Below are 243,793 nucleotides of genomic sequence, written 5' to 3'. Positions count from 1 at the left end.
TGGAATGTTGTCTTCAACAACAGGACCTGGCCAGTAATTTGTGGAGAACAAATAACACACGAGTACCTAAAATCTTCCATAGGCTGTGTGGTTGTTTTTGCCTTTGATTCTGGCATTTGGAGGCAGAGGCAGGCTGATCTCTGTGGATTGAAGAACAGACTGGCATTCATAGTGAACTACATGTCAGCACAGTTTGACCCTTTCTCTAAAAATAACCAAATAAATGAAATATAGACATCCTTGATAATATAAAAATGGTAAATTTAGAATCCAATGGATATTTGAACATTCTATCATTAAATATTCTTAAAGCAAAGAAAGTTTTGAGGGAAGGAAACACTAAGCAATTATCAGGAGCCTCCCAGACTCTGAATTTCAGTCTGCTTAAGGTTGTCAGGTTAGTCTTGTACCCATTCTCTTGGGTGCTGGCAAAAGACATGGGATTCCTAGGTTAGAGACAAAAGACACCATTGCTCACAGAGAAAAGCATAGCCAGAGTGTCAACATGAAACTCTTTCTAATTTTTTCACTTCCAAAGTCCAACAGCATTTCATAGGGTTCCATAAGAAAGTATCACACACTGAGAAGATTAAACAGATATATATATATATATATATATATTTTTACACTTCTGGAGGCCAGAAGCCCAAGGTCAAAGTGTTACCATGAATGATTTCCTTCCTTCCTTCCTTCCTTCCTTCCTTCCTTCCTTCCTTCCTTCCTTCCTTCCTTTCTTTCTTTCTTTCTTTCTTTCTTTCTTTCTTTCTTTCTTTCTTTCTTTCTTTCTTTCTTCCTGCTTTCTTTTGGTCTTTGGAACCTGTCCTGGAATTCACTCTGTAGATCAGACTGGCCTTGAGTTTACAGAGTTCCTCCTGTCTCTGCCTCCCTAGTACTGGGATTAAAGGTGCGCACCATCACCACTCAGCCCATGGTTCATTTCTTCTGAGGATGGTGAGAGAATGATGTGGTCTGGTCGCTCCCATGAGTTTCTAGGTGATTATCTTGTCCCTGTCTTTGCTTCATCTTCTCTTTTAGGTCCAAGTTTACTTAGCTAGGACACTAGGCATTTTCAGTTCGAGCATCTTTTCAATGACCTCATCCTCCGAATAGGATCACATTCTAGGGGTAAGGACTTCAATATGTGAATTTTGTTATAAATGACTCTGTATAAGAGATCCTTCACAGGTCATGAGATATATCGCAGGGGGAGAACACTGACATTAGGAGAGTCACCATGGAAACTGGCCTGCTATTGCAGCTCCCTCGTGTCTGTTGGCTGCAAATACAACCCAAGAAAAGTCCTGGATAGAGAGGACCAGAGACTTGCATCCTTACCATACCCAGCAAGAACATGCAAGAAACCTCGGGCCCACATGGACTATTTCAAAACCTAGGTAGTCAGAATAGTAAAAGAAAAAAAAAAGATTGTCAGTTTTATCATTCTTAGAGTGTTTATCAATCCAGGTTCTTGATCTTATAGTTGATCTAGGATCATGAATCTCACTTCACTCACTGTTATCGATATTGAAGAAAATCCCAAGCCCCAGACTCTCTGTCTCTCTCAATGTCCATACTTTTACATATTTGAACTACACAGTAGGAGATAAATTTAAAACTTAGTCATGTTGTGCGTCTGTTCCAGGGTTTTGTTGGTGGCCAGTTGTGATGTGGGTGCTGGGAATCAGACCCAGGGCATGTGTTGCTAGGCAGGCTCTCCACCTCCAGCTTCATCGTCTGCTTTTGTCACAGTATAGAAAATATTTGAACTTGAAGAGATGTTTTCTTCACCTCTGTGTAGTTGTTTTTATGTCTAAAAACTCAAAATAATATTTTCAGAGTAACTGAATAGAAATTATTTATATTTATTTCAACAGATGGAATCACGACTTATATATGTTCTGATTCTACTTTTGAATGTGTTTGAATTTTCATCAGCAGTGATATATAATGAACGTAAGTATCAGACTCTTTCCTTTTGAGGAGTTCTTATTCTTATCCTTTCCTGATTTGCAGTTCAAATATTGTCCATTTAATATTTTTGTCAGTATTTTCCCATCGTTTTCATGTGTTATCTATTTACTCTGGCTCAGGTGTCTAGTAATGTCATTGTGAACCCCTTGTTATCAAGTTGTGTATGCAAACTTTTTAAAAATAACACTTTGTCACTTTTAAGTCATAGAATGTTTACCATTAAAAGCAGATTATACATGGCAAATATTTTATTATTTGATCAGATATAAAATCTTTTCCTTGATGCATGAATTCTCGGGCTAACAAATTGAAAGTAGAATTTCCTGAACAAATACAAAGATAGAATTAGTTCACAAAACTTTAATAATAGAAAAATTTTGCTAAGGAAACATCCATTTCCATAGTGCACACATTTTTGAGATCTTCCTGCATCCTAGAATGTATGATAAAGTACAGTGGTTTTTAATAAATGGATCGATAGAAGAATTCAGATCTTCTAATCACAAATGTGCTGTAGAATTCAATTAGCTACAAATTGTCCCAGTGTTTAGTTGGAACCTTGTAGCAGGACTTTCTGACATATATGTGTCTATGAGCCAATATTGGAGAGTCACTGAAGGAGAGAAGTCAGAGAAAAGAGAGATTGTATCTGGCCGTGGAAAGCAGGTTGTTAAGGCCGGTATTGTATAGAAGAGAACAGTCTGTCTAGGTCCTTAAGTGGGTAAAATTTGTGTATGCACGTATGAGAAAGTGTGTGCTTCAAAGGCAGCATCAGACACACGGTAAACAATAATTTGGAGGTAGTAAACTGCAGACTATGTGAGGGACGCAGTGCATAGTTCAGTCTGACATGAAAGAAGGGATACAATTAAATTATTCTGAAATACTGGGAGCTGGCGCATATAGAGGTGCTTGCATGTGAGGCAAAGAAATGTTTATTTCAAACTCTAATCCTTGGGAGGTACACTGATATGATAACATAGACAAATTGAAAAATAACACTGGAACAATTACATTGCACAGACAATGTGCAGTAAAAAGTAAATTTATTCTTAGTTCTTACTAAAATCTAATGGTAAGTTTTCCTCTAATTTTGGTCTAAAATTCAGGCCCTTCCCGGCAATGTCTTTTTATCTATCCATCCATCCATCCATGCATGCATGCATCCATCCATGCATCCATCCATCCATCCATCCATCCATCCATCCATCCATCCATCCATCCATCTATCTATCTATCTATCTATCTATCTATCTATCTATCTATCCAACTGCAATACATTTTCTGACTTCCATTATAAAGTTAAGTCATGCCTAAAGTATCAAGGCTGGTCTAATTCAGCCCTCCCTTCCACAATCCAGTGTCTCTCAGCAGCTGTCATTCTCTGCTCAGCAGTATCCAGAAAGTTAAAGTCAATAAAGCACCATACAGAATCCAGATGCCCTGTCTAGTTCCCATCTCTACATGGCTTTTTATATGTTATTTTATTCTCTTTTCAAAGACTTTATTATTTTAAACTATTCTTTCTATGAATGTCTATTCCTAAGACCTAAGCACATTTTAAAACATATTGCACCTTTTTAAAAGTTTTCTTTGTCTGTATCTAGCATTACTAAGCATCTGCAGTGTTCTCTGGTCACGTGAGAATTTTAAGCTGCTGCGTCTGTCACCCGGCATAGCTCACCTTAGTGTCTGACCCTTGTGGCTGGTTCCAGCTTGAAGGCAGTCTCTGTACACTGAGCCTATCTGAGAGACCTTGGTCACCAGAAAGACCTGGCAGGAAGCCACATTTGACTCAGTGTTTTGAACTTTTTTTTTTTTTTAAACTTTCTCAGGCCTTATGTGGATATATGTGGCTGGATATGTACACAGATTTTTTTTCTTTGGTCTATCAGCTCAGAAAAAAAATGACATGGAGACTTATTATTAATTATGAAAGCTTAACCTTAGCTTAGGCTTGTTCCTAACTAGTTCTTATAACTTAAATTAAGTCATATCTTTTAATCCACATTCTTCTTTTGCTGCCAATAGCCGTTAAGACACTGGCCCACTTTGGGCATGGTCACATGTACTATATATGCTTATGTAAAAGTGTATGTGGGGAGGGGGCCTTGGGGCTGGATTCGGTTCTAGCTCCCCGCTCATGCAGAGGACTGCTGATCTCTGAGTCTACCCCTAAATAAAGAAATCTTTATTATACTCCATTCTGGACTAGTGTGGGATTATTTTATTATAAACTGCAACTTTTTTTTTTTTTTTTAGACAGGGTTTCTCTGTGTTTCAGTCCTGGCTGCCCTGAAACTCGCTCTGCAGACCAGGCTGGTTTTGAACACACACAGATCCACCTGCATCTGCCTCCCAAGTATTGAGATTAAAGGCGTGCGCCACAACTACCAGACTTTTCATGTAAGTCCTTTTAGCTTGACCGATTTTTGTTGTTTTTGTTTTTTAGGTGATCATGAGAAACACTTTGTTTGCTCCAGCGACCAGTTACCCAGTGACCAGAAAATAATCAAGTTGTATCTTTCCACTGTCAGTTTGGTAAAGTCCACTAACTGTATGTACTATAGCCCTTTGGTCCCTTTAAAGGCCAGGTTTAGACGCGGTGACACTGCAGTCTCTCAAGTGCCTTCTCCTGTCCAGACAGGAAGGTGAGATTCTACGGAATTGTGTCTGTAGTTGGATAGGGCAGTATATTTTCAGCCATTGAGAATCCTGGGTAGCCATGCTCTGTGGGTGTTGTTAAGAAATGATGCCCACCTCTCTTTTCTAGACCACCTGCAACAATCTTCATCTGATATGGAACCAATTTGTCCTCTTGAAGTTTGACAGAAGTAGCCTGTCAGAGAAACGTAGCTCACATGATGGTAGGAAAGAAATAGTCCTTGCATAATAGGGACCGTGCTGCGGTTGTCATTTGGGTAAGGGGTGGTCTGACCTTTCTGTAGAAGACCAGCTTCGACAAAATTCATACGTTCTGGGGTAGGAGCGTGAGTTTTAGAATTATTAAGCAAAAGGAAGAGAGATATGAGAGAATTAAGAGACAGAAACACAGAACAGCCTTGGGAGGGAAGTTCAGTGAATACTGAATTTGCCTCCCCCCCACCTGCTTATATACTTAACTCCAAAAGGGAGAGGGGAGGTACCAGATTTCATTAACATGATATAAGGAATAGACTTGTATTCTTTGATCTTTGTCCAGGTGGAGCGGATCCGAGGAGATCCATCTCTATGCTCCAATCACTAATTAACCACACCCTTGCTCAGACTCCCTCGTTTGTAGCCACGTCTGTTGTCAACAACTTTGAGAGAGCAAAAATAAGCTCAAACTCTGTGACCTCCAGTCAAGGTGGAACAGGCTCACAGCTCTGTGGGCCCTCATACCTTTGCATTCAAGCGATGGGAGACTTTTCAGCAGTCAAACAACAACAGAGCATTAAACTAGTCACAGGCTACCACCATGTATAATGGCTTAGTGAAAGAGAGCTTGCCTATCGTGCTTGAACCCTTGGGTTCGATATGCATGCACACGTGCATGCATACATGCATGCACACGTACACATGTCCACACACATGAACACGCATGCACACACACACAATTGAAAATTCAGAGAGCAACTGCTAGCAAAAACAGGTGTTAATAAAAAACCACACAGATTATCCAAAATTAGATGACAAATACAATAAAAACACAGAATAACATTCTACCAAGACACATAATTGACCCCTAAGTCCCCTTTAACTTGGTCCCTAATTTCTGTTTGACATACCAAATAAATACTTAGTTTAAGTTTTGAATTTATAACTCTTGAGAAGCCTGTGCCCTTTTTGGTTGTGATTTTGTACTATAGGAAAGGGAAGGCAGACTTACAAAACTGGGGTCAAATCTTGGGCCTGTTGTTTATGGCTGTATGCCCTGACACAGATTACTTAACACTTTGGTTTCAGTTTTTCTATTTTAAAAATTATTTGTAGAATTTTTTATTTTATTTTATTGGTATGGATGTTTTGCCTGCATCTCCATATGTGCGCTACATAGATGCACATGTGTGTGTGTGTGCGCGTGTGCATGCGTGCGCACGCGCGCGCATACATGATGCCCATGCAGGCCAAAAGAGAGCATCTAGTAGTTGGAGTTAGAGTTGTTGCTACAATTTGAGTTCTAGGAATTAAACAAAAGTCCCGTGGAAGAGCAACAAGGCTCTTAAGCGCTGAGCCATCTCTAGTTTCTATTTTCAGTTTTAAATTAGCATTCTAGCCAGTTTATACATAGTTATAGTGAAGCACTTGTCACCTTGGCATTATTTCAATCATTATTTACATTTTAAAGTGTTTGTATGTACAATCAAAGTGTTCTGTGTTCATTATGAAACTTGATCTTCATGCATGACCTTTCCTGAGGGAAATCTTTTGTTCTGAGGATTCTGTTAAAAATAGGACTTACCAGACCAGACCAGACCAGACCAGACCAGACCAGACCAGACCAGTAAGCTGTCTGGTAAGGAAAGGCAGCTGCCACCAAGCCTGATGGCCTGAGTTCGATTAATGGGTCCCACATGGTGAACAGAACTGAAGGCCTTACATGCATGCTGGGGCATAGGTGCTCATACATGCATGTGTAGACAAGCCCACCCCACCACAATAAAATTTTAATTAATGTTTTAAAATCAGACTTTATCAACACCTCTGTTCCAACTCTCCCTTCACCATTTTATTCTACAATTGATGCCATATTTATTCTTTTGGTCTGTCTTTCCCTCCATCCATCTACAAATTTACTCACTACTCCAGCCAACAAGTTCGTCTTCCTGACACCCCTCACTAGACTGTAAATTCTACAGTGGCTGGGAGTTTGTCAGTTTTACTCACTTCCATATGTCAAACACTTTCCACTCTGCCCAACTTATACTAGATATTTTTAACACTGTTGTCAAGGCCTACTCCTTTATTTCCATTATTTAGGCAGGATTGGGGTCTTCCACTTAGCTCAGAATAGCCTGGGATTCGGTATTCTTCTGCCTTGGCCTTCTAAGTAGTAGAATTACAGGTGTGCACCTCTGGGCTGTTTCCCCATTTTTTAAGGTAGAGAACCTGAAACTTAGCAAACTCCCAAAGTGTTCTTTTCACTTTCACAAAGTATTCATAAGATTCACTTATTTTATTTTCTATCCACGCCTGTTTTCACTAGATGTATGCATGTGTCTCATGTATAAGAACGGTGCTTAGAGAGGTCAGAGGAGGGTGTTCAATCCCCATAACTGTAGTTACAAACTGTTATGGAAAACCATGTGTGTGCTGTGAATGGAACTCAGGTTCTCGGCATGAGGAGTTCCTAACCTCTAAGCATCTCACGAGTCCAAGACAAAGTTATTTTTTTTAATTTTTAAAATTTTTAATTGATTTCATTGTGTTCTACATTTTTCTCTGCTCTCCTCCCTGCCTCTCCCCTCCCCTTCTACCCTCTTCCATGGTCTCCATGATCCCAATTTACTCAGGAGATCTTGTCTTTTTCTACTTCCCATGTAGATTAGATCCATGTCTGTCTCTCTTAGGGTCCTCCTTGTTGTCTAGGCTCCTTGGGATTGTGCATTGTAGGCTGTTTTTCTTTGCTTTATGACTAAAAGCCTATTATGAGTGAGTACATATGATATTTGTCTTTCTGGATCTGGGTTACCACACTCAATATGATGTTTTCTAGCTCCATTTATCTACAGAATTAAAAATGTCGTTATTTTTCTCTGCTGTGTAGTACTCCATAGTGCAAATGTATCACATTTTCCTTCTCCATTCTTTGATTGAAGGGCATTTAGGTTGTTTCCAGGTTCAACATTCTTAGTTGAATACCATTCTTTTGAGGTCTGTGAAGAATTTTGATGGGCTTTTGATGGGTATTTCAATAAATCTGTACATTGCTTTTGGTAAGATTGCCATTTTTGCTATGTTAATTCTACCTACACAAGAGTATGAAAGATCTTTCCATTTTCTGTTGTCTTCTTCAATTTCTTTCTTCAAAGATTTAAAGTTCTTGTCATAAAGGACTTCCACTTGTTTGGTTAGAGTTACTCCAAGATATTTTATGCTATTTGTGGCTATTGTGAAGGGTGATGTTTCTCTGTCCATTTATCATCTGTATAAAGAATGACTACTGAATTTTTTGAGTTAATCTTGTATCCTTCTACATCACTGAAGGTGTTTATGAGTTTTAGAAGTTCCTTGGTAGAATTTTGTAAACTATCATATCATCAGCAATTAGTGAGAGTTTGACTTCTTCTTTTCTGATTTGTATCCCCTTGATCTCCTGTGTATGCCTTTTTGCTCTAGCTAGGACCTCAATAAATACTATATTGAATAGATATGGAGAGAGTGGACAACCTTGTCTTGTTTCTGATTTCAGTGGGATTGCTGGGAGTTTCTCTCCATTTAGTTTGATGTTAGCTGTTGGCTTGCTGTATATTGCCTTTATTATGTTTAGGTATGTTCCTTGTATTCCTGCTCTCTCCAAGACCTTTATCATGAAGGGATGTTATATTTTATCGAAGGCTTTTTCAGCATATAATGCGATGATCATGTAGTTTTTATTTTTCAGTTTGTTTATATGGTAGATTAGATTGATAGATTTTCATATGTTGAACCATTCCTGCATCTCTGGGATGAAGCCGACTTGATCATGGTAGATAATTTTTCTGATGTGTTCTTGGATTCAATTTGCCAATATTTTATTGAGTATTTTTGCATCAGCGTTCATGAGTGAGATTGGTCTGTAATTCTCTTTCTTAGTAATGTCTTTGTGTGGTTTGGGTATCAGGGTAATTGTAGCCTCATAAAAAGAGTTTGGCAATGTTCCTTCTGTTTCTATTGTTTGGAACAATTTGAGGAGTATTGGTATTAGTTTTTCTTTGAAAATCTTATAGAATTCTGAGTTGAAATTATTTGGTTCTGGGCTTTTCCAGACAAAGTATTCTTAATTGGTAAGAGAGCCTTGAGATATATCTCAGTGTCTGTCTTAGGTTTTCAGTAAAATTCAGCATTTATGATGTGACATTTCCACAGCTATCTTTAAATTTTTTTTATTAATATTATTTTATTGATTCTTTGGGAATTTCATATCATGCCCCTCAATCCCACTTATTTCTCAGTTTTTTGGTATCTGCCCTTCACCTTTTAGTGTTGCCCCCTGACAAGGAAAACTAAAAATGAAATAAGATAAAAAACAATAAATAAGATAAACATGTAAAAATAAATAAAGTAAAAAAATGCACGTAAGAATATTGATTTAATAAACAAACAAACAAACAAACAGTAACCCCTACTTGATTCCTTTTTCTTTCCCACCTCTCCGTCAATTCTTCATTTGTCTTGCTGTCTTTGGTACCTGCTCTGTATCATGCAGTAGACTCTTTTGTCCAGAGTTTTACTTGCAAATGTTAATTGTGTAATGTGTTGTTGGTCAGGTTCAAGACCTCTGGCTTCTGGTATACTATCAATACTGGACCCTTATTGAAACTCCTCTCAGATATCCTGAAGTTACCCAAATCATGGAGATCCTGTGGTTACGGTTCCATAGGCTCAGTGTCTGCCCATGCTCCAGCAGATCATGTGTGGGGTAGATGTTGGGGAGTGTCCACTCATAGCCCTGAATGTGTGTCTGGGTTGTAGCTGGGCTGTTGACTGGGCCACTGGGACAACCCTCCTCAGGTAAGGCGCAGAGCTAGCTCTCACACACTGGTGATAAGAAGTAGGACCAACTTTCCCGTGTGTGTGTGTGTGTGTGTGTGTGTGAGAGAGAGAGAGAGAGAGAGAGAGAGAGAGAGAGAGAGAGAGAGAGAGAGAGAGGAGAGAGAGAGGGTGAAGTGGGTGAACAGGCTCTCCAATTAGGGGTGAGGCCAGCTTTCCCATGTCAGAGTAATTGGGGTCCCTTATCCCAGGGTCGGGAGGGGTGGGGCCAACTCAGTATGGGTCTTTGTACTTCAACACCATTATGACATTCGGTCTACATGGGCCTTTGTGGTAATACAGGCAACAGACGTTAACACAGACTCCAGCAGCAGCAAGACCACAGACACAGACATGCTATCAGTAGCAGTCTTGGATGTCACCATGGCCCTGGGTAGCAGTGCAGGCCTCTTTGATTGGCATAGGCCTAGGAGCAGCCTGGTCCCCAGACTCCAACATGGCCCCATGGGTCAGTTCAGACTTCACGTAGTCACATGACCTTCAGTGGTAACAGAAGTCAAGGATCTCAAAACAGACCCCAGCTGTAGTAGGGCGACAGACTCACAGCTTGGGTCCAGGAATCAACATGGTCCCTGGTGGTAGCATAGACTACTCCAATCTGTATGGCCTTAGCAGCAACATGACCCTCAGGCACTCACATAACCTCAGGTGTTGGCCTAGACCCCAGGCAGACATATTTCCTTTGATGGTAACTGGAGCCATAGGCATCTATACAGATCCTTGCTGTAGTAGGGCCATAGACCCCGACATGGCCCCCAGCAGCAGCTCAGGCCCAAATGACATCATGGTCTGGTGACAATGCAGGCCGCTCAGCTCGATGTGGCAGTAGCACAACCCTCAGAGCCTAATGTGGCCAAAGGTGGCAGCCCAGAAGCCAGGCATCCTTGTGGTCCTTGGCAACCATGTTGGCTATGGACATCAACACAGACTCCAGCTACTGTAGGACCATGGACCTAGATATGGTACTAGGCAGCATCCCTGGCCTGGATGTCACCATGGCCCCAGGTGGCTGCACAGGGCACTCAACCTGGCTGCAAGGTGAACAACAAAATGGCCCCAGGTGGAGGCCCAGACTCCGGGCATCCACTTGACCTTTGATGGCAACTGGTGCCCTTGGCATTAACATAAACCTTTGCTGCAGTAGTTCCATGGACCAAAACATGGCCCTTGCCTGTCTCCATGGCTCCAGGTGACAGCTCAGGCCACAAGACTGGGATGGTCCCTGCTGTGACATGGCCCTCGGACGCCAACAATGTGGTCATATGGGGTGGTGTCCTAGACCTTGGGCATCCTCAGGACTTTCGGTGGTAATTGCAGTCATGGATATCAACAGAGACTGACAGACTCAGGGTCGTGAACCCAGACATAGCCTTAGGCAGCTGTCCATGATCCAACATCACCATGGCCCTGGGTAGCAAACAGGCCTCTCACAGTAGCCTGTTCCTGATCTCCTTTGTCTCTTCAGATCTGTCTCTCTCCCCAGGACAGGAACCATTCAATCCATCTCTCTCCCATATCTCACCATGTATTTGCTTATCATAATGGTGCTTGACCACCTTGTACAGCAAGGTGCTTGGTGGGCGAGTAGTTATTTCTTCCTGCCTAGGGCAAATGGTCCTAAGAAGACGTTTTGTGTGTCCCCCTCTGCCAACCTGGGTGCACACGTGTGTGTGTGTGTCCGCACGCGCGCATGCATGTGTATCCATTTCTGCCCACTTGGCCCTAATAGCATTGTAGTTTCTTCCTTCTGCCCAGGGCAAACAGCTCTAGGAAGGCAAGTGTATGCCTGAAGCAGACCGTGCCAGATGTGGGCGGGAGAGTGCGAATCAATCCCACACTAGCTCCGAATAGGGTATACTAAGGTGTTCTTTATTAAAAGGGTACTCACGGATCACAATGAGGAATCAGGAATGGAACCCAACATCCAGGTGTGGCAAGTGGGGAGAGAGTGAGAGGGCGATCCCAAGGGCCTTTTGGTACCCAAGGACATGCCCCACCTGGTCCAGCCTCTCCAAGGCCGTTGGCTGAAGGACGTGTCCCATCATATGTCCGTCTCTGCCTGCTCCCCACATCTCTTTTAAGACTCGGAAGTGGACAGTAAATTTAAATATTTAGTCACAGCACAACAGTTTTAATAAAATCATATTTTCTACATATGAGACTAGTTGGTTTTCATTTTATATTCATGAAAACTATAAACTTACAATTTTATGACTAGAACACTTTCATAAGGATGGATTAAAACCTTAGGACGCTAACTAGGTTACTGAGTTCCAAGGATATGCTCCTAAAAATGGGTTTTCCTCACTGGATATGGCAATTATTAAAGACAGAATTTTATCAGCAGTGGTTTTTCCCAAACTTATCCTCACTAATAAATTAATGCAATATGCTTCTCCATATTAAATTTTCATTACTTGTTATATTTCTTTCTTTCCTAAAGAAAGTCTACTGTTTCTTCCAAAGTGAAAACATAGATTCTTCAAAGGGAGTTTTGGGTATATTTACAGCAGGAGGCCTGGCTCCCAAACTGATCATCATGAACAGTACATACCATGACGGCTTCCACTTCAAGTTAACTCTGGTAATTATGTATTGTTTTATACGGTGTGTGTGTGTGTGTGTTTATATTGAGAAGAAGCATGCTCTTATTGGATGTCTTTTTTCATGTTGGAAATTCAGTAATGTTTCTCTACAAATGTTTTAAAGCCAACAATATATGCTGTGTATTACATTCCTTCATGCTGTGTGAATATATGGCACTGTGACAAAGAAAAAAGCTAAATGGTCAATATCTAGGTAGGATTAATGGGGCAGAGAAAGTGCTGAAAAGAAGGGCAGAGTTGCAAGGAGACACAGAGCAAGCAGCATGGGCTTTACAAAGAAAAGGTAATTGAAACACATAAAAGAACATATATTAAAAGATATGGGTTAATTTAAATTGTAAAAACTAGTTAGAAACAAGCCTAAGATATCTGCCGAGCTTCCGTAATTAATAAGACATCTCCGTGTGGTTAATTGGGAACTGGCAGGTGGAACAGAAAAATCTGCCTGCAAATACAGTATAGGTTGTTAATTAAGAAATCATATAATTCTCAAGTACTTAGAACACATTAAAAGAAAATAATGATGATGATTGTGGTGATGATTATGATGGTGAGGATGATAAAACACATTAGCAAGCCATATAGCACACGCCTATAATTCTGGCACTCAGGAGGTAGAGACATGAAGATTGTTGTAAGTTCAAGGCCAGCCTGGAATACAGAGCAAAACCCTTTTTATGAACCCCTTTAAAAAAAAATAAATCACATAAAAGAAATGCATTTTAAGCAATTAAATATTTCTATTGCTTTCTGAAGATCTGACATTTCTGCTAGCTTCAATTTCTTCCAGCATTTTACAGTGTCTGTCAAATGGCAGTGAACTGCAGTTGACTCCACCATCTGTAAAAAGTGTACTTTAATTTTAAACAAATTTATCAAGATAAGCTCACATGCTATTCAACTCACCCACTGAAAGTATATAGTTTATTGGTCTTTAGTATATTCAGAGTTGTGCAGGTTCACTAGTAAATAATTCCAGGACATTTCATCATCCTGGAAGACAACATGAAGTCATTAGCAGTCACTCCTCACTCTCCTTCCAGATTCTCCAGCCCTAAGCAACCACTATTCTGCTCATGCTCTCCCTCCCTTCCCATAGATTCTCTAATTCGGCATAGCCCATGTAAATAAAATGCAATACATAATAGTATTAGTAGCTGCCTACTTCAGTTTTCATAATGTGCTCAAACTCCATACATCACAAGGGAAATGCCAATGTTCTTTAAAAAATTTTTTTTATTGATTTTCATTGAGCTCTACATTTTTCTCTGCTCCCCTTCCTGCCTCTCCCCTCCCCTTCAGCCCTCTCCCAAGGTCCCCATGCTCCCAATTTACTCAGGAGATCTTGTCTTTTTCTACTTTCCATGATTAGATCCATGTCTGTCTCTCTTAGTGTCCTCATTGTTGTCTAGGTTCTCTGGGATTGTGATTTGTAGGCTGGTTTTCTTTGCTTTATGTTTAAAAACCACTTATGAGTGAGTACATGTGATAACTGTCTTTCTGTGTCTGGGTTACATCACTCAAAGTAATGTTTTTTTATCCATTTTATCCATTTGCCTGCAAATTTTAAGATGTCATTTTTTTCTACTGTGTAGTACTCCATTGTGTAGATGTACCACATTTTTCTTATCTATCTACAGTCGAGGAGTATTTAGGTTGTTTTCAGGTTCTAGCTATGATAAAAATGCTGCTATGAACATAGTTGAGCACATGTCCTTGTGACATGGTTGAGCATCCTTTGAATATATACCCAAAAGTGGTATTACTGGGTCTTGAGGAAGGTTGTTTCCTAATTTTCTGAGAAACCATCACACTGATATCCAAAGGGGCTGTACGAACTTGCATGCCCACTAGCAACACAGGAGTTTTCACTTTACCTCACAATGTCTCCAGCATACGTTATCATCAGTGTTTTTGATCTTTGCCATTCTTTCAGGTGTAAGTTGGAATCTCAGAGTTGTTTTGATTTGCATTTCTCTGACTAAGGATGTTGAACATTTCCTAAAGTGTCTTTCAGCCATTTTAGATTCCTCTGTTGAGAATTCTCTGTTTAGTTCAAGACTCCATTTATTTTATTGGATTATTTGTTCTTTTGATGACCAATTTCTTGAGTTCTTTGTATATTTTGGAGATCAGACCTCTGTCTGATGTGGGATTGGTGAAGATCTTTTCCCATTCTGTAGGTTGTTGTTTTCTTATTGACCATGTCCTTTGCTTTTCAAAAGGCTTTTCTGTTCAGGAGGCCCCATTTATTAATTGTTTTTCTCAGTGTCTGTGCTGTTGAGGTTATATTTAGGAAGTAATCTTTTGTGCCAATATGTTCAAGTGTACTTTCCACTTTCTCTTCTGTGAGGTTCAGTGTGACTGGTTTTATGTTGAGGTCTTTTTCTTTTCTTTTTTTTATTTTTCTGCAATGTGCAAGCTTTTTTATTTTTCAATATGAATTAATATCTTGGGAGCTCATTGAGGCAAGTAATGTCTCTCTGGAAAGCTAGAGTTGGTGATTAATGGGATATATATATATATATATATATATATATATATATATATATATATATGTATATATACACACACACACACACACACACACACACACACACACATATATATATATATTTAATGAAAAAAGTTTCCGGGCTGGAGAGATGGCTCAGCGCTTAAGAGCATTGCATGTTCTTCCAAAGGTCCTGAGTTCAATTCCCAGCAACCACATGGTGGCTCACAACCATCTGTAATGAGGTCTGGTGCCCTCTTCTGGACTACAGGCATACATGCAGGCTCCGGTACACCCAGACCCGCAGAGGACCTGGCTCAGGCCTACTCCCTCAGAGGTCCTAGACTCACACTTGAACCTGTAGAGGTTTCAGATTCCTGCCTACACCCTTTGACATCCCTGACCGATGCCCAGACCCACCAAGGTTCTGGCTCAGGCCTATTCCCTCAGAGGTTCCAGACTCATGCCTGAACCCACACAGATCTCTGTTTCCTGCCTACTCCCTTGGAGGTCCCAGGCTCATGCCCCCTGAAATTCTTTTAAGTATAAATTGACTCTGTTTTGTTCTTTTTATAGGTAAGGAGTACTCTACAGTACACATAGCACATTTTGTCAATTAGAAGATGGATATTGGACTTGCTTCTATCTGTGGCTATAAGTGATGCTGCTGTGTATATGGTTCTTCTTGTGGAAATAGGTTTTCATTTATTTGGAGTACATTTCCAGGAATGGAATGGTTGGGTTATATGGTGAGGAACTGCTGTTTTCCAAAGTGATAGCACTCTTTGCTTTTCCTACCCCTGACTACTCAGTCACAATTTGTCTACATCCTCACCAATGGTTATTGTAATCTCCTAGTATATATAAAATAATAGCTCATCATGGATTTGATCTGCATGTATTTAATGCTTGCTATCACTTCTTGTGCTTCTTGTGGTCACTTGAATATCTTCTTAGAGGAAATGGTTATTCTGATTTCTTGCCCACTGTTATAGGGTTTTTTATGTTTTTATAGATAATTTATAAATGTTATTTATATACTTATGGTACAGGTTGCTTAAAAGATATATAATTTACAACTATTTTCTTCTACTCTATCATTTATATCTTTACGTCCTCCAACATATGTAAGTTTTTTCCTTGGAAGATTTTTAAGTTTTGTTACTGGTGCATTTTTGTGTTATCTGTAGAAAAGTCATTGCCTGACGCAAGACTTTACATTTTTCCTGTCTTTGTTCCTGGTATCTATAGTTTTTACTTTAATTTTTGCACTTTGAACAACTTTGTCATTCATTTTTATATAGTACAGTACATAAGAGTCAATAGTAATTTTTGGAATAGCTAGGGTTGATTTATTTAACGTGTAAAAATGAAAACAATTTAGGGGTCCTATGAAAACATTTAAAATACAGACACATTCAGGACAGGAATAATCCTAGCCCAATGCTTGAGGCAGGGTGAAGGAGTTGAGCCTAGCCTCCACCTGAACCAGCTTTCTCTTTCAAGCTGAGACAGTCTCAAGAGAGGAAGGCCACAGCCTCCTCTCCATGAGCAGACAGCATTGGATGATCACAAAGAAAGAGCTGTTGACATGAGGGTTGGTTCCTGAAGTGTCCCTGGGTTTTCTGTAGGTGGTTTCCATTCAGCAGAAGAGCATAGTGGTCCTGGGTGGGGGTCTGAGGACAAAGGGCCAACACTCAACAAAGGCCCTCTTTCTTACAGTAACACTGTGTCCACTTTTCTCAATAGCAAGAAAACAAACATCCAGGGAAGTCCTTAGGAAACAATCCTCTCCCTTGATGTACCTTGACAGTGTCTGCCAGAGCAGAGGAGGGGAAGAGCTGGGCTGACTGCACCCTCAGTGGGTCTCCTCTTTGGCAGGAGAGCAGCCAGAGAAGAAGCTGCTATTGCTGGCCAGAGCGTTTCTTCTTCTTCTTCTTCTTCTTCTTCTTCTTCTTCTTCTTCTTCTTCTTCTTCTTCTTCTTCTTCTTCTTCTTCTTCTTCTTCTTCTTCTTCTTCTTCTTCTTCCTCTTCCTCTTCCTCTTCTTCTTCCTCCTCCTCCTCCTCCTCCTCCTCCTCCTCCTCCTCCTCCTCCTTCTTCCCCCTGGCCTTATTTTCTTGGGGTTCTGTTGCTCTGTGTTTTATGTCTGGTACATCTAAGGAAACTGCAAGAGCCGTCTTCCTTAACAGAACCTGATATATATATCATGTCTCTTTTAGGATCTTGATATTGGGAGTGGCACAGATGGGGTTGAAGAAGCTCAGTCCTGGGATCACCTCTGTAGGATCCTCCAGCTTGAAGGAGCCTTCAGAATCCTGGTTCCGCTCAATAGTACCCAATCCATCTTGTTCTTGCTGGCGGTTCTGGCACTTTGTGTGGTCACACCCACAGGCCCCACTGCAGTTCACCTCTTGATTCCTGCACCCACAGTGTTTGTTCCTGCACCATCCCCTGCAGGAACACCTGTGAATGGTCTTCCTGGGCACTTTAGCCAGTTTCTTTGGTTTCCAGTTCTCATCTTTGGCATCACCATCTTCAGACTCATTTGCAGAATGTTGTGAATGATACTTCAGATCCTCAGTGTCCATGCTGTGTTCCAGGAACTTGTCTCTAACATGGGATGGTTTGGGTGGAGGTGGGATGTAGTCAAAGGAAGAATCTGCAGATTGAAGGCTGCCATGTTTGGGAAGATGCGATTTCTGGCCTCTGGCCCCTTGAAGAAGGCTCAGTTTCTGACTGGTGGTTTCATTCTCTTGGAGAAGCTGTTGATTTTGCTCACATCCTTCTTGCATTTTCCTAAACTGTTCCTCCTGACACTGCGAGGTGTTGAGCAGCTGCTGCTTCCTTCCCCAGTGGATGCCTCCAGCTGCGTCTCCCTGTTTGGCTTTGCTGCATCTGACTGAGGAGATAGAGCACCTTCTCCTGGTGCTTTTGCTCCACCTTGAGCAACTCAGCTTTCAACTCTGTCTCTACCACAACAAGATGATTCCTCTCCTCAAACAGCATCCCCTGCATTTCAGAATAGCTGGCCTGGCTCTCTTTCAAGTTGCTTTCAAGCTTGCTGACCCATAGTTTGGAGGAGACCAGCTCTCTAACCAAATATTTTAGCGCACATTTGGCTTCCAGAATATCAGCAATATTTTCCCAGTGTCTTTTTGACCTGTCTTCGCTTTCTGCATCCAGGAGCTTTTGCTGTAGGTCAGCAATCTGAGCACTTCTGGGTTCCATTTCAGTCTCTAGACTGTTAATCTGCTTTGTGATAGAATCCTCTGACTCTGAATCATGACCACAGACTTCATCACTGGCCAATGTGCTCCTCTGGAGCTTAGGTGGTGGGTTCTCCACAGGTTCCTTGATTTCTTTAAGTTGAGCCGTATCAAGGGCTAGGATCTTTCGCTCTTCACAAAGGTCATTCAGATGGCGCTTGACTTCCTCAGTACTGATCATAACTTCAGTTTCATTTCTAAGCCAGTTCTTCACTTGTGCTTCTGTGCCTTCTATTCTGTGGCTCTGAGTTTCTTTCTGTTTTTCTATGGCTTCCTGTTGCTTTTGGGGGGATTCCTTGAAGTGCTTGTTGGCAGCTGCTGCCTCTTCAGTTTTCTGCCTGAGCACATTGGACTGTTTCTGGAAATCTCCTTTATGTTTAAGCAGCTCATATCGCCTTTTATGGTCTTGTTGTTTTAACTGGATTACTTCTTTGTCCTTTTGTTGCTATTGGGACAGTTTCCTTCAGCCTATGCACAGATTTGTAAAAATGACATTTAATCCATTGTCTGTTAGTCAAACTGGGTGAACTGACTGTATTTGTCCCCATTATATCGGTTACATCTGTCTGTTGTTTTCCTACTGTCATTGTCTTGGTTGAGAACTGGACACTGTAGGTAACATGTTGTGGCAACTCTGGATTCTGGTTGGTTCTTCTAAGAAATGCTATTGTTACTATTAGTCTAAACAATCTGCTTCCTTGGTTAAAGAAGAAAGGAAAAACTGCAAACTGTCTTTCCTGTCATTCTGGTGGTTAATGTCCTGCTGGTTTTTTGGCTTTCACTGCTTTTATTTTTCAGCTCTTCTGGGAGTGTTCTCTACTCTGGTGTGGCAGGAGGATTTAGATGTTTTCTATGTGAATTTTAGTGCTTCCCATTCTTGCTGCTCCGCTGTTCCTGGGATTTCCCTCATAAATTTCCAAATGCTCTACCAGCCCCATGCTGGACTCTGACTTACCAAGTCAGTAAAGCTTCAGTTTTGTGCTGGGCTGTTCCAGCATGTGGCCATATAATTATGTATATCTTACTAGCATAGCCATCAACCTGTTATTACAAACAATGATGCAAAATATCCTTCAATATGTGTACACATGTGTTTGTGTGTGCGATTTCACACACATGTGATGTAACATGGGAAAAATCCCAAAACAGTGAAATTTGCTATTGAAAACCACTTATCTACAAATATATGTACATACATTTGGATATTTTTGACTAATTTTATTTTTTAAAGTGTTGGGCAGAATAAGCCAAAATAAGTGTTATTAATGTTGTAAAATAACGCATGCTGATTTCTTCTTTCTTCAAGTTCGACAATCAGGCTCTCTGGGTGTTGGACATTCCTAGAAGAAACATCACAGTAAGAAAAAGTAAGAGGGATTTGAACTAATTCTGTTACTTATTGGTTTTGTTGGTAAATATAGCAAATCAAAACACTGACTTCATGTAATAAATTACACCTTACCTCAGGCATTGTGTGAGGGACAGCTCCTGGGGAGACACAGCACACGTGTCTAGTCACCCCAGAAACGGAGCTGGCTGCAGTACAACAAAGTAACTGTCGCACCAGTGTCTTGTTCTGGAGAGCCAGTGAGTTGTTTTCAGGGGCTTGCTAAGCTAGTTGTGAGGAACAGGGGTAACCCAAGTGCAGCTGCATCACCAGAAAACCCACCCTAGCATGGGGGTGACTCACCAAAATCTGCAACCCTGTAGCTTTCTCCAAGCTTGTGCAGCCCTGCAGTCTGAACATCTCTCTCTTTCCTGGGATGTCCGGTCCTCTACACCTGCAACAACTGTGTACTCCCCTTACACAGGTGGGTGGAGGCACAAAAGAATCTTCCATGTTTCTGTTCTGGATTTGTACCCTTTTGTTTACCTGCTGAAACCGGTGAGCCAAGGCTCGCCCCTGGAGGAAATGTTCAGGTTGTAGAGAATGTTACAATTTGGAGGAGTGTTCCATATGACATCACATAAATGCCCCATACAGTGTGTGGAACATACTAATAATAATTATTTGTGGTTTATTTGAAGTTCACATTTACCTGAGCATTTTATCTGGCAGTCTTTTTTTTTGTGAGTTTATTCTATTTTTCTATGATATCTTTAAACTTTTATTTAATTAGAAATTTCTCTCTATATACATATATCGACATATATGTGTATATATATTATATGTATGACTTCTCAAATAGTCACATTCTTTATTTTCATTTATTTATTTATTTATTTATTTATTTATTTATTTATTTATTGAGGCTGGTATCCTAAGAATATATTTTTGCATTGATAAAGACACAGGACCCCACAGCTCTCTCCTTGGACCCCTGTTCCTTGCAGGCTACTTCTGGCCTTCATCATCCATCTCATGTGGCCTGTCTCTGCACACTCAGTGTCTGAGCAGGTGTCTGTCATGCTGACCCCTTCCTCAGCTGTGACTTCTCAGGACAGTGCTTCCTTCTTTATGGTCCCCACCATGATGTGTCCGACCCTCCCCCCCCCACGCCCCCGTGACCCTATCGGAGTTGATTGGGGGACAGGGAGGGATATGGGAGGCGGTGGCGGGAAGAGACAGAAATCTTTAATAAATAAATAAATTAGTAATAAAAAAAAGGCAAAAAAAAAAATAAAAGAAAAACTGAGTTTGAACTGGGGGCAGAAAATATCAAACCAGAAATAACTCACAGTCAGTTTTGTTTTTTGTTTTTTGAGACAGGGTTTATCTGTAGCTTTGGAGCCTGTCCTGGAACTAGCTCTTATAGAGCAGGATAGCCTTGAACTCACAGATTCACCTGCCTCTCCCTCTGAGTTCTGGGATTAACGGTGTGCACCACTACTGCTCAGCTTATCTGGCAGTCTTACAAGCTGACTTGGCTAACATGTTTGTATTATATAGCAATCTCTCTCTCAGTCTCTCTCTCTCTCTCTCTCTCTGTCTGTCTCAGTCTCTCTCTCTCTGTATGTATATATATTTGTGTGTATTATATAAATGATACCATTCTTTATTTAAAATGAAATCATTTTCTAGAAGTTGGAGAGTATAATATTGGGAAAATTGGGCCTTGGTGCATTTTACTGAAGTGGAATTAATCTGAAAATGCTAAGGATGTAATATATGATGTATTACTTTGTTATGGAATCTACTCTTAAGTGGTGTGTGGAGTATAACATTTCATACTGCTCTAAATACCCAGAGGGAGAAGAGGAGGAATATCAAATTCCAGGAGTGGGAATATTGAGCTAGTGGATCAAATTAATACCTCTTTATTCATGTGATATGTGAAAAATGGTCAGACTCATATGATATATTCAAAGTAACCACTGAATTAATTTTCCCTATAGAAAATAAAAATATTTATTTTATTTCATTTTCATCTCAATATCTCCCTGTCTCAGCCATCATATCTGCCTATAGACTTTCATCTAGAAATGGGACATTGAGAGAATTCCCCTTTTGAAAGTTGTCATGTGGACTGGTGCTGTTTTTTAGTATTCAGATTTGTTTTGGCAGCATTATATTTGAGATTTCAGGACTGAGTGCAGCTTCCCTACAATTCTGAAGCCAACACTGCGGTCCTCACTAGCTCTCACAGTCACACTAGTGGTTCCATAATGTTCTCTGTGCCTTCGGTGTAGAGTGGTGTTATACATGTAGCAGGGAACCCCATGGTCTGTTGATCTCTGCATTTTGACCAATTAAGACTTTGTATAATAGTCTTTGCTGCAAAAAGAAGCTTCTTTGATAAGAGGTAAGAGCTACATATATCTGTAGCTATAAGGATGAGGATTTAAAATGCAGTTAAAAGTCAGGTTTGGTGGTGCACACCTTTAATCCCAGCACTCACGAGCAGGGGCCAGCAGATCTCTGTGAGTTCGAGGCCAGCCTGGTCTGCAAAATGAATTCCAGCACAGATATGGCTGTCACACAGAGAAATCTTTTCTCAAAAAGAAGAATAAGAAAATGTAGTTAGAGAGATTATAGTGACTGCAAAAATAGGAGGAGGAGGTCCTCTTCCATATTCCATGGCTTCACCAGCTCCAGGCAGTCAGCTCAGTGTACAATACCCAGCATTATGTCCTCCTACTGTATGAGCCTTTAGTCCAGTTAGTCAGCTGTTGCCCACCACCAAGATATAAGTGCCACTCTGGTACCTCTAGGGATAGCCTGCCCTGTTGGTAATTGTTGTGGCTTTTAGGCAACACAACTTGGAAGGACTATTGATTGGGTTTCTCTCTTGGCGGTTTGCATAGCTCCTTCCATTATTGTGATGTCTAGTCCTCAGGGAGGAACCTTTGGATCAGACCCAGGTTGATTCCTTCAAGTTGTGCACAGTGTAAGGATATATTGCTGTGATTGGGTTAATGGAGAGCTGAACAGACAATAGCTAGGCAGGAGATACAGACAGAATTTCCAATGAGAGAAAGGAAGAGGAGGAGGAATCAAGAGACAGGAGATGCCAGGATACACAGAAAGGAAATAGGAGGTGCGAGATGGAAGAGAGGTAATGCCACATCATAGTACTTAGATGAAAATAAATGGGTCAATTTAAGTTATAAGAAGTAGTGAAGAACAAGCCCAAGCTACAGACTGAACTTTCATAATTAACAAGTCTTCATGTCAGTATTTGAGAGCTTGCTGGTGGGACAGAGAAAGACTCATTACATAATGCACCCAATGTGGGACTCAAATATCCAAATATAAGGCCTGAGAAAGCTAAGAAATATTCTGGACAAGGAGCCAGATGTCGATTCCTAGTCCTATAGTCTCTCAAGTGGCCAGTGCCCAGCAGCATACAGAGATGTGACTCCCAGCTGCTTCCTGAGGGCTGGAAACAGCTGCCAGTGCCGTGCACCAGTGTGATGTGCTCAGCTGAGTTGTTCATGTCAGTTGTTCACTTAAATTGACACATCAGTTTAAGATTTGAATCACATGGTAAGATTATGCTGCCAGCACTTAATAAAGCCAGGTTCAAACACAGCAAACCTCTAAAAAGATACAGTATGTTTAGAAACTTGCTTAGTTACTGGAGAAAGAAAGGAAAAAGGGTATAGACAGTCATAGTAAAAAATAGTTTGAAAGTAATCAGGTAAAAATTTTAAAGAAAGAGTAAAGCCAAATGAAAGAAATAAAGCCACATAAAGATGGGAAATGCATAGGGCTTCTGGATCTGTATCGTGCTTTGTTGACTTTGAATTTTTGAATGTTGATGAACAAATGATGGCTATTGAGAGACAATGGGTTATCGAAAGGACTACTGAATTAAACCAGCCTCTATACTTTAGAAATGTCTTGACTTCAGGATGAAAGTTGAGAAATATGTTGTGTTGGGGGAGAAGTTATGCCTTTGTTTCCACAGGAAATGAAAAACTATGGATTCCTTCAAAGTTAATAGAGATCATAGTTTGATGATGGACACTATAAAGTTATTCCACACTAGCTCAGAATTGAGTATAATAAAGGAATCTTTATTCAGGGGTAGACTCACAGATCACAATCCTCTTCACAAATAGGGAACAGGAACCGAATCCAGCAGTGGAGAGACAGAGTATGCACTAGGTTTATGGCTGCATTTATAGTATATGAAACCATGCCTAAGTGGACTGGCATCTTAAAGGCTATTGATAGACGGAGTTCCTACAGCACCTCCCCCTTTTGTCTAAATAAGAGAGTTCTAAGCCTAATACAAAACTATATAAAATAAGAACAAATATTAAGTATAAAAATTAGAATTACAACCAGCACAAACAATATCAAGCAAGAAACATTCTAAATGTTTTCATATAATTATCCTATCCTAAGGAGTCTAAGTCTTCTATTAGAAACAGCTTGGCTAAGTCATGAGAGGAAAGTAACTACTACTCTCTAGTCTAGTCAACCTCACTGAAGACCTAAGAAAGGAAATAATATTACTTCAGTAAACCGGAAGTGCAGTCAAGCAACTTCCAGAATGTGCAATAAATGACAGGCAACTGGCTACCTGGGCAATCACTGAAAGTCTCATTTGCAATGTTGGATCAACCAACTTTGGTTAAGGCCTAGAGTAACTGACAGACCATTTTCACAGGCAGGAAAAATTTTCAAAACTGTATTACTCTGTCTTGGCAGTGTTTGACAGTCTTTTTTCTTGTATCCTGCTTGTCCTGTCCAGACACTATGCATTTTGTTAGTGGTCAAGGCATGGGCAGTTCCTTGCCCAAAGGTCAGTTTTGCCAAGAAGAAAATAAGCTCCAAGTAGAGTGTCTTTATTGCTCAACACTCTCTTGGGAATAGATCATTGCTGCCAGGAGCAATTGTGTCTCACATCAACAGAACCCTAATGTATTCAAATGCCATACTTTACAGTTCTTTGAAATGGATGAAGATAACCTATCTATGTGGAATACAATCTCTGTGTGTCTAAATAACCGGATTAGTCTAACTATAACTATGACAAACATGGATGACTATTGACCTGTAATTCTTAATACCTACATAGCTTAAAGACTAAGACTTCATATTAGAATACTAAACAAGCTTTAAACAACTGTGCAGTATATGAGGACAATGACCTCAAAATGTAAACAGTGTATAAGTATCTTGATCAGAGGTAGAAATGTATAATGCAACATGACAAATACATCCTAAAATTGTATCAATATACAAAATATCTTAAGCAGAGTTAGAAGCATGCATACATACAAAAAATAAATTTGCCTAGGTGTACAAATATTGTAAAAAGAAATACGAGCATAGTCAATATAATTTGAATTTGTATCAATATACAAACCTATACCAATGTAAATTGCCAATAGATAATAGTTCACAAGTATTCACTCTATTACTCACTATTATTATTAGTCAGTAAGCTCACACTAATCTATGTATTATCTAATCCAATTTCCTTTTTTTTTTACAAAGAGATCCCTGAGCCTACATAATTTCCACCCCAACCCCAACCCTATACTAGTTATAATTAACCCCTAATTGTTGTCCTTAACCATGAGGACGAACTTTGTTGGGAGAGGGGGCATCATCTTTTAGAATTACTTCTAGCTGTCATGGGGGTCATGTTCTTTCTATGGGATCCTGTAAAAGTAAAATGATTAAGTTTTCAGGTTACTATCTGGTGTAATTGCAAATAGTCTCTGAGTAGTTTTTCCGAGGTTCCTATTTGAAGTTCTGGCCAGAACATTGTAAGAAGGTGCACCATTTCAATTGACCAAGTTGGAATCATTTTGAACAGCTGGTACCGATTTAATTTAACTGATCTTAAATTAGCACTATCAGCATCATGCCATCATATCAATCATATGGAGTTGTTGTGGGGGTCCCACCTGCTTCCTGGAAACTTCAAAGATTACTGCAGGAAAATTTATTCATTGTGGAAAACTTAAATATTATTTATATCGGCATGTATTCAATGAAAGGTATGATAGAGACAAAATAGGTATGGAGAAAAGTAAATTTTTTCCTAAATTCTTTCTTCTTTCTTTCACATACTAGATGACTTCTGACATGAGACAGAAACTCTGGATTTTTCTTTAAACAACATGCTTGGATTTAGAGAAGGATAGCCATTGTCCAACTCCAAAAGATCTGCTTTTGTTTTTTTAAGTGAGTCATGACTATTATTCTACAGGGCAGCATATATATATATATATATATATATATATATATATATATATATATATATATAAAATATATATGTGTGTGTGTGTCTCAATATATATACTACACATATCTATCTATCTATCTATCTATCTATCTATCTATCTATCTATCTATCTATCTATCTATCTTCAGAGATTTTTACCCTGCAGATGACCCATTCTCATAAGTCATCATTCTCTGCTTGGTGATCCTTTCTGGATAGTTATCTTTTCTTATTTAGGCATCCACATATCCAAGTCTCTTGACTTTTTGAAGACAAGCATTTTCCTACAAAGACAAGAACAGAACCCTGCCCCAGCCCTTCTGAGGTTTTCTTACCACCTGTATGATTGTCACCTAAGTGCATGTGCTCTCATTTATCTTTCTCAAGAGGTTTCTCCTTTTAAAACTGAATGTTTATTAATTTTGAAGGTATCCATAGCTTTTTTTCTCCTGTGGAAACAAGAGCAAAACCCTCTTTCCAATGAGGCACATTTCTTGATTTCCATTGTGAGATCAACACATCCTTGAAATATACCAGATGGTTTAATTCAGAAGTTTTTCTATTATCCAGTGTGTCTCTGCTGTTCTTTTCTCATTAGCATTAAGAAAATTCAAGGTTAACCCCTTGATCTCCAAAAGGAGATACAAATCGGAAAAGAAGAGTTCAAACTCTCACTGTTTGCTGATGATATGATGGTTTACATAAGCGGTCCCAAAAATTCTTCCAAGGAACATCTATGACTCATGGACACTTTCAGTAATGTAGAAGGATACAAGATTAACTCAAAAGTATCAGTAGCTCTTCTGTACACAGATGATAAAAGGGTCAAGATTGAAATCAGAGAAACAAAACCCTTCACAATAACCACAAACAGCATAAAATATCTCAGAGTAACTCTAACCAAGCAAGTGGAAGTCTTGTATGACAAGAACTTTAAATTTCTGAAGAAAGAAATTGAAGAAGACACCAGAAAGGGGAAAGATTTCCCATGCTCTTGGGTAGGCAGAATTAACATAGCAAAAATGATAGTCTTACCAAAAGCAATCTACAGATTCAGTGCAACGCCCATCAAAATCTCAGCAAAATTCTTCACAGAACTCATAAGAATGGTACTCAACTTTATATGAAAAAGCAAAAAACCCAGGATAGCCAAAATAATCCTGTACAATAAAAGGACACAATTCCCGAAGTCAAACTCTACTACTACAGAACTATAGTACTGAAAACAGCCTGGTATTGGCATAAGAACAGACAGGAGGACTAATGGAACTGAATAGAAGACCCAGATATTAATTAATCCACACTCCTTCAAACACCTGGTTTTTGACAAAGAAGCAAAAAAAAAATTCAAATGGAAAAAAGAAAGCATATTTAATAAATGGTGCTGGAATAACTAGATATCAACATATAGAAGAATGAAAATAGACCTATATCTATCACCATTCACAAAACTCAAGTCCAAGTGGATCAAAGACCTCAACATAAAACAAGCCACACTAAACCTCATAGAAGAGAAAATGGGAAGTACATGTGAATGACTTGGCACAGGAGACCACTTCCTAAATATAATATATCTCACAGACACTGAGAGAAACAATTAATACATGGGACCTCCTGAAACTGAGAAGCTTCTGTAAAGCAAAGGACACGGTCAACAAGACAAAACAACAGCCTACAGAATGGGAAAAGATCTTCACTAACCCCACATCAGACAGAGGTCTGATCTCCAAAATATACAAAGAACTCAAGAAATTGGACTCCAAAAAAACACATAATCCAATAAAGAAATGGAGTACAGACTAACAGAGAACTCTCAACAGAGGAATCTAAAATGGCTGAAAGACACTTAAGGAAATGTTCAACATCCTTAGTCATCAGAGAAATGCAAATCAAAACAACTCTGAGATTCAATCTTACACCTGTAAGAATGCCTAAGATCAAAAACACTGACAACTTATGCCTGAGAAGTTGTGGTAAAAAGGGAACACTTCTGCATTGCTGGTGGGAATGCAAGCTGGTATAACCCCTTTAGATGTCAGTGTGGCAATTTCTCAGGAAATTAGGAAACAACCTTCCTTAAGACCCAGTCATAACACTTTTGGGTATACATCCAAAGGAAGCTTAATCGTGCCACAAGGACATGTGCTCATATTCATAGCAGCTTTGTTTGTCATAACCAGAACCTAAAAACAACCTAAATGCCCCTCAACCAAAGAATGTATAAGGAAAATGCGGTACATTTTGTAGGAAAATGGATGGAACTAGAAAACTGGACCATTATTTGTCATTATTTGTGCAGGTATACCTGTGATGGCCATAACTTGTAATAAATGCATAATTACTGAATCAGCTTTTTCTGAGCTCAAAGCAGTTCTCCATTGAAAACCTGAATAAGTGTTAATGGTGTGGTGTACATATTTTAAGTTTCCAAATTCTGTAAAGTAGAACACATCCATCTGCCAGATATTATTTCTTTTAGTACCCTTTGGGTTTCTTCATGCTGACAATGGTGTTTGGTTATAGAAAGAGCAAGTAGGACATCTCTTTATAATCTCCTTAGCTTGTTGCCATGTAATAGAAAACTCTTTTTTTAATTGTATATTGTTTTGTATTAGGCTTAGAACTCTCTTATTTAGACAAAGGGGGAGGTGCTGTGGGAACTCCTTCAGTCAATAGCCTTTAAGATGCCAGCCCACTTGGGCATGGTCTCGTATACTATAAACACATCATAAAGCTTGCACACACTCTGTCTCTCCGCTGCTGGATTCAATTCCTGTTCCCCATCTGTGAAGAGGACTGTAATCTGTGAGTTTACTCCTGAATAAAGAATCCTTTATTATACCCAATTCTGAGCTGCTGTGGGGTAACTTTATAGTATCTATCATCAATATTTAATCAGGGATGACCTGAGGATCTTAGCTACAGATATGAGGAAGAAATATAGAAAAGACTACAAGACAAGTGACATATATGCTGATCTCTCTGCATGGGAACAGCTTTGAGACTTGATGAGACATGATAATTTCTTCTTTGCTATAGAATCCTCATGACTTATTACATGCTATGCTTCATATGATATACATAGAGATTTATATTAAAGTTTGGTTATATAGACCAAACAGACTTACAAAGTTAACAAATACTTTTTACCTGCTCAAATATAAAACCAAAAAATCATCTTTAGCTCACTTGTACACACCGCATAGTCCATGTGTGTTAATATATACATACATAAATATATGTACAACCTTTAAAAGGTTGTATGTTGCTGGGTAGTGGTGGTACACACCTTTAATACCAGCACTTAGGGAGGAAGTGGCAGGCAGATTGTTTGAGTTAGAGACCAGTCTGGCATACAGAGTAAGTTCCAGGACAGCCAAAGCTACACAAGGAAACCCTGTTTTGAAGTCCCCCAAAAGAAAAGTTTATGTGTTTTTAGAAAAAACTATATACCAACAATAACAAGAAGCCCAGGTGACCTAGCCTCTCAGAATGCCTCTGTTGCAGTTTCCTCAAAATTTTGCATTCATACAACTTCAAAGCTTCTAGCCGAGATGGTCCAGCCCCCACAGACTATTCCAGGGAAGACTTCAGATACACTCTACACTTTCCCATCATACAGAGACTAAGCAAAAAACAAAAACAAAAAACAAAACAAACAAACAACAAAAAAGCCAAAAAACCACAGCTAGTTTCCTGGAACTTGACTATTATCTCAATTTTCTCAGGGTTCCCTAAAGATGGTATCATCCCCAGACAACAGGAAGTAATTTTAAGAGTATAACACCCACATTTCCAAGAGATGGGGTGGGTGTTCTTTTGGTTATTCAGTGGATTATGGATGTTTGTCATTTTGTGGGGGAGGGGCTGGTTAAGTTGTTATTGGTCATGGTCAGAAAAAAAGCTGAGTAAAGGAAATTAGATTTAGGTATCTTGTTCTGAAAAGAACAGGATTTAGAAATGATAGGATAAGAGGACAGATTACTTGTATTGATACAAATTTAAAATTATTTTTGTGAGACTATACTTCTTATTGGTTTCTACTCTTGCTTAAGATATTTTTGTATATAGATAAAAATTTAAAAGTTATATAAATATATGTATATGTTTCTATTTTTGTTTAAGGTATTGTACCTATGCAGTTCATTTAGCAATGCAATATAAATTTATAGTCATTTTTAGTATTATAAACTATTTAGGATAATTAAGAAATGCAGGTTAGTAATTAGTCATCTTTTATAATCAAACTTGTAATCATGTTATATATGTTTTCAGGGTCAAACAGAGATATATTTTAAATAGATAGATGGTCTTCAATCACTTCAAAGACTTACAGAATATAACAGTTAAAACATTTTAATAACATAAGGCTTTTCATGACAGTGAGACATGTCTGCTTCTGGCAGCACCAGTCAGTCTACTTCAAAAATGGATGATGGGCATTGAAGAATCTTCATATGGTGTTTGATTTTATTATGGCACAGTTAACCCCTAGGCCAGAAACTGCCTTACCCTTGACTGCTGACATTATGTCCAAATTGGATAAGTAGTACACAAGAGAAGGCTACTACCAAACTTTGCCAAGACAAGGTAGAATAGTCCTCCAAAACTTTTCTGCTTTGGTAAGTGGCCTGCTGACAGGCTTCTCTACCACAATTCCTTTCCATTGGACACTGTAACCTCACTCTGCTTCCCAAGCCCACTGAACCCTCCCCCTTGGCCAAACTTCCCCCTGCAAGATCTGCAGCCCCTAGAGACACAAGCACCACCTACACTAATTGGAAGGAGTGAGTGACTGGTCTCCTAGCTAAACTGCCCCAATCCATAGGCCCTAAGCCCCAGGGCACATTATGTGACCTTTGCCCTACCAGCTCAGTCTCATCAGCCAGCTAACAGCTGAGAGTCCTACTGGCAGCTGCTCTACTGTCCAAACCCATTGGGTACTGTAACTTACATGACCTACTCCACCATCCAAATTCACTGAACACTTCACCCTCCCCTGGCCAAACATCTTTCATAAGAGCAGCAGCCCCTAGAGACAAAAGCATTCCCTGAACCAGTTAGAAGATATTGGTAGACATCCAACAGGCAGAGGCATGTGGATCTCTTTGAGTTAGCGGTCATCCTCTAACAAAGGCATTTCAGGACAGCTAATGCTGTTACACAGAGAAACCCTGTCTTGAAAAGAAAAATAATATATTCAACAGCATCAAGAGCAACATGGCACCACCAGAAATTAGTGGCTCTACAAAAACAAGACCTGAACATCCCAATGCAGATGAAGCAGAAGAAAATGACCTAAAATAGCTTTATGAAGATGATAGAGATCTTTAAAGAATAAATGAAAAGTTCCCTTAAAGAAATAGAGGAAAAGACAAAAAAATGGAAGAAATCAATAAACACCTTAAAGAAAGTCAAGAAAAAAATAATCAAACAGATGAAGGAAACAGTTCATGACTTGAAATTTGAAATAGAGGCAATAAAAACCCCCACAAACCCCATTTTGGGATTAGGGAGAAATCTGGTACCCAGGAATCCCCCAGGAACCCAAAAGGATGACCCCAACTAAGACTTCTGTCATAGGGTGGAGAGGGTGCCTCTATTGGCCATCATGTAAGCAGATTGGTGACTTTCGTAATTGTCTTCAGAGATGCTCTATCCAGTAACTGATGGAAGCAGAGGAATAGGTCCACAGACAAGCACTGTGCTGAGCCCCAAAAGTCTCAGAAGAAAGGGAGGAGGGATTGTACCTGCCAGTGGTTTCATGATGGGGGAACCCACAGAGACAGCTGACCTGAGCTTGCAGGAGCTCATGGACACTGTACCAACAATCAGGGAGCCTGACATAGGTCCTCTGCATGTGTGTGACAATTGTGTAGCTTGGTCTTTTAGTAAGGCTTCTAATAGTGAGAACAGGTCCTCTCCCTTGTGCTTAACTGACTTTGGTAACCTGTTCCCCATGCTGGAATACCTGACCCCACCTCAATATAAGGTCAGGCGTTGTCTCGACTTGATGTGCCATGCTTTTTGCAAGTCCATGGGAGGCCTGTCCCTTTCTGAATAGAGATAGTGAATGTGGAGGAGGGAAGATGGGAAAGGGGAGGGGATGGGAAGAGAGGGAAAATTGGTTGGTATTTAAAATAAATTAAAAAAATGTTATTTAAATAAAAAATTCCTGCTTCACAAAAAAGTCTGTCAGATATTCTAAACCTGTAGGCTAAAGATAGATGCCCCAATGTTGCAGAGGAACCTTGAGTGACTGTTTAGGCAACCAGATGTTTCTGTCGTTTTTTTAATTTTGGAAGTTGCTTGCTTTGTATTTCCTGTTTACTTAGGTAATAATCCTTCTGGGGTCTTTGATGGGGTTGAATATTATATGGTTATAGTTACAGTTTTCCTTGTTACAAAATTCAGAAAAGAAACTCATAAAAGAAGTATAAAGTGTATAAGGTTGAGAGACAGTAAAAGTGTAAACTGCCAAAGAAAATATTTTGAAATCTAAAAAGATAGTTTTAGGATGGTAATACAAGGTTTGATAGAAAATGGTTTGTGTCTAAACCTTGAAATTTACTAAGATAGGATGTAGAAGGAGTGGCAGGCTGCATTCCTGCCGGGATCCTGGCTCCCTGGCTAGATAACACCTGAAATAATTACACAGAAACTGTATTCATTTAAACACTACCTGGCCCGTTATCTGTAGCCTCTTATTGGCTAACTCTCACATCTTGACAAACCCATTTCTAATAATCTGTATGTCACCACGAGGTTGTATGTCACCATGAGTCTAGCCAGTATCTGTCTCAGGAAGAGGAATCATGGCATCTGCATGACTCGGCTTTCTTTCTCCCAGCATTCTGTTCTGTCTACTCTGCCTACTTATGTTCTGACCTATCAGGCCAAACAATTTTCTTCATTAATTAACCAATGAAAGCAACAGATAGATAGAAGACCCGCCTACATCAATAGGATAGATAAACAGTACCTTCTCCAGTGTTGCCAAACACAAATTGACTGGACTCTGTAAATGTAATTCTTACCTGACAATTGTTCTCATTGTATATAGTTTTACTATGTTAGTGTTGAAACCTTTCATTTTTATTTAGACAAACAGAGGGAAATATTGGGGGATATTTGTACACTGTGTGAAGATGTATCACTGTGCTTGGTTGAATAAAGGATTTTATGGCCAATAGTTAGGCAGAAAGTATAGGCAGGATTTCCAGAAAGGGAAAGGAAGAGGAGGAGGAGGAACCAAGGGGCAGGAAAAGCAAGGAGACATGGAGAGGTGCTGTGGTCTGCAGGATCATGCAGTGAGATTTCAGCTGATTAATCAGAAGGAAAACCAACCAGAAAAATGCATTCTGATGGCAACAAGCCCAGAGAAAAGATGACAGGAATATTGCCTTTTGAATAGCTGCTGTTCTTGCTGTAAATCCTTTGTGAAGTCATAGCGCTCTCCTTCTCTAATGGGACTCATCCCAAAAGATTCAGCTATGTATTAAATTATTGGGCACAAATTTTCCCATGCACTGGTATATTGGGTGACTTTCTCTCCACACTGTGGGACCCTGGTGAGAAAGTTAGCCACACAATCAACAACTTTTGTTCCTACAGTCCAGTTAAATCTCTGCTCCATTCCCTGTGATAAACTTAGAAGTTAGCTCTCTGAAATGATCTTTTATTGGCAGGATAATTGGCTAGGAGACAAGTCTAATCTTCCAAATAGATCACGTTTCGGGCCTTCAGAGGTAGGCACTAGTAGGAGGTTATGGCATGTCTGAGATTGTTGATTCATAGTCCTCACAGATAAAAAGACTGGGAGTCCTGAATTCACCCACAGGTGATTTGGGAAAGTGCAACCTCAGTTAAGCCCTCACTCTAGCTCTAAAAGGCTAATAATACTCTGCACCTACTCTCACCTTGGTTTATTGATATAAGATTTTAGTCTAGGAAATTAACTATCTGTGTCTTAACTTCTAGAGATATCAGAAAAAAGATCTGGAGGAAGGTAATCCTTTTTACATGGATGGCATGGGGACAAACATCACTGCTTGACATGGGCAGCTGGACATTTTCAGGCCCCAGATTTTGTAGGATATAACCATAATTTCCCCTTTTTCTAGGTGCTTAGTGTAGCATGGAAGTTTCTGTTCTGCCTGGTCCTCCAGCTGTTTAGTCCCAAAGAAACACACAGAGGCTTATATTAATCATAAACAGTTTGGTCTATTAGCTCAGGCTTATTATTAACTAACTGTTACAACTTAATTTAGCCCATAATTCTTTTCTATATTGAACCATGTGGCTTGGTATCTTTCCTCAGTATGGAGTTCTCCTTTCTTTCTTTCTTTCTTTCTTTCTTTCTTTCTTTCTTTCTTTCTTTCTTTCTTTCTGTTTTTTTTTTTTGAGTTCTCATTTCTCTGTGATTCCTCTGCATCTAACTGGTGACTCCGTCTCTCCCTTTTCTCTTTCCAGAATTCTCCTAGTCTAGTTGACCTGCCTATTATACCTCCTGCTTGGCTACTGGCCAATCAACATTTTTTGTTTTGTTTTTTAAGAGAGGGCCAATTAGCATTTTATAAACAAATATGAGTGACAAATCTTTACAGTATACAAGAGCATTATTCCACAACAGCATAGGGTGATAAGTGAATTATTAAATATGAGCGATCCCTTCTAGCCAGTTATCATTGGTGAAAATGCTAAAGTGGACAGGCTCCCTTGTTTTCTTCTACAGTTCATGCCAGTCACCATGGCTACCCTCATGTGTTCCCAGGTTCCCCAGCTTCTTCAGGCCAAGAGAGTGCCCATTACTGCATCCCTCCCTTCTTTTACATATATCATCACCAACCTCTAGTCTAACTAATCACACTTAGGAATGTAGCACACAAACTCCCCTTTCTTCCCTTCTTAGAATTTAAAACTCTGTAAATAAATTTTTTTTTTTGCCTCTTAGTGTTGCCCAGGGTTTTTGTTCCCCTAGCCACACCTCCCTGGAGCCATAAAGTAAGCTGACAGTGTTGCTTATATTATATGTAATTCAGGCAAATGTAAAATAATATGATTCCCTATGACTTTTCAAACTTCCTTGGTGTTACACCTCCTCCTACCTTCTTCCTTTCCATATTCTCCAGTAGAAAAAAAATCTCTCATTTTTCTATTTTAAATTTATATTATTCAATTATTTGCTATTTTTTCAGAGACACAATCTCTCTATGTAGCCCTGGCTGCCCTGGAACTTACAGAGATCTGCCTTCACTGCCTTCTAAGGGCTAGAATTAAAGGCAAACTCTACCACACTCAGCTAAGAAATTTTAGTTTGTAGAAACTAAATGACAAAAATGCAGCCACATTCCAGGATAGAAGTATAAGTAAGAAATGGACAATCTCAGGGAATAGTGTCACCTTGTCTCATTTAAGTTTTTATGTTCTCTAGAATTTATTTTCTTTTTCTGAAGACTAGCTTTCTAGAGCTAACTTAATAGTTTTGAATCTTTATATTTTTCTCCTAGATGTCAACCCAATTCCAGATTCCCAGGAGACTATCATCAGTTCTCACTGTTGGTCCAACATTTACTTGCATGTCAATAAAATATGCAGGCAAAGGAACACTGGGAGAGTGGGTTCGGATGTGTGCAGCCAACCTTTCTAGCTATGGGGTAGTAGTGTGACCTACTGAATGAAGGGAGTGAGGATAGGGCAGAAGTGACAGATAAGGAAATGTCAATGATGAAGATAGAAGCTGTAGCTGTGAGAGATGACATAGACTATATCACTGTCTCTACCCTTTATTCATCTACTAAAAATTGTATCTGTGTAAAGTGGTTTCCACACAGGCATGAGGAACTGTGGTCAGATCTCCAGGAGTTATGGACAGTTCGACTTTGTAGTGTGTACCTGTAATCATATGTTCCAATGAAGAGATGGAGGCAGAAACGGGAGAATCCCTTTCTTCTCTGCCCTACAAAATATCAAAAATATGCCCTACTTGAAGCAAGGTGGTAGTCACAGATTAATATCTGAGGCTGTCCTCATACAGCCATACTATGTGGACCTGCATGCCTGAATTAATGGAGATTTTTTTCTAATGTTTTATGAGTCTTTTTTTTGTAAAAAGCTCATTAAAATTTCAACTCTTTAAATTGTACTTTATTAGTCTAAAGTAAAATATCATTACTATAGGCACAATTTTGAAAATTAATTCTTCTATCACGTATCCATAGCTTACTTAGGCCATGCTGACAGGGGTAATACAAAATCTGAAAGTAGATTTCATTTGTGCATTTCCCTAATATCTAAGTACTTTGAACATTTTGAAGTATTTCTCAGCTTATTTGTGTTTCCTCTTTTAAGAACTCAGATTTTCAATTGTTACAGAGCATTTACACTTAACATAATTGTTTATTTGGTTCTTTTGAAATCTGCCATCTTGCAAATGGAACAAAGTTTTACTTACCTGTTAGTTACCTTCAGGTTTTGCTATTTTTCCATCTTCATTTTATGTTAATTACTTTGTGGTTCCATTTTACCACTACTATAGGGACATTATGTCTTAAGTTTTTCAATATTTAACTGTACATTTTAACTAATTGCCATCTACTCTTTTACAATATATTTCAGGGATTTTATCCTTAGTGGAACATTCGCTCTTATTTTTTATTTTATCTTGAAACTGGATCTAACTGTGTAGTTCTGACTGGCATGGAATTTAGCTTTGAAGACTCAGAGATCTTCGATTCGATTCCATTGGTCAACCTGTCTGTTTCCATGCCAATACCGAGCTGTTTTCATTACTGTAGTTCTGTAACAGAGCTTGATGTCAGGGCTGTCGATGCCTCCAGAAGTTCCTTTATTGTATAGGATTGTTTTGGTTATTCTCCATATGAAGTTGAGTATTGTTCTTTCAAGGTTTGTGAAAAACCTTGTGTTGTGATTTTGATGGGGATTGCATTAAATCTATAGATCACTTTTGGTAGGATTGCCATTTTTTTTATTAGGTTGATCCTACCTATCCAAGAGCATTGGAGATCTTTCCATTTTCTGGTATCTTCTTCAATTTCTTTCTTCAAAGACTTAAAGTTTCTCTTGTACAGGTCTTTTATTTCTTTGATTAGTGTTATCCCAAGATATTTTATGTTATTTGTGGCTATTTTGAAGGTTGATGTTTCTCTGATTTCTTTCTCAGCCCATTTTTCATTTGGATATAGGAGGACTTCTGTGTTACAAGGAGAGGGCCCACTTGTTTGTCCCGGCTGCCTAGTTAGCTTACACCCGAAATAACCACATGGAAACTGTATTAATTAAATTACTGCTTGGTCCATTAGCTCTAACTTCTTATTGGCTAACTCTTTTTTTTTTTTTTTGGTTTTTTGAGACAGGGTTTCTCTGTAGTTTTGGTGTCCGTCCCAGAACTAGCTCTTGTAGACGAGGCTGGCCTTGAACTCCCAGAGATCCACCTGCCTCTGCCTCCCGAGTGCTGGTATTAAAGGCGTGTGCCACCACCGCCCGGCTTGGCTAACTCTTATATCTTAATTTAACCCATTTATATTAATATGTGTATCATCACATGGCAGTGGGTTACTGGGTAAAATTTGGCATGTCTGTCTCTGACAACTCTATGGTGTCTCTCCCCAACTCTGCCTTTCTTCCTCCCAGCATTTAGTCCTGTCTCTCCCACCTACTTAAGTTCTGCCCTGTCAGGCCAAAGCAGTTTCTTTATTAACCAATGAAAGCAACACAAATACAAAAGGACCTCCTACACCATTTCCACTTTTCTGTTTAAACAAAAAAGAAGGCTTTAATTTTAACACAGTAAAATTACATATTACAAAACAGTTATCAAGCAAGAATTACAGTTACAACATTTGTATCTACTTTATCTTTTATCGTAACTAAGGAAAACTATAACTATAAATATAAATTCTTCAACTCCATCAGAGACCCCAGAAGGATATATTACCTAAGTAAACAGGAAGTGCATTGTAAACAACTTCCAAAATTCTAGAATTGACAGAGACATCTTGCTGCCTAGATAGTCACCCAAAGTTCTTCTGTACTGTTGGGGCATCCATCTTCAGCCCACAGTCCCATAGTATCCAGAAGACTTTTCCATGAAGCAGGAAAATTCAAAGACAGTTCAGACACTTTCTTCTGTATCCTGCAGAATGTTTCGCAGACTCTTTCATGAAGCAGGAACCCCGAAGGATCATCTCACCTTTAGGCAAGTTCAGCAGTCATTTCTCTGCAGGTCATCCATGTTCAGTGAAGCAGTCCAGGCAAGAGCAGTTTCTTGCCTAAATGCTAAGGAGCCTCTTCAGTTCCTGGGAATTGGAACCCTATCTTGGGCAAAACAAAGCACGAGATGGCTTGAATATATACGGCCAGAAGGGCCAATAGGAAGACTAAGGCTATATATAGCCAATATTGCAGTGAATTTGTGGGTTCATGACCTATTGCAGCAATGGAATATCCAGATTAACATTCCTGCAGCCCCCAAAACTTTTGTTTCTGAGGAAAATATTAGAAGATATTACAGATGACAGACACAAGCCATTCAGGCTGTACAAGACCACAAAGCAATTGATAAACCTCCCGAGGTACCAACAGCCCTACCTTTAAAATGGTTAACTGAGAAACCAATATGCATTAAGCTAACTGGGGAAAAGTTACAGGCTTTAGAACAGCTGGTACAAGAGCAACTAGATGCTCGACACATAGAAGAATCTATCAGACTTTGGAATTGTCCTATATTTGTTGTTAAAAAGAAATCTGGAAAATGGGAATGGTGACAGATCTAAGGGCTATCAACAAGGTTATTCAACCTATGGGCCCTCTACAATATGGAATTCCTCTACCTTCTCTGTTACCAAAGGGATGGCCTCTCATAATTATTTATTTAAAGGATTGTTTCTTCAATATACCTTTACAAGAAAAGGATAGAGAAAAGTTTGCCTTCACAGTGCCTACTTAAAATAATTCTCATCTTACTAGAAGATATCAATGGACTATCCTCCCACAGGGAATGCTCAATAGCCCCACCCTGTGACAATACTTTGTCAGCCAGCCATTGGAAATAATATGTAAGCAATTTCCTAGGTCTATAATCTACCATTACATGAATGACATTTTGTTATCTGATTCAAATACAGATACTTTAGAAAGGATGTTTGAAGAAGTAAAGAAAGTCTTGCCTAAATGGGGATTACATATTGCTCCTAAAAAGATTCAAAGAGGAGATTCTGTTAATTACCTAGGTTACAGAAAATTAGAAAACAACAGTCACAAATTAGGAGAGACTGGTTGTGGACCCTTAATGACTCTCAAAGATTATTGGGAGACATTTCCAGTCTACAACCAGCTGTTGGGATAACCAGATCTAATAATTAATGTAAGCAAAACCTTAGGATGGTAATAAAGACTTGAATAGTCCCAGAGAATTAACAGCTGAAGTGGAAAAGGAATTGATGATTGTTGAGGAGAAATTACAGGAGGCACATGTGGATAGTGTGAATCCAATTCTTAATTGTATTCGAGTCATAATGCCTTCCAATTTCTCCTAGAGGAATTTTAATGCAGAGGGATGATATTATCACAGAATGGATCTTTTATCCACATAAACTAAGTAAAAAATTAAAAACTTATATGGAAAAAGTTTCTGAATTAATTATAAAAGATAAATTGAGACTTTGTCAATGAGCAGTTATAGACCCAGCAGAGATTATAGCGCCTTTTACTGCTGATGAAATAAAAAAAAGTTATAGGAAGACAATGAACCCTGGCAAAGAGCTTTTGTGCTAGTTTTTTCGAAGAAATTAATAGCAATTATCCCAAAAGTAATAGACTTAATCTTATAAAGAGAACTTCTTGGATTCTTCCCCAGATTGTATGTGATGCACCAATAACAGGAGTCCATACATTTTATACTAATGCAAATAGAACAGGGAAGGCAGGTTACAAATCAGAAGAATTAAGTGAAACAAAGCGCAGAAGGCAGAATTATATGCTATTCTTATGGTATTAAGGAATTTTAAAGAACCTCTCAATATGGTTACAGATTCACAATATGCAGAAAGAGTTGTCTTAGATATTGAAACTGCTGAATTTACACCAGATGATATGGAATTGACTTCATTGTTCATCCAAGTGCAAGACATAATCAGGAATAGGCTTTGTCCTATATACATAACACACATCTGATACCATACGGGTCTGCCAGGTCCTCTAATACAAGGTAACACAGAAATTGATCAATTATTGATTGGAAGTGTGTTGCAGGCCTCTGAATTTCATGAAAACATCATGTCAATAGCAAAGGTTTAAAGAAAAACGTTTCTATTACCTGGCAACAAGCTAAGGAGATTATAAAGAGGTGTCCTACTTGCTCTTTCTATAATAAAACACCATTGCCTGCATGGAGTAACCCTAAGGGTACTCAAAGGAATGAAATCTGGCAGATGATGTGTTCCACTTTACAGAATTTGGAAAATTAAAATATGTATACCGCACCATAGACACATATTCAGGTTTTCAATGGGCAACTGCCTTGAGCTCAAAAAAGGCTGATTCAGTAATCACACATTTATTAGAAGTTATTGCCATTATGGGCATTCCTGCAAGTAGGTCAAAGTATCAGACAGGCCCTGTTCCCAGTGTTAGTAATCCCAAAAGTATGCCAAGCTATGCAGCCATTACAGGTATGCAGAGGACCTAAGTCAGCCCCCTACAGGATTCCTGGTTTCTACGAACTCCCATGACAGTGGGAAGCAATTCTAGAAGACGACACCCCCTATCCCAAAAAAGTTTGTCCATAGGGTTGGGAACACTGTTTAGGGGTTGTTTATTATTACTTGTACTAGATAGAGGGTTGGGGAGAAAACTATGTTTGTTCAAAAAAAAAAAAAAAAAAGAGGAGGGGGATAGTAATAGTGGGTAATAGAGTGAATACTTGTGAGCTATTTGTGGATAATTTACATTGGTATAGTGTTTTTATATTGATACAAGTTCAAATTATATTAGTTACTTTTGTTTACATTATTTGTACATATATACAATGTTATTTTGTCAGATTGTATATATGCAGGTTTCTAGGTCAGTTTAGGACATTTTGTATATTGATGCAACTTTTAGGATATATTTTCATATTGCATTATATATTACTCCTACCTCTGATCAAGATACAGGTATTAATTTTTTTTTTGATTTTTCGAGACAGGGTTTCTCCGTAGCTTTTGGTTCCTGTCCTGGAACTAGCTCTGTAGACCAGGCTGGCCTCGAACTCACAAAGATCCACCTGCCTCTGCCTCCCGAGTGCTGGGATTAAAGGTTTGTGCCACCACCACCTGGCTACAGGTATTAATTATTATAGGTCAATAGTTGTTCATGCTTGTTGTACATATAGTAGATCGATTAGGTTCTTTAGATACATAGAGATTGTATTCTGTATAGATAGGTATTCTTCAACCACTTCAAGGATCTGTGAAATATGGCATTTAAATAATTTAGGGTTCTGTTGATATGAGATATGATTGCTTCTGAGAGCACCAATCTATTCCTGAGAGAATGTTGAGCACAGAAGACACTCCACTTGGAGCTTGTTTTCTTCTTGGAAAAACTGGCCTTTGGGCAAGGAACTGATAATGCCTCAACCACTGACAAGTTACATAGTTTCCAGAAATGGATAAGCAGGACTGTCAAATCTTGCAAAGTCAGTGTAAAACAATTTTGAAAAATTTCCTGCCTCTGAAAATGGTCTGTCAGTTACACTAGGCCTTAGCCAAAGTTGGTTGCTTCAACATTGCAAAATGAGACTTTGGGTGATTGCTCAGGTAGCTAATTGTCTCAGCCATATATTGCTCACTTTGGAAGCTATTTGATTGTACTTCCTGCCTGCTCAAGTAATATTATCTCCCTTCTCAGGCCCTTGATGGGGTTGAAGATTAGATAACTGTACTCTTATGATCTAGCCTACCCATTTCCTATAAAAGACTTAGACTCCATAGGAAAGAATGTTTATTAAAACATTTAGAATGTTTCTTGCTTAATATTGTTTATGCTGGTTGTAATTCTAATTATATTTGATATCTGTTCCTAGTGTATATAGTTTTGTATTGGGTTTGGAACTCTCTTATTTAAACAAAAAGGGGAGGTGCTGTGGGAGCACATTCTTCTCCTTCAGCCAATAGCCTTTAAGATACCAGCCCACTTGGGAGTGGTCTCTTAAAGTTTAAAAAGCAGCAGGAACTGTGCACCCACTCTCTTGCTTCCGGCTCCCTTCTGGCTGCTAGACTCTGTTTCCTGTTTACGCTCTGAGGACTATTGTTTAGGATGGTGATCTGTAAGTTTTCCCCTTAAATAAATAACCCTTTTTATAATCAATAATTCTGAACTGGTGTAGGATGGTTTTATGGCATCAATTCTTTTGAGTTGACCTTGTATCTTGCCATATCACTGAGAAAATTTTCAGCTGTAGGAGTTCCTTAGTAGAATTTTTAGGGTCATTTATGTACACTGTCATATTATCTGCAAATAGTGAAAGTTTGACTTCTTCCTTTCTAATTTGAATCCCCTTGAACTCCTTTTGTTGTAGCCAGAACTTCAAGAATTATGTTGAATAGATATATAGAGAGAGTGGACAGCCTTGTCTTGTTCCTGATTTTAGTGGAATCACTTTGAGTTTTTCTATATTAAATTTGTTGGTGACTGTTGGCTTATTGCATATTGCCTTTATTATGTTTAGATATGTTCCTTGTATCCATGATCCCTCTAAGACCTTTATCATGAAGGGGTGTTGGATTTTGTTGAATACTTTTGAAGCATCTAATGAGATGATCATACAATTTTACAGCATCTAATGAGATAATCAATATGGTGGATTACATCAATAGATTTTTGTATGTTGAACCATCCCTGCTTCTCTGGGCTGGAGCTGATTTGATCATGGTGGATTTTTTTTTTTTTTTTTTTTTTTGATGTGTTCTTGGCTTTGGTTTGCCAGTATTTTATTGAGTATTTTTGCATCTATGTTCTTGAGTGAGATTGGTCTGTAGTTCTCTTTCTTGGTAGACTCTTTGTGTGGTTTCTGTATCAGCATGATTGTAGCCTCATAAAAAGAGTTTGACAATGTACTTCTGTTTCTATTATGTGGAACACTTTGAAGAGGATAGATATTAGCTCTTCTTTGATGTTCTTGTAGAATTCTGCACTGGAACCATCTGGCCCTGGTTTTTTAATTTATTTTTTAGTTTTAGTTTTTTGTTAGGAGGCTTTTGATGATTGCTTCTATTTCATTAGGGGTTATAGGTCTATTTAAATTGTTCACCTGATCTTGACTTAATTTTGCTATGTGGTACCTATCCAGAAAATTGTCCATTTCTTTTACACTTTGATATCAGGGATGATGATGACGTAAAATTTTACATTTTACATTGTCTTTTACATTTTCCAATTTTGTGGAGTACAGATTTTTTGTAGTATGACCTAATGATTCTCTGGATTTCCTCAGTGTCTGTTGTTAAGTCCCCATTTTCGTTTTTGATTTTGTTAATTTGGATGTTCTCTCTCTGCCATTTGATTAGTTTGGATAAGGGTTTATCTATCTTGTTGATTTTCTCAAAGAACCAGCTCTTTGTTTCATTGATTCCTTGTATTGTTTTCTTTGTTTCTATTTTATTGATGTCAGCCCTCAATTTGATTATTTCCTGTTATCTACTCCTTCTGAGTGAGTCTGCTTCTTTTTGTTCTAGACCTTTCAAGTGTGCTGTTAATTGACTAATGTGAGATCTCTCTACTTTCTTTCTGTAGACAGAGTGCTATGAACTTTCCTCTTCGCACTGCTGTCATAGTGTACCATAGGTCTGGGTATGCTGTGCCTTCATTTTTGTTGAATTCTAGGAAGTCTTTAATTTCTTTCTTTCTTCCTTGACCCAGGGTGCTTCAATAGATTACTGTTCAATTTCCATGAGTTTGTAGGTTTTCTGCAATTAGTGTTGTTAACTTCTAACTTTAAACCATGGTTATCTGATAAGATAAAGCAGGTTACTCCATTTTTTTTTATCTGTTGAGGTTTTCTTTGTTACCAAGTATGTGGTCAATTTCAGAGAAAATTCCATGAGAAGAAGGTATATTCTTTTGTGTTTGGGTAAAATGTTCTATAGATGTCTGCTAAGTCCATTTGAAACATGTCATTTGTTAGTTGTCTTATTTCTTTGTTAAGTTTCTGTCTGGTTGACTTGTCCATTGGTGAGAGTGGGGTGTTGAAGTCTCCTACTATCAGTGTGTGGGGTTTGATGTGTGATTTAAGCTTTAGTAATGTTTCTTTTACAAATGTGTATGAGTATTTTGTCTACACATATGAGTATTTTGTATTTGTCTACACATATACATGAGCACCATGTGTGTACAGCACTCACAGAGGCCAGAAGAGGGTGTTTGAACCCTGAAACTGGAGTTACAGGTGGCTGTGGTGGCCATGTGGTTGCTAGGAACTGAACCTGGATTCATTAGAAGAGCAGCAAGTGCTCTTAACCACTGAGCAATCTCTTCAGGTCCCAATATTCTAGTATTTTCTTGATGATATTTTACCTTAAGGTTCATCAGGAATGCTGACTTGGAGTTTTCTCTTTATGGTCCGCCCTTATCTGGTTTGCTATCATGGTAATACTGACCTTGTAGAATGTCTTGAAGTGTTCCTTCTGCTTCATTTATGGGAATTAATTTGATTAGAAATGTTGTTAATTTTTTCTTACACACTCGATCAAATTCAGCAGTGCCATGCTCAGGGCCTGTACTTTTCTTTGACAGGTACTTTAAAATAATAATATTATACTGTTTCACAAAAGGGTTATGTTTTTTTTCTTCACTATAGCTGTAGGAGAGAAATTAGGATCTATGTTTATTAACATTAAGATCCATTGTTGTGGTAGTAGAATCATTTAATAATTCTTTTCCATTATTTCATCAGAAAGTAAATTTGCAGAAAACTATGTGATATTAGACACATAGATGTACTTAAAATGATTGTAAAAGGAAAAGAAATCATTGTTGGTTGTGTTCTTATAACTTCCATTTCATTAACATGACATGTAAAAAGTTGTTTATCTTTTATTTTAGACATAGCAGCTGTAGAAGAATGGACAATAAGGATCACAATGCATGCAGGATTAAACATTTATGAAACTGAAGGGACCCTATTGGATCTTGTCCGAGGTAAATATTAACTTATAAAGTAGAATGGAATTCACATACTCTTTGATCAAACTCTGATGACTACCAAAGAGTGACAAATCCCAGATGGCCAGGATGACAGCCTGATGGCACAAACAAGAAACAAATATATGCACACATGTGTATATCTAAGTGCATATATATGTATGCATATATGCTGAAGCACAGAAAGTGATGGTATGGTTGGTGTCCCTTGAATTTAGAAAGGCTGGCAGGGATTGTGGAAAAAGTGTGGGCTTTTTACTAGCTGTAACAAAAAGACATCACCTGAGTGCATTGAGTAGGAAGGTGGTGCATTCTGACTTGGGATTTAGAAAGGATCCCAGTGTTGGATGCTTGTCAGCAAGTGACCTATTCTGGGAAAAGGGTGACAGGAATGGAATAAAGGCCGCGGCTAATAGCTGTCATATTACCACACCCAAGAGCTGCCTGTAATCCTCAAGCTGTGGTGCATGCCATGCAGAAGTTGAGCGTAGCAGAACAAAGACTACAAATACACTTTGTAAGTCAAGCAGATGGGATTCCTGATGGCCAGGGAGAGGGAAGTGGGAGCATCAAGAATGAATCCTCCACTTCTGGAGCAATCAGGGAGGGAGGGCAGTGTCAGTTCCTGGAGACAGGAGGGATGGTGCAAGGAAGTGGGAGGCAGGGAGAAAGGTGAGGGTGTGGTCCTAAGGTTATATTCACCACTAAACTCAAAAGGGATGTTTAAAAATCCTCTCTGGACTGCTTCATATCTAATACAGAGTGCGATAGATCCCGAGCTGTGCATCTAAATTCTGCATCGTACACATAAACCACTTTAATCACAGGTGAACAGTGACCTTCACATTGGTCATTTCTCTCTCTCTTAGTTTGGCAGCACTAAGTCTCTCTGCAGGAGAGGAGACTCTGTAAGTGGCATTTGAGGGATTAGGGACTTTATAGGACAAACAGGGGAACTTTGGGAATATAAGTTTCCATAGGCAAGTCAGTTCCCCAGCAGTTGAAAAATGATAATTACCAACACAGGTCAGTGTGTTGATCTTATAAGAAGCTTACCAAAGGTGTTTATTTTTCAAATCAACTTTCCTGATCAATGTCTCAGCTCACCTGAGTCTTTTAGGTCACTGACAGTCTCTAGTTCTTATGACTTAACATAGAGCATCTGACCCCAAGCAGCTTTTTCTTAAGGTCAGAGGCTCTGTCAATCCAGGACAAATCCAACTTCCTTGTTCTCTGAGGCTGATGGGAATGGCCTGCAACCACGCTACAGTCCGTGAAATCAGTTGCTTACCTGCAGCTTCTCTGAAATCCTGAGCAACTTTCTGCTGAACGACTGTAGCTGACATTCTTTCTTTCCCCTTCTGGCTGTAGCTAGAATGCATAATAACCAAACAGGCAGAAACTGAACTGCTTTTCTTGCTTTCACAAAGTAGGGGAAAGAGGGAAGTTCCCCAAGGGATTTGGGTCTAGACACAGTCGATTTTCCTGAAAGTTTGAGGAGATTGAACTGCACTGTAGAATATAAACAGCTAAGCACTGATTAGCGAGTGTCTCTGTAGGTAGATGTTCTTTGACTATTTTTTAAATCACACAGTAGTATTCTTTCAAACTGCCATGGACTACTTTGTACTTTTATCTCTAATTTTTGCAAAAGAGGAAAAGTGTTTTTCCTTTGAAAATTTTAAATAAGAAAGTTTTAAAATTTTTTTTGCTGTTTCTTTTCCATTGGAAAAAAGAGCATTCTTGTTTTTATATATGAAAATTTGACTTTAGCTTCAATCTGTTTCATATCTGTTGTGGGATCCACTCATTCATTTCCTGGCCACCCAGACTCCTGAAATAACCACACAGAAACTGTATTAATCAAATCACTGCTTGGCCTATTAACTCTAGCTTCTTATTGGCTGGCTCTTATATCTTTGGTTAATCCATTTCCATTATTTTATATTTTACCATGAGATTCGTGGAATACTGACAAGGTTCTGGCTGGCAGCTCACGTCTTTCTTCTTCAGGGGCTCCATGGCTTTTCCCGGACTCTGCCTTCTTTCTCCCAGCATTCAGTTTAGTTTTCCCTGCCTAGCTCTGTTCTGACCTACTATAGGTTCAAAGCAGTTTCTTTATTCATTAGCCAATAAAAACAACGCATATACAGGACTTCCCACATCACATTTCCATTTAGGTGTTGTGAGTTTTAAATTTGCACCCCTTGTCTGACTAAGTCTTTCAGCTGGGTCATTGCCGAGTGCAGTCTGTTGAGGAAGACTGTAGTCTCTTTCTTCAGTTCCAGTGATGCTCAAGGCTGCACTGAGGTCCAGGAGACCCCCACTCATCCTAGCATTTCACAGAGTGCTTCTCACAGAAGGAAGATAGGGTATGGAGAACAGCAGGAGACTTCTGAGTCAGAGCTTAGCAAAAATGAAAGCATAAGAATTTTAAAAACCAACAAATTTTCTATAAAAAGGTGATATGCAGTTTTTGATAGACTGAACTTCTACCTGTTCCCTAGAGACCTTAGTTTCTGGTTCACTGATGAGAACGTGTCTTTATCTACATATATTCTGGGTTTATTTGCCTTTTATTTACCCACTGTTGTTTTGATGGGATTGGAAAAGGAACAAAAGGAAATGTGTGCTTTTGAAGCAGAAGCAGATTCCTAAATTACAGATATCCCTGCTCTGTGTTCCAGCTCTTGTAATTCTAAGCACAGACCATGTGACCATGCTTGTCCATGTATGGCTAACGTAATATCTCTCATTCTAAATGTTCTTCAGCAATTTCCAGAGTATTAGCAAGAGAATATCATTCTTTCTCCTTTGCATAATAAAAACTGACCCATTTTTAACTGCAGAAGAGTGAGATCATATTACACACATGTATAAGGTTTATGTTTATGAGTGTTTTGCCAGTACACATGTCTGTGCATCAAGTGTGTGCCTGGTGTCCTGGGAGATCAGAGGAGTAGTGAATTTGCTGGGACGGGAACTTCACACAACATTCAGCAGCTCTGTGGGTACTGGGAATCAAACCCAGGTTCCCCGAGAGAACATCCAGTGTTTTTTCTTTTGGTTTCTTAATTTTTTTATTATTGATATTTATTGAGTTCTACATTTTTTTCTGCTCCCCTTCTCTCCCCACTTCAACCCTCCCCCAAGGTCCCCATGCTCCCAATTTACTCAGGAGATCTTGTCTCTTTCTACTTTCTATTTCCCATGTAGATTAGATCTATGTAAGTCTCTCTTAGTGTGCTCATTGTTGTCTAAGTTCTCTGGGATTGTGGTTTGTAGGGTGATTTTCTTTGCTTTATGTTTTAAAACCACCTATGAGTGAGTACATGTGATAATTGTCTTTCTGTGTCTGTGTTACCTCACTCAATATAATGTTTTCTAGCTACATCCATTTTCCTACAAAATTGAAGGTGTTGTTATTTTTTTCTGCTGTGTAGTACTCTATTGTGTAAATGTACCACATTTTCTTTATCCATTCTTCAGTCAAGGGGCATTTAGGTTGTTTCCAGGTTCTGGCTATGACAGACAGAGCTACTATGAACATAGTTGAGCACATGTCCTTGTGGCACAATTGAGCTTCCTTTGGATATATACCCAAAAGTGGTATGACTGGGTCTTGAGGAAGGTTGTTTCCTAATTTTCTGAGAAATCACCACACTGATATCCAAAGAGGCTGTACCAGCTTGCATTCCCACCATCAATGCAGAAGTGTTCCCCTTTCCCCACAACCTCTCGAGCATAAGTTGATCTTGGCCATTCTTACAGGTGTAAGATGGAATCTCAGAGATGTTTTGATTTGCATTTCTCTGATGACTAAGGATGTTGAACATTTCCTTAAGTGTCTTTCAACCATTTTAGATTCCTCTGTTGAGAGTTCTCTGTTTAGGCCTGTAGTCCATTTTTAAAATTGGATTATGTGTTTTTTTGGTGTCCAATTTCTTGAGTTCTTTGTATATTTTCGAGATCAGACCTCCGTCTGGTGTGGGGTTAGTGAAGATCTTTTCCCATTCTGTAGACTGTCATTTTGTCTTGTTGACCATATCCTTTGCTTTACAAAAGCTTTTCAATTTTAGGAGGTCCCATTTATTAATTGTTTCTCTCAGTGTCTGTGCTATTGGTGTTATATTTAAGAAGTAGTCTCTTGTGCCAATGCGTTCAAGTGTACTTCCCACTTTCTCTTTTATAAGGTTCAGTGTAGCTGGCTTTATGTTGAGGTCTTTGATCCATTTGGACTTGAGTTTTGTGCATGGTGATAGATACGGGTCTATTTTCATTCTTCTACATGTTGATACCCAGTTATGCCAGCACCACTTGTTAAATATGCTTTCTTTTTTCCATTTGATATTTTTTGCTTCTTTGTCAAAAACCAGGTGTTCGAAGGTGTGTGGATTGATATCTGGGTCTTCTATTTGATTCCATTGGTCCTCCTGTCTGTTCTTATGCCAATACCAGGCTGTTTTCAGTATAGTAGCTCTGTAGTAGAGTTTGAAGTCAGGGATTGTGATGCCTCCAGAAGTTCTTTTATTGTTCAGGATTGTTTTGGCTATCCCGGGTTTTTTGCTTTTCCATATGAAGTTGAGTACCATTCTTTCGAGGTCTTTGAAGAATTGTGCTGAGATTTTGATGGGCATTGTGTTAAATCTGTACATTGTTTTTGGTAAGATTGCTGTAGCCAGTGTTCTTAACTGCTGAGCAAGCTCTCCAGCCTCTACTATATATACTACCTGATTTGGACAATCAAAAATTTTCTTTACATAGTTTTTCTAAAATATTTTTCTAAAAATAGTGGTGCTCTAGTTTCAAGAGTGCTGCCATAATTTAAAGGCCTAAATTTGCCTTCCCCAGAACCTATTCTTCAGTGGAGTCTTGGATCTAAAATGACTGAAGCACTTGTCAAACAATTGTATCCACATGTGACAGATATCCGAGTGGCAAAGTGCCCCTGTGCCAATGATGTGGCATTAATTGGCTTTATTTTGAACTCGACACATAATGGTAAGTTTACAGTCTTATTGACTGTTGAAGTAAGCAGTGTTATATATTTGTTAAGGGTGGTTTTAAGTGGAAATACACACTAAATGCATACAGAGAATACAATTTACTGTTTGTCACTCCACCTCTTCTGCTTGCCAGTGTGAGCTGCTAGGACAGGTCCTCCTTTGTTGTGGCCTTGTGCCATTCAAATGGTGACTTAAAACAGGACATGGTGGTGTGTGCCTAAATCCCAGTTACTTGGCAGACTAAGGCAAAGCAATTGAGTTTGAGGTTAACCTTGTTAGACCCTATTTCAAAACCAGTTAACCAAGTCAGTCAACTAGTAGGTCCCCTGTCCTCTGTTCTTCGTAAGTTTGTTACAGTTTTCCAGAGAGTCTTAATTGCTTCTGGTCTATCTTCACTTTCTGCTATGTATAAATCAGTATTTTTATTCCTGGGACACTACCTTATTGTATTTATTACAGACATATTTTCAATGATTGTTAAATATCTAATGGCATATGGAAGAAAAACAGCTGTTTTTCTCTAGACTCTGATTTATCACGCTTGTGGCATCAAACGTATGGATTTCCCACACAGAGTGATTTTTCTTGGCATATTGGAGATGCCAAGTGGGTATCCTGTGATTTAATTCAACTCTGGCAATAGATACATAGAGCTAGCACCAATGCTCACAAATTAGAAAGACGGTTTTCCATTTCAGATTCTAGGCACAAGTGCCAGGTTGTGACCCGTGTTTCTAACCTGGATGCTGTAAATTGAAGTCCTATAAGCCCCTTCTGAAATTCAAGACTTTGTTACACTGTTCACAGAACTCAGGGCAACCCACAGAACTCAGGATCTGAGATGCTTGTCCTGCTGGGAGATGGAGTGTACTGGGCAGCAGAGCTCCTAAGGGCTACAAGCAGAAAGTTTGAGCCTGGTGAACCTCAGGGTGGCAGCCATAGAGTGCAGCGAAGTGTGTGGCAGCAAGGGCCTTGGATGACCCAGGATGCCCTGCCTAGCTATAACACACCTTGATTCTAGGCAATAACAGAATATCTGAAACAAGTATCTTGGCAATGATCCAGTATTTATGGTGCTTCAGAAACCAGAAACCTTGAACCTGGCCAATATTTGCATGTAAAGCTGTTTGGGCAGTGTATGTGTGTATGTCACACACACACACACACACACACACACACACACACACACACACTCATATATGTTGTAGAATATTATTTTAAGATGTGTTATGCTTTGGACCTTTTTTTTAATGATGCAAAGAAGTGTTTGATTAAATAAAATTCACCTGTGATCAGGAGCCTGAGTCAGCAAGTAGCTGACCGGAAATTGTAGGGAGGAGTCAGGTGGAGAAGGGGTTTTGAAGAGGGGCCAGGAAAAGTATGAGAACTTCTTGGGAAATGCCAGGTGGTGATCTAGGTAAGCTGCTTGCTATTCATCCTCTCTGGGGAGCAGAATTCTAGGTCAACCTTTGAATCTGGACTTCTCTAGAGGGACAGAGAAAAAATAAAGCTATGGTGCCTGAGGAAACAGATTTTTTTCAGGCTGTGGCTTTTGCAGCCAAACTGCTGCAGGTAGTGACAGAGCTGCCGTCGCTGACCTGGATAGCTGTAGCTTAGAAGATAGCAACAATTAAAAAAGAAAATAAAGCTGTGTGTGTGTGTATAATGTGTGTAATATATATATACACATATATATTATGTAATAAACTATAGTTTCCAGTGCCACTGTGATGAATGAATGTTTGCTGGAGCACTGGGAAAGAGAGAGGAATGGATTGGTGATTAAGCAGTGGAGAGATGTGGGCCTAGAGACTCAACAGTTGTGGTAAGAGAGAGAAGGCTTTAGTGGACAGGAGAGCATGTCATGGCTGAATAGGGCCAAGAGCGTAGTGTGCAGCAGTCTGGAGCTTGCACTCCCTTTCAGCCTCTTAACACACTTCTCAGCTAGATGACTGTCCTGGTTCTGAGCAATGACAGGATGTCCAAGATGAAGAATGGTCCATTTTCTGGTTTGGAACTCTTAAAACGACCTCTATAGTCCGTGCTGTCCCTGGAGGCCACTCTGGTACCCTTCATCTACTGTCCCAGGCCATGTTGAAGCTGGAGGTTCATGTGGTGCTTATGGTCCTACAGCACCTGGGAGCCATGTTGAGGTCCCAGGCCAGAGGCACCACTTAGAGCCATACAGATATTCTGGGTCAGAGCCACTGTCTGGTGCCATCCTGAAGTCCATGAGCTGTACTTCTGACAGGGGCCATGTTGATGTGGGTAGTCTGTGTTGCCTACTGAGGCCACGGTGATGTCCAGGTCCGGGTTGTCTCCTGGGACCATGCTGAGGTCTGTGTCCTGAGCTAATGTTAGAGATCATGTGAATGTCTGTGGTCCAGGCAGTCACCAGAATCCATGTGCAAGTCCATAATTCATGCCCCTACTGACTGTGAAGAACATGGAAGCCACTTTTGCCATGATATTGATGACTGCAGACTCACAGTTGAGAAAAAGAAACATGGAAGGCTTCCGTGGCAACTTCTACCACACCCCACCCAAAAGTAACAAGCTTGACAGGTAGCCATTGAAGATAATTCTTAAAAATAAGTATGATGGGCATATTGAAGCGTAGCTCTCCACAGCTGAGGTCTTCTGGCAGGGGTGTGGGTTTTCTTTAAGGAACTGACCACCAGAATTTTGAGCATACTCTAGTGAGTATATGGGCAACACAAATTGAAATTGTTCTTTTTTTTTGTGTGTGTGTGTTTTGTTTCCTTTTTTCTTTTTCTTCTTCCCCTTCCTCATCTTCTTTTGGTATGTGTGTGTGGGTGGGGGAAGGGTGGGAGGACAGACCTGGGAGGACTGGGTAGTGATATGCTTGGGGTTCATGATGTGAAATTCCCTAATCGTCAATAAAAACATATTATGAAATAAAAAAGAAATTGTATTCTTGTGGTAGTTTGAAAGTAATTGGCCACCATAAGCTCACAGGGAGTGGTACCATTAGAAAGTATTGCTTCATTGGAGTAGGTGTGGCCTTTTTGAAGGAAGTATGTTACTGTGGGGACACACTTTAAGGTCTCATGTATGCTCAAGATAACACCCAGTGAGACATACCACTTCCTGTTGCTTGCAAGATGGAGAACTCTCAGCTCCTTCTCCAGCACCATGTCTGTCTGTCTGCCGCCATGTTCTACCATGATAATAATGAACTGAACCTCTAAACTGTAATCAAGCCACCCCAATCAAATGTTTTTCTTTATAAGAGTTGTCATGACCATGGCGTTTCTTCATAACAATAGGGATCCTAACTAAGACAGAACTTGGTACTAAGGACTGGGGCATTGCTGTGATAGGCTGGACCATTTTTTTTTTTTTGTTTGAATGAATGTGAGATTTGGGACTGTGGATTGGAAAAGCAGTTGAACACTTTAAGTGCTGCTTAATGGGCCTTAGAAATAGGAACATAGAAGACTGTACTAAGAGTTATCTGAACTGTGGGGGGCTATCTTAAGATGTTTTGGAGAATAGTAATAATATGTGATCTAGAGACTGCTCTTGTGACATTTTGGTGAAGAAAGTGGCTGCCTTTTGCCCTTGTCCAAAGGATCTGCCTGAGGCTAACATGAAGAATTTTGGATTAATTTTTGGGTTAGTTCCATTGGCATAGGAAACAGCCTAGTATAGACTGTCATGTGTTTACTAATGGTAACTCTAATGAAAATTTATAATGAAAATGAGCAAGCTGAGCAAGGACAAATACAAAATGTACAATTTGAGGAGAAAAGGAGTGCTGGGAAGTGGAATGGAGCTAAGTCCCCTGTTCAAGGAGATAACAAATTAAGAAATGGAATAAAGCGAGTGGTCACCTCAGACCAATATACCACCCAGCTAAGTTTTCAACTTGTGAAAATGAATTAAAGAAACACTTAGGGTTGGGTGTGGTGGTACTGCCTTTAATCCCTGTTGTAGTAGGAGAGGCGGACTGCATCCCTGCCACCCGGCTAGTTTATACCCGAAATAACCACACCAAATTGTATTTGAGGAGCCTCAGGCCATGTCTGGCCACCCATCTAGCTTATACCTGAAATAATTACACAGAAACTGTATTCATTTAAACACTTCCTGGCCCATTAGCTCTAGCCTCTTAATTGCTAACTCTCACATCTTGATTAACCCATTTCTAATAATCTGTGTATCACCACATGACTGTGGCTTACCAGGAGAGATTCAGCATGTCTGACCTGGTGGCTGACTCCATGGCGGCTCTCTCTGCCTGCCTTTTCCCCAGCATTCTGTTCTGTCTACTCCACCTGCCTAATTTTCTGCCCTATCAAAGGCCAAGGCAGTCTCTTTATTTAACCAATGAAAGTAACACATAGACAGAAGACCCTCCTACACCACCAAATCCCAACACTGGGAAGGCAGAGGCTATCAGATATCTGAGTTTGAGGTCGCCTGGCCTGCAAAGCAAGTAAGTTTTAGGACACTTAAGCATAGGCAGTAAAAAATAGGAAGCTGGTGAAGATGTGATTGAAAGAGGGGATCATGTTCCAGGCCCAGCATGCAGCAGAACTTGGTAGCTTCATCCATGTGGTTCTGTCTGTAGAATCAAGGATAGAAGAAACAGGCTATGGAATTTGCCCCTATACCTAAGGAAAGTTACTAAGGCCAGGCATGTGTCAGGGGTGTTCCTGTATGGAGGCCCAGAGAAGCCATTGTGTGAAGCTTTGAAATTGAAGCCTGGATTGCCTTGTCTTGGCAAGATGTCAATAATTCTAGAGCCATGGGATACCTGCCAAAGAAAAGAGCTATCTTAGCAGCCCAAGAGTGTTGCTGTTGACAAAGCTGAAAGAAGTTGGTGATCTGAAGAGTGCTTTGACATCAGACATGGAGATGCAGAGTTTGGAGTTTGCCCAGCTGGGTTTTGGTCTTGCTTTAGTCCAGTATTTCCTCACTATGCTCCCTTCTCTGCATTTTGAAATGATAACCCAAATGTATATCCTGTGCCATTATATGTTTGAAATATGTGATCTGTTTTTTGATTTCATGTTTATAGGGGATTACAGTTAAGAGATTGCATGAATCTTAGAAGAGGCTTTGAACTTTGGACTTTTGAACTTTGTTGTGACTTATGGGGACTTTTGAAGTTGAACTAAATGCATTTTGTGTTATGATAGTGTTATAAGCTTATGGGGCTGAGGAGTGTAATGTAGTTTGAATGTAATTGTCTCCCGTAAGATCATAGAGAGTGGCACTACTAGGAAGTGTGGCCTTGTCAGAGGAAGTGTGTCTCTGTGGGGGCAGGCTTTGAGGTCTCATATATGTTCAAAATACCACTCAGTGAGACACACCATTTCCTGTAATGTGCAACATATGGGAATCTCAGCTATTTCTCCAGTGCCATGCTTGCCTGATGCTACAATGAACCTTCATGATGATAATGGACTGAACCTCTGAACTGCAAGTGGTCCACCCCAAGAAATGTTTTCCTTTATGAGTTGCCATGATCATGATTTCTCTTCACAGCAATAGAAACCCTAACAAAGGCAATTCTGTTATGTGAGGATGGTGTCCCACACTCAGAGCCTGAAGCAGAAATATTGTTACAGGCAGCCTTATCTCATTTAGTGATGGAGGTGGGTCTTGTATTTATCTGTTGCTTTCATTGGTTAATTAATAAAGAAAACTGCTTGGCCCTGATAGGACAGAAAATTAGATAGGCGGAGTAAACAGAACAGAATGCTGGGAGAAAGAAGCCGAGTCAGGCAGTCGCCATGATTCTCCCACTCCAGACAGACGCAGGTTAAGATCTTCCCTGGTAAGCCAGCTCATGGTGCTACACAAAATATTAGAAATGGGTTAGATCAATATGTAAGAGCTAGCCAATAAGAGGCTGGAACTAATGGGCCAAGCAGTGTTTAAAAGAATACAGTTTCCATGTAATTATTTCGGGGCATAAGCTAGCCATGCGGGCGGCTGGGTGCCGGGGACGCAGCCCCGCCGCACCTATTACAACAGAATGGCGCCCAACGTGGGGCTCTTTTGCCCCCGCCCCGGCACAGGGAGGACGCAAGCTCCATCATTAAACAGAAAAAGGGGAAATGATGGAGCTTGCGTCCCCCCTGTGCCGGGGCGGGGGCAAAATAGCCCCACGTTGGGCACCAAAATGTGGCGGCGTAAATGAATGCAGACAGATTATAAAAATATATACAGCTTTAATAAGGAAATAGACTTACAGGACCACAGGTTCCTGCGGAGAACAGGAAAAGCAGAACAAAAAAGGGCTGCTGGGATCACGCCCGGCAGATTTATCAGTAAACATTAGCCCAAGGCGAACACGCCCCCAATGGGTGGGGCTATATCCCTACAATTTAGTGAATTCTAGACTATCCTAGGTCAACAGTAAGAGAGGAAGGACAAGCAAGTCAATGAGGAGATAGAGGGGAGAGAGAGAGAGAGACAGAGAGAGACAGAGAGAGACAGAGAGAGAGCATATAACATGGAAGGAAAGGACTGAGGAGGAAAGGATTTAGCAAATATCTTTCATTCATGGCATGGAGTGGGTAGGTGGGTGTGTACATACTCCACTGTGTGCAGGTATATAGAGAGACCAGGGGTTGACTACAGTAAACATATTTAATTTTTCTTCAGCTTATTTTTGAGGTATGGTCTCTTCCTGAACCTAGATCCCACCAATTTTGCTAAACTGACTATTCTCTGTCTGCATCTCCAGTCTGCGGTTATAGGTATGTCACTCTCCCTGAAAATTTTTTATGAGGGCACAGGAAGAGAACTCAGATTGTCAACTGTACATGGCAAGAACACTACTGACTGGGCTCTTTCCACAGCCCCTTTCAATGTTTTTAATCACAAATATTAAAATCCCTCTTGCGTTTTCTTGTTCAGTTTTTTCCATTGAACTCTTTCTTTTTTTTAGTGGTAGTGTGGATCTTTATTTTTTTATTTATTTTTATTTATAAACTGATTGGCCTAGTAGCTCAGGCTTCTTGTTAATTCTTTTTTTTAATTAATTAATTTATTTAATTATTAAAGATTTCTGCCTCTTCCCTGCCACCACCTCCCATTTCCCCCCCTCCCCCAATCAAGTCTTCCTCCCTCCTCAGCCCAAAGAGCAATCAGGTTTCCCTGCCCTGTGGGACCACCCACCTCCATCCAGGTCTATTAAGGTGAGCATCCAAACTACCTAGGCTCCCACAAAGCCATTACACATACACATATCAGAGGATGGAAAACAAATCCAACCAAACTTCAAGGGCCTTCTACCTCAGTGAAGTTTTTAGAGATGCATAGTGTGAAGCACACAGAAATATTCCTTCTAAGGTGAAGGGTACGTTTTTGCACCTGGCCCCTCCCACCACCAAGAAAGAAGCACAATGTTTAGTGGGCCTATTTGGATTCTGGAGACAGCACATTCCTCACCTGAATGTGTTACTCTTGACCATATAGCAAGTAACTCAGAGAGTGGCTAGCTTTGAGTGGGGCCTGGAACAGGAGAAGACTCTTCAACAAGTCCAGGCTGCTTTGAAGGCTGCTCTACCTCATGGGCCATATGATGCAACATATCTAATGATACTTGAGGTGTCAGCGGCCAATAAGGATGCTGTTTGGAGCCTTTGGCAGGGCCATATGTGAGAATCATGGAAGGCACCTTTGGGATATTGGAGCAAGGTTCTACCATTATCTTTAGCCAACTATTTTATCTTTGAGAGACAGATCTTGGCCTGCTAATGGACTTTAGTGGAAACTGAACATTTGACAATAGGCCACCAAGTTACCATGGAAACTGAGCTACCCATCATGAGCTTGGTGACCCACTAAGCCATGAAGTAAAATATTCACAGCAGCGATCTATTATCAAATGGAGTTGGATATATGTGATCAAGCCTGAGCAGGTTCTGTTTTTTTTTTAAAAGATTTATTTATTCATTATATATACAGAATTCTTCTTGCATGTGTTCCTGCAGGCCAGAAGAGGGCACTAGATCTTTTTACTTTATGCCTAGTTTATTTTCTTTTTTTTTAAAAAATTATTTTATTATTTTTTAAAAGAAAACAAACTATCTTTTTTCATTTTACATATCAAACCCAGTTCCCACTCCCTCCCTTCCTCCTATTCCCTTTACCTGCCTCCCATCCCTCCTCCCATCCAGTCTTCAGAGAGGGTAAGGCACATTGCTTTGGGGAACGTCCAAGGCCCGCCCTACTATATCTAGGCTGAGCAAGGTATCCATCCAAAGAGAATAGGTTCCCAAACAGCCAGTACAAGCAGTAGGGATAAATCCTGGTGCCACTACCAGTAGCCCTGCAGTCTGCTCCAACCATACAATGTCAACCACATTCAGAGGGACTAGTTTGGTCCTAAGCTGGTTCCTTCCCTGTCAGGCTGGAGTTGGTGAGCTCCCATTAGCTCAGGTAAATTGTTTCAGTGGATGTCCCCATCATGGTCTTAACCTCTTTGCTCATATTCTCACTCCTCCCACTCTTCAACTGAACTTTGGGAGCTCAGTCCAGTGCTCTGCGCCTCTGTTTCCATCAGTTGCTGGATGAGAAGATATTCATCAGTCTGATACAGGGCAAGGCCAGTTTGGGCATCCTCTCTTCTATTGCTTAGCCCCCACCCCCATGGTTCCAGTTTTGTCACGCAATCTTAACTATTTTCCCTTTCCGGGTCGATCTATGTATGCTTTTCTTAGGGTTCACCATGTTACTTAGCTTCTCTAGGATCATGAACTATAGGCTCAATATCCTTTGCTTCACAAATAGTATTCACTTATGAATGAGTACATATCATGTTCATCTTTCTGGCACCAGACCTTATTACATATTGTTGTGAACCACCATATGATTACTAGGAATTGAACTCAGGACCTCTGGAAGAGTAGTTAGTGCTCTTAACCTCTGATCCATCTCTCCAGGTCCCTGAGCAGGTTCTGAAGGTACAAGTAAATAACAGGAAGAAGTTTCCCAAATGCCTGTGGTTCCCACTCCCATTATAATGCTCCCTGCTCCCAGGTATGTACATATAGCCTCCTGGGGTGTGACCTGATCAGTTGACTAAGGAAGAGAAGACCAGGGCCCGATTTTCCAATGGTTCTACACATTAAGCAGGCACCACCCAGAAGTAGACAGCTGTAGCATTGCAACCTCTTTCTGGGACAATCCTGAAGGCACCAGAAAAGGGAAATCTCAGTTGAAAAAAACTTCAGGCATTGTCATATATTTTGTTTTGAATGAGAAATATCTGGATGTGTGATGGTTCACTGGGTCATGAGTTGTATGAACTAGATGTCAGGGATTGGAACGATGATGGTTGGAAACTTTGAGAGAAGGATATCTGGCAAGGAAGGATGAGATCTCCTCAAACGGATGAAGGTTGTGAAGATTCTTGTGTCCTAAGTAAATGCCCTTCAAAAAGTGATTTCAGAGGGTAGGGTTTCTGGAATGGTCCAGTCTATGACTAGTTAGCTTCTCTGCTCTTCCATCCTTGTCATTACCCAAAGATCCCCTTAACAAAGTGGCTGTGGTGGCAGAGACGGCGGTGACACATGAACTTGAAAATATGGACTGCTACTCACTAAGGCTGACTTGAACACAGCTGCTGCTGGGTACCAGATCTGCCAACAGCAAAGAACAACACTGTGCCCCAGATATGGCACCATTCCCCAGGATGAGCAGCTATTGAACTGGTGGCAGGTTGACCACATTGGACAACTTCCTCTCAAGAGAAAGGACAGTGCTTTGCCTTTCTGTTTCCTTCATGCAATACTTCTGTCAAACCACCATCTGCAAACTCAAGGAATGCCTTATCCATCACCCTCATGGTCCATACAATATTGCTTCTAACAAAAGAGCTTACTTCACAACCAGAGAAGTGGGAGAGTGGGCCTATGATTATATAATCTACTGGTCTTAATAGAGTCTCAGCAGCCTGAAGCAGCTTGCCTAAAAGAATGATGGAATGAGCTTTTGAAAACACAGTTATAGCATAGATTAGGTGGGTCAAGAGCCTTCAGAAGGTGGTATATTCTTTGAATCAGCAGCAGATATATGGTACAGCCAGGATCTATGGAGTTCAGGGATCACATGGTGGAAAAAGGAATTGTTCCACTCACTTTTACCCCTAGTGACCCACTAGCAAAATTTTGCTTTTCATTCCCATGACCTTGTGGCCTAGCAGTTTTGGTTCCAGAAGGAAGAATGCTCCTGCCAGGAGACTCAACAGCATTCCATTGAACTGGAAGCTCAGACTATGCCCTGGCTGCCCTTAACCCTACAGACTAAGAAAGGAATAACAGTGTTAAGAGTGGTGACTGATTCAGATTACCAAGGGAAAATTGAGTTGCTTCTCCACAATGGAGGTAAGAAAAATTACGTCTGGCATGCAGAAGATCATATAGGGTGTCTTTGATTAGTGTCGAGGAGAAGTTGCAACAACTAATTCAGGCAGGATGACAGTGAAAACAGGCCCTTCAGGAATGAGGATATGGATCAATCTTCTAGGAAAAGCGCCAAGACTTGCAAAGGTTTGCTGAGGGTAGAGGAAACACCACAAAGGGTAGCAGGCAAAAACAGCTATAAATACCAGCTAAGGCCATGTGACCAGTTGAAGAAATGAGAATTATAATTGCTGTGATATTTTGTTAAGAATGTATTTTTGCAGATATTTGTGTTTTCTTTCTTGATTTCTTTATATGCACTATAACATCAATTAATAAATATTAGTGGTTTTAAAGTCTTCATATTCATGTTTTTAGATACTAAAAGAACATCCCTCAAGAAACATTCCCACCTATGCTAAAATTTAGAATGTGTTTGCAGTTGTGTGAGGCATTATAGCATGTTAGGCCAAATTATGATGTGGTTAAGTATATAATGTGTTTGTGGTTGTTGGTGGGAAAGTTATACCATGTGAGGCATAATTATAACCCGGTTATTGGTTTCATTTAGAAATTAAGTGTGACATAGGAGATATGACTGTCAGACTGACAAGGAATGGACTCATGTAGGCTATTCTTCCTTGTCAGCCTCACTACATCTAGAATCAAGTAAAACCCAAAGTGCTGGGTATACCTGTGAGGAATTTTTCTTAATTAAATCATTTGAAGTAGCTGAGGAATGTTTCTTAATTAAATCATTTGAAGTAGCTAGACTTACCTTTAATCAGGGTCATACCTTCTGGTGCTATCGTATATGAAGAACATGGAAGAAGGAAGCTTTTGTTCTTCGCCTGCTTGCCCTCACTCTCACTAGCAAGTGTATTCCTTCACTGGCATTAGAGCCTACTTCTTCAGGATTCTGCACATACTCAAGACCAGCTGGGACACCCAGCCTGGTGGACCGAAACAACTCCTGTGTTTCTGGACTTTCCACTGGTAGACAGCCATTGTTGAACTGGACTACAGCCTGAATGCCATTCCAATTAATCCCCATTATATAATGTGTATCTATTTGTAACATTTACACATATGTGATTGTTTTCATTTGGAAATTTGGATTTTTGATGACTAAATGTATGTTCCATAGATAGATAGACAGACAGACAGATAGATAGATGATATAGATTCACATTGTCAGTTCTATAGAGCTGTGACTAATTCAGTGTGGGAGAGCCTGGGTTAGAAGATGGAGCAGGTTTGTGTTCATGGAATTGAGCTCTGCAAAGTTGCCTGGCTCTGATTTCTTTTTCTTTCATGGTAGGTGTTTTTATAGGAGTTACCAATTCTGGATTTTGGGATTATAATAAAACCAAATGGTATGACCTGACAGAAAACATCTATTCACATCTTAAAGACGGTAATTTTTCTGGCTGTGTTTATCCTCATATTTCATTTATTTTGAAACTCATTCAGTATTTATGAAATGCCTTTCTAAAAAACTCACTGTTTCTAACCTATGATGTGATTTGATTTCTTCCTTCAGAACATGAAGGACTGACATTGATAGATATGGTGTTAACAAATTATTTTTTAGTCATCCTCACCTCTTTGGGTCTTTTTGTAAGTAGTGATCTTCGTTATCCAGTCTCTACAGGAATACAGGTATGAAAATCTCTTTGTAACCCATTGATAACTTTTAATATCTTCTGTGGCATAAAAAAGAAACAGTATTTAATTGATTTATGAATAGCATCACTTAGAGCTAAAAATTAAAAAGACGCAAAGTATGATAGCACATCTTTTTCCTTTGCTTCATAGCATTTGAGGTCTAAGTAAAAGTGGCATTAGTTTTATTGCTGGACCATCCCTAGTAGATTTTAAACAAATGCAATAGGAAAGACATCATCTCTCTATCTACTTGTCTTTTTATTTATTGCATGATGTGTTTCTAAAATGCTATAAGGCAATTCTTATAGCTAAATGTTATATTAAAATGAACAGAAATTAAATGTTGTCAAAGAAATAATAAACACCTAAGATGATAGAGATGCCAACTCTCCTGATAAGACAATTACACAGTGTACAAATGTATTGAAATGTCTGCTATCTCCATATATGTGCAACATTACAAGTAAATAAAAACCAAAGCAGACTCTTCATAAACCGGGAACCAATCCTGTTGAGAAATTCTGTGATAGGGCAACTGATTTATTCTACCGAAAGGTGAGGAAAAGTGAAGTTGAGACTCTTCATCCAGGTCTAACTACAGAGATTAGAAAGTTTCCTCAGGCAGAAAGACAGAGGAAGAAAATAGAAGACAACATAACTCTGGGACAAAGAGAAGAGAAATATTTACTGAGATGGAGCTATATACATACAATGAAGTTCCATCAAGAGACTGATGAGAAGCCACAGTATCCTTCGGGGGCCATATATCTGCTGATATACAAAAGAAACCAGTGTGTGTGTGTGTGTGTGTGTGTGTGTGTGTGTGTGTGTATGCGTGTGTTACAGCCTAAAATAAAAAGGTTTGTTATACCTTCTGAAAAGCAACTAAATTTTTAACTTTGTTTCTTCCTCTTCCTTCTCCTCTTCTTCCTCCTCCAGCTTTCAAGAGCAGACTTTTGTGGTTTTGAAAGGGTAAGACTTTTGATTTCCTACAATTCACTTGGCAACTTGGAAAGCGATAATTCAAAGTCTACATGTTTCTTGCTACCATAAAATTATTTTCAGTTTAAACTAAAAGCATATTTTCCATAATTATTAGGCCCTCCTAATTTTGGCAGCCATTCTTTCCTTCTGGTGGGTTCTCTCTTGGCTTGTGGAGATTGCTCAGGCATGCTGTGCACAGAGATGCACCATTGGGAAGGGTGAGACCTGGAATCTGGCAAAAGTTTTACTTCCAAATCCACCTGTCCTGTATCTACCCAGAAAAAGGAGCACTTCCATTTTGGACAAAAACTGCCATTAGAAATGACCACAACTCCATTTCTGTCCTCTTGGGGCACTTTTTCCTCTGTTAGTTTACTTCCTTCTCTGTTGAAAAATTAGTCTGTCACATTCAAGAAGGCCATTCTCAACACATGAACATGCACTGTCAGTTTTGAAACTGCAAGGAAAATTATCCATATTCACTCTCAGGCCTTGGCATGTCCCCTTCCATTCTGTCCTGTGTTGTACACAGTCACTACAAGTAAGAAACCACACTTAGTTCTCCGGAACCAAATAGAAGTAATTGTAAAATCAAAGTATTAGCGGGAGGAAAAGAGAAACAGAGAACTGGGAAATCAGGAGAGAAAACAAATGCACGATGGAAGAAACAAATGGAAATACTTTATCTCTTCTCTCCAATCCACATGCTTGGATTTGGCCAACTGCCAATCAAAAATGTCAGTGTGCTAGAAGCTCAATGGTAGAGTCTTTGCCCTGCGTGCTCAGGCTCTGGGTTCAATTCCCAGCAACACCAACATGTTCAATGGATACAAACATTTACTTGTTCTTTTACTGAAGTGGAGTATGGAAATTATTTTCCCAAACTAGGCTACTCTGTATAAAGAGTAGAATACGGACTAAAATAATGAGATCATGGCTCATGGCAACACAGGGCAGCAAAGGAAAGGCAAGTAGAGGATCCTGCAAAGAGAGCTGACCCTCAGAACTCACTCCAGAAATAGTTTTTCTCATCAGTGAGGATGGCTTTGAGAAAGCAGAGAGAAGACTGCTAGAAGGGGGAGCTGAGCTTTCCCAGAGCCTGAAGTGGCAGGCTGAAGGACTCCTTCAGGGGAAATTAACTGCATGGAAACAGCGACTCAGAGGAGCAGAGAGCACTGCGCTATCTTCCCTCAGTCAGGCATTGTGTTCAGAGTCCATGTGTTCTAAAACCTGAGGTCATCTGAGGTCCCAGTGGAACACAGCCATTAAAAACAGGAGATGTTCAAGAATGCTAGTGGTGAAGAGGGGGACTGTACCAGAGCAGCAAAAATTAGCTAATAAAATCATGGGCATTCATTGAGCTACTACCATGATCATTGTCACTGACACTGAGATAGAAAAAGAAAAAAGAAAGCAGGGTGTGGTGGTGCACATCTTTGATCCCAGCACTTGGGAAGCAGAGGCAGGCAAGATCTCTGTGAGTTCAAAGCCAGGCTGGTCTCCATGATGAGTACCAGGACTGCCAGGACTGAAATACTATCTCAAAACAAACAAACAAACAAACAAACAAACAAACAAACAAACAAGAAGACACAGAAAGAAAAAAGAAAAGAGAGGCAACCAAGATGGATTTAGGAGTTTGCACAGCACAAAAACACTTTCTGGGACTTACTTCCACAATTGTAATTAAAAGGAAAATAAAATGGACAGCATGAGCCATTGAGTAGACGTAGACTAGTGCCATAACAGAAGTTAAGATGAAGAAACATTTCCAAATGTTCGGAGGAAGTTAAAGAGAATGCGGGTTTCAACTAAGCAGAAGGTAAAAAGATGAAGAAAACAGTGATGAGCACTGGCTGGCTGGTCCAGTGTCTGGTGAGGGTCCAGTCCCTGGTTCACAGACAGCTGTCTCCAGCCTGTGCCCTTAATTGACAGAAGGGCTCGGGCTGCACCTCTGGATTCTCTCCTGTAAGGGCGCTGATTTCACCTCTCCAGGCTCCTTCAGAGTAGGAAAGGCATCAGACTCTGCTACCTAATCACCTCCCGGAGGCTTGCCTCCAAACAGCCTCCTGAAGACAGATGACAGAAACCAAACACAATTGGTTTCAGCAAAAGAGAGGAAGCTGTTGGCTCTTTCAAATCTTTTAGCGTTTGCTTTACCTGTTTACTTTTTATTATTTACATTCCAACCACAGTTGTCCCTCCCACGCCTCCTCCTGCACCTCCTAGCCTTCTCATCCCAGCTCACTCCCCATCCACGCCTCCTCCTGCACCTCCTAGCCTTCTCATCCCAGCTCACTCCCCATCCATTCTTCCCATGGGGAGTCAACCAAACCTGGCACATTAAGTTGGGGTAGGACCAAGCCCCTCCCCTCTGCATTAAGGCTGAGCATGGCATCCCACTATAGGGAATGGGCTTCAATAAGGTAGCACATGCATCAGAGCTAGATCCTGGTCCCACTGCCAGGGCCCCCTCAGATAGACCAAGCTCCACAACTGTCTCCCACATGCAGAGGGCCCAGGTCAGTCCCCTGGAGGCTCCACAGCTGTTGCTCTAGAGTTCATGAGTTTCCACGAGCTTGGTTCAGCTGTCTCTGTAGATTTCCCTTTCATGATCTTAATCTCACTTGCTCATATATTCCCTCTTCGCTCTTTTTGACTGGATTCCTGGAGTTTGATCCCAGATGTGGATCTCTGAATCTGGTTCCATCACTTACTGAATGAAGGCTCTATGATGACAGGGTATGCACCTATCTGATTACAGGGGAAGGCCAGTGCAGGTACCCTTTCCACTATTGCTAGGAGTCTTAGCTGGGGTCATCCTTGTGGATTCTGGGGATTTCACTGGCAACAGGTTTCTCCCTAACCCCATAGTGGCTCTCTCTATCAGGATATCTTTTTCATTGCTCTCCCTCTGTTCCTCTCCCACTTCTACCATCTCATTGTTCCTTGATGTTCTTATCCCCCTCCCCTTGACTGCCCTCCTCTCCCTCAGTTTCACCAAGAGGTCTCATCTAATTCCCCTTCCCAGGCCTATCCATGTTATCCTCTTAGGAATCATAGGAATTTGAAGGGTGAGTCTGACTTCCAGCTAGCTGGATTCCCTTGAATAGCAGATGTCCAAGGGGCTCTGTCCTCAGATTTGGGTGTACTGTCCTTTACACTAGTAACTTTACTCTAAGTAAGTGTCCTTTACTCTAAGTAACTGTTCCTCAGCCATTGGTAAGAATAGCTGCCAGGTGGCTTGTAGCCACTGTTTTGCCTGTCCCAAAGGAATAAATGCTTTCCATCATCTCTAAGGTTGGTTTTTCATTGCTCATGTGATCCAAGTCATGTGTTCCTTCTTAACCTGTGACTCTGGATCAGAACAGTATTCTGGACTCATCTTTGGTATGAGATCAGCCTCATATGAGTTAAATCATCCCTAATGACAATCAATCAACTGTGTCAGTATGGATTCATATAGAAAAAAATTCATCAATTAGTCTAAACAGAAGGAAGAGCCATAGTTCAATGCCCCAAAAGATTCAGTATTAAAATTGTCAAGATTAATAATGATAAGTATGGTACCCTAAAATCTGGAGGCTTTTGTGAGAAATCAAAAGTTTTATTTTAACAGCTTAATTTGAGTGATAATATAGCATAATTCAAAAAAGTTATCGGTCATTCACTCTTAAAAAGCCTTATGATTTGCTTAGCATTTTACCAAGGTAAAATTTGTATGGCAAAACCTTTGTCTTTTTAACATGCTCAGTTCTATGGTATTTTGTATCAACCACCACCATGATCAATTTCAGGAAACTTTTTAAAATTGATTTTATTGAGCTACACATTTTTTTTTCTGCTCCTCTCCCTTCTTCTCCCCTCCCCTTCAGCCCTCTTCCATGGTCCCCATGCTCCCAATTTACTCAGGAGATCTTGTCTTTTTCTACTTCTTATGTACATTAAATCCATGTCTGTCTCTCTTAGGGTCCTTCTTGTTGTATAGGTTCTCTGGGGTTGTGAATTGTAGGCTAGTTTTCTTTGTTTTGTGTTTAAAAATCACTTATGAGTGAGTACATATGATATTTGTCTTTCTGAGTCTTGGTTATCTCACTCAATATGATGTTTTCTAGATACAATTATTTCCTTCAAATTTCAAGATGTCATTATTTTTTTTTTTCGGTTTCCATCAACATGTATGTCAATTTTATAACTGACATATCTATAAAAATATAAGAATTTCTTTGTCTCAATAGCAGCTGGAAACTCAAAATCTTCCCCTAACAAAGCTTCTCACCTTATTATAGTTATTATCCAACAAAAATATTCTTATTTGTTCATCACTTCTCTGTGATCAATTTTCAATGCCTTTATATTGCTGCTACTTGTCATTATCTGCCTGTTGGTCAGACTCCTTATGCCAAGTGTGGAATTAAAAAGTAAGTGTATGCCCCAGCGGTGAAGGTTTAAGGATCTTCTGGGGGTTTGGAAAGACACTTCATAACCAAGAACATCATCAGGCCTTTGTATTTCTTTTATGGTGACTGTCAACAATGTGCATTCTAGTTTCTTGACCCCATTCTGCAACCTCTTACAGGTGTAGTTTTCTGTCTTTATTTCCTCACATCCACAAATGATCAAAACTTTGGAATTCTTAAAGTAAGTTGCTTTCTTAACTCCAGATATAACCTAGTTGACATTTTCATTTATGTATTTATATAGGTTGACTATGTCAAAGGAAAACTGTGGTATAATGAAAAATGTTTTGCGAACAGAGAAGGTTTTGAAGGTAAATTTTAAGACATTTTAACAGACTTTTATCACTATAGATTATATATAGCTTAAAATGCATTAAACCCCAAAATGAATAAAACGTGAAGATAACTATTCTGTATGAATTAATGACCCCGAAATGAGGAGTAGGCTCAGTAGGGGTATGTATTTGCTGTTGGTTTAACACCCAGGGGGCAGAAACAGGAACACTGCAGGCTTGAGGCTCCTCTGGGCTTCATACTGACAGCTTCTCTTAAATGAGTGGGAGTGACATGCCTGCCTAATTGCAAGAGAACTGTGTCCAGAGATGCATTACTAGATGGCACGTAACTGGCATTGGACTCTGTGAACCAATGTCATTGACACTAACACTTCCTAAGTCTACAGTGTAGATGCTGTTCGTAATCTCTGCTCCTTTGTACTTTCCAGCTGATTATGTTACCATCACTTTTGACAGAAACATGACCCTGAGTGAGGTATGACATAGAAAACTTTCAAAGGTAGGAAATTTTGTTAAGCACGAGTGTAAGAATTGTTGTTAATCTAAAATATGGTGTCTAAGCACACAGAGAAACTTAACCACCCCCAGGGGTATCTCCTTGTAGGCTTAACAGCAGACACTTACTTTGTTAAAGCCAAGTAATCCACGCCAGAGAAGAATGTTTCTTTGAAGTGCCTTCTGAAATTGATCCACTGAGAAGAAAAGGATAAATATTAAAGAATTAAACCTGTGATCTGGGAGCCAGATGTGGTGACACACAGCTGTAATTCTAGTAATCAGTAGGTGAAGGCAGAAAAATCATAAATTCAGTGTGAACTTAGATTTGTATTCTAGGCCATCCTAGGTTCACATAGTAAGAATATTTCCTAAAAGATCACTGTATTCATGTGTGTGTGTGTGTGTGTGTGTGTGTGTGAGAGAGAGAGAGAGAGAGAGAGAGAGAGAGAGAGAGAGAGAGAGAGAGAGAGATTGACTGATTTATATGTGGTCTGTCAGAACAGCAGAATGATTTATTCACTTATTTTCCTACAGCAACTATTTGGGATTTGTGTTTCAGAAACAACGTTAACTCTTCTTTATTTGTAGTCCAGTTCTTGTTTTTATAGTAAAGAACCATTTCTTCGGTGGTCGCCTTGCTTATCTTCTCCTTTTAAAACTGCAAAATTTCTTCCACATGTGATATCATTTCTTATTGACCAAGAAAGTGGTACTGGAATTTATCTCTTCCATACTCGGGTAAGTCTTATCGTTCAATACCAAGCACTGCAAATTGATCTCAGCAGACATCATTTCCAACTTGTGGTGATCTCAGACATAGAGAATGACAAGATTATTTATGATCCACAGAATAGTTTGGAACTGAAGTTTTTTTTTTTTTTAAATTGTTCATCATTGAATCTGATGAAAATTAAAGTCATGATGCTGGCTGCTTTCTTGTTGTTCTTTACTCATTTTCCAGGGGAACATGATGAATATTTTCCATATAAATCTAACATTCCTTGAAAGGGTTTGTTTAGATGAACAACAACAAGAAAAGGGAACCCATTATCACAGATATATATTTTCTGTTGTAGAGGCCCTTAACCATGACTCTTAATTGGAGTTATTCTCGGAGCCCTTAGAAAAGTTAGGGCTCTCTAAGTGGCTGTTCAGCACTCACTCCTAAGTACAACATATATATCACCCTCCCGCAGCCCATGTAAAATTAAAATCAGTTGATTTTTCTGTTGAACTTTTTTTTAAGGCCGGGACTCACTAGGTAGCACTGGGTATCCTCGAGCTCACAGTGTTCTGCCTGCTTCTAAATCTGAGTGCTAGCACTGAAGGCCTGTACCGCCATGCCTGCTGATGCTGAACATAACTGATATTTTCCTGAAAAAAAAAAAAAACCCGTTACTGTTTTGATAGACAGATGTCAAGAGAACAACAGGAGAGGAGAAGGTGATAGTGTCAGACCATGTGGGTATCTCTCTCAAAGGGATTTAGGATAGATCTTATTTGCTGTTTGTTTTCCGAGAGTAGATCTGCTGTGAAAAGAAATGACTGGAAGTCTCATTTCTAAGAATTTTCTGCTGTTAGGCAAAGCAGGGAAGAACTAAGACAGATTCCCCCTTGTATTGGTGAAAGCCTTTAACATTATCGTTACACCAAGATGACATTTATGGGGTGTCAGAGTCTTGTTCCTTTCAAGGCTATGACTCAATAGACCTGGGATTTTTGTCAGATGCCCACATGTAACATGAAAGGCATGAGCAGACACTGGAGTCTGAATATTTTAGTAACGACTCACAAACTTCTTGATACTGTTTATTGTACAACTCTGAACAAATTCCTTAGTTTCCTACACTACATCTCAGCATCTTTAAAATGTACAGGTGAGGGTAGTGGAGTAGAGTTACCAGTGACTGCTCGTCTGTCCAGTTCTTTGCAGTGATAACAGGAATGCTCCTGCCTTAATTAAAACTGAAAAACGAGAAAGTCTAGAAATTATACCATGGGCAAAGAATAATGGACTAAATCTTATGACTTCCTTGTGTTTTATCTAGAGTTCCAAACGAACCTTTGTTTCTGTGTCAGTGCTCAAGAATGAGAAACCAAGTATTCAACCAAAATTTCCAAATTTCCATTTTCCCGCCTCATTCTCTAATCCAGTTGGAATGGTGTTCCATCCCCGAAGCCACTTTCTGTATGTTTATGGAAATGAGGTATGCAGCCATAAAATTTTTTCTTTTGGAATAAGAGTAAGTAGTCTGACTTTTGTAGGCTGAGGGATTAAGTACATAAAGACCAGGAGTCCTCTACTGATCTGGAGAGTAGAAGTAGAAGGGAAGAAATAACCTTTATCAACTGTTTATTCGTGCTAAGCTTATAAAAATGAATCACGGAGCATCATGTTCAAAATATTGGCAGCTGCAATCCATTTCTTCACAACTCTAGGACCTACAGGATGCCATTAATCCATTGAAAGTCTGTCTGTCTTATCTGGTATTTCTGTCTCTTGGCATTGCCGTCTCTCCCTCTGATTTGTCTATGCATTCTTTTCTGTCTCTGCTGCCCTCTGAGCTCTTTCTGGTGATGTTCTCTGTTCTTGGGCCTCTAGTCAGACAGATCTATTGTAAGTAGCCTGAAAGCTTTGTAAAGAGGTATTTTGGCAAAATACCTCTGGTCATCAGCCAAGTTAAAAGTAAGGCACACAAAACATGACATGTGAAGAAATTCAGTTCCAAGAAAGCACCGTGATGCCTTCCAGTGAACACACTGAATTCACTCTTTCTTTTTTATTTTATTGTTTTATTGAGTTATATATTTTTTCTCCACTCTCCTCCTCTCCACTCCCCCCCTTCAACTTTCTACCACTGTCCCCATGCTCCCAATTTACTCAGGAGATACTGTCTTTTTTTTTTCTTCCCATGTACATTAAATTCATGTACGTCTCTCTTAGTGTCCTCATTGTTATCTAGGTTCTCTGGGATTGTGTTTGTGGCCCGGTTTTCTTTGCTTTATGTCTAAAAACCACTTACGAGTGAGTTCATATGATATTTGTCTTTCTGAGACTGGATTACCCCACTCAATATGATGCTTTCTAGATTCATCCATTTACCTGCAATTTTCAAGATGTCATTATTTTTTTTCTGTGGTGTAGTACTCCATTGTATAAATACACCACATTTTTGTTATCTATTTTTCGGTTGAAGGGCAATATACCTAAAAGTGGTATTGCTGGGTCTTGAGGAAGGTTGTTTCCTAATTTTCCGAGAAATTATTATACAGATATATAATGCATTCCACCAGCAATGCAGGAGTGTTCCTTTTACCCCACAACCTCTCCAGTATAAGGTGTCATCAGTGGTTTTGATCTTGGCCATTCTTACAGGTGTAAGTTGAAATCTCAGAGTTGTTCTGATTTGCATTCCTCTGATGACTAAGGATGTTGAACATTTCCTTAAGTATCTTTCAGCCATTTTAGATTCTTGTGTTGAGAGTTCTCTGTTTAGGTCTGTATTCCTTTTTTTTTTAAAAATTGGATTATTTGTTCTTTTGATGACCAAATCTTTTAGTTTTTTGTATATTTTGGAGATCAGACCTCTGTCTGATGTGGGGTTGGTGAAGATCTTTTCCCATTCTGTAGGCTGTCATTTTGTCTTGTTGAGCATGTCCTTTGCTTTACAGAAAATTTTCAGTTTGTTTATTAATTGTTTCTCTCAGTGTCTATGCTACTGGGGTTATATTTAGGAAGTGGTCTCCTGTGCCAAGGTGTTCAAGTGTACTTCCTACTTTCTCTTCTATGAGGTTCAGTGTGGTTGGTTTTATGTTGAGGTCTTTGACCCATTTGGACTTGAGTTTTGTGCATGGTGATAGATACGGTTTATTTTCATTCCTCTACATGTTGATATCCAGTTATGCCAGCACCATTTGTTGAATATACTTTCTTTTTTTCATTTTATAATTTTTATTTCTTTGTCAAAAATCAGGTGTTCATGGGTGTTTAGATTGATATCTGGGTCTTTAATTCAATTCCATTGGTCCTCTTCTCCTTTTTTTTTTTGTTTTTGTTTTTTTTTCAATACAAGTCTTTTATTGTCCCAAAAGACACCCCAAATCGTATTAAAATTCCGAGCTTGTTTCTGGGACTGGTACCTTAGGTCTACTCATCAGCCTGCTGCACTGTTCCCTTTTCAGACACATAGATACCATCCAAAAACTTCCTGATATCCTTGTTCTTAACTGTTGTGGCCTGCTGTATCAGAGCCGCCGAGTTTGAAACAAGTTCAGTATCATTTCCTTCAAGGATTAATTCATCCTTCTGGGCTTGAGAGACAGAACAAGCGACACCTGTCCTCATCCGAACCCTGCGGATGTATTTTTCACCCAAGAAATTTCGGATTTCAACCAAAGACCCATTCTCCTGAATAACGACGTTGATGGGGAAGTGAGCATACACAAACCTCATCTTGTAGCGGAAGCCCAGGGTAACACCCTTGATCATGTTTTGAACGTGGCTGCAGATGGTTCTGACGGTGGCCAGTTCCTTCCTTTTGCCCCACCATTTGTCAACCTGGAGCCTCTTCTTCTTCTTCCCAAGAAGGCTCAGCTCTACGTTGATGTGATTGAAGTCCCTCCGGAGGGTTCCTCTGGAGCCCTTCACAATGACTGTGCGCCCCTTCAGAGTGATGTCCACATCTTCTGGAATGTCGACCGTCTGATTGCTGAGAATGGTCTTCATTCTCGCAGTAGATGGGGCAAAGAGCCCTCTTCTCCTTCTTAAAAGAGGGCAGGGAACCCTACCCTGTGGGAAGTCCAAGCCCCCCCCCACTTCCAGGCCTAGGAAGCTTTGCATCCAAATACACTAGGGACCCAAAAAGCCAGTACATGCAGTTAAAACAAGTCCCAGTGCCATTATCAATGGCTTCTCAGTCAGCCCCCATTTTCAGCCACATTCCGAGAGTCTGGTTTGGTTGCATGCTCATTCAGTCCCGGTCCAGCTGATTTGGTGAGCTCCCATTAGAACAGGCACATTGTCTCAGTGGGTGGACCAACCCCTTGCCGTCCAGACTTCCTTGCTCATCTTCTCCCTCCTTCTGCTCTTCAACTGGACCTTGGGGGCTCAGTCTGTTGCTCTGATGAGGGACTTTGTCTCTATCTCCATCCGTCGCCAGACGAAGATTCTATGGTGATATTCAAGATAATCATCAGTGTGACTATGGGGCAAGGCCAGTTCAGGCACCCTCTACTCTACTGCCCAAGGACCTAGCTGGGGTCATCCCTGGATTGGCAAGAGATTTGGCTCTAGAGGGGCTCCTGTCTGTTTTTATGCCATTACCAATCTGTTTTCAGTACTAAAGTTCTGTAGGAGAATTTGAAGTCAGTTAATGTAATGTCTCCAGAAGTTCCTTTATTGTACAGGATTGTTTTGACTATCCTGGGTATTTTGCTTTTCCATATGAAATTGAAAACCATTCTTTTGAGGTCTTTGAAGAATTTTTTCTGAGATTTTCATGGACATTGCATTTAATCTGTAGATTTCTTTTTGTAAGATTGTCATTTTTACTATGTTAATTCTACCTATACAAGAGCATGGGTGAACTGCCGGGCGGTGGTGGCGCACGCCTTTAATCCCAGCACTCGGGAGGCAGAGGCAGGCGGATCTCTGTGAGTTCGAGACCAGCCTGGTCTACAAGAGCTAGTTCCAGGACAGGCTCCAAAACCACAGAGAAACCCTGTCTCGAAAAAGCAAAAAAAACAAAACAACAAAAAAAAAACAACAAAAAAAAAACAAGAGCATGGGTGATCTTTCCGCTTTCTGGTGTCTTCTTCAATTTCTTTCTTCCAAGATTTAAAGTTCTTGTCATACATGTCTTTTACTTGTTTAGTTAGAGTTACTCCAAGCTATTTTATTCTTTTTGTGGCTATAGTGAAGGGTGATGTTTCTCTGATTTCATTCTCAGCCCATTTAACATCTGTGTACAGGAGGGATACTGACTTTTTTGAGTTAATCTTGTATCCTGCTACAATACTGAAGGTGCTTATGAGTTGTAGAAGTTCCTTGGTAGAATTTTTGGGATCTCTTATATAAACTATGATGCCATCAGCAAATAGTGAGAGTTTGACTTCTTCTTTTCTGATTTGTATCCCCTTGATTTCCTTTGTTTTCTTATTGCTCTAGCTAGGACTTCAAGAACTATATTGAATAGATATGGAGAGAGTGAACAACTTTATCTTGTTCCTGATTTCAGTGGAATCGCTGGGAGTTTCTCTCCATTTAGTTTTTTTGTTTGCTGTTGGCTTGCTGTATATTGCCTTTCTTAGGTTTAGGTATGTTCCTTGTATCCCTGCTCTCTCCAGGACCTTTATCATAAAGGGTTCTTGTATTTTGTCAAAGACTTTTTCAGCATCTAATGAGATGATCATGTGTTTTTATTTTTCAGTTTGTTTATATGGTAGATTATATTGATAGATTTTTGTATTTTGAACCATCTCTGCATCTCTGGGATGAAGCCGACTTGATCATGGTGGATGACTTTTATGATATGTTCTTGGATTCGGTTGACCGTATTTTATTGAATATCTTTGCATCAATCAATGTTCATGAGGGAGATTTGTCTGTAATTCTCTTTCTTAGTAATGTCTTTATGTGGTTTGGGTATCAGGGTAATTGTAGCCTCATAAAAAGAATTTGGCAATATTCCTTCTGTTTCTATTGTGTATAATAATTTGAGGAATATTGATATTAGTTCTTTCAAAATCTTGTAGAATTCTGAGCTGAAACCATCTGGTCCTGAGAAATTTTTTGGTTGGAAGATTTTTGATGACTGTTTCTATTTCTTTAGCAGTTATAGGTGTATTTAATTTGCTCATTTGGTTTTGATTTAATTTTGGTAAGTGTTATTCATACAGAAAATTGTCCATTTCCTTTATTTTTTCCAGTTTTGTGGAGTACATGTTTGTGTTCACTTTAACAGTGTGATTTTTCCCCTGGAAACAAAAATTTTGATTACTGCAGTTAGTCAAGAAAGAAAACAGTGTTTCGCTGTTAGATTCTGAGATCTACATGACAGGGTACAGTTTTATTTTAAAGATGCAAGCTCTTCAATCATGAACTTCAAAGAATGATTTCTATTTGGATAGATAGTGGCTACAGACTCCAGAGATTCACAGTGTAATCTAGAATTTCTGTTCACATGATGACTGTCTTAGAACATCCGTTGTGTATGAATAACTTTCTCTAGCAATAACACCTATGGGAAGACAAGCAGTACCATTCTAAGGTCTCTGAAAACAGTCAGGGAAGCGAAACACAATGGCCCCACCTGCAGTCCCCACAGTCTGGAGGCTGAGATGGATGGAGCGCTGTCTGTCCAAGGCCAGTTTTGGCTTCAGCGTGAGATTCTGTCTCAGAAAAAGAACTCGGGAAACTAACAAGGCCTACTAAATGTTCAGGGTGATTTTTAGCACCTTACCTCATTGTTAATTCATTCAATCTTTCTCCACTTGACCTCACACGTACTTCATTCCTACTGAATCTGTGCCTCCCAATGTCCATAAAACCATCTTTATTTTAACAATGCTTATGATTTCTTGGCTTTCAGTCTCTACTGTATACAGAATTGAAGATGGAGAAAGGTGACATCCTGGTATTAGGGCTTCTTGAAACGCCCTTATTTCACTTCCTAAACTAATGGTTCAGAACCTCTAATTTCTCCTCTGGTCATTGACTTTTGTTCCCCACACATCCTGCTGCACACATTCTGTAGGAAATATGTTACACTCCTGAGCTTGTTCTCAATCTCCGTCCATGTTATTTTCTCTGTGTTACACTGACTGTAGTAGAATTCTAAGACTTTAGCTAACAGTTTGCTCTCATTTTTTGCCAATGTGACTACTTCATAGTTTTCTATTGTAGAATTCCTAGGCTATGGGTAGAAAACAAATTTTGGAAGAATTTGCTGTTCCTGTCAGATTCGATGGCATGTAAACCAGGAATATTGCCGATAGACTCTATGACTCACATTTTCCATGTGTGTATCTGAACATGGGCAATAAACAGCTGTACTTGAAGCGAAAAGGCTTTAGATGATGTTCAATAAAACTCATCTAAGAAGTGAGACAGAGTCCTATTCCTCATAGTGGGCTGAGGAATTAAGAGATCAAATACTCAGAACCACTTATGGAACAAAAGCACAATGGCTAATATAGAGATGATGGTAAGAGTGCTGGCAAAATGGATGATACTTGCGCTGGGGATAAAAGATCCCGGTGTACTATTCTCTTGGCCTTGTGGTCCTATATTTTGTTTTTCCTTGAGACAGTTTTACATGCTACTCCAGGCTAGCCTGGACCACACTGGATAGCCCAAGTTAGGCTTGAACTTGCCTGCCTCAGCCTTCCTAGTGCTAGAATTATAGCATTGTACCTCTGCTCCCAGCTTGGAGGGATAAAAGACACAATATAGATGCCATAATTTTTAAGGAAGACTAGAATCTAGGCCTGACAATGGAGGGGAGAATTAATAATAACAATAGCGAAAGAATTCATATAAAGTATTTTCAAAAGGAAAATTTAGTAGTTAAAAAGAGAAATGACACAAAGAGGCACTCCATTGAAACAAAAATAGAAAAAAACCTGCGAAGAGATGGTATAGCTTCTAAATGTCAGAAAAATACAAATAAAAAACACAATATGTGGCACTGGGAAGCTGTCTCGGCTGGTTTCACTTGCTCTGAAAGTTTGAGGACCTGAGTTCAAATCCCCAACACCAGTGTGAAAGGTTGAGCATGGCTGTGCATACTTATAGCAACTGCATTAGGGAACAGAGACAGGCAGATCCAGAGAGCTCACTGGCCAGCCAACATGTCCAAAGCAATAAACTTCCTGTTCAATAAAAGACTGCCTCAATCAGTCAGAGCACACAATAGAGGAATTCACTCATGCCATCCTGTAGTCTCCCCCATGACTGTAACACACATACGTACATACACACACACACGCATGCGTGTTCAAGAGAGAGAGAGAGAGAGAGACAGAGAGAGAGAGAGAGAGAGAGAGAGAGAGAGAGAGAGAGAGAGAGAGAAAGGAGAGAGAGAGAGAGGAGAGAATGAGAAGGCAGTAAAATGTCATTCAGTCACTCAGTTTCCTAATTGCTTCTGACAATACAAACCATTGGGAGGGTAAATCAAGTGGGTGAGTGGGAAAGTAGCCAGTGTGTGCCTTAGTTTGTCGTGGACATCGAGATGTGAGGAAAATAGTACTACATGGTTTCTCTTTTGTAGGGAGATCAGGCTAATAGGTAATTTTGAAAATTAGTGAGGTAATATCTCTTTATTTCTTTAGGTATGGCTTTCATTGGATGGTGGCAATACTTTTGAACAATTGTGTGACTTTCTCAGTAACTTTGTAAGGAAGACTGCTCATTGTTTTTATTCTTCATCTATATCTTTTATTACACAAAATGGAATAATTTACATGACAAAGGCAGGTAAGGAACATTCTTTTTGGGGTTTTAAGTTAGTTCTACATTTGGTTCAGAAATGTAAACTGTTTGAAAAATATGTATTAATCAACTAATAATAAGGCCCCAAATATAGCGGGTAATGGATTTGTTGACTCTACAGAGACAAATCATATGAACAGCCATAAAAAAGAACCCTGGGTTAGCATGCTGGCTGTGTTTTCAGTGCTTTTTCCATTTCCCAAACCAAATAATCATACATGCCACAATGGAGATATAATTTTGCTTCACATGTTATAGACAGTGTCTTATTTAATACTCACAACTGCAATGCCAAAGAAGGAAGTGTATGCTTTGGTTTTGCTGATGAAGTAGATACAGCTCAGGTCACAGAAACTTAAGAAGTGACACGATATGAATGATTGTTTTCTCTCCATCTTCACAGTTTTTTTGACTGAGTCAATGAAGCTGTCAGTTTGTTGCAAAATGAAAAAAAAAAGCTAATAGTGATTGATCTAACCTACAATTGCCTGCTCCCTTCCCATTCAGTTGAAAAAAACCAACCAGACTCGGGACCTGAATCATGAAGGGCATGGTCCTCGTGTTTCTGTGTCCCCCTGCTCTTCATTTTCAGTTTGCTATTCTGTCTTTTGAGTTTTTGAAATCTTCTTTTAGTGGAGTATTTTTCCTTTTTGTTAATGGTTTTTAATATGAATATGATTACATGATTTTCCCTTCCCTTTCTTCCTTCTGCCCCCTCCCATATAGCTCTCCCCACTTTGTCTCAAATTTGTATATTTTCATTAATTGTTGTGAAATATATGCACACAGGCACACAATCGTTCAATCCATACACTATATACAATATAACAATATATAATATAATGTTACCTGTATATATATATATTATTTCAACACTGAACATTTGATATTGGCAAACCTATAGGGACACTCTTTCCTAGGGAAGACTATTTCTCTTGCTCTCAGCACTCTTTACTTGCCTGTAGTTCTTTATCTAGTGTTGGAGCCATGAGACTTTCCCCTTTCACGTTATCATGTCTTTTGGCTTGTTTGGGAATCATATTGTAGAGGCTGCATAGGTATAGCTTCCACTATACACACAGAAGATACCATGACTTCCTGTTCTGGCTCTTACAGTCTTTCTTCCTACTCTTCCGCAATGTTGCCTGAGCCTTGGGTGCCAGAGTTGTATTGTCAATGTATCAGTTGTCGCTGGGAACCACATGATCTCTTGTCCTCTGCCTTTGGATTAGTTGGGCTTTCCTGTAATGGCTGTCTTTTAAAACTCTAAATTTCTTTAATAATGGGTCAAAGCTACATTCAACTATGGCTATAAGGATAAATATTTAGAATGCAGTTAGGAATTATAATGGCTTAGTAAGGTGGTGTTTATAGATTCTCTCTCTACTATTGCTAGTGGTATTAGCTGGGGTCATCCTTGTGGATTCCTTCGAGATTTCCTAGCACCAGGGTTCTCCCTAACCCCCAAATGCCCCCTGTACCAAGATATCTCATTCTTCTTCATGTCTGTCTTGCCCACAAACCACCCAACATGCTCCCTCATGTTCCCATTCCCCTAGTGTTCTCCCACCCCCAGTTAACCCAGGAGTTTCCCCTTCCCAGGAGAATCCAAGCATCTCTCCTTGGGCCCTCCTTTTTACCTAGCTTTTCTTGGGGCCATGGTTTGTAGCCTGGCTATCCTTTGCTTCTCATATAATATCCACTTAAGAATGAGTTCATGGTATTGTTTGTCTTTCTGGTTCTTGGTACCTCACTCAGGATGATTTTTATCGAGTTCCATTCATTTGCCTGCTAATTTTATGATGCCATTGCTTTTTAAAAACCACTTAGTAATACTCCATTGTGTAAATGTACCATGTTTTCTTTTTTTCTTGATTTTTATTGAGCTCTACATTTTTCTCTGCTCCCCTCCCTGATCTCCCCTCTCCTTCAACTCTCTCCCAAGGTCCCCAAGCTCCCAATTTATTCAGGAGATCTTGTCCTTTTCTACTTCCCATGTAGATTAGATCTATTATGTCTCTCTTAGAGTTTTCATTGTTGTCTAAGTTCTCTGGGATTGTGATTTGTAGGCTGGTTTTCTTTGCTTTATGTTTAAAAACCACTTATGAGTGAGTACATGTGATAATTGTCTTTCTCTGTCTGGGTTACTTCTCTCAAAATGATGTTTTCAAACTCCATCCATTTGCCTGCAAATTTCTTTTCCTTTTTTTTTTAAATATTTATTTATTTATTATGTATACAATATTCTGTCTGTGTGTATGCTTGCAGGCCAGAAGAGGGCACCAAACCCCATTATAGATGGTTGTGAGCCACCATGTGGTTGCTGGGAATTGAACTCAGGACCTTTGGAAGAGCAGGCAATGCTCTTAACCTCTGAGCCATCTCTCCAGCCCTTGCCTGCAAATTTCAAGATGTCATTATTTTTTTTCTGCTGTGTAGTATACCATTGTGTAAATGTATCACACTTTCCTTATCCATTCTTCGGTTGAGGGGCATTTAGGTTGTTTCCAGGTTCTGTCTATGACAAACAATGCTGCTATGAACATAATTGAGCACATGTCTGTCCTTGTGGCATGGTTGAACATCCTTTGGATATATACCCCAAAGTTGTATTGCTGGGTCTTGAGGAAGGGTATTTTCTGAGAAATCACCATACTGATATCCAAAGGGGCTGTAACCGCTCACACTCCCACCAGCAACGCAGGAGTTTTCCCTTTACCCCACAACCTCTCCAGAATAAGGTGTCATCAGTGTTTTTGATCTTGGCCATTCTTACAGGTGTAAGATTGAGTCTCAGAGTTGTTTTGATTTGCATTTCTCTGATAACTAAGGATGCTGAGCATTTCCTTAAGTGTCTTTCAGCCATTTTAGATTCCTTTGTTGAGAATTCTCTGTTTAGGTTTGTACTCCATTTTTTTATTAGATTATTGTTCTTTTGATGACCAATTTCTTGAGTTCTTTGTATATTTTGGAGATCAGACCTCTGTCTGATGTGGGGTTGGTGAAGATCTTTTTCCATTCTGTAGGCTGTCGTTTTTGTCTTGTTGACCATATCCTTTGCTTTGCAGAAGCTTTTCAGTTTCAGGAGGTCCCATTTATTAATTGTTTCTCTCAGTGTCTGTGCTTTAGGGGTTATATTTAGGAAGTGGTCTCCTGTGCCAATGCGTTCAAGTGTACTTCCCATTTTCTCTTCTATGAGGTTCAGTGTGGCTGGCTTTATGTTGAGGTCTTTGATCCATCTGGACTTGAGTTTTGTGCATTGTGATAGATATGGGTTTATTTTCATTCTTCTACATGTTGATATTCAGTTATGACAGCACCATTTGTTAAATATGCTTTCTTTTTCCATTTGATATATTTTGCTTCTTTTTCAAAAATCAGGTATTCAGGTGTTGAAAATTGTGTGGATTAATATTAGTGTCTTCAATTCAATTCCATTGGTCCTCCTGTCTGTTTTTATGCAATTACCAAGCCGTTTTCAGTAATATAGCTCTGTAGTAGAGTTTGAAGTCAGAGATTATGATGCCTCCAGAAGTTCTTTTATTGTACAGGATTGTTTTTGGCTATCCTGGGTTTTTTGCTTTTCCATATGAAGTTGAGTACTGTTCTTTCAAGGTCTTTGAAGAATTTTTCTGGGATTTTCATGGGCATTGCATCGAATCTGTAAATTGAGTTAGGTAAGATTGCCACTTTTACTATGTTCATTCTACCTGTCCAAGAACATGGGAGATCTTTCCACTTTCTGGTGTCTTCTTAAATTTCTTTCTTCAAAGATTTAAAGTTCTTGTCATACATGTCTTTTACTTGTTTGGTTAGAGTTACTCCAAGATATTTTATGCTGTTTGTGGCTATTGTGAAGGGTGATGTTTCTCTGATTTCATTCTCAGCCCTTTTATCATCTGTATACAGGAGAGCTACTGATTTTTTTTTGAGTTAATCTTGTATCCTGCTACCTTATGGAAAGTGTTTATGAGTTATAGAAGTTCCTTGGTAGAATTTTTGGGATCACTTATGTAAACTATCATATCATCAGCAAATAGTGAGAGTTTGACATCTTCTTCTCTGATTTGTATCCCCTTGATCTCTTTTCGGTGTCTTATTGCTCTAGCTAGGACCTCAATAAATACTATATTGAATAGAAATGGAGAAGTGGACAACTTGTCTTGTTCCTGATTTCAGTGGTAGTACTGTAAGTTTCTCTCCATTTAGTTTGATGTTGGCTGTATATTGCCTTTATTGTGTTTAGGTATGTTCCTTGTATCCCTGCTCTCTCCAAGACCTTTATCATGAAGGTATGTTGTATTTTATCAAAAGCTTTTTCAGCATCTAATGAGATGATCATGTGGTTTTTATTTTTCAGTTTGTTTATATGGATTGTTTTAACTGTCCTGCTCTTTTTCCCGTATGAAGCTGAGTATTGTTCTTTTGAGGTCTGTGAAGAATTGTTTTGGGATTTTGATGGGGACTGCATTGAATTTTTAGATTACTTTTGCTAAGACTGTTATTTTTTACTATGTTAATCCTACCAATTTATGAGCATGGGAGATCTTCCAATTTTCTCATCTCTTCTCCAATTTTTTTAAAGTTCTTGTCATGTAGGTATTTCGCTTGTTTGGTAATTGTTACCCTAAGATATTTTATATTATTTGTGGCCATTGCAAAGGGTGATGCTCCTCAGCCCATTTATCATTTGTATAGAGGAAGGCTACTGACTTTTTTGAGTTGATCTTGTATCCAGCCACATTACTGGAGGTGTGTATCAGCTGGAGGAGTTCTCTGATAGAATTTTTGGTGTCACTTATGTATACTGTTGTATCATCTGCAAATACCTAAAGTTTGACTTTTTCTTTCTAGTTTGTACCCACTTAATCTCCTTTTGTGTCTTATTGCTCAAGCTAGAACTTCAAGTACTATATTGAAGAGATAGGGAGAGAGTGCACAAGCCTTGTCTTGTTTCTGATTTCAGTGGACTCACTTTAGTTTCTCTACATTTAGATGTTGGTTGTTGGCTTGCTGTATATTGCTTTTACTATGTTTAGGTATGTTCTTTGTATACCTGGTCTTTGCAAGACCTTTATCATGAAGGGGTGTTGGATTTTTTTCAAAGGCTTTTTCAGCATTTAATGAAATGATCATGTGTTTTTTTCTTTCAGTTTGTTTATGTCATACATTACATTGACAGATTTTCTGCATTTCTGGGATGAATCTTAATTCGATCATGGTGGATGATTTTTTTTTTGATGTGTTCTTGGATTCAGTTTGCCACTATTTTATTGAGTATTTTTGCACCAATGTTAATGAGAAAGATTGTTCTGTGATTCTCTTTCCTTGTATGGTTTGGGTATCTGGGTAACTGTAGCCTGATTTAAAAAGTGGCAACATTTCTTCTGTTTCTATTGTGTAGAACAATTTTAGTAGTATTGGTATTAGCTCTTCTTTGTAATTCTGGTAGAATTCTACACTGAAACCATCTGGCCCTGGGCATTTTATTTTGGTTGGGAGACTTTTGATGACTGCTTCTATTTCCATAGGGGTTATAGGTCTATTTAAATTGTTTATCTGATTTGATTTAATTTTGGTATGTATTATCTATCAAGTTAATTGTCTATTTCTTCTTGATTTTACAATTGTGAAGTACAGGCATTTGAAGTATGACCTAATGATTCTCTTGATCCTCAGTGTCTGCTATGTCCTCCTTTTTATTTCTGATTTTGTTAATTTGGATCTTCTCTCTCTGATTTTTGGTTAGTTTGGATAAGGGTTTGTCTAGCTTGTTGATTTTCTCAAAGAACCAACTCTTTGTTTCATTGATTCTTTGTATTGCTCTTTCTTTCTATTTAATTGATTTCATCCCGGAGTTTGATTATTTCTGTTGTGTATTCCTCTTAGGTGATTTTGCTTCTTTTTGTTCTAGAACAAAGCTCTTTGTTTCATTGGTTCTTTGCAGTGTTCTCTGTGTTTCTGTGGTATTGTTTTCAGTCCTAAATTTGATTATTTCCTGTCATCTACTCATGGATGAGTTTGCTTCTTTTTGTTCTAGAACTTTCAGGTGTGATATTAAGTCGCTAGTATGAGATTTCTCCAAATTCTTTGTGTGGGCACTTAGTGATATGAACTTTCCTCTTAGATTTGCTTTATTGTGTCCCATAAGTTTGTAATTGTGGATTAATTTTTATTGAAATCTAGGAAGTCTTTAATATCTTTAATTTTTCCTTGACCCACTGATAATTCAGTTGAGAGTTGTTATTTTCAGTGAGTTTGAAGGCTTTCTGCAATTATAGTTGCTCTTTTCTAACTTTAAGCCATGGCCTTCCGAGGGGGTTACTCCAATTTTTTTCCATTTCTTTTGAGATTTGTTTTTTGACCAAGTATGTGGTCAGTTTTAAAGAAGGTTCCATGAGGTGCTGAGAAGAAGTTATATTCTTATTTGTTTGGCTGAAATATTCTGTAGATGTCTGTTAAGTACATTTGAGTCACACTATCTGTTAGTTCCTTTGTTTCTCTCTTAAGTTTCTGCCTGGCAGACCTGACCCTTGGAGAGAATGGGGTGTTGAAGAGTCCCACCATTAATGTCTGGGGTTTGATGTATGATTTAAGCTTTAGTAATATTTCTTTTACAAGTGTGGGTGCCGTTGTATTTGGGGCATAGATGTTCAGAATTGAGACTTCATCTCGATGCAATTTTCCTTTGATGAATATGAAATGTCCCTCTCCATCTCTTTTGGTTAATTTTGGTTTGAAGTCTATTTTGTTAGCTATTAGGATAGCTACACTGACTTGCTCCTTAGGTCCACTTGATTGGAAAATCTTTTCACAACACTTTACTCTGAGGTAATATCTGTCTTGGAAGTTAAGGTGTGTTTTTTTGTATGCAGCAGAAGGATGTGTCCTGTTTTCGTATCCATTCTGTTAGTCTGTGTCTTTTTATTAGCAAATTGAGTCCATTGATATTAACAGATATTAATGACCAGTGTTTGTTAGTCCCACTATTTTTGATTTTGGTCGTGGTGGTGGTAGTGTGTTTCTCTGTGTGTGTGTGTTTGCTTGTGCTTGCTCTCCATGTGTTTTGCTGGTGTGCAATTATCTATACAAATATAAAATGCTTCAGGAATTTGCATTTCATCCATGCACAAGGACCATGCTAATCTTCTCTATATCATTCCAATTTTAGTATATGTGTTGCTGAACTGAGCGACATTTTCTTTCTTTTTTCTTTTCTTTTCTTTTATTCTTTTTTGATTAAAATTTCCGCCTCTTCCCCATTTCCCATTTCCCTCCCCCTCCTCCCACATATTGCCCCCTCCCCCCACACCCCTCCCCCATCCCCACTCCTTTTCTCCTCCCCCCACTCCATTCCCCCTCCCTCTCCATACTGAAGAGCAGTCCAAATTCCCTGCCCTGCGGGAAGACCAAGGTCCTCCCACTTCTATCTAGGTCCAGGAAGGTGAGCATCCAAACAGGCTAAGCTCCCACAAAGCCAGTTCATGTATTAGGATCGAAACCTAGTGCCATTGTCCTTGGCTTCTCATCAGCCTTCATTGTCCACCATGTTCAGAGAGTCTGGTTTCAACCCATGCTTATTCAGTCCTAGTCCAGCTGGACTTAGTGAGCTCCCAATAGATCAGTTCCACTGTCACAGTGGGTGGGTGCACGCCTCGTGGTCCTGACTTCCTTGCTCATGTTCTCCCTCCTTCTGCTCCTCATTTGGACCTTAAGGGCTCAGTTCGTTGCTCCAAATTGGGTCTCTGTGGCTATCTCCATCCATCGCCAGATGAAGGTTCTAAGGTGATATGCAAGATATTCATCAGTATAGGATAGGGTCATTTCAGGTTCCCTCTCCTCAGTTGCCCAAGGTACCAGCTGGGGACATTTCCCTGGACACTTGCGAGCCCCTCTAGAGTCAAGTCATTGCCAACCTTAAGATGGCTCCATTAATTAGGATATATATTTCGCTGCTCCCGTATCCACCCTTCCTATATCCCAACCATCCCATTCCCCCAAGCTCCTCCCATCCTCCCCTTCTCACGTTTCTCACCCCATTTCCCCTTAGCCCCATGCCACCTCACCCGCAAGTTCCCAGTTTTTGCCCGGCAATCTTGTCTACTTCCCCTATCCAGGCGGATGACTATACGTATTTCTTTGGATTCACTTTCTTATTTAGCTTCTCTAGGATCACAAATTATATGCTCAATGTCCTTTATCTATGGCTAGAAACCAATTATGAGTGTGTACATCCCATGTTCCTCTTTTTGAGTCTGGGATACCTCACTCAGGATAGTGTTTTCTATTTCCATCCATTTGCATGCAAAATTTGAGAAGTCATTGTTTTTTACCGCTGAGTAGTACTCTAATATGTAGATATTCCACACTTTCTTCATCCATTCTTCCATTGAAGGGCATCTAGGTTGTTTCCAGGATCTGGCTATTACAAACAATGCTGCTATGAACATAGTTGAACAGATACTTTTGTCATATGATAGGGCATCTCTTGGGTATATTCCCAATAGTGGTATTACTGGATCTTGGGGTAGGTTGATCCCAAATTTCCCGAGAAACTGCCACACTGCTTTCCAAAGTGGTTGCACAAGTTTGCATTCCCACCAGCAATGGATGAGTGTACCCCTTACTCCACAACCTCTCCAGCAAAGGCTATCCTTGGTGTTTTTGATTTTAGCCATTCTGACAGGTGTAAGATGGTATCTCAAAGTTGTTTTAATTTGCATTTCCCTTATCGCTAAGGAGGTTGAGCATGACCTTAAGTGTCTTTTGGCCATTTGAATTTCTTCTGTTGAGAATTCTCTGTTCAGCTCAGTGCCCCATTTTATAATTGGGTTGATTAGCCTTTTACGGTCTAGTTTCTTTAGTTCTTTATATATTTTGGAGATCAGACCTTTGTCTGTTGCAGGGTTGGTGAAGATCTTCTCCCAGTCAGTGGGTTGCCTTTTTGTCTTAGTGACAGTGTCCTTTGCTTTACAGAAGCTACTCAGTTTCAGGAGGTCCCATTTATTCAATGTTGTCCTTAATGTCTGTGCTGCTGGGGATATATGTAGGAAGGGATCTCCTGTACCCATATGTTGTAGAGTACTTCCCACTTTTTCTTCTATCAGGTTCAGTGTGTTCAGACTGATATTGAGGTCTTTAATCCATTTGGACTTGAGCTTTGTGCACGGCGATAGATATGGATCTATTTTCATTCTTCTACAGGTTGACAACCAGTTCTGCCAGCACCATTTGTTGAAGATGCTTTCTTTCTTCCATTGAATACTTTTAGCTCCTTTATCAAAAATCAGGTGTTCATATGTTTGTGGGTTAAAATCAGGGTCTTCTACTTGGTTCCATTGATTGACTTCTCTGTTTTTATGCCAATACCAAACTGCTTTCAATACTGAAGCTCTGTAATAGAGTTTGAAGTCAGGGATGGTAATGCCTCCAGACGATCCTTTATTATATAAGATTGTTTTGGCTATCCTGGGTTTTTTGTTTTTCCATATAAAGTTGATTAATGACCTCTCAAGATCTGTGAAGAATTTTGATGGGGATTGCATTGAATCTATAAATTGCCCTTGGTAGAATTGCCATTTTTACTATGTTTATCCTCCCAATCCAATAGCAAGGGAGATCCTTCCATTTTCTGGTATCCTCCTCAATTTCTTTCTTCAAAGACTTAAAGTTCTTGTCAAATAGATCTTTCACTTCCTTGGTTAGGGTTACCCCAAGATATTTTATGTTATTTGTGGCTATCGTGAAGGGTGATGCTTCTCTGATTTCCCTCTTTGCTTCCTTATCCTTTGTGTATAGGAGGGCAACTGATTTTTTGGAATTGATCTTGTATCCTGCTACGCTACTAAAGGTATTTATCAGCTGTAGGAGTTCTTTGCTGGAGTTTTTGGGGTCGCTTATGTACACAATCATATCATCTGCAAATAATGAAAGCTTAACTTCTTCCTTTCCAATTTGAATCCCTTTGATCCCCTTATGTTGTCTTATTGCTGTCGCTAGAATTTCAAGCACTATATTGAAGAGGTATGGAGAGAGTGGACAGCCTTGTTTTATTCCTGATTTTAGTGTAATAGCTTTGAGTTTCTCACCATTTAATTTGATGTTAGCTGTCGGCTTGCTATAAATAGCTTTTATTATATTTAGGTACGACCCTTGTATCCCTAATCTCTCTAAGACCTTTATCATAAAGGGATGTTGAATTTTGTCAAATGCTTTTTTAGCATCTAATGAAATGATCATATGGTTTTTATCTTTCATTTATTTATATGATGGATTACATTGATAGATTTTCATATGTTGAACCAGCCCTGCATCCCTGGGATGAAGCCTACTTGATCATAATGGATAATTTTTCTAATGTGTTCTTGGATTCAGTTTGCAAGTATTTTATTGAGGATTTTCGCATTGATGTTCATGAGTGAGATTGGCCTGTAGTTCTCCTTCTTGGTTGGGTCTTTGTGTGGTTTTTGTATCAGAGTAACTGCAGCTTCATAAAAGGAATTTGGCAATGACTTCTCTGTTTCTATATTGTGAAATACATTAAGGAGTATAGGTATTAGGTCTTCTTGGAAGTTCTGGTAGAATTCTGCATTGAAGCCATCTGGACCTGGGCTTTTTTGGTAGGGGTTTTTTATAACAACTTCTAATTCTTCGCGACTAACAGGTCTATTTAGGTTGTTCACCTGGTCCTGGTTTAACTTTGGTATATGGTACTTATCTAAAAAAGTGTCCATTTCTTTTACATTTTCCAGTTTTGTGGCATACAGGCTTTTGTAGTAAGATCTAATGATTCTCTGAATTTCCTCTGTGTCTGTGGTTATGTCTCCCTTTTCGTTTCTGATCTTGTTAATTTATATATTCTCTCTCTGCCGTTTGATTAGTTTGGATAGGGGTTTATCAATCTTGTTGATTTTCTCCAAGAACCAGCTTTTTGTTTTGTTGATTCTTTGGATTGTTTTCTGTGTTTCTATTTTGTTGTTTTCAGCCCTCAGTTTGATTATTTCCAGTCTTCTACTCCTCCTAGGTGAGTCTGCTTCTTTTTTTTCTAGAGCTTTCAGGTGGGCTGTTAAGTCTCCAATGTGTGCTTTCTCCATTTTCTTTAAGTGGGCACTTAATGTTATTAACTTTCCTCTTAGCACTGCTTTCATAGTGTCCCATAGGTTTGAGTATGTTGAGTCTTTGTTTTCATTGAATTCAAGAAAAGACTTTAATTTCTTTCTTTATTTCTTCCTTGATCCAGGTGTGGTTCAGTAGTTGACTGTCCAGTTTCCATGAGTTCGTAGGCTTTCTGGGGATAGCATTGTTGTTGAATTCTAACTTTAATCCATGGTGATCTGATATGACACAGGTGGTTACTAATATTTTTTTGTAACTGTGTAAGTTAATTTGTTACCGAGTATGTGGTCAATTTTCGAGAAGGTTCCATGAGCTGCAGAGAAGAAGGTATATTCTTTCCTATTTGAGTGGAATGTTCCATAGATGTCTGTTAAGTCCATTTGATTCATTACCTCCCTTAATCCTCTTTTATTCTCTGTTTGGTTTCTGTCTGATTGACCTGTCCATTGGTGAGAGAGGAGTGTTGAAATCTCCTACTATTAGTGTGTGTGGTTTGATGACTGCCTTGAGTTTTAGTAATGTTTCTTTTACATAAGTGGGTGCTTTTATATTAGGGGAATAGATATTCAGGACTGAGACTTCATTCTGATGGATTGTTCCTGTTATGAGTAAAAAATGTCCCTCTTCATCTCTTCTGATTGATTTTAGTTTGAAGTCAACTTTGTTAGAAATTAGTATGGCCACACCTGCTTGTTTCTTAGGTCCATTTGCTTGATAAACCTTTTCCCAGCCCTTTACTCTGAGTAGATGTCTGTCTTTGTGGTTGAGGTGTGTTTCTTGTAAACAGCAGAATGTTGGATCCTGTTTTCGTATCCAATCTCTTAGCCTGTGCCTCTTTATAGGTGAGTTGAGTCCATTGATATTAAGTGATATTAATGACCAGTGGTTGTTAACTCCAGTTCTTTCTTTCTTTCTTTCTTTCTTTCTTTCTTTCTTTCTTTCTTTCTTTCTGTAGTAGAGTTTATGTGTTTCCCTTCTTCAAGTAGTGCTAGTGAAGGGTCATTAGATGTCTGAGTTATTGTGGGCATTGTTGGACTCCTTGGGTTGTGATTTTCCTTCAATTACTTTCTGTAAGGCTGGATTTGTGGCTACGTATTGTTTAAATTTGTTTTTATCCTGGAAAATTTTGTTTTCTCCATTTATAGTGAACGAAAGCTTGGCTGGGTATAGTAGTCTGGGCTTGCATCCATGGTCTCTTAGTTTCTGCAGTACATCTATCCAGGACCTTCTGGCTTTCATGGTTTCCATAGAGAAGTCAGGTGTAAGTCTGATAGGTTTACCTTTATAAGTAACTTGACCTTTTTCCTTTGCAGCTCTTAATATTCTTTCTTTATTCTGTATGTTTTGTGTTTTGATTATTATATGATGAGGAGATGGTTTTTTTTGATCCAGTCTATTCGGTGTTCTGTATGCTTCTTAAACCTTCAAAGGAATATCTTTCTTAAGGTTGGGAAAGTTTTCTTCTATAATTTTATTAAATATATTTTCTGGACCATTGAGCTGTACTTCTTCTCCTTCTTCTATCCCCATCATTCTTAGGTTTGGTCTTTTTATTGTGTCCCAGATTTCCTGAATGTTTTTGATGAGAATTTGTTGGTTTTGCTGTTTTCTTTGATCAGTGTGTTTATTTTCTCTATGGTATCTTCAGTGTCTAAGATTCTTTCTTCTATCTCTTGTAATCTGTTGGTAGTACTTGTCTCTGTAGTTCCTGTTCGTTTATCCAAATTTTCCATCTCCATTCTTCCCTCGGTTTGTGTTTTCTTCATTACTTCCATTTCATTCTTCAAGTCTTGAACCGTTTCCCTTACCTGTTTGATTGCTTTTTCTTGTTTCTCTTGGGTATCTTTGAGAGATTTATTCATTTCCTCTACCTTTTTGTTTGTAATCTCTAATTGATTATGGCAATTTTTCACCTTCTGTTTAAGGTACTCTATTATTTTCATATAATTCACTTTTGAGTCGAATTTTTCTAATTCTTCTGGAATAGGGTGTACAGTTTTTCTTATTTCGGGATTCCTGGACTCTGGTGATGTCACGTTGCCTTTCAGGTTGTTAAAGGAATTCTTGCATTGGCGCCTGCCCATCTCTTCCTTCAAATAGAGCCAGGAGAGGCCTGGTGTCTTGGTCCAGTTTTTGCGGTGACTAACTCCCTGGGTGTATCTCCTCAGTGTAGGGGTAGGAACCGTTCCCTTCCAGATGGACTCCTCAACACCAAATAATGGACACCTGGTAGTCCAATGACCCGCGGACAAAAAGGGGGAATGTGGGGGGTAGGATGGGGTCGAGTAGAACACAGGCGACCCTGCAGCACAAGCTGGAGGTGCCTGCGCTCCCTTTCGGCGGTTCTTGAGGCCTGCCCAGTAGGCAGGCACTCACCACTCCGAGTGGGTAGCCTTAGTGTAGGAGCAGGAAGCTGTTCCTCAGCAAAGGACCTTGCAGACAAGGCAGGCTTGGGGGGGCTGTGTAGGAAAGAAAGCCCTGCAGCAGGAGCTGGGGGAGGGGGTTTGTGCTCTCTTCCGGGACAGTCAGCCCCTGGATAGCACACACTCACCCGTCCAGAAGGAACTTCTCAGCACCTACACAGGGACACCTGGTAGCCCAATGAGCCAGGGACAAAGGGAAGAATGTGGCAGGCAGGGCGGGTCCAGAAGAGCACAGCAGACCTGCAGCCCCAGCCGCAGGGGCCTGCGCCCCCTCGCGGGGGACCTTGAGGCCTGCCCTCTAGTCAGGCACTCACCATGCTGGGTGGGTAGCCTTAGTGTAGGAGCAGGAAGCAGTAACTCAGCAAAGGACCTTGCAGACAAGCCTGAACGACATTTTCAAATCCTGAGTAGTTTTATTTGTTTCCTTCCACCATTTGTCTGTATTTTCCTGGATTTCTTTAAGGGATTTATTCATTTCCTCTTTGAAGACCTCTATCATCTTCATATAGGCTGTTTTAAGGTCTTTTTCTTGTGTTTCAGCTGTTAGAATATTGAGAGCATGCTGCAGTAGGGTTGCTGGGCTCTACTGGAGGCATTATTGATTGTTTTTACACTGGCATTGTGGCATTTGGGATTGGGGGATGATTATAGGTGCTGATTTCTGGTTTGTCTTGGGTGGGTGTTGTTCCGTGGTTCCTGTTTTCTCTCTGGATTTTAGGAGAGTGTGATGGCTGTGTGCTGCCTGGTGGGAAATTTTCTCTGGACCTCATAGATGTAGACATCGAGGGTTCTAGGTAAAATGTGCTTCTGATTGGGAGCTGATACTTAGAAATGGGGATAGGCTAGGAGTCTGAAGGGTTTCACAGAAGGTAGGAGAACAGAGTCTACAACCAGGCTCTGATTATTTAGTCTTTTTGGAATGGGAATAGACAAGAGGTTAGGTCTGTTATAATGCTGAAGATGAGACTGGGGAGGAGGGAAGATAGATCTACAGTCAGCCTCCCTAATTCCATGGCAGGAAAGTCCTGTGGGTAATTAGGGGATGCAGGTGAAGTTGCAGACAGAGATAAAGCAACAAGTGGTGGTGGGGGAGGGGCATTAGGAGGGGAAGCTCTGTGGGATCCACAGAAGATGGGGGTGGTGAGGAAGAAATGTTGCAGCAGGTGTTCTAGGGATGCCGAGCTAGGCAGGAGACTGGGGACGGGGTTTGGATTTGCAGGAGAGTAGGGAATCCTGAAGGTCTGCTCACCTGGTGCCTTTGCGGGAAATGCCTGCTAGTGATGGAGGTTAGGATAATGGGATGACTTAGGGGAAGGGAGGTTGGAGGAGAAGGTCTTTGTGATTCACTGGGGATGGGATCAGAGAGGAAAGGGAGCAAAGCAGGTAGGTGATCTGCTACAGAGCTGGGAATGGCACTGAGGGATTGGAACCAGAGAAGCAGAGGCCACCTTAATTTTATTAACAAAAATCTGACTATAATTCTCCCTATCTTTGGTTGTTTATATTTCAGCAGTTGCTGAAGGAGTCAAATGGACCACAGTTATTCATTGTCTCACACAGCATTCTCATAGTGGCAATATCAAGCATCTGTGGTTGTTCCTAATGTTAATATTTTATTCTGCAAAGAAGGTAGAATTTACACCAGGAACCCTGAGCTCCTGGTTTGAGGAAATTTTTTTTTTTTAATGAACTATGCATTCAATGCTACTACATCCAAGTCCCTTGTAAACATTGCAAGTATTCCAACGGAAATAACACAGCTGATAAAAAGGTGAACTAAACAATTAAATAACACCAGATGAGTAAATCCTGATGCAGTAGCATTAGAAACATACACACATATGAGAGCAGAACTCCAAAATTCTCAATCCTACAGCGCTGGCATCTAATAGAGCGGGTGTCAATTCCTGGACAGAGAACTCAAAAGAATAATTTAAGTATGTTCAAAGAATAAAATGAGTTCCTGATTGTATACTCAAACAGATGAATGAAAATAATAAAGGCTATAGAAGGTATCAAAGATGAAGCCAAGAGAGGTAGGAAAACAATCTAAATTGCTGGAAATGAAAAACATAAGTCAAATAAAAAGCACTCCTGGAAGTCTCCCCAGCAGGCTAGGTCAAGAGGAAGACAAAATAGCTGATCCTGAAGATGAGCGATAAAACTAAAACAATAAAACAGTGACAAAGATTCAATAACAAAAGGATGTCAGGTGCAATTTCAAGAGATATACAATACTCTAAAAAGACCAAATTTATTGATAATAGGCATAGAGGTAGAAAAAATCTTGTTCCAAAGGCACAGAAACCATTTTTTAAAAAGAATCATAACAAATAACTTCTCTGAGTAAGAAAAAGAGATGACAGTCTTTATGCAGGAAGCATTTTTTCTTTTTTTAAATTGATTTTTATTGAGCTCTACATTTTTCTCTGTTCCCCTCCCTGCCTCTTTCCTCCCCCTGCAGGAAGCATTTAGACACTAAATAGGCAGACCGGAAAGGAAACTCCCCATATCATTATAATCAAAACAATAAAGCCACATAACAAAAACACTAGGAAGGGAGAGGCATCAAGTCCCATATCAAGTCAGGTCCATCAGAATAACTGCAAATTATTCACCGGAAGCTTTCAAAGCAAAGAGAGCAAGGTTTGCTGTACTGCAAGTTTTAAAAGACAGCAGCAGCTAACCCCAGACTATTTCCAGTAAAGCAATCTGTCATAACTACAGGAAAAATTAAAACTTTCAATGATAGAAATAGGCTAACATAATGTATGACCACTGATTCAACTCATTTGCTGCCTCCAAGAAACACGTCTCACCTTATAAAGCAGATGTGATCATATATCGAAGGGAGGAGAAAAGGTGTTTCATGCATATGGGCCTAGAAGACCCATGCATTGTTGTTCTAGTATATGGCAAAGTCGATTTCAAAGCCTCGAATGAGAAAAGATGAAGATGAACACTTTACACTGATTTAAGGAAAAATTCGTCAAGCAGACAATATGATATGCCTCCAATACAGGTACAGACAATTGTATCTGTAGTAAGCTTTCTTTTGGGCCACCAACCAGCTCCCAATTATGACATGGAGACTTATCAGTTACGAATGCTAGAACTTATCTTATGCTTGTGCCGCTAGCTCTTATAGCTTATTTTACCATTTCTCTTCAGCTAGGTTTTGCCATGGGGATATTTTCCTTCCTTCTTTCCTTCTTTCCTTCTTTCTTTCTCTCCTTCCTTCCTTCCTTCCTTCCTTCCTTCCTTCCTTCCTTCCTTCCTTCCTTCCTTCCTTCCTTCCTTCCTTCCTTCTTGCCTGCCTGCCTGCCTGCCTGCCTGCCTGCTTGCCTTTTTCTTTCTATAAGTCCTACTTCCTTGCTTGCTCTATGTCTGGCTGGCTGGTGACTGCCTGGCTCACTGTCTCACTAGCCCTGGCTATTTTCCCTCATTCTCCTTCTCTCTTCTCAAGCCTAGATTCCTCCTCCAATTTATTTGCTTTGCCTTCCAACTCTGTCTATCCCAAATCACTATACAGAGAGAAATCACTAAGATCAACATAGAACTCAATAAAAAAATGAAAACAGAGACCAAGAATCAATGAAAGAAAGAGTTGGTTCTTTAAAGAGATAAGGAAGACCAATAGCAGATACAAAAGTTGGTGTTACAGCAAATACCAGGGAAATTCACAAATCATCAGCTCTTATTTAAAAACATATACTTTACTAAATTGTGAGATCTAAAAGAATTTTTAAATTTCTGGATATGTGTGACCTCCCAAAAGTAAGCCAAGATGAAATAAACCATGTAAATGTCTCTAACAAGCAGTAAGACTGAAGCAATTAATTAGAATCTCCCACAACAGCAACAAAACATCCAGCTCCTGTTGAACTGTTATTTTACTACACCTTCAAGGGACTAACACCAATCCTTACCAAACTATTCAATAAAATAGAAATGAAGAAACATTACCAAACTTTCTCTCTTGTTGAAAACAGGGCATCATACTATGCAGCCCTGGCTGATCAACCTGGAACATAAGAAGTGTACCAGGCTGGCCTCAGACTTGCAGAAATACACCTTTGCCGCGGACTGACTCTCTTGGAGATCGAAGACCGAGGGAGAACAAGGGTGAAGGCTTAGGAGAACCCAGGATTCGGCGAATGACAGACAGACACAACTCTAATGAGATTTGAATCTGCTGCAACTTTACTGAAATTCAAGCATCACTTTTAAGAGATTACAGAAGGAAGTTGGCAGACATAAAAGTTTCCATAGAAAAATGATTACAAACAATTAATTATTCTCAGCAAGTCTTGTGGTCAGGGCCAGGTGGGCAGAGCTTTTCTTTGAAATTCGTCTCACACCACTAACTAACTGTGCTTTCTCATGGCCCTAAATCATATCTGCCCTCAAGGTAACCAAGGTAACCCAAACACCATTCTTCAGGATTCCACCCCCAGGGTTTGTTCCAATATTGAATGACTGACTTCATGTTATCAAGAATAGCCTGCCTTTCTTTCCTATCTAAAATGTACCAGGGGTTTCTCATTCTGGCTAGCCTCTCCATAAATGGTAACTCATGCCATTCCATACATTTTCCTTCATAATTTACCCATCTTCTACCAAATCTCCTACCATGAGCTCTTTCTGTTCTAGGGTATCTATAAATTCCCCCAGAGAGTGAGCTGGAGTTTTAATCATAACATTAATGGCCTGAATCAAGGGAGGGAACTGACGCATCAGTTCCTCCGTATTCAAGGAGCCGTTGGAGATGCTTCCTGGTTCCTTGAACAGATTAAGTTTTTGTCAAGAGAAAAATAGAACAGAAGCAGAGTCAATGCAAGAAACCATCGCCAGGAACAAAGTGAACGAGATCGTTGAGGCTGATCAGGCACCTCAACTCGAGCAGACTGCCAGGGAACCACCGGGGGCCAAGCTCCAGGAAGCACGAGCCCCTCATTTTGAGACGGCCACCACCTGAGAGGCATTTTGTCACACAGGCGGGACAGCCGTGGATGTGCCACACCTTCCTTTGCCTCCCAAGTGCTGGGTTTAAAGGGCTGCATGACCACGCCAAACCTTGTCATTTCCTTCTGAAGCTAATATTACAAAAATAAATAAAGACACAATAAACAATAACAAAAAGCCTACCAATTTATCTGATGAACTTAGACCAATAAAATTCTCAAAAATCCACTTGCAAGCTAAATTTAAGAACTCATCAAGAATATTGCTCACCATTATAGAGTTGGTTTTACTCCAGAGATTCTGTAATAGTTTGGTATATGTAAAGCTATAAATGTCATAAATCACATAAATGGACTCTGGCATAGAAATTACATGGTCAACAGACAAAAAAATTCTTTGAAAAGATCCAACATCTCTTCGTGTTTAAAGTCCTAAAAATCTCAAAATACAAGGAACGTAGTCCAATATTAAAGGGGTATTTGTAAAACACCCACAGGCAACATGTTAAAAAGATCATAGAATCCTATTCACAGTAGCCTTAAAAGATGACATCTGTTGAAATAAATTTAACAAAGGATGTGAAGGCTCTCTACAATGAAAATGAAAGCACTGAGGAATTAAGTAGAGAATAACACTAAAGAATGGAAAAGTCCAGCGCTCAAGAGCAATCTATATATTCCATACAATCACAATCAAATTCCAGTTCTATTCGCCACAGAAACAGAGAAAAAATTAATGATAGAGAAGCACAAGAGATCCTAGATAGACAGAAGCCTAATTTGATAGTTTTAGGAAGAGAAAGCACCACCAGGGAGAGTAAACACCTTCCTTCCACATCCCTTGATCAGACAACCCCTTCGTTTCTGTTCTGTCTGTCCACATTGGTGAACATGTTCTGTAATGAAGTGGAACCACAGAAGACTTTCGAAGGATGTAGCACAAAGCCGCATGTATTTTACTAATTTAGAAGTCTCAGAGCCCTACTCTCACCCTTAATTTAAACAAGCAAATTTTTACAGGTGCAATATAAAATTTCTTCTAGTTGTATTGTATCAATATCAAGAGAGTTCTGTTTGTTTCCTAACAGGAGCAACAAGATATACTCACAGTGGAGAATGTCTTGATAAAGTTTTCACGATGTACTATGATCACTTGGGATTCTTACACAAACTGACCCCAGGACGCTTTGATGCTGGTTCATCCTTTTCACGCTCTGGAGTTGTTAATATTTTTGGAAAGGTCAGTAACATGATGCATTGAGACTGTTTGCCTTGTTTTGAGAACAGATGTCCCATTCTCTGTGCTGGCTAATGAGACAGTGTTTTCCTTAATACAAACCTTTTTAATGTTTTAAAATTTTATATATATGTGAGTTCGAGGCCAGCTTGGTCTACAAGAGCTAGTTCCAGGACAGGAACCAAAAAGCTACGGAGAAACCCTGTCTCGAAAAATCCAAAAAAAAAAAAAAAAAAATCCAAAAAAAATTAAAAAAAAATTTTTTTTACATATACATATATAAATATATGTATAATTTTTTCTCTCTCTCTCTGTACATATAAGGGCAGGTGTTTGTGGAGGTTAGACATGCTGGGTCTACACTAAAGCTGGCATTCCAGGCAGCTGTGAGTCACCTGGCAGGACACCTGCAAACCAAACTCAGGTCCATTGCAAGAGCAAGTATGTGCTCTTAACAGCTGAGCCATATCTCCAGACCCATCAGGACAAACACTCTTTGCTAAAGGAAAACTTTTTTTTTTTTTCGGTTTTTCGAGACAGGGTTTCTCTGTGGTTTTGGAGCCTGTCCTGGAACTAGCTCTGTAGACCAGGCTGGTCTCGAACTCACAGAGATCCGCCTGCCTCTGCCTCCCGAGTGCTGGGATTAAATGCGTGCGCCACCACCGCCCGGCTAAACACCTCCAAAATCTTCTGGAAGCCCCACAGGTTTCCTCTTACAAGATTTCACTGAAGAACAACATGTCTATCACAGATCTGTTACAAACAACTCAGCTCCTGGTGGGGTTTATTTTTTAACCACACAATGTTGGCCTTGAAGATAAATGATTTTGACTTGTCCATGTTAAATAACCCTGCTCCCTAGTTTATTCCTTGTTAATGCCGACATAGAGCACAGTTTTTCTGCCCTTCACAGAAGATAATAGTTCCTTTTTTTTTTTTTTTTGAGGGGGGTTTCTGAGACAGGGTTTCTCTATGGCTTTGGAGCCTATCTTGGAACTGGATCTGTAGAGCAGTCTGGCCTCAAACTCACAGCTGCCTCTGCCTCCTGAGAGTTGGGGTGAAAGCCATGCGCCACCATTGCCTGGCTATAGATGCGTATTTTTATTAATTACAATGTATAATCTACTATTTATGGAAAGAGAGGGGGCATAGGTAGAAAATGATTACTCATCAAGAAAGCAGCCAAGAGTAAAATGTGTTTCAATGGAATTTGGTAAAATTGTCATTTTGCTAAAAAAAGTATAAAAAAGAATGGAAAGAATGGATCTCTTTATAGGTCAGCCCAGGCCTAGATATGTAACTCTGTGCCTAAGAGCCTTTGCTACCCTTCCAGAGGACCAGAATTTGGTATTCAGAACTGTTCAAGGAGGCGACTTGTTTTGTTCCCGGTTGCTCAGCCCCGAAATTAACACACAGATACTGTATTAATTAAACCACTGCTTGACCATTTAGCTCTAGCTTCTTATTTGCTAACTCTTACATCTTAATTTAACCCATCTTCATTAAGCTGTGCATCACCACGAGGTTGTGACCTACCAGCAAAATTTCAGCATGTCTGTCTCTGCCTTCTTTCTCTCAGCATTCAGTTTAGTTCTCCCCCCCCTCGCCTAGCTCTGTTCCCCTATAGCTCTCCTATAGGCCCAAAGCAATTTCTTTATTAACTAATGATAGTCACAGCATACAGAGGGGAATCCCACAACACAGAACCCACATATCGACTCAACCATCTATAACTATAGCTCCAGAATATCCAATACACATTTATTATCTCTAAAAGTAGTAAGAACATATATATGGCACATATATGTAAACTGTGCCGGTTGGGTTTTGTCAACTTGACACATATGCAGATACATCTGGGAAGAATAATGTCACTTGAGGAGTTGCTTACATCACACTGGCTCGGAACCTGATCTCTGAGGCATTTTCTTTGTTACTGGTTAATGTGGGCAGTCACAGCAAGAAGCACTCTTAGATGTCCTCTGCTTCATTACCTGCCTCCAGGTTCCCGACATATGTCCTTTCCCTAATTTTCCTTCCTTGTGGACTATAAACTATAATCTGAAATAAGCTGTTTCCTCCCCAAGTTGCTTATGGTCAGCACTAGAATGTAAACTAGCACACAAGCAAAGCTCTCATACACATATGGTAGAATAAATATAATATATATTAGTTAAGAGATCAGTCTATACACCTGGCCAAGGCTACAGGTAGACAGCAAGGTGTTATAACATCCTCTGTCTGAGACATACACACAAAGTAGAGAGGATTCCATGAGAGGGAGATGCCAACATATTCACTGAACCTGGGGTCTGGATTTATTTATTTATTTATTTATTATTTCTTCTGCCTTCTCCCCGCCACTGCCTCCCATTTCCCTCCCCCTCCCCCAATCAAGTCCCCCTCCCTCATCAGCCTGAAGAGCAGTCAGGGTTCCCTGCCATTTAGGAAGTCCAAGGACCTCCCACCTCCTTCCAGGTCTACTAGGGTGAGCATCCAAACTGCCTAGGCTCCCACAAAGCCAGTACGTGCAGTGGGATCAAAACCCAGTGCCATTGTTCTTGACTTCTCAGCAGTCCTCATTGTCCGCTATGTTAAGTGAGTCCAGTTTTATCCCATGCTTTTTCAGACCCAGTCCAGCTGGCCTTGGTGAGTTTCCAATAGAACAGCCCCATTATCTCAGTGTGTGGGTGCACCCCTCGCGGTCCTGAGTTCCTTGCTCATGTTCTCTCTCCTTCTGCTCCTGATTTGGACCTTGGGATTTCAGTCCGGTGCTCCAATGTGGGTCTCTGTTTCTGTCTCCATTCATCACCTGATGAAGGTTAATATCCAGGAAGATAACTATATGTTTTTCTTTGGGTTCACCATCTGATTTAACTTCTCTAGGATCACGATTTATAGGCTCAATGTCCTTTATTTATGGCTAGAAACCATTTATGAGTGTGTACAACCCATGTTCCTCTTTTTGGGTCTGGCTTACCTCACTCAGGATAGTGTTTTCTATTTCCGCCCATTTGCATGCAAAATTCAAGAAGTCATTGTTTTTTACTGCTGAGTAGTACTCTAATATGTATATATTCCATACTTTCTTCATCCATTCTTCCATTGAAGGGCATCTAGGTTGTTTCCAGGTTCTGGCTATTACAAACAATGCTGCTATGAACATAGTTCAGCATATACTTTTGTTGTATGATAGGGCATCTCTTGGGTATATTCCCAAGAGTGGTATTGCTGGGTCCAGGGGTAGGTTGATCCCGAATTTCCTGAGAAACTGCCACACTGCTTTCCAAAGTGGTTGCACAAGTTTGCATTCCCACCAGCAATGGATGAGTGTACCCCTTACTCCACAACCTCTCCAGCAAAGGCTATCCTTGGTGTTTTTGATTTTAGCCATTCTAACAGGTGTAAGATGGTATCTTAAAGTTGTCTTGATTTGCATTTCCCTGATCACTAAGGAAGTTGAGCATGACCTTAAGTGTCTTTTGGCCATTTGAATTTCTTCTGTTGAGAATTCTCTGTTCAGCTCAGTGCCCCATTTTATAATTGGGTTGATTAGTTTTTCACAGTCTAGTTTCTTGAGTTCTTTATATATTTTGGAGATCAGACCTTTGTCAGTTGTGGGGTTGGTGAAGATCTTCTCCCAGTCGGTGGGTTGCCTTTTTGTCTTAGTGACAGTGTCCTTTGCTTTACAGAAGCTTCTCAGTTTCAGGAGGTCCCATTTATTCAATGTTGTCCTTAATGTCTGTGCTGCTGGGGTTATACATAGGAAGTGGTCTCCTGTGCCCATGTGTTGAAGAGTACTTCCCACTTTCTCTTCTATCAGGTTTAGTGCATTTGGACTGATATTGAGGTCTTTAATCCATTTGGACTTGAGCTTTGTGCATGGTGATAGATATGGATCTATTTTCATTCTTCTACAGATTGACATCCAGTTTTGCCAGCACCATTTGTTGAAGATGCTCTCTTTTTTCCATTGAATACTTTTAGCTCCTTTATCAAAAATCAGGTGTTCATAGGTTTGTGGGTTAATATCCGGGTCTTCTAATCGATTCCATTGGTCGACTTCTCTGTTTTTAATGCCAATACCAAGCTGTTTTCAATACTGTAGCTCTGTAATAGAGTTTGAAGTCAGGGTTGGTAATGCCTCCAGAAGATCCTTTATTGTATAAGATTGTTTTGGCTATCCTGGGTTTTTTGTTTTTCTATATAAAGTTGATTATTGTCTTCTCCAGATCTGTGAAGAATTTTGATGGGATTTTGATGGGGATTTCATTGAATCTATAGATTGCTTTTGGTAGAATTGCCATTTTTACTATGTTGATCCTCCCAATCCAAGAGCAACGGAGATCTTCCCATTTTATGGTGTCCTCTTCAATTTCTTTCTTCAAAGACTTAAAGTTCTTGTCAAATAGATCTTTTACTTTTACCCCAAAATATTTTATGCTATTTGTGGCTTTCGTGAAAGGTGATACTTCTCTGATTTCCCTCTCTGCTTCCTTATCCTTAGTGTATAGGAAGGCAACTGATTTTTTTGAGTTGATCTTATATCCTGCCACATTACTAAAGGTGTTTATCAGCTGTAGGAGTTCTTTGGTAAAGTTTTTGGGGTCGCTTATGTATAATACTATCATATCATCTGCAAATAACGAAAGCTTAACTTCTTCCTTTCCAATTTGAATCCCTTTGATCCCCTTATGTTGTCTTATTGTTATTGCTAGAACTTCAAGCACTATATTGAAGAGGTATGGAGAGAGTGCACATCCTTGTCGTGTTCCTGATTTTAGGGGTATGGCTTTGAGTTTTTCTCCATTTAATTTAATGCTAGCTGTCGGCTTGCTGTAAATAGCTTTTATTATATTTAGGTATGACCCTTTTATCCCTAATCTCTACAAGACCTTTATCATAAAGGGGTGTTGAATTTTGTTGAATGCTTTTTCAGCATCTAATGAAATGATCATATGGTTTTTTTTCTTTCAGTTTATTTATATGATGGATTACATTGATAGATTTTCATATGTTGAACCAGCCCTGCATCCCTGGGATGAAGCCTACTTGATCATAATGGATAATTTTTCTAATGTGTTCTTGGATTCGGTTTGCCAGTATTTTATTGAGAATTTTTGCGTCAATGTTCATGAATGAGCTAGGCCTGTAATTCTCTTTCTTGGTTGGGTCTTTGTGTGATTTTGGTATCAGGGTAACTGTAGCTTCATAAAAGGAATTTGGCAATGACTCTTCTGTTTCTATACTGTGAAATACATTAAGGAGTATAGGTATTAGGTCTTCTTGGAAGTTCTGGTAGAATTCTGCATTGAAACCATCTGGTCCTGGGCTTTTTTTGGAAGGGAGATTTTTGATAACTGTTTCTAATTCTTTGTAACAATCAGGTTTATTTAGATTGTTTACCTGGTCTTGGTTTAACTTTGGTATATGGTATTTATCTTAAAAAATGTCCATTTCTTTAGCATTTTCCAGTTTTGTGGCATACAGGTTTTTGTAGAAAGATCTAATGATTCTCTGAATTTCCTCTGTGTCTGTGGTTATGTCCCCCTGTTCATTTCTGATCTTATTTATTTGTGTGTTCTCTCTCTGTCATTTAATTAGTTTGGATAGGGGTTTGTCGATCTTGTTGATTTTCTCCAAGAACCAACCTTTTGTTTCATTGATTCTTTGGACTGTTTTCTGTGTTTCTATTTTGTTGATTTCTGCCCTCAGTTTATTTCCAGTCTTCTACTCCTCCTGGGCGCATCTGCTTCTTTTTTTTCCTAGAATTCTCAGGTGTGCTGTTAAGTCTCCAATATATGCTTTCTCCGTTTTCTTTAAGTGGGCACTTAATGGTATGAACTTTCCTCTTAGCACTGCTTTCATCGTGTCCCATAGGTTTGAGTATGTTGTCTCTTTATTTTCATTAAGTTCAAGGAAGACTTTAATTTCTTTCTTAATTTCTTCCTTGACCCAGGTGTGGTTCAGTAGTTGACTGTTCAGTTTCCATGAGTTTGTCGGCTTTCTGGGGGTAGCGTTGTTGTAGCCTTCTAACTTTAATCCATGGTGATCTGATAAGACACAGGTGGACACTGATTTTTTTTGTATCTGTGGAGGTTTCCATTGTTACCGAGTATGTGGTCAATTTTCGAGAAGGTTCCATGAGCTGCAGAGAAGAAGGTGTATTCTTTCCTATTTGTGTGGAGTGTTCTATAGATGTCTGTTAAGTCCATTTGCTTCATTACTTCCAATAATTCTCTTAATTCTCTATTAGGTTTTTGTCTGATTGACCTGTTCATTGGTGAGAGAGGTGCGTTGAAGTCTGCTACTACTAGTGTGTGTGGTTTGATGTCTGCCTTGAATTCTAGTAATATTTCTTTTACATAAGTGGGTGCTTTTATATTAGGGGCATAGATATTCAAGACTGAGACTTCATCCTGATGAATTGTTCCTGTTATGAGTATAAAGTGTCCATCTCAATCTCTTTTGATTGATTTTAGTTTGAAGTCAGTTTTGTTAGAAATTAGTATGGTCACACCTGCTTTTTTTTTTAGGACCATTTGCTTGAAAAACCTTTTCCCAGCCCTTTACTCTGAGTAGATGCCTGTCTTTGTGGTTTAGATGTGTTTCTTGTAAACAGCAGAATGTTGGATCCTGTTTTCATACCCGATCTCTTAGCCTGTGCCTTTTTATAGGTGAATTGAGACCATCAATATTAATTGATATTAATGACCAGTGGTTGTTTACTCTGGTTATTCTTATTGTTTTTGGTAGCAGAGTTTGTGTGTCTCCATTTTTTGAGTTGTGCTGGTGAAGGGTCGCTAGATGCCTGAGTTATTGTAGGCAGTGTTGGCAATGTTGGGTTCCTTGGGTTGTGATTTTCCTTCTATTACTTTCTGTAGGACTGGATTTGTGTCTACATATTGTTTAATTTTGTTCTTATCCTGGAATGTCTTATTTTCCCCATTGATAGTGAACGATAGCTTGGTTGGGTATAGTAGTTTGGGCTTTCATCCGTGGTCTCTTAGTTTCTGCAGTACCTCTGTCCAGGACCTTCTGGCTTTCATGGTTTCCATAGAGAAATCAGGTGTAAGTCTGATCGGTTTACCTTTATAGGTTACTTGACCTTTTTCCTTTGCAGCTCTTAATATTCTTTCTTTAATCTGTATATTTTGTGTTTTGACTATTATATGGCGAGGGCATTTTTTTTGATCCAGTCTATTTGGTGTTCTGTATGCTTCTTTAATATTCAAAGGAATATCTTTCTTTATGTTGGGAAAGTTTTCTTCCATAATTTTGTTAAAAATATTTTCTGGGCCTTTGAGCTGTGACTCTTTTCTTTCTTCTATCCCTATTATTCTTAGGTTTGGTCTTTTTATTGTGTCCCATATTTCCTGAGTGTTTTGTGATGAGAGTTTGTTGGCTTTGCTGTTTTCTTTGGTCAGTGCATTTATTTTCTCTATGGTGTCCTCAGAATCTGAGATTCTTTCTTCTATCTCTTGTATTCTATTGATTATGCTTGTTTCTGTAGTCTCTGCTCGTTGACACAGATTTTCCATATCCAGTTGGTCCTCAGTTTGTGTTTTCTTCCTTGCTTCCATTTCAGTTTTCAATTCTTGAACTGTTTCCATTACCTGTTTGATCATTTTTTTTTTGGTTTCCCAGGGTATCATTTACGTATTTACTCATTTCTTCAAACTTTTTGTTATACTTCTCATCCATTTCTATAAGAGCATTTTTTACATGTTGTTTAAGGGACTCTATTGCTTTCATAAAGTCGATTTTTTCCACTTCTTCTGTGTTAGGGTGTTCAAGTCCTTCTGTTGTAAGATCATTGGGTTCTGGTGTTTTCATGTTGTTTTTCAGATTGTTGGGTGAATTCTTGCCTTGGCTCCTGCCCATCTCCTCCTATCAGTGCTATCTAATGGGTCTTTTAAAACAGGATCAGGTTTCCCTGCTGGCCAGGGGCCCCACTTACAAAATGTCCTTGCTCCATTTCCTGGCTCCCGCCAACGGGTCAAGATCCCTCTCACCACTCAGAAGGGTCTTCAGGGACAGTACCAGGCTCTCCGATCACCAGGGACCTTGCCAACAAAAGACCTACCACTCTGCAGGGCAGCCACCAAAACAAAGAAACTCCTGCTGCCCTCTGCCCCGCACACCCGACCCAGCGCCCAAACAGGCTGAACTGGGTGATGCTGTGGCCCAGTGGAAGGGAGGAAGAAGGAAGGAGGCCCCTGGGTGCAAGCTGGCATGGGCCAGGGAGAGAGAGGTCATAGCAGAGGAGGAGCAGCCCCAGCAGAGGGGAGCAGCCCTCGCAGACTGACCGGGGAGTCAAGGGGGTCGGGAATGCCCCCGCTCCATTTCCTGGGTTCCACCGTGGGCAAAGAACACTTTCCCCACTCAGGAGGGTCTTCAGGGACAGGACCAGGCTCCCCGTTCGCCAGGGGACCTCGCCAATAAAAGGCCTACCACTCTGCAGGCCAGCCCGCCAAAAACCTGAAAGACCCCCGGTAGGGACCTTCCCTCAGGTGGAGACCCCGGACCCACAGACCAGGCCGAGACCACGAGTCGGATGCAAACTGCAAGAGGTTTATTAGGTAGACACAGGTACCTGCGGGCGGCAAAGTCTTTCGGAGGACTTGCGCGCCTGTAGACTGGGAGGAGGACTTTTTATAGGAAAGAGGGCAGCAAAAAGCAATTTACAGAAGCAGAAGCGTGGTTATCAGAATGAGGCGGGGGGGGGTGGCATGAATGGTTTTCCTCTCCCAGCATGGATGTCTGGCAGCAGACATCCTGCTCTTATCTTATAGGTATCCTACTTTGAAGTCATCCTGCTTTGTAGATGTCCTATCTTATAGATATCCTGTTTTCCTCTCACGAGAGCAGGCTAGCTGCTGATCCTGAGAATCTTTCAAGCAAACAGGACGTTCTCCCGGGGAGCCTGCTAGCTGCGGGTTCTGAGGAGGGGGTCTGTAGGGTCTTTCATTCCCCCCTTTTCTTTTATCACAGAGTTAAATCTTTTACTCTAAGCAGTTAGGGAACCTCGGTTTCTTGTTGTTGTACCATATGATACTGATGGGTCAGCACTAGGGCCTGAATAACTGACAGCCTGTCTTTCATAAACTGGACCAAGCGGTTTAAGATGCAGGGCCCAAACAGGAGTATCAGAAGGAGGACAATCAATCAAGGGACCCATCAGAGGAGACAATAGAGTCATAAACCAGGGAGACTTATTAAACCACCCTTCGAACCATCCCTGTTGTGATTCGAGCAGCTTTTGTGTCTGTCTTTACCTCTCTCTAAGCTTTGTCATAGTGTGGTTCGCATAGAAACAACATTCCTCTTTGAGTGCTGAGCATAACCCTCCCTCTTGTAAAAACAACATGTCTAGCCCCCTCCTGTTTTGTAGGGCTACCTCTGAGAGGGGGGGTTAATGACTCTTCAAGTGCGCTAACCGATTCTTCCAGTGCCTTGATATCAGTATGCATGGCTGCCTGAAGTTGTCTAAATTGGCTGGTCTCCATAATCTACCTCCTGGGGTGGCGTCCTGGACATTGGTAGCGGTAGCGATATCATAGCAAGGGCCACAAGCTTTTCCCCCGCAAGTCCAGGGTCCCCTTCCCGAGTACCCAGGCGTGGTTCCTCGTCTGAGCGTGATTAGATCCCAGATGGAGGAGGGTTTCCAGTAAGCCTCCCCCGTCGTTTCACAACCCCATTGGGCACAGTAACCGTCCCCCGGCCCTCCATGTCCCTTTTGTGTGTTTTGTCCTGGACAAACATAGAAGTCTTTGTTCCTGGTCCCATGTCGTCCCCCTCCACCCCCCGGGTGATGGCAGTCATATCCCGGGAATGTCGCCATCCCCAGTCTTAGTAGGGCCCATATAATGATCCAAGGGCCCCACGGGTAAGCCTTATCTTTAAGGGGTTTTGAGTGCGTTGGGCTCTCCATGCTGGGGTTGCGGCGGGCTCCATTTTGTCAGCTGTATGGGCGGCCTTAACGTGTGAGGCGTGGATCCAGGCTGTGATGCCGTCAACCTTTAGTGCCATTGGGGGTCAGAAGGACAGTGTAAGGGCCTTTCCACCGAGGTTCCAAGTTTTAGGTCTGGTGTCTGCGGACACAAACAGTATCTCCTATCTGGAAGGGATGCGGTTCCACCGGCTGGTTCAGTTGGTCTTGGTAAGCAGCGGCGAGTGGCCTCCAAACCTCTCTCTGCACAATCTGTAGACACCTGTAAATGAGCCTCCAGAGAAGGACTGTTAGCAAAATCGGCAATGTTTGAATTAAAGAAATTTATAAATGGGGAGGAGCCCCATATAGGATTTCAAAAGGAGTCAGTCCATGAGGCCCCAGGGTGTTGTGGGCCCTGTACAGGGCCAGTGGTAAGAGGAGCACCCAGTCTCTAGTGCCAGTTGCAAGCGTTAATTTGGATAAGGTCTCCTTAATTGTTCTATTCATGCATTCTACCTGTCCTGAACTTTGGGGTCTATACGCACAATGTAATTTCCATTCGACCCCTAGGAGTTTGGCCACCTACTGACTTACCTGGGAGACGAAGGCGGGCCCATTATCGGTGCCAAGACTTGAGGCATTCCGTACCTGGGAAATATTTCTTCCAAGAGCTTTTTGGTCACCACCTTTGAGGTTTCGTTTTTGGTGGGAAAGGCTTCTACCCATCCTGAAAAAGTGTCTATGAACACCAGGAGGTATCTGTACCCCTAGAGACCTGGCTTAACCTCTGTAAAGTCGATCTCCCAATGTACTCCGGGACAATGTCTCCGTGCCCGAACTCCTGGACCAAGCTTGATTCTGCCTGCATTTACCTGAGCGCAGGCTTGGCATTCATCAGTCACTTTTTGCAGGGCTCCGTCCCTGTTCAGGAGGTATTGGCCTGACTCCTGTCTGTCCAACAAGGTTTTCATCTTCTTTGGCCCCAAATGAGTCAATTTATGCAAGTAGTCTATTATTTTATAAGTATGTTTTGTTGGCATACCAATCTTTTCCTTGAAAACCCAATGTTGCTTTTCGGGGTCATATGTGGCCCCCATTTTCTTTAGGAGATCAATGTCCTCTTTACTATAGGGTAGCGAACTGGAGGCTTGGGCCTCTTCCGGGTTCGTCAAGGGGAGAGCTTGGGAGGTCTTGGTTGATTTTATAGCAATCTCTCAAGCAGCGTTATCTGCCAGCCTATTTCCCTTTTCCTCAGGGCTATGGCCTTTTTGATGCCCAGGGCAGTGCATAATACTTAATTTTGGGGGCAAAAATAAGGCTTTCAGGAGTGCCAGTATCTCAAGTTTGTTTTTAATTTCCTTTCCTTCTGAGGTCAGCAGCCCTCGTCTTCAATAAATTTCCCCATGTATGTGAGCCATGGCGAATGCATATCGGCTATCCGTATAAACATTCAGTCTCTTACCTTCTGCCATCCGGAGTGCCTAGGTCAGAGCGATGAGTTCAGCCCTCTGGGCGGAGGTGCCTGCTGGTAAGGCTTCTGCCCAAACTACCTCAGTCTCTGTTGTCATTACTGCCCCCGCCTTTCGTTTCCCATTTGCCAGGAAACTGCTGCCATCCGTATACCAAGTATAGTCAGCATCTCGGAGGGGTTGATTCGTCAGGTCCGGTCTGGTCCCGTGTGTTTCTGCGAGGATCTGGAGGCAGTCGTGGTGTTCCGGGTCCTCAGGCAGGGGGAGCAAGGTCGCGGGATTAAGAGCGACCACAGGTCCGAATTGCACCCGGTCCGCATTCAGGAGCAGGGCTTGGTAGTAAGTCATGCTGGCATTGGAGAGCCAGCGGTCTGGAGGCTGCTTGACCAAGGCTTCCACCGCATGGGGTGCCAGGATAGTCAGTGGCTGGCCCAGGGTTAGTTTACCCGCGTCTTTAGTGAGGACTGCAATAGCTGCTACCATTCGCAGACAGGGCGGCCACCCTGGAGAAACTGGGTTGAGTTTCTTTGAGAGATAAGCTACAGGACGCCTCCAAGGGCCCAGTTTTTGAGTTAGGACCCCTTTGACGTAACCCTGTCTCTCATCCACGAACAAGTCAAAGGGTTTGGTGATGTCAGGGAGGCCTAAAGCAGGGGAGGCTGGTAAGGCTTTCTTAATGTTTTTGAAAGCCCTCTGCTGTTCCTCTCCCCAATCAAACATTGTCCCTTGTTTAGTTAGAGGATACAAGGGTGCAGCCATCTCGGCAAACCCTGGGATCCAGAGGCGGCAGAATCCCGCTGTTCCCAGAAACTCTCGCAGCTGGCGGGGGTTCCGGGGGGCAGGGATGTTAGTGATAGTCTGTTTGCTCACCTCGGTCAGCCATCTCTGTCCATCTTTTAATTGATAACCTAGGTAAATGACTTGCTTCTGGCACATCTGAGCCTTCCTGGCTGATACCCGATATCCTAATTGTCCCAATGTCTGTAGGAGGGACTTTGTGCCCTCCTGACATTCTTTCTCTGAAGCGGCGCCAGAAGGAGGTCATCAACGTATTGGAGCAATGTCAGGGTGGGGTACTGGACCCGAAAGTCGCCAGGTCCCGGTGCAGAGCCTCATCAAAGAGGGTCGGGCTGTTCTTGAATCCCTGGGGGAGCCTAGTCCAGGTCAATTGACCCAAAAGACCAAGATCTGGGTCCTTCCATTCAAAGGCAAAAAGGGGCTGGCTCTCCGGATGCAGCCGCAAGCAGAAGAAGGCATCCTTTAAGTCTAATATGGTATACCAAACGTGGGATGGTGGCAGAGTGCTCAATAAGTTATAGGGGTTGGGGACCATGGGGTGCATGTCCTTCACCCTTTTGTTGACCTCCCTCAAATCCTGCCCTGGCCGGTAGTCCCCAGTCCCTGGTTTCTTTACTGGTAAAAGGGGGGTATTCCATGGTGACCGGCAGGGGATGAGAATGCCCTGGTCCAAGAGCCTCTTTTTTTGCAATAAGCACATTGGTCCCTGTCCATTTTGGCCCCCTTCCTTTCTCCCAGCCTACCTCCCTCTCTTTCTTGTCCTTGAACTACAGTGGCCAGCAGCCTGCTTAATTCTTTATTCTGTTTCATGTCTCTTTCCTCATTTATTGGTTGCTCCTCTGAATATACTTGTAAATTCTCCTTTCCTTCTCTCTTTCTTTGCCTCTTCAGCAGATCCTGTATTGTATACCCCTGCAGACCTTCCAGCCTTTGTAATTTACTTCTGATATCCGGACTGGACTGCCAAATAAAGGATATTGAAACACTAATGGCCTGCCCCGGTTCCCCGGGTCATAGGGAGTATACATTCTGTATGCTTCCTTAAACCTCTCTAAAAAGGCAGAGGGAGTTTTCTCATTCCCTTGTATCACTTGCTTTACCTGAGCCACATTAGTGGGGCGGCATGCTGCCCCTCGGAGACCCGCTATAAGCAGCTGGCGATAGAGGCGTAGGTGTCCCTTACCTGCAGCTGTGGTGAAGTCCCAATCAGGTCGCGTCAGAGGGAAGGCCTCGTCAATTTCGTTAGGCAAAAGGGTTGGGTGACCGTTGTCGCCTGGAACGTTTCTCCGAGCCTCCAAAAAGACTCTTTGCTCTTCCTCTGAGGTCAGCAGGGCTTGCAAGAGTTGCTGGCAATCATCCCAGGTGGGCTGGTGGGTGACTAAAATAGACTCGATTAGATTAGTCAGCGCCACTGGGTTTTTGGAAAAGGAAGGGTTATGCTGTTTCCAGTTATAGAGATCAGAAGCTGAGAATGGCCAGTACTGTTGCTGCCCATTCGGACCCTCTCGGAGGGGAAGGGCGTGGGAGGTGGAATCAGGCGGCGGCTCGCATCTGTCCCTCTGTTGGCCAGCCATAGGTGAGAGGGCCGGGGATTCTTGTGGGGGCCCCTCGGCCATCGCCGCTTCAGGTCCCTCTGGGCTATCTGATCCTGCATATGGAGGAGGCTCAACATTTTACAGGGTGTGTCAAACTTTTCCAACTTCTATAAGCAGTTACAAATATCATCAGGTCAATTCCAGTAAGAGTACAATGACAGACATTGTTGTTACTAAATACCATCAGTTCCAGTCTCTGAGAAACAGTTAAAACCCCAATTTTCCCCCCTTCTTAAGTGAAGAGGGGTTGTTAACGATTGTCCCATGGTACCAGATTTAGACTCGAGCACAAACAGATATACAAAAACAAAGAACATATTTAAACACAAAAATCCAACAATCAGACACAAACAATATGGACGCTCAGCACGGCTTTGGCGCAAAACCGAAAGCAAAACTTCAGACGGAGACTGTGAAAAATCAGGCTCCGGCCACCTTTGGAATGTGGCCCGTCAGATGAGCACCGAAAAGGCTCCAGATTCAGACCCAAGTCAGCAAAGCAAGACTTTGGGATACAGATTGAGCTCCGGAAAAAGCTGCCACCTAATTCAGGGCTCCAGACACCCTTGGAACGTCTTCCAGGGCTGCGGGGTGGAAGTCCGAGCTCGTCAGCTCCTTCCTGGGCCCGCCAGATACAGAGCACCCAGATCTGAGTGTACAGAGTTAACAAAGCACAGAAACGACGCAGACACAGACTAACAAATCGGTGCTGGCCAGCTTACCTCCCGATGGTGGGTCGGTGGTCCCTGGGTGGGGGCCTTCAATTCCCGGCCAACGCACCAAATGAAAGACCCCCGGTAGGGACCTTCCCTCAGGTGGAGACCCCGGACCCACAGACCAGGCCGAGACCACGAGTCGGATGCAAACTGCAAGAGGTTTATTAGGTAGACACAGGTACCTGCGGGCGGCAAAGTCTTTCGGAGGACTTGCGCGCCTGTAGACTGGGAGGAGGACTTTTTATAGGAAAGAGGGCAGCAAAAAGCAATTTACAGAAGCAGAAGCGTGGTTATCAGAATGAGGCGGGGGGGGGGGGTGGCATGAATGGTTTTCCTCTCCCAGCATGGATGTCTGGCAGCAGACATCCTGCTCTTATCTTATAGGTATCCTACTTTGAAGTCATCCTGCTTTGTAGATGTCCTATCTTATAGATATCCTGTTTTCCTCTCACGAGAGCAGGCTAGCTGCTGATCCTGAGAATCTTTCAAGCAAACAGGACGTTCTCCCGGGGAGCCTGCTAGCTGCGGGTTCTGAGGAGGGGGTCTGTAGGGTCTTTCAAACCTACTTGATTTAATTGTAGTGGGGTGATCTGCTCTCAATGTGGGCTTCACTGTTTTATGCTTGGACCATCCCGCAATCGCCGTGTCTGTGCACTGGCCTCTCCGCCGCGTCTGCGCGCCAGTCTGGTCTGGCCTCTCCATCGCATCTGCATGCCGGTCTCCTGGGGTCTCGATTCTGCAAATGTACAAAGTAGAAGATATGAGAAGTCTGCTAGACATAACCAAAAAAAAGCAGCTGTGTCAAAATTTCACTAACATCATAGTTTTTTAGAAATTAGCTTAGTTCCCTTCAGTGAAAGTTGAAATTGTTATGATGGAAAAACTCTAGGAATTCTTATACTCAGGACAAATTTGAAGAACTCTGATTCAACAACTTTATATCTTTCTCTCTACCTATACATGCATCCTCTCTGGAAAAGAGTAATCAGTAGTTCTTAGTATGTGTCAGGCACTGCTGTGAATGTTTCATCTTCACAACTGTTTGTCCTCAGTTACTTAGGAGGAAATCAAGGAACACAGAGAGTAAATAACTACCCAAACTATGTGGGGGTAATAAAAACAGATTTTCACTGAGGCAATTGATTCAGGATCTGTCCTTTTAGCCACACTATTTCCCTATCTCTTTCATTCTTGGTGAGAACCCAAAATTCAAACACTGGGAGGAAAACGTGACAGAAAATGTTTGTTGGAGGCAGTACTTGATAGATATAACCTAAAACAGACTGCAGTATCTACGAGCCCAACACACACAGATGCATGAACTCAGGCAAGCAAGCATGCAGGCATGCACGCACCCATGCATGCAATACTTGGTCTCCTAAGCAACAGGGGAGACTCCAACAGCTGTTTTGAAGCAAGTATTCGTCTCTGTTTCACCCACTGAAAAGTTTCAAAACTGTGCAGTTCAGGATGAAGGAATTAGATGTCAGAAATCTAGGCAAACATTATCTTAAGGGACAATCTGTAAGCTCTGTAAGTTCATGAAATGGAATAGACCAGCAGAGACCAGAACCAGGAGGCTCTATGCACAGAGCATGAGACTCAGAGAAGCAGTGCTCAAAGAAGAAGCCCCTACTAGACCCTTTCTCAGTAAAACTCCAAGTAAAAACCCAGTTATGACTGGATCTGCTGAGTTCACGATGATGTCACCATAGATAACCCAGCTCTAAAATCTGCACCTCCAGACTCATCACATACACCCACAGCCTCCTACCATGGGCACCGGAACCTCAAACTGGGTCTTAATTATCAGACTTTCTTTTCCTCCACTGCAAAACCCTTTTTCTCTTTTGCATAGATAGATATTCAAAGATATCCCAAGAGCATAGAGGTATATTACTCCAGTCAGTAAGTAAAGCCATATCATTTTGATATGAATGGGAAACAAGTTTGCTATTTGAATTGCGTTATAATTGAAGCATAAGCATTCAACGTACAATATTTCCTTTTCTCTAGTTTCAGCCTCCTGATTTGGGATTTGATGCTGCACTGGCTCCACAGTACCTTTCTCCAAAGGAAATGCTTTTCTTTGCACATGTGCCTCTGACCACATCTGCCAGCAGTATAGACAGAATGAAGTTCAAAAATATCCACCTTGGGAAACTGATAAAATTTGGGTAATTGATGACTTGCTCAGACTTATTTAGAATACATGCTGGTTTTCAGATTCAAAATTTTAACCTAATTTTTAAAGGAATTTTTGTTTTAATAAGACGGATTCCCACTACACATTCTTTGCTGGCCTAGAACTTTGTATGTTGACCAGGCTGGCTTGAACTTCTTGAGATCTCCCTGCCTCTGCCTCTTCCTAGATATCTTTGACTTTTGATTATCTATGTGACTCTTAGATTTAGGTTGTCAGGTTTCCTTAAGGGAGAAAAAAAATTTTCTTAATAGAAGTTATATCTTGAGGTAACCAAATTCTGCTTTATGTCAGCAATTACTTTGTGGGTGGAATTATCCTTCTCAAGTGCCTTTAATAATTATTTTTCTTTTGTTTTGAAATATTTATTCTCTTTCTCTCTCTCTCTCTCTCTCTCTCTCTCTCTCTCTCTGTGTGTATGTGTGCGTCTGTGTGTGTGTGCGCGCGCATGCGCTCATGCCACATGTGGGATCAGAGGACAACCTACATGAATTCACCTATTGAGTCATCTTGCTGGTGGCTAGTTCTACTTAATACCTTAGATATTTAGGAACAAGACACATCCTTGGTAGTCTTTAGTGGGTCAAGAATTGTGTTATAGTTTCCTCTTCTGTAAAGTGTATTAGCCTGTGCACTACAGAGAATTGTCTTTGTTTTCTTAAATAATTGCTTACAGCTTTCTCTTCCTAGGGAAGAGGGGCAAGGGGATGAGGAAGGTAGAGATTGAGAGCGAGAATCCTCAGGTAGCACTGTGAAGCCTGTGTATTTCAGGTTAGTTCTGGTTTAGTTCATTTTCTATTGCTACTAAAGAACAGTTGAAACTGGGTGATTTCTAGAGAATGGGGGATTATCTGGACTTTTGACTCCAGCCACTATAATCTCCAAGTTAAGACTTCTAACTGTGGTCAGGGCAATGGCCTTACTTGATGGTGGAAGGTAGATGGAAGGACAACTGCATGTTTGAGAAACAGAGAAAACTGATATCTCTTCATAATTATTCCATTTCAAAGACAGGGCTCTACTCTCATGATGCAAACACCTCCCTATTAGTCAGTGTTCTCTAGAGGAACAGCATGTGTGTGTGTGTGTGTGTGTGTGTGTGTGTGTGTGACCATAATGTGATCTTTCTACAGTTTTTAACACTTAATTTTTTTTATTGTTAAGAGTTTTGTGATTTGGTGGCTGGAGAAATGGATCAGTGATTAAGGAACTTGCTGTCCAAGTATGAGGGTCTGAGGTCAGATCTCCAGTACTCATGTAAAAAACCAGGCATGCTATGGTATGCCTGAGATCCCAGCTCTGGAAGGCAGAGGCAGGAGAATTCCAGAGGTTCACTGACCAATCAGTCTAGTCCTTTAGTAATCTCTACTTTCACTGAGAGACCCTTTCCCTTGCAAAGAAAGGTAGAGGGGGTTGGAGAGATGGCTCAGTAATTAAGAGCTCCCACTGCTCTTGCAGAAGGCCCTCGTTTAGTTACTAGTTCCATGTCATACAACAGTCATAATTGCCAAAGATTTGGATATTTGAGTTTTTAATTTTTAAAAATCTATTTATTTGTTATGTATACAGTATTTTCAGTATACATAACATAGGCCAGAAGAGGGCACTAGATCTCATTACAGATGGTTGTGAGCCACCATGTGGTTGCTGGGAACTGAACTCAGGACTTTTGGAAGGGCAGGCAGTGATCTTAACCACTGAGCCATCTCTCCAGCCCGGGTTTTTAATTTTTTAAAACATATGTTGAGCTATTCCTCCCAGTTTTCCCTTTTATTTTGATAAATATCATGAGTTATAGTGTGTGTTGTCTTGGTCACACTTATGGATTTAGTTTGCTAGCACTTTAATTTTAACATATGTGTTCAAAATGAAATTGCTGTTTTTCACATATATTTTTGCCCTTGAAATATTTTATTGTCTGTTAACAAGATTATAAAACCTCATAAATATTGTTTTCTAGAAAAATCTTAGGATAGTAATTTTCTGTGCTTTGAAGGTTTGCTTTTGGAAATTGATTGAAATTTACTCTATGTTCTGGGAATAAAGCTACAGTCAATTATTGTGAATATATTTGAGGGTAGGAACATTTTTTTTTACCTCTTCCCTTTTAGGGATATTTCATACATAGGTTTAAGAATTAAACAGACATAAACTGAAACAAAGCACACAATTTTACTTGGCACAAAATTCATATAGCATGGAAATCCTCATAAGAAAATGAAGACCCAGAGTTACAGTTCTAGCTTAATACTCTTCTTTTTCTCAGAAGTTATTTCTGTTCCCTTCAGATTGTGCAATGACAAAGCACTGTTTCTATCAAGTCTTAGAAACAGAGAGGGGCTTCAAAAGTCTCACAGGCTCTCCATCACTTTCATGAGGGAATGTTCGTGGCTCTACTTTTCTAAGAATCTCGTGAATAATCACAGTTGCTGTTATTTCAAGATGACAATGACCATTTTGCATGCAGAGGGCAGAAAGTCCTACAATACTCAACGCATTCCTCTGTCTTTTACGTCTGTCCTCTCGATTGCTCTCTCCTCCAATGTTCCCTGAGCCTTAGAGAGGTGATACAGCTTAGGTGTTTATTTTTGCACTTAGGGATGAGCTTTGGTCCACTGTTGTACAGCATAGCCATTTAGTATCAGCACTTTGATCGGTTATAGTTTTGTGTGCTGGCTGCATCACTGGCTCCCATTTCACTAGCTTTCTTATACAACCCAAACACACCCGCCCAAGGAATGGTGCTGCCTCCAGTGAGCTGAGCCCTCCTACATCAATTAACAATCAAGGGAACCCCCACAGAAATGCCCAGTCTGATCTAGTCAGATTACCCAATGGAGCCTTTCCTCTCAGATGACTCCAGGTTGCGCCAATTTAGTCATGGAAACTACCTAGCCCAGGAGGCTGGAGAGAGATCTGAGTGGAGGAGAGCACTTGCTCTTCCAGAGGAACCAGGTTTTGTTCACAGCACCTCCTTTTGTGGAACACAATTTGTGTCCCCAATTACAAGGGATCCAGTGCCTTCTGACTTGTGCCAATACTAAGCACATATGCAGACAAAACCCTCATGCACATAAACTATGAGAATAAACTCTGATGATGTAACGACCTCTTAACATTACTTTAAGGACCAAATTCTCAGTACACAAACCTTAAAGGACAAAGGACAGACATTTTAATGAATAGACACAAACATACAATTAAATAAGGAAAACCAATTAGATCTCGTATATACTATGAAGAAAGGAAATCTAAGACACGGGATGTGAGAAGGATTGAGTGCTGAGAACTAAATGCCAAGGTATACAACTATCTCTCAAATGCAGACGGCCTAGTTTAGTACCATGGCGGCTCCATAGCTTTTGTTCTAGAGTTCACGAGTTCCCACAAGCTTAGTTCAGCTGTCTCTGCAGATTTCCCATTATGATCTTGACCTCCCTTGCTCATGTATCCCCTCCTCCTTCTCTTCTACTGGATTCCTGGATCTCAGCCTTACCCTTTGGGAGGTGCAGGTGGGGGTGGGCTGGGGTGAAGTTGATGGGGACAGAAGGAGGTGTGGAGGGGAGAACTGTGATTGGAATGTAAAATGAAATTTTAAAGAATAAATAAAAATAAAAACAAACAAACAAAAAACCCTAAGTGTCGAGAAAAGAGCTTAGAAAGAAGTTCAGATGAGACTAGAGTAGGGACTGTTTAATAAGCAGGAAGGCCACTGTGTGCAAGCATGGAGAGGCGGCATAGCACAGGTCAGTGAGAAAGTTAAGGCCAGATTTTGTGGGCCTTGACACAAGCTTGAGTCATCAGAGAGGAAGGAACCTCAGTTGAGGAAATGTCTCCATGAGAACCAGTTGTAAAGCATTTTCTCAATTAGAGATTAATGGGGAGGTCCCAGGCCTCTGTGGCTTGTGCCATACCTGGGCTGGTGGTGGTACTGGGTTCTTTAAGAAAGCAGGCTGAGAAATCTAGGGGAAGCAAGCCAGTATATAACAGTCTTGGAGTACTGTAGATGGAAATTTCTGCTCCACCCCGTTCTGCAGCCATTCAGTCCCAAAGAAACACACAGAGGCCTATATTAATTATAAACTGTTTTGTTTATTAACTCAGCCTTATTATTGACTAGCTCTTACAATTTAAATTAAGCCATAATTTTTGTCTATGCTTAGTCATGTGACTTGGTACCTTTTCTCAGTGAGGCATTCTCATTTTGCTTCTTCTGCATCTGGCTGGTTCCTCTCTGCCTTCCAGAAGTATCTTAGTTTAGTTACCCCACCTATACTTTCTGTCTGGCTGCTGGTCAATCAGCATTTTATTAAACCAATAAGAGTTACAAACCTTTACAGTGTAAAAAGCAATATCCCACAGCACTTCCCCTTTCTACTTTTCAAAACAAGACTCTGACTCTTTGTTTAGCTTTTTTTTTTTAAATTTATTTATTTCTTATGTATACAATATTCTGTCTGTGTCTATGCCTGCAGGCCAGAAGAGGGCACCAGACCCCATTACAGATGGTTGTGAGCCACCAAGTGGTTGCTGGGAATTGAACTCAGGACCTTTGGTAGAGCAGGCAGTGCTCTTAACCTCTGAGCCATCTCTCCAGCCCTGTTTAGCTTTTTTTTTTTAAGACTATTATCCATAACAACTTTTAACCAACACACTAAACAAAGATAATCATCTATAATCCATGTTTTGGGAATGTGGGTGTCGTTTTTTAGGCTACATTCTGCTGATTGGGGGCACTGATAATCTTAGGGGGACTCAAAGAAAGTTTAGGATTATGGTCACATCCTGACTGGAGTATTCTATGAGGCTTGATCTTCTTAGCCAGCAGTCTTGAAACTGTTCTGAATATAGAACTCAGAGGAAACTGCAACAGAAATAGATGCCCTAAAATGTTGGCTCATCTGGACCATGCGCTCCTATCAGAGATTTTTCAGGGGGTCTTCCTCATTCAAACCTTATCTTTCTTAACCCAGAATGAATCCACAGCCTCTCATTTCCTATTGGAAAAAAAAGGAAACCCTCTTCTCCAAAGTAACATATCTTTTGACTTAAATTTTGAAGTCAAGGTATTTTGAAAATATATAGGTTGAATTAATCCAGTAGCATCAAATGTCTTTTAGCAGCATTGCTCCTTCCTCAGCAGTCAAACAATTCAAAGATTACACAATAACATACAGGATCCATATTCTCTGTGTATTTTCCATCATTACAAGTTTTTTCACTCTTCTTTTATTTTGATTTTTAAATTTTTTTTTTTGAGACAGGGTTTCTCTGTCTATCTTTGGCTGTCCAGGAATTTACTCTTTGGTAGTAAATTTGGTAGCCCAGGTTGGCTTCCAACTCACAGAGATCTGCCTGCCTGTGCTTTCCCAGTTCTGGGATTAAAGGTTTGTGCCACCACATCCAGCTCCTCTGTTTCTTTTTTAAAAGGACTTTCTCTGTCCTTTTTCTTTTCTCTCCCAAGTCTACATGTATTTTTAAACACACTGTAAACCATTTAGAGGTTTTCTTTCCCATCTGAATCTGTCTTTACTATATATCTCTATCTTTTTGTGATCATATGAGTCTCCTAAGTGATAAAGTTAGGATTAAAGCTGCAGCTTTGGTGGCCGGCTCCTTCCTATTTCTTCGCTTTATGAGAGTCTGGCTTCATGGTGGAGGTACTGGTGGGAGTCAGATGTATTGCCACAACTCTGTGGAGTTTCTGGGTCCATGCTACCACCAAGAAGCCTGATGCTGACTGCTCATAAACACAATTTAAGTGCTTAGTGACAGAGCTTCTTTTTTTTGTTGTTGTTGTTACATCAGAATTTAATTAAGTTTCACTGCAGTGCACTTCATGTTTAATATTTCTAAGTGTGATAATTGATTTTTTTCATTTTTTTTATTCTTTTTTAATTAAAATTTCCAACTGCTCCCCGTTTCCCATTTCCCTCCCCCTCCTCCCACACATTGCCCCCTCCCCCCGCTCCCCTCCCCCTCTCCCCACTCCTCTTCTCCTCCCCCCAGTCCATTCCCCCTCCCTCTCGATACTGAAGAGCAGTCCAAATTCCCTGCCCTACAGGAAGACCAAGGTCCTCCCACTTCTATCTAGGTCCAGGAAGGTGAGCATCCAAACAGGCTACGCTCCCACAAAGCCAGTTCATGTATTAGGATCGAAACCTAGTGCCATTGTCCTTGGCTTCTCATCAGCCTTCATTGTCCGCCATGTTCAGAGAGTCCAGGTTCAACCCATGCTTATTCAGTCCCAGTCCAGCTGGCCTTGGAGAGCTCCCAATAGATCAGTTCCACTGTCACAGTGGGTGGGTGCATGCCTCGTGGTCCTGATTTCCTTGCTCATGTTCTCCCTCCTTCTGCTCCTCATTTGGACCTTAAGAGCTCAGACCGTTGCTCCAAATTGGGTCTCTGTCTCTCTCTCGATCCATCGCCAGATGAAAGTTCCCGTGCCATTCTCCTTGGCCTCTCATCAGCTCTCATTGTCCGCCACATTCAGAGAGTCCGGTCTTATCCCATGTTTTTTCAGTAGCAGTCCAGCTGGCCTTGGTGAGCTCCCAATAGATCGGCCCCACTGTCTCAGTGGTTGGGTGCACCCCTCATGGTCCTGACTTCCTTGTTCATGTTCTCTCTCCTTTTGCTCCTCATTATAACCTTGGGAGCTCAGTCCGGTGCTCCAGTGTGGGTCTCTGTCTCTATCTCCATCCATCGCTAGATGAAGGTTCTATGGCGATATGCAAGATATTCATCAGTATGATTATAGGATAGGTTCATTTCAGGTTCCCTATCCTCAGGTGCCCCAATGAACTAACTGGGGACATTGCCCTGGGCATCTGGTAGCCATTCCAAGTTCAAGTCTCTTGCCAACCCTTAGGTGGCTCCCTTAACTAAGGTATGAGTGACAGAGCTTCTTAAAAGAGCTGTGAGGTTTCCTGAGTCAGGAAGCCTCTTTTCTTTTTTAAAGACAGAAAACAAACTATCTTTTTATTTTACATACCAAACCCAGTTCACACTCCCTCCCTTCCTCCCATTCCCTCCACCTCCTCCCCACCTCACCCCCCATCCACTCCTCATAGAGGACCAAGGCCCTTCCTTCTAGACTGAACAAGGTATCCATCCAAAGAGAATAGGTTCCTAAAAAGCTAGTACAGTCAGTAGGGATAAATCCTGGTGCCACTGCCAGTGGCCCCACAGTCTGCCCCAGGTATACAACTGTCACCCACATTCAGAGGGTCTAGTTTGATCCTATGCTGGTTCCTTCCCTGTCTGGCTGGAGTGGGTGAGCTCCCATTTAGCTCAGGTAGACTGTTTCAGTGGGTGAACCCATCATGGTCTTGACCTCTTTTCTCATATTCTCACTCCTCCCACTTTTCAACTGGACTTTGGGAGCTCAGTCCAGTGTTCCTCTGCAGGTCTCTGCCTCTGTTTCCATCAGTTACTGGATGAAGGGTCTATGATGATATTTAAGATATTCATCAGGGCCTGAGACAGTGAAATCCACATGAGTGAGAGCAGATCCAGACCAAGGACCTTTATGAAAACAGGACTGAGCCAGTGACCTAGGCCAGAGCAGACCTGAGACAGTGAACTCCACAGGATCAGGATTGAGTCAGTGACCTGGGCTGGAGTAGGCCTGGGATGGCAAATTCCACAGAAGTGACCTAGGCCAGAGCAGGCCTGAGACAGCCAACTCCATGTGAGTGGGAGTAGATCTAGACCAGGGACATTTATGGAAACAGGGCTGAGCCAGCAACCTAGCAGGCCTGAGGCAGCGAACTCTACAGGAGCAGGACTGAGCCAGCAATCTTGGCTGGAGTGCTCCTGGGAAGGTAAATTCCACAGAAGCAGAAGTGGATCCAGACCAGGGATATTTGTGGAAGCAGGACTGGGCCAGCAACCTAGGCTGTAGCAGGCCTGGGGCAGTAAGCTCCACAGGAACAGGACTGAGACAGCTATCTATGCCGGAGTGGGCCTGAGACAGCAAGTTCCATGAGAACAGGAGTGGGTCCAGACCAGGGACATTTGTGGAAACAGGACTGGCCAGCAACCTGGGATGGAACAGGCCTGGGATGGCAAACTCCACAGGAGTATGACTGAGCCAACTACCTATACCAGAGAAGGCTTGAGACAGCAAACTCTGCATGAATGGGAGCAGATTCAGACTAGGAACATTTACAGAAGCAGTACTGAGCCAACCACCAAGGCTGGAGCAGACCTGAGACAGTGAAGTCCACGGTAGCAGGTACAGAGGAGCAACAGCTGAGGGAGTGGGCCTGAGCCAGGACCCCTGTGGGTCTGAGCATAAGTCTGGAACTTCCAAAGGATAAGTCAGGAATCAGAGACCTCTGTAGGTCCGGGTGTCAGTCTGGGACCTCCGAGGGAGTAAATCAGAGCCAGAGACTTTGCAGGACCAACCCCAAGCCAGGCACCTCCGCAGGAGTGGATCCAGACCAGGGACATTTATAGTAGCAGGGTTGAGCCAGCAACCTAAGTCCAGAGTAGGCTTGAGACATCAAACTCCACAGAAACAGAGCAAACCCCAGGAGTGCTGAGTGACCTCCAGGAATACGGAATAACCAATGGGGTGAATGGAACAATGGCACTGATTACACCATGAGGAGCAATCATCTGAGCCTTGGATCCACTGGCACCTGAAAGATTGATCACAAAGTCATAGACATTACCAACTACACCAATTAGAGGAAAAGGTGGGTAGATAAGGTAAGAACACATGCAACACCACAAAAACACCACCAGTAAAATCTAGAGACTTTACAACAGCAAGACTTGAACAACCAAATATAGATGAAGCAGAAGAAAATGACCTAAAAAGTAACTTCAGGAGAATGTTTGAAACTCTTAAAGAGGAAATGAGAAATTCCCTCAAAGAAATGGAAGAAGAGACAAACAAAAGATTGGAAGACATCAGCAAATCCCTTAAAGAAAACAAAGAAAAAGTAGTCAAACACATGAAAGAAACTATTCAAGACTTGAAAACTGAAATAGAGACAATAAAGAAAACACAAGCCAAGGGAATTATAGAAACAGAAATCTTGAGAAAACCATCAGGAACCATAAATGCAAGCATGAACAGCAGAATACAAGAGATGGAAGAGGGAGTCTCAAGTGCTGAAGATACAATATAGGAAATAAACTTATCAGTTAAAGAAAACATTAAATCTAACAAAAGCTTAATCCAAAATATCCAGAAAATGTGGGACATCATGAAAAGGCCAAATCTAAGAATAATAGGATGGAAGAAGGAGAAGTTCAACTCAAAAGCACAGAAAATATATTTAACAAAATGATGGGAGAAAACTTTCCCAACCTAAAGAAAGACATGCCTATCAAGATACAAGAAGCTTACAGAACAACAAATAGATTGGATCCAAATAAAAATTCCCCTTGCCACATAATAATCAAAACACTAAACATACAGAGTAAAGAAAGAATATTAAGAGCTGCAAAGGAAAAAGGCAAAATAGCATATAAAGGTAGACCTATCAGAATTACACCTGACTTCTCATTGGAGACAATGAAAGCCAGAAGGTCACTGTCAAGTGTTATGAAGACATTAAGAGACCACGGATTCCAGCCCAGACTACTATACCCAGCAAAACTGTCAATCACCATAGAAGGACAAAACAAGATATTCCATGACAAATCTAGATTTTACCAATATCTAACCACAAACTCAGGCCTACACAAAATACTAGAAGAAAAACTCTAACCCAAGGAAGTTGACTACACCAACAAAAACACAGACAATTGATGACCTCATAGCAGCAAATCCCAAAGAAGAAAAGAAAATGCACAAATTAACATCACCAGCAATAAAAACTAAATTAACAAGAGATAGCAATCACTGGTCATTAAATATCCCTTAATATAAATGGACTCAACTCACCTATAAAAAGGCACAGACTAACAGATTGGATACGAAAACAGAATCCATCCTTCTTCTGCATACAAAAAATGCATCTCTACCTCAAAGACAGACTTCATCTCAGAGTAAAGGGTTGGGAAAAAATATAGCAATCAAATGGTCCTAAGAAACAAGTGGGTATAGCTATCCTAATATCTAACAAAATAGACTTCAAGATAAAATTAGTGAAAAGAGACAAAGAAGGTCGTTTCATATTAGTCACCAGAAAAATTCATCAAGAGGAAATTTCAATACTGAACATCTATGTTCTGAATACAAGGGCATTCTCATATGTAAAAGAAACACTTCTAAAGCTTAAATCATACATTAAATCCCACACAATAATAGTGGGAGACTTCAACACTCCCCTCTCACCACTGGACAGATTAATCAGACAAAAAATGAACAGAAAAATAAGAGAACTAATAGATGTTATGACTCAACTGGACTTAACAGACATCTATAGAATATTCCATCCAAACAAAAAAGAATATAACTTCTTCTCAGCACCCTATGGAACCTTCTCAAAAATTGACCACATACTCGGTAACAAAATAAACCTCAACAGATACAAAATTTGGAATAACCTAATGTACCTTATCAGATCACCATGGTTTAAAACTGGAAGTTAGCAGCAATAATAATTACAGAAAACCCACAAACACATGGAAATTAAACAATGCCCACCTGACTCATCAATGGGTCAAGGAAGAAATAAAGGGAGAAATTAAAGACTTTCTAAAATTCAATGAAAATGACCGCACAACATTCCTAAATTTATGGGACACAATGAAAGCAGTGTTAAGAGGCAAGTTCATAGCACTAAATACCTACATAGAGAAGCTGGAAAAATCCCACACTAGTGAATTAACAGAACATTTGAAAACTTTCAAACAAAAAGAAGCAAACTCATTCAAGAGAACTAGATGAGAGTGGACAGCCTTGTCCTGTTCCTGATTTTAGTGGGATGGCTTTGAGTTTCTCTCGGTTTTAATTTGATATTAGATGTCGGCTTGCTGTAAATAGCTTTTATTATAGTTAGGTATGACCTTGTATCCCTAATCTCTACAAGACCTTTATCATAAAGGGATGTTGAATTTTGTCAAATGCTTTTTCAGCATCTAATGAAATGATCATATGGTTTTTTCTTTCAGTTTATTTATATGATGGATTCCATTGATAGATTTTCATATGTTGAACCAGCCCTGCATCCCTGGGATGAAGCCTACTTGATCATAATGGATAATTTTTCTAATGTGTTCTTGGATTCGGTTTGCCAGTATTTTATTGAGAATTTTTGCGTCGATGTTCATGAATGAGCTAGGCCTGTAATTCTCTTTCTTGGTTGGGTCTTTGTGTGATTTTGGTATCAGGGTAACTGTAGCTTCATAAAAGTAATTTGGCAATGACTCTTCAGTTTCTATATTGTGAAATATATTAAGGAGTATAGGTATTAGCTCTTCTTGGAAGTTCTGGTAGAATTCTGCATTGAAACTACATGATCATCACATTAGATGCTGAAAAAGTTTTTGACAAAATACAACATCCCTTCATGATAAAGGCCTTGGAGAGAGCAGGGATACAAGGAACATACATAAACATAATAAAAGGCAATATACAGAAAGCCAATAGCCAACATCAAACTAAATGGAGAGAAACTTATAGCAATACCCCTGAAATTAGGAACAAGACAAGGTTGTCCACTCTCTCCATATCTATTCAATAGAGTTCTCGAGTTCCTAGCTAGAGTAATAAGCCAACAAAAGGAGACCAAGGGGATACAAATCAGAAAAGAAGAAGTCAAACTCTCACTATTTGCTGATAATATGATAGTTTACATAAGTGACCCCAAAAATTCTACAAAGGAACTTCTATAATCATAAACACTTTCAGTAATATAGCAGGATACAAGATTATCTAAAAAAAACCAGTAGCCCTCCTTTACACAGATGATAAATGGGCTGAGAAAGTAAGCAGAGAAACATCACCCTTCACAATAGCCACAAATAGCATAAAATGTCTCAGAGAAACACTAACCAAAAAGAGGAAGACCTGTATGACAAGAACTTTAAACCTTTGAAGATAGAAATTGAAGAAGATACCAGAAAGTGGAAAGATCTCCCATGCTCTCCTTGAGTAGGTAGAATTAGCATAGTAAAAATGGCAATCTTACTAAAAACAATCTACAGATTCAGTGCAATACCCATCAAAATACAAGAAAAATTCTTCACAGCCCTTGTAAGAATGGTACTCAACTTCATATGGAAAAGCAAAAAAACCCAGGATAGCTAAAACAATCCCATACAATAAAAGAACTTCTGGAGACATCACAATCTCTGACTTCAAACTCTACTACAGAGCTACAATACTGAAAACAGCCTGTTTTTGGCATGAAAGCAAATAAGAGGACCAATGGATATTAATCTACACACCTTAGAGCACCTGATTTTTGACAAAGAAGCAAACAATATCAAATGGAAAAAAGACAAGCATATTTAACAAATTGTGCTGGCCAACTGGATATCAACATTAGAAGAATGAAAATAGACCCATATCTATCACCATGCACAAAACTCAAGTCCAAATGGATTAAAGACCTCAACATAATCAACCATACTGAACCTCATAGAAAAGAAAGTGTGAAGTACACTTGAATGCATTGGAACAGGAGACCACTTTCTAAAGATAACCCCAGCAGCAGACACTGAGAGAAACAATAAATGGGAGATCTCCTGAAATGGAAAAGCTTCTGTAAAGCAAAGGACATGGTCAACAAGTCAAAAATGCAGCCTACCGATTGGGAAGAGATCTTCACCAACCCCATATCAGACAGAGGTCTGATCTCCAAAATATACAAAGAACTCAAGAGATTGACTTTAAAAGAACAAACAGTCCATTAAAAAATGGGGTACGGACCTAAGCAGAGAACTCTTAACAGAGGAATCTAAAATGACTAAAAGACACTTAAGGAAGTGCTCAACATCCTTAGTTATCAGAGAAATACAAATCAAAACAACTCTGAGATTCCATCTTACCCCTGAAAGAGTGGCCAAGATAAAAAACACTGAGGACACCTTATGCTGGAGACATTGTGAGGTAAAGGGAACACTCCTGCATTGCTGGTGGGAGTGCAAGCTGGTACAGCCCCTTTGGATGTCAGTGTGGTGATTTCTCAGAAAATTAGGAAACAACCTTCCTCAAGACCCAGTAATACCATGTTCGGGTATATATACAAAGGATGCTCAATTGTGCCACAAAGACATGTGCTCAACTATGTTCATAGCAGCATTGTTTGTCATAGCCAGAACCTGGAAAGAACCTAAATGCCCTTTGACCAAAGAATGGATAAGGAAAATGTGATACATTTACACAATGGAGTACTACACAGCAGAGAAAAATAACCTCTTGAAATTTGCAGACAAATGGATGGATCTAGAAAACATCATATTGAGTGAGGTAATCAAGACCCAGAAAGACAATTATCATATGTACTCACTCATAAGTGGTTTTAAAACATAAAACAAAGAAAACCAGGCCACAAATCACAATCCCAGAGAACCTAGACAACAATGAGAACCCTAAGAGAGACATACATAGATCTAATCTACATAGGAAGTAGTAAAAGACAAGATTTCCTGAGGAAAATGAGCATGGGGACCATGGGAGATGACTGAAGGGGAGAGTATAGTCAGGGAGGGGAGCAGAGAAAAGTGTATAGCTAAAAAAAAATCAATAAAAAAGTAAATAAAGTAAAATATTCATCAGTCTGAGTACAGGGTAAGGTCAGTTTGGGCATCCCCTCCTCTATTACTTAGGGTCTTGGCTGGGGTCATTCTTGTAGATTCCTGGGAATTCTCTAGTGCCAGGTTTCTTCCTAACTCCACAATGGCTCCCTCAATCAAGATATCTCTTTTCTTGCTCTCATCTAGTCCTTCCTCCATCCATTCCCTCAACTTCTCCTCCTTCCCTTCTTCCCTCCTCTTCCCCTTCTGCTCTCCCTTCTCCCCGACCCCTATGCTCCCAATTTTGTCAGGTGACCTTGACTATTTCCTTTTTCAGGTAGATCTGTATATGTTTTTCTTAGGTTTCACCTTGTTACTTAGCTTCTCTAGGCTCATGGACTCTATGCTTGTTATCCTTTGCTTTACAGCTAGTATACACTTATGAGTGAGTACATACCATGTTCATCTTTCTGAGTCTGGGTTACCTCACTCTGGGTGTTTTTTCTTGTTTCATCCATTTGCATGCAAATTTCAAAATGCCTTTTTTTTTTAACCACTAAGTAGTACTCCATTGTGTAAATGTACCACATTTTTTAATCCATTTTTTGCTTGAGGGGCATCTAGGTTGCTTCCTGATTCTGGCTATTAATTCTTCTATTAATATAGTTGAGCACATGTCCTTGTGGTATGATCATCCTTTGGGTATATGCCCTAGAGTGTATTGCTGAGTCCTGAGGTAGGTTCATTTCTAATTTTCTGAGAAACCACCATACTGATAGGAAGCCTCTCTTAAAGGAGACACACCTCTGCTTCTCACCAGCAAACAGAGCCTACTAGAAAAAAAGACAGTTACCAAGAAGTCATGCTTTACTCTGTTATTGTCTGTCAAGCATCTGAAATTCTTGTAAAACGTTTGGGCACCATTTCTAGATGGAAGTTTCTGTCCGGCTCTGTCCCGAAGCCATTCAGTCCCAAAGAAATGCACAGAGGCTTATATTAATTGTAAACTATTCGGTCTTTTAGGTCAGGCTTATTATTAACTAGCTCTTACAACTTAAATTAACCCATAATCCTTGTCTATATTTAACCATGTGGCTTGCTACCTTTCCCAGTGAGGCATTTTCATCTTGCTTCCTCTGCATATGGTTGGGACTATGCCCCTGCCTTCCTTCTTTCCAGAATTCTCTTAGTCTAGTTGTCCCACCTATACTTCCTGCCTGGCTAACTGACCAATCAGTGATTTTAAACCAATATGAGTGATGATACTTTATAGTGTTCAGGAACATTATCCAGGGCAGTGTACTAAAATTCCTCTGTGTCTCATCTAGTAACCTTTGCCTCCACAGCTCCTGGCAACCTTTTTGTTGCTGTTGTTGTTGCCACCTTCATTTTGCCTTTTCTAGAATGCCACACATCTGGAGTTACACAGTCTTTTCAAATTAATTTGCTTCTTCTTCTCTAAGCATTCCTATAAGATTCCTATTATCCTGCTTAAACAAGACCTGAACAGTTAATACATCACTGGGTATGCTAACATAGGAGGGGGAAATTTCATAGGGTCCCAACTTGAGGCAGCTGAGGAGTGCTGGGAGTGGGAAAAAGTAGTCTTCCTCAGGCATTAACCTTTAATTGGTTAGCCAATATCAGGTTGTCAGCCCTGAAATTACGTTCATACTAAATGGACTAAACCTAAGCAGAGTATATATATATATATATATATATATATATATATATATATATATATATATATATATATATGCACACTATATATACAATTAGAGGAAAAGAGTTAATGAATTTGAAAGGAAGCAGGATAAGGGAGGAGCTGATATTGGAGGAATTAGAGGGAGAAAAAGAAAGTGGGAAGTGATTTAATTATATTTTAATTTCAAAAAATTAAAAAGATACCCATTATCTTCTAATGACTTGATAATTATTTAGTGATAAATAGTATTCTACTGACTGTTTGAAACACAGTTTATATAAGCATTCATCCATTGTTTTAAATTATTTTTATTGTTTTATGTGTGGGTGTTTGGCCAACACATGCATCTACCTGTGCACTATGTGTATGCAGTGCTCATGGCCAGAAGGGGATATTGGATTTTTAGGCATTGGAGTTACACATGGGTGTAAGCTGTCATGTGGGTGTTGGGAACCAAATTATGTCTTTTGGAAGAATAGTCAGTGTTCTTAAATGCCAAGCATCTCCCCAGCCCCAACCTATCCATCAACTGAAAGACTTTGCCGCTGCTCCCAATGAACACAATGCTAGAAGTCTCTACGCACAGGTTTTGGTGTAGACACATCTTTTCAGTTCGCTTAGATAAAAATCAGGAATATTTAAGGTGGCGCACGCCTTTAATCCCAGCACTCGGGAGGCAGAGGCAGGCGGATCTCTGTGAGTTCGAGACCAGCCTGGTCTACAAGAGCTAGTTCCAGGACAGGCTCCAAAACCACAGAGAAACCCTGTCTCGAAAAACCAAAAAAAAAAAAAAAAATCAGGAATGTTTTCCTTATATCTTTTCATTTTATTTATTTTTTAATTAAAAATTTCCACTTCCTCCCCTTCTCCCATTTCCCTCCCTTTCCCCCCCTCTTCCCTCCCCCTCCCTCTCTAGTCCAATGAGAAGTCAGGGTTCTCTGCCCTGTGGGAACTCCAAGGTCCTGCCCCCTTCATCCATGTCTAGGAAGGTGAGCATCCAAACAGACTAGGCTCCCACAAAGCCAGTACGTGCAGTAGGATCAAAACCCAGTGCCATTGTTCTTGGTTTCTCAGTCAGCCCTCATTGACAGCCACGTTCAGAGAGTCCGGTTTGATGATATGCTCATTCAGTCCCAGTCCAGCTGGCCTTGGTGAGCTCCCATTAGATCAGCCCTGCCGTCTCAGTGAGTGGACCAACCCCTCGTGGTCCTGACTTCCTTGCTCATGTTCTCTCTCCTTCTGCTCCTCATTTGGGCCTTGGGAGCTCAGTCCAGTGCTCCAATGTGGGTCTCTGTCTCTATCTCCATCCATCGCCAGATGAAGATTCTATGGTGATATGCAAGATATTCATCAGTATGGCTATGGGATAGGGCCAGTTCAGGCGCCCTCTCCTCAGCTGCCCAAGGAACAAGCTGGGGACATCTCCTTGGACACCTGGAACCCCTCTAGAGTCACGTCTCTTGCCAACCCTAAAATGGCTCCCTTAATTAAGATATCTACTTCCCTGCTTCCATGACGACTGGGATGGAGGAAGGGTGAAAATCAGGAATATTGTATATGGTAAGAATATATTTGAGGTGAAAAAGAACTGCCTAACTCCCCATGCCTTTTTACATTCCCACTAGCAATAAATTAAAATGTCTTTCATATATTCTTACCAACATTTGACAGTGTTAGTCTTTAGGGTTTTGTTATTTTAATTTTTTAATTTCCAGTTCCCTGATGATGTGTGCCATGTTGCTCTTTCTGGGTTTACTTGCCACCCCCCACCACCACCGTGTGTGTGTGTGTGTGTGTGTGTGTGTCTGAACCCATCTCCTCAGTGCTGGGATTGTAAAACCTCTCTACCTTAGTTTGTTTGTTTCTTCTTTATTCTCTTCTTGCTCCCACTCTCTCATTTTATGGCTTTCTTTAGTCTGGACTATGGCTAACTGGGGCTTCAGCTTCCAATCAGCACCAGGATATGCAAAAAAATCTACCAGTGCAATGAGAACTAAACTTCTCTATCTACAGGGAGATAAATACACCCTTTCTAATGGTGACTTTCTCTTTACTTCATCTTGAAAAAAATCTTTCTGAGAATTTCTCTGTCCCACATATCTCCACACAGCCATACTCTACACACACACACACACACACACACACACACATTTACACATATACATCTCTCTCTCACTCATCTTTTACATGGTTACACATCTTTCTTTTTCATACATGTCTCTTCTACATTTCTTTTTTTACAGCTTCATCTTCCTTGCCTCCCCACAGCTACAATCTTTATACATTCTCCGCGTAGTTACACACCTTCACGTTTCTTCTTGCATGTCCTTCTCAGCACTCACACCCTCATTCACATTCTGCACAGCCCCTTTTCCTGCCATTCCCTACATAATTTGACATGATTTCTTCCTCTACACCGCTATGCCTTTCCTCACAGTCAAACTCTGGACAATTACATGTTACATTTTCAGGGCTTGACCCATTCTTGTAACACAAGATAAGTCATGTAGTTTCTCTTAGGCTAAAGATGGCACATTGACCAGCCAGTGAGTCACTCTTGGCTCTACACATAGCTCTTTGCTGGTGAGAGTTCCCAGACAGTAAACAATTGGCTGAACCTTGAGCCTGAGCCTGTGACTATGTACAAAAATGTTATGTCTGCTAAAGTTGCTGCTGTCCTGACCTTGAATCAGTAAAACACCTGGGAAAATGACCTCGTGTTTTGGCTCTAGGACAACCAGATATTCATCTTCAGGGGCAACAAGACTGCTTTGAGTTTGTTCTGGAGTCCAAAATTAGCTGTCTCTGTAAAGGCTGTCTTTGTGACTGAGAATTATATGTCCGTCTGAGCAATGTAAAATATCCTAGTATTATTTCTATCATCAAAATTATACAGTTAAGTGGAAATTATCTTCCTGACCATCACAGCTATATGTGTGCCCAATAAGTGTAAAACACACCACCAAAGGGAAGAAAGAACCCTACAGTTCTTATTAGGGAGATATAGTAGTGACGCCTGAGAAAGTTGTGGACAGAAACAACCAGTCATTTGCAGCTATTAACCCCACAGCTTTGCCAAGTGGGATTTACCAACAGGAATTATATGTCTGATGTGAGAACTTGTTAAATACTAGTTGTCACTGCTGTGCACTCCCAAAGCCCCTTACAACCAGAAGCTCTTTGCACTGAACCTTTCCAGATGCCTCTGATTATTCTCTCTCTCTTATAGAGAGTAAATATCCACCATACCTAGGAGCAGTCATGACCTTATTTTTCTTTTTTTTTCATTTAAATGTGAAGTGTTAAATTGCTTTTTAGGAAACTTGTCTTAATTTACAAGCATAGGTGTAACCAATGTGCGCCTATTTCCATTTAAGTATCATCTTTGCTGAACTGTGACATTTAAAAATACTCATAGGCTGGGGTGTGGATCAGAGGTAGAACATTTGTCTAACATGCATGGAGTTCTAGGTTTGATTCCCAGCACTAAAAAGATGATATATAGATGATAAATAGATTGATGATAGATAGATATATGTTAGATGATAGATAATCTCTGCTCATTTTAAGTGCGAAAATTTATGTTGTATATGTCATTTTGTTAACAACTAAAATCTTTGAACAACTGTTTGTCAAGTAGTAATTTGGTAGTTGGTATATTACTATTTTCAATCCTAGTATGGGTATATTTTATTTGTAGATTGTATGTTAATATGCCTGCTTATTTAAACCACTGGGATATCTGTTTTTTGTTTATTGGTTTGTTTTTAGTAAAAATGGACTTGGAATCATCAGAAAATTATTAGAACATACCAAAGGTCCTTTCGGATTTCAGACCTCGGTTCTCACAGAAATGGTTGAACCTTTTGGAATAGAATCAGATCAGGAGAGCCAATGCGTATCTGCTTCTCTTTCTATTTCACATTTTAAAAACAATTTTTATCGCATTACTATTACAACACAAGGTAAGACACGATTTACTTTGTAGCTTTGAAGCCTGTCCTGGAACTAGCTTTTGTAGACCGGGCTGTTCTCAAACTCACAGAGGTCTGCCTGCCTCTGCCTCCCAAGTGCTGGGATTAAAGGTGTGCACCACCAATGACCAGCTAGAATGAGTTACAACACAAGGTAAGTATAAAAGTATAATCTGTTTCTGATGGCTACAAAACATTGCATTTGGGAAGACTTCATGTTCTTTTATATTATGTTTTAGTGTGTGTGTGTGTGTGTGTGTGTGTGTGTGTGTGTGTGTGATTGGAGACTGAACCGAAAGCCTTGTATATCTAGGGATGTAGGCTACCATTACAAGACTATCCTTACTCTCCAATTCTAGTCCAACTGTCAACTAACCAAAATTTTTAGATACTCAGGTTGCAGGTTGTTTATAACATAATAATCACTTAGCCGGGCGGTGGTGGCGCACGCCTTTAATTCCAGCACTCAGGAGGCAGAGGAAGGTGGATCTCTGGGAGTTCGAGGCCAGCCTGGTCTACAAGAGCTAGTTCCAGGACAGGCACCAAAGCTACAGAGAAAAACTGCCTCGAAAAACCAAAAACAAACAAACAAACAAACAAAAAAAAAACAAAACAAAAAAACCAAACCATAATAATCACGCATATATTATTATTATTATTAGTGTTTATTATCCATCACAGTGAGACTTATTTTGCTTTAAACAGTGGCCAGAAGAAGTAAGAGAAAATAGGATTTTTGTGCCAATTAAAAATACATTTAAAATGTATTTTTAAATTTTTTTTAAGAGGCCAGGAATGATGACGTAACACCTCTAATCCGAGCATTTAGGAGGTAGAGGCAAATCATTGTGAGTTTCCAGCCAATCTGATAGAGATATCAAGTTCCAAGCTAGCCAAAGGGGCGTAGTGAGAATTAGTGTCAATTCTTTTCAAAGAATTTGACATTTTTGCCCTACCTAATAAAAATGAATTTGAACCAGGTGGTGGTGGCACACGCCTTTAATCCCAGCACGTGGGAGGCAGAGGCAGGTGGATCTCTGTGAGTTCAAACCCAGCCTGGTCTACAAGAGCTAGTTTCAGGACAATCTCCAAAGCTACAGAGAAACCTGTCTCAAAAAACCAAAAAACAAACAAACAAACAAACAAACAAAACAAAACAAAAAAGAAAAGAAAAAATAAAAGAAGAGATTTCGAATCTATATGATAAAAGACATCTTTATTTCTAATTATTATAAGATGTTAATAAGGTTTGGGACTAGATAGATATATACTACTTTTCTAGGAGACCCAAATTCAGTTCCTATCACCAAACTCAGTCACTTAGAACAGCCTGGAACTCCAACCCCAGGGAATTCATTTCCTCTGCTCTCTGAGGACACCTATATTCATACGAACACACATAACTACACATAATTAAAACCTTTTTAATTTAGTGAAAAATTTAGGTTTTACTCTGAGTTACTGGGAAGCCATTACAGGGTTTTGCTAGAAAATAACTGGTCTCAGTTGAGTTTTACAAGATTGCTTTGTCTTTGTGACTAGACGGCTGATATAGACAGGCCACAGGGGAAAGCAGAGAAGCCAGATGAAGGCAAGTCATCGGGTGGGAGGTCACGTCAAACTTTAGGTTCCTATTACTTCTCCAGTTGTCAAACCTGCACCTTGTCAAGCCAAGCATGCACAAGGCTCTGGGTTCAATCTCCAGCACACAGAGAGGTAAACAGAGGAAGAAGCACTGCAGTAAACCCCAATGCCACCAGCTGGTTTATTTGGGATTCTGAGACAGGAGAATCATGAATTTGAGGAGAGCCTCAGCTACAGAGCAAGAACCTGTATTGTTTTTCCTTTTTATTGAAAAAAAAATCATAAAATATATTTTGATCACGTTTCTCCTCCCCCTAATTCTTCCTCCCCAGCATTTTATTCTTCCAACTTTTTATGTTACCTCTATAAACCAACAACCGATGCACAATGTTCTCACACACAAAACAGAAACCAAAATATACAAACAAAAGATGAATAAAATAAAAAATACCCAAACAAAGCAAAATAAGACAAAAAGTCTACAAAAATACCATTGAGTTTGCTCTGTGTTAGCGAACTATTCCTGGGCATGAGACCTAGCCTGCCTGAGCAGGCTCTGTGTGTGTCATGTTCCCATATCTACTGTGAGAGGGACCTCTGATGAGGGCTGAGTGAAGCACTTATACAGAGGAAGTCATTAAAAGTCATTTTATTGCTGTGATCCTTTAGCAGAATAATAGCATTGGTTCCCCCTAGGTCCATAGCATATGTAGTCTCAGGTTCTTCAGCATCTTAGCAGAGTCAGGTGTGAGTTCAATCCCACAGAATGGGCCTTAAGCCCAGTAAGAAAGGGGTTGATTTCTTCCATAATGTTTGTGTCACTATTGCCGCAGTATGTCTTGCAGACAGATCACTGCTGTAGATCACAGGATTTGTAGTTGGGTTGATAATTAACTTTCTACTCTGGTAGCATGCTTACAGAGTACCTTCCAGCACCACAAATACTAGTCAGTAGGCATGAAGTTGTAGCTAGCTACCAGCTTGACTTTTCTGTGTTCAATGAGATACATTAAATGTTGTCTTCATCAAAGGGCCTTATCATCAGGTTGTGGAGAGTAACCAATCCCTTGGCAATAGCCTGTGATGTTTGTGACTTTCCACGGACCCCTTTAGCCAACAATTCAACAAGATGTAACCCATTTTTGGCACTGGAGGTTTAACATGGTGGCATAAGATATCTACTTGGGGCATTGCCTTTATTATTATTTGGTGATTCCTTTTATTTATGAATATATTTTAGACACAGCTGTAGATTTCCATATTATTTTTAAACAGCCTTTGATGTTCATTATTCCTTGTATATTTTCCTTTCTTTTACCCCCTTCCCTTGTGTTGAAATAGGAGCGGCGGGACTGCGTCCCCAGCACCCAGCCGCCCGCATGGCTAGCTTATGCCCCGAAATAATTACACGGAAACTGTATTCTTTTAATCACTGCCTGGCCCATTAGTTCCAGCCTCTTATTGGCTAGCTCTTACATATTGATCTAACCCATTTCTAATATTCTGTGTAGTACCATGAGCTGGCTTACCAGGAAAGATCTTAACCTGCGTCTGTCTGGAGTGGGAGAATCATGGCGACTCACTGACTCGGCTTCTTTCTCCCAGCATTCTCTCTGTTTACTCCACCCACCTAAGGGCTGGCCTATAAATGGACCTAGGCAGTTTCTTTATTATTTAACCAATGACCTTCCTCCATCATTTCCCCTTTTTCTGTTTAAACAAAAAAAGGCTTTCATTTTAACATAGTAAGATTACATATAGCAAAACAGTTATCAAGCAAGAATTACAGTTACAATATTTATATCTATTTTATCTTTTATCATAACTAAGGAAAACTATAACTATAACTAACCATTCTTCAACTCCATCAAAGACTCCAGAAGGATATAATATTACCTAAGCAAACAAGAAATAAGAAACTTCAAACTCTAGAAATGACAGAGACATCTCGCTGCCTGGACAGTCACCCAAAGTTCTTTTGTACCGTTGGGGCATCCATCTTCAGCCTACAGGCCCATAGTATCCAGCAGACATTTTCATCAAGCAGGAAATTCCAAAGACAGTTTAGTCACTTTCTGCTGTGTCCTGCAGAATGTCTCGTAGACTCTTTCATGAGTCAGGAACCCCGAAAGACCATCTCACCTTTAGGCAAGTTCAACAGTCCTCTTTCTGCGAGTTCTCTGTGTCCAGTTTATGCAACAGTCCAGGCAAGAGCAGTTTCTTGCCCAAATGGCTATCAAACTCCATAAGGAGCCTCTTCGATGCCCATCTTCCTCTTGAAGTAGATTGGTGCTGCCAGGAGCAGACGTGTCTCATTTTCATAAAAAGCCCTAAGTTATTAAAACATTAAATGCCATATTCTGCAGTCTTTGAAAGATATGAAGAATGCCTATCTAATTGAAATATATCTCTATATATCTAGAAAATCTAACTAACATGACTACAAGCTTGACTATTATTGATGATTATCCATTAACAACCTATATTTCCTATTTTACATTACATTTTTAAATGAACTACACAATCACAATACCTTAATCAAGATCAGAAATACATAAACATATAACAAAATTGACCTTAAAATCATACCAATGCAAATTATTCATATCTATATCATATCCCCCTTTAAATGTAAAAGAACATTTATAAATAATATTTGGGAATATGGGCGCAGTTTTTTCTCTCCAAACTGCTTCTTGCTGAATGGGGGCGCTGTATTCAGATCTTTCATGGTGTAACCTGTGTGTCAGGGTCATCTCAGTCGGCAGTTGAATGAAGTAATTTTCTGAAGGTGTTCACAGCAACCTTTCAGGAGGGCGTGGTCTATCATACCATATCGGGATAGACGCAATCCATAGGGTCGCATCCTCTGTGAAAACAAAAGAAGACCCTCTCCAAAGCATCATATCCTTAGTCCCAAATTCTGAAATCATAATACCTTTGTATCCATTCTGGTTTAGCTTGGCAGCCCATATAATGAAATGTCTCTCTGCATTTAGCTCCTTTACAGTCAAAAATTTTAAAGAAAACACAATAATACAAAGAATCCAGACTCTCTGTGAATTTTCCATTTTTACGTGGCTTATTTTTCTTTATTTCTTTTAATCTATAACTATCTGTACTCTGTCTCTTTAAAGACTTTACCCTTTTTTTAAGACATTAACTTTATTCTTTATATATATATTTTTTCTCTCTCTCAAGCCTACATACATTCATCCAACAGTGTCTGAATCAGTTCTATTGTGAATCTAATTTTTTTACTATCCAGGAGCACTTTGTTTTGTGCTTTTAAATCGCTAAGCACTTAAGAATCTAAGCTGTGACATTCCTAGGTCAAAAACAGGTACTGCCTGCTTGCCCCGCCCAGTCCAACATGGCGGAGCCGCTCGTGCCTCTGATCCTTGCACATTGCACCAGTAGCGTGGTGGAGCTGCTTGTGCCTCTGAGCCGCAGCACAAAATGACTTCCTTTTAGGCACACAGTGAGTCTAGTTGCCATCAAACAAATCGTAGCACTTTACTCCAAATGCTCCATTCAAAAGCTCTGTCTCCTGCAGGAGCCAGACAGAGATCGCGATGGCGGCACAGCCCAGAAAGCCGGCATTTTAAAACAGCCAGTTTTTTCCTGTTGCTGAGTCAGGACAATTTCTTTGCGGCACGCAATCCACAAACAGCAAAAAGCTGTCTTAAATTCTCTCTGTGTCCTTTTTAAGCCCTCTCAGGTTTTACGTGGAGTTCATTAGCACGTTGGGTGCCACTCTGTTGTAATATTAGCGGCGGGGTTCCTGACTCATAAAAGAGTCTGCGAGACATTCTGCAGGACACAGCATAAAGTGACTGAACTGTCTTTGGAATTTTCCTGCTTCATGGAAATGTCTGCTGAAAACTATGGGCCTGTAGGCCGAAGATGGATGCCCCAACGGTACAGAGGAACTTTGGGTGACTGTCCAGGCAGCAAGACGTCTCTGTCATTTCTAGAGTTTTCTTATTTCTTGTTTACTTAGGTAGTATTATATCCTTCTGGAGTCTTTGATGGAGTTGAAGAATGGTTAGTTATAGTTATAGTTTTCCTTAGTTATAAGATAAAATAGATATAAGTATTGTAACTGTAATTCTTGCTTTATAACCATTTTGTTATATGTAATTTTACTATGTTAAAGTTAAAGCCTTTCTTTTTTGTTTAAACAAAAAAAGGGGAAATGATGGAGAAGTTACTTTCATTTAATAAAGAAACTGCCTTGGCCCATTTATAGGCCAGCCCTTAGGTGGGTGGAGTAAACAGACAGAATGCTGGGAGAAAGAAGCCGAGTGAGGAGTCGCCATGATTCTCCCACTCCAGACAGACGCAGGTTAAGATCTCTCTGGTAAGCCAGCTCATGGTACTACACAGAATATTAGAAATGGGTTAGATCAATATGTAAGAGCTAGCCAATAAGAGGCCGGAACTAATGGGCCAGGCAGTGTTTAAAAGAATACAGTTTCCGTGTAATTATTTTGGGGCATAAGCTAGCCATGCGGGCGGCCGGGTGCCCGGGACGCAGCCCCGCCACAGATATTACAACACCCTTGTATCTTTGTCCCTATTTCATCCTCCTGTTTTAGTTTTCCTTTGCCTCCCCATAACAATATATGCTATATATTTGGATCTTCTTTCTCAATCTTTTAATTAATTTGGTTAATAATTTTTTAATCTTCTACTTTCTCTGAGAACCAACTCTTCATTTCAAGATTTGTTTTTGTTTTGTTTTTATTGCTGTTTGTTTCTGTTTCACATATTTCCATCCTGAGGTTAATTATTTCTTGCTGCCTATTCTTTTGCAGTGTTAATCCTTCCTTGTCATCCTGGAGCTTTCAGGTGTACCACTAAGTTTCCAATATTAGGTCTCTCCAAATTTTTAATGTAGGCATATAGTACTAGGAACTTGTCTCTTATACCTGCCTTCATTGTTTGAGTACGTTGTGTTTTCATTATTTCTTTCTTGGCATTTGTCTTGACCCATTTTTCATTCAGTGGCGAGTTAGTATCCCTGAATTTGTATGCTTTCTGTTGTTGTTGATATCCAGTTTTAATTCATGATAGATAGGATGCGTTGTGTTACTTCATTTTTCTTGTATCTGTTTAGACTTGCTTTGTATCCAAGTCCAAGGTCAAGTTTTGACAAAAGTTCCATGCAATGCTGAGAAGAAAGTATATTCTTGGTGTTTGGGTGGAATTCGCTGTAGATGTCTGTTAAGTTCATTAATTTATATTTATCTCCAGCATTTTTCTGTTTAGTTTTGTCTGGATGACCTGTCTATTGGTGAGAATGGGGTATTGACGTCACCCACTATCACTGTGTGGTGTCAGTATGCGATTCTAACTGTTGTAGGGTTTCTTTAATTAATTGGGTACCATTGTGTTTTCTGAATAAATGTTTAGAATTGCCATATCATCTCGGTGTATTTTTTTCCTTTGGTGAGTATGTAGTGTCCTTCATTATCTCTTCTGATTAGTTTCAGTTTGAAGTATATTTTGTATGATAATACACCTGCCTGCTACCCTTTTCCATTCTTTTTTCTTGAGTTAACTCCTATTCTTGATAGTGAGATGTGTTTCTTGGATGCATCATAAAAAATGGCTTCTGCTTTCAAGTCATATCTGTTAGTCTGTGTCTTTTTATTAATGAATTGAGAACATTAGTGTTGAGAACTATTGTGCAGTGTTTATTAAACTTTGTTATTTTGTTGTTATGGTGTGGGTTTTTTCTCCCTCATTTGATTACTGTTTTGGGATTATTTATTTCTTGTGTTTTATTGGGTATAGTTAACCTCTTCAGACAGAAGCTTTTCTTTTAGTGCCTTCTGAAGATCTAGATTGGTAGATAGAATTTGCTTACATTTGGGTTTTATTATGGAATGTTGTTTTTTTCTCCATTGATTGTGAATGATAGTTTTGCTGGATATAGTAGCTGGGGTTGGCATCTGAGATCTCTCAGATTTTGTAGATCATCTATTCAGACCCTTCCAGTTTTCAGTTTCTACAGAGAAGTGAGGTGTTATTCTGGTAGGCCTTCTTTTATATATGACTTGGTCTTTTCCCTATCCAACATTTTATATCCTTTCTTAGTGGTTTGCTTATCATGTGTCACGAGGAATTTTTTATTAATGGATGTATCTCCTTTAAGTTAGGGAGATTTTCTTCTATGATTTTAAAGTATTTTTGAAAAATATTTTTGTAAACATGCTTTTCTATCCCACCCTGTACCTGGAAGTTTCCTGTCTCAGAGTCGCTTGGTCCCAAATATTCAGCAGCCACTTCCCAAATTATCACACAGAGGTTTAATATTACTTATAAATGCTCCAAAAATAGCTCAGGCTTATTACTAACTACCTCTTACATTTTAAGTTATCCCATATTCCTTATTTTCACTCTGCTACATATCAGTACCTTTTCTCAGTATGGCATGCCTATCTTGCTCTCTTTGGGCATGGCTAGCATCTCCTGACTCTGCCTTTCTCCTTCCCATCATCCTTAATTTGGTTGCCCCATCTATTCTTCCTGCCAGGCTACTGGTCAGTCAGCATTTATTAAACCAATTAGAGTGCCAATCTTTACAGTGTACAAGAGGATTATTCCACAGCACTGCCTGGTCTGGCAGCTGATTGTAAGTAATGACTCAGAGGCTTAATATTAATTATAAACTGTTTGGCCTATAGTTCAGGTTTATTGCTAATTAGCTCTTACATTTAAGTGAATCCATTTCTATTAATTTATGTATTGCCATGTGGCCATGACTTTTACTGTTCTGCTGGCATATTGTTTTTTGAGCCACTAGCTTATGTCTCTCCCAACTCTGCCCTTATTTCTTTCTGTATTTACTTTGGCTTTCCCACCTAAGTATATTTTCTCTTGCTACAGGTCAAAGCAGTTTTTTTTAATCAACCAATGAGAGAAACACAGATTCACAGCATACAGAAGGGTTATCCACAGCATTTCCCCTTTCTGTATAACACAAAAGGGAGGTTTGAGCTTTAGCATAGTAAAATTACAGATAATAAAACAGTTATCAGTAAGAATTATAGTTGCAATATCTGGTGTATTTGCATTTGACATAATTAAAATATTTAATTATCTATCCTATCTTGGTGAGTTTAAAGTTTTATATCTAATTTACCTTTTTATTATAACTAAGGAAAAATATAACTATCTAGTATTCAACTCCGTCAAAGACCTGAGAAGGAAATAATATCACCTGAGTAAGCAGGTAGTTCAAATAAGTGACTTCCAAAACCACAAAAAAGTAAGAAATGACTGAAACAGCTGGCTGTTTTAGCAGTCACCCAAGATTTCTCTGTGATGTTGGAGCATCCATCTTTGGCTTAGAGGCCTGAATTATCTGACAGACCACTTTCAGAAGCAGAAAATTTTGAAGGACTATTTGCTATGTCTTGGCCAAGTTGGGCAGTCACTTTTGCTTGTGTCTTGCTTGTATGGAATGGACATTTTACTGTCAGCAGTCGAGGCAAGGGCAGTTTTTATTCCCAATAGTCCAGTTTTTCCAAGAAGATAACAAACTCGAGGACTGAGCCAGTGACCTGGGCCAGAGCAGACCTGAGATAGCAGAATTCCACAGGAATAGGTACAGGGGAGCAACCACTGAGTGAGTGAACCAGAGCCAGAAACCGCTGAGAGTCTGGACATGGATCTGGGACCTCCAGGGACTAGGCAGAAACCAGAGATCTCTGTGGGGCCAGAGTTGAGTCTGGGACCTCAGAGGGAGTAGGCTTGAGTCAGGACCTCTGTAGGTCGAGGCATTTGTCTGGGACATCAAAGGGAATAGGCAGGAACCAGAAACCTCTGCAGGTCTCAGCGTGAGTTTGGGACCTCTGAGGGAGTAGCCCTGAGCCAGATCCTCTGTGGGTCTGGGTGCACCTGAGCCTGGGAACTCCAAGGAAGCAGACTGGAGCCAGAGACCTTTGCAGGATCAACTTCAAGCCAGGGACCTGCCAGACCAGGATTTACAGAAATAGGTCAAATCCTGTAATCTAGACCAAAGTAGGCCTGAGGCAAGCAACTCTACCTTGGGCTCAAGTGGGCCTGAGGCAACAAATTCCACAGGAGTGGGACTGAACCAGCTACCTAGGCTGGAGTGGGCCTGAAAAAGCAAGCTCCATATGAATGGGAATGGATCCAGTAGAGGACATTGGCGGACCAGGATTGAGCCAGTGACCTGGGCCAGAGCAGACCTGAGACAGTGGAACTCCACAGGAACAGGTACAAGGGAGCAACTGCTGAATGAGTGAGCCAGAGCCAGAGCCAGAGACCACTGAGGGTCCAGACGTAAATCTAGGATATTCAAGGGAGTAGACCCAAGCCAGTACCCCTGTGGTTCTGGGCATGAGTCTAGTACCTTCAAGGAACTATGTCTGAGCCAGGGCCTCTGTGGATCTGGGCATGAATCTGAGACCTCTGAGAGAGTAGGCAGGAATCTCTGTGGGTCCAGTCATGAGTCTAGGACCTCAGAGGGAGTAGGCTTGAGCCAAGACCTCTGTGGATCTGGACTTACCCAAACCTGGAAACTCTGAGGGAGTAGACCTGGGCCAGAGTCCCTTATAGGACCAACCCCAAGCCAGAGACCTCTGCAGGAATGAATCCAGATCAGGGACATTTAGAGAAACAGGTCTGAGCTGAAAAACTCAGCTAGAGCTGGCCTGAAACAACAAACTCCAAGGGAATGGAGCAAACCCTGGGAGTGCTGAGTAACTTCCAGGAATACAAAGTGACCAAAGGGGTAACTAGAACCATGGCACTGACTATACCATGAGGATCAACTATCTGAGCCTTGGATTCACTGGCATCTAGAATATTAACCAACAGAATCACAGCCAGCCCCAACCAGCCATATTAGAGGAAAAGATGAATAGATAAGGTAAGAACACACATAACACCATAAAGAGCAACATGACACCAGTAAAACCTAAAAATCCTATAGCAGGAAGATTTGAACAACCAAATATAAATGAAGCAGAAGAAAATGACCTAAAGAATAACTTCAGGAGAATGTTTGAAACTCTTAAAGAGGAAATGAGAAATTCCCTCAAAGAAATGGAGGAAAGACAAACAAAAAATTGGAAGACATCAACAAATCTCTTAAAGAAACCAAGAAAAAGCAATTAAACATATGAAAAAAAACTATTCAAGACTTGAAAACTGAAATAAAGACAATAAAGAAAACATAAGCCAAGGGAATTATAGAGACAGAAATCATGAGAAAATGACCAGGAACCACAAATGCAAGCATAAAGAGCAGAATACAAGAGATGGAAGAGAGAATCTCAAGTGCTGAAGATACAGTAGAGGAAATAGACTCATCATCAGTCAAAGAAAACATTAAACCTAACAAAAGCTTAACCCAAAATATCCAGGAAATATGGAGCATCATGAAAAGGCCAAACTTAAGAATAATAAGCCTAGAAGAAGGAGAAGGTTGACTCAAAAGTACAGAAAATATAATTAACAAACTCATAGAAGAAAACTTTCTCAACCTAAAGAAAGATATGCTTATGAAGATACAGGAAACTTACAGAATACCAAATAGACCGGATCAAAAAAAGTCCCCTTGCCACATAATAATCAAAACACTAAAAGTATAGAGTAAAGAAAGAACGTTAAGAGCTGCAAAAAAAAAAAAAATAAATAAATAAACCAACAACCAAGTAACAATAAAGGCAGACCTATCAGAATTACACCTGATTTTCATTGGAGAAAATGAAAGCCAGAAGAGCCTGGTCAAGTGTTATGCAGATATTAAGAGACCACAGATGCCAGCCTAGACTACTATACCCAGCAAAACTGTCAATCAGCATAAAAGGACAAAACAAGATATTCCATGACAAAACCAGATTTAACCAATACTTAACCACAAGATCAAGGCTACATGAAATAACAGAAGGAAAACTCCAACCCAAGGAAGTTGGCAAAAACAACAAAAACACAGACAATTAATCGATAGTCTCACTGAAGTAAATCCCAAAGAGGAAAAAATACACAAATTAACATCACCATCAATGAAAACTAAATTAACAAGAGATAGCAATCACTGGTCACTAATATCCCTTAATATAAATGGACTCAACTCACCTATAAAACGGCACAGGCTAACAGATTGGATACAAAAAAGAATCCATCCTTCTTCTACGTACAAGAAACGCACCTCAACCTCAAAGACTGACATGAGATCAGAGTAAAGGGTTGGGAAAAAATATTCCAATCAAATGGACCTAAGTAACAAGTAGGTATGGCTATCCTAATATCTAACAAAATAGACTTCAAGATAAAATAAGTGAAAAGAGACAAAGAAGGACACTTTATATTAGTCACAGAAAAAAATCCATTATGATGAAATCTCAATACTGAACATCTATGCCCCAAATACAAGGACACCCTCATATGTAAAAGAAACACTTCTAAAGCTTAAATCATACATTAAACCCCACACACTAATAGGGGGAGACTTCAACACTCACCTCTCACCACTGAACAGATAAATCAGACAAAAAATGAACAGAGAAATAAGGGAACTAACCGATGCTATGACTCAAATGTACTTAACAGACATCCATAGAATATTCCATCCAAACATAAAACAATATACCTTCTTCTTAGCACCCCATGGAACCTTCTCAAAAATGCTCACATACATCGTAACAAAACAAACCTCAACAGATACAAAAAATTTGGAATAACCCTGTGTATCTTATCAGATCACAATGGTTCAAATCTAGAAGTCAACAGCAATACTAATTACAGAAAACCCACAAACCCATAGAAATTAAACAATGCTTATCTGAAACATCAAGAAAGAAATTAAGGGAGAAATTAAAGACTTCCTAAAATTCAATGAAAATGACCACACAACATTCCTAAATTTATGGGACACAATGAAAGCAGTGTTAAGAGGCAAGTTCATAGCACTAAATACCTACATAGAGAAGCTGGAAAAATCCCACACTAGTGAATTAACAGAACATTTGAAAACTTTCAAACAAAAAGAAGCAAACTCATCCAAGAGAACTAGAGGCAGGAAATAAATTGAGGGCTGAAATCAACAAAATAGAAACAAAGAAAACAATACAAAGAATCAATGAGACAAAGAGTTGGTTCTTCAAGAAAATCAACAAAATAGACAAATCTTTATCCAAACTAACCAAAAGGCAGAGAGAGAATATCCAAATTAACAAAATCAGAAATGAGGAGGGCAATATAACAATAGGCAGGGAGGAAATACAGAGAATCATGAGGTCATATTTTGAAAACCTGTACTCCACAAAATTGGAAAACTTAAAGGAAATGGACAACTTTCTGAATAAATATCACTTACCAAAATTAAATCAAGACCAGATAAACAAGACCAGATAAACAGGGCTGGAGGGATGGCTCAGTGGTTAAGAGCACTGACTGCTCTTCCAGAGGACCCGGGTTCGATTCCCAGCACCCACATGGCAGCTCACAACTGTCTGAAGATCCAGTTGCAGAGGATCTGACACCTTCACACCAATGCACATAAAAAATAATGCTAAATAAAAACATAAAAAAAACAAAAATATCCTTAAAAAAAAAAAGACCAGATAAACAAATTAAATAGACCTATAACTGCTGAAGAAATAGAAACAGTCATCAAAAGTCTCCCAATGAAAAAAAGCCCAGGACCAGATGGTTTCAGCTCAGAATTCTACAAGATTTTCAAAGAAGAACTAATACAAATACTCCTCAAATTGTTCCACACAATAGAAACAGAAGGAACATTGCCAAATTCTTTCTATGAAGCTACAATTACCCTGATACACAAACCACAGAAAGACATTACTAAGAAAGAGAATTACAGACCAATCTCACTCATGAACATTGATGCAAAAATACTCAATAAAATATTGGCGAATTGAATTCAAGAACAAATCAGAACCATCATCCAACCTGATCAAGTAGGCTTCATCCCAGAGATGCAGCTCAACTATGTTCATAGCAGCATTGTTTGTAATAGCCAGAACCTGGAAACAACCTAGATGTCCTTCAATGGAAGAATGGATGAAGAAAGTATGGAATATATACATATTAGAGTACTACTCAGCAGTAAAAAACAATGACTTCTTGAATTTTGCATACAAATGGACGGAAATTGAAAACACTATCCTGAGTGAGGTAAGCCAGACCCAAAAAGAGGAACATGGGATGTACTCACTCATATTTGGTTTCTAGCCATAAATAAAGGACATTGAGATTATAATTCGTGATTCTAGAGAAGCTAAATAAGAAGGTGAACCCAAAGAAAAACATATAAGCATCCCCCTGAATATTAACCTTCATCAGGCGATGAAAGAAGACAGAGACAGAGACCAACATTGGAGCACTGGACTGAAGTCTCACGATCCAAAGGAGGAACAGAAGGAGAGTGAGCACGAGCAAGGAACTCAGGACTGCGAGGGGTGCACCCACACACTGAGGCAATGGGGATGTTCTATCGGGAACTCACCAAGGCCAGCTGGCCGGGGACTGAAAAAGCATGGGACAAAACCGGTCTCGCTGAACATAATGGACAATGAGGACTACTGAGAGCTGAAGAACAATGGCAATGGGTTCTTGATCCTATTGCACGTAATGGCTTTGTGGGAGCCCAGGTAGTTTGGATGCTCACCTTAATAGACCTGGATGGAGGTGGGTGGTCCTTGGACCTCCCACAGGGCAGAGAAACCTGCTTGCTCTTTGGGCTGAGGAGGAAGGAAGACTTGATTGGGGGAGGGGGAGGGAATGGGAGGTGGTGGCGGGGAAGAGGCAGAAATCTTTAATAATTAAATAAATTAATTAATAAAAAAAAATTAAAAAAAAATCTGTCATTGTAATCCACCATATAAACAAACTGAAAAAATAAAAACCACATGATCATCTCATTAGTTGCCTAAAAAGCTTTCGACAAAATATTATATCTCTTCATGATAAAGGCCTTGGAGAAAACGGATACAAGGAACATACCTAAACATAACAAAGGCAATATACAACAAACCACAGCCAACATCAAACTAAATGGAGAGAAATTCACAGTGATCTCACTGAAATCAGGAGCAAGACAATGTTTTCCACTCTCTCCATTTCTATTCAATATATTTCTTGAGGTGCTAGCTAGAGCAATAAAGCACCAAAAGGCGATCAAAGGGAAAAAATTGGAAAAGAAGTCAAACTCTCACTATTTGTTGATGATATGATAGTTTACATAAGCAACCCCAAAAATTTTACCAAGGAACTTCTACAACTCATAAGCACTTTCAGTAATGTAGAAGGATACAAAATTAACTAAAAAAAATCAGTAGCTCTCCTGTATACAAATGATAAAAGGGATAAGAATGAAACCAGAGAAACATCACCCTTCACAATAGCCACAAAAAACATAAAATATCTTGGAGTAACTGTAACCAAACAAGTGGAAGACCTGTATGATAAGAACTTAAATTGTTTGAAGAAAGAGATTGAAGAAGACACCAGAAAGTGAAATGGTCTCTCATGCTATTGGGTAGGTAGAATTAACATAGTAAAAATGGCAAATTTACCAAAAGCAATCTAGAGATTAAATGCAATGCCCATCTAAATCCCAACAAAATTCTTCACAGACCTTGAAAGAATGGTACCCAACTTTACATGGAAAAGGAAAAAATACAGGATAGCCAAAACAATCCTGTACAATAAAAGAATTTCTGGAAGCATCACAATTCCTGACTTCAAACCCTACCACAGAGCTACAATACTGAAAACAGCCTCGTATTGGCATAAGAACAGACAGGAGGACCAATGGAACCAAATTGATGATCTGAATATTAATCCATATACATTCCAACACTTGATTTTTGACAATGAAGCAAAAACTATAAAATGGAAAAAAGCATATTCAATAAACGGTGCTGGCTAACTGGATGTCCACATGTAGAAGAATGAAAACAGATCCATATCTATCAACATGCACAAAACTCAAGTCCAAATGGATCAAAAACATCAATGTAAAGCCAGCAACACTGAACCTTATAGAAAAGAAATTGGAAAGTACATTTGAATGCATTGGCACAGGAGACCACTTCATAAATATAACCCCAGTATCACAGACACTTAGAGAAACAATTAATAAGTGGACCTCCTGAAACTGAAAAGCTTCTGTAAAGCAAAAGACATGGTCAACAAGACAAAACAACAGCCTACAGAATGCTAAAAGGTCTTCATTAACCTTACATCAGACAGAGGTCTGATCTCCAAAATATACAAAGAACTCAAGAAATTGGTTCTCAAAAGAATAATAATCCAATAAAAACTGGAGTACAGACCCAAACAGAGAACTCTCAACAGAGGAATCTAAAATGGCTGAAAGACACTTAAGGAACTGCTTAGCATCCTTAGTCATCAGATAAATGCAAATCAAAACAACTCTGAGATTCCATCTTACACCTGTAAGAATGACCAAGATCAAAAACATTGATGACACCTTATACTGGAGAGGTTGTGGGGGAAAGGGAACACTCCTGCATTGCTGGTGGGAGAGCAAACTGGTACAGCCGCTTTGGATGTCTGTATGGCGATTTCTCAGAAAATTAGGAAACAACCTTCCTCAAGACCCAGTAATACTACTTTTGTGTATATATCAAAAGGATGCTCAATTGTGCCACAAGGACATGTGTTCAACTATGTTCATAGCAGCATTGTTTGTTATAGCTAGAACCTGGAAACCACCTAAATACCCCTTGACTGAAGAATGGATAAGGAATATGTGGTATATACACAATGGAGTACTACATAGCAGAGGAAAAAAACCCAACATCTTGAATTTTGAAGGAAAATGGATGGAGCTAGAAAACATCATTTTGAGTGAGGTAACTGAGACACAGAAAGATAATTATCACATATACTCACCCATAAGTGGTTTTTAAACATAAAGCAAAGAAAACCAGCCTACAATTCACAATCCCAGGGAAAGTAGACTACAATGAGGACTCTAAAAGAGACATACATAGTTCTAATGTACATGGGAAGTAGAAAAAGACAAGATCTCCTGAGTAAATTGGGAGCATGGGGACCTTTGGGAGAGGGCTGAAGGGGAGGGCAGAGGTAGGGAGTGAAGCAGAGAAAATGTTGAACTCAATAAAAATCAATAAAAACGGAAACAAACTCTATATGGAGTGTCTTTGGTGCCCACTATCCTCTCAGGAGTAGATCAGTGTTGCTAGGAGCAGATGTATCTCATGTCAAAAGAATTCTAAGTTATGCAAACTTTTTTACATGCCTTTTTCTGTATATCATTGAAGTGTTTGAAGATTAACTATTTGGAGTATATCTTTATATATCTAAAAAGTCTTACTAACATTACTTTAAGTTGGACTATTATAGATGACTAACTGTATTTTTGTAAATGTGCATTTTAAATTATATATTACATTTTAAATTGAGCTGTATAAACACCATATGTTAAACAAGAGTAGAAATGTACATATTGTATAACAAATTTAACATTAAATTTATATCAATAAACTAAAATCCATACTAATGAAAAATATTTTGAGATTAACAGTTTTTTGGATTAAAGTAAATTCAGTAATCTACCCTTTTCCCCATCATTTCTATATCATACACCTCTTCCTTCCTTTCAAAAGAGATTGACTACAAGCAATAACAGTTTGAAATCAACCCCCTTTAAATGGGGGTCACTATGTATACTATCATATCATCTGCAAATAGCAAAAGTTTGACTTCTTACTTTCCAATTTGTATCCACCTGGTCTCCTTTTGTTGTCTTATTGCTCTAGCTAGAACTTATAATATGGTGTTGAATAGATATGGAGAGAGTGGACAACCATGTCTTGTTCCTGATTTTAGTGGAATCACTTTGAGTTTCTCTCCATTTAATTTGATCTTGGCTGTCGGCTTGCTGTATATTGCTTTTATAATGTTTACATATGTTTCTTCTATCCCTTATCTCTCCAAGACCTTTATCATGAAAGCGCATTGGATTTTGTCAAAGGCTTTTTCAGCATCTGATGAGATGATCATATGTTTTTTTTCTTTCAGTTTACTTATATGGTGGATTACATTGACAGATTTTCATATGTTGAACCATCCCTGCATCTCATGGATGAAGCTAAGTTGATAATGGTGGATGATTTTTGTTGATGTGTTCTTGGATTTGATTTGCCAGTATTTTATTGAGCATTTTTGCATCGGTGTTTGTTTGGGAGAGTGATGGTCTGTAATTTTCTTTCTTGGTTGCGTCTTTATGTGGTTTGGGTATCAGGGTAATTGCAGCCTTATAAAAAGAGTTTGACAATGTTCCTTCTGTTTCTATTGTGTGGAACAATTTGAGGAGTATAGGTATTAGCTCTTCTTTGATGTTTTGGTAGAGTTTTACACTAAATCCATTCACCGTTTTTTCTCTCTTCTTCTTCTTCTTTTTAGTTGGGAGACTTTTTATGACTGCTTCTATTTCCTTAGGGTTATAGGTCTATTTAAGATGTTCATCTGGTCCTGATTCTATTTTGGTATGTGTGTGTAGCACATATTCTTTATGAACTTCCTGTAAAACACTGTGCTTTAGTTGTAACTGCAGTTTGGAAAATGTGTTCTCAGACTGTGATTGTATCTTCAAAACTCAGATGAAAAATTCATTAATTATGATCACACATGTTTAGTGAAAATTTATTATTTTCTTTCATACCAAATCTTCTGTTTTATCTCTAGATAATACAGTAATCTTTAAAAATTCAGATAGAGAAAAGACCGTGGTGAGACCTGGCTACAGCAGCTTCCTGATCACAGAAATTGAAGATTCAAAGAATGCTTTATCGCTGGCCACTATGCCTCTTATGGTGACATCAACTTTGACCTTTCCAGCACATTCTTGGTACTTATTTGACTTTGGCACAGTTAATGGACGGAATTGGAACATAATTTTAAGACCATGTAATTATTGGGTTCAACAAAATGATCGTGATATCATATCCCCCAATGTTGTGAAGTATATTGATGTGGGAAACAAAGTGAATTATGAGCTTAAGTTGATACCTAATACACGTGGTAAGTTGGATTTTTATTGAGAACATAAAAAGGAGTTTTTTCTTTTCTTTCGTATAAAACATAACTCTTTGATATTCATTTTGGCTTTCACGATTGCTGGGATTCTACTACTAACAGAAGTACATTCTAATTACGGTTAATGACTTCATTCTAGGTTCTATATTAAATTTTTATAGACATTTTTAATGTTTATAGTTGCTCCAAAGTCTAGATAATAATCATTCTATAAAATGAGAAAATGAAGATAATGAGCAGTCAAAACTTATATCATAGGATAGCATAGATTTTTGTTGACCTTCTAAATGAAAACCTTTTCATTTCTTTGGTATGAAAATATTTGTCTTAGGTATTTTTTTAAAAAAATAGATTTACTTTTATTTTGTGTCTATGAGTGTTTTGGCTGAATGCATCTTCACCATATATCTGTCCATGGTTCAAAGAGGGTATCAAACCCCCTGGAACTCAAGGACACATGTTGTAAGATACCATGTGCATGCTGGCAATCAAACCAAGTTCCTCTACAAGCTTCTCAAGAGCCTTTAGCCACTAAGCCATATCTCTAACCCCTATTGTAGGCTTTTAATTCAAGCCAAAATTGATTTTACATAAAATACTATACTATATCTTCTATCTTAGTATATTTATTATAAAATCCTATAATCCTAGGCTGCCAAGATGTTTTAGCGAATTAGGGCATTTTTCCACCAAGACTGTTACCTGAGAACCACGATCAACATAGTAAAGGGAGAGAACTAAGAGCCAAGTCCCACACGTAGTCCTCTGGCCTTCCCAAGAGCACCATCTCATGCACACACTCACATGAATACACAAGATGCACTCACTCACACTCACATATTATAAAGTAAGTAAGTAAGTAAGAACACAAATATACAATAATAATGAAAAATGTAAGGACTCAGTGGATATAAACACTTGCCGTGCAACTCAGACAACCCTAGTTTGGCCTCTGGATCCCACAATGGAAAGACAGAATTAATTCCCATAAGTGGTCCTCTGACCAGCATATGCCCACCATGGCATCCATGGACCACACTTGAACACACACACAATCATATACACACAAGAGTAATGAAAGGCCTCTGTGCATGCATCCTAAGGATTATCTTGATTACATTAATCAATGTGGGAAGACCATCTTAATTGCAGGTGGGCCCATTCACCTAGACTGTGTGAATTGGCACAAGCAAGCTGAGAACCGGTGCGCATTAGTGTACTGTCTCTGCTTCTTGGCTGTAGATGAAATACCTGGCAGCTTCAACTTGACTTCCCCATCAGAAGTGACTGTACATTGAACTGTGAACTGAAATGATCTCTTCCTTCTGTACACTGAGCTCATGAGGGATTCTCTGAAGGTGGGAAAGCCAGGATTTTGACTCTTAGTATCCTGGTGCACCTAGTGAAAGCCTATGCTTTTTAAGAAAAGCAGTTTCTAGGTGTCTGTTATGGGACATCAAGTCAGAGATGTCAGACGTTTTATCCCATTTGAGTCACTCTTCAGATGTCTGCAAGTTTAAGTGAAGACTCAGTGCTTTTAGCAAAGCTTTTAAGGCCTACCAAACGGCAAGCACAACTGTTACAGCTCACATAGCAGAGGTCTTACCTACGTAAAAAAAACACACAAAGACACTAATGTGTGACATCCAAAATTCATACTATCTAAACTTCTCTAGCTAGCGCTTTTCTAAGAAGAGGTAAGGGGCCCAGAGTTCTTTGTCTTCTGTCCCCTGGCTGTCACTAACTGCCTCGGCTTTGCCTCTGTGTGGGCCCAAGTTCAATAACCAACGCCAAGAGATAACAGACTGAAGGAAAGGCTTTCTCCACCCAGCAAGGAAGGATACACTGTGAATATTTCCAAAGCACAGTCTCCCCAGGGGAAAGAAGCAAAAAGGCTTGACTTTTTTTTCCTTTCCTGAGAAAACTTATACATACTTCACATAGGACTATTGTTAGATGGAAACATCCTTGAACATGATATACATACTGTGAATATTTCCAAAGCAATTTCTCCCCGAGGGGGGGGAAGCAAAAATGCTTGACTTTCACATAGGAGTGTTGCTAGACGGAAACATCCTTGAGTATGAGATTATACTTAGACACACCCCACACAGGAGTGTCAACACATGGAAACATCCTTGAACATGATATACACGCTTATTCATACTTACACATACTTCACCCAGGAGTGTTGCTAGATGGAAACATTCTTGAATATGCACATTTCAAGATCATGCATTGTTCAAAAGAGGGCAGAAAACTTGATATTGCAGTGAAGGAAGTTCACCCTAGGTTACTATGAAGAGCAAGTCAGAGAGCCTGGGATGTTTTGTCTGACTCCTAAGTTTTTCTGGAGGAGGTTTTCCCAAACCAGTAAGTCTCACGGGCAAGATTGTGAGGGAGACTGGACAGGCAGCTCACATGGCTCTCTAGAGAACCGAGTTCAGTTCTCAGCACACACAAAATCTTTGCAGGGATATTAATAGTCATATATGGGCATCAGCTTTCTCAGCTCCATAGTTGTAGGTGATTATACCTACAAATTCCTGCCTGGTCCCACACATAATCAGAAGTACCCGAGTGACCTTGCTGTCCATGTGACAACCGGGATGAGAAATGAGGAGGGGAAGGGACAATAAATTTTCTGAGGAAAATATCTGTGAAGATAAATTTCCTAAGGACTATTAAGATGCCAATCACTACTCAGTTCTTCTTATAATTTTCGTTTGATAATGTTAGCTTTTGGCACTGTTTCCACAGGTCTGAGAATACTTGAGGTCCCACCAGTCATTGTAGTTGTTGGAAACCCATGGATATTGAACGTTAAGGTAGAAGGATATTTTGACTTCGTTGATAGCTACCATTTGAAGGTTGAGGTAGCTAGCAATTATTTCCAAAAAGTAAGAGAATTTTTTAAATTATAAAATAATCTGTTATCTGTAGAAAATATAGACATAGTAGTTATTAAAGACAAACTTAATCCTTCCATCAAGAGTAAGTAAGTAGCCTTAACATGTGTGGTATTTTATAAGACAGGGTGAAGGTTATAGAAATGTTACATAGGCATTCTGGTCAGGAGTATTGCACATCTTTAATTCCAACACTCTGGGGGCAGGAGCAGGCAGAGATCTCTGAGAGTTTGAGACCAGCCTGGTCTACACGGTGAGTTCCAGGCCACCCAGGGCTACATAGTAAGAGAATCTTAGAAGAAAAAACTTTTCATATTTTTATATTTCTAAACCTTTTTTTCTGATTTTATCTTTTCTGTTCTCTTCATTGTTAATCAGAAATTCTCTCTAGCACTTTTATGCCCCCCTTCATTTTCTGTTTTTCTTCTTCTTTTAGTTTTTTACTCCATACCCTACCCCTTCTTGTTTCATTTTTTACTTGGAATGTTTTGAACCTTGAGCCACATTAATTTTAGCTATCTTATTTTATGTGATTATTGATAGTATAGTACTTAGCTTAAATAAATTTGATTATATTTTCGCATCAGATTTGGTTCAGTATGCTACTCATATGGGCAGTTTATGTCCCCTCCCGAAGTGACACTTGGGCTCTAATGCTCAGCTTTAACTACCGACTTGACACAATCTACAATCACCTGGGAGAGCTTGTCAATGAATTTGTCTAGATCAGGTTGGCCTATGAGCTCACTAAGAAATATTTTGTCAATTAGATTAACAGAGGTAACAAGATCCACCCTGGGAATTAGTAAACAAAGAAACAGTATTGACAAACTCCAAGACAAAAACACTAGGGATTGGAACTGTGGCTCAGTTGGTAAAGTGCTTGTCTGGCTGGCATAGAGCAAGGGATTACATCCCAGCATCAAATATCTCAGGGACGTTAATGCATGCTTCTGGTCCCAGCACTTGGAAGGTGGAGGCAGGAAAAAAGACTAAACTTGTGCAAGTTATCTTCTGACCTGTAACACACACACACACACACACACACACACACACACACACACACACACGAAGAGAACCAACAAAACGTGAGACTACCGCAGTCCGTGTCGGGAGTTTTAAATACCTAATTTAATGTTGTTCTGTATCTCTCTGTTTCTTGATATTTCTTCTTTTCTTTTGGCTGGATTGCTACTTGCTTAGTTAACTCATTCACTGAAAACCAAAAATACATCTATCATATGTCATTCTCTGGTTTATTAAAATAATGTATTTGGGGTGTTTCCAGGATTCTAAACTCCATTTTCTGATGTTTCCAGGGTTCCACCTCAATAGGCCTAATTATATGGGAAGCATCGATCGAGTGCCCTGTCACTACCATGGTGCCCACCATGAAGAGCAGCTGCGGCTATCTCAGGGATATGTACTACATTCCTTCACAACACATACCACATGAAGCCTGGGCTAGTGGCGTGCACAAGGACAGACACGGTTTCAACATGATCAAAACTCTGCCAGTAAGAAATCTAGCTATAGCACCCATAGGAGAACAAGTGATAATTCTCTCGTGTGTGCTTCCATGACCATTCTGCCTTAGCATTTCTGAGGTGCTCTAGCACGTACAACATTTTCAAACTGTGGGTCATTTTGAGAACATAATAGTGATGGTCCATTTCTGAACTGTGAGAACCTTCTGAAATAGTTGTTTTTCTAACTAACTTCTCTCGTCACCATCAGTGTCATTAATACGACGATGGCATAATATTGGGTTTTGAGATTCACGCAGCTATTTTACCTTAGAGTGACTTGTCTCAAACAAATTACCTAATTGGTCCTAGTTTTCTATGTGTTTGGGCTTGTTTTTTGATTTTTCCTTGATAAAGTTACAAAATGTTTTTTTTCAGTTCTCCCATTTCAATATAATAATTTTTGCTTTTGTTTTGTTTGTATCTGTGAGTCTTTAATTTTGTTTTTCTGTGTATGAGAGTGGCCAGTATACATGTGTGCAAGTGTGTGTGCAGGTATGTCTGTGCAGGTATGTTTGCTCATGTAGTGTGGAGGTCAGCAGTCAACATTAGAATGTCTTCCTTCCATTGTTTCTCTGCCTTATTTCTAAGACAAGGTCTCCCACTGAGCCTAAAGATCACCATTTTTCTTGAACTGGCCAACAAGCTCCCAGGATAGGACTGTCTCTGACTCCAGCATTGGGGCCATGGGTGGTGCTAGAATTGGTTTTTCACTTGGGTACTGGGACCCAGGCCTGACACTTGTGTGGGAGACGCTTCCAGCTGAGGCATCTGATCAGCCATTTTTGTTGTGTTTTATTTTATTTGGGGATTCTTATGACCACTTGAAAACCACAAATTAGCTCATGTGCTGCTTTTAGTTTTGTGACAGGAAAAATAAGAAAACTTGAAGGTGTGTTCTAACACATCCCTGAGCCACACTTGAAGGTGTGTTCTAACACATCCCTGAGCCACACTTGAAGGTGTGTTCTAACACATCCCTGAGCCACACTTGAAGGTGTGTTCTAACACATCCCTGAGCCACACTTGAAGGTGTGTTCTAACACATCCCTGAGCCACACTTGAAGGTGTGTTCTAACACATCCCTGAGCCACACTTGAAGGTGTGTTCTACCACATCCCTGAGCCACACTTGAAGGTGTGTTCTACCACATCCCTGAGCCACACTTGAAGGTGTGTTCTAACACATCCCTGAGCCACACTTGAAGGTGTGTTCTACCACATCCCTGAGCCACACTTGAAGGTGTGTTCTAACACATCCCTGAGCCACACTTGAAGGTGTGTTCTAACACATCCCTGAGCCACACTTGAAGGTGTGTTCTAACACATCCCTGAGCCACACTTGAAGGTGTGTTCTAACACATCCCTGAGCCACACTTGAAGGTGTGTTCTAACACATCCCTGAGCCACACTTGAAGGTGTGTTCTAACACATCCCTGAGCCACACTTGAAGGTGTGTTCTAACACATCCCTGAGCCACGTCTCTACAATGCTGGGACACACCTGCATTAATTCTACGACAGCTGTTTAGGTAGTAAAAGTCATTTTCCCCTCTTTGCAGAGTTCATATTATATCATCATGGGTTAACATTTTGAGGCTACAGAAACTTAGGGGTAAGGTTACTGAAGAGGAGAAATTGACTGTGATACTGAGGCTAAATGTGAAATATTTGCATGGGATGATTGTCTAGAAAAATAAAATATTGATGTTTTGGTGAATAATAACGTGTGGCCCTCTTTATTTATTTAATCACTTGCAGGTAAACTACAGACCTCCATCTAATATGGGAATTTCTATTCCACTCACGGATAATTTTTATCATGCAGACCCTAGCAAACCCATACCAAGAAATCTATTTCACAAGTCAAAGGTAAATAATTTGTCTATAAATGGACTAAGTAGTGTCTGTTTTATATTTACTCATATTTATAAAAATATTACTCTTATATTTATAAGGAAAACTATGCTGATGAGAGGGTTTAGCTCCATCAAGACTGAACCTCAGTTTGACCCCCAGGAAACTGTAGAAGGAAAGAACTGATTCCTGCTAGTTTGCTCTGGACTCCACCCACTCCATGACATATGCACATCACACACACACACACAAACACACACACACAACATGCACACACACAGATACACAAATACATTCATACTTATTTGGTAAGTTGCAATTTTAGAAGAGAAAGTTTCTTTAGAGGGCACATCGTCACAGTTCTGGGATTTAATGAGACATTTCCGCCATTTTTATTACTCCAGGACAACTGCGTCCCCTGGTCAGCCTCTGCTGCTTTGGCCCCTTCAGCTACTCTCACACCCCTTTCCAGCTGTGGCGGTTTGATGTAATGGCCCCCATGAACTCATCGGGAGGGGCACTATTAGGAGGTGCGGCCTTGTTGGAGAAAGCATGGTCTTGTGGGCGTAGGCTGGATGACTCACACCTTTAATCCAGACTGAGACTGAGCGCACACCTCTAAAGTGGAGCATTCCTTCTGTGGTCATGGGGTCTCCTCCCAGCAATAGAACACTGACTAAGACAGCAGCCGAGAAGCTGAGGCAGACTCTCTCCTTGATTCTTGGCTCCCATGTAGATTTCAAGGCCACAGGTAGAGGAAGAGCCTTGTGTTTTCTGAGAGGAGGGCTTAGACCCATCTCATGTCTTTCAGCCTTGTAAACTGAATGGTGTCCAAGAAGGAAAGGCGACTCTTTGTTCTGATGTGAGCACGTTTAGACTCCTGCCATGTTAGTACTAGAAAAGAGGCTGGCTCCTTGGCCTTGGCACCACCTTTCTGCAGGAGGAATGAGCATGGCAGAACACAGGGCGGCATGGGGCTCACAGAAAAGGCAGATGATCTGGGGAGCCTCTGGAGCCTGATATGCAAAGAGAGCAGCATGCACTACAGAAAATTAGCTCTTCTCTTGCTAAGAACAAGTAACATCTGCCAGTCACATTCAAAATTTGGGGTACCAGCCCCTCAGATCCCTTCAAGGTCCAGCTAAGGTGCTGCAGTTGGCAATGAAAATATAACGAAGGGGATCTGTGGAGAAAATGAATGAACTCACCTGCGGTTCTCCCCTAGATGTCTGTTTGTTCTCTTCCTTGTCCTCCATTCTCTTCTTCTTTCCTAACTGACTCTAATTCCTTAGCTCTAGTTCTCTGTCTTAATTCCAATTCTCTGCTATCTCCCCTCCTCCTTCTTCAGTTTCCTATCTGCTAACTTCTGGGATACTTCTGCTCCAGCTTCTGTTCACTTTTTGTTCTTACCTAGCTATAAAGACCATAAAATCTTCCAGGCATAGAGAGTGACCAGTCAACCTATATAAACAGACAAGTGAAATTTTATGGCCCTTGGGCCATTAGCCCTTTTGCCAAATGTTGCAAATTCTAAGGGCCTTTTAGATCGGAAGTTTACACCAGTTTCTCTAAGCAGCTGGAACACAGAGGAGACCCAAGCCTCTAAATGATCAGATGCAGGGTTTGATGCCGATCAGAGTCACCAGTGGAGGTTCGTCCTCCTCAACGCTGGGGGTTGATGGTTAATTATTTTCTCTGAGAGTAAGAAATAAGTAGTAAATCTCCTGAACTAAAATCATCAGTGAAGTGAGGTGAAGTGAGCATGGGGAGTTAGGAATCTTTTAATAAAAGGTTAGTTTGAGGTCAATTTTTTTTTAAATCTATTGTAAGGTAAAACCAGGTCACACTTATTTTATCTGTCTGTGCAGCTTTGGGCATGTGATAATTTTATGTCGTTGGATATCTGGGAATGTCTTAAATGGGATACATTTGCCTGGATCCTAAACACTGATCAAATGCCTGCCAATAAAGATAATCTCAGGAAAGCCGATCTCTGCATTTACACTGAAGAAAGGAACAGAGACCTGGTAGTGGGAAGCAGGTTTCTTGATTGTGTGATAGTTTTCACACAAAGTTAGGAACTGTAATCCATAAACCCCAGTAGTTTAGGGGAAATTGTGCCCAATAAATCATCAACTAGTTCTGAACTGTGGGATATAAGTCTCAAATCTGTAACAGCAGGGGCTAAGCTACAAAGAGAAATCTACAGCAAGAAACAGTCACTTTATTCACAAGGCAATAATTCCAACATGCTTGCATCGTGGCCTAATCTTCCAGTACAGAGTCCCTGACTCTGATGGGTTGACCTTGTGAAATGAGGCTGATTAATTACTGAATGATTCCATGGCTTGTAGCATTTTAAAGGGAAAACATGGTTTTGGCTTCACATCTGACTTTTGTCAATGAGAGGCAGGGAGACAAAGCCTGAGGAATTTTCCCTTAGGACCTCCACTGACTGAAGCCACAGAAGAGCATTCCAGCAAGAGTCAGACCCGAGAAGCACTCAGTTTGGATAATAGAGTCAATTCATGCTGCACACCTTAGACTTTAGCATTGTTAACCTCTATTTTTCATAGAAAGGGACCTTAAGTGTCATAGTTATGATTATGACCGGAAAATTACATTGATAAAAGATGCTATTTGCCACCATGTCAAAGACTAAATGCTTTAAAAGTAAGCTTTTCAATAGCATATGCACTTGTTGGTTTATCTCCCTTAAGTATTTCCTTTTTGTCTGATGCGTTGGGGCCACCCTTCCAGCATGCTAGGGACAAAGGCAGACACATTTCTGTGAGTTGTCAAGTTGAGGCCTTGACAGGTCCAGCCTGGTCAAGTGAGAGAATTTCCTTTTGTAAATGAAAGGTTAAGGGTGTTCGTGAGGTTCATTGTTCAATTTTCAGGATGAGAATGCCATGCTACTCTAGTTCAACTCAGAGGCCACACGATCCTAAGCACACCCGGTCCTCTCGTTTCAATATAATGGTGTGACAGATCACTCAGAAAAATGATTATTGTCTTTGTACAAAATCCATATAGATATTTGATTTTTTCATATTTGTTGAAGTTCTTGGCTATAAGCCAAAGAGAAACACACATTAGGTTCTGGGCTGAGGGTCTTCCCCTTCACCGGTCCCCTTAATCTTCTCTGTTTCTGCAATCGTTCTTCAACATGACTGCCCCCAGCTCACTCTGTTCTAGCCATGTTGGCCTCCTCTCTGTTTCTCTGATATATGTCACCTCAGGTCTTTGCAGCTGCAGAAGAGCCTTTCATCTTCTGTCAGATGTCACCTCACAGTCCCCTTTGTCAGGCTCTGGCTTTAATGCTCTGCTTAAAGTGAGGCCTTCCCTGACCAATCCATGTAGAATGATAACCCCAGCTCCGCCATCCCTGATTCTCTATTTCTTCCTGTTTTCTCCATATCAAGTATTACTATTCTAGACATTTTACTCCTTTATTTTATTTTTGTGTCTTTCTGACACCACAAGAAAGTAAGCCCATAAAACAAGACTTATTTCTTTGTGATTTGCTTTATTTTCCTGTTATTGATGGTCAAGGCAAAGTCTTGTATATGCCAGCCAAGGGTTTTGTTTGTTTTTGACCTATTTTTACTATATCCCCAGTAGTCCAATGAATATCAGACAAAGGAGTGTGCAGAAATAGTTGAACAATTGTATCATGATGGCACACACACACACACACACACACACACACACACACACACACACACACGTGTTCTCCGCAGTTCAAGAGCCAAAGTAAGGAATGTCAGGAGTTTGACATCAGCCTGAGTGATAATGCCAGTCTGAGGCCTCTTTTAGTTACAGAGATAGACACTGTTTGGAAAAAAAAAAAGAACAAGAGTTGAATAAACTAATAATATACATTGCATTCATGTATACACACAGAATATCCAGAGGTTAACACACCTCTTGCAGAATCTTGTATTTAAGGGCAAGAAATTCTGCTCCAACAGTGAATCACTAAGACACTGAGTTTTCTAACTCCATTTTCTCCCAAAGATAAAACCTGCTTTGTTACTATAACCATTGCATGTATATTCTTACTTTCCTCGAGTTCCCCTCTCCATGATTTCCCTGGGTGCTAAGTTGGAAATATGTATAATTCATACCATGTAATTAAGAGTGACATCTGAAGCCGGGCGGTGGTGGTGCACACCTTTAATCCCAGCACTCGGGAGGCAGAGGCAGGTGGATCTCTGTGAGTTCGAGGCCAGCCTGGTCTACAAAAGCTAGTTCCAGGACAGGAACCAAAAAAGCTACGGAGAAACCCTGTCTTGAAAAAAAAAAAAAAGAGTGACATCCGACCCTTGGTTTATTTTGTTTTGTGTTCTCCAACAAGGTCTTACTTTATAGTCCAGGCTGGCTCAAACTTGCAATGTAGCACAGGCTGACTTGGTACTTCTGATCAAAGTGCCGAGTCGAAGTGCTGAGTGTACTGACATGTGTCAGCACAGCTACCCATGAAGAAGGTTTTGGAATGCAAGGTCCACATCAGCACGTCAGTGTTATCAGACACTGGTCAGCATTCTCTAAGTGACTGCCCATACATGCATGATACCCGGTGTCTTCATGGGCTTTCAGTCTAGTCAGAGAAACTTGCTATGAAATGAAGTCACAGAAAGGAAGTTGTGTCTTTTGTGCAGTGTTTCTGAAGAGAATGTCCATGAGTAAACTGGAAGAACTGTTGTTAGGTTACAATGCAGAAATACTGTTGCATCACTACTTGATAACCCTCCTGGGCCAGCACTGTGTACAGATCTACACCCTCGCAGCCTCTTATCGTATCATTAGTGAATTTTCTTCTTTTCTTGAAATTTTATTATTCAGATTATAAATATTTCCTAAGCACTTAATTTGGAAAAACTACAAATGATGAAAACAGGTCACCCTCTGTTACTTCTATCTACAGGAAACTGGCAAATTCAAACAGTGTGCTAATGCTACCAATCGGGAAATGTGCAACTGCTCAGAGAAACATAAGCTTTCCGATTTTCTTGATGTCTCAGATTGCAAAGAAAAGGTAAGATAATTTTTTAAAAATATTTATTTATTTATTATGTATACAATATTCTGTCTGTGTGTATGCCTGCTGGCCAGAAGAGGACACCAGACCTCATTACAAATGGTTGTGAGCCACCATGTGGTTGCTGGGAATTGAACTCAGGACCTTTGGAAGAGCAGGCAATGCTCTTAACCACTGAGCCATCTCTCCAGCCCAGGTAAGATAATTTGTAATTACCTGATGATGACGTGTTTCCTATTCCCGTGATTGGAAAGGTGCCTTTTAGTTAGACATGAAAACACAGACATGGGGCTTAGAGGCAGAGCTGAGTGGGTAAGAGTACTTGATGCTTTTGCTGAGGACCCAGGTTCAATTTCCAGAATCCAAGGCAGCTCACAACCTTCTATAACTCCAGTTTTTGAAAATCTGTTGCCTTCTTCTGGCTTCCACAGGCACTGTATGGATACAATTTAGAGACGAACATGCTGGCAAAAACCTCTATACATTAAAACATATCTTTAAAATAGTAATAATAATTAAATCTCACATGTGGAAATAATGCCTATTATGACTTATAACTAAATATGACATAGCTAAAAGTATTGGACTTTTGTACCTACAGGAATTAAGTAGACTTAACCCTGTGTAAAACAAAACCTGCCCTGACTTCTCCATTGCATGCAATGCATATAAAAATACATATGTAGACACACATGTCTGTGTGACAACGATGTAGAACTAATGAAGCACAATACCATGTAATGGTGAAATCTGGTTCATTACAAAGTTTTGCAGCTAGTATGTCCATGTTCTTGGGCATAAAGTTTATAGTCTTTGTAATCCAGAATTCAGTCCAGCAGTACTCACAAATAATGACAATATAAGAGATCTACGGTGCTAACTCAAGAGGACAGAGTGCTTCCTACTCATGCATGGAAACAACAGTTAAGATCCTCAGCACCTATAGAAAACTGAATGCATTTGTTGACTCACCTGTGATGCTCGTACTTGACAGACTGAAGTAGGTGATCTCCAGGCTAGACAGCTAGCTAGATGAGCCAAAGTGGTAAGCTCTGGGGTCAGCAAGAGACCCCACCTCAGCAAATAAAGTAGCAAGTGTTCAAGGAAGACACACAAAGGACATATGCTCCTTCATACCCTTGAATGCACACAATATGCACACCTACATGAACAAACACCACACATGAGCAAATATGCAAAAAAAGGCAGTATAATTGGTTAGTTAAGCAAATAAGTTCTGGGGCCTGAGAGATGGTTCAATGGGTAAAAACACTCACTCTAAAAGGAAAAGGACATGAGTTTTAACACCCACCTTCATGTAATTGCTGGGCATGGCCACATGTCTCTGCAATCCCAGTGTTGAGGCATTAGAGACACATGAATCCAGTGAGCTCACTGATTATTTCTTTAAATTTATTTCACACGCTGACTGCAGTTCCCTCCACCCCTGCTATCAAAGTCTTTCCCATCCATTCCTCTTTGATTCAGGAAGGGCAGACCTTCCATGAAAGTCAACAAAGCATGGCACATCAAGTTGACGTAAGACCAAGCTTCTCCCCCTGTATCAACCTTGGGCAAGGTAATCCAGGATGGGGAACAGGTTCCCAAATGCTAGCTAAATGTCAGGGACAAGTCCTGATCTCACTGCTAGGAGCCTTACAAACAGACCAAGCTATACAACTGTCACACAGAGGCAGAGGGTCTAGGTTGGTCCAATGCAGGATCCCTAACTGTTGGTCCAGAATCCATGAGCTCCCAGGATCTCGGGTCACCTGCCGATATGCATTCCCCTGTCATGACCTTGACCCCCCTGTATTCTACAATCCCTTCTCCCTTTCTTCAGCAGGACTCCTGGAGCTCATTCTAGTGCTTGGCTGTGGATCTGTTGAAGAAAGCTGTTTGTTTATTTCTCGGCCGCCCAGACCTGAAATAATCATAGAGAAACTATATTAATTGCAATACTGTTTGACCAATAGCTTAAACATATTTCTAGCTAGCTCTTACATCTAAAATCAACCCATTTATGTTCTTTTATATTTTACCACGAGGGTCGTGGTTTACCAGTACTAACACACAGGTGTTCTTTCTCCTCTAGTGGCTGGCTACATAGCCTCTCTGATTCCGCCTACTCTTTCCTCCTCTAACTGCTTGGAATTCCTGCCTTGCCCTAGTCTGCACTACAATAGACCCAAAGCAGAGTCTTTATTAACCAGTGGTATTCTCAGCATACAAAGGGGAATCCCACATCACCTCCCTTTTTCTGTCTAAAGAAAAGGAAGGTTTTAACTTTAACATATCAAGATTGCATATAACAAAAAAGTTATCATCAAGAATTATAGTTACAATATTTGTATCTATCTTTTATCATAACTAAAGAATATTATAAGTATAACTATCTATTCTTCTACTTCGTCAAAGACCCCAGAAGGATGTAATATTACCTAAGTTAACAGTAAGTACATTGTAAGCAACTTCCAAAACTCTAGAATTGACAGAGACATCTTGCTGTCTGGACAGTCACCCCAAGTTCTTCTGTATCATTGGGGTACACAGCTTTAGCCTACAGGCCTATAGTATCTGGCAGACTTTTCCATAAAGCAAGAATTTTAAAGACAGTTCCTATATTGGAAGATTGTCAGTCACTTTCCTCTGTGTCCTGCAGAATGTCTGGCAGACTCTTTTATGAAGCAGGAACCCTAAAGGACAATCTGACCTTTAGGCAAGATCAGCAGTTATTTTTCTGTGGGTCCTGCATGTCTAGTTTATATAGCATAACATCAAGCAGTCCAGAAAAGAGCAGTCTCTTGCCCAAATGACTAGCAAACTCCATAAGGCTTCTCTTCAATGCCCATCTTCCTCTTGAAATAATTGGTGCTTCCAGGAGCAGATGTGACTCCTTGTCATGAAAAGTCCTAAGTTTTTCAAACATTTAAATGCCATATTCTGTTAAGTCTTTGAAAGGATTGAAGAATACCTATCTAATTGAAATATATCTCTATATATCTAGAAAGGCTAACAAACATGACTACAAGCTTGACTATAACAGATGATTATCCATTAACCTATATTTCTTAATTATACATTACAGTTTTAAATGAGCTGCACAAACACAATACCTTAATCAAGAGAAGAAATATACATATAAAAAATTGACCTTAAATCTGTATCAATAGATCAAGATCCATACCAATGCAAAGTATTCATCTCTACAGCATATCCCACTTTAAATGTAAACAAACACTTATAAACAATACTTGGGAATTTGGGCACAGTTCTCTCCAAATTGCTTCCTGCTTTTTGTTGGGTGAAGTAATTTTAGATGTTCATGGAGACCTTTAGGGGGTCTTGTCCCATTGAACCATATTAGTCTGGAAGGAATACACAGGATCTCATCTTCTGTGGAAACAAAAGCAGAACCTCTTTTCCAAAGCAACATATTCTTAGACCCAAATTTTGAAGTCAAGATACTTTAAAAATACATATGTTGGTTTAGCTAAGCAGCCCCCAGAATCAAATATATCTCTATAGTCAAAAAATTCAAAGAAAACATGATAATATACATAATCTGGACTCTATGTAATATTCCATCTTTATGTGACTTATTTTTCTTATTCTATTTACTTTTTATATAAGTATAGTATTTATTATCTTCTTTAATCTATGACTGTCTATACTCTGTCTCTTTACGTCTGTTATTTTTAAAAACTATTTACTTTTATAGCTGTATATACTCTTTTTCTTCTCTCTCCCAAGCCTATGTATATTTTTGTCTCTCGTTTAGGGGCCTTTTATGTCTGAATCTGTCTTATTTTATATCTGTAATCCTTTTCTGATGAGGAGACCTTCTTAAAATGTGAAGCGTGGATAGGAAAATGTACATTTACACAATGGAGTACTACTACACAGCAGAAAAAAATAACTATATCTTGAATTTTGCAGGCAAATGGATGGAGCTAGAAAACATCATTTTGAGTGAGGTAATCCAGACGCAGAAAGACAATTATCACATATACTCACTCAGAAGTGGTTTTTAAGCATAAAGCAAAGAAAACCAGCCAAAAAATCACAATCCCAGAGAACCTAGACAACAATGAGCACCCTAAAAGAAACATACATGTAGGATCTAATCTACATGGGTAGTAGAAAAAGACAAGATCTCCTGAGTAAATTGGGAGCATGAGGACCTTGGGAGAGGATTGAAGGGGAGGGGAGAGACAGGGTGGGGATCAGAGAAAATTGTAGAGCTAAATAAAAATCAATAAAAGAAATGTGAAACGGTGTGCCTAGGATTAAGGCTGTTTTGCCTTTTGAATTCACCCAGTCCAACATGGCAGAGGTCTGTTCAGGACCAGCACTGTGAGCCATGCTCAAGCCCCATTTCCAGGCACACAGTGGATCTATGTTGCCATTAAGCAAGTTGTAGCACTTGGCTAACTAATCCCATTTAAGTGCTCAGCCTCCTGAAAAAGGTCAGGGCTGTTCATTCAACTAGCACAAACCAGGAATCTGCCATTTTGAACCACGCAGTTTTTTTTTTGCCACTAATGCTGAATTAGGAATACCTCTCTTAAAGGAGCCATGATACCCCTGCTTGCTGCCAGCAAACATAACCCTTCTTGAAAAAAAAATTGTGGCTACCAAGAAGCTGTGTTTGGCTCCCATTTTTGTGCATCTAAAAATCCTCTCTCTCTCTCTCTTTTTTAATCCTTTTTAGGTCTTATGTGGATTCATGCTTCAGATGGTGGGTGCCATTCTGTTGATGGTGACCGCTTGTTTGTTTCCTGGCCACCCAGACCCAAAATAATCACACAGAAACTATACTAATTACAATACTGTTTGGCCAATAGCTTAAGCTTATTTCTAGCTAGCTCTTACACCTTAAATTAACCATTTCTATTATTCTGTGCATCACCACAAGGTCCCAGAGAGCTCGCATAGGAGGCTTTCTCCCTTGGTGGTAACATGGCATCTCTGTGACTCCACCTACTCCCTCCTTCTCTATGGGCTTGGAATTCCCGCCTTGCCCTATTCTGTGCTGCAATGAGTTAAAACAGATTCTTTGTTAACCAGTGGTATTCACAGCACACAGAGGGAAACCCACATCATGGATCTCTGCATCTGCTTCCGTAAGTTACCGGATAAAGGCTCTCTGATGACAATTAGGGGCTTACCAGTCTGATTACAGTAGAAGGCCAGTTCAGGCACCCTATTCACTATTGCTAGGAGTCTTAACTGAATCATTCTTGTGGATTTCTTGGAGTTTACCTGGCACCAGGTTTCTCCCTAACCCTGAAATGTCCCCCGCATCAAGACATCTCTTTCTTTACTCTCCTTCTCTGTCCCGCCCCCAAACAACTCCCACACCCAGCCCACTCAACTAAGTTCCCATCCGCCTGTCCCCTCAACCCTGCTCTAGTTTACCCTGGAGATCTCTTCTATTTTCCCTTACTAGGGAAATCCATTTGTCCCTCTTTAGTGCCTGCTTGTTATCTAGACTGTCTGGGGCTGTGGATTACAGGTTAGTTATCCTATATTTCACTCCTAATATCCACTTATGAGTGAATAAATACCATGCTTGGTTTTCCCGGTCTGGGTTTTCTCACTCAGAATGACTTTCTAGTTCCATAGATTTGCCTGCAAATTTCATGAGGTCATTGGTTTTTTTTTTTGTTGTTGTTGTTCTTTTGTTTTGTTTTGAAGCTGAGTAGTACTCCATTGTGTAAATGTGCCACATTTATAAAAAACAATAAGACTCTGTGCATATTTTATTTGGTAGTTCTGTGGTAGGTTCCCCCCAAAAGCCAAAAGAGTAAAATAACCAAAAACAAACATTCTGAGAAAAAAAAAACATCCTATTTATAGTATCTGAAGATAGAGAGTGGTTGAAGGAGGGAAGAAGGAAGGAGAGAATCCTAACAATGGGGTAAAAGACCTCTTAATTAAAAATTTTTAAGACAATGAAGAAAGATACTGAAGAAGGCACTAGAGGATGGAAGAGCCTCTCATGCTCATGAACCAATGCAAGTAATGCTGTGAAATGGCTGGCTCACCCAAAGCAATCTACACATTCAATGCAATCCCCATCAGAATTCCAGTGCCATTCTTTACATGAGCAGGAAAGCAATCCCCAAATCCACAGGGAAGGTCAAACACTTTTGAATAGACAAAGGCATCTTAAACAGAGTAGTGATGGAAAGATTACAATGCCTGATCTCAATTTATAGTAAAGCCAGTACTGAGGAGATGGCTCATAGGATGGAGATCTGTTGCATTTGTCTGCAGGTCAGACATTCTCGTTCAGTCTCTGGGATCAGAGTAAAGGGCTGGGAAAAGGTTTATCAAGCAAATGGACCTAAGAAACAAGCAGGTGTGGCCATACTAATTTCTAAGAAAGTTGACTTCAAACTAAAATCAATCAAAAGAGATGGAGAGGGACATTTTTTACTCATAACAGGAACAATTCACCAGGATGAAGTCTCAATCCTGAATATATATGCTCCTAATATAAAAGCACCCACTTATGTAAAAGAAACGTTACTAAAACTCAAGGCAGTCATCAAACCACACACACTAATAGTAGGAGATTTCAACACTCCTCTCTCACCAATGGACAGGTCAATCAGACAGAAACCTAACAGAGAAATAAGAGGATTAAGGGAGGTAATGAATCAAATGGACTTAACAGACATCTATAGAACATTCCACTCAAATAAGAAAGAATATACCTTCTTCTCTGCAGCTCATGGAACCTTCTCGAAAATAGACCACATACTCGGTAACAAAGCAAACTTACACAGTTACAAAAAAATATCGGTAACCACCTGTGTCTTATCAGATCACCATGGATTAAAGTTAGAATTCAACAACAATGCTATCCCCAGAAAGCCTATGAACTCATGGAAACTGAACAGTCAACTACTGAACCACACCTGGATCAAGGAAGAAATAAAGAAAGAAATTAAAGTCTTTCTTGAATTCAATGAAAATGAAGACTCAACATACTCAAACCTATGGGACACTATGAAAGCGGTGCTAAGAGGAAAGTTCATAGCATTAAGTGCCCACTTAAAGAAAACGGAGAAAGCACACATTGGAGACTTAATAGCCCACCTGAAAGCTTTAGAAAAAAAAGAAGCAGACTCACCTAGGAGAAGTAGAAGACTGGAAATAATCAAATTGAGGGCTGAAATCAACAAAATAGAAACACAGAAAACAATCCAAAGAATCAATGAAACAAAAAGCTGGTTCTTGGAGAAAATCAATAAGATTGATAAACCCCTATCCAAACTAATCAAACGGCAGAGAGAGAATACGCAAATTAACAAAATCAGAAACGAAAACGGAGACATAACCACAGACACAGAGGAAATTCAGAGAATCATTAGATCTTACTACAAAAACCTGTATGCCACAAAATTGGAAAATGTAAAAGAAATGGACACTTTTTTAGATAAGTACCATATACCAAAGTTAAACCAGGACCAGGTGAACAATCTAAATAGACCTGTTAGTCGCGAAGAATTAGAAGTTGTTATAAAAAACCTCCCCACCAAAAAAAGCCCAGGTCCAGACGGCTTCAATGCAGAATTCTACCAGAACTTCCAAGAAGACCTAATACCTATACTCCTTAATGTATTTCACAATATTGAAACAGAGAAGTCATTGCCAAATTCCTTTTATGAAGCTGAAGTTACCCTGATACCAAAACCACACAAAGACACAACCAAGAAAGAGAACTACAGGCCAATCTCACTCATGAACATTGACGCAAAAATACTCAATAAAATACTGGCAAACCGAATACAAGAACACATTAGAAAAATTATCCATTATGATCAAGTAGGCTTCATCCCAGAGATGCAGGGCTGGTTCAACATACGAAAATCTGTCAATGTAATTCATCATATAAATAATCTGAAAGAAAAAGATCATATGATCATTTCATTAGATGCGGGAAAAGCATTTGACAAAATTCAACATCCCTTTATGATAAAGGTCTTAGAGAGATTAGGAATACAAGGGTCGTTCCTAAGTATAATAAAAGCTATTTATAGCAAGCCGTCAGCTAACATCAAATTAAATGGAGAGAAACTCAAAGCTATTCCACTAAAATCAGGAACACGACAAGGTTGTCCACTCTCTCCATACCTCTTTAATATAGTGCTTGAAATTCTAGAAATAGCAATAAGACAACATAAGGGGATCAAAGGGATTCAAATTGGAAAGGAAGAAGTTAAACTTTCATTATTTGCAGACGATATGATAGTGTACATAAGCGACCCCAAAAACTCCAGCAAAGAACTCCTTCAGCTGATAAACACCTTTAGTAGCGTTGCAGGATACAAGATCAATTCCAAAAAATCAGTTGCCCTCCTATACACAAAGGATAAGGAAGCAGAGATGGAAATCAGAGAAGCATCACCATTCACGATAGCCACAAATAGCATAAAATATCTTGGGGTAACTCTAACCAAGGAATTGAAGGATTTATTTGACAAGAACTTTAAGTCTATGAAGAAAGAAATTGAGGAGGATACCAGAAAATGGAAGGATCTCCCTTGCTCTTGGATTGGGAGGATCAACATAGTAAAAATGGCAATTCTACCAAGGGCAATTTATAGATTCAATGCAATCCCCATTAAAATCCCATCAAAATTCTTCACAGATCTTGAGAGGACAATAATCAACTTTATATGGAGAAACAAAAAACCCAGGATAGCCAAAACAATCTTATATAATAAAGGATCGTCTGGAGGCATTACCATTCCTGACCTCAAACTCTATTACAGAGCCTCAGTATTGAAAACAGCTTGGTATTGGCATAAAAACAGAGAAGTCGATCAATGGAACCGAGTAGAAGACCCTGATTTTAACCCACAAACATATGAACACCTAATTTTTGATAAAGGAGCTAAAAGTATTCAATGGAAAAAAGAGAGCATCTTCAACAAATGGTGCTGGCAGAGCTGGTTGGCAACCTGTAGAAGAATGAAAATAGATCCATATCTATCGCCATGCACAAAACTCAAGTCCAAATGGATTAAAGACCTCAATATTAGTCTGAACACACTGAACCTGATAGAAGAAAAAGTGGGAAGTACTCTACAACATATGGGTACAGGAGATCACTTCCTACGTTTATCCCCAGCAGCACAGACATTAAGGACAACATTGAATAAATGGGACCTCCTGAAACTGAGTAGCTTCTGTAAAGCAAAGGACACTGTCACTAAGACAAAAAGGCAACCCACTGACTGGAAGAAGATCTTCACCAACCCTGCAACAGACAAAGGTCTGATCTCCAAAATATATAAAGAACTCAAGAAACTAGACTTTAAAATGCTAATGAACCCAATAAAAAATGGGGCACTGAACTGAACAGAGAATTCTCAACAGAAGAAATTCAAATGGCCAAAAGACACTTAAGGTCATGCTCAACCTCCTTAGCGATAAGGGAAATGCAAATTAAAACAACTTTGAGATACCATCTTACACCTGTCAGAATGGCTAAATTCAAAAACAGCAATGATAGCCTTTGCTGGAGAGGTTGTGGAGAAAGGGGCACACTCATTCATTGCTGGTGGGAATGCAAACTTGTGCAACCACTTTGGAAATCAGTGTGGCAATTTCTCAGGAAATTTGGGATCAACCTACCCCAAGATCCAGTAATACCACTATTGGGAATATACCCAAGAGATGCCCCATCAAATGATAAAAGTATCTGTTCAACTATGTTCATAGCAGCATTGTTTGTAATAGCCAAAACCTGGAAACAACCTAGATGCCCTTCAATGGAAGAATGGATGAAGAAAGTGTGGAATATCTACATATTAGAGTACTACTCAGCGGTAAAAAACAATGACTTCTCGAATTTTGCGTGCAAATGGATGGAAATAGAAAACACTATCCTGAGTGAGGTATCCCAGACCCAAAAAGAGGAACATGGGATGTACTCACTCATAATCGGTTTCTAGCCATAAATAAAGGACATTGAGCATATAATTTGTGATCCTAGAGAAGCTAAATAAGAAAGTGAACCCAAAGAAAATCGTATAGTTATCCGCCTGGAGAGGGGAAGTAGACAAGATTGCAGGGCAAAAACTGGGAACTTGCGGGTGAGGTGGCAAGGGGCAAAGGGGAAATGGGATGAGAAACATGAGAAGGGGAGGATGGGAGGAGCTCGGGGGATTGGGATGGTTGGGATATAGGAAGGGAGGATACGGGAGCAGCGAAGTATATATCCTATCTAAGGGAGCCATCTTAGGGTTGGCAAGAAACTTGACTCTAGAGGGGTTCGCAGGTGTCCAGGGAGCTGTCCCCAGCTGGTACCTTGGGCAACTAAGGAGAGGGAACCTGAAATGACCCTATCCTATACTGATGAATATCTTGCATATCACCTTAGAACCTTCATCTGGCGATGGATCGAGGTAGAGACAGAGACTCAATTTGGTCTGAGCTCTTAAGGTCCAAATGAGGAGCAGAAGGAGGGAGAACATGAGCAAGGAAACCAGGACCACGAGGGATGCACCCACCCACTGTGACAGTGGAACTGATTTATTGTGAGCCCACCAAGGCCAGCTGGTCTGGGACTGAATAAGCATGGGTTGAAACTGGACTCTCTGAACATGGCGGACAATGAAGGCTGATGAGAAGCCAAGGACAATGGCACTAGGTTTCGATCCTAATACATGAACTGGCTTTGTGAGTGCTTAGCCTGTTTAGACGCTCACCTTCCTGGACATAGATAGAAGACCTTCGTCTTCCCGCAGGGCAGAGAATTTGGACTGCTCTTCAGCATCGAGAGGGAGGGGGAATGGAGTGGGGGGAGGAGAAGAGGATTGGGTATAGTGGGAGGGGAGTGGGGGGAGGGGGCAATATTTGGGAGGAGGGGAGGGAAATGGGAAACGGGGAGCAGGTGGAAATTTTAATTAAAAAAGAATAAAAATAATAAAAAAAAAAGACTGCCATGTGGCCCAGCTGTACCACTCGTGGATATACACCCAAAGAACTCAGTCGCTATACAACCCGAGATGCATGCACATACATGCTTATGACTGCAGTACTCGCAATAACTAAGAAGGGAATCCATTCTAAATGTCATCGACACATAGAAAAACAATATGCAGTGCAAGTGGACTTTTCAGCCACAAAGAAGCATTAAATCATGGCATTTGCAGGAAGATGGATAGTACTGGAGATCATTATATTAAGTGAGATAAGTTGTGATCACAAGGGAAGTGCTATGTTTTTCCCCATACAAAGACTCTACACTTAATTGGGAGAGTAGAAAGTAGAAAATGGACCACACCAGAGGAGGAAGAGATCTTAACCGGGTGCACAGATAAGAGAATTTATGTGACATAAAGACAGAAGGGAGGTATATCTGGGGAGAAGTGGACAGGCAAGAATGAAAAAACAAAACAAACCCTAAAGTATAACAGCAGTCACAGAAGAAACTTTAAGGAATATATATTTTTTTCAAGAAAATATACGTGTATGTGTATTTATATAGCACTTTGTATACAAACCTTAAACATTATTTCTAAATCTTCTGAATCTCATTATCATGTTTGCTGCTGCGGAATTTGTATGGATTTTGTTGTGGTAGACTCTTTTCATGTCTGAAAGGCAGAGACCCTAAGAAGCACTCTACTTGGAATAGCCAAGGTTCTGTGAAAATATCATTCATTTCTTGACCAGGAATGATAGTATTGAACTTTCCACACTTACATGCATTCACGGAATTTACATTTTAGGTTCGCCGTTTCAAGTTTCCAGTCACACAGTTACCAGTTGTTTTGGAAATTCGTGATGAAGAAAAAAAATTCCTCGCGGGACCTCCATATTTGGTTACAATGACTGAACTGAATAAGAGGCAAAACTGGCAAATAAGTATGTGTTCTGTCTTCTGTCTGTATCTACAAGCCATTCTATTATTGCTGTTTTGCTTGTTCACTGAAATAACCTGGAGTATTTCAGAAAAGGATTTGAACCCTTGGCTTGCTCACGTTTACCTCTGTCATGTCCTCTTATGTTCTCATCACTTCCAGTAACCTGGATTCAATGGTATACGGCCAGTATTTTTTAGCTTTGAACTGCAGGACTGGAGCGATTGCTCAGTGGTTAAAAGAGTATGATGCTCTCTCAGAGGACCCATGTCAACTAGTTCATATAAATGTAACTTTAGCTTCAAGGGCCCTATGATTGTGTGTCTGCAGGGGCCTCTATATACCCACATGCAAACATAATTATAAATAAATCTTTAACACATACTATAGCATGGAAACACATCTGAGAGTCTTGTTGTAGATTAGTAGCAAAATTTAAGTTTGTGCTGTGTTCCAGTTGTGTATCTTTACTATTTACTATGAGAGCAGCTAACTAAATATTCTAGGTGTTGCTGGATATTCTAAACATACGTATCTAATTATCTAAGGAAGTTTTGTGAAGATTTATTTAATTGAATGTGGTAGTATAGAGTGGTAATCCCAGCACCTGCAAGGTAGAGGAAAGAATTTAAGGTTAGTTTTACTTCTATAGCGACATGGGGCCAGCCTGGGCTATGTGACATTGTCCCAAAAAGAAGGAAGAAAGAAAAGAAAGAGAGTGGGGATTTTATGGTAAAAGAACCCCAAAGAGACAAATATATTTTACAATACAAAAGGAAATTTTCTTAAATTCAGTTTTACCTCAAAGATACAATTTTCACTTGCATATTTTGTGTTTATTTATGTGTAAATATTTTCAGGTACTAGATAGATAGATAAATGGATAGATGGATAGTGATTAGTCATCACTCTATCACTATGTTTGCAGACAACTGGTAGTCAGTGAGTCTAACTCTCACAAATTTACTTTTTTATCCCTTTTTTATTTAATGTTTTTGTTTCGTTTTCCCAGTCTGATCACAGATTCCTCTCATACCCTCTTTTCTTCCTGACCCCTCCCCAAAACCTCCCCTCTTGCTCCCACCACCCAATCTCTCCTTTCTTATTCAGAAAGGTTACCCTACCAAATTGAATGCCCTCTTAAAGTCCAGGAAAGAAAGTAAAGCTCCCATTTTCCATGATTAATATTCCCAGTTTCTGTGGTATCCTGGTGGCTCTTACTAGGTTTGGAGAATTGACTTTGAAATATGGAAGCATTTTATAAGCTGACTCAAACCCTTAAGTTAACATGGTGAGAGCATTCCCAATAGAAGGAGCTTAGGAGACAACCAGGCTCAAGTTACTTTCTTTAGCTCCTCGCACCATTGCGCCACTCGAGTTCTAACACCTATACCGGTTCACTTGTTTAGAAAAAATGACAAGATAGGTGGGAAGAGCTGCTTCCTTCTCCTGCAGAACCCATAAGGGGTCCATAGTGCAACTCTGCTGCTGTTGTGGGAAAATCGTTGCCTTCCACTATGAAAACTGCAAACCACGACATGCCAGGACTGGTTTCTCGTGAGTCAGAGTCTAGAGAGAACTCAGACTGCAGCAAGGTGGTCAGACACTCTCTCCTTGAGGAGGACATTGGCGCAGTGTGAGGCAGTTAGTTAGTCTACTTCCCCATGAAGAGAAGTGAGGTTGTAGTTTGGCTTTAGAGGGTTTCTCCAGTGTGAAGAAGGCACTAGGATTCAATACCCAGTACCAGGATTTTTTAAATTACTTTTTTGTGAATATGAGTGTTTTGCCTAGGTGTTTGTGCATCACTTGCATGCCTGTTGCCCTCATAGGCCAGAGGAGGCAATCAGATCCTAGAACTGGAGTTACAGGTGATTGTTAGTTGCCATATGACAGCTGGGAATAAAGCCCAGGTCCTCTACAAGAGCAGACAATGCTTATAATCACTCAACCCACTCTTCAGTCAACAAGTATATGATATTTTTTAGAAATAAAAATGGGCAATTCTCCCTGGATCCCATAGCCAGGCTAGGGTGTGTCGTATTTGCTGTATCTTTGAGACGTCCACAGCCATGTTCTGGGGTATATTTTGTCATCTTCTGAGTGTCTCTTTTTCCTCTTAGCCCTTCTGCTTAAGCCTATATTAAAGTGTCTTTTGTAAAACTCAACTCTAAAGGTATTTACAAAGTCAAACATAACTAAGAGCCTGAGTTACCTTAGTAACATCACACAATAGAATCTTTCATTGTATCCTAATGTATATAACAACTTTTATGCAAAATATGTAAATGTAAGTTTTCTAAATGTATTTTGTATATTTCAGAGCACAACACTCCACTAAGTGTCAGGAAAATGCAAGGTTACTTAGAGCCCATGCTTAAGACTGAAGTGTATAATCCTTTAGGGCTCAACCTAAGTATAATGGTGAGTTGACATCATTTTTCTTTTTACTGTGCAGAGCTTAGAATGAAGCATGTGTGCCGAAGTCTACAGGTTGGAGAATGGTGGGAAGAGCAGCTTTAAAGTGTATAGAAAACTTTTCTTTTGTCTTTATTCCCTGGTTGTCTTATTTCTAAAGGAATCTGAATGTTGAACAGGACATTAATTTGCTATTTTCTCAGAGATAGGCCAGATCAATTGACTACAGGGAAGCAGAAGAGTCATTTCCAAAAGTTAGGGTCATAGAGATACATAAAGCCCAGGTCAGTGTGAAAAACAGCGAGAGTGCAGAGGCCAATTCAAAGTGTTCACGAAAGCCAGAATGTTTTATATTTTAGTTTCATTTTGAAAATGAAAATGCGTCATTGAGTTCCTGTTTTAATCCCTCTTCATTTTATCTGTGATGCTCATGACAAAAGCCATGGCACCCCTTTTGAATGACATCTCTGAAAATGGCGCCCACAGATATTTTTGTTTAAAGGAACACACATGTTGATACTGAGCTTCTGTGTTTGTTCCACAGGGCTCTGAGCTGTTTCACTTCAAGCTGTCTGTGGTTCCCGGGGTCACCTTTTGTGAGTTAGTAGAAGAATTTCAGGTATAGTAAATGCATGAAGTATGGAATGAGATAATAACTGGGAAATGACACAACTCTTGTCAGTCCAAGTTATGGATAAAGATAAAAACATGGACACAATTTGTGTGCCGGATAGGGCTTGGACAGGGTGTGGGTGGAAAGGATGTTGAATGCCCACTGGATTCTTGGTGAATTTTCCTGTCTGGTTAATTGTGGGGCTCATACACTGTCCATTGTTTTCAATTACTACACCCAGAAAATATAACCTTTTTACTTTTTCTTTTCAGATTTATGTTGACGAAGTTCCATTGCCTTTTCCAGGACATACACTCATTGCTGTTGCAACATCTGTAGTGATAGGGGGATTCGTTTTTATAGCGTTTCTATTCCAACTGCGTAACATCCACCCCCTGAGAGCATTCCAGAGATATGTCAGAGGAAATACTGTAAACTCATCAAATATAAGTATCAGCTCATAAGTGAAACTCTAGATAGTGAACAAATGAAAATCATCAATTGTCCTTATTTTCTAGTTTTATTGAACATGTCCACAAAATACATTTATATTTTTAAAATACACGTTAGATGCGATGTTATAGAATTATTATATATTATAATTCTAATTACTGTTGCTCAACAGTTCTACATTCCATTTTCTAATATTCATTACATAAAAAATTATTTTAGCACTTGCATGAGTTTTGTCTTTGTTCCCTTTTAAAGATTGTTTTGGAAAATATTAAACGGTCACCAATTCTCTGTGGAATGGGTGTTCCACATTATTTAGGCTTATGATCTAGAGCACATTTCGTAGGGCCAGGTTCTAGATAGAATAGTGGTGCCATAAGGGCACCATTACACCATGGGGTTAGGCATGGAGAGGCCACCAGCATTTTCAGAGCCATGTAGGAAATAAAAAGAAGTCATTTAGGTTTTATAGAGAATGCCAAACCAGTTTGTGATATAAAAAGTGGGGAAGGTGATTCCATCATAGAGTACTCAAAGAACACAGCAATCGAGCCAGGTGTTGGTTTCAAACATGCAGCACAGAACTCCAAAGGATTTGTCTCTGTGTGCTTTTGGTGAACCCGTTCCCAGGATCCAGAAAGTGATGGCTACATCCAGGTATCAGACCTGGCACACATGGGGGAGATTCGTGAAGGAGGACAGTGCTGTGGGTTCATTTGTGCATGGAGGAGGAACAGAGAGGACTACTCAGAAATGGCCAGCCCCTCAAGGACTGTAAGCTTAAGATCAGGGGCATTTCCTTGTTTTATAATCACCCCTACTACAGAAAGTAAGATTATCATGAGTGAGACAAGATCTCAGAGCCCCAGGAGTCATGGGCACTTACTAAACAGAAAAGCTTAAGGGAATCTTGGGGCTGGAGTCATGGCTCAGTGGCTTGGAGCACCTGTTGCTCTTGCAGAGGGCAGGGGTTGAATTTCAGCACCCATGTAGTAGCTGACAACCGTCTGATTCTTCTCTATTGTACACATATTTCACCAGCTGTCTCAGCTATGTTTTGTCATCACTGTGACCTGACATAAAGAAATAAAAGGCAGAAAAACTTCCTGGGGCTCACAGTTTCCTGAAGTAGTCTAGCATGTTAGAAAAAATATGGTAGTGACATTAACTCCTATCTATGTTGGCTGGAGAATAAAGCAGCTGTTCATATCAACAGGTGTGCAACAGAAAGTTAACCAGAAGTGTGGTCTATCTATAACCAGTGTCCACCATCTATACCCTCTGTCTAAACATTTCCACTGCTCCACAAACAATAGCAGCAGATGGAAACCAAGTTATCAAATAAAGGCCTTGAGTGACCTTTTAAACATAATCCAAAGCATCATTAAATAGTTGAATGTTCCTGTTAGCCTCAACTATTTTTCTTCTTTAATCACTTTTGCTAACATGCTAATTTGTCTTGAAAAGTCACTTAGAACCATCCTACTACTAGATACATACCTTGATTTTAGATCTTCCCTGAATACTTCATAATAAGTTTATTTAATTTTTCTTACCTTAATGAGGTATGGTGACATAATCCCTGTAATCCCAGCACTCAAAACAGTGGAGCAGAAAGAGTATTGATTCAGTGACAGCCTGGACTATATAATAAGACCCTGTCTCCAAACTGAAAAAAGTTTTGGTTTTAAATTTTTCTTTGACCTAGTTTTTCTTATGTCATTTTATATTCTGGGACCTGTCATTGAACACTCTCAGAATCTAAAGCTGTTGCTGCTTATAATAAAATAGTCCCACACTGGCCCAGATTGAAGTATAATAAATGTTTATTTATTATTTAGGGGTAGGCTCACAGAAAAAGTGGTGATCAGCAGTCCTCTGCATGGTTGGGGAACTGGGACTGAATCCAACAGCCAAAGTGGCTATGCACACTTTTACATCTGCATATACAGTACATGTGACCATGCCCCAAATGGGAAAGTATCTTAAAGGTTATCTTCAGCTTAAGGAGTTTGCACAACATCTCCCCCTTTTGTCTAAATAAAAGAATTCTAAGCTTAACACAAAATTAATACAATAAGAACAAATACCATATATAAAAATTAGAATTACAACCAGCATGAACAACATCAAGCAAGAAACATATGCTAAATGTTTTAATAGTTACCTTATCCTAAGGTATCTAAGTCTTGAATTAGAAATGGCTTGGTTAATTCATGAGAGGAAAGTAACTATGCCTGTTTAGTCTTCAACTGCATCAAAGACTTGAGAAGGGAAATGAAATTACTTGAGTAAACAGGAAGTGCAATCAAGCAACTTGCAAAAGATGCAAAAAATGACGGCACCAACCAGCTACCTTTGCAAGCACCCAAAGTCTCATTTGCAATGTTGGGGCAACCAACTTTGGCTAAGGCTTAGAGTAACTGACAGACAATTTTCAGAGGCAGGACAATTTTTAAAACCATCTTACCCTGTCTTGGCAAGTTTTTCAGTCTTTTTGCTTATATCCTGTTTGTCCAATCTGGACACTTTACATTTTGACAGTGGTCAAGGCAGGGCAATTCCTTGCCCAAATGCCAGTTTTGCCAAGAAGAAAACAAGCTCCAAGAGGAGTGTCTTTGGTGCCCAACATTCTTGTGGGAATAGATTGGTGCTGCCAGGAGCAATTGTGTCTTACATAAACAGAATCCTAAATTATTTAAATGCCATATGCTACAGTTCTTTGAAGTGGATGAAGATTACCTATAAAGAATACAATCTCTACATATCGAAATAACCTGATTGGTCAAACTGTAAGTATGACAAATGTGGATGATTATTGACCTATAATTTTTAATACTTATACAGCTTTAAGCATACCCAACTACACCAATTAAAAGAAAAGATGAGTAGACAAGGTAAGAACACATGCAACAGCACAAAGAGCAACATGACACCAGTAAAATCTAGAGACCCTACAATAGCAAGAATTGAGCAACTAAATATAGATGAAGCAGAAGAAAATGACCTAAAAAATAACTTCAGGAGAATGTTTGAGACTCTTAAAGAGAAAATGAGAAATTCCCTCAAAGAAATGGAGGAAAAGACAAATAAAAAATTGGAAGACATCAACAAATCCCTTAAAGAAAACTAGGAAAAAAACCAATCAAACAATAAAGAAACTATTCAAGATTTGAAAACTTAAATAGAGATAATAGAGAAAACACAACCTGAGGGAATTGTAGAAACAAAAATCATGAGAAAAAAATTTCCATCTTTATGTGGCTTATTTTTCTTTGTTTCTTTTCATCTATGACTGTCTATACTCTGTCTCTTTAAAAACTTTGCTTTTTTTTTTTTTAAAAGAATTAACTTTATTTTATGACTCTTTATACTTTTTTTCCTTCTCTCTTCTAAGCCGGTGTACATTTATTCAACATTGTGACCCATTTAGAGTTCTTTTCCATCTGGATTTATCTTTATTGCATATCTGTAATTCTTTACTTTCCAAGGTTTGCCATTCATTAATATGGTATATTCAGTACTTTCTGCTTGCTGTTCCAGTCTAAAACTTAAGCTGTTCTATTGTTATGGTATATATGATACTGCCTGCTCACTCAGCACAGTCGCTCATTACAGTTCAGCATGGCAGAGCTGCTCACCACCTCTGAGAGACATGCACAGTGCCCTAACTGTAGGCACACAGCCAGTCCATGCCACCATTAAGCAAGCTGGAACAGTCTGCTCACAAGCCAAACCTCTAGAGAAAGAGTTTGTGCTGGCATTGTGGCCCAGAAAGCTGTGTTTTAAAACCATGTGGGTTGTTTTCCTGCTACGGATGAATCAGGAAAACCTCTCTTAAAGGAGCTGCTGCACACCACCAGCAATCAGCAAGAAGCTGTGTAAAACTCTGTGTTTTTTTTTTTTTTTGTCTAGAATTCCTTTTCAAGCCCTCTCAGGTTTTATGTGGATTTAGTTGACCACGTGGCCACCAATTTGTAGGAGGAGGGCCCAATTGTTCATCCCAGCAGCCCAGCTAGCTTAGCCACAAAATAACCACACAGAAACTGTATTAATTAAATCCCTGCTTGGCCCATTAGCTCTAGTTTCTTATTTCCTAACTCTTACATCTTAATTTAACCCATAACTATTAATCTGTATATCACCATGAGATTGTGGCCTACCCTCAAAGTTCTGGCATGTCTGACTCTGGTGGCAGCTCCATAGCGTCTCTTCTCTGTCTTTCTTTTCTTAGCACTCAGTCCAGTTTTCCATGCCCACCTAAGTTCTGCCTATCAACAGGCCAAGGCAGTTTCTTTATTCATTTTTTATTATTATTTTATTTTATTACTCAAAAAATACCAATCCAAATTTTCATTCCTTCCCCTCCTCCCACTCCCTGACTACTCCCTCCATGCACCCCACCCCTACCCACTCCAATCCTAAGAGAGGGCAAAGTACCCTGCCCTGTGGAAAGTCCAAGGCCCTCCCTACTACATCTAGATTGAGCAAGGTATACATTCAAAAAGAATAGGATCCCCAAAAGCCAGTACATGCAGTAGAGACAAATACCAGTGCCACTGCCAGTGGCCCCTCAGTCTGCCCCAACTGTCAACCACATTCAGAGAGACTAGTTTGATCCCATGCTTGTTCAGTCCCAATCCAGTTGGAGTTGGTGAGCTCCCATTACCTCAGGTAAACTGTCTCAGTGGGTAAACCCCTTGTGGTCTTGACCTCCTTGCTCATAATCTCACTCCTTCCACTCTTCAAGTAAAGATTGGAGAAATGTTAATCTGGGTATTCCATTGTTATAACAGATCACAACCCCAGAGATTCACTGCTATATTAGCCACATATGACATCAATTTTCCTCTGTGTCCTTCTGATCCTATGCATTCAACCCATCTCATGCTTTGTTTTTGTTGAAGGAGCTGCGGGCCTCTTCCCACAGCCCAGCTCCCTGGTCGCCTAGCTAGCTTATGCCCCAAAATAACAACACACAAACTGTATTCTTTTAAACACTGCTTGACCCATTTCTGTTCATATGTGTAGCACCCCAAGGTGTGCTTACCGGGAAGATTCTAGCCTATGTCCATCCTGGGTCGGAGCTTCATCACGTCTGCTCTGGAGAGGAGAGCATGGCGTCTGTCTCTCAGAGGAGCTGCCCTGCATCTGATCTCACTTCCTCTTCCTCCCAGCATTCTATTCTGTCTACTCCACCCACCTAAGGGATGGCCTCTCAAATGGGCCAAGGCAGTTTGTTTATTGACAAATGACCTTCCTCCATCATGTTTTACCTGATATAGGGTTTTAGTCCCAAAGAACTGAAAATGTACCTCCTGAAAAGGTCAGTTCAGACGCCATGATTCTGGTGTAGGTGTAGTCACATCCACCCCCGTGCCCCAAAGACTTTCAAGTACAATCCAATTTATATGTGTCCTAAGCTTTGGTCTTTGGTCATTTATAGAAGTCTGCAAAAATACTCATTTTATGGCTTCTTTTGGAATTTTTGATTCATATTTCAAAGCTGTTCTATCATCCAGAGCAGTATGGTTTATTAAAATAGGCAGTGGATTTTTAAATTGTTCTGGGGAGGAGTTTCCTCTACAGTAACTGGGAATGACTGGAGCACATTTAACATGTGGGCCTGTGGAAGGCCCCTTAATACATTTCCTGTTGGTGAAGGGTTGCCTTGTTTGTCTCTTGTTTATCTGCATTCATTGGTCCAATGTTGGCCTTTATCATATCTTCTGCATAACTCAGAAGGTTGGAGCCTTTTATTTGGGTCATCCTAGAAGAAACATTATTCCTAGGAATGCCCTGTCAACAATTTCTTCTTTTTAAAAAATATTTATTTATTTATTTATTTATTTATTTATTTATTTATTTTGGTTTCTTGAGACAGGGTTTCTCTGTAGCTTTGGAGCCTGTCCTGAAACTAGCTCTTGTAGACCAGGTTCACAGAGAATCATTTGCCTCTGCCTCCCGAGTGCAGGGATTAAAGATGTGGGCCACCACCGCCCGGCTAACAATTTCTTTTTAGATGACTTGGTTTGCCATTAAAACGTTTGACGACATTTTACGCCTCTTCAGGCTTTTGGAAATTGCCTCTCATAGCCAAGTCTCATTGCTATAGTTAAGAGGCTATATTGCCTGTGTTTTGGATCCATTCATCTATTGGTGGTGGTCTGACCTTTAAAGGCCCAATTATCCTTTTGCATTCTAAATTAGCATTTTCAAAAGACAAAGATTTAATTAGTACTCATCTAACTTCTGGATCTGAAATCATTCTATTTATAGCTTTAGTCAATCTTTGCAAAAAGTCAGTGAAGGGTTCTTTTGGGCCTTGTGTAACTTTAGTATATGAGTCAATTCTTTCTCCTGATTCTTGAATCTAGTCCCATGCATTTAAGGCTGCTGTATGGCATAGGGACAGGGTGTGTTCACTGAATGTTGTCTGACTATTTACATCACCATAATGGCCTGTGCCAAGAATTTGATCTTGGGAAATCTCATAACTTCTAACCTTACCCTGCTGTTCAAGGGTATTAGTTTCTTCTTTCAACCAGCTTTTCCATTCTAACTGAGCACTGTATTCTAATACTGCTGAGACTAATTGATTCCAATCACTTGGAATAGGGGTGTTCCTATTCCCAGAGGACCACATATTCACCATCTGTCTCAATATGCTGAATGCATACCATAGGACATTATTGCTTCCTTAATATTTCTTACATCTTTCCTGTGAACAGGTTCCTAGCTGTATCCTTCAGCATAGTTGTTATTTCCTGACTTTTCATCATTACTGATGTAAACAGTGACAGGATAAAGCATAGCAGGTGTGCTGACAATTCTAGGCAGCTTTTTTCTAATTTTATAAGGTCATGGTGAGGTTAAGTCTCCTCTAACTTCTTACATCTCTGTCTGAACACACTTTCTGTCAGCTTTAGTAAGTTCTTCTAAGGTTTGGAAAACTATTAGTAGTTGTCCTGTGTAGGGTCTGAACTTCCCAAACCATGTAAAACATCTAAAGCATTTATAAAATCTGTCAGTTTCTTGTTTTCCTCATTTGTAAATAATTCAAAGGATTTTACCTTCTTGATTGGGTCTGCCTTGACCTCTACAGTGCCTCTCTCTATGGCTTGCAGATCGCTCCCTGAAGCTAGTGGGTTTTTTTGCTAGTCTGTCACAACTCTTTCCCCCGTCTGGGTTAACATCGCTGAAGCTTTCACCTTCTGCACGGCTGCAGTGTGTGTCCCTTAGTGACTATCTGTACTGCCTGTAAATTGCCTTCCAATTTTTCATAACCATTATGGAAATTCTGTATAATTTTAGTTAGTTTCTCACGTTTAGCATTATTATCAAACCATTTTTAAGGAAAAGATGTGAATTGTCAGACTAATAACAATTACAGCTAAAAATGTATTCATTCCAGCTGGGTTGCATATCTCTCCTAGCATCGCATTCATAGTAGAAATGTGCAGGTTTTAATTATCTGATATTCCTTGTCATTAGTGTGGAAAAGGGCTTACAAATTGAAAAAAAAATATTCATTCACTTATTTATTTATTTATTTATTTATTCACATATTATTTATTTAATTATCAGTTTTAAGTTTAAAGATTTTCATTTATTTTTCTCTGGTAAAATCCTTGGAAGATTATCCTAACTGCAGAAAGATCCAGTGTTGGGTTAAAAAAAAAATAATAAATAAATAAATTCAGGATGTAATAAAAATGTTGGCCAGCAGGTGTCGCAGGTGCAGCACCAAAGCAGGTCCTGGAACACCGCTCTGGCTTGGTGCTCCTGAGTTTGTCCTGTAATTTCTAAGCAGAATTGAACCTACAGGGACCAACTCTGCAGGTTGAGCTTGGGGAGAACACCAGGTGGCCCCGTGCCACACGCAAGCGGGAGCTGAGCTCAGGCACCAGAGCTCCTTCAGGCAGCTTGGAATGGGGCCGGATACATGTGGCCGCAGTCATTGCCACTGTCGGCTCTTGTGCTATGTTTTACGTTTTTAGCCTTTTGAGGGGCCCACTACCCAGATAAATCACACATAGAGGTTTAGTTTTACTTATGAGTGCCTGGCCTTAGCTTGGCTTGTTTCTTGCCAGCTTTTCTTAAATTAACATAACTACCTTCTGTCTCTGGTCTTTTATCTTTCTCTATTTCTGTATACCTTTCATTACTTCTTTCTCCATGGATTGCTCGGTAGCTGGGTGACTGGCCCCTGATGTCCTCCTCTCCTTGCTTTCTTGCTTTTGATCTTCCTTGATTCTCCTATTTATCCTCTCTGCCTGCCAGCCCCGCCTATTCCTCTCTCTTGCCTCACCATTGGTCATTCAGGTCTTTATTAGGACCATCAGGTATTTTAGACTGGCAAAGTAACACAGCTTCACAGTTAATCAAATGCAGTGTAAACAAAAGTCTCACACCTTAAGATAGTATTCCTCAACAGTGGGTGTCTGAGAGGCATGCTAAGTGAAAACTGCTCGCTTGGAGTGTACTGCAGGGCCTCAAGTGGTAAACTGGCCAGGGCTGGCGGTGTGTGCACGCCTGGTGAGCAAGTGAGCTGACTCTAGAGTTGCCCGGCCTGGGTCGTATCAGGGAGTTGAGTTGGGAATCGGCCTGAGGTACACTGGGGTGTAGGACACAGAGCACGCGGGGGACACCACAGCGTACATGCCTCTGGTGTGGTGCCTGGCGGGTCTGGGCGAACCTGCTGGTGGAGGTTTTTAAAAGCCTGAGTGTGGACACAGTTAAGCTGCTTAGAGTTAGGCAGCTCTTGGCACAAATGGAAGGCACAGGGCAGAAGGGGCTTGGAGCAGGTAATTCAAAAGATGGAGTTATCAGCAGATGAGCACCTACACCTGAACCAGGCAACAGGCCATGTTCGCTTTCCTGGGGGCTGGTTTCAGTCAGCCATTGGCTTAGCCCCAAATGTTCTCCCAACTCTAGTGGCAGGGAGAGTCAAGCCCACCCTGACTAATGGGCAGTGGTCTGCTCACAAGGATGCCGCTTATCACATGAAACCACGCAAGTTTGTTAAAGGGTCTCAAGATTTTATTTAGGTATAAAACAGAGATAAACACTCACTGATGCAGATTAGACTCTGCCACAATCCAGCTGCTATGTCCTGTCATTCTGACCAGGGTAGCTGGGGTCCAACCATCCAACTGAGAAAGCAAGAGAGTATATAACCCCACCCCAGCTTTTAAGCAATCACATATGCAGACAAGACCATGCCTTAGGGCTTGCTGCCCAAAGGTCATTGGCTAAATGGGTCAGAGGTTTCTTGACACCCCCCCATCCTGTAGCCACTTTTAAGATAACCTCTCAGACTTAATATTAATGCGAACTGTTTGACCTATTAGCTCAGGCTTATTATTAACTAGCTCTTACAATTTAAATTAACCCATTTCTGTTATTCTATATTTTATCACAGGACTTGTGGCTTGCTACCTCACATCTTGCTTCCCTGGTGACTGCTGGAATCTCTCAGACTTCACCTTCTATTTCCCTTTACCTTTACTTGGATTTCCTGCCTGACTCTATTCTGCCTAGCTATTGACCAAATTAGCTTCTTAATTAACCAATGGAAATAAGACATATTCACAACATACAGAAAGGCATCCTACATCATCTTTCCTTTTCTGTCTAATTAAAATGGAAGGTTGCCGGGTGGTGGTGGTGCACGCCTTTAATCCCAGCACTTGGGAGGCAGAGGCAGGCGGATCTCTGTGAGTTCGAGACCAGCCTGGTCTACAGAGCTAGTTCCAGGAAAGGCTCCAAAGCTACAGAGAAACCCTGTCTCGAAAAACAAAAAAAAAAATAAAAAATAAAAAAAATAAAAAATAAAAATAAAATAAAATGGAAGGTTTTTAACTTTAAAATAGAAAATTACATATAACAAAACAGCCATCAAGCAAGAATTACATTTACAATATTTAATCTATTTGTATTTGGCAAAATTAAAAAAATTCTATCTTCTGTTTTGTCTTTGTGAGTCAAGAGTTCCATACCTAATTTATCTTTTATCATAACTAAGGAAAACTATAATTATAACCATCTAGTCTTCAAATCCATCAAAGACCCCAGATATAATATTATATATTATATGAAGGATATAATATTACCTAAGTAAACAGGAAGTAAGTTGTAAACAACTGCCAAAACTCTAGAATGACAGAGACATCTGGCTGTCTGGACAGTTACCCTAAGTTCCTCTGGAAAAAGGCCAAGTATCATATAAAGGCAGACCTATCAGAATTACACCCAACTTCTCAGTGGAAATCATAAAAGCCAGAAGATGCTGGATAGACATTTTACAGACACTAAGGGATCATGGATACCAGCCCAGAAAATTCTATACCCAGCAAAACTTTCAATAGACATAGAAAGAGAAAACAAGATATTTCATGACAAAACTAGATGTTAAAATACCTGTCCAAAAATCTAGTACTATAAAAAGAACTAGAAAGAAAAATCCAACCCAAGGAACTCAATTATATCCACAAACACACAAACAATAGAGAATATCACAGCAGCAAAATTCAAAGAGGGAAACATACACAGTAGCATCACCATCAAAACCAAAAAATAGCAGGAATTAATTAGTACTGTTCAATAACATCTCTTAATATCAATGGACTCAACTCACTTATAAAAAGACACAGGCTAAGAGAATGGATATAAAAACAGAATCCATCCTTCTTCTGCATAAAAGAAACACACCTCAACTTCAAAGGCAGACATTACCTCAGAAAAAAGTTTGGGAAAAGATTTTCTATCAAATGGACTTAAGAAGAAAGTCAGTATAGTTATCCTAATATCTAACAAAATAAATTTCAAACTAAAATTATTCAGAAGAGATGGAGAAGGACATTTCATATTTGTCCATCAAGACACAGTCTCAATTCTGAACATATATGCCCCAAATACAAGGACACCCACATTTGTAAAAAAAAACATTACTAAACTTAAACCATACATCAAACCCCACATATTAACACTAGGAGACTTTAACACCCCACTCTCACCAATGGACAAGTCTGTCAGACAGAAACTTAACAGGGAAATAATGAAATTAGCAAATGTTATGATCAAATGGACTTAATAGACATCTACAAAACATTTCACCCAAACACAAAAGAATATACCTTCTTCTCGGCACTTCCTGGAAGCTTCTCTAAAATTGGCCACATACTCATAAAGCAAATCTCAACAGATACAAACAAATTAGAATAATATCAGACGAACATGGTCTAAAGGTAGAGGCCAACAACAACACAAATGACAGAAAACCTACAAACTCATGGAAACTGAAAAACTCTCAGCTGAACCACCTCCAGGTCAAGGAAGAAATAGAAAGAAATTAAAGACTTCCTAGAATTCAGTGAAAAATGAATGTACAACATACGAAACTTATGGGACACTATGGAAGCCATGTTAAGAGGAAAGTTCATAGCACTAGATGTCTACCTAGAGAATTTGGAGAGATTTTGCACAAGCAACTTAACATCACACCTGGCAGCTCTAGAACAAAAAGAAGCAAACTCACCCTGGAGGATTATATGTATGGCAGAAAATAATCAAACTCGGGACTAAAATCAATAAAATTGAAACAAAGAGAACAATACAAAAAAAAAACAATGAAAGAAAGGGTTGGTTCTTTGAGAAAAATCAATAAGATATGTCGACCGCCTTGACGGGTTACTTTGTCTAGGGTTTGTAACTCGCCTGGCTGGTCAGTTATTCCAGGGTCACAGAGAGGCACCACCTGAAAGACATAGCCTGATAAGGGGAAGGAGGCTAGGCAGATTTGTCGAAGCCTCCGTTTATTAGAGTCATGGTTACAGCTTATATAGCTCCTGGATGAGGAGCTTGGGGGGCTGGGGCACGGGGTCTTGACACGTGGTCCACGTCCGTCATGTAGACCAAGAGGTTACGATCGGTCAGGTCACGATTCCTCTGCCAGGAGTTCACAAGTTGACACACCTAGTTCTCTAGATAGTTTGGAATGTGAGGCAGGTTCCGTTAACAGATAGCTCTCTATTAACAGTTAATTTGGGTGTGGGATAGGCTTTGTCAATAAAACTATTCTCAATACAATTGAAAAGTAGAGCTCTCTGCAAAAACTCCTCACAGCGGTGTTTCCTATAATAATTTGGGGGGGACACGGCTCCTGACAAAGATAGACAAAAGGCAGAGAGGGAATATTCAAATTAAGAAATCAGAAATGAAAAGGGGTACGTATCAACAGACTCCAAGGAAATACAGAGAATCATTAGGTCATACTTCAAAATTCTATACTCCATAAAATTGGAAAATGTAAAAGAAATGGACAACTTTCTTGATAGGTGCCACATACCAAAATTAAATCAAGACCAAACAAACAATTTAAATAGACCTATAACCCCTAAGGAATTAGAAACAGTCATTAAAAGTCTCTCAGCCAAAGAAATGTCAGGACAGATGGTTTCAGTGAAGAATTCATTTCAAAGAAGATATAATACCAATAATCCTCAAATTGCTCTGCACAATATAAACAGAAGGCATATTGCCAAATTCTTTTTATGAGGCCACAGTTACCCTGTTATCCAAACTTAAAAAAGATGCAACAAAGAAAGAAAATTACAGACCAAGCTCCCTCATGAACATTGACACAAAAATATGCAATAAAATACTGGCAAACAGAATCCAAGAACACATCAACAAAAATCAACCACCATGATCAAGTAGGCTTCCATCCCAGAGATGTAGGGATGGTTCAACATATGAAAATCTGTCAATGTAAGCCACCATATAAGCAAACTAAAAGAAAAAAAGCATATGATCTTTTCATTAGATTCTGAAAAAGGCTTTGACAAAATTTAACACCCCTTCATGATGAGGTTCTGGAAAGAGCAGGGATACAAGGAACATACCTAAACATAATAATGGCAATATGCAGCAACCAACATCAAATTAAATGAAGAGAAACTTAAAGCGATTCCACTAAAATCAGGAACAAGACAAGGTTGTCCACTCTCTATATATCTATTCAATATAGTACTTGAGGTTCTAGTAAGAACAATACACAACAAATGGAGATCAAGGGAATGCAAATTGGAAAGGAAGAAGTCAAGCTTTAGATATTTACATGTGACATGAGAGTATACATAAGTGAACCCAAATATTCTACCACTGAACTCTAATAGCTGATCTTCAGTAATGTGGCTAGATACAAGATTAACAACAAAAAAATCAATAGCCTTCCCATATACAAATGATAAATGGACCAAGAAAGAAATCAGAGAAATAATATCCTTTACAATAGCCACAAATAACATAAAATATCTTAGTGTAAGTCTAACTAAACAAGTTGAACAACCTGCATGACAAGAATTTTAAGTCTTTGAAGAAAGAAATTGGGGATGAGATCAGAAAATATAACAATCTCTAGCTCGTGAATTGGTAGGATTAATATAGGAAAAGATAACAAACTTACCAAAAGAAAGCCACAGATTCAATGAAATAATCCATCAAAACCACAACAGGATACTTCACAGATCTCGAAAGAATAATACTCAACTTCATATGAAAACACAAAAAGCCTGTGATAGCAAAACAGCCCTTCTGGAGGTATCATCATTCCTGACTTCAAACTCTACTATAGAGCTGTAATAATAAAACCAGTTTGGTATTGGCATAAAGACAGACACTTGGATCAATGGAATTGAATCAAAGACTGTGACATAAATCCACACACCTATGAATATCTGATTTTTTAGAAGGAAGCAAAAAATATACAGTGGAAAAAAGGAAGCATCTTCAGCAAATGGTGCTGGCATAACTGGATGGTGTCATATAGAAGAATGCAAATAGATCTTGCACACAATACAAGTCCAAGTGAATAATAGACTTCAACATGCATCCAGTTACAGTGAAGCTGACAGAAGAGAAAGTGTGAAGTAGTCTTGAACACATTAGCACAGGAGAACACTTCCGGAATATAACAACAGTAGCACAGGCAGTGAGACTGACAATTAATAAACAGACCTTCTGAAACTGAAAAGCTTCTTAAGGCAAAGGACACAGTCAATATGTCAAAACAGCAGCCTACAGAATGGGAAAAGGTCTTCACCAACCCTGCATCTAACAGAGGACTTATATCCAAAATATATAAAGAACTCAAGAAACCAGATAGCAAAATACAAAATAATCCAATTAAAAATGGGGTTCAGATTTAAATAGAGAATTCTCAACAGAAGAATTTTGAATGGCTGAAATACATTTAAAGAAATGTTCAACATTCTTAGCCATCAGGAAGATGCAAATCGAAATGACTCTGAAATTCCATCTTACACCTGTCACAATGGCCAAGATCAAAACTGCTAATGACAACCTATGTTGGAAAGGATGTGGAGTAAGGGAACACTCCTCCACAGCTGGTGGGCATCCAAACTTGTATAGCCACTTTGAAAATCAGTATGGTGGTATCTCAGAAAATTCGGAATCAATCTACCTCAGGATCCAGCAATACCACTCTTGGACACATACCCAAAGGATGCTCAACCATACCACAAGGATGCTTGCTCAACAATGTTCATAACATTATTGTATGACATTATTGGCTATTGTAATAGCCAGAACCTGGAAAAAACCTAGATGGCCCTCAATCAAAAACTGAATAAAGAAAATATCGCATATCTACATGATGGAGTAGTACTTAGTGAAAAAAAAAACAATTGATATCATGAAATTTGCAGGCAAATGGATGGAACTAGAAAAAAAATTGTCCTGAGTGTGGTAACCCAGACACAGAAAGACAAGCATGGTATGTGCTCACTCAATAAGTGGATATTAGATGCAAAGCAAAGGATAACCAGGCTACAATTCACAGCCTCAGAGAATCTAGGTAACAAGGGGACCCTAAGAGGGATGTATGGACCTCCCTGGGAAGAGGAAATAGATGAGATTTCCAGGGTAAACTGAGGGTGAGAGGGGAGAGGAGAGGAGAGGAGATGGGGGATGGGGACATGAGGGATTTGGATGGTGGGGTTGATGATAAGATGGAAGTGGGGAGTACTGAAAGAGATATCTTGATAGAGGGAGCTATTATGGGGTTAGGGAGAAATAGGGTGCCAGGAAAACTCCCAGGAACCCACAAGGATGACCCCAAGGAAGACTCAAAGCAATAGTGGAGAAGGTGCCTGAACTGGCCTTTCCCTGCAATCAGATTGGTGATTACCCTAATTGTCATCATAGAACCTTCATCCAGTATCTGATGGAAACAGATACATAGATCCACAGCCAAGTACTGGGCCGAGTTTTGGAGTCTAGTTGAAGAGAAGGAGGAGGGATCATATGAGCAAGGCCGGGGTCGAGATCATGATGGGAAAACCCACAGAGACAGCTGACCTGAGCTTGTGGGAGCTCACTGACTCTGGGCCAATAGCTAGGGAGCTCCCTTGGGACCGAAAAAGACCCTATGGATCGGGGTGGCAGTTGTGTAGTTTGGTCTTTTGTGGGGCTCCTAGCAGTGGGACCAGGACCTGCCCCTGATGCATGAGCTGGCTCTTTGAAACCTATCTCCTATGGTGGGGTATCTTGTTCACCCGTGATGCAGGGGGGAGGAGTTTGGTCCTGCCTCACCTTGATATACCATGCTTTCTTGGTTCCCAAGAGAGACCTTACCCTATCTGAATGGAGACTGAGGAGGAGTGGATGAGGGATAGAAGGGAGGTGAGGGGAGGGAATGGGATGAGAGGAGGGAGGGGAAACTGTAGTTGGTTTGTAAAATAAAGAAAAAAAAAGAAAGTTGTATTGACAATCAAGTTCTATCCTTTTCCTGTAGGCTTGTCAAAACAAAACAAAAGCAAAAACCTAAAAACTTTATTAAAAAAACCAAACCCTAAGCCACACAAGTACACAGTCTGATAAGATCTACAGAGCAAAACAATTGTCCATAACTGGTTTGTTTCATATGAGATCCCAGAACAAGTGTAAGTATTCCTTTAAATTTTCAGGGAAAAGATCCTAGGAAGGAAAAAGACTCACACTTCCATAATTTAGCAATGCTGGAAGAAAATGAAAGTACATTTGAAGGTTTACTTTTCTCCTAGGACTCAATATTAACAGATTCCTGACTTGAAAACAAAATCAGCAGTGCTCTGAACACTATTTACTTGCCAGGAGTAAACCTACCTCAAGATCAAGGCGGATCTCTTAACCTAGAAAAATATTGATATTCTAATTCAGTGAGGGGTCCCATGATTAAATACTAATAAAAGAATTTCTCGTGGGAAGTACTCTACAACACATGGGCACAGGAGACCACTTCCTACGTATAACCCCAGCAGCACAGACATTAAGGGCATCATTGAATAAATGGGACCTCCTGAGACTGAGAAGCTTCTGTAAAGCAAAGGACACTGTCATTAAGACAAAAAGGCAACCCACTGACTGGGAGAAGATCTTCACCGACCCCACAACTGACAAAGGTCTGATCTCCAAAATATATAAAGAACTCAAGAAACTAGACCGTAAAAGGCTAATCAACCCAATTATAAAATGGGGCACTGAGCTGAACAGAGAATTCTCAACAGAAGAAGTTCAAATGGTCAAAAGACACTTAAGGTCATGCTCAACTTCCTTAGCGATCAGGGAAATGCAAATCAAGACAACTTTAAGATACCGTCTTACACCTGTCAGAATGGCTAAAATCAAAAACACCAATGATAGCCTTAGCTAGAGAGGTTGTGGAGTAAGGGGTACACTCATTCATTGCTGGTGGGAATGCAAACTTGTGCAACCACTTTGGAAAGCAGTGTGGCAGTTTCTCAGGAAATTTGGGATCAACCTACCCCTGGACCCAGCAATACCACTCTTGGGAATATACCCAAGAGATGCCCTATCATACAACAAAAGTATATATGCTCAACTATGTTCATAGCAGCATTGTTTATAATAGCCAGAACTTGTAAACAACCTAGATGCCCTTCAATGGAAGAATGGATGAAGAAAGTATGGAATATATACATATTAGAGTACTACTCAGCAGTAAAAAACAATGACTTCTTGAATTTTGCATGCAAATGGATGGAAATAGAAAACACTGTCCTGAGTGAGGTAAGCCAGACCCAAAAAAAGGAACATGGGAACTCACTCATATTTAGATTCTAGCCATAAATAAAGGACATTGAGCCTATAATTTGTGATCCTAGAGAAGCTAAATAAGAAGGTGAACCCAAAGAAAAACATATAGGCATCCTCCTGAATATTAACTTTCATCAGGCGATGAATGGAGACAGAGACAGAGACCCACATTGGAGCACCGGACTGAAATCTCAAGGTCCAAATCAGGAGCAGAAGGAGAGAGAGCGCGAGCAAGGAACTCAGGACTGCGAGGGGTGCACCCACACACTGAGACAATGGGGATGTTCTATCGGGAACTCACCAAGGCCAGCTGGCCTGGGTCTGAAAAAGCATGGGATAAAACCGGACTCGCTGAATATAATGAACAATGAGGACTACTGAGAACTCAAGAACAATGGCAATGGGTTTTTGATCCTACTTCACCTACTGGCTTTGTGGGAGCCTAGGCAGTTTGGATGCTCACCTTACTAGACCTGGATGGAGGTGGGTGGTCCTTGGACTTCCCACAGGGCAGGGAACCCTAATTGCTCTTAGGACTGACGAGGGAGGGGGACTTGGTTGGGGGAGGGGGAGGGAAATGGGAGGCGGTGGCCGGAGGAGGCAGAAATCTTTAATAAATTAATTAATTAATTAATTAAAAAATAAATAAAAATTTCTCAGGAAACTGGCACTCCACCTTTCTGTCATTTGCAACGATCTAGTTGTAGCTCTTTGTTGAATCTGGTACTCAGAAGCATCTATGAATATTTCAGAGAATGTGCATGTTTTCAGTCACGTATCTTATGCACCATTGTGTCCAGGAAACCTTCCTCATTGTGGACACCGATATTTTTGTAGCTTCTATCATATAAAACTTGCTTGAGGTTAAACTTAGACTTTTTCTTTTCTTTCTCATGCTTAGAACGTCCTAGAAATGATCTTTAATGTGAACTATGCCGAGTGAGTAAGGCAGTGGAAAGGGCAGTGTGAGCAGCCAAGGCAGTTATGCCTCTTCTTTCTGTTTAGTGAATTTTATTGTTCATGATGTTGCTAGTGTTTTGTTTTAGGGGCTCTTGATTTTAGTATTAGAAAATAATATTTTCATCATTGCTTCATGATGAAGTAGACAGGAAAGATCACTATTTCTTTAATGCAGAAATATTAAAAATAAACCAATGTGTGATGTTCAGACTATTAAACAGAAAAGTTAAGTTTGTCACTTTATATTTTTACAACATAAAACTTTTATTGATTCTTTGGAAATTTCATATAGTGCACCCCACTCACACTAACTTCCCTGACCTCCCAGGTCTACCCCCCTCAACCTTTGTGACTGCCCTCAAGAAAAAGAAGGAAAAAGGAAGAAGAGGAAGAGGAAGAGAAAGAAGAAAAGCAAAACAAATTCAATTTTTGCTGTCCATATACTCACTGGAGTATGGTCAAATTCCCAGTGGTCAGCCCCTTAAAGAAAACTGAGTCCTCCCACATGAAAAACCCCACAGAGCCCAATTTCTGTGTGCTCTTGGGTATGTGCATCTGCTGGAGCAATCTGTTTAGTAGTGGAGTAGGACACTAAGCTTTTGTTTGCTTTTTCCTTCCACCTTTTCCAGTTTTCCAGCTCCTCACTGTACAGAGGCTTCTAGAACCTGGGGCTCAGGATGCTGATTTGGCCTCTGGTGGAGTAGGAGGCTTCTGTTGGGATACAGTCTTATCACGTTAGTTTTACAAATATGCATTTTCAAAGTCTGTCTGAGTCTAAAAGCAAACCAAGCTTACTGACAAATACAAAACAACAACAACAACAAAAACCCCAATAACAAAACCCCCCAAACCCACACAAAAACAAAACAATAACAAAAACAAAAAAAACTTTCTAGTTGGGACTAAGCTATCAAAGTTTGTTAAAGTCTGTATTACTCCTGACTTGTTGAATTGAGACACTCTGCCTCAAGACATCAATTGTAAACCTTTGTTTTCCTAAACTAAAGTAATAGAAAATCTAAAAGTATAAAATAAAAGAATTCCAAAGAGTCCCCTGCTCTACCAGTGTCCACACTGGGACCCAGATCCCCAGGTAAGGACACTGCCCAGGGACCACTATCTCTTTTCCAACCCTGCTCAGCCTACAGCCAATGTCCCTCCACTCCTTATCACCATATCCCCACCTACACCTCTTGTGGAAGCACCTGGTCCATTAGAGGCCACACTGAAAACCAGAACTCCAGGTAGGCTACTATACAGACCACCTTCAATCTCTCAGGGCCTGCCCAGTTCACCCCCAAACAACCCTCCCCTCCATATCACCATATCACGGTCCCCAACCTCAGCAGAGGACAGGTTGTAAAATCTCCTGCTCAACCAGAGGTCACTCTGGCGACAAGCAGAGAGGAAACAGAATCCAAGGAATGAAACAACCATCCAACACAGGCGAGGTGGCTCACACCTGATGTCTGATTCCTTTCTGTATGCTGTGAATAATTTATTACCATTGGTTAATAAAAAAGCTGATTTGGCCAGTAACCAGTCAGAATAGAGCCAGGCAGGAAATCCAAACAAAATCAGAGGAAAAAGAAGGTGGAGTCAGGGAGATATAAACAGCTACTAGGGATGCAAGATGTGAGGTAACAAGCCATGAGTCTAATGACAAAATATAGGATAATAGAAATGGGTTAATTTAAGTTGTAAGAACTAGTTAATAATAATCCTGAGCTAATAGGTCAAACAGTTTGTAATTAATGTAAGTTTTTTGTGTGTGTGTGATTTCTTGGGACTGGGCAGGTAGGAAACAAAAACACAGCCTCCAGTTACAAATGGTGCAGGGATTTCCACATAAGACCTGGAAACGCTTAAAAAGGGCTATAAAACACATAAATGAAGCAAAACCAGCTTCCTAGTTGTGCCTCTCATAAAGGCCATGATGCAGAAATGCCATGGCATTCAGGCTTGAGAACGGCATGGTGGACCCAATGGACAACAAGAGAGGTGTCCTTTAAGTCATGCAGTGCTGGCATGACAGATTTAACTTTTACTCATACAGAATAAAAAGGGTTATGGGTGGTGTGCTGCAAGCTGCCTGCTGTCAGCAAGGACCTACTGCTTCCTGGGGATGGTAAACATGGCTCCCAGAGCTGGCAATGAATGGACCTCCTCTATGTTGGGAAGCTAAATGGGGTGGGGACAGCAGCCAAAGCCACCATGCTGTTCCTAGCCATGACCACTTAGCATTTAAAAATCTCTCCTGGTCAAAAATGATTACAGATATATAATAAAGACAGATTAAGATGAAAATAAACTTCTAAATGGGTCACAGTGTGTTTAAAAATGTACATAGTATTAAGGAACAAAGAAAATGGGTATAAGCAGTTATAGAAAGAAAAGTTGTTTTAAAAATAAAACAAAGTTTTTAAAGAGACAGTAAAAGTAATATTAAAAACGCCACATAAAGATGGAAAATACACTGAGAGTCTGGATTATATATTGTATTTTCTTTCAATTTTTGACTGTTAATGAACTAACTACAGAGAGACATTAGATTCTGGGGGCAGCTAAGCTAAACCAATATAAAGGTATCTTTACTTCAAAATTTGGGTTCAAGTATATGTTGCTTTGGAAAAGAGATTTTGCTTTTGTTTCTAGAGAAGATGAGAACCTGTGGATAAAACCAGACTCATATGGTTTTATCAAGCAAGAACCCCTGAGGGGTCTCAATGGGAGCTACAGCTTAGGTGACTCAACATCCAGAACAGTTCCAGACAACTGGCTGAGACATTACAGCCTCACAGATTAGTATAGCCAAGATTTAACCATACTTCTAAATTTTCTCAGGATCTACATAAGATTAACAATGCCCCCAATAAGAAAGAAGTAGTATAGAAAACTATGCCCAAATTCCCAAAATATTGTTTATAAATGTTTACTTTCATTTAAAGGGAGTTGGTTATAAATAACTAATGGTCAAAATCAACCTCAACCCCAAACCCTGATACCTATACACTAGGAAACAACACAGTCAACAACAGCCAGGGCAATATATTACCACCAGAACCCAGTTATCCTACTACAGCAAGCCCTGAATATTCCAACAGAGCAGAAGCCCAAGACAATGACCTTAAACCAACATTATGAAGATGAGAGAGGTTCTTAAAGAGGACATGAAAAAAATCCCTTATAGAAATTGAGGGAAAAAACTATAAAAAATTTGGAATAAATGAATAAACAACTTAAAGAAAACCCAGAAAAAGCTGTTGAAGAAAATAAATAAAATTGTTCAAGACTTTAAAATAGAAGTAGAAGAAATAAAAAAAAAACCCTAAAAACTGAGGTAATTCTGGGAATGGAAAAGGTAAGTGAACAGAACTTACAGACTCAAGCATCACCAACAGAATACAAGAAGAGATGAGAGAATTTCAGGGCTTTTTGATATGATAGAAGTAATAGATTTATCAATCAAAGAAATCATTAAATTTAAAAAGTTCCAGCCACAAAACATCCAGGAAATCTTGGACACCATGAAAAGGCCAAACCTAAGAATAACAGGAATAGAAGAAGAATCCCTGCTCATAGGCCCAAAATATATTTTTTAAAGAAAATCACAGGACAAAAATTTTCTGACCTAAATAAGGATAAATCTATAAAGGCACGAGAAGCATAAAGAATACCAAATAGACTACACCAGAAAAGAAAAACCCCCTCGCACAAAATATCAAAACACTAAATGTGTGGAACAAGGAAAGGGTGTTAAAAGTTACAAGGAGAAATGTCAAGTAGCATCTAAAGGCTGATCTATTAGAATTACATACAGATTCTCCATGGAAACTCTAAAAGCCAGAAGGGTCTGGACAGATGTTCTGTAGACTCTAAGAGACCACAGATACCAACCCAGAAAATTCTATATCCAGCAAAACATTCAATCACTATATATGAGAAAATGAGATATTCCATGACAAAATTAATTTAAACAGTATCTATTCACAAATCCATCCATACATAAAGGAAAACTACAACCCAAGGAGGTTAACTTCACCCATAAAAACACCGGCAATGTCCTTGCTGGAGGAAGTGTGTCACTGTAGAGGCAGATTTTTTGGTCCCATATATACTGAAGTGATGCCCAGTGACACAGACCACTTCCTATTCCATGTGAGTCAAGATGTAAGAGCTCTCCATCTCAGTTTGCAGTACACTATGTCTTACATTTCTAATGGACTAAACCTCTGAACTGTATGTGAACCACCACAACTAAATGTTTTCCTTTATAAGAGTTGCCAAGATCACGATGTCTCTTCACAGCAATAGAAACCCTAAGACATATACCTACTACAATCCTCTCTTATGCTCTTCTCACTCCCATTGACCTTCTTCTTTCTAACTAGTCCTCCTTCTACTTTGATGTGTGTGTGTTTCATTGACTTTTTTTTAGGATTGCTTACAGGAGCATGGGTGAAGGGTTCTTTAATAGAGTATAGCCACTTTAACAGTGTCTACACCACAAACTACTGAAGAAAATCTCTTTGTCTTCCCCAGAAATCATTAAACTGTATATAGGCTCTATGAGATGCTCTCCCTCCATGACAGGGTCTTCATGGGACCAATCTTTTGCAGGTCTTATAGCCATAGCTGTTTCTAGTTCAAGTACAGTGGTCATGTCATCCCTGGAAGATATCATTCTGTAACACTCCACCCACTCCTGTAGTTTTTAAATTCTTTCTGCCCCCTCTTTATGATGTTGCATGAGCCTCAAAGAAGGTTGTATAGGTTCCATTTATGGATGAGCACTCATTAGTTATTCTCCTCACTTTAACTAATCATCAGTCTCTTCAGTTACCAAGGCCCAGGGTAAAAAACAAAAGAAAGAATTAGAAAAAACTTCTCTGATGAAACATGACTGCAGCACTAATGTATGATGCTATAGCCATAAATATAAATATTCAGAAGGTAATAAGAGAAGCAGATCATGACCATTTAGCAACACATTAGGAGTTTTCCTGCTAGACCCCAATGTCCTCTTTATCCTCAGGATCTGGACCAGGTTTCAGTACCAGACATGAATTTCTTCCAGCTACCAAGTAGAGAGAGGGAAAGGCAAGGCTCAGCGGCTCTCAGCTCCACCTGCCTTTTATTCAGTCTGGGACTCTAATCCATGGTTTCATAACAACACAGGATTTTACATTTCCATTAATACTCCCTGGAGAAGCCATTATAGGCACACTCAAAGGTGTGCCTGATTGATTCCATAACAAACAGCTATTTATTTATCTGAGTGCACTGGCACATTTGTGTGCATGCTGCAGAACCAGATTCTTTCTCTACCATTCTACACCTTTCCTTCCAAGCAGGATCTCTCACTGAACCCAGGATGAATTTTCTCAACCACTTCTGTTCCCAGTCCCTAGACCCAAAATAATCACACAGAAACTATATTATTTGCAATACTGTTTGGCTAACAGCTTAAGCGTATTGCTAGCTAGCTCTCATATCTTAAATTAGCCCATTTCTATTAATCTGTGTGTCGTCATGTGCTGGTGGCCTACCGGTATGGTTTCATCTGGTGTCTGTCTCCTGTGGTCGCTCCATGGCAACCTACTCTTTCCTCCTCTATCTGCTTGGGATTCCCGTCTTGCCCTATTCCACTAAGTCACTGGCCAAAGAGTTTTATTTATTAACTAATAAAAGCAACACATAGACAGAAGGACTTTCCACACCACACTTCCTATAGCCTCCCAGACATAAATGGTCCTGTAAGGATTAGGGTATATATAGGAAGTATGAAGTTAACTGAAGGAAAGTCTCTAGGACCAACTCTATATCTATCCAGAAAAAGTCATGAAACAGATGCAATTCCTATAAAAATCCCAAATGGCAATTTTCTCAGAAATGGAAAAAATCATAAAACTTTGTATGTAAAGGAGAAGTATGGAAATACAGGAAAAATCTAACAGACTGGAGAAGGGAGAAGAGTCCCTCACCCAGAAATCTAGATGAAGCTCACACTAACAAAAAGAAAAAAAAAACTGGAGGCTATACTAATCAAACCAGAGGATGCGGTATATAGGCACTTACTAATGGGAGAAAGCAGGGAGTCAAGAAATAAACTCTTACAATGAGATGTGTTTTTGACAAAGGTGCCAAGAATACACAAAGGAGTAATGTCAGCCTATTCCTTAAACAGTGCAGAGAAACCTAGACCCCCACATGCAGAAGAGCAATGGTATGGGAAGCTATTCTGTCTATGTGTTGCACTTATTGGTTAATGAATAAATCTGTTTGACCAGTGGCTTAGCAGAATAGGGAAAGGCGGGAGTTCCAAGCAGATAGAGAAGAGACAGTAGGTGGAGTTAGAGAGGCGTCATGGAGCTTCGAGAGAAGAAAGACGCAAGTTGCCAGCTGGAACCTTGCCCATAGACCATGAGCCTCATGGTAAAATATAAAATAATAGAAATGGGTTAAGTTACAATATAAGAGTTAGCCAGAAAAATGCTCAAGCTATTGGGCAAACAATATTGCAAATAACATAGTTTCTGTGTGATTATTTTGTAGTCTGGGCAGCTGCGAACGAACAAGTGGCCTTCCACAACAAATTGATGCCCAAAGTCCACCTAGCCAGGAACAAACTAACAGCTTTCCCCAACAGAAAAGAGGTGGTCCTCATATCATTCTATATGACATCAACACAAGGGATTAGATATTTAAATGCATCTTCTGAAAGTACAAAACCAGAAAAAGGTGGAAATCTCTTGAGACGTGCTTTTTTTTTCATTTTGTCAAACTATTTTTTTTAATCTTTAAGTAATTTTTTTTTATTGAAAAAAAAATTTTCCGCCTCCTCCCCGCCTCCCATTGCCCTCCCCCTCCTTCCGCCCCTCTCCCCCTGCCCCTACTCCTCTTCTCCTCCCTCTCCAGTCCCAGGAGCAGTCAGGGTTCCCTGCCCTGTGGAAAGTCCAAGGTCCTCCCCCCTCCATCCAGATCTAGGAAGGTGAACATCCAAACTGTCTAGGCTCCCACAAAGCCAGAACCTGAAGTAGGATCAAAACCCCGTACCATTGTCCTTGGCCTCTCGTCAGCTCTCATTGTCCGCCATGTTCAGAGAGTCCGGTTTTATCCTATGCTTTTTCAGTCACAGTCCAACTGGCCTTGGTGAGCTCCCAACAGATCGGCCCCACTGTCTCAGTGGGTGGGTGCACCCCTCGTGGTCCTGACTTCGTTGTACATGTTCTCCCTCCTCATTAGGACCTTGGGAGCTCAGTCCGGTGCTCCAGTGTGGGTCTCTGTCTCTATCTCCATCCATCGCTAGATGAAGGTTCTATGGTGATATGCAAGATATTCATCAGTATGGCTATAGGATAAGTTCATTTCAGGTTCCCTATCCTCAGGTGCCCAAGGAACTAACTGGGGACATTGCCCTGGGCATCTGGTAGCCACTCCAAGTTCAAGTCTCTTGCCAACCCTTAGGTGGCTCCATTAACTAAGATATGAGTTTCCCTGCTCCCCTATCCAACCTTCCTATATCCCCAATCATCCCGTTTCCCCAAGTTCCCCTCATCCTCTCCTTCACACTTTTCTCTCTCCATCTCCCCTTACCCCCATCCCACCTTACCCCCAAGATTCCAATTTTTTGCCCGGCAATCTTGTCTATTTCCCATAGCCAGGAGGATAACTATATGTTTTTCCTTGGGTTTGCCCTCTTATTTAGCTTCTTTAGGACCACAAATTATAGACTCAGTGGCCCCCTATCCATGGCTAGAAACCAATTATGAGTGAGTACATCCCATGATCTTCTTTTTGGGTCTGGGTTACCTCACTCAGGATAGTATTTTCTATTTCCATCCATTTGCATGCAAAATTCGAGAAGTCATTGTTTTTTACCGCAGAGTAGTACTCTAATGTGTATATATTCCACACTTTCTTCATCCATTCTTCCATTGAAGGACACCTAGGATGCTTCCAGGTTCTGGCTATTACAAATAATGCTGCTATGAACATAGTTGAACAAATGTTTTTGTCATATGATAAGGGATCTCTTGGGTATATTCCCAAGAGTGGTATTGCTGGGTCCAGGGGTAGGTTGATCCCAATTTTTCTGAGAAACCGCCACACTGATTTCCAAAGTGGTTGCACAAGTTTGCAGTCCCACCAGCAATGGATGAGGGTACCCCTTTCTCCACAACCTCACCAGCAAAGGCTATCCTTGGTCAAATGGTGCTGGCACAACTGGATGTCAACCTGTAGAAGAATGAAAATAGACCCATATCTATCACGCACAAAACTCAAGTCCAAATGGATCAAAGACCTCAATATCAATCTGAACACACTCAACCTGATAGAAAAGAAAATGGGAAGTACCCTACAACATATGAGCACAGGAGATCGCTTCCTATGTATAACCCCAGCAGCACAGACATTAAGGGCAACATTGAATAAATGGGACCTCCTGAAACTGAGAAGCTTCTGTAAAGCAAAGGACACTGTCACTAAGACAAAAAGGCACCCTACTGACTGGGAGAAGATCTTCACCAACCCCGCAACAGACAAAGGTCTGATCTCCACAATATATAAAGAACTCAAGAAACTAGATGTTAAAATGATAATTAACCCAATTAAAAAATGGGGCACTGAACTGAACAGAGAATTCTCAACAGAAGAAGTTCAAATGGCCAAAAGATACTTAAGGTCATGCTCAACCTCCTTAGCAATCAGAGAAATGCAAATCAAAACAACTTTGAGATATCATCTTACACCTGTCAGAATGGCTAAAATCAGAGACGTGCTTTTTTTAAAAAAAAAAAAAAAGAAAAAAAAAGATGAGGCAAAAATATCCCACTGAGATCAGTTCCAAACTCTAGCTGTTCCCCTTCCTGTTCTCCCTCCTTCTCGGGCATCAGTGCTGACTAAGAGACTTCTGCTGGGAAGATTAGAGCACACAGATCTTGATGAGGGAAGGTGGGGAACTAAGAAGCCCAAATCCTCACCTTTACAATTTCAAGATAAATTCTGGGTTCTACCCAGTTCCTGAATCCTTGCCATGTAAAGCACATAATATGGAACTTCCTGTCAGCCCCATGAGAAATCAGAAAATTCCCTTGTTTGGGGTACCCTCTGAAGCTTCTTTCCCTTTAGACTCTGATCATCTCCATTATGTTGGGGGCTTTCTCTCCTAATGAACCTCCTTTCCAGGTTTTTTAAAGGAATCTCTCCCTTCAGGACCCTGTAATGTTGTCCGTGTTGTGACGTTATATCTCCACTACTGCTCAGCCACCTAAGGGCCAACCATGCCCTCCCCCTAGCCCACGAGTCTCACTCTCCTACTAAAGCTTTTCCTGAAGAATATTTGGTTTTCCTTTCCTCTTCCCTGGAATGGGCAGACCTGCATTTCTCTGTCACAGCAAGATTGCCTCAAGCTTCAAAGCTTCTTTCTGCAAAGAAAACAATTGGTGGCATAAAATGGATGAAAATTCAGCCCAGTCAGTATCTTTTTTCCCATTTTCAGGGAATCTAATCCACAGCTTGAGTTCTGAAAGTAGTTTCTGGTTTTAATAACCATGGAAAAGGAGTCGAGCTGGATGGTGGTGGCACATGCCTTAAATCTCAGCACTCAGGAGGCAGAGGCAGGTGGACCTCTGAGCTCTGTGAGTTCAAGGCCAGCCTAGTCCACAGAGTAAGTTCCAGGGCTGCCAGGGCTACAAAGAGAATCCCGGTCTGGAGAACAAACAAATAGATGTAGTCTCACTTCTGAAGAAATAGGAATATCATTTTTTTTTAAGGAAATACCTTCAGCATCTTACTTAGAGATGATCTCCATCCTAGGGAAGCTTATTAAATGGGTGACAATTGCTATTTAGTGAAAGAAAGTGTGCAGCTCATCAGAAAATTTGAAAACTATTTTTATTAGTTTAAGTTATAGAAAGTGGTAGGTTTTATTGATACTTCCACACACGCATATATCTGTTTTCATTATAGTCACCCCAGTTTCTCTTTTTATACTCCAACCCAGATCCTTTCCTGTTTCCCTAGTAGCCTCCTTCTAATTCCCGGTCCCTACTATATCTTACATTCTGCACATAAAGGAAAACATGGACTACTTACCATTTTGAGTCTGACTAGTTCACTTAATATGATGATCTCCAGTCCCCCCCCCCTTTTTTCTTTACAAACAACATGTGCTCATAATGTATGTGTATGTGTCTTTTCCTCCACTCATTCACTGATGGGCATAGAGGCTATTTCATAAGTCGATAACTATGAGTAATGCTTCATGGGTGTGTAAGTATCTTGACATCCTCTGACTTCAGTTCCTGGATATCCCTTTGGTTGAATTCTAGGATCATTCTGTTTTCAGTATCTAAAGAACCTTCCATACTAATTACCATAGTGGCTGAATTGACTTGTCTTCATTTCAGTGATGTAATAAAGTTCTCTCCCCAACCCCATCCTTGCCAGCATTCTTACTCTTGATGATAGCCATTCTGACTTAGATGAGATGGAATTCCAGTATAGTTTTGTCTTGCATTTATTTTCCTGACAGCTAAGGTTGTTGAATATTTTCGTATATTAATTGGCCATTTATACTATTTTTCCACTTAAAAGATGTTCTTTTAGATTTCCATTTTTAAAAAAAGTATGTGGGTGGTTCCCCAGACTTTTGAGTCTATGGGGACCATAATCAAGTAGGATCCACTAACCAAACCTGTGCCTTAATCAGCTATGTCCTTCAAACTTGGGTCTGTGAAGGTCACAATCAAGTAGGAGCCACTGCTTAACCCAGGCCTGAATTAGTGATGAACACAACAAAACCGAGCACGGGCAGGGGATTCTACCCCTGGGCCACAGTGAACTTCTTCCAAGCGACCACCCTATGCCATGTGGCCAGGGTGGCTGGATTGCAGCCTAAACTAAAGCACCAATCAGGCCCACCAGGTGTCATATGGTTTCCTTGCGATGAGGAAACATGATCCAGCCCACCATCATAGCAACCTGAGAGAGACAGGGAGACACATACACAGGCCTGGGGCTACCCACCCTGACCTCTGAAGAGAAAACGTGGGCCCACCTGGTACCTTGCAGCATCAGCCAGATGGGCACTATTAGAGTGACCAGAGGTATGGGATGATGTCTTATGGGGGGGGGGGGAGCCAGTGGGCACTATAAGAGTGAGCAGAGGTATGGGATGGTGGATGGTGTCTTATGGGAGAGAAAGAGATAGAGATAAAGATAGAGAGAGAGAGAGAGAGAGAGAGAGAGAGAGAGGAGGAAGAAGAAGAGGAAGAAGAAGAAGAAGAAGGAGGAGGAGGAGGAGGAGGGGAGGAGGAGGAGGAGGCGGAGGAGGAGGAGGAGGAGGAGGAGGAGGAGGAGGAGGAGGAAGAAGAAGAAGAAGAAGAAGAAGAAGAAGAAGAAGAAGAAGAAGAAGAAGAAGAAGAAGAAGAAGAAGAGAGGAGGAGGAGGAGGAGGAGGAGGAGGAGGAGGAGACAGAATTGCTCAAGTCCTGCGGACAGAGGCATATCTGCATAGCCAAGAGAGGAAGGGAGTGGGTTGAGATGGTGAGGGAGCTGACCCCTTGATCTGTGACAACACATAGGAAAGCAAGCCCGTGGGCAAGACAGCAGGGATGACTCTGTGATGAGAGCCCAGTTAAGCCAATGCAGAGAGTGTGAGCGTGGTGGATCTAGCCCCCAGCCCTCATCTGCCCCACAGCAGCATAGGCTAAGGGAGACGCCCACCCATCAATGCCTGGTGCAGGTGTGGTAGCAGGCCCTGTGGTCATAAAAATGGGAGAGCTGTCTATGACCCCAGCAGCTGCAACACTCAGGAGAGCAGGCCCTGTACCTTCCCTGGGCAACACAATTGAGTCAACCCTGTTGGTGGAGGTGTGGATGAGTCAGTTACGAAGTCGTGGATAGGGAGACTTGTCCTCATTTCTCATCTTTTATAAGAGGCATGGGTGCCAGGAGCAGTGCCCTCTCCCCCTGCCCATTAACACATGGGGCAGATTTTAAGAGCAGGAGAGCTCTGACCCTCAACAGCTGCGACATTTGGGAGAGCAAGCCCTGCACCTCACCAGGGTAGCACAATAGAGCCAATCCTCTTAATGCATGTGTGGGTGAGCCAGCCCCAAAATTGTGAGCATGGGAGAATGCTATTCCCATTACCCATCTGCCCTGTGGTGGCATAGATGGGGGAAAGCTGCCCTCTCCCCTCCCCTCCCCCATGCTCAGCAATGCCTAGGTCAGGTGGGAAAGCTACCCTGTGTTCATAAGAGTGGGGGAGCTGTGTCTGACTAGCACCAGCCCAACACTTAGGAGAACAGGCTCCGCCCCTCATGAGGGCAACACAATAGAGCCAACCCTTTTAGCAGAGGTGTGGGTGGGCCAGACCCAAAGATGTGAGCATGGGAGAGATGTCCCATTTCTCATCTGTCTTGTAGTGGCATGGGTGGGGGAATGAAGCCCTCCCCTACCCATCAAAGCCTAAGGCAAGTGGGAGAGCTGACCACCACCTGTTTTAACACTTGGAAGAGCAGGCCCTGTACCTCACCGGGGCCACACAATAGAGTCAACACAGTTAGTGCAGGTATGGATGAGTTAGCCTCAAAGACGTTAGCATGTGAGAACTGTCCCTATTCTCAGATGGTGGATCAACCCTACAGCTGTCCAGGCCCAGGCCCAGGCCCAGGGTTATGACTTGGTTTGCCCCAACATCCACCCCATCTATGTTCCGCTGGAGCATGTGAATGGATCAGACTTGTAGACCCAAAGCTGCAGGATTTTCACAACACAGGGTATTGGTGGAAAGTCAAGGGAGAATACTAGTGGGGCCCAGCATCCAATGTGTAGTGCAAGCCAGGGGCCTCAAGCCAGACCAGCGACTGACTGTAATGAAAACTTGCAAGTAGGGATGTGTGGACAATGGAGTACATGGCGTGACTTTCTGGATCGCACTACAGCTTCCCATGATGATATTTTTATTTCCCTCCCTTTTAATTTTTTTCATTTTATTTTCTTTATTTTTTTTCTCTTGAATTTTATTTGTTTGGGGTGTAGGGGCAGAAGGTGAATGGGAAGAGAATGGAAATGATTAGGATCAAGATACATGTTGTGAAAGACACATGGCATTAATTTTCAAAACTAAAAGCATGCATATATGGTGTACATATAGTCAATAATACATAATTTCTCTCCTAAGAGGGCATTCCATGAAGCTGAGAAATTAAACTTAAGCTGCAGTCTGTCTTTGCCTCTTGAGTGTTGTGATTAAAGGTGCTTGACAGTGTGCTCAGGGAAAATGTTCCTAATTTTTAAAAACACATCTACCAGGCTTACAGGTTAAGTCTATCATGATCATGGAGGGAAACAGGCAGACATGGGAGCTGAGAGTCCTGCATCTTGACTCAGAGGCAACAGAGGAGAAGAGGTGCAAGGATTTCAATTGTTTCCAGTTATCGAGCAGAGAGATGCACAAGAAAATCTGCTTAAAATACATACTCCTATATCATTTAAGTTACTCAAAGAATTAAAAACTGCTTGTGCTCAGTACGGTGCCACGGCACCCTTTACCCAGACACTGGTGAAAAACATAGCTGTAAAAGCTCTACCACCAGCAGATTGGAAGCAGATAGCCAAGGCTTGCCTGTCAGGAGGAGACTATCTATTGTGGAAAACTAAATTTACAGAACAGTGTCAGGCCACAGCCGAGAAAAACAGGACTCAGCAGATTCCTATTTCATACGAGATGCTAGCAGGTGAAGGACCCTATACGGGAGCAAATCAGCAGTTAAAATATGATATAGTAGCTTATGTCCAGATCAGTACAGCGGCCAAGAAGGCCTGAAATAAGCTTCCATCGTCAAAAGAGCAGACGAGGAGTTGTCTAGCATAAGACAGGGACCAGATGAGCTATTTCAGGATTTCGTTTCCAGACTAACGCAGGCATCTAATAGGTTGATTGGAGACTCAGAAGCAGCACAGATAATAATTAAGCAGTTAGCTTTTGAGAACGCCAATGCTATATGCAAGGCTATAAGGCCTTTTTAAAAAACAGGGCAGTGTTGCAGATTATATCCGAATCTGCTCGGATATTGGCCAATCATATACACAAGGAATGGCATTAGCGGCTGCTTTACAGGGAAAGACAATTAATGATGTCTTATCCCAGCAGGGAGACCTAGCCCCAGGAAGAGCGCAGCTACAGAAATGCCTGGAGGCTGTTTTGGATGTGGTCTTATGGGACATCAAATCAGACGATGTCCTGATAGGAGAACAAGCCCTAGAACTAGGAGAGAACCAGGATTGTGTAGGAGATGCAAAAGAGGGAAGCATTGGTCCAGTGAGTGTAGATCAAAAAGAGATGATCTCGGAAATCCTCTTTCGGGAAACGGATTCAGGGGCCAGCCTCAGGCCCCGCGACAAATTTATGGGGCAATCCAGCAATCTGCACACCAACAAGGAGATATATACAGGACCTTTTCAGAGCCACACCAGGGAGTGCAGGGCTTGACCTCAGTTCAGCCATTTACACGGTTATAACGCCTGAAATGGGGATGCAAGCTCTCCCCACAGGGATCTATGGGCCTTTACCAAAAGGTACTGTAGGATTACTGCTAGGAAGAAGTAGCTCAACCATGCAAGGGATCTTAGTGGCTCCTGGAGTCATAGATGCTGACTTTGAGGGAGAGATCAAGATAATGGTTCATTCACCTAAGGGAGTTTCTGTAGTAAAGGCAGATCAGAGGCTTGCACAATTAATCTTACTTCCAGCTGTGCAAACCAATAATCAGAGTATAAAGAAAAAGAGAGGAGAAGATGGATTTGGTTCATCTGATGCATTTTGGATACAGACTATAAGTCCTCAGAGACCAGAACTCACTTTGTTTATAAATGGAAAAAGATTTTCTGGCCTCCTGGATACTGGCGCGGATACTTCCGTCATAACCGCCAGTCAGTGGCCTTCTAAGTGGCCAAAACCAGAGACTATTACACAGTTACAAGGAATTGGTCAGACTAGAAATCCTGAACAGAGTAGCAATGAACTGCATTGGAAGGATGAGGAAGGACATGAAGGAACTTTTAAGCCGTATATTATTCCCCATTTACCTGTGAACTTATGGGGCAGAGATGTCATGTCCAGAATGGGAGTATATTTATACTCTCCCAGCACGGCTGTTACTAATCAGATGTTTCAACAAGGATTATTACCTAATCAAGGTTTAGGCAAAAATAATAAGGGAAAGGTAGATCCTGTCGTATCAGACGGTAGACCTTCTAGAGCAGGATTAGGGTATTTTTAGGAGAGGTCACTGAAAGACCTGCACTCCATGCAGACCCGATAATATGAAAAAGTGATGAACCTGTATGGGTGAGTCAGTGGCCTCTAACAGAAGAAAAATTGCAAGCTGCCCAGCGGTTAGTGCAGGAACAGCTGGATAGTGGACATATTTCACCATCTAATTCTCCATGGAATTCTCCAATTTTTGTTATTAAAAAGAAATCGGGAAAGTGGAGATTAATTCAGGATTTAAGAGAGGTCAATGCAACCATGGAACCAATGGGCTCTTTACAACCAGGGTTGCCGTCCCCGGCAGCCATTCCAAAAGGCATGCATAAGATTATCTTAGACTTGAAAGATTGTTATTATACAATTCCGCTAGCTCCACAAGATTGTCAAAGATTTACTTTTAGCATTCCTTCAGTTAATTTTAAAGAGCCAATGAGGAGGTATCAATGGAATGTCTTACCCCAGGGTATGTTAAATAGTGCTATGTTATGCCAAAAATTCATAGCCCAAGCTATACAGGAGGTTAGAAATCAATTTCCACAGGTTTACGCAATCCATTACACAGACGACATCTTGCTGGCTCATAAAAATAAAGATACTTTACTAGAGACATATGCATTGTTACAGCAGTGTCTAAGCCATGCAGGTTTAGTTACTGCTCCTGAGAAAATACAGAGGCACCCGCCTTTTCAATATCTAGGTCATATATTATACCCCAAAGAAATTAAGCCTCAAAAGGTAAAAATCAAAAAGGATGACCTAAAAACTCTTAATGATTTTCAAAGGTTATTAGAAAATATACAGTGGCTAAGACCTTATTTGAGGTTTCCTACAGGAGCCCTTGAGCCTTTAAGTGAAATACTTAAAGGAGACAGTGATCCAAATTCTAGCAGGCAGCTTTCAGAAGCCGCCAGACTCTCTCACAGATAGAGCAGGCTATACAAAAACAACAGGTGTGCTATATTGATTATAGCCAGACATAACAAGCGTGTATTTTACCTACAAGGCTAACTCCTACAGCAGTCTTATGGCAGAACGGACCACTTTTATGGGTTCATCTGCCTGTATCACCAGCAAAAGTATTAAATCCTTATTTTAAAGCAGTAGCATGCTTAGCTCAAAAGAGCAAAATGGAATCTAAAAAATATTTTGGCAAAAAACCAGCTGTAATCAATGTGCCTTACACTAAGCAACAAATTAAATGGTTATTTCAAAATAGTGACTCATGGGCAATTGCGTTTGCTCAGTTTCAAGGTCAGATTAATAATCTTTTCCCAGCTGACCAGTTACTGCAGTTTACACAACAGCATTCATTCATTTTTCCTAAAATAGTAGCAAAGAATCCCTTAAAGGATGCTTTGTTGATTTTCACTGATGGCTCATCTAATGGAAAAGCTGCTTATGTTGTCAATGGCAAAGGACACGTGGTACAGACAGAACCAGCTTCAGCTCAAATAGCTGAACTGCGGGCTGTAGCTCTGGTATTTAAAAATTTTGATAATAAGGCTTTTAATTTATATACTGATAGCCGGTATATTTATAAAACATTAAGGATCCTAAAAACAGTATCATATATAGCAACTAGCAATAAACAAGTTAAAATATTGTTTCAACAGATTCAGAAAGCCATACAATGTAAAAAGTTACCATGTTTTGTGGGACATATCAGAGCGCATTCAAGTCTTCCTGGTCCGTTAGCTAAAGGTAATGCTCTAGCTGACAAACTTACAAAAATAATTGCCATATCTCAGGTTGAACTTGCACAGCAATCACATGCTTTACATCATCAAAACAGCTTAAGTTTAAGAAAACAATTTAAGCTGACCAGAGAAGCTGCTCGGCAAATTGTTAAACAGTGTGAAAGATGCCCACAATATCTACCTGTGCCTCATTTGGGGGTAAATCCCCGGGGACTTCTTCCTAACCATATATGGCAAATGGATATAACTCACATTACTGAGTTTGGAAAATTGAGATATATACATGTGACAATTGATACTTACTCAGGATTTATAATGGCCACAGCACAAACTGGGGAAGCTGCCAAGCATGTAATAACTCATTGCTTAAAATGCTTTTCATGCATGGGAACCCCAAAGGTAATAAAGACGGACAATGGATCCGATATGTTAACAAAGCTTTTCAAAGATTTTGTGCTCAATGGAATATCGTTCATAAGACTGGTATTCCATATAATCCTCAAGGACAAGGAATTGTGGAGCGTGCACATGGCTCCTTGAAAACACAACTCCAAAAAATAAAGACAGGGGAGTTGTATCCTCAGACGCCACACAATGCCTTAAATCATGCATTGTTTACGCTAAACTTTCTAAATACAGATGTCCATGAGCAATCAGCCGCGGACAGATTGTGGCATAGCAGTACAAAATCCACATTTGCTAAAGCCAAATGGAAAGATCCGTGCACTGGGATTTGGAAGGGACCCGACCCCATCCTAATATGGGGTCGAGGGCATGTCTGTGTTTTTTCACAGGACAAAAACCAAGCAAGATGGCTTCCAGAGCGGCTAATTCGATGCACTCAGCAGAAGGACAGCGGAACTGAGGACAACCTGGCTGACAACCGCGCCAGCCCACAGAGAGGAGCCTGATCCGAACCAGCAACGCGCAGGGCTGCAAGGAGACTTCGGACAAAGAGATCCTGCTGAGAGGAGCTGACTGCGGTGTCTGCTGCTGGCTGTGGTGTGAAACCTGTTGCTTCAAAACTAAGATACAAACTGAACATTTGAGTGTTCTTGGTTTATTGGACAGAACTCATTTTGAATAAAGTATTAAACCTAAGAACTAAGACCTAAGTTTTCCCCTCAGGGAAAGAAAGATGCAAAATAAAGTATGACTAAAATCCCTCTTCATTTAACAAGGGGGCAGACTAAGGGTTTAACAGTTACACAGAGACTGAAAATGAGATTTAATAACAACAAATGGTATTATACTCTTAACGGTAATGACCTGATATTTACAGCTGCATATAAGGTGATGGGAAAAATCTGGTAATGACCAATGGTGCTAAATACATCGGTAATGACCGAGAAGAATATAAATTTACGGTAAATAAAATTATGAAATTATAAATAATTGGAGAGCTGGCACTGACCAGCTAAAGGTGAAATTATGAATAATTGGAGAGCTGGTACTGACCGGCTAAAGGTGAACTTATGAATAATTTGGAGAGCTGGTACTGACCGGCTAAAAACGAAATTATGAATAATTTGGAGAGCTGGTATTGACCGGCTAAATATGAAATTATGAAAATTGGGAGAGCTGGTTTTGACCGGCTAAATATGAAATTACGGTATTAGAAATTTGAAGATCGGTATTGACCGATGATGTGGAAAGATCATGATTGTGAATTGCTGCGATTGACAGTTGGCTGAAAGAGAGGTTGTGACGATGAATGTTGAGAGTTGATATGTATGCTGAGAAAGTAAACTCTGAATGATGTTCTGTACCAGCGGAAGAAACATCTTCAACTCAGGTGATTCTACTCTCCTTTAAGATAGAAGAATATAGTTATTAGGAGAATAATTATTCATAAAGCATTATGATACATCCTGACAAGAGATATGGCTGATACACTGGGCCTGAAAAGTATATTTCTCTCCACTAATCTCTTCTCTTTACAGAGGTCGGCAGTCAATAACGGGTTTGAAGCTTCTTCTCCCCAGATGCCTAAGACGGGGGCTTGCATAATTGATGCCTGTCCCATTGACGGGAAAATTTGGGTAAATGAAGAGGACTTTGCCCAAACCAGGCACAATGTGTCTGTCCTGTTGCAGACGCACAGGAGTTATTAAAATTAATGAGAGTGGATTGTGGGCCCATATTTTGGTTTGGCACAGTAGCCATTAGCCCGGTCTGAGCTAGTCACATAGCACTGCAGACAAGCTGTCACTTCCTTAACAAAAGTCAGGATGTGCTGCTCCTAGTTTCTTTTGTTAGAATGTGGATTACCTGAGGAGAGATGTTGGCTAAAGCTGATGACTCAAGAGTCGAGAGTTTTGGTGCTTCCTTCCCTTTGTTACTAAGAGGATGTCTTATAGAGATGCTAATTCATGGCCTACCTGACTGCTAGATGCGGACATGACCTAAGTGCAGGCACCTGGTTGCCTAGGAGACAGCCTAATGTGTTTTCCCCCACTGAATTGAGATATAAGATGTTCCGAGAATAAAGAGGATTCTGGCCTTTTCCAAGATGACCTTGTAAGCTCTGTCAGTTTTATTCCTCGCGACTCCGTTTCAGCCGGGTTAGGGAATTTATGTTGGACCCACATGGGCTCCGACAGCTCATATCACTCCTCCCTCTCTATGATTGGACTCCAGGAGCGCCCAGTGCTTAGTTGTGGATCTCTGTATCTGTTTCCATCAGTTACCGGATGAAGTTCTATGATGACAATTAAGATAGTCATGAATCTGTTTACAGTAGAAAGGCAGTTAAGGTACCCTCTCCACTACTGCTTAGACTCTTAGCTGGGGTCATCCTGGTGGCAAATGTGGCAGACTTTGTTGACTTCCCATGGGAGGCCTGACCCCCTCTGAGAGGTGGATGGGGGTGGGTTGGAGAGAAGGTGGGGGGTAGTGAGTGGACGGGAAGAGAAAGGTTACTGGGATTGGTATGTAAAATAAATTTTAAAAATAATCCCTAGTGCCTGGTTTCTCATGAACCCCAGAGAGCAAGGAAACAGATAACTAAAAATACTAATCCCATCCATGAGGGATTAGTGATAAAAAAAAACAAAAAACAAAAAAACAACTAAGCACCTCCCAAAGAACCACTTTCCACACTGTTCATCTTATAGGGGTTGGATTTTCAATAAAAGAATTGGGATATTCCTTCTACTGCAGTTTTCACAGGTTCCTTTGCCCATATTGAAATCTAAACTACAAAATTATGCCTATACAGTTCATGGAATCCAACAGGAGAGACACAATGAATAGGGAGACCTGGGCCTAATAAATAGAATGTGAGCCTAGAAAAAGCTGAAAGGAATTCAGAATTTACATTGTCTGGCTTTCCAACATGAGGTGAAAAGAATAGATATAGACAAAAATAAACTTGCAGATATGGAAGCAGGTAGTGGAAGGAATCTAACCATGTTTCCTTTGCAATCTGGAAATAATACCTAAGTAATAAAGGGAGAGGTATGTTAAAGATTGAAACAAGTGGAAGTATAATTCCTTTTCAGTGAGTCAGTTGACAAAAGAAATCAAGATTTCCAGATGGGAGAATCAGTAATGATGAGTTAGTGCTACCAGGTTATTTGGATATGTACATGTTGGGAAAGAGATCAACCAAGCCTTTCCTACTTCATTCATTTACATTTAATTCTTTCTTTAATTCTTCCTTTATTACTTTCCAAAGTACTTTATTTATACCTCCAGTATTTTTTATTATAATTCTGATTTTTATGGTTTTATTTCACAATAAATATAAAATCTCAGTATAAACAATGATGGTTTATTATATTTAAGCATATATGGTGACTCATTTATAATTTTAGTTATTTCATGATGAAAACTTTATATAATCAAGGCATTTGAAAAAACAAGAAATTAAACTGAAGGCCAACTTAGCACCACAATCAAACTTACTTTTGCTAAAACATTATATCATAAGATTTTTTTAAAAAAAAAATCATCTTCCAGCCTCAAAAAACTAAAGAATGATGACCTTAAAAATCCCATGACATAAGAATATTAAAAGCAATACTAAATAATTATCAATACCATTTAAAAGAATACCTTATTTGGTGTAGCCTCTTTGCCATCTAAGAAAGCATGAAGAAACTTTGTTCCAGGTTATCTACTGCCTTTACCAAGGTCATATTGATTTAAAGGAAACATTGACTATCACCATTTGTTTTAAGGATCCGATTTTTAATATTAAAAAATGATGACCAAGAAAAAAATGTACTAGGAAATCACTAAAACTAGACAGCACATACCTCTGTCCATAATAATATAAAATCTAGGTTTGGAGGATTCTAATAATTCTTTTAGTATCTTTAAAATCATAAATCTATATGATTTATTTATAAATCTATATAGACAGAATACTTCTTAGTTCAAAATTCTTTTAACTCAATGTTTCACCTAAAACTGAAAGTATTTGATTAAAAGAGGTTCTGAAGCAAGAGAAAATTTAAAAAGCCTCATCCTAGTCATCACAGACATAAACATTTTGTTTTTTTGTTTGTTTGTTTGTTTTTTCGAGACAGGGTTTCTCTGTGGTTTTGGAGCCTGTTCTGGAACTAGCTCTTGTAGACCAGGCTGGTCTCGAACTCACAGAGATCCGCCTGCCTCTGCCTCCCAAGTGCTGGGATTAAAGGCGTGCACCACCACCGCCCGGCAGACATAAACATTTTATTGGTTCTTTTTTTTGATATGCTCTGAAGAAACACTAAAGTTCCAAACACTGAATAGTGAGGCATCTGAAATATCCATTTCTACCATGATAAGAAAAGTTTGAATTTATTCCAAGTTTCTGAAATATTTCATACATGTGCAAATATATGAACACATAAACAATGAAAATTTTTGCTAGAAATGGTTTCCAACTGGCTGATGAGTTTATTATTATCAAAGAAATTTGCAAAACTATATTCAAAGAAAATTTCAGGCTAGTTTATTTTTAAACCATAATTACATATGTTCAGAAATCCCAATGGTTTCTTCTCAATTGTCTGGGAAGAGCTGACATTAATACACAAGTCATTTGTATGATTTATGCTTTAAAAATTAGGTAAAACTAAATGAATGACAAACAATGATTTCACATGGGCTGTAACTTTCTTTGTTATCTGGGATTTTATAAATACACTGTTGAGTAATCTCCCTCCTGTTGCAGAAAGCAGATGTAATCTGGCAGAACTTATTCCTTCCAGTGCCCCAGAACATATATGGGAAACCAGCAAAGTTTCTATGGGATCAAAGGAATATTTTATAATAACATAATAGATGGAGTAAAAAACCTATGGTAGCTGTGAAGGCCATGTATATCAAATTAATACCTTCAGGTGGTCATATATTCATTATAAATATAGAACATGGACTAATACCATAAAATATAAAGGTCATGTTAGTTTGCTGAGAATTAAATCAATAAAGTCAATTTTAGAAAGAGTCCTTAACATGAGCTACTAAAAGTTGCATATATTTTACCTACAAGATCTGCTACACTAACAGCTCCATCGAAATTTCTGAATTCTCAATTGCACTTGAAATTACCACTGGACTGATGATGGCTTCAAACTTCCTAGATGGTTAAACAGAATAAATCATAACTTGTTAAATTGCTTAGTATTTAGTACCTGTAATTCATCCAGTAACTGTTAGAATGTTTAGTATTTAATACCTGTAATTCGCCAGTAACTTTTTTCAAATATATTTTCATATATAGCATGTTGCTTGTATGCAACTGAGCAAGTAAACTGCAGAACCAATTACTTCTGTTCTGCATAGCAATCAAAGTTGCTATTTGAATTGAAATGTGTTTATTATACCAAGAAATTAAGGACATATGTACAAGCTGGGAAGTAAACAAGTATGCCAAGTAATTAAAAGAAGAAGGAAAAAGAAAAAAAAAGAACCATTGTAAAGAGAATAGCATCATGTAAAATGAAATGAATGCCAAATAGTGTTGACATGGGCTGTAACCTTTTATGTTATCTGAGAGTTTATAAATACATTTTATAAATGTGATAGTTTATAAATGACTAATCTCCCCAGTTGTAAAGTTTCCTTGGTTCCCATCTGGTCTCCCAGCATCATTTAGGTTCTTTTTTCTTTGTTACAAATAAAGGTCAAGAAAAACCCAAACTAACACAAAGAAAAATGATTTCTGCATAATATTTCAGTTTTTATTACTGGTTCCTATTTTTTCTTACATTTCACATAAAATTTCAAGGACACAATGAGCATACACATTTACATTCAGTACATCTTCAGTTGAAAAATGCTTCAGTAAAGACTGATTGAAACATCAGAAACCTTCACCTATCAATACTTTTTCACCTGAAAGTTCTTTTAAATACAATTTTCTTTGTATTGATTTATCTAGGCTATCTTGGAGACTGGGAAACCAAGAAAGCATATCTTTTCCTCAAATTTTATAATATGCATATGCTTAACTATTAATTAGATCATTAAAATTGAATTAAATCAATGGCATGTATCAAATTTAGTAATTAAAAGTCAGAGAACACAAAAAAGGTTGAAAATAAAATTCTAGATTTTAAAAATAGAAAGCCTATGATATGTTGGTGTAAGATGTTCAAAGTGCAGAAGGTTGTGCCTGTGTTGACAACAGAAGATTACATGTAGAAAACGTCTGTGCCAACTTTAAAAGTAAAATCTATTAAACAAAGTAAAGTTAAAGAAAGTTTAAGTCTCAATTTACAAACTGCAATCGCTATCACAAAGGATGTTTTTCCTAAAAGGCCAAGGGAGTACTCACTAGTACTCCACTTTTCATAAGTCTAAAAATATTTTTCAAAATTCACAATGGCAAAGAATTCTGGTTAATACCACTGGTATCATAAAATCTAGGCAACAGAAGCAAGGAGAATATAAACTACATATATTTGTAGCTTGAGAAGATATCTAGGTAACAGTTCAGTTTAGGTTCTAATTAAATATCTAGACAATAAAGAACTGGAATTAAAAAGGTTACTCCTACATTATAACAAAATATTTCTCTGACCTAAATTGTGTGATACAAAGAAAGAGAGAGGCAAGCAGGCATATTGGTCAAGAGGGAGGGAGAGAGGAGGATCAGGAATACAGATCTCATTATTTATTTATTAGCAAAAATAAAGTCACTTTATAATATTAGATATTGTTGCCTGCTTCTTCCTAAAAACTGTATTGTCTTAGCCACAACTCTTATGGCCATCCAAGCAGGAATAATATCCATAGGCTAAATTGTAATACGTACCTAAACAAAACCTGCAGTAGAAAAATATATACATTCTATAAATTTTTATCAGGTACGGTTATTAAAAATTGGAAAATACTTTAAGATTGTAGATTACAGAACAAGTAACTTACGTCAAAAAATAAAACAAAGAACTTATGATCAAAACTACTGAATTTACTATTTAAGCTCATTTAATTTTGCTAAATTAAGTTGGCCCAAATATAAAATATTTTGTTTTAACACCAAATAAAATAAAGGATAAGAATGAGGAAAACAGCAAAATGTACATATTTTGAATTTCAAATAAACTTCATTTATTCTTTTTTATTGTGTGTGTATATGTGTGCGCGCGCGTGCAAATACATGTATGCACCATGGTTTACATGTGGATTTCAGAGAACAAACTGAAGGGTTCACCCTTCTCTTCTTCTATCACTTTGCGTTCCAGAAATGGAGGAACTCAACTGTCAGTGCAGTGACAAGCTCCTTTACCCACTGCGCCATCCTGCTAGCTCCAAGCTTATTTATTCTTGGGAAAATGTTAATAATTCTCTAATTCTCCTAGAGATAAGCAGCTTATAAAAAGGTCATCATGCATTCATAGATAATAAATTGTAAGCACAAGGTATCAACTTTCCTCAAATACAAAATAAAATATAAAAATGGTTCTACTCATTTTTGCTCGAAAAACTACATATGAGGATATAAACCATATAACCAAGATCTAATCAATCATTCCTAGCACAGGAAAAGTGGTAAAGTCCTGCAAATACCTAATAGTACTAAGAGGGATTAGTGTGCTAGGTTTTGAAGTCCAATAGTACAAGATGACAAAAGGTTATGGCCATGTGTGTAGTTCTGCATCCTTGCTACTACGAAGATACAGCTCTGTTAAATCCACCCTGTGAAATGCTGAAGGACTGCTAGCAGTTGCTTGCTCAGTTGTTTCTTACTTTTTTTCTATGTTTACTTTAGAGGCTCAAAGATTTGGATTTGTTTACTTGAAAAATAAGTTTTCAGTATTCAAAATTGAAGTTTTCAAAGCACAAAACAAAGAAAAGCAAAGAAGCAAAAGCAATATAGAAAAACCTATCTAGGAATGATATTTTCATAGATTTTATAATCTATTTAGTTGGCCTAATAATACAACCCTTTATTTTAACTTCTGTTTTGGTACTATTTTAAAACATTTTGTTCACTCTGTATAACTGATAGAATGCATTACAAGCTTTAGAAAACTAAAATTATGTTTCTTCTAAAAGATTGTAAAGTTGTTTCTTCACTACATTAATGCCTGAAGTCTTCATGATGGATTTAACTTGTGCCACTTGATAACAACCTTTTCTGGATTTGTGATTGTTTCTTTCCATTGGTTCACTGCTTCAATATCATTACTGTCTTCACTTATCCAGAGCTGTAAAGGAACAGTACAATCATTCAACTTGACATAATATTAGTAGCTAAATTGAAGCAATTACTCTATTGTTAAGATATGGGCAAGTTTGGATAACATATTTCTAAATAAGTATCATTCCAATTTTTCAAAAGTTGCTTGATAATTTGATTGATCCTTAAATGTTAAAATATTTAACCTGCTGAATCATTCTGGATTATGTAATCCAATTCAGTTTAAAAATTAAAACTGTAAAAATGAAATATTATTTAAAACATTACCTTTTGAATATTCTTTCTTGCTCTGTCAATCTAGTAGCTCAACTAAAATTGATCCTTATTACTCAAAAAAACATTTTTGCCATGATTTCTAAATTGAGGCAAACAGTGATTCTAACCTAGAAAGGAATGTGCACTTAAGCACCTTGTACATGACATAAAACTGTAATCTTAACTAAAATCTAATAAAAAGTCATTCTTAATACATAATAATTTAATTGTTTTATCATTTACAAACTACAGAAAATACATGCAAATGATCTTGGGAAAACTGTGGTATTATACAAACATAAGACATCAAAATGAGTATATAACATGGTGGATTTTAAAAACAAGGTACAATTTTAAAAAACTGAATCTTTATCTTGGCTATAATGCTAACAAATGCTGTAACCTTGGAATTAACTTACCTGAGACCCAGTTTCTAATTCTTCTAAGAGATTTGAGTAAGTACTGGTTTTCAATTCTTTTTCTACCTTGGCCTAAGAAAACTTTCCTTCAAACAACATCTTACAGAGACCCCAATACATAACACAGATAACAGAGTATTTGGATTGATAAAGTGGAAGAACTTGAGCCCACATATGATTCCCTCATGGTGACTGACACCTGAGGCCACTAAAGAATTTCCAAATTCATTATCCTGCTAATTACCTCTCAAATTAAATTTATATTAATTCTTTAGTTAAAACTCCTTTCCAAATAAGAATACAGAAAGCTGCAACATTTTAAATTGGCAGTCTAATTATATGAAATGAGAGTTGAAAATTCATATACACAATCTGAAGACTATTAACAGTTTTTTGTGAAGTGAAAACTTTTACATCAGTTAAAGACTTCAAGATTTAAATGTGACACAAACAGTTGTAATGAATATGAATAGATAACTAATAGCTGCCACAAATCCTAATAAGGAAAGAAAATGTAAAAAAAATTCTATAGGATTGACAACAAGGAAAGAAAACGTAAAAAAAAACTATATACTTGATAAGTAAGGTAATTGTTATACAGTCCTATACAAATTAACTTTTAATTAATCAAGACAGCAACATTTGCTCCCTAAATATTATCACATTGTTAAAAATTGATATTTTCTAAAAATTCAAATCTATCATAGCAAAGTTAATAAAATATATAAAAGACTCATTTTAAATACAAAATTAAAGATGAAACAATAAAATAAATCTGATACTCAAAATCTTCCGTACACTTCATAAATTATGCTATGATTGGTTTAATAAAGAGGTTGACTGGCCAATGGCTGGAAAGAACAAGGCTAGGTGGGAAACCCAGACTAAGGACACTGAGAAGGGTGGAGTCAGAGGAGTCGCCAGCCAGATGTAGAGGGAGCAGGATGTGTACAGATGAGGTAACAGCCATGAGTCACATAGTGACATATGGATTAATAGAAATTGGTTAATTTAAGTTAGAAGAGCTAGATAAAAAAAAAAAAGCCCAAGCTATCTGCTGAGCATTTATAATTAATAGACAGTCTCTGAGTGGTTATTTAGAAAGTGGCTGGTGGAGCAGAGCTAACTGCGGTCCCAATGAAAAACTCTGTTTACATATATTTTCTCTTCTACTGATTTTATATATTTTAAAGCTGATAGTTCAGTAGGTTTAAAAACGAAGCCTAGCTGCTCAGAAATGTTATCTATTTGCATTAAAGCAAAACATCCGACAAAATTTGATACTAAGGCAACACTGAATTTTAATTTAAAGTTTGAAGAATCCTCCTGTATTCATTCTTAACTTTATCCTCCTTCCTTTGCTAATTAACTACATAGTAACAACAGCGATGCACCATGAGGAAATCCAGGACAGCACTACTCACCTGGCCTACAAACTGTTTTCTTCTTACAGAGCTTCGACTGTAAAGTTTAACGAGGAAAACAATTTCTTTTTCAGTCTGTGTAAGTGGAAAAATCATAGTTTCTCCCCACTTTACTCTTCCACTGGATGCCTTCAGTAAGCGTGTCTTCTTTTTATAGATCAGCTCTCCTGAGCTAAACATCCCCACCTTCACAAAAAAACCTATGAAACAAGAAACTACAGTTTATAAACTTTCTTGTGAAATACTACGTAATGTTTTTATCTATACTGGTTATAAAAATATAAATGATCAGTTTTAAAGGTCTTCTGGATTATTGTTTGACAACAGAACAAATAGAACATTTACCACACTCTACAAATAACTCTTGTGGCCTTAAATAAACTTAACGTCCCTCTAGTCTGAATAATGTCAACCAGAATAACAATCATCAGCACAGGAAAACACACTGAAATGAATTACAGCAAAAAAGGTGTCAATTCTCTGGACAACTAGAGGTATTAATTTCACAATTTCATAGGTAAATTTCTTTGCTTGTGATGCCAGAAATATATGTGCACTAGAACTAGAATAAAACAATATTCTTAAGTAAATTTGAGAGCTAGCACTTCCAACAATGATAAAATAGTTTGTAATAAACTATAACAAAACATAACAATTATAAACTCTAGGGGAAAAAAGTAAAAAATCCTCCAAAACCAACTCTGCTGGTACTTAATATTGGACTGTTCAATCTCTAGAGAACTGAGAAAATAAACTTCTGTTTTTTAAGCCAAAATGTAGAACAGGGTACTAAAGAAGTTGGAGCAGAAATATCAACTTGGTAACTGCCCAGATCAAATTATGGGTAATGTATCTTTACACCTAAGCATACTTTTCAGTGTGATACTGTTGGGAATAGGCAAAAAGCACCCTGTTCTGAGTACTGCCATTTTGACTTTAGACTCCATTTTATTTATAGAGTGAAATAAAGTTCAGGTTCCCAAGCTCTAGGGGAGTTGGGAAACTTCCAGTAGCTGGCCCATCTGCTTCCTAAACCATAGAAATAGTCGTTATGCATTTTCAGTTCCCTAGAAACACTGTGGCTGTTCCTGAAGAACAAATGAATCTGGTTGGACTGAAAGGCTGCATTGTAGATAGGTTGACAAAGATGAAACTAAGATTCAAAGAAGCCCTAATCTCTAAATCCTGACTGGTGAAAATTATAACTGTAATTTGGGAACAAATATTTGTAAATTTTGTGCTTAAATATTTGCTTCAATTGACATCTAGGGTCATAGTTCAGGTCCTGAGTCTGTTCTGTGACCCTGATCGATCAGTCCTCCCCTTCCCCACTTCTTTTGTGCTGCCCTGCATTAACTCTCGCCTTGCAGTAACCTCTTGTGTCTGCTTGGGTTGATTCAGAGCCTTGGACCACAACAATACAAAATGACTACAACTTAACATCAAGTGCTGTCTGGCTACTGTAAGGAGTCAGTATAACTGGGGCTAAAAGGTAGCAAGAAAGGCAAGAGGGAACTGCCAGAAAGGCAGAGTCACGAGATGAGGAATGAGATCTATTAGGTTATAAAATGACAATCATTAGCAATCCTTGGTAGTAGTTTTGCTTAAATGAAGCGATCCATTTATATAATACATCTGTATAGACTCCCACTATTGTTTCTGTTTCACAAAATTAAGAGAAGGAGCCCATCCCTGACACTGCCTGGAGGGGGGCAGGATCCAGAGGCTGGATAGCCTAGAACTTAGGATAGAACCAAATATGACTAGAGAATAAAAAGTCACTGAAATGATTCCTAATGATATTCTGCTATACTCATAGATCATTGCCCAGTCCAATTGTCATCAGAGAGGCTTCACCCAGCAACTAATGGGAACAGATGCAGGGACCCACAACCAAACATTAAGCAGATCTCAGGGAATCCTGTGGAAGAGGGAGAGGAAGGATTATGGGATCGGGGGAGAAGGGTGTCAAGGACATCACAAGAAAACCCATAGAATCAACTAACTTGGGTTCATAGGGACACACATGGACTGAACCACCAACCAGAATGAAAGTTTACAGGGGACTGATCTAGCCCCTCTGCACATATGTTACAGTTGCGTAGCTTGGTCTTCTTGTAGGACTCCAAACAGTGGAAGCAGAAGCTGTCTCTGACTCTGTTATCTGTTTTTGGGACCCCTTCCTCCTACTGGGTTGCTTCATCCAGTCTTAATAGGAGAGAAGGTGCCTAATCATACATAACTTGATATGCCATGGCTGGTTGGTGGCACACATGGGAGGACTGCCCTTTTCTGAAGGGAAAAGAGAAGGAGGAAAAGGGGGAAAGAGGAAAGGTTGGGAGATGAACTGGGGGGAGAGGGAGGAATAAGAGGAAACTGATCGGGCTGGAAAAAATAATCGATTAATTAATAAAAAAGAATTAACTAGAAGTAATCTTGATGACTTACTTTTCTAACTTTGATTTTGTTTACTTTTATAATCTCCATCTAGTGGTATTAATTTATAGTTATTTTTCCATGAGCTATTCATTCTACTTTACTATCAAGAATACACTAATATCATAAAATTATTTTTTCCGTGCTTCAGAATAACTTATGTTGAACAGGAATTACATGTTCTTCAATAGTTTAGTAGACCTTAGTGCTATGAAGCACTAAAATGTTATCTGTCTTGCTAGGGTTTCTTTTGCTGTGATAAAACTCCATGACCAAAGCAACCAGGTGAGGAAAATGTTGGTCCCAGCTTACAACTCTCAGATCATACCCCATCACTAAGGGGAGTCAAGACAGAAACCTAAAGGCAGGAACCTGGAAGCAGGAACTGAAGCAGAGGCCATGGAAGACTACTGCTTACTGACTTGTTCCCCATGGCTTGCTCAGCCCGCTTGCTTATACAAAGCACGAAAGCAGTTCTCAACTTCTGGGTCAGTCCCCTTCGGCAAATCTCTATGTAAAAAAAATAATGACATTCCAATTCACAACAGTAATTAAATTAGAGTTATGAAGTACCAACAAAAATAATCTTATGGTGGGGGTAACTGCATGAGGAACTGTATTAAGGGTTACAACATTGGGAAGGTTAAGAGCCACTGCTCCAGGGCTACCTGTCCAGAGATGGCACTTACCACATCAATCACTAATTAAGAAAATTCCCCACAGGCTTGACTGATTACAAACAAATCTTAATGAGGAATTTTTATCAATTGAAAAGTCTCTCTTGTATCACGTTAACAATAACAACAACAACAAAAGAAACAAACAAAAAAACAAGAACAATACCTTATTTTTGTATGTAAATTATATATATGTAGGTGTGTGCACAGATGCATGTAGAGACCAGAAGTAAACACTGGGTATCCTCTTCCTCAGTCATTATGTGTCTTATCTTTTGAGACAGAATCTCTCACTGAATCTGGCACTCACTGGCTGGCTAGACAAGCTGTCCAGCAAACTCCTCTCCATCCCCTCAAGGTTACAAGCATGCATGATCACCCCAGATTTTTGTATGGGTCATAGGGATCAGAACTCAGGTCCTAATGTTAATATAAAAGGCACTTTCCCAACTGAGCCATCTCCCAAGCCCTACTTAGTGCTTTTTGCAAGGAATTCTTCACTTTTTCCATAGTTATTCTTTTCAGATTCTTCCTGTTCTTTAATGAGTTTTAAAGAAACTCATTTACCTTCTATATGTGCAAATGAATTAGTATAGTTGGTACATGGAATTGTCTTATGTATTATTAATTCTCTTCTGACTTAGAAAATCCTTCTGAATTTAAAATTATATTATCTTCACTGTTCAGAATAGCAATCATGTCTTCTCTACTTTGCTTTATCAATCTTCTTACAAATTTTCCTATTTTAATGGTCCTTTTAAAGAAAAAAAGCATTTGGTTCTTTGTCAATTATTAACTTGTATTTATCATCAACTCCAGCCTTCCTAATTGTTATTTTCCCGACTTCTTGAATTGAATGCTCAGCTGTATATATTTTAATGTTTTTTTTTTTTTTTTTTTTTTTTAGTTAAAGTACTTTTACTTCCCTAAATAATTCCCTTTCAATCTAACAGAAGTAGGGTTGATCTCAAATCTTCAGTTCCAAAGGTGGCCAGGTAAACTAAGCACAGCTCATCAACATATCATAGGCCCTAGCTGTTTATCCATAGAAGGGCACAGTCCTCAAGGCATACTGGTCTCTTGGATTCTTACCCTACTGGAACCTCTTCACACTGGATGCACTTTGAACCACTTACTCAAAGTCAGAGGTGTTGATGAGCTTGGAAGGTATTGTGCCTCAAGAATTTGCAGCTGAATCCTGCTATTTACTGCTTGAAAACAAGTCCCCAGTTCAAGTTCTGAATGGCAAACCTATATATGAAAAAAATGTCATTTAGCAGTTCAAAATAGAGTTTAGAGATATTTCAAAACTTCTAACATAAAAAGCTAGAGTGAAATTTTTTTAAGTATTATTTTTTACTGACACTATAAACCCCAAGTTATGAGAGATTTTGAAGATAAATATCATGGATTCCAAAAATATATTCACTTGCACGGAATCTGAAAATATCAGGTGTTATCTATATACTGAACTTCAAAGCTACTGTTATCAAAAGATAATCTGACTAAAACCTAAAATACAAACTAAGTTTCTAAGCATTACTGGAGAAACCGTTTAACCTAAAAGAACACATCCTCAAAAGAAATAAAAATATTCTAACTACATTATTTTAAAACATGAAATAGAGATTTTTCGGTTTGGTTGTTTTGGTTTTATGAGACAGGGTTTCCCGGTGTAGCTGTGACTATCTTGCTCTGTAGACCAGGTTGGCCTCAAACTCAGAGATCTGCCTACCTTTGCCTCCTGAGTGCTAGGCTGAAATATGATTTTTAAAGTAACAGAAGATAATTTTTTCTAACTTTAGAAAGAAAATAAAATATACTTTACATTATTGCTGACAAACAGCAAAAAGAAACAAAACAAAAATTGGTGATTTATTTGTGAAATGTAACATAAGACAGCCCACTTTTATTTATTCTAAGGTCCTTAAAGTAAAAAACAGAGTTTTCCAAATACAAAAAACGATTACTACTAAAGATCTAAAACCAGTAAGAATGAGAATAAGGCAGGAACACGGCATTGCAGATCTGGCCAGGGCTGAGCATAGACAAATACAGTACTGATAATGTTACAGAATAAATTTCAATTAAGTTACAGAATGTTTACCACTTCTCAGAGTTTTATGTAGTATTTGATAATTGCCAAATATTCTGCAATAATTGGCCCATTGAAAATAAATAAAAGAGGCAGCGGCGGCGGCGCAGACGCAGCGGCGGCGCAGATGCGGCACAGACCTAAACTTAAATTTTTTGAAGGTCCAAGCATGAAACAGTGAAGTCCACACTGAGAGCAGATCGTTCCACTACAATTAAATCAAGTAGGTTTTTTGGTGGCTGGCCTGCAGAGTAGTAGGCCTTTTATTGGCGAGGTCCCTGGCGAAGGGGGAGCCTAGTCCTGTCCCTGAAGACCCTACTGAGTGGTGAGAGTGTTCTTGGCCCGCGGCGGGACCCAGGAAATGGAGTGGGGGCATTCCCCAACCCCCTTGACTCCCAGGTCCTTCTGCCAGGGCTGCTACCCTCTGCTGCGACCTCTCTCTCCCTGGCCCATCCCAGCTTGTGCCCAGGGGCTTCTTTCCTTCTTCCTCCCTTCCGCGGGGCCACGAGATCACCCAGTTCAGCCTATACAGGCGCTGGATCAGGTGCTCGGGGCAGAGGGCAGCGGGAGTTTCTTTGTTTTGGTGGCTGGCCTGCAGAGTGGTAGGCCTTTTGTTGGCGACGTCCCTGGCGAACGGGGAGCCTGGTCCTGTTCCTGAAGACCCTTCTGAGTGGTGAGAGGGATCTTGGCCCTCAGCAGGAGCCAGGAAAGGGAGCGAGGGCATTTTGTAAGCGGGGCCCCTGGCCAGCAGGGAAACCTGGTCCTGTATTAAAAGACCCATTAGATGGCATAGGTAGGAGGAGATGGCAAGGCGCCAAGGCAAGAATTCACCCAACAATCTGAAAAACAACATGAAAACACCAGAACCCAATGATCTTACAACAGAAGGACTTGAACACCCTAACACAGAAGAAGTGAAAAAAAATGACTTTATGAAAGCAATAGAGTCCCTTAAACAACATGTAAAAAATGCCCTTATAGAAATGGATGAGAAGTATAACAAAAAGTTTAAAGAAATGAGTAAATACGTAAATGATACCCTGGGAAACCAAGAAAAAATGATCAAACAGGTAATGGAAACAGTTCAAAAATTGAAAACTGAAATGGAAGCAAGGAAGAAAACACAAACTGAGGACCAGCTGGATATGGAAAATCTGTGTCAACGAGCAGAGACTACAGAAACAAGCATAATCAATAGAATACAAGAGATAGAAGAAAGAATCTCAGATTCTGAGGACACCATAGAGAAAATAAACACACTCATCAAAGAAAACAGCAAAGCCAACAAATTCTCATCACAAAACATTCAGGAAATATGGGACACAATAAAAAGACCAAACCTAAGAATAATAGGGATAGAAGAAGGAGAAGAGTTACAGCTCAAAGGCCCAGAAAATATTTTTAACAAAATTATGGAAGAAAATTTCCCAACATAAAGAAAGATATTCCTTTGAATATTCGAGAAGCATACAGAACACCAAATAGACTGGATCAAAAAAAAACCATCCCCTCACCATATAATAATCAAAACACAAAACATACAGATTAAAGAAAGAATATTAAGAGCTGCAAAGGAAAAAAGGTCAAGTAACTTATAAAGGTAAACCGATCAGACTTACACCTGACTTCTCTATGGAAACCATAAAGCCAGAAGGTCCTGGAAGGAGGTACTGCAGAAACTAAGAGACTATGGATGCAAGCCCAAACTACTATACCCAGCGAAGCTATCGTTCACTATCAATGGAGAAAACAAAACATTTCATGATAAGAACAAATTTAAACAATACTTGGCCACAAATCCAGTCTTACAGAAGGAAAATGACAACCCAAGAAATCCAACATTGCAAACACTGTCTACAATAACTCAGGCATCTAACGACCCTTCACCAGCACAACTCCAAGAAGGGAGACACACAAACTCTACTACCAAAAACAATAAGAATAACCGGAGTAAACAACCACTGATCATTAATATCACTTAATATTGATGGTCTCAATTTACCTATAAAAAGGCACAGGCTAAGAGATTGGATATGAAAACAGGATCCAACATTCTGCTGTTTACAAGAAACACATCTCAACCACAAAGACAGGCATCTATTCAGAGTAAAGGGTTGGGAAAAGGTTTTTCAAGCAAATGGTCCTAAGAAACAAGCAGGTGTAGCCATACTAAATTCTAACAAAACTGACTTCAAACTAAAATCAATCAGAAGAGATCGAGATGGACATTTTATACTCATAACAGGAACAATTCATCAGGATGAAGTCTCAATCCTGAATATCTATGCCCCTAATATAAAAGCACCCACTTATGTAAAAGAAATATTACTAGAACTCAAGGCAGACATCAAACCATACACACTAGTAGTAGGAGACTTCAACACACTTTTCTCACCAATGGACAGGTCAATCAGACAGAAACCTAATAGAGAATTAAGAGAATTATTGGAGGTAATGAAGCAAATGGACTTAAAAGACATCTATAGAACACTCTACCCAAATAGGAAAGAATACACCTTCTTCTCTGCAGCTCATGGAACCTTCTTGAAAATTGACCACATACTCGGTAAGAAAGGAAACCTCCACAGATACAAAAAAATATCAGCGTCCACCTGCATCTTATTAGATCGCCACGGATTAAAGTTAGAAGGCAACAACAACGCTACCCCCAGAAAGCCGACAAACTCATGGAAACTGAACAGCAACTACTGAACCACACCTGGGTCAAGGAAGAAATAAGAAAGAAATTAAAGTCTTCCTTGAACTTAATGAAAATAAAGAGACAACATACTCAAACCTATGGGACACGATGAAAGCAGTGCTAAGAGGAAAGTTCATAGCACTAAGTGCCCACTTAAAGAAAACGGAGAAACATACATTGGAGACTTAACAGCACACCTGAAAGCTCTAGAAAAAAAAGAAGCAGACGTGCCAAGGAAGAGTAGAAGACTGGAAATAATCAAACTGAGGGCAGAAATCAACAAAATAGAAACACAGAAAACAGTCCAAAGAATCAATGAAACAAAAAGTTGGTTCTTGGAGAAAATCAACAAGATCGACAAATCCCTATCCAAACTAATTAAACGACAGAGAGAGAACACACAAATAAATAAGATCAGAAATGAAAAGGGGGACATAACCCCAAACACAGAGGAAATTCAGAGAATCATTAGATCTTACTACAAAAACCTGTATGCCACAAAACTGGAAAAGGCAAAAGAAATGGACATTTTTTAAGATAAGTACCATATACCAAAGTTAAACCAAGACCAGGTGAACAATCTCAATAGACCTATTAGTCGCAAAGAATTAGAAACTGTTATCAAAAATCTCCCTTCCAAAAAAAGCCCAGGACCAGATGGTTTCAATGCAGAATTTTACCAGAACTTCCAAGAAGAGCTAATACCTATACTCCTTAATGTATTTCACAATATAGAAACAGAAGAGTCATTGCCAAATTCCTTTTATGAAGCTACAGTCACCCTGATACCAAAACCTCACAAAGACAAAGACTCAACCAAGAAAGAGATTTACAGGCCTATCTCACTCATGAACATCTACGCAGAAATTCTCAATAAAATACTGGCAAATAGAATCCAAGAACACATTAGAAAAATTATCCACTATGATCAAGTAGGCTTCATCCCAGAGATGCAGGGCTGGTTCAACATACGCAAATCTATCAATGTAATCCATCATATAAATAAACTGAAAGAAAAGAACTATATGATCATTTCATTAGATGCTGAAAAAGCATTCGACAAAATTCAACACCCCTTTATGATAAAGGTCTTGGAGAGATTAGGGATACAAGGGTCATACCTAAATATAATAAAAACTATTTACAGCAAGCTGACAGCTAACATTAAATTAAATGGAGAAAAACTCAAAGCCATCCCACTAAAATCAGGAACACGACAAGGCTGTCCATTCTCTCCATACCTCTTCAATATAATGCTTGAAGTTCTAGCAATACCAATAAGACAACATAAGGGGATCAAGGGGATTCGTATTGGAAAGGAAGAAGTTAAACTTTCGTTATTTGCAGACGATATGATAGTATACATAGGAAACCCCAAAAACTCCACCAAAGAACTCCTACAGCTGATAAACACCTTTAGTAATGTGGCAGGATACAAGATCAACTCCAAAAAATCAGTTGCCTTACTATACACTAAGGATAATAAGCAGAGAGGGATATCAGAGAAGCATCACCTTTCACGATAGCCACAAATAGCATAAAACATCTTGGGGTAACTCTGACCAAGGAAGTGAAAGATCTATTTGACAAGAACTTTAAGTCTTTGAAGAAAGAAATTGAAGAGGACACCAGAAAATGGAAAGATCTCCCTTGCTCTTGGTTTGGGAGGATCAACATAGTAAAAATGGCAATTCTATCAAAAGCAATCTATAGATTCAATGCAATCCCCATCAAAATTCTTCACAGATCTGGAGAAGACAATAATCAACTTTATATGGAAAACAAAAAACCCAGGATAGCTAAAACAATCTTATACAATAAAGGATCGTCTGGAGGCATTACCATCCCTGACTTCAAACTCTATTACAGAGCTACAGTTTTGAAAACAGCTTGGTATTGGCATAAAAACAGAGAAGTCAACCAATGGAATCGAATAGAAGACCCGGACTTTAACCCACAAACCTATGAACACCTGATTTTCGATAAAGGAGCTAAAAGTATACAATGGAAGAAAGAGAGCATCTTCAACAAATGGTGCTGGCATAACTGGATGTCAATCTGTAGAAGAATGAAAATAGATCCATATCTACCACCATGCACAAAACTCAAGTCCAAATGGATTAAAGACCTCAATATCAGTCTGAACACACTGAACCTGATAGAAGAGAAAGTGGGAAGTACTCTACAACACATGGGCACAGGAGACCACTTCCTACGTATAACTCCAGCAGCACAGACATTAAGGGCAACATTGAATAAATGGGACCTCCTGAAACTGAGAAGCTTCTGTAAAGCAAAGGACACTGTCACTAAGACAAAAAGGCAACCCACTGACTGGGAGAAGATCTTCACCAACCCGCAACTGACAAAGGTCTGATCTTCAAAATATATAAAGAACTCAAGAAACTAGACTGTAAAAGGCTAATCAACCCAATTATAAAATGGGGCTCTGAGCTGAACAGAGAATTCTCAACAGAAGAAGTTCAAATGGCCAAAAGACACTTAAGGTCATGTTCAACTTCCTTAGCGATCAGGGAAATGCAAATAAAGACAACTTTAAGATACCATCTTACACCTGTCAGAATGGCTAAAATCAAAAACACCAATGATAGCCTTTGCTGGAGAGGTTGTGGAGTAAGGGGTACACTCATTCATTGCTGGTGGGAATGCAAACTTGTGCAACCACTTTGGAAAGCAGTGTTGCAGTTTCTCAGGAAATTTGGGATCAACCTACCCCTGGACCCAGCAATACCACTCTTGGGAATATACCCAAAAGATGTTCTATCATACTACAAAAGTATATGCTCAACTATGTTCATAGCAGCATAGTTTGTAATAGCCAGAACCTGGAAACAACCTAGATGCCCTTCAATGGAAGAATGGATGAAGAAAGTATGGAATATATACATATTAGAGTATTACTCAGCAGTAAAAGACAATGACTTCTTGAATTTTGCATACAAATGGACGGAAATAGAAAACACTATCCTGAGTGAAGTAAGCCAAAAAGAGGAACATGGGATGTACTCACTCATAATTGGTTTCTAGCCATAAATAAAGGACATTGAGCCTATAATGCTTGATCCTAGAGAAGCTAAATAAGAAGGTGAATCCAAAGAAAAACATATAGTTATTCCCCTGGATATTAACCTTCATCAGGCGATGAAAGGAGACAGAGACAGAGACCCACATTGGAGCACCGGAATGAAATCCCAAGGTCCAAATGAGGAGCAGAAGGAGAGAGAGCATGAGCAAGGAACTCAGGACCGCGAGGGGGGCACCCACACACTGAGACAATGGGGATGATCTATCGGGAACTCACTAAGGCCAGCTGGCCTGGGTCTGGAAAAGCATGGGATAAAACCAGACTCGCTGAACATAGCGGACAATGAGGGCTATGGCACTGGGTTTTGATCCTACTGCACGTACTGGCTTTGTGGGAGCCTAGGCTGTTTGGATGCTCACCTTACTAGACCTGGATGGAGGTGGGAGGTCCTTGGACTTCCCACAGGGCAGGGAACCCTGACTGCTCTTCAGGCTGCTGATGGAAGGGGAGTTGATTGGGGGAGGGGGAGGGAAATGGGAGGCGGTGGCCGGGAGGAGGCAGAAATCTTTAATAAATAAATAAATGAATAAATGAAAATAAACAAAACAAGAACATGCCACTGACTGAAGTATTAGTATTTTCTTAAAACATGATTTTGTTTTAATAAGACATTGAAAGCTTATGATTCTATGTTTTAACATTACCATGCAATAAGAAATTCAAAGCTTCATTGGAAAACAAATTGCCTAGAAAATATAAACTACACTGTGGTGGTCTGAAAGAAAATGGTCCCCAAAGGGAGTGGAGCATTAAGAGGTATGGCTTTGTTAGAGTAGGTATGGCCTTACTGGAGGAAGTTTCTCACTGTGGGGGTGGGCTCCTGGGTCCCCTATGTTCAAGCTACACCACTGACACAGCTCACTTTGTGTTACCTGCAGACCAAGACGCAGGACTCTCCAGCTCCTTCTCCAGCACATGTCCTGCCATGATGATAAAAGACTAAACCTCTTAAGTGTAAGCCACCCAATTTAAATGTTTTCCTTTATAAGGTCGGCATGGTCATGGTGTCTCTTCACAGCAATAGAAACAGTAAGATATACACTGAGGTTATTTTCCCCCTTAAAAAATTTTACTACAGCTGGGCAGTGGTGGCGCAAGCCTTTAATCCCACCACTTGGGAGGCAGAGGCAGGAGAATCTATGTGAGTTCGAGGCCAGCCAGGTCTACAAGACCTAGTTCCAGGACAGGCTCCAAAGCTACAGAGAAAACCTATCTTGAAAAAGAAAAAATTACTACAGCAGTTCTCAACCTGTGGATCACGACTATCAAAAAACATATATTCCCAATGGACTTAGGAACCGGGACACCACTCAGTAGCCAAACTAGTTATGAAGTAGCAATGAAAATAATTTTATGGTTAGGGGGGTCACCACATGATGAACTATATTAAAGGTCACAGCTTTAGGAAGGTTGAGAACCACTGTTTTACTATGATGATAAAATGTGTTTATTTTAGCAAAAAATGATGACTTAAATAAGCATATCTAGTACTTGAGGTTTAAGAATGAGAATGTGTCAATAACTCAACAAGAATTCAAACATCATGTACAAAATAAAACCTTTACTGATTAAAACAAAAGTGTCTTTGAAGGTAGGAGGACAGTGAATTTGAGACTACTCTGGACTATATGTGGGATTATATCTGAAAAGAAATGTTTCTGCTCACGACATTTAAATTAGTACACTGGGTGGTAGCACACACCTTTAATCCCAGCATTTGGGAGGCAAGAAGCAGGCAGATCTCTGTGAATTTGACGCCAGCCTGGTCTATTGAACTAGTTCCAGGTCAGCCAGGGGTCTTACACAGAGAAACCCTATCTCAGGGGGAAAAAGAAAAAGAAAAAAAAAAAAAAACAGTTGTTACTGGTAACGTTGACTTGTAATCTCAGCCACTGAGGAAGATAAGGCAGGACCATGGAAAGTTCAATACAAGCTGTGACAACTTGCTAAAACTCTTTTAAAAAAGGGAGGGAGATAGTTGAGGATAGAGTGCTTGCCTACCATTGATTAGGTCTTAAATTTAATCCTTTATACTGAAGAAAAAAAACAAAGGTACAGACACAACTGTTTACCAAACACAAAAGAAACCATGAGTAAATTATCTCATCAATTCTTTTTCATTATTGTTTTATATTCATGATCAAATACTTATAATAAGAATACCTAGAGTTGTTACACTGTTACAGAAATCACTCCCCTAAAATACCCCAGATCTTGGCAGTGGACTTGATACCTTCTATTTGCCAAATTTATTTTCACAAATACAAATTATATTATAGGACATTAATTCAGATCTTGAAAAACTACTTTCATAAAACCCCAAAATTTAAAATTCTAATCAATAAGCAGGTATACATTGACTATATTTAATGAGCACAAAATTATGAAAATCTGTTTATAAATAGTTTATCACTTTTTTAAAGAAAACCTTTATTAGCTTCCTAGAATTGTCAAAAACTGAAAAAGTAAAAGAACACAAGAGAAAACATGACCTGGTGGTATTTGAGAATATTTTTGTGGGGGGAAAGTGATAAATACAAGATATAACCCAAAGAGCTGGCTCTGAAAACAAATCCTATTCACCAACTGCTGGCTCCATGGACTCAAACAAGTTTCACTATTTCTACTATTTCTAGGGATAACAAGAGAACATGCTCCTAAGCATGGTAAGAATATTTTGTAGTTTAACAACAACTGAGCCATAAATTTCTGTAATGGTCAGTTATTTCTTCAGGTAAATTCTGTCTCATCTACAGTACTGAGCACAGAAACTTGAAATCTCAAATAAATACTAAATAAATACTTGATTAATGATCAAGGTCAAGAAGTCCATCAAGAAAAATTACAAAACAAATCCTTAGAAAATCAGAATGATTTTCATTCTGATCAGCAATGATTTCATGTACTCTATGACCACAATGTAATAAAATTTAAAATTAACAGGAAATCCCTAATAAATACATAAATTCATGAAGATTAAACAACTCATTACTGAATGATGAATGGTACAAAGAAAAAAATCCCTGGAACTAAATGAAAACACTACACAAAACCTCTGGGATACATTTAGAGTGGTCCTACAGAGGAAACCCACAGTTCTAAGTGCCTTACAAATCAGGAAGAGCAAAAATTAATGACTTAATGACGCAACTCAAAAATTTGGAGAAACAAGAACAAATCAGGCCCAAATTCAGTAGATGGCAAGAAATAATAAAAATCAAAGCAGAAATTAATGAGATAGAAATAAAGAAAACAATACAAAGAATCATTAAATCTAAGAGGTGGTTCTTTTTTAAAGTAAACAAAGTTAACAGACCATTGATAAAACTAACCAAAAGAAAGAGAGATGATCCAAGTTAACAGAATCAGAAATGAACAGGGAACTATCACAATAGACAGTAAGGAAATTCAGAAAGCTATAAAGGAATACTTTAAAACAAAACCTCTATCCATTAACATGAAAAATATAAAAGAAATGGATGAGTTTCTTCATTCATTCAAACCACCAAAACTAAATCAAGAAAAGATCAACAACCTAAACAAACCTACAACAAAAAGATTCTAGTAGAAATAAAAAGATTTACAAAAGAAAAAAAAATCTCAGTCTGAGATAGATTCATAGCAGAATTCTACCAGACTTTCAATGAAGATCTATTGCCAATCCTTCTTAAATTTTTCAAAGAAATAAACACAGAGTTGGCATAAGAACAGATAGGAGGAACAATGGAACTGAATAGAAGACCCGGATATCAATCCACACATCTTTGAACACCTGATCTTTGATAAAGAAAGCAAAAACTACCAAATGGAAAAAAAGAAAGCATATATAACAAGTGGTGCTGGCATAACTGGATATCAACATGTAGAAAAATGAAAATACACCCATATCTATCATCATGCACAAAACTCAAGTCCAAATGGATCAAAGACCTCAACATAAAGTCAGACACACTGAACCTTATAGAAGAGAAAGTGAGAAGTATACTTGAACGCACTGGCACAGAGAATCACTTCCTATATATAACCCCAGCAGCACAGACACTGAGAGAAACAATTAATAAATGGGACCTCCTGAAACTGAAAAGCTTCTATAAAGCAAAGGATATGGTCAACAAGACAAAATGGCAGCCTACAGAATGGGAAAAGATCTTGGCTAACCCCACATCAGACAGAGGTCTGATCTCCAAAATATACAAAGAACTCAAGAAATTGGACACCAAAAGATCACATAATCCAGAAAAAAAAAAAAAAAAGGAGTACAGACCTAACTAGAGAACTCTCAACAGAAGAATCTAAAATGGCTGAAAGACACTTAAAGAAATGTTCAACATTCTTAGTCATCAGAGAAATGCAAATCAAAACAACTCGGAGATTCCATCTTACACCTGTAAGAATGGCCAAGATCAAAAATACTGATGACAACTTATGCTGGAGAGGTTGTGGGGGAAAGGGAACACTTCTTCCTTGCTAGTGGGAATGCAAGCTGATACAACCCCTTTGGATGTCAGTGTGGCGATTTCTCAGAAAATTAGGGAACAACCTTCCTCAAGACCCAGCAATACCACTTTTGGGTATATATCCAAAGGATGCTCAATCGTGCCACAAGGACATGTGCTCAACTATATTCATAGCAGCATTGTTTGTCTTAGCCAGAACCTGGAAACAACCTAAATGCCCCTTGACCAAATAATGGATAAGAAAAATGTGGTACATTTATACAATGGAGTACTACACAGCAGAAAAAAATAACAGCAGCTTGAATTTTGAAAATGGATAGAGCTAGAAAACATTATTTTGAGTGAGGTAACCTAGACAGAGAAAGACAATTATCACATGTACTCACTCATAGGTGGTTTTTTAAACATAAAGCAAAGAAAGCCAGCCTACAAGTCACAATCCCAGAGAACTTAGACAACAATGTGGACTCGAAGAGAGACTTACATAGATATATTCTACATGGGAAGTAGAAAGTAGAAAAAGACAAGATCTCCTGAGTAAATTGGGAGCATGGAGACCTTGGGGGGAAGATTGAAGTGGGGAGGAGAGAGGCAGGGAAGGGAGGGGAGCAGAGAAAATGCAGAGCTCAATAAATATCAATAAAGTAAAATTAAAAAAAAGAGAGTACTTCCAATTTTGATCCATGAAACCACTATTACCATAATACCAAAGTCAGGTAATAATACTACAACAAAAGAAAATGAAAGTCCAATATCCTTGATGAACACAGACTCAAAAATTCTCAGTAAAATATTTGTAAACTGAATACAGACAAACTTCAAAAAGATTATCTACCATAACCAAGTTGGCTTTATCCCAGAGATGTTGAGATGGTTCAACACACACACGTCAATAAATATAATAAACCACAAAAATGGAATCAACCTAGTTGTCTACCAATAGATGAATGTATGAAAATTTCATATATGTAGAAAATGGAATATCATTCAGCTCTAAAGAAAAATGTAATTATAAAATTTGCAGGAAAATATATAGAGTTATAATGTATAATACTAAATAAGATCAACAATCTCAGAAAGAAAATAATTTCATGGTCTTCCTCATATGCATAACCTGGTTAATAATATATGTAAACAAACATACATATGAGGGTATAGTATAATATGTAGGTAAGAGAACAAGAAAAGCTAAATATTAGGTGATGAACAAAGACAGGTAATGGACATAAGTTATGAATAACAATAATTGTTTTTCTAGTTCTAGTTCAGTCATTTGATTTTTTTTGGTCTAGTGCTTTACTTGATAGTGAAAATATAAAATCTAAGGAGAAGCTCCGCAGCTTCAAAAGGCAATTTTTACTGTATAACAACATTCACTGATATAAAGACTTAATTTAATTTCAATGTGTAATGTTTTTTATTTGAATTTTATGATAAAGGTTTTTTTTTTAAGAAATAGAATGTAGCCATAACCATTCCTTCAAATTCTTCAAAGAAAATAATTTCTCAATTTTCTTCAGTATCTTCTGACATACTGGTACTATATCTTTAGCATTTAACATATGAAATATGCATTTGATATTTGTATCTTCTGTAAAATAATGACTACATATTACTATCTACTAAGCTATTATAAATGATGCCAGTTACAAACTGCTATCATAATTACTGTGTTTTAACAGCAAAAAAGGTAACTTAAGTTTTAAATGTTGTAGCAAAAGTTATAAGCACTCACACTGGCAGCTGAGATTGAATATATAGTCAAGAAATAACCAGAAATAAATTTTAATCTCTGACTTTAGTAATCTTTTGTTTTTTAATATTTTAATCTCTATTCTCCCTTCCAATTTGGTGATTCTCAAGTCACGCAACACATTAGATTCACAACTGGGAAATCTATTGAAAACTACAAATGTCTCTGTCCTATCCCCCAAGAAAATTTAATTTTATTGGTTTAGGTGTGGACATGCTTTTAAAGTTCCCAAATGATACCGATGCATAGCTAGGGTTATTTTAATTAGTACTTCAAGTCATCTTAAAATTTTTTTTTTTTTTTTTGGTTTTTTGAGACAGGGTTTCTCTGTAGCTTTGGAGCCTGTCCTGGAATTAGCTCTTGTAGACCAGGCTGGCCTCGAACTCACAGAGATCTGCCAGCCTCTGCCTCCCAAGTGCTGGGATTAAAGGCGTGCACCACCACCGTCCGGCATCTTAAGTATTTTTAAAGAAGTAAAATATAAATCTTACACAAATTTAAAATCATAATAGATTTATCTTATAAAGAATAAGACTAATTTATATAAATGTTATCCCTACAGAGAAACTATATAGTTAAATCATTAGGAATTTCTAAATACTTTAATGACAATGTTTGACTGACTGATTGAGAGAGGCAAATAATCAGGTCTCAAAATCAACCAAGCACTTTTTCTATAATGCAATATCAACCAAAAATTATTAATAATTTTTAAAACTTCCATTCTTGGTCCAAAGAGATGGCTAAATTTAAAGGTGGTTGTTACCTAGCTTGACAATCAGAGTTTGATCCCCAGGAACTACATAGTGAAGACAACAATTTGCCACAACTTGTCCTCTGACCTTCATACACATACCATAGCATATATCCTGTTCCCAAAATAAATAAATATTAAAAAGTTTTTGAGTAAAAGCAAAAATACATTAAAATGAAAACAAATTTGCATTCTGTGATGGGGGTGGGTTGCAACTCATGCAGAACATGTGCTTAGCATATGTAAGATCCTGAACTTCATCACTAGTAACAGAGACGGGGGCAACCAAATTCTATTCTAACCAATTTGTGAACAGATTTACAGCTTACCTATGGTTAAAACCATTTTCTTAATTCTACTTAATTGCAATCTCAGATTGCACTTAAATTTTATAAACTTATTTTTGCTGAGTCCTCAGCTACTATGTTACTCCTACAGTATAAAACATTAATCAAAAATGTACTAAAACAGGATAGCATAATGTTACTTTGAAGAAAATAAAGAAAATGGTTAATGTTTTATAAATTATTTATAAAATAGTTTAAAATAATATTGCTTCTTCAGAGTTCCCATGGTCTTCCAACATATTATACTGTTCAAAGTACCTCTAACAAATAAGTCATTCATTAAACCATTCTCAAGATGTGTACTATGTTTAGTATTGGATACTATTATCACTTACAGAAATTTTTGAAGGTGGTATTATTTCCAACGAGTAATCCATTTCCTGTGTACTGAGAGTTCTGAGTGATAGAGAACATTTTCCAATGGTTTTCTTCCTGGGAGTCTGGGTTTGAATCTTAAATACAAGCCTCACAGTTTGTAGACTTTGTAGTTTAATAGCAAATACAAAAGTTTCCATAAATTCAATAGCCTTAAAAAAATAAGAAAACAAATATAAATACTAAAAAGGCTGATATGACATGATAAAATAAGTTTTTATACCTAAGAAAGATTTTAGAATTTATTTTTACAAGTATATTTTTCATTAAAACATGAAAATGAATGGGATCTTGTTTTATTATTTTCCTTAGCTTCACAAATTATAATTACTTAGGAATTAAGATCAATGCTAACAACAACCTCATCAGAATACATCTTTCCTGTAGGCAGAGGCCGCTCTTTTGTTTCTCAGCTGCCCAGACCTGAAATAATCACACAGAAACTATATTA

The 243,793-nt window shown here is 39.7% G+C and overlaps 3 protein-coding genes, 1 non-coding gene and 2 pseudogenes across 5 annotated transcripts in view; 2 read left to right on the top strand and 4 right to left on the bottom strand.

Annotated features, from left to right (window-relative positions):
- The first annotated feature begins 2,562 nt into the window (after positions 1 to 2,562).
- Catsperb (cation channel sperm associated auxiliary subunit beta) lies at positions 2,563 to 178,856 on the top strand. The gene is made up of 26 exons (XM_057782160.1): positions 2,563 to 2,650; positions 4,424 to 4,512; positions 12,149 to 12,289; positions 19,379 to 19,439; positions 44,805 to 44,900; positions 49,755 to 49,904; positions 61,619 to 61,714; positions 61,841 to 61,959; positions 62,905 to 62,937; positions 67,654 to 67,720; positions 68,134 to 68,180; positions 68,792 to 68,941; positions 70,252 to 70,410; positions 77,534 to 77,678; positions 97,284 to 97,435; positions 113,967 to 114,121; positions 133,265 to 133,458; positions 151,792 to 152,127; positions 154,903 to 155,042; positions 156,371 to 156,568; positions 158,337 to 158,447; positions 163,363 to 163,473; positions 175,233 to 175,368; positions 177,685 to 177,785; positions 178,324 to 178,398; positions 178,665 to 178,856. Exons 1-26 carry the CDS (start codon positions 2,563 to 2,565, stop codon positions 178,854 to 178,856), a joined length of 3,342 nt encoding a protein of 1,113 aa, XP_057638143.1.
- On the bottom strand, positions 72,269 to 72,929 carry LOC130882923 (60S ribosomal protein L9-like). Its single transcript, XM_057783055.1, has one exon. The coding sequence runs from the start codon at positions 72,927 to 72,929 to the stop codon at positions 72,351 to 72,353; it is 579 nt and encodes a 192-aa protein (XP_057639038.1). The 3' UTR covers positions 72,269 to 72,350.
- On the bottom strand, positions 84,782 to 84,889 carry LOC130883267 (U6 spliceosomal RNA). The gene has a single exon (XR_009057952.1). It is a non-coding gene; the product is annotated as a U6 spliceosomal RNA (small nuclear RNA).
- LOC130882922 (uncharacterized) lies at positions 109,354 to 112,247 on the bottom strand (annotated as a pseudogene).
- A 40,320-nt stretch (positions 178,857 to 219,176) lies between the features above and the next one.
- On the top strand, positions 219,177 to 219,486 carry LOC130882244 (elongin-C-like; annotated as a pseudogene).
- Positions 219,487 to 220,042: 556 nt separating this feature from the next.
- The window catches only part of Tc2n (tandem C2 domains, nuclear), a 53,287-nt gene continuing 29,536 nt past the window's right edge, over positions 220,043 to 243,793 (bottom strand). For both annotated transcript variants that reach the window (XM_057783257.1, XM_057783258.1), the window contains exons 9-12: positions 243,303 to 243,494; positions 228,891 to 229,005; positions 224,642 to 224,841; positions 220,043 to 222,550 (exon numbers count right to left, since the gene is read on the bottom strand). In XM_057783257.1, coding sequence (XP_057639240.1) covers positions 222,440 to 222,550; positions 224,642 to 224,841; positions 228,891 to 229,005; positions 243,303 to 243,494 — 618 coding nt within the window. In that variant the 3' untranslated portion in view covers positions 220,043 to 222,439. The remainder of the gene's footprint in view (positions 222,551 to 224,641; positions 224,842 to 228,890; positions 229,006 to 243,302; positions 243,495 to 243,793) is intronic.

This window comes from Chionomys nivalis, chromosome 10 (genome assembly GCF_950005125.1).
Source record: "Chionomys nivalis chromosome 10, mChiNiv1.1, whole genome shotgun sequence".
Classification (NCBI taxonomy): Eukaryota; Metazoa; Chordata; class Mammalia; order Rodentia; family Cricetidae; genus Chionomys; species Chionomys nivalis.
Note: the sequence above shows the minus strand (reverse complement) of the source record. Positions and strands in the feature narration are given on the sequence as shown.

What these genes read in the sequence shown, in the direction of transcription:
- Catsperb (XM_057782160.1), top strand. Translation starts at nt 2,563, where the DNA reads ATGAGCCAATATTGGAGAGTCACTGAAGGAGAGAAGTCAGAGAAAAGA. An exon ending in ATCTATTTCACAAGTCAAAG is followed by an intron (nt 158,448 to 163,362) that starts GTAAATAATTTG and finishes TTCTATCTACAG; the next exon opens with GAAACTGGCAAATTCAAACA. An exon ending in TCTCAGATTGCAAAGAAAAG is followed by an intron (nt 163,474 to 175,232) that starts GTAAGATAATTT and finishes TTTACATTTTAG; the next exon opens with GTTCGCCGTTTCAAGTTTCC.
- LOC130882923 (XM_057783055.1), bottom strand. Translation starts at nt 72,929, where the DNA reads ATGAAGACCATTCTCAGCAATCAGACGGTCGACATTCCAGAAGATGTG.